This window comes from Pungitius pungitius, chromosome 2 (genome assembly GCF_949316345.1).
Source record: "Pungitius pungitius chromosome 2, fPunPun2.1, whole genome shotgun sequence".
Taxonomy (NCBI): domain Eukaryota; kingdom Metazoa; phylum Chordata; class Actinopteri; order Perciformes; family Gasterosteidae; genus Pungitius; species Pungitius pungitius.
Window position 1 is genome coordinate 22,031,866 of NC_084901.1, and position 243,793 is coordinate 22,275,658.

The 243,793-nt window shown below is 43.1% G+C and overlaps 21 protein-coding genes and 1 long non-coding RNA gene across 31 annotated transcripts in view; 6 read left to right on the forward strand and 16 right to left on the reverse strand.

Annotated features, from left to right (window-relative positions):
* The window catches only part of si:ch211-175m2.5 (uncharacterized protein LOC568697 homolog), a 1,922-nt gene extending 94 nt beyond the window's left edge, over positions 1-1,828 (forward strand). Inside the window, exons 1-5 of the mRNA XM_037460824.2 lie at positions 1-85; positions 192-350; positions 438-537; positions 932-1,062; positions 1,206-1,828. The exon at positions 1-85 is cut by the window's left edge and continues 94 nt beyond it. Of these exons, the coding sequence (XP_037316721.2) occupies positions 32-85; positions 192-350; positions 438-537; positions 932-1,062; positions 1,206-1,496 (735 nt within the window). The 5' untranslated portion in view covers positions 1-31 and the 3' untranslated portion in view covers positions 1,497-1,828. The remainder of the gene's footprint in view (positions 86-191; positions 351-437; positions 538-931; positions 1,063-1,205) is intronic.
* Positions 1,829-8,240: 6,412 nt separating this feature from the next.
* Positions 8,241-31,532, reverse strand: LOC119211251 (neuronal acetylcholine receptor subunit alpha-7-like). Its single transcript, XM_037462028.2, has 9 exons — positions 31,183-31,532; positions 24,569-24,708; positions 22,075-22,119; positions 21,450-21,559; positions 14,076-14,323; positions 13,215-13,409; positions 12,812-12,898; positions 11,167-11,276; positions 8,241-11,061 (listed from the first exon to the last, which is right to left on the reverse strand). The coding sequence occupies exons 1-9, from the start codon at positions 31,241-31,243 to the stop codon at positions 10,459-10,461; spliced, it is 1,599 nt and encodes a 532-aa protein (XP_037317925.2). The 5' UTR covers positions 31,244-31,532; the 3' UTR covers positions 8,241-10,458.
* Positions 31,533-37,501: 5,969 nt separating this feature from the next.
* On the reverse strand, positions 37,502-45,252 carry LOC119211252 (neuronal acetylcholine receptor subunit non-alpha-2-like). Its single transcript, XM_037462029.2, has 6 exons — positions 44,960-45,252; positions 43,597-43,748; positions 41,327-41,371; positions 40,910-41,019; positions 39,731-40,646; positions 37,502-39,626 (listed from the first exon to the last, which is right to left on the reverse strand). Exons 1-6 carry the CDS (start codon positions 45,015-45,017, stop codon positions 39,462-39,464), a joined length of 1,446 nt encoding a protein of 481 aa, XP_037317926.1. The 5' UTR covers positions 45,018-45,252; the 3' UTR covers positions 37,502-39,461.
* A 14,230-nt stretch (positions 45,253-59,482) lies between these two features.
* Positions 59,483-82,529, reverse strand: LOC119211603 (neuronal acetylcholine receptor subunit alpha-3-like). The gene is made up of 7 exons (XM_037462635.2): positions 82,234-82,529; positions 63,619-63,758; positions 63,480-63,524; positions 63,289-63,398; positions 62,911-63,118; positions 61,465-62,526; positions 59,483-60,182 (listed from the first exon to the last, which is right to left on the reverse strand). The coding sequence occupies exons 1-7, from the start codon at positions 82,289-82,291 to the stop codon at positions 60,057-60,059; spliced, it is 1,749 nt and encodes a 582-aa protein (XP_037318532.2). The 5' UTR covers positions 82,292-82,529; the 3' UTR covers positions 59,483-60,056.
* On the reverse strand, positions 76,715-79,608 carry LOC134121324 (uncharacterized). Its single transcript, XM_062560609.1, has 3 exons — positions 79,436-79,608; positions 79,294-79,353; positions 76,715-78,617 (listed from the first exon to the last, which is right to left on the reverse strand). The coding sequence occupies exon 3, from the start codon at positions 77,917-77,919 to the stop codon at positions 76,879-76,881; it is 1,041 nt and encodes a 346-aa protein (XP_062416593.1). The 5' UTR covers positions 77,920-78,617; positions 79,294-79,353; positions 79,436-79,608; the 3' UTR covers positions 76,715-76,878.
* A 7,074-nt stretch (positions 82,530-89,603) lies between the features above and the next one.
* On the reverse strand, positions 89,604-99,214 carry LOC119211624 (neuronal acetylcholine receptor subunit beta-2-like). Its single transcript, XM_037462674.2, has 6 exons — positions 98,503-99,214; positions 92,731-92,876; positions 92,564-92,608; positions 92,349-92,458; positions 90,436-91,426; positions 89,604-89,900 (listed from the first exon to the last, which is right to left on the reverse strand). Exons 1-6 carry the CDS (start codon positions 98,552-98,554, stop codon positions 89,760-89,762), a joined length of 1,485 nt encoding a protein of 494 aa, XP_037318571.1. The 5' UTR covers positions 98,555-99,214; the 3' UTR covers positions 89,604-89,759.
* A 7,970-nt stretch (positions 99,215-107,184) lies between these two features.
* Positions 107,185-118,591, reverse strand: LOC119210817 (E3 ubiquitin-protein ligase RNF38-like). 2 transcript variants are annotated; one of them, XM_037461202.2, is made up of 13 exons: positions 118,417-118,591; positions 117,071-117,580; positions 112,958-113,007; positions 112,607-112,788; positions 111,260-111,728; positions 110,714-110,854; positions 110,382-110,570; positions 109,702-109,863; positions 109,512-109,615; positions 109,120-109,201; positions 108,891-109,012; positions 108,665-108,764; positions 107,185-108,319 (listed from the first exon to the last, which is right to left on the reverse strand). In XM_037461202.2, exons 2-13 carry the CDS (start codon positions 117,402-117,404, stop codon positions 108,257-108,259), a joined length of 1,998 nt encoding a protein of 665 aa, XP_037317099.2. In that variant the 5' UTR covers positions 117,405-117,580; positions 118,417-118,591; the 3' UTR covers positions 107,185-108,256. The 2 variants fall into 2 exon arrangements, with proteins under 2 accessions (XP_037317099.2, XP_037317100.2); XM_037461203.2 differs by lacking the exon at positions 118,417-118,591 and adding an exon at positions 117,656-117,713.
* A 513-nt stretch (positions 118,592-119,104) lies between these two features.
* On the reverse strand, positions 119,105-124,264 carry LOC119211542 (zinc finger CCHC domain-containing protein 7-like). 2 transcript variants are annotated; one of them, XM_062560610.1, is made up of 9 exons: positions 124,111-124,264; positions 123,369-123,751; positions 122,640-122,683; positions 122,374-122,484; positions 121,875-122,048; positions 121,630-121,665; positions 121,250-121,354; positions 120,416-120,533; positions 119,105-119,750 (listed from the first exon to the last, which is right to left on the reverse strand). In XM_062560610.1, exons 1-9 carry the CDS (start codon positions 124,170-124,172, stop codon positions 119,281-119,283), a joined length of 1,503 nt encoding a protein of 500 aa, XP_062416594.1. In that variant the 5' UTR covers positions 124,173-124,264; the 3' UTR covers positions 119,105-119,280. The 2 variants fall into 2 exon arrangements, with proteins under 2 accessions (XP_062416594.1, XP_062416595.1); XM_062560611.1 differs by having other exon boundaries at positions 121,875-122,045; positions 124,111-124,263.
* Positions 124,265-140,812: 16,548 nt separating this feature from the next.
* LOC119210281 (paired box protein Pax-5-like) lies at positions 140,813-142,264 on the forward strand. Its single transcript, XM_062558707.1, has 6 exons — positions 140,813-140,855; positions 140,946-141,111; positions 141,572-141,769; positions 141,847-141,887; positions 141,961-142,065; positions 142,260-142,264. Exons 1-6 carry the CDS (start codon positions 140,813-140,815, stop codon positions 142,262-142,264), a joined length of 558 nt encoding a protein of 185 aa, XP_062414691.1.
* Positions 142,265-145,171: 2,907 nt separating this feature from the next.
* Positions 145,172-149,175, forward strand: LOC119210558 (signal-transducing adaptor protein 1-like). Its single transcript, XM_037460698.2, has 10 exons — positions 145,172-145,500; positions 145,663-145,734; positions 146,019-146,132; positions 146,261-146,317; positions 146,988-147,184; positions 147,271-147,402; positions 147,518-147,587; positions 147,669-147,771; positions 147,849-148,037; positions 148,321-149,175. The coding sequence occupies exons 1-10, from the start codon at positions 145,399-145,401 to the stop codon at positions 148,467-148,469; spliced, it is 1,185 nt and encodes a 394-aa protein (XP_037316595.2). The 5' UTR covers positions 145,172-145,398; the 3' UTR covers positions 148,470-149,175.
* On the reverse strand, positions 148,960-155,738 carry ankrd13d (ankyrin repeat domain 13 family, member D). The gene is made up of 16 exons (XM_037460696.2): positions 154,791-155,738; positions 154,539-154,674; positions 154,329-154,453; positions 154,067-154,112; positions 153,291-153,434; positions 152,984-153,173; positions 152,737-152,803; positions 152,422-152,503; positions 152,202-152,263; positions 151,977-152,107; positions 151,720-151,877; positions 151,321-151,434; positions 150,956-151,128; positions 150,769-150,848; positions 149,945-150,184; positions 148,960-149,480 (listed from the first exon to the last, which is right to left on the reverse strand). The coding sequence occupies exons 1-16, from the start codon at positions 154,884-154,886 to the stop codon at positions 149,417-149,419; spliced, it is 1,908 nt and encodes a 635-aa protein (XP_037316593.1). The 5' UTR covers positions 154,887-155,738; the 3' UTR covers positions 148,960-149,416.
* A 163-nt stretch (positions 155,739-155,901) lies between these two features.
* kdm2ab (lysine (K)-specific demethylase 2Ab) lies at positions 155,902-167,763 on the reverse strand. Its single transcript, XM_037460693.2, has 23 exons — positions 167,565-167,763; positions 167,076-167,116; positions 165,713-165,851; positions 165,395-165,473; positions 165,201-165,247; positions 164,718-164,896; positions 164,307-164,413; positions 164,054-164,147; positions 163,792-163,945; positions 163,582-163,697; positions 162,883-163,009; positions 162,510-162,781; positions 161,733-161,810; positions 161,302-161,562; positions 160,995-161,123; positions 160,790-160,870; positions 160,393-160,617; positions 160,215-160,244; positions 158,978-160,068; positions 158,400-158,563; positions 157,912-158,058; positions 157,558-157,773; positions 155,902-157,468 (listed from the first exon to the last, which is right to left on the reverse strand). Exons 2-23 carry the CDS (start codon positions 167,109-167,111, stop codon positions 157,287-157,289), a joined length of 3,954 nt encoding a protein of 1,317 aa, XP_037316590.2. The 5' UTR covers positions 167,112-167,116; positions 167,565-167,763; the 3' UTR covers positions 155,902-157,286.
* A 771-nt stretch (positions 167,764-168,534) lies between these two features.
* On the reverse strand, positions 168,535-181,827 carry stx3b (syntaxin 3b). 4 transcript variants are annotated; one of them, XM_037460702.2, is made up of 12 exons: positions 181,400-181,824; positions 176,674-176,748; positions 176,401-176,500; positions 176,234-176,308; positions 176,019-176,089; positions 175,644-175,752; positions 175,493-175,566; positions 174,854-174,988; positions 174,073-174,183; positions 172,253-172,372; positions 169,275-171,893; positions 168,535-169,190 (listed from the first exon to the last, which is right to left on the reverse strand). In XM_037460702.2, the coding sequence occupies exons 1-10, from the start codon at positions 181,427-181,429 to the stop codon at positions 172,289-172,291; spliced, it is 864 nt and encodes a 287-aa protein (XP_037316599.1). In that variant the 5' UTR covers positions 181,430-181,824; the 3' UTR covers positions 168,535-169,190; positions 169,275-171,893; positions 172,253-172,288. The 4 variants fall into 4 exon arrangements, with proteins under 4 accessions (XP_037316599.1, XP_037316597.1, XP_037316600.1 ...); XM_037460700.2 differs by having other exon boundaries at positions 169,275-171,890; positions 181,400-181,823; XM_037460703.2 differs by lacking the exons at positions 172,253-172,372; positions 174,073-174,183 and adding an exon at positions 173,654-173,764 and having other exon boundaries at positions 169,275-169,366; positions 181,400-181,827.
* A 1,225-nt stretch (positions 181,828-183,052) lies between these two features.
* ran (RAN, member RAS oncogene family) lies at positions 183,053-185,934 on the reverse strand. Its single transcript, XM_037460709.2, has 7 exons — positions 185,811-185,934; positions 184,863-184,921; positions 184,627-184,711; positions 184,135-184,260; positions 183,846-184,033; positions 183,560-183,730; positions 183,053-183,422 (listed from the first exon to the last, which is right to left on the reverse strand). The coding sequence occupies exons 2-7, from the start codon at positions 184,893-184,895 to the stop codon at positions 183,378-183,380; spliced, it is 648 nt and encodes a 215-aa protein (XP_037316606.1). The 5' UTR covers positions 184,896-184,921; positions 185,811-185,934; the 3' UTR covers positions 183,053-183,377.
* Positions 185,935-186,647: 713 nt separating this feature from the next.
* On the reverse strand, positions 186,648-190,853 carry ndufs8b (NADH:ubiquinone oxidoreductase core subunit S8b). Of its 4 annotated transcripts, none has more exons than XM_037460708.2 (7): positions 190,779-190,853; positions 189,098-189,146; positions 188,956-189,015; positions 188,772-188,861; positions 188,079-188,251; positions 187,253-187,381; positions 186,648-186,897 (listed from the first exon to the last, which is right to left on the reverse strand). In XM_037460708.2, exons 2-7 carry the CDS (start codon positions 189,144-189,146, stop codon positions 186,766-186,768), a joined length of 633 nt encoding a protein of 210 aa, XP_037316605.1. In that variant the 5' UTR covers positions 190,779-190,853; the 3' UTR covers positions 186,648-186,765. The 4 variants fall into 4 exon arrangements, with proteins under 4 accessions (XP_037316605.1, XP_037316604.1, XP_037316602.1 ...); XM_037460707.2 differs by lacking the exon at positions 190,779-190,853 and adding an exon at positions 189,975-190,082; XM_037460705.2 differs by lacking the exon at positions 190,779-190,853 and adding an exon at positions 189,815-189,958.
* tbc1d10c (TBC1 domain family, member 10C) lies at positions 190,319-197,406 on the forward strand. Of its 2 annotated transcripts, XM_037460695.2 has the most exons (10): positions 190,319-190,464; positions 190,820-190,957; positions 191,876-191,975; positions 192,218-192,325; positions 192,698-192,804; positions 192,953-193,067; positions 193,329-193,394; positions 193,526-193,715; positions 194,170-194,327; positions 194,813-197,406. In XM_037460695.2, the coding sequence occupies exons 2-10, from the start codon at positions 190,824-190,826 to the stop codon at positions 197,387-197,389; spliced, it is 3,555 nt and encodes a 1,184-aa protein (XP_037316592.2). In that variant the 5' UTR covers positions 190,319-190,464; positions 190,820-190,823; the 3' UTR covers positions 197,390-197,406. The 2 variants fall into 2 exon arrangements, with proteins under 2 accessions (XP_037316592.2, XP_037316591.2); XM_037460694.2 differs by lacking the exon at positions 190,319-190,464 and having other exon boundaries at positions 190,784-190,957.
* LOC119210563 (uncharacterized) lies at positions 192,245-193,627 on the reverse strand. Its single transcript, XR_005119667.2, has 3 exons — positions 193,518-193,627; positions 192,674-192,888; positions 192,245-192,318 (listed from the first exon to the last, which is right to left on the reverse strand). It is a non-coding gene; the product is annotated as an uncharacterized LOC119210563 (long non-coding RNA).
* A 123-nt stretch (positions 197,407-197,529) lies between the features above and the next one.
* On the reverse strand, positions 197,530-201,502 carry rad9a (RAD9 checkpoint clamp component A). Its single transcript, XM_037460699.2, has 12 exons — positions 201,189-201,502; positions 200,987-201,057; positions 200,773-200,846; positions 200,555-200,603; positions 200,122-200,236; positions 199,895-199,994; positions 199,622-199,728; positions 198,982-199,088; positions 198,708-198,772; positions 198,504-198,602; positions 198,067-198,313; positions 197,530-197,925 (listed from the first exon to the last, which is right to left on the reverse strand). Exons 1-12 carry the CDS (start codon positions 201,220-201,222, stop codon positions 197,815-197,817), a joined length of 1,179 nt encoding a protein of 392 aa, XP_037316596.2. The 5' UTR covers positions 201,223-201,502; the 3' UTR covers positions 197,530-197,814.
* zgc:113229 (uncharacterized protein LOC550612 homolog) lies at positions 200,992-208,389 on the forward strand. Its single transcript, XM_037460697.2, has 7 exons — positions 200,992-201,064; positions 202,486-203,675; positions 203,764-203,897; positions 204,525-204,906; positions 205,041-205,164; positions 206,130-206,320; positions 206,701-208,389. The coding sequence occupies exons 2-7, from the start codon at positions 203,001-203,003 to the stop codon at positions 206,932-206,934; spliced, it is 1,740 nt and encodes a 579-aa protein (XP_037316594.2). The 5' UTR covers positions 200,992-201,064; positions 202,486-203,000; the 3' UTR covers positions 206,935-208,389.
* A 411-nt stretch (positions 208,390-208,800) lies between these two features.
* p2rx3a (purinergic receptor P2X, ligand-gated ion channel, 3a) lies at positions 208,801-214,264 on the reverse strand. Its single transcript, XM_037461826.2, has 12 exons — positions 213,920-214,264; positions 212,576-212,711; positions 212,359-212,430; positions 212,050-212,119; positions 211,157-211,253; positions 210,973-211,050; positions 210,691-210,832; positions 210,172-210,308; positions 209,998-210,091; positions 209,787-209,852; positions 209,623-209,700; positions 208,801-209,533 (listed from the first exon to the last, which is right to left on the reverse strand). The coding sequence occupies exons 1-12, from the start codon at positions 214,051-214,053 to the stop codon at positions 209,405-209,407; spliced, it is 1,233 nt and encodes a 410-aa protein (XP_037317723.2). The 5' UTR covers positions 214,054-214,264; the 3' UTR covers positions 208,801-209,404.
* A 3,215-nt stretch (positions 214,265-217,479) lies between these two features.
* ssrp1a (structure specific recognition protein 1a) lies at positions 217,480-227,183 on the reverse strand. Its single transcript, XM_037461824.2, has 18 exons — positions 227,087-227,183; positions 226,211-226,290; positions 225,563-225,748; positions 222,931-223,036; positions 222,561-222,754; positions 222,361-222,461; positions 222,032-222,161; positions 221,840-221,943; positions 221,529-221,657; positions 221,223-221,444; positions 220,767-220,839; positions 219,388-219,520; positions 219,253-219,298; positions 219,017-219,152; positions 218,749-218,916; positions 218,312-218,427; positions 218,039-218,219; positions 217,480-217,685 (listed from the first exon to the last, which is right to left on the reverse strand). Exons 2-18 carry the CDS (start codon positions 226,262-226,264, stop codon positions 217,614-217,616), a joined length of 2,151 nt encoding a protein of 716 aa, XP_037317721.1. The 5' UTR covers positions 226,265-226,290; positions 227,087-227,183; the 3' UTR covers positions 217,480-217,613.
* A 1,725-nt stretch (positions 227,184-228,908) lies between these two features.
* Positions 228,909-239,761, forward strand: clcf1 (cardiotrophin-like cytokine factor 1). Its single transcript, XM_037460105.2, has 3 exons — positions 228,909-229,126; positions 236,252-236,406; positions 237,168-239,761. Exons 1-3 carry the CDS (start codon positions 229,114-229,116, stop codon positions 238,515-238,517), a joined length of 1,518 nt encoding a protein of 505 aa, XP_037316002.2. The 5' UTR covers positions 228,909-229,113; the 3' UTR covers positions 238,518-239,761.
* Positions 239,762-243,793: the final 4,032 nt, after the last annotated feature.

Here is a 243,793-nt window from a genome sequence, read left to right on the forward strand (position 1 = left end):
GCAGTACTACTGTACATCTGGGAACACTGTCATGGCGAGTTATCTTGTCTCGAGGTGGTTTCGTCCCCGTGTGTTCACGCAGCTGGTAAGTTCTCCAATGCGTTTCCACGACGCTCAGATTGCGTTGTTTACGTGTGACAGGTGTGGCTGTCACCCCCCCCCCCCCCCCCCGAACCCCCCTCCCGCATTAGGTGTCTCTCCGGTTGGTCCGTGTGCCTCGGCAGAAGGAAGTGGGGATCAGGCTCTTCTCCAGTGATCCGCCACGGGAGAACGTCAGTCGCTATCCGGTTCCGAACAAGAAAGACTTGCCCTTTGACATAGTGGAGCTGATGGAGGAAGTTGAGTCAAAGGTATAAAGCAAAGAAAAACATCGCATTCAACGAGGCCCCTGGGCTCTTGAATTCACCTCTTATTTCTACTGCTGTCCTTCTTTGCAGGGAGGCTTTTTGCCCAATGTCTTCAAAGCGCTTTCTCACAGACCAGCGGAGTTCAGAGCCTTCTTTGCTTACTACAATGAACTAATGAACAAAGAGACAGGTCCGTGTCTGTCTGTCTGTCTGTCTGTCTGTCTGTCTGTCTGTCTGTCTGTCTGTCTGTCTGTCTGTCTTTGTGTGTGTGTGTGTGTGTGTGTGTGTGTTCATATCATAAGTAAAACTGAACAGTTATTATTTGGGTATTTGTTTCGCCATGTTGGCCTCTAAACATTCACACCTACAATTCACAATATAAGTCTCCCCTGAACAGCACAACCTGAACCAATACAACCATTCTGATAGAAATTTTGATTTGCAACTTCTCACACATCTTGGATCATTTCCAAGAGGATGTTACACCAGCCAGCCATCACTGAGGCTTTGACCTTCACAATGTCTTGTTGCTATGTAAATTTGACATTGTTTCTCACATTAACACAATCTCTACTGTCTTCCAGGCGGCTTGACAAAGGCAGACCGTGAGCTAATTGTCGTAGCTACCAGTACCCACAACAAATGTCTTTACTGTGTGGTATCCCACAGTGCACTGCACCGCATCTATTCCAAGAAGCCCACTCTGTGTGATCAGGTATACAGATTGTTTGCCCATGCTTTGCTTTACAGTACAACTATAGTAGTTTTTCACATAAGTGTATTTAACTAAGAATTTCAATCAATATCAAAGCTAGGTCTAATTTTCTCCCCCCCCCCTGGTTTTTTTTTTCATGTCAGGTGATTGTTAACTATGAGAATGCAGAGCTGTCACCTCGGGAGAGCGCCATGCTGGACTTTGCGATGGCTGTGTGTCGCAGCGACACCGTTACAGAGCAGCATTTCCAGTCTTTGGAGGAAGTGGGCTTTGACCGAGAGGATGCGTGGGACATCGCTGCCATCGCTGCTTTCTTCGCCATGTCCAACCGGCTCGCCCACCTCACCGACATGAGGCCGAACGTAGAATTTTATAACATGGGCCGTACGCCAAAGGACAGGAGCAAGGACAAAGGGAAAGGGAAAGGGGAGTAGCAATACAGACAGGATTTTGATTTTTAGGCAGCTCCAGCTGCCATTCATTTCTCTTTTACTGTGGGGTTTCCATTACATAAAATCAACCTGAAATGTCATAGTTGTTTTTTAACTTCCATACTTGTGTCGCAACTCCAAAACCTACTGCAGCTCTTTACTTCCTTGTTGAAAAGTTGAGAGTGACCTCGGCTGCTTCATCCATTGTTTGATTGTTTGATCTTTTACCAGGAGTTGTTCACAGCAAAGATTGTCTAAAGTTTAAACATGTAACTGCTTTGTAAAGGCATTCCTTTATGTATTTTTTAAATAAACTATTTTTCTTGATAATTTGATGTTGTTGTTGCTTAATTTTCTGACTTTACCACTGTGTGTGTGGGGTTGAAGTACTGTGTATCACTGCCAGATGGCACCAGATCCACATGTACACTACTAAGTCAGGATTTAAAGATCAGTTTGACTTTAAACTGCCAATGTGAGACACTTGTCATGACAGCCTTATACGGTAGAGAGAATTGTCAGTCGTCAGGGTCACACATAATTGGAGCAATATCAGTGAACATTTTTACAGTTTATTTTCAGTGGAAACTGATGGAATTTGTGTGTGCTAAACAATATTCTTTCCCAAAGTGTATTCTCTGGCAACTTCAAGCTTTAAATGCTGATGTCTCCTGTGCGTTCTTATGCGCACAGATACAAGTCAAACATGACTGCAGGAGTCTCCTGTGGTTTGCCTTGGTGTGCACGTGTGGAAGGCATCCCACCTCTATGTTCTGTTCAACGAGACGCTACAAGTATGCACTCAGTGAGATTGAAATTAGACGTGAGCAAAAGTGCCTCCACCCAGGGCTTCTCCTGTCCTGTCCTTATCACCCTACAAAGTGTCACATGACTAAAGGACTGCTCGAGTTCCAACTCCTCATCAGGCATCAACCTTCCTCAGCCCCATTTGTCTTATTAGTACTACAAGGAAAAGGCTCCTCACAAGGCTTATTTATGGTCTGCTTCTGCCCTGTTGTCACTTATCTTGTAAATCTTCAGGTCGAGAACTGAAACCAGATAAACGAATCACATGAAAAGAAAGTCAATAGCTTTCCGGTGGAGGCGTTTCTTATTGTAGTCTGTTAGTATGTTGATGTATGTTGACATTTCAAATGCATGACTGAAAGCTGGAGAAAAGAGCTGAAGTTGTGGGTCAAAGGGAAAATAGATCACCAGTTCAGCAGGAATTCGTCTTTAATAAGAATTCCTTCACTACTCAGAGGTTTAATCTAAATGGCACTCCTAATATTAATGTGAAATCGGCTTCAGTGCAGACTGTATTTCGGGGCTTCTAAAAATACAAATAATGCAAAAATAGTATTTTTAGATGGATGTTTCCTTCCACCGAGGGACTCTAATTAGAGATGCACCCAAGCAGGCACATATGGGACATTAGCTAACGTACAGACTCAAGGATGAGGCCGTTATCTTCTGTGTCACTTCCTGTTTAGAGTGTGAATGCATGTGTGTAAGTATGCATGTGCACGGTGTTGTGTTATTGTGTGTGGCCATTGGTCATTTTCAGACTTCAGAAAAGTGTGTGTTTGTGTCTGTGTGAGAATTTGCGGCTGGGGTCATTTGAGTCGGTTTAAAATGAGCAGCTACTTGTCCCTTTACCAGGAGTCTAATCCCTGCAGAGCATGGAGTCAGTCACACAGCTGTGGCACGCTGCAAAACCCAACACATCTATGGAAAAAAAGGTCCAAATGATAAATGTCAGACTTGTTATCAGAGCCTGTGTTTCAAGTTGGAATTGTGTTACAATGATACAACTGCCAAACGCCTCATTTCCTTTATTCTGATTAACTCTCATGCACCAACAGTAAATTTGTGTTTAGGAAAACGCATCATCCTCTGTGACACACTGATAAGCATTGCCCACAAATGTTGTTTTACGCCTCTGTGCGCTCAGCGTGTTCGCTCTTCACCCCTCTGTGTGTCTGAGTGTATTTGTGTATTTGTACTTCAACAGCTGATGGAAGGTGACACTCTGATTACATGGAGATGTTACACTTATTGGACTAAAATAGGACAACTAACTAACTTACTATGATAGAAATGTTAGGGGATCACCACATGATCAGGATTTACACCCTGTACACCACATATAAATCTATACAAGTCTTCAAGGGAATCCATTCAATAGTGGTCGCTGTATTTCAGTAAGTAGTGGACCAATAAACCAACAATCCTGTGCTTAAAAAAGAGGAATACATATTGCTTTAATACAGAAGGGCTGGAGATTGTCTTTTGAAATTGTGTTCGTAGATTGGATTCTGCAGGGTTGTTACGCAATCAGTATCGCAGAGAATAACCTAATGTTTTCGTTGACATGAATAACCACATTGCTTTAGTACACTTGATGAGGTAGAAGGATTAAAGCTGCCACAACAGCCACATGATGCATTAGGCTTCACAAAAGTAACACTGACTCACAGATATGGCACCATCGGCCAAGAGAACTATAAATAGCAGCCAATGAGAATAGAAACAAGTTTCATGCTTTTTTTGGTTTGTGAGTTTGGAGGTGCTTTAAGATGCTGTTTTTCTTTCTTTTTGAAAATCTCATTTTAAGGTGTAGATCAAAAGAGTCACCTCCAGACTGTGCTCTAAACTCATTTTATTGCCCTTTTAAATCTGCGTTTTTTTTGTTTCGCAGTTTAATTTATATCATATCTCCACTGGATGTCTCACATATACAACTCAGGGGCACAGAACCAAGTAAAATGTATCCAGATGTCCGGGCTCTGCTCTGTTAGGACAAACCCCAGAAGCTGACAGGAGATGAAGCTGATGGATGACCAGACTTCCTCTCCGGTCAACCATGCTGCTGCTTTTTCGATTGCCGATGTGTCACATTAGCACTCAGGCTGTCCCCCAGCTAAAATGATTATTACAGTAATGAAAGTGTCACAACAGAAATCATTAAATGGAGCTAAAAAGAGTTACTGAAACTGAGTAAAACGGAAATGACGAAGAAATACAAAACACAATGATGAGAATAGAACAGATTAGACATGAGAAGAGAACAACACAATATAAAATGATAGTTATATAACCTCATATAAGTCCTGAAATTAAACAACGAAGTGTGTTGTTTGTAACTGAGCTGCCTTTTAGACAGACCATAAAAAATGCATTACACAATCCATCAGTGTTGATAAATATTTATTTAAAGAATAAAAGTTTTGTGATATGGCCACGTGATGATTAAGGTGACACTGAGTTCTGCCATAAGTCAGAATTGCCATGGCTTTTGCCGTACTCATTTCACTGCTTTTCTTGGAAGGACTTATACCTGAACGTCTTGACCTCATTTCATAGCAATCCCTCAAAACTACTTATGTGAACCTCATAATTATTCTAGATTCCATGAGGATCACCAGAGTCGGCAAGCTTCTTTCTCTTTATTCTCTGATTCTACCGTGGCAGTCGAATAGTTGTTGAGATACTTCAGTCTGAACCGAAAGACGAGGACCGACAGAATAACCCTTCCATCAATAGAGCGACGCGACAGAAGGAGAGAGTGGATTAATCCAACATGGGGACTGTTTGCAGAGGGGTAAACGCGTGAAGGTGAGAGACGCTTTACGCCTGAGGACCGGACAGGTGGCTGTGAATGGATTGGTCCTGGAAGGAGAAACCGTGAAGGGGGAGCACTAAAGGAGGTACGTGCTGTCGGGGGTCCAGTGTGGCCGGGCTAACGGGCCCTTTGTGTGTGTCGAGGAAGGACTGGCATCTGGCCGTCGGGAGGGGGGAGGGGGGCACCTGCCACACATATGAACCCGCGGGGAGAGCTTTATGTTTCTCTAAACTAATAATGCTGGGCCAGAGGTGCAGCAGGCGGACGCTGTTGCCGTATTACTTAAACCCATAACTTTTTTATGGATTTCATTATTGTCCCTCCCTTTCCCCACTTCGCCCCATGGTTCCCTTGACCTTCCAAAATAATTTATTTAGTTTATTACCAACTGCAGTTGCATCATTTAGCACAGATTTAATTTCAGGAAAAAGAGAAGAAAAGAGTCTATGATTTGGTTCATGACTTTTTGATCCCCTGTGAAGCTGCACCAGCTGCACGCTGTGCTCAGCACTCTGACCATGTAACACTCTCCCAGATGCATTCTGGTCTCGCTCAGGCCCCCGCCATGCATGGCGTGTGTGCCTTTTTTCTCACAGAGGGTTTGCTGGGAATGCCAGACGGTGTTGACAGGATCGAGGCGAATGAATCTGATCCAATGGCATCTTTCACTCAAGACTGTCAATTTGTCTTTGCAATGTTAGACATAATATAAGAGGTGCAAAACACAAGGGAAAGTTTTGAAGTTTGGGGCCCAAGATTGTGGAAATCCTGTCAGGGGAAAGAAACACATTTGTATCTGTTTACATTAGCACCAATGAAATTCCAATATTTTAAGAATAATTTCTCTCCACATTTCTCTGTTGTTTCTCTGTAGTTTTGTAGCAATATTCAACACCTTTGCAAGTCTTCCACAGCCTCAACGTGAAAAATAGTCCTTTATATTCATACATAATGTATTGTATAGTAATAAATTGGAGAATTCATGGCCCTTTTTAAAAGATACAGAAATGATGTGTTATAGAAAAAACATATAAAAAATGTGTTAAGTCACAAGTTTGAAATTGATTTAGAATATTTGTCTTTTCCCTCTTGACAAAAAACATCCTACTGAGCATTCTTATCCAAAGAGGGTTTGCTGGGCTGTGTTAATATTCCTAAATGCAAGCTTTTTGTCATATCCCAAACACACACACAAACACACACACACACACACACACACACACACACACACACACACACACACACACACACACCTATGCTTATATCTTATTACATTGAAAATTACATTGAAAATTTTGTTACAATTAGTGCTTAAAATCGTACTTATAATTGGCTGAACGTGGGAAGTTGGGATTGTCTACGTTTGTCAGCGTGTGGACGAGTGGGTTTCCTCTTGCTTTATGTTTCATGTAATCAAAAGATTTATTCATTTATGGTGCAAGTTTTGCAAATCTATAGTCATTTTTGTAAACCTTTTGTTTTGCTTTACTATATGCTGTGCTATTTGACTATAAATAGTTGTATATAAGACTACTTTAAGTTACTGTTTATTTCCTTAATTCCTTTAAAATGTTTGGCAAAGGCAACCAAATGTACATCTTGAAAGTTCTATTTGGAACAGTGCTTGTATCTCAGCCGGAGGTCATTCTTCTTCATGATGAATTTGCAATTTCAATCCGTAACCTATAATTTCCTTGCAGCTGGGATTCCCTGTTTATCCTCAGTTATAAAATAGTCTCTAAGCCTAAGCCAAATCCTTCCCACCCTCACTTGTCTTTTAAAGCTGCTACAAATAAAAACTTTTCTTCTTTTTTTGAGGTACCATGCAGACAAAAGCGGTCATTTTACTGACAGTTTTTGCTGCTTAGTCTTAGTTCCCATGTCTCCGTCTCCTACTACGCCAAGTAACCTCGTCTTCAATAACTTGGTGTCGGTTCTGCCAGCGGGTTTTTGTTCTTTTCTGTTGTCCGTGACCTAAAGTTATTTTGATTTGTTCACAACATTGCCGCAACAAAATATAATATGTCTCTGGATTTTATAAGCACTGTGATCCCAGTCTTTTGTGTGTTGTAAAACCCACCACCCTGATAATGGGAACATAATGAGATTTTTAAAATGTGTGGAAATATGTTGTTTGCACTTTAAATGAATTGTATTGCTATTTTATTTTCAGTGGAAAATTGAGGTACTTTAAAACTAATGGTTTATATATTAAAATGCAATTAATTCATGGGCTATTTGGGGTGGGCTGGGTGGGGCGGCAGGGCTTCAATGTTCTTAAATCTTCTAAGGGGGGCTCGACCAAAAAAGTTTGGGAGGCACTGTCCTAGACAAATGTAAACATGACCCATATTATTCCTCTTTGATTCATTTTGGGGACATATTTTCAGCTCAGATAATTATTTGACTCCCACTTCGAATCAATAATTTATACCCCTTCCTTAGAAAAATAAAAAATTTTGAGTACCCTCTAAGAAAACCAGATCGTCACTGAAATAAAGAGAATATTCACAGTGTAGTTGTTTTTAGATCCCTTAATGGTTTGACCAATGCAAACAGGATGGTATCTCATCAACACAGTCACAGTTAAGACAGCTCAGAGGCCTCTGTGACACAAACACCATCAGCTTTAGTGTCTCATTCGTCTTCCCAGCAATCAATGGTGACACTGATGGGGATGTTGTTATTGTGCTCATCTTTAAATAGGGCATTCTCATGCCATTAATGCAGCTGTTTCACAGCCAGTTCTGACTCACTCCCATTATCTTTTGCATTATCTTGATTCATTTAGCACTTCATTCATCTGGCCCATCTGTTGTCTAGCAATCTGACAGCTTGCAGTAAAACCGCCTGCACACTGATTGAACTGAGTTTACCGACTTTGATCGCAATGGCTGGTGTTTGACCAAGTATGCTAAGCAAAAGTTATTTGACTAGCTGAAGAGAACTCAGAAGGTATTTAAGATATTTGAGTTTTGATTAACGTGACATTAACACAAGAGGTATTTTCCATTTACTCACAATAGTAAACATAAAAGACTTAGTCTACTTTCTGACCCTCCAAATCCTGTTACCCACAGATCTATCTGGAGCCTGTTATACAGAGAATAGATATACTTTAATCACATAGAGGCGACAAAAACTCACACTTGGAATAACAGAAAGAAAAAAAGAGACCAATGAATGTGTTTACGGCAAAGAGCAGGCTGAGAAGTGAAGGTGGCACAAAACACAAAAAAAGTCATCTTTTCATCTACAGTGATCATGTATGTACAGTGTAGTCAAACAAGGTCTGTGGAAATGGATTTACAGTTAGAAAACCGGTACTTCATCTGTTTCTGACATAGTCATATTGTGTCAGATTCCGTAGTTTTAAGATGTACTGTGCATCAAAAGAACAGTATTTGACTATAAAGTAGAAAAAAACATCAGTGCATACCGATCTAGACAATGCATTTTGATAACATTTTTTGGATGTCTCCTTATTACACGGACACAAACTGTTAAGTAAATAGGCAAGACAAAATGCTACGTAAACCTAAATAAGCAATCGTATAGTGAGGAAGAAAGATCCAATACTTTGTTGATCGGATTGAACATTGATAAAAATTCCCAGTGAAACATTTAATTTTAAACTAACATTAATATCATTATGAAGTCAGACTGCAGGGATGTCTTTACATACTGTATGTGTGTGTTGATTTGTGCACACAGAATAGCGATAGTTGAGGCGATTGAAGTAAACTGCTGTACTCTCCTCTATGCGGCCCACTCATGGTGCAGTTATAGCAAGGCAAAAACAAAAAAAGATTCAGGTAGCTTTTAATTATGCTTTTAGAATCCTGCTCAAGCTCCCAATAAGGTTGAGTGCAAGTCATGTGTTTGTGACTTATGTTCCCACCTTTTATGCTGTGCTGAGACATATTATTGGATTTGTCTTTTACATGCTCATGTGTCCAAGGGCATAACCATGGTTTAGACATTGGGGGGGTCCAAATGAATACCCTTCCCCATCATGTTTTTTTGAAGCGGGTATTGGACTGGTGTGGGCAGGTGTGGTGTAACAGTGATCCAGCGTGTTCTCCTCTCTGGGTGGGCATTTAATAAACTGTTTGTACTTAGGAAGTTCATGGCTGGGGTTTCTTTTGTCCCAAAGGACAATAACCAAAGAGTCCAGGGTTGGTCCACTCCACGCACCGTATCTGGTCGGCGAGTGTCCGCTGTGCCTCCCGCACTTTGCCCTGCCGGCGGCATGTAAACACCTACCAGGATGAATGAAGCGAACTCACAGGGGAGTAGAAGAGTTTACAGTTAATGATGAAAGATTCCACATCAGGAGAACAGTGTTGTTGGATCACTGTTACATCGTTACACCAGCTGGTGTTGAAGTAGAAGCAGATTCCTCCACCCTTCGTCCTGCCGGAGAGCTCCGTGTCGCGGCCCGTTCGGAGCAGCTTGAAGCCTGCCAGCTGGAGCGCGGAGTCCGGTATCGATCCACAGAGCCAGGTCTCCTTGAAGCACAAAACGGAGGATGTAGAAAAGTCTCTGTCTCTCCTCACCGGCAGCTGAAATTGGTCTAGTTTGTTGCTCAGTGAGCGCACGTTGGAGAGAAAGATGCCCGACAGCGGTGTGCGAGAACCAACGAGCCAAGAGACCGGTCCATTGACAGGGTTCATAAAAGGAGAACATATATTTTCTGGTGTATATTGGGAGGACAGATGGGTACTTTCTCAATATTGGGGCGGACAAAACCCCCCGAAAGGATGCATGGTTACGCCTATGCATGTGTCCGGAAATAAACTTACTAATATAACAATGGTAACATGGCTGCTGTCATGGAAATTTCAAATAACAGCCCGGTTATCTTTATCTTTTAGTTGTCTTTCTCAATGCAAAGAAGAAGATCTACACATTGCCCTATTCTCATGCCAGAATCAATCCCAACCTCATCTATAGTCTCCCTAAGTTTGCTGTTTAGTTGGCATGTACAGCGTATTTTCCTCTCTTAGATATCAATTTGTCTCCGACATCAAGTCAGGGAGGACCGATTACTGTCTCTTCTTTTCTTAATTTGGAAAGTGCTAATGTAATGATTAGTCCATGTAATTGCGTACTTATTAATCATTATTATTTGGTTGATTCAGCAGCTCGACAGACTTGCAAGTTTCCATTTACTTTCTTGTGTTCTTTTTTAAATTTTTTATAAAACACTCCATGGCACATCTTGGGTTCCCAGACTGTAAGCCGGGGACCACATTCTTGATCATTCAATTTTTTCCATGTTTCTCTCAAACTTTTCTTTAACCTCAACCTCTCGCCGTCTTCCTTCCCTCTAACCAGCTATGTGAAGTCCTTGGAAACCGCCTCAATGAAGTTGGGGGCTGCCATTAGGATGGTGAAGGTGCAAATGATGGAGAAGAGAGAAAAGGCCACCAAGCACAGCCGGTCGACCACCGCCGCTGCGAACTTCCACTCGCTGCAGATGACCTCAGCCCTGTCCTTATCCCGCAGCCGCTGGGCAATGTATGACACCTCCTCCAAAATGCGCTGGATCTCTGGTGGGGGGATGCCGACTCCCAACCCGGCTCCAACACCACTGCTAACTCCTCCAGACGGCTCGCCCTCATCGCCTGAGGACCCATGGGCACGCCCCCCCAGCGCTACCCCGGAGTCGCTGGAAGGTGGGCCGTGTGAGCCTGCTATGGGGTGGTAATTGCTAAAGTAGAGGCTCATGGAACCGTTGGACGTGCCCGCGGGGCAAGGTGGGCAGGACGCCTGTGAGAGGGGCGTGGTGAGGCTCGGAACGGTGCCCATCTCTATGGAGCCGGCGCTGGTGTGGTGCCGGGAGCTGCGACTGTACTTGTAACCAGGCCGCTTGCGCTCATCGCCAGGCTGCTTCATGCGGAGAAACCAAGCACACCAGTTCAGCAGCACCACACGAACCTGAGAAGGAGATGTGGAGCGTTACACACACAAACTCATACAAACGTGGCGATTTGTGTTGTTAATTACTATAGGGGTGAATATTTGATCAAATTAGTGACTCACCCACTTTGGCATCTTGCCTCCATGAGGGTCATGATGGTGAAACTGCAGGACTATGACTGTCACCACCACAGACATCCCCACTATCATCATGGTGCTGGCAAAGTACTGGGCTGACACAGACACATACAAAAAAAAAAACATTTAGCTTGGCTTTAAGGTCATGCCCCCTCTCCTGATCTAACCCATGGTCACAGGTAATAAAGGTGTACTAAGAGGCAAAACATTAATCTAACCTAAACCTTAACCTAAAATAGTTTGATTTCACACGGCAACGGGAAAGGAAAGCCAGATTGATCAATTTAAGCAAGAAGCTATGTCTCCATGGGGTACGATTCACACACACGGAAAGAGAGATCATATCTGAGGGCAAACCTCCTGTATACCGCTTGCTGGCGCCTGAGAACAAACCCCCCCCCCCCCAGCTAATTACAACTACTGATATGATTTCTATGTGTGCGCTGTAACCATCTGGCTACAAGGACACTCCAACATTATTTGTTTGGGATCATGGAAAGTAAGGTGGAGGGAATTTGCTGCTCCCGGTCAATCACTAATCCCTTGACTTACTTCATGGAAGAAGGATTTACACAAACTCAACCATAACAACGTTGGTCAAAACGTTTAAAATGAATGAATACTAAAAAAAAAAATTTATCTGAGTCAAATGGTAACAGATAAAACAGCTCTAACAAAATGTAGTAAAATGAAATGGACACGCTATGCTTTTGGGGTGATTAAGAGTTGATGATAAAAGGCTTTTGGACTGATTCCGGCAGCGCTGTTGAACACTCGCTTTATATATTCACTGTCGTAGCTGTAGCAGCTACAATAACTCACATCCACATTCAGCCAATACGCAATAAAGAAGCATTAGTCATTTTAACAAGGCCGCTAAGTGTCCCAGTTGGCCTTGTGTTGAGGTCGAGGGAAATGAAGAATTACAGATTAATCACTCTATTGATTAATCGTTTGTCAAGCTGAAGTGAGGCCTGTTATCATTGCATTGATGTAGTGTTGACCATTCATACGCATACAAGTACACATTTATAATGTACACGTACAATATATTTCTCTTCAACCATGTCAAACTGATAGGAAACATTACAGTCGTTGAGGCCTTATTCATAACGGCTTTAGCACCAAGCACTCTTCTCTCTCTCTTTCTATATTCAAAATTTATTTTTCTATCCTCTTTTATTTTGTACATCCCCAGTGGAGAATTAGACACAGACAGGAAACCAATGAATCACTCAAACCAAAGTGTAGGAGACATCAAGATGTTTTTTGAATAGAAAACCATTTACGTTATATAAAGGTTAAAAGTGTCAATAATGAAAGAATTAACAATGAATGCTTTTCTCAATTGGTGTTTACTGGAAGCATAATATATTTAATACTCAGAGGGAAAGTGCGAAGAAAACTCCCGTCCATCTAGTGCAGTTTTTCACCAGAGGTGAGCAGAAAATAGCACGAAATACTGCGTGTGGAATACAATGTAATGTCCATCTGGAAACATGTCTTATCTGCAACGATATAGGTCCCTCCATATAGGTCCCGTTGTCACATCAACAGGAAGGAATAACCTACATCTTTCCAGACTTAAGCATGTTAGATGAAGACTCAAACACACATAAATATAACCCACCGATGAGAGGAACAGAGTCGGACGTGGCAGGCATGATCTCTGCGACCAGAAGCATGAAGACAGTTAGCGAAAGGAGCACAGTGATGCCTTTGACAGGGATCGAGAGAGAGACAGAACATGAGCATATCCATAAGGATGGCATTAGGGTCACTGGTGTATAAAATATATCTCTGTAATAACTATACTGTTATCATGGCATATATCAAGATTGATTGACTTTCTTTATCATTCATGAAGACAAATATGCAAGCACATATATTTATATACCATTGAGTCAATTATTTTACTTGCTAAATATCATGTATGTAAAAACGTTAGACATCCTCACCTTCTTTTTACCTTTCTTCCATAGAACGATATGAAAGTTTTCAAATGTTTTATGTGTGTATATGTTTAACCTCACCCAGAGATATCTTTTCTCCAGAGTCTGCCGGAAGCAGGAAGACCAACAGGGCCAAGCCGGAGATCAGCACACATGGGATGAGCAAATTGAGGCCATAATAAAGCGTTCTGCGTCGCATGGTGACGGTGAAAGTCACATCGGGGTAGGGCTCCTTACAGCAGTCATAGTACAGCTCATTGCGCTTGGCTGGCACTCCTAACGGGGAAGAGCCAAACACACTCACAGGTCAGGTAGATTTTAAGGACTAGTTAAGACATTACAGCTTCGATATTGTGCAAAAAAACAGAGAACCAGTGAGTGTAAGCATTTCATGGACAGGTTGGGATTTTTGCTTCTTTATCTTTTCTTTGAATAAAAGCAGAGAAACCCCCGGGGATGTGGTGTGCTGCTCTCTACACATGGCAACCCGTCAAACACTTCCATTGCACGCCACCTGGTGCTGTCTGACACCCATTTTCTGCTAACCGAGGCACTGGAATGGGTGCTGTTTCTTCTCCAAGATGGACACACACAGCGTAGAAGGTTAGTGGTTGATGGGCCAGGCCACGCAAGACTGGGGGACAGCAAATGGCTGTGACCCAGAGGCAGTGTGTGACAAGTTGGGATTGTTAAAATGTTGACTTAAAGAGATCAAATATTGAGCATCAGCAGCCATGTTGTTAAACCCCTTAAAGAAAAGTTTTAAAAATATTTTTTCATCTTATCTCAGGACTATCTCAGGGTACAACTAGAAAAATATATTTGAGGTTAATTCATACTTATAGTAGTGTGTTGGACATCAGGTATCTTATTGCATTATTAGAAATCATTTCATATCAAGCACAACCATGAGGATAGTTACAGCAAAAACATCTCTCTTACCCACAAGGTCCCACTCCCCGTTGGGTATGTAGGTGGATGTGTCCACATCCAGCATCTGGAGGTCCAGCAGCCAGCCATTGTGCGTCCAGGAGCCAAACTTCAAGTCACACTTTTGCACGTCAAAGGGGAACCAACGCACGTCAATGTAGCAGGTGCTCTTCAAGATGCCAGGCGGGATGTACTGGCAGTAACCCGATGCGTTCACCAGGACGTTGGTGTGAAAGGTGGCATCAAACCGCTCGTCCGCACTGAGAGAGAGAGAGAGAGAGAGAGAGGGAGAGAGAGAGGAGTAGAGTGTTTCTGTGTGCCTGTTGGAGGGTGTCACTCTCTTTGCAGTTTCAGCCTAACCGGCCTCATCAGGGAGCAGAGAAGTGAGACATCTACCAGCCATCTGCGAAGCTACCAACCCGCTACCCTTGTCCCTCAGCTGACATACACTCAGGGACAAGCCGGCTGAATCCCTGTGTGCAGTAAAACAAAATAATCACTTCACTCTGCTATGCCACATATGCAGTAGCAGAATGCAAGTTACAAACACGAGGAAGGCTCTGCAACAGATGTTGGTCATTGATGTCTTGTAAACGTCAAAAAATTTGAATATCGCGATGGATTTGGCTTCACTCACTTTCAAACAGCACCAAAAATAATTACAGCTGTTAAATAAGGAAGATCGGGAGTAGCAACCAACCTTTGTAAACAGATACTCACAGTAAATAAAGTACCTAAAACACCAACACACTGCTCTGACACTCCAGCTCAACTATAATTAGCTATTCTATACAATTACAATGAGGAGGCAGCTAATCATGATCCTTTAATGCATTAAAATGATTGTTATATGCCTCTTAACATTTGAATGTAACGCCATTGGTAGTAGAAAAGGTTGGTAGAAGGAATCTATAGAAGCAAAGACATATCCTCCCCACACAAATGCTGCAAGGAGAAAAAACAAAAGAACTCATTACTCATTATTGCTACAAAAATGGCCTGATTCCCTTCAGTAAGGATTAGCAAATGTTACCGTAATGCAGTGCTGAGGATTTAATCATTGCAATAGAATGCTTGATGCCCATTAGGTCATGTGATGGTCTTCATGGGCAACATTAAAAAAGCTTAAAACTGAAAACCCCAGACTGAATACTATGTGAATATACAACACGAGACAAGGCATCTATCCACGGACACACACAAATCAACACACTCACAATGCGATCCCCAGAGAGAGAGATAACGCCAGCGTGTCTGAAACTCTTTCAGCCCGAAAGAACAGACAACAAAACAGAATTGGAACATTTCATTTGGTCACTGCCTTTGCTCATGATTGAGTGATTTACCATTTTGCAGGAGGTTGAGTCAGGTGATTTACTTCTTTTCCGAGGTGAGGAGGGGTCATGGCATGAATTATTTAAGGTTTGGCCTTACTTTATTTAAAAGCGTGTGCTTTTCCTTTAGGGCTTACATACATTTAGCATGTTTATTGTACAAGTTATGTGTGTACAGAACAGGGGATGTTCAGAAGATTATGAGATATTTATAGTTATCCTAAGAAAGTAAGAATTAGAATTAGTTTAATTCAGAAATATTTTTATTATTAAGATAAAAATAGGAATGATAATTAAGTGTTGTAAATCATTTAGTTTTTACAGTGTTCACATTTTAACCAATAAATATGCATCCTACTGGGCAAGTGATAGCCCTGGGAGGATGGGAACCAGTCGTGTACCACACATAGACACACACACAAGAGAAAGAGTGCTGTGGACATGAGAGCAGGGCGAGGAGGAGACAGACTGACCGACAATGAGAATACAGGCAGTGATAGGTTCCTTCATCATAGGACATGGGGCACCAAAGCTTTTTTGTCGCACACGCACACACACACACACACACACACACACACACACACACACACACACACACACACACACACACACACACACACACACACACGCACACACACACGCACACACACACACAATGACAAAAGATGATGATGGCAGAGGGTTTCTGAGGCAGAGAAAGAGCATTGCATGGTGGAATAAATTACCCCATACTGTTACAATTATAAACTAGAAAATGCATTTCCTGCTGAAAATGCGTTGGAATGCATAAAGCTGAAATTAATTTCAGAAAGTTGCTCAAATACAGAAATGAAAAATCTGAAATGAATTCTAAACATTGCTGAAAACACAGAAATGAGAAAAGCTGAAATGAACTTGAAAGAATTGCAAAAGAACCGAAATGGGAGAAGCTTCTATGTGAAAAAATTCTGAAATAATAAAAGCTGAAATTACTTCTAGACATTGCTGAAAAAATAGAAATAGGAAAAACAGAAATTAACTTGAAAGAATTGCAAAAAAAACTGAAATGGGAGAAACTTCTATGAATGTGAAAAAATACAGAAATAATAAAAGCTGAAATTAATTTAAACAAAGAATATAAATAGGAAAAACAGAAATTAAAAAATACATTTTTTGTAGTAATATATGGTTTAGTACTAGTTATAGTTGTGGTACTAGTGGTACTAGCAGTAGAATAAGTAAGTACTAGTTTCACTAGTATTTGAGAGCAATTGTGGTGTACCTATGGTTGAGGTACAGATAATCATTGAGGGTTTTATTTTGAAATAATGGAATTGGCTGGGTGGGGGGGGCGGAATGTTTTTCATTCAAACTAAATGGACTTGGTAAAATAGATTTGTACAGCGCTCTTCTAGTCTTCTGACCACTCAAAGCGCTTTAATACTACATGACATCATTCACCCATTCATACACTAATAACAGGACCTACCATACACCGTGGCACCTGCCCATCAGTAACTAACATGTGATTGGAAGACGGCCACGCTCCCCACTCACCCACAGTCGCCCTAAGCTAAGAAAACTAAGAAGTTATTAATTGATGGGCCTCATCAAACATTACAGTAAGAATTTCCTCCATTGGGGGTTGAAATACTAGTAGTACTACTAGAGGAGCTAGTAATATTAGTAATAGTAAAAGTAATTTTAGTATTAATACCAATTGAAATACTAGAAGTACTACTAGAAGTACAAAAATATTAGTAGTGGTTGTAGTACTATTAGAAGTATTCAACGAAACAGCTTTATCCTTGATAAAGGTCTGTGCTTTCTAATTTATCTTTTAAATCGTATTTGTATTTGGCAGCGACAGCACAGAATGTATGAACGAGGGGCACATAAAGCCCGATAGAATTCATTTGTTGTTGGAGTTTGTTAAGTTACTAAAAATTAAAATGTTCTGATACCATTATATTGCCTGTAGTACATTTATCTAATATACATGTACGGTATAATACATACAACATAGTGTACCTATAATAGAATAGTATATCAGAATGATAACATGGAATAAATGTGGTTCAAAGTGGCCGTAGGTGGGGGGGGGGCGCAAATCTTAGTTTCGCCTAGGGCAGCCAATGGGTTAGAGCCGGCCCTGAGCCTTTACATCTTCCGCAACTCAGTTTAAAAAAAAAGCGTGAAAAGGCTACGTTTGTCCACCGTGATAAACGTAGTCGTGTTACATTTTCCCCCAAAATAACGTTATGTTACGTTTCTTTTGGCCCATTCATTTACATTGCTTTGCAAATAGGTCACGTGACTATCAAGTTTGCCGTTAGCGAAAAGAAAAACATGGCGGACGGTCAGCATATTCTCCGTGAAAAACACAATATTTTAAGAAAGCATCAGCATTTGTATTCATTTTGATGTCATTTCTAGCGAGAAGTATGCGTTATTCTTTCATAATCTTCTATCAGAGACTGTAGAACTCCTTCCGTTTATTCGTTTCTGCGAAGATTTGAGTGTCTCTTTGGGAAAGCGTGGCTACGTAACGCCTTTAACGGCGCATTATTAAAAAAAATACTTCCAGTGGGGGCGTTATCGTAAAGAGGTGTTCAGCCTTAAAGCCACTAATCGCCAAACAAAACAAACTCAAAGCACTCGAAGCACATTATGACTTTTTAAACATAAATTGCCTTATTTTTATGAGTTTTCAATGAAAGAATGCATAATTTCCGGGGCGGAGCGTCATTCTCGCTCCACACGTCTCCTTTTTTTACTGGCCAGGAAAACGGGCGATCTATCCCACGTGGGTCTGGCTCGATTCCATTGGCTCTGCCCTGTGCGTGAAGTGGCCGTGAGGCCTCCACTAAAATCTCTCTTTATTTGTTCTGCTTATTTTGTTCTGTTTTGCCTCAGCAACTCAACGCCAAAGGAACGTAGGTCTTCTTTAGAAGTTAGCGGCAGTTGACTTATAGCCGCATTACCGCCACCCGTTGGACTGGAGTGTGTTGTGTTTTTTTTAAATAATGACGCAAGGCAGTGGGAGCGCAGCGTGAAACTCAATTGAACAATTACTTAACACATGATGTGTTAGTGACGTCTGTGAAATATTTGTATAATTTTAACACAAAAATGGATAATTCAACACAACATGTCTTGAATTTGTACTAACACAAGAAGTGTGTATGATTTTAACACATCCTTTCTGAGAGTGCATTTACTTTCCCCTCTATTGAGAGAGGTCAACGGCTTACATGGCTGCTTTAGGTCTGGATATTCTCAAACAAACACAACCACGCACACACACCCAGCACAGGTCCTCTTTAGAGCACTGAGGCAAAAACACACACCTCTGTTTCATTTGTTCTCCATCATAACCTTTTTGCGAATATTAAAATATTCAACACCTCTACAAAAATTCCCAAATCCTCCTTTGAACCTCAGAAGGTCCGTTTCTACGCGCTGAGAAAGCTTAAATTTGACCAAATATGGTGAGTAATAAAATGATTTGCGCAGACACTCTGCATGGGTGTGGTTGGAACAGTAAACACATGGCTCGCACTAAACATCACCGGTGCGTGAAGCTTCATAGTGACACAATGTGAGAGCTGTGGGAGAGATTCCACACATTGTGGATAATTTGCGCCAAATGGCTCATCAAAGACCACATCAGATTTTACTATGACATCTGACCTCAGCACTCTTAAACGTCATTAGCTTCGCATTAAAACAATTGAAATCAGTGAAGGGGTGTATAACTAAATGTTGTCTGCTCTGCGTGCTAATAGACCTAAATGCATCTGTTATTCCACAAAGTAAGACCAGCGTGTTATTGACTGCGCACTGCTGCTCCGCGGTGTAATGATGCACGTCATGCCATTGCCATCTGGAATTGTGTGAAAGCGTAAATGCATGTGCATGTGTTAGCAGGTTCTGTGAATTGTGTGAATGGTCATTCAGTGTAATCGTGGCATGTGTGTGGTTAGGTATGTACGTGTGCGTTTCCAGCAGTGATCCATTTTATTGCTGAAAACTAGGGCTGTCGATTAAAAATAATTAACTAATTAATCACACATTTTGAAATTCATTCATCTCGATGAATGAATGTCGTTGTTGTGGTTGTTACAATGTTGATATGTTGAGGAAACATGGGCATAACCTGAAAAGATTTGCTAGAATAGTCTGCCTTCCTAGGGTTAATTAACCTTTCCTGTCTTCAAAATAAATAAATAATAAATGCTTCGTTGACCAAACAGCAGAAATATATTTTTCCTTCAGTGCAGAACACAGGAGTTGTTGTTTTCATGTGTGATTTCAGCAACTGGAGACCCATGGAGCATGAGAGAAGGCAGGCGTCAGAGCAACATGCTGACACTTTGACAGACAAAGGCAGGCAGCTCCGGTGATTTACAAAGGAAGGATGTAAAAAAACAAATATGGAGGGAAAGAGTTGATTGAATGGAGTGAATTAAAGTGAGACAGTGAGTCATGAAAGAGAGACGGAGGGAGACACTAGATTTGATTTGATTTGATTAGATAGAAGAGGGTACGCATGGCGGTGGTAGAGAGGGAGGAGCAGAGGCGGAGGGTAAAAGGCAGAGGGAGAAGGGAGATTAGAATGAGTAATCCTGGCTGAAAGCTGCGCTTTTAAAAAGTGGGTTAATGCTGCCAAACTATTGTTTCTGTCCTTGTATAATTGGGGGGAAATATGGGAATGAGAATCATCTGAGGTTCTTCTCTCCATCGACTGAGTAACAGCAGTAACTGTGGATACGGGTCCAATTAAATCAAAAAGCACAATGAAATTGTTTTATTTATTTTATTAAAATGCTCTGTATGTTGTCTTAATTATTATAAATATTATAATATGTAAGTGTTTTGAAAATAGAGGTAAGTTATGATAAAATGATATCTTGATATTTTGAGCCATATTTTGCCAGCATTTGTCCCTTTATCTCACTGAAATGACTTGTTGATTGAGTCAAACATTGTGCGTCATGAGATAGCTTGGCAAGGATTCTGTGTTTTTGAAGTTTAAGTTTTTGTCAGAGTAAAAGAAATCAAGTAGATTTCTGTATTTATCCCTTTTCTCTGTTGCCTTTGTCGCAGAGTTTTGTGTTAGATTGAGTGTGATTGTGTCACGGTTTGGGTTCATGTCCTGTTTTATTTTGTAGTTTCATGTCTCTGGTGCCCCTACGTTAACTTCACTTCCTGCCTTGTCCTGTCATCCCCTGTGATTGTCTGCAGTGTCGCTGATTGTTGCCACCTGTGTCCAATCACCTGCACCTTCCTGTGTATTTAAGCCCTGTCAGTCTCTTGTCCCTCATCGCGTCATTGCATGTTATGGGTGTCTCGCCGCCATGTCACGTAGATATAGTGTGTATATTGTTGTCCCTGGTCCCTGTCTCATCTATGTTTTTCCGACCTCCCCGCCTTCCTGGATTTTTGGGATTTTGAGTTTTCTTAATATTGACTATTAAAAGTTTTTTTTGTTTGTTCGTACTCCGCATCTGAGTCTTCCTTTCTGCCCTTACACCCGCCGCTGTGACAGATTGTTTATCACCTTGATTTAAACCCTGCTACAGCTTTAGCTTGCGGAGATTAAAGATATTTTAATAAAATAACGGCACGTCAGAGGGATTAAATTGATGTTTCAATCACTCCAACACACTTACCCAAAGAGCAAAAAGAAAGCGTGCCATCCATGGCAGATGCGCTCCTCTGATGCACTACACTGACGCACCAGAAAAGAGCATGAAAGATAAAACACTTTTTAAGCTTTTCACATAAACCTGTAACTGCAACTCACTGCTGTTTGCTGTTACGCAGCCAGCAGTCAGTGGGATTGTTGGAGCTATTTCACTCATTTGCCTGAACAATGAGATGAAACTCACAAAAAAGCTCAATCAAGCCATTTGAAGCTGGAGATTCAGGTTATTGTCCACTAAAGGTTCCTCACCAAGAAACACCGTCTTCACTATACAATCCTTTCTTACATTTTATTAGATTCATTAGTATTAGAATATTGCTGCTCTAAGGAAAGTGGCGATGAGCAGCAGAAAGCAGCACTGACCTGTTGTAAAGGAGGATGTCAGGGGTCCAGATCTGGTCTGAAGGGAATCGCAGGTTCTGGACCCCGGGGTAGTTTTCTGGATTCCAGCTCAGGTAGATGTCTGTCCAGTACTGAGACAGAGACAACAGAGAGTTTTCACCGGATCCTTACGTTTTTTTTTTTAATGGGTGCAATAACTCCAATGCTCTGCCGAAACAAAAGCATTACATTACAGTCCTAAGGCTGGTTGAACTAATAGTTTAAAAGAATGTTGTGGTGCAGTAGGAATAAAGTCTATATCCTACCACAAAACAAAACAAAAGTTATTTTTAGTCTTAGTTTGCCACTCTGAAGTTATCAAGGAATTGAAAAATAGGGGTTATTCCTAAAAATAATGTCAAAAGTCAATTACTATTTACAGCCATCTAGCTACATTATTAGTCTACATTATGTAGTTAAAACAGTATTGCATAACAACATATGGATGGTTCTTGTTTTTATTTCAGGCCGTCCCATCCCTCCAAGTTCAGATTTCTAGTGCAGTTAACAGTGGACAAAACACAGCAACGGTCTAATGAGATTTGAAATCTAATTAAAGCACATTCAATTGATGAAAACATACCATTTTTAAACTTCTTAAACTCACCAGCTGCAGCCAGGCGTTGGTCATCAGCACTTGGTTCTTCTCATCCTGAGAACAAAAACAGAAAAAAGAATCAGAGAATGAGAGAATAAGTTATTTTTCTTTTGTATAGAGAAGAAAACCAGGCCAATCCATATTTAATATAGTGGAAAACGGCTTTGTCATCAGTGCTGCTACTTTGCATATCCATATAGTGCATGGAAACCTTTTAAAATGCTCTTTAAATGTGATAAATTATGTGGTTTTGAATTAAGCGTTTTGCAAACACACTCATGATCTAAAAGTATTATCCATTAGAGGAAAAATTGAATTAAAATGCTGATTGGACTGATGATATGAACTTCCCTCGCCTATTCAGAGCACCAGCATGTCTGCACTGTTACTTTGATGCTGAGTACACATTCATTACACACACTGCCACGGACTTACATCTTATTTGTTTAATTCAAGTAAAATTTTCATTGTCAATCATTCTTCAAGACAACAACAGACATTTTTCATGTTATCTATAGGTGAGTATGAAGGTATTTTTTATTTTTTAACCTCTCAATATTATTATTGATCATTAATATACCTTTCTTGACAGTTATCTGGTGTTTATGCATGAATGTATTGGTATGTGTTGTAAGAGTCTCAGTATGGACAAGCCTAGAAACACCTATAACCCGACCCGGAAACACACGGGCACTAGAAGGTCAACATTTTTCACTTTATAGCTGATTAATAAATTAATTGTGACATTTGGGTTCCCATGACGACTGAACATTAACTTTAAAGTGCGCTAGCACACCACTGGGTATCAGCACATCGGTTACTGCCATATAATGCAATTCCATACACTGACAAAGGCTTTTCTCAGATGGATAACATATATTTATTTTTTATTTTATTACTGATCACATTTAAATGATCACAAAGATTGTCTTGATTTCAATTTTCTCGGGAAAATTTGAAAAACATCCTTTCTGCGTTGAAATCTAGTGCAGCCTACATTATCTAAGCTTGTTGGTTAAGCTGAAGTGCCTTGCTCAGTTTCAGGGAAAACATAAAAAATCTTCTATTTGACTCCCTACCATACTTTCCTCACCACTGTAAGGACATGCCAACGTGATTCAACCCCATCAGCCTCTTAATGCTATAATGGCCACGTACAGATTGTAAATTAGGTTAATCGTCCACTTCACTGGTCTCGAGCCGAAGCTCAAGACAATCTGATTAAAACGTGATTACATTTCCGGGAAAAGGATTTCTCTCTGTGAACAGGTTGATTGAAAAATGTACATGCATCCTGCAAAGTGAAATGTACGTTTTTTTTCCTCCCCGGTGCTTAATGAGTCGAGAATTCAATTGAAGGCCTCCTGCTGTTCTGAGCTGAAGTTTTAACAATTTGAAAAGTCATTAAAGATTCTGGGTCACGGGCTGAAGGGAAGAACAAATGGTAATTTTACTGAATTGGAAATGTGTCGGCCTGTCAAACTCTACTGCACCGTCAGGAGCCCGTGGGGAGTGTTTGACACTTCTTGTCTGCAGCTTAGACAACATGAACAAAACCGAAGGGGAGAGTAGAAAGGAAACGCTGATGCCTTTACTGCAACTAATATTTTGAATCAACACACTTCAGAAAAGCAGGAACTTTGTCTAGACAACGCAGAGGACCGTTTTTTACGTATCGTATTTATATTAAAAAGGCCAACACAATGCAAACTTACAGACTCATCATTTTACAACTTTCTTCAAAATGATTGGCAGGTAAGCAGCACATCAGTGATTTGATGGATGATGTTGCCTTGCATACAAATCTGAGCCAGAGTCCCATGTGTTGTAAGTCCTGCTGCATCAATGGGCACTGCTGCTGGCCATGTGTCATTGCATGCACCGCTTCAGTGGAGCAGCAAAAAAACAACAACTATGCTCGGCCAGCCCTGCCTCGATAGATTAAGATTTAAAACAATGGAAGATTATGTTATAAGAGGCATAAAAACGATTATAATCCGTCAGAACAATTATACGGAGGCGTGAAATCCATGGAAAAGTAACAGCAAAAAGTGTCCAATCATTGAAACACAATGTTTTTGCCAAGCAGGTCAAGCCTTGTGTCAATGAACAGTAAAGTTTCAGCTGGTAGACTTTCATGTAGATAGTGGAACCGGGAACGTAACTTAAACCCCTTCAGAGGTCGGAGTGCATAACCCTAACCCTAATGTATTTTTTCTCGTATTTTCTTTCAATTTTTCATTACTGCAATGGTTTTGATGCAGGGGTTTGATCTACTTTTGCAGTTGCTACAGTTTAAATTCTCTAAACACACAGCTAATTACCTGAAATGTGAATGATGCAAGTCCCCACAGTGCTACATTACATTAAATTACATGTCATTTAGCTGAGGCTTACAATTACACTTCCATACTACATACTGTGCACCCAACAAAACCCTAACCTTCTACACGGACACATACACACACAGACACGCACACAAACACATCTGTGTCTCACGCACCACGTCTATGATCTGCAGCAGCGTGAGGCCCAGCTCCACCAGAATGGGGGCGGAGTCATTGACCACAGGTCTCTCCAGTCGGTTGTAGTTAGCCAGCAGCTCCTTGTACAACTTCCTCTGATGTTCTCCTTGCAGGGATCCTGGAGGCAACAAATGAAACAGGACATCACACAGATTTCTGTGACCAGTGCATTGCTAGTAACACTTTTATTGTGCACATGCTAAAATACAACAAGTGTACAAATATAGCTTATAGCCACCACAAACAACACCAAAAGATCATTTCCTCTCTTGTCATACAGTAGATACACAACCCGTCCAAAAAAAATGTGCTCAGGAGGTCACGCCGATGAACGTTTTCCGACACTAAAAACCGAGCCAAACAAAAGACAAAAGAACAAAAGACTAGAATCTCAAGGACAAACTTTAGGGTGGATGAGAAATAAGGAGAAATGATTACAGAGAATTTCAGGAGCGAGTTCTACCGCCTGGTGAAGCTGTGAAGAGAGACCATTAAGGGGCTAATGAGCAGAGTTATGGCAGGACTGAGCCCGAGGTCACAGACAGAGAAGCCGCTCATCTCTCCCTCTTGATGCGTCCGTCTATGCGTCCCACAGTACCTCAGGTGGAAGCTGGATATGTGACAGATCCGTGGCCTTTCCTGGGGACACATGCCAACACGTGCACACCCACAGCAAACAGATAAAGACACATTTTCACACCAAAAAGTCTCCGTCTGTCAGCATGTTTTTTTGGACAACCACACAAGTGATCTAATGCCGGATGGCTTTTGCAAAAATACAATGCTGATAAATCTAAACGCACCAGCGGAATGTCAAAAATCTTTCCATTGTTGCACAACGCAATTTGCATACACACGTGCACTGAAATCTAACTACAGACTCATTTACAGCTGCTATCCTGCCAACCTCCTCGCAGTGTCTCTTCTGTGTTTCAATTATGTAAACTGACGTCCAAACAAAAACAACTAAACTGATTAAGTCAGGAAGAGAGAATGGAAAGCTTGGTCTCTGTTGCTCATAATATATCACATAATCAAATACAATAAACCACTGAGCCAACTTAAATCCTCGTGTGCACCATGCTTGTGTGAGTGGGGATGGAGGGATGCATTTATTAGTTTGTAAGCTTTTCTCTTTTTTTTACAATCACCACACTAATGAAGCAGATATGAGAAGCTGGCAAGAAGGCATCTCCCAAGCCCAGAGAGAGGCTTCATCAAACAAACTCCAGCAGAGGGCGGGGATGAGATCGGAGTGGGGGGGGGGAGGGGGGGGGGGGCGCTAGCAGGGGAGCTTTAAGAGATGCCATTTGTTCAGCTTATCCGTGTCCCTCCTCAGCATCTACTCTGGTGGTTGTCATTTAAAAACTAAAGATGAAGATTGCCTACACTAACATTATCATTTTTTGTAGAGCTAAATGATGGCTCACTGGTTCAAGCACACAGGTTCTGGATGTTTGCAATTAAATGTGGTATTTTATTTTCACTTGCGAGTTAGATCGAACAGGTTTAATCATCTTGTGTCTCTTTTTTCTAAATGGTCACATCTCTTAGCATTCAAAATGTGGACGAGAATAATGCAGTGCACTGATTTGAATATCATGTGAAAAAAAGCTCTGTTGGAATAGTTCCTTCCTCACTCCCTTTCAAGTTTTCCACAGTTAATTCCCAATTCTTTACACTCGCTTTCCTTCTCATGGGAATTCCACTCTTTGGAACAAGAGTCTTCTACTGCGCAGTTTCTATTTTGACTGAACCTCTCTCCTTCTATCAGTGCCTTTATCCCTGTACAAGCCTTTCCAAATCTAAGGATATCCCCTCGTTTGATCTTCATGTCTCTCTTGTTATTACATCTGTTCCTGCTTTTCAAGCTCTTTGTCTTGTCCTGACTAAACTTTGTTCTTATTTGCTCTGAATGAGTGCTTTCAAATTAGCATCATGTCCAAACAAATGGTTACAATTTGGAAGAAAGCCCATGAAGGTGAAGGAAAGCGAGGCCAAACCAACTGGGAGAAGGTGAACTTTGTTCCACAGCTGATGTTTGTGAACAGCAAAGCTAAAAGTATTATTGTTTTTTTGTTCAATGTGGCATCCTAAAATCGAGATCCGTGCAAATACTCGCATGCACCCAATGATTCTCTCCCTCACACTCTCTGTAACAGACACTTACACACACACACAGACACACACACACACACAACGAGGAAATTCAGCCAGGCGACTCTGTCCCAACTGAATATGTTTTACTGGGTCAATGCGTAAAGATGAGGCTTCCAAAATACACTCATCAGACACAAGCTATCCAAACACTGGCGGCCTGAGGGACTGGCTCTCCTTCTCCCTTTCAAAGACACACAAACACACGCACACATATACACAAACCTCACAGACACCCCTAAGAAGAGAAAAAAACAAATCATCAAATCATGGAAGCTTTTTAGGCATATGACCACCTCCTACATCAGGGGGGGGGTTAGTGGCCCTGGTGAGCTCAGCTAAACCCATCCAGGATGAGCCGCTGTCCAACACACACACTTTCAACTAGTAGAATGCAGAGCTTTGCTCCCTCATCTCTGCCAGGATGATAATGTAGATTAAGTAAACTATTGTCATGTCATGTCGTTTGCCACTATAATACTCATGGGAACCCACAAATAATGCAATTTCTAATAAAGGCCCTAAATCATAACTCAGAATATAATCAAACTTTTAGCTGGATAAATTAATAAGAATGTTGTTATCCAACATAGGCTTCATGTGTATATTTTGAAAGTAAAAAGTAGCAAACACAATTCCACACAACTACTACTAACAATTACAAAAACAAGTTAAAACCACAGACTTCTTTGACAGTGATTTTTTTTCTTATCCTTCCAAATAAAGAAAGAATATTTATAATTGGTGTATTGGATTGATTGACAGTCGTCTCAGCCTATCACATCACGTACCGTTACAGATTCTTTGATCTTCTTCTCACAAAAACAATATTGGCAGTTAGACACAGTCTGTAGATGTTAACATTAATTGTGATACCTGAAGTTCCCAATGGTGTGCATTCATCCTGAGGTAATAACAGAGAGAAATGTGCTGAGAAAAGGGTTGGGAGGTTTAGAAGTAAGTTTGCGGCATTTTGGGGGATTAATTGACATAAACAAATTACTGAGAGGCTTTCCCCAGTACTACCATGGAAAGAATACATTGTGAAACAAAAACTGTATTATTTAGAGAAATCTTGTTTTGTAAATGGGGTAAACATGCTTTCTAACTCTAACTAACTTGCTAAATCTTAAACATTGATTAAAGAGACAGTTCTAGTAGAACTAGAAGCCGGGCTCTGATCCCAGAATCCTCTGGAACAAAGACAATAGACAACCTGGGGGGAGGAGGATCGTTCTGCAGACAGACGAGAGATGCACGGGGGCCCGGACAGTCAACACCGCGACAAAGACTGTACAGCTACAGCCTTCTGATGCAAATATCTCGTGTCGGTGCTTGTGTGAGTGGGATGAAGAGAAAGAGAAAAATGAATTGCACTGCACGCAATAGTGATGTGGAAAGAGCTGCTGGATATGATGATGAACACATTTTGTTTGTCTGAACAGTTACATCTGCCAAATTAAAATGTACACCTGTGAGCTGGAATAATACACAGCCTAAAACAAAAGTTATGAACTTATGGTTTGCGATCATAATTCACATAAAAATGTGTTTATGTAAATTCTGTTAACAAAAACAAACAGAAACATAATTTGATTGTCATTATTTGGGATATTTTTAAACTAATCAAAAATATCAATAAATAAAACAGCTTACTTGACATACTGACATGTTGGTCTTACCGATGGTGATTTAGTATAGAATATCGTATACGTTGTGTAAACAAACTTTGAAATGGCTACTCACTTACAATTTATCACTCTTTAGATATGCATTCTCACGTGTGAACCGTACACACCTGTCTAGCTCTGAAATGAACAAAGTGTACATCAATTCAAATTAAGGTCACTTCTACATTGTAATGGTGTTGTTATTTCACTACCAATCATTTGGTCCGGGGAGGTCAGCAGTGAAGAATCCAGATGTTCAGCAGCTTTAAAGCTGCATCATAAACAAGGTACCTCACGTAATAATCTTTAAAATGCTCTGAACATTCTCAAAGGCCATGAAGAAAGTTATTTTAATCATGTTACACAGCTTTCTCATGATGCTTAGTTTTGATAACTTCAGTTTCATTTTCACAACACCTAAACATCATCATTTGATTGATTAATCTCTGCCATTTCATATATGATTGGGGTCTAATTAACCAATCAACGCTATTTTCCTGCCATGCTGCTTTGTGTTCAGAACAATTCCAGTTCTCAAAACCTGAAACCTGCAACTATTAAATGGGCAAAAGATGGCCGGCCAAAGTAATGTAATGATGAGGAATGAATATGGGCTGTGAATGAGACACCGAGGGTTTGAGTGAGAAGAGACAGATTTAAGAAAAGGAGACCACTGGGATTAAGTAATCCCAAAAATATCAATTTTACATAACCATTGTAACCCTTTACCCCTTCTTAAATTGACATTTCTTTCCCCTATTGTGTGACTCTGTCTATTTGAGCGCAACACTTCCCAGCATCATGTGACCATTCGTGGTGGTGGGGCGGGATCAGAGCGCGTGGCGTTGCCTTAATGGAGTTTTGGTTGGATGGGATTTATAATCTATGGTCAAAGGCTCAGAGCTCTAAAACCACTGGAGGTTTAATCCTAATCCAGGAGCTAAAACCTTCGTTTGTGGCTACCACATCCCTACTCCTACACTATGTCGAGCACAATTGGACATGGCGTGCACATTTTGTGTTTAAAAAAAAAACTAAAAGAGTTTTAGGAAAGCAGCACACTCCATTGGGAACTGATACGGTAGAAATGGAAATTTCACAGTTTATAACTTTGGAGGCAAAACAAACATTTTAGTGCCAGTGATTGAACAGCAGCACTTGTAATACGCAACTGAAATGCAGAGAAAGGCCTCGGAAGATCCTTTAACATAAAAGTTATTAAAGATCATGGAGTCTGGGGGAAGTATTTTTTGTTGACGGTGGAATAAATAAGAGGAAAGCAGACTGTGTCGGTAAAACAGACGGAGAATAAGAAAAAGAGCGGAAGACGTCGAAAGAGGTGAGGCATGCATTGAAATCAAGCAGATGATATTCCAACATCTGCGCCAGACTACTTCCTTCTTAAATAAATCAGCGGGTATATGTAGTAAATCTTTGTCTACACCTAAAAACGGGGCGGTTTAGTCTAAACCAAAATGAATAATGTCCACCGCTCGAGGAGTCAAGTCTAATTCACTACATCCTCATCTACACAGCTGTCAGCAGACTAAGACGTCACAGTTATATTTACCATTTCAAGGGAACTAAACAGGCCGTTTTTTGATGTTGTGGGGGGTACTTCCCATGACACGTCAAAGCTGCTTATCAACGGTACACTGAATGTGAACATGTACTCTGCTTTGAAGCAGCTAGCTGCTTCTCTAATCCAAACGCCAAAGGTCTCACGTGGCTCCCAATGAGATCCACTGTCAACAAAGCATGCTGCTCTCCACGTTGCCTTTTCATGTTCCTGCAGCAAATGCCTTGTTAGATAGCTCATTTAAAGCTGCAGAACACAAAATTGTGATTATTTCTGTGTTCTGCGTAGTAACTGACGAGCTAACAGTGCGAATAACAAAAAGGTCAGCAAAAGTTGTGACAGTGCAGTGTTTACCTGAGAGGTAACTGGAGTCTGGATTGCGGCGTCTTCTGCAACCGCCGTTTGAGAACAGAGCCGATCGGGCGCCTTGAGCGAACCAGTGGGGCCGTGCACTAAAAGCATCTGGGGCTGGTCCACAATGGAACAATCTCATCTCAGCTTGACACCATACGTGTGTATGGCAAATATGTGTTATAAGTGCTATATTTATGCTCTGAATGTTGTATATTGCTCCTTTAAAAAGAGTGAAACTAAGTTAAATGATATGACATGTTTAACTTTTTATATGTACAGTGCAGCCCTACTGTCATCAGCATGTAATACATCCTTTTATCTCTCCCTTCAGTCTTTGTAGTTGAAGCCAAACATTCACTCCTTTGTTCCAAACACATCACTGACTGGATTGGTAAAAAAGGGTCTGAAGAAAGTGGAGGGTGGCATCTTTGATGTTTGCTCAGGGTGTGCACATGCAAATACAGTATGCCCATACACATGCATTGAGGGTTTGGAGACATATATTCAGCAAAGTTGCTGTTTCATAGACTGCCAAGGGAACAACCCATATGTTACAGCTGATGATGCTGATGGGATGGGGTTTAGAAGATAATTACATTAAATGAACCTTTTATGAATGTTTAAGGAGACCAAATAGATATAGTCCAATTGTATGCCCCACCTGCCATGGCAAACTCCTGTCCAACATGGATACTTAGGCAATAAACCTTAACGGTTTCCCCATTAATTTAATGTCTTCATCCTCTTTATCAAAAGCTAATTTGCTATCTGAAGGAAGTGCCTTAAAAGACAAAAACATGCTAAAATCGTTATAACCCGCCCCCCAACGTACCTTTGAAAAGTATAGCCGCGTAGATGTAAAATCCAACCGAACACGGTCCCCAAAACTTCATGCTGGCACCGCTCTGTGGAGGCTGCGCGCTCTCAGTGTCCGCTGAACAGGCAATCAACTCCGGCTCGGTGGCGGTGGGGACATGCGGCTGGGTGAAGAAAGAGAGCAGCGAGTCGGAGTGTGTGAGGTAGAAAAGGGACCCGATTGAGAGTGGAGCGGAGCGGAGATTGGCGCGTTCACATCACTTCACATTCCCTCACACGGCGCTGCACGGGGACGCGCGTTCGAGCTAATGGCCAGAAATATGGCTGCCAAAACTTCACAGCTGAAACAATCCGTGACGATGACTACAGTCCACTTTCTGTTGCCTAACATCTGATAGAGGCGCTCACTAAAAGAAAGTTGCTGCAGTATATTCTGTTGCAGATTTATTAAGTCCTCTTTGTGCTTGTTTTTCATTTCCGATTAAAAAGAATCCGTAGGTTGTATTTTTTCGGTGTGATATTTAAATCCTTAAACGTTTATTATTTTTTTGATTCGCTTTCACTAAAATGTTTGCCAAATATTTACGTTACCAAGTGACGTTGGTGAAAGTTCTCGGCTGATAACTTTAAAAGAAAACTATGTCTCTTTTCCTTCTTTTTTTCTCCAACCCGTGCTCACCTGCATGAAAGATGTGGACGCGCAGCAGCGGAGCGTGTGACGTGCACGTGCAATGGGTGCATCGTGAAATAAGATGCCTCGTCCATTTATTTCGAGAAGGAAGGTGTGTGTGTGTGTGTGTGTGTGTGTGTGTGTGTGTGTGTGTGTGTGTGTGTGTGTGTGTGTGTGTGTGTGTGTGTGCAGAAGCGCACCATGCTTGTACGTTTTGTAATGCAAAGCAGTGGAGAGGTTTTTTGCTTTAAGTGATTTCAAGTTTATTTAAACTCTATTTGTAGAATGTAAAATTGTTGCTTTATTCAATTCAACATTAAATGAAATAGAGAGACTGCTTGTGAGGAGCCCACAGAGAATCATCACCTTGCAGCTCTAGGGAACTTTTTTCTTTCAAAGCATTAATCAGACGCCTTCCAGACTCGCTGCTCCCATCAGCAGGCAAAAAACATCTGATGAAACAACAGTGTGCTACCAGCCCAGATGCAGCGGAGAGTGAAAGTTTGAATGAAAACAGGGTAAAGAAGACTATATTACATTACACTTACATCCATTACAACCATTGTGTCAATAGGAATAAAGCCCCCCCGAGGGGAAAAAAATCAAAAGTCATGGAGGTGCATCAACACCCCCCCCCCACACACACACACACCCTCTTACATTGGGAGACTCTTAATTAATGCATTTTACACTTTGCAGTTTTGCAGAGAACCCTCAAGTGCATTTTTGTCACATTTGTCAGTTTTTCATGCCAGCATGGCTCATAATAGCGTTAAAACATATAAGAAGGCTCTCCGTAACGCAAGAGCATCTTATTACTCATCATTAATCGAGAAAAATAAAAACAACTCCAGGTTTCTCTTCAGCACTGTAGCCAGACTGACAGAGAGTCACAGCGCTGTCGAGCCGTGTATTCCTGTGGACCTCAGTAGTAACGACTTTATGAACTTCTTCAATAATAAGATTCTGACTATCAAAGAGAAAATTGATGGTCTACTACCCCCAACCGGAGCCAACCCGTCCGCGGATGTAGGATCCTTGGATGCAGCCGTGGGCCCTGATACCTACTTGGATGGTTTCTCTTCCATCAACCTTGATCAACTGACTTCTACAATTTTGAAATCCAACTCTTCCACTTGTCTCCTGGATCCGATTCCAACTAAGCTGCTTAAGGAAGTTTTTCCGTTAATTAGCACATCCCTACTGGATATTATGAATCTGTCTTTGTTGACAGGACATGTACCACAGTCCTTCAAGGTAGCTGTAATTAAACCTCTTCTGAAGAAACCTACCCTAGCTCCAGAGGTGTTGGCTAACTACAGACCCATCTCTAATCTTCCCTTCCTCGCTAAGATCCTGGAGAAATCTGTCGCCAATCAATTATGTGACTTTCTACAAAACAATGCTTTGTTCGAGGATTTCCAGTCAGGATTTCGAATGCATCACAGCACAGAAACGGCACTGGTGAAAATTACAAATGATCTTCTACTTGCATCGGACCAAGGACTTGTATCTTTTCTTGTATTGCTGGACCTCAGTGCTGCATTTGACACCATCGATCACCGTATCCTGCTGCAGAGACTGGAACACTTGATTGGCATCAAAGGAACTGCACTCAGCTGGTTTAAATCTTATTTATCGGATCGATCCCAGTTTGTGTTTGTGAACGGTGAATCATCGAGGACCACGAATGTTGGTCACGGAGTCCCACAAGGTTCTGTGCTTGGACCGATTCTATTTACCCTGTACATGCTTCCTTTGGGCGACGTTATCAGAAAACACCGCATAAACTTCCATTGTTATGCAGACGATACTCAACTGTATCTATCGATCAAGCCAGAAGACACCAACCAACTTGTTAGACTTCAGGACTGTCTTGGAGACATCAAAACTTGGATGACCTGCAACTTCCTGATGTTAAACTCGGAAAAAACGGAAGTTATCATGATAGGCCCAGAGCGCCTTCGAAGTCAGCTGTCACGTGATACAGTCTCTATGGATGGAATTGCTCTGGTATCCAACAGCACCGTCAGAAATCTTGGAGTTCTCTTCGACCAGGATATGTCCTTCAACTCTCATATAAAGAAGACTTCAAGGACTGCCTTTTTTCATCTACGGAATATATCAAAAATCAGGAACTTCCTGTCTCAAAGTGATGCAGAAAAACTAGTTCATGCATTTGTTACTTCTAGACTGGATTACTGTAATTCTTTGTTATCAGGCTGCTCTTGTAAATCGCTTAAACCTCTCCAACTGATTCAGAATGCTGCAGCACGTGTATTAACAAGAACTAAGAAATGGGATCATATAACTCCTGTATTAACTTCTCTGCACTGGCTTCCTGTTAAATCAAGAATAGAATTTAAGGTACTTCTCCTCACCTACAAGGCACTTGCTGGTGAGGCACCGTCTTATCTTAAAGAGCTTGTTACACCGTATTGTCCTACAAGGCATCTACGCTCCATAGATGCTGGGCTACTTGTGGTTCCTAGAGTTTTAAAAAGTAGGATGGGGGCCAGAGCCTTCAGTTATCAAGCTCCTCTTTTGTGGAACCAGCTTCCACTTTCAGTCCGGGGGGCAGACTCGGTCAGTTCATTTAAGATAAAGCTTAAAACGTTCCTCTTTGATATTGCTTATAGTTAGGGCTGGCTCAGGTTAGCCTGGACCAGCCCTTAGTTAAGCTGCTCTAGGCTTAGACTGCCGGGGGACTTCTTAGGACACACCGAGCCCCTCTCTCACTCTCACTCTCTCCTCCCACAATCATCCATGCTTTATTAATGTACATCACTAATTAAGCTTCTTTCCGGGAGTTTTTTGTGCTTTCTCGCCTAGCAGGTCTCCGTGGATCATAGTTTCGTGCGGACCCCGGTTCTGACTCCTGGCTCATGGCTCTGCTGACACCTGCTGCTGCCATCATCATTACTTTAAATATGATTCATATTACTGTCATCAAAAACCAACATCTTTCTGCTCTCCCTCCCCACAGAAGCCTCTGTGGATGGTGGTTCGATCTGATGGAGGTTGTCCCTGCAGTGGTCCTGCCGTACACCTCTTCTGCTACTTGCAATTACTTGTATCATTTCAGTTAGAGAAATTGAATGTATTGTACATCTTTTACATTGTTGATTCTGTACACATGACATCCATTGCAGTCTGTCCATCCCGGGAGAGGGATCCCTCCTCTGACGTTCTCCCTAAGGTTTCTTCCCTTTTTTCCCCATTGAAGGGTTTTTTCATATTTTGGGGAGTTTTTCCTGTGCCGATGTGAGGGTTTCGGGACAGAGGATGTTGCATGTGTACAGACTGTAAAGCCCTCTGAGGCAAATTTGTAATTTGCGATTTTGGGCTATACAAAATAAAATGAATTGAATTGAATTGAATAATCAAATGACCCATTTATTACAGACCATAAATAATTTTAGTCAGAAATAGGATCCGACAGGCGCTGAGAACAACCGCACAAATGTGAGCTGTTCCCTTTCTCTCTTCCTGTCGGAGAAACAGGGGAGTATCTGAAGAAGCAATTCTGTACCAGTGGTATCAGACCACTACATGTGTACACTCCACATGTTGAGGTGTCATAGAGCTCTGAGGTGATTTATGCTGCTGTGTACGCCATATTTTTCATTCATTCTCTCATTCATTCTTTCATTCCATTTAATTATTCTCCTTCTACTAAAGAGAACATCAGAAACCACTAATAACTAGCCGAAGTTTAATGATGAGCTGTCCATAGTGCTGAAATCCCCAGTGGCACTGTTCTGAGTCACAGTAGGAATTGATGAAAAAAGATGAAAAAATGTATCCACTTCCGAACTTAATACAACGTAATCATCACATTACAGTCCAACATGCAGCTTGCAGGAATGTTAGACTGATGTGGAAGTCAAACATTACATTTTAATGAAAAAAAAAGCTGACAATAAATACAGGCTTAACAGGCACTTTTCAGTTTTGACGCATACAAAATATGCAAATTATGAGATTTGTTTTAACATCAAAGATCAAGGAGGACATTTTTTTGCTTATAAATGGAAATGTGACAACACAACATAGACAAAAGTCAATAATAAATGACAATTACTAAATCGAACGTATATATTATATTGAATCCTTTCTTTTGCTAACTACTCCCCGCCCCCACACCTTTTTCCCAAATACAATACTTGAAATATTCCCCTGTCCCAGGAGGGTGCATTTGTGTGTGCATATGTGTGTAGGTGATAGAATGGGGTCAGATGAGTTTTAGTTTTGTCACTCCTTTGATGTGTGGAAGATGCAACCCTTATGGTGTGGCAGAACGCACAAGGGTCCCAGAGCTATCTAAGGTTTATGTATGCACGCTTTGGGCTCCATCCTTCCTTTGTGTGTGGGGGTGTGTGCATGTTTAGTGTCTCCATCTGCAATTGTGCATTCATATTGGGTCAGGTGACAAGTGAAACAATGGACTTTTAGCTTTATCTGTTCTAATACATGTTGTTGTTAGGTTGTCTTTGAATATCCACTCACATGAATAACTGTGTCTTGATCCTCCTCATTTGTCCTGCTTCCAGCCAGCACTTTGTCTCTGTTACACTTCTGAGGCGGCGCGTTACTTTATTATGGGCTGTCAGAGAAAGGTCAGACCTCTCACACTTACAAAGACGTTTATTGTGAAAAAGGTCAGCAGTGCGCTCTGGAGTAAGGAAGAGACAGGGGTCGGACACGAGAGGCGAGTCAGGAGCTTTGCTTTGTTAGGGTGGACATCAATGTGTGATCACAGAAAAGTCTTTAATGCAATAGCTTTACATGCAATGAAACACCCTAATACTTTTTTAATGCACTTATATTCACAGAAGGAGTTTAAATTATGAATGACTTGTATTGCGCTGGACCTTTTGTTATTGTCTTTCCGCATCAATTCTCATCCCCTCTGCTTTCAGGTGGTCATTCTCGTGTGGCTGCGTCCGGGTTTGAGAAAGCGTGGATTCTACATCACACGAAGAAATTCACATGAAGCTTCCTGCTCAAACTTTAAAGGATTTTCCGCTTTTAATGCAGCGCCTTCAAAAGTAGAAACCCAAATTAATACTCTGGGGAGCTGCATTGATATTCCAAGCAAGGCTTAAAATCCTTTTTCCTCACGTAACCCCTATACTCATGCATACTTTGTTCATGGTTAATTCAATCGTATACTGTACATTCAAATGTTTGAATTAAAATATTTTACTCTTTTTTTTGCTCATTTTGTTTCTTCTGAAAAAATAAAATTAACAATTTAATCCAACTTCTAAAACATTCTGAAAAACAAAACAAAAATTGGTGTGTGTGTCACACATCAGTTAAGTGCCCGGAGCAGAAAACATGAAAGTGGTTTGATCCCCACCCAGTGGAAGAAATGTTAATGTACACAAGAGTGTTGTATTTTAATAAACACACACATAGTATTATAATTACTGACTCACCAGAAATGTATGTCAATTAAATTATATGTTTATTTAAATTTAATAAGTTTCAGTGTCACTCAACACAAATAATTAAGTGTCAGTGAGTTTGACGAGAAAACTAATGCAGCAATGAATATTGGAAATAGATATTATAATGTGTAAAAACAGTAACATCAAGAAAAAATAAATGCACATATATGCACAGTTTGTGCACTAAAACTTGGTCTTACTGAATGAAAGTATTATTGATGCACATGATTACTGCTGTGACAAAATATGTACAGTATTTTACTTGGTTTTCTAATATCGAGTCAACATAAAGATGACTGGCAGTTTATTATTTCTATGACAAGTAGTATCAACCATTTAATGACAGCATTTATCATTTTCTTGTAGCAAATTGTTGCCTTTGATCCAAATGCTTATGTTATGTGTTTTATTGTTAGAGAAAATCTGTGCTTGAAACTCTGTGAATCAGTTTTTCTGTTTTAACATTGTTGAGGGCTTCATGAAAAAGAAGCAAGCAAAGTGATTCATTAACCTAAAGAGACAGTCAGGATATCAGGTTTGACACCAGTCAGAATCAGGGATGGGTCACACTAGTCTGTGGTGTGAATACACGTTTGACTGTGATCTATCGTCAGTTGATGTTAAAGCCAACACCTTTTACGCCATCGAAGAGGCATTTTTAACACAAAGTGCTTTTGCTTTCTCAGCCTAAAGAGTACTGGTAGCAGAACATGGTGTTGGACTGTGTAGCAATTCAGTTTTTAGCCATTTACATTGTTTCTTCTTGTTGTTTTTTAATGCTTTCATTTTCAATTATAGGTAATAGTAGCACAATGTTTTCCCACAATAGCATAGTTGCACTTTGATGTGCGGTAGAAATGATTTCATTGATAGTCATTTGATTGTTTTAATGAGCAGTGACACTTTCCCTGAGTGTAACATGTTTTAATGTACTTCTGAAGTGATATAAGTATTTTTCTGACATTTTAATTATATTCCTGTGTTTTTCTTCCATCTAGTTATGGTGCAGAGAAAACAAAACACTGTATCTAAATTCTGCACAAAAGACACACACTCATCCAAACACTCACAAAACATTTATTTTTGGAAAGACCAAAATTGAGAAAGAATCATTTATTTCCTTGTTGTAGGGGGAAATAATATGCGTTGTATGTTTTGCATTCTGTGCAATTTCTGCAAAGTGGCTGATTCACCACTAGGTGTAGCAGTCACTTCACCTATTTCATCTAGTTTCTAGTACTACTCTTTTTCCTTTTTGTTGTTATCTGTAACATCTGAAGGATGTATGGACAACTTTCACTTTCAATGGATCATAAATATATATTGCATTAATGCCTCGTGACTTTAAACTAACTAGTGCAATAAAGTACAATTGAATAATACAAGTAATGTGGATTTCAAAGGAAATGTCCATCTATTTATTCATTAATCAAATAAATGTTTCCAGTTACTGCCGTGACCAAGGTGTGACATATTTTGTGTTTGAGAGGGTGAGGAACACAGCAGACAAAAAAATCCAAACTGTTCTGATACGCCATTTAAAAAGCTTTAAAAAGTCTGCAAACATATAACAGGTTGCTACATATGTAATGGTATGTTAAGGTAGTACAAAGGTTGATGGTACCTTGAAAGAATAAATAATGTATTTTTCTTAGAATATACTAATACAAATTAAGTACAGAATGTATCTAGTGCATAAAATGAATATATTGTTAAAGTGATGGAGGAATAGAGATAGAGAGGAAGCCATCTTTGCTGTACATATACATATATATATTAAGCCAATGACATCTGGAATAACCACCGTGTAATATAACGCATTAAAAGCTGCATGCTACCTAAATCCATTATGAAACGTCAAATTCAAATGTGTTGAATTTCAACATCTATGACTTACTAAATTTGGCATTAATTTGCTGTTGAGTGCGCTTGCTTAAAAAAAGTTATATAATCCTAATAATTTGAAATGTGGTATGATGTGCATGAAAGACACATTACATTACTTAATGGCATGGAGAGCAGGTTAAACAGGGAATCTAAAGAAGAAACTAACAGTCAAAGCTCTCTCTACCAAACACCTGAAGTGGCTTCTTCTTATTCAGTGGGAGCAAACGTTTCAGAGATTGTTGACGGTTGATCACTATTCGCCTGTGGAAGTGGGGTTATTGTCTAGTTTGAAGGCGGATTCTCACTTGCGATTGGAGGAGGGATTTTGAAAAAACTGTAGAGAGCTGGAGTGAAGATGAGGACAGTGCCCAGTATGGAGACGGTAAGAAACGCCCACAGGAAGATCCTGTCTAACACCTGGGCCACAAACTTCCAATCTTGTACCACCTAGAAAATAGAGGAAATGTTAAATGGTACCACAAATATAAACATCGAGCCCTAAGACACATTCCAGTGATCAGTTAAATCTGTGCAGATCCAGCTCGACCCACCTCTCGGATGAAGTGCTCCTTGCGGATGTGTCTGCTGATGTAGCGCACTGAGTAGACGGCCTTGTCCAACATGGTCGCCCAGGCCTCGTCCTCCTTCCCTTCAGGCGTGGTCGGTCCGCGGGCTCCGCTGTTGGCCCTCTGGCCTCCTTTCCGACCTCCAGAGCGCGGCTTCACCTCCGGGCTCTCGGGAGCCAGCTCCGGGTAGTGGTAGAGGTCGGTGTGCCCCCGCATGCAGAGCAACCTCGGCAGCTTCTGAAGGAAGAGATTCCGGACCCACGGAGACATCGGGTGGTAGGTGGCCGAGGAGCGGTGGTGCACGTTGATGACGAAGACGGTGACGATGATGGAGAGCGTGACGAAGATCATGATGAACAGCAGGTACTCTCCGATGAGCGGGATCACCTTGGAGGAGGAGGGAATGATCTCTTCTATGACCAGGAGGAAGACGGTGAGCGACACAAGCACGGAGGTGGAGAGGGACAGCTTCTCTCCTTCATCCGATGGGAGGTAAAACACCAGGACGGTCAGGAACGACAAACCCAAACAAGGGAAAATGAGGAAGAGTGTGTAGAACAAGGGCAGCCTCTTCAGGATGAAGGAATACGTGAGGAAGGGGTACGTGTACATGTCGTCCTTCCTGGTGCCCCTGGCTCCAGTGGCACTTAGGATCTCCCACTCCCCGTTGTCGAAGAAGTCCCGTCGGTCGACCTGGTTGTCTATCAGGACCAGGTCCACCATGTGGCCATCGTATGTCCAGGAGCCGAACTTCATGGTGCAGTTCTGGCGGTCAAAGGGAAAGAAGGTGACGTCCATGGTACAGGCGGATTTGTAGCTAGCGGGTGGCGTCCAGGTGATGACGCCGTTAAACTTGACGATGGCTTTGGTCATCAGGGAGCCCTCGAACCGCCCGTCAGCACTGAAGGAACGTGGAAGAAGACGCTTTTTATTGCGGTGTGATTACAGAAGATGAATAGATTGCTTGAAAGTAGGACTTTAGATTAAAAGTATTGCATTGATGTTGTTTGGGTATATTAGACTTACAGCTATTATTAGCTGTATTGAGGCTACATTTTAGTTTCCACACATCAGTATACTAACGTTTTGTTACTTTTCATACGAGCCGAGTCACCAAGTTGTAATGTAATGGCCAGTCTGTTTACAACATTAATGCTGTCTTACTTCTCATAGAGGACGATGTCGGGGAGCCAGATAATTTCCGAAGGGACTCTGATGGAAGTGATCCCTCCATATTTATCTGGATTCCATCGCAGCTTGTAATCGATCCACTCCTGGTCAACATCAGCAGAGGGCACACAATGCAGTACTGTTAGTCCTATATAAACATTACTGAATTAACTGTTATGTCTAGGTAATGCTATTGAACAATACTACAAAAGACATGTGTTATACAACCTGAGTATTAATGTTAATCAGAAAGAACCGAAACAATGTTTAGTTTTCAAAATGTTTAATGTGAAATACAGCAGCTAATCCACATGAGGCTATTGCAGTATGTTTAACTATTATCCTTTTTGATACAAATGGTAAGATTGATAGAAAGCTTTTTGTCTCAATTGGTTTCTATGTCTTGCTCACCTGCCACAGCCAAACGTTAGTTGTCATGAGCTGGTTCTTTTCATCCTAAAGTGGACAAAGACAACTAAATATTTAGAAAGGAGTGAAAAAGGATTTATACATCAAAGAAATTCAAAACATGATTAAAACCTTCAATCACTCCCAACTTTGTTTTCTAACTAAAATCTACAAAAATGGAAAGAGAGGAGTGAGGCTCTGATAGTAAAAAACATTTTTTTGATTCGGTAAACATCAAAATATTCAACAAAGCGTGCAGACATTGGTAGATTTAGATCATCTGAAATACCAATATCATGTTCACATCACTATGTTTATCCCTTCATACAAAAAGTAAGAAAATCTCCTGCAGGTATCTGAAATGGGATCTGGATGCTTCCATCACGATATTCAATTTGATTAGTTGATGATATGAGAAGCTTGGTAGAAAATAAACAAATCATCCTTTTCCCCTGCCATGAAATCAGACATAATGTAATTGACCTGTCTTTGCCACTTCCTTGGTAAACAGTAAAAGAAACATGAAACCGAGTTGGGTGCAATGAACCCTGAAGCTGAATGCAGCGTAGACGGAGACACAAATAGAAACATGAGAGTGGTTAACACAGGTTTATTTCCACATCACTGGAGGTGAGTTTGAAAAATAGAGGGAGGACTGAGAGCAAAATACCTGAGAGAAATGAGAGAGACACACAAAGCTGCTCAGTGGTATTCAGACCAGGCCCCAGCTGTCAGACTGAGTCTGATGGTTTCATGATCACATAGAGCAGAGGTGAACCATAATCTAATACACAGCCGTGTCCAGAGTCGCCCCGAGGGACGGACACGGACAAGCGTTAGCTGTTTCTCTGGGTAGCTCTCTTCCAAAAATCATTCACCTTAATCTTTATTTTCTGCGGGCCGAAAAAGGACAAAGAGTTGAATCCAAACCGGTTGAGATGAATATTTAAAGCCTCGAAGAGAGGCTCCTCCATTAGAGTCCTCCATTTCCTCCTCTTGGACACCTAAACCATCTCAGCCAATCAAAGACATGCCTCTGAAATATTAAAGGACCACTCCGGAGACAGAGACGGTTGGGATGTGGATATGAAGAGTGTTCCAGATCTATTTCAGGACCACAGAAAGCTCTGCCTTGTAAAGCCGCCTTTTGGGTTTCAGCCTCACTGACAGCGACGCTGCTCGGCCCGAGAGGACCAGCCCCGTCCAACTCCGGCCCTCAGCTAGATGAAAACCTGTGTTCTCTTTTTTTCTGTATTTCCATGCGTGTTAGCTCGTTGTCTTCTTTTGACGGATGGACCTGCATATGGTCTGTGTTTTTGTTGTTGCTGTTGTCACTGTGAGTGCTTTCCGGCTTCCCTGCGGCTCGTAAAAAACTGCTCACTGTATACACACAAATCTGTCGTATCTGATTTTGTTTGTTTAACAAAAACACTTGAAATTAAAGGCAAAAAGATTTGCTAAAACAATTGAGCCCTAAACGTTTTACCAATATTAAGATAAAAGGAGTAAAATGTTACTTTTCTGGAGACTATTTACAGATTTGGAGTTGATGGACAGTATGAATTGACTCCAATTAAACTGCAGTGCACATGGCGTAATATAAGACATTTATGACCCAGTAATTAATTAATGTATTTTAATTGTTTTGAGATATAAAATAGAGGTCTATATGGCATATTGAATACACAAATATAGAACTGACTAAATAAATATAGATTAACCTACTCATTCATTAACATCCATGTCATGATCAGGTTAAATAAACGATTAAAGGTGTTGCGTTTAACCCTAACTAATTAACATTAGAATAGGTTAAAAAATAACCATGCCATTTATTGGGTTTGAGGGTTTTTAGGAAAACACAACTTGTGCTTGTAGTTTATATCCACTAGTGGGATCCAAACTACAAACGAAGCTCAAGCGTAAATTCAGACAGGAAGACTGTTCTTGGCCGTAGCTCATTTCTCATACATTTACTAATCCCTAGATCGGCACCTCTTTTCTAACCAATAATCACCACAAATAAATTACATTAAATTACCGCTTCATCAACTCATCATTCGATCAGCCTCATCGGCTAACACCACAACCAGGTCCGGATGATTTATCCCGCTGCTGCTCAAGAAGGACGCCCTTTGAGCACAAATGTCCCTCGAGAGTCTAAAATTCTGTGAAGACTTAATCATTGCATATCATCTCATTAATACTATCTTTCCTGACTGAAATAAGTTAAGTACATGGACATTTGCTTGTGATAGCAGGTGTGTTCTCACCACATCCACCAGCTGGGAGATCTTCAGTCCAAAGCGTACCCGGACGGTGTCGTTGGCGTGCTGGATGGGCCTGACCCAGCGCTGGTACCCTTGGAAAAGGTTCCTCATGAGGGCGTCCTCCATCTCCGCCAAGGACACAAACTCACTGGGAGCTGGAACACAGAGGAGGTTGTGGAGTAAAAACTCATTCATTAGACAACAAATACTTTGTGTTGGTTGGGGAATAAAGTCCCCAACCAAAGCTTAAAGCTTTCTTGCAGACAAAAAAAACTAAAAGAAAGTCAAAATCTTTACTTGTACCATCATTTGAGTGGAGAGAAATGATTGTCTTTAAAATAGGCCAAAGGTCCAGTCTGAGAGTTTGCTTTGATTGTCTTTGCAGAAGCTCCTTTACATGAAAATTGTGAGCATTTCTTTATCCTCATTCCTCACCTCCTCATTCTTGGAACGTATTTTTCAGCACCATGGCCACAACACTGCTTGGACTGAGATGGGTTTATTGTCAAGATTGTAGTTTAGCTAAGAAAATCCTCAAATGTGTTCCTTTATCTTCCCCCTCCAAATCCAGCTAATCTTCATCCCAAAAAAAGGCAATCTGCTGACTAAATCCACTGGCCTATTAAAGCAAACAGAACTTTCTGGTTGTGGTGCGTTTGTGTAACTATCTCAGGGAGAATTGGAGAATGCAACTGTATGCGGGGACTCAAATGGAGGGGCGGCCGTCGGAGGTAACATTGGGCCGTCAGCACAACAGTCAGCCTGAGGTGATATAATGTCTTGAGGGACGGAGACAAGTAACGTTGACATGAGACAACCAGATATGATGTCAGACACCATGTCAAGCGCGACAGCTGATGTGTGAGTGTCTTTCTGCCTGTCTTTGTCTCACTGGGTCCATGGGTGAATAAAAGTGCCGACAAAGCAGATCTAACACCAAAGGGCATTTTAGTTCTCTCGTGTCACCTCCGTCTGAGCTGTCGAGGACGAGGTGAGAGGAGCTGAGAGCTGGACACCGACATCGGACACCTGGGTCCCCGTCGTTCTGATCAACAATCAGCTGCAGCGCAGCAGGGCTGCATCAACTGCTTAAAACCTCAGTGGACATCATTTTGATAACATGTGGCCTTTTTTAGTTAGGGTATGACTATATAAGAAGAAATGGAGGAGAAAAAGTCGATAAAGTAAACATCAAGTGAGCATGGGTTATACTTTTCCTTTTTCGCGCGCAGCTGATTCGCATGTTTTAATTAAAGAATGTTACGCCACGCCATGGTGTCCCCAAACATAAACGATCCCTCTTTGCCCCCCTCGCCCTTCCCCACGATACACGCATCATTTAGAAAACACATCGGAGTATCCTTACCGTGGATCTCGGCGAGGGACAGCGGGCATACGAGGAGGAGGAGGACGGTCAACTTCATAATGTCTCTCTGTCCTCCCGTTCCGAGCGAGCGCTCGCGCAGCCTCCGGCTACCACCGGTCCAGCTGGAGAGGAGGACCGCAGCGCACACGGCGAGCTGGCCAAGGCACCGAGGTGTCCATCAGATGAGACCGACACCGTGCGTTAAACCAGTCGTCCCTCTGCTACACTTTCACTCGGAGCGGGGGATGGCTGCCAGGGCGCATGTGGCCGGTGTGGGAGTGCTGTGATGGAGAGCGGCGGTCGGTGCAGCGGCTCTCCGGGGCGGGAGGAGGAGGAGGCGAAGGAGGAGGAGGAGGGATAGACGGGAGGGGGGAGGGATGCCCGGGTGAGGCGTGGAGTTTAAAAGCCGATCAGAAACGTAACGCACGTCTCTATCTTGTTTCTTTATGTTGTGCTGTTTCTGTACTGCGTGAATACAAATCGGTCAAGTCTGCAGGTTTATATAAGTGTAGATTTCGCTTAAACCTCGGAGGAATTGGCCCACTAATAGGACTTGTATTGACATATTTTACGATGAGTATATCATTTGGATATGTTGTCGTTGTTGTCAGTGCCAAAGGCTGGATGTCAGGAGACTTAATAAAAACGACCTTATTTTTTATAGAGGGCTGTAATTCTTAAGAGCCCATAATTAAACTTGCATACATAGTGTGATCAGCTGCCACTGCTCCTCCACTGGAGAGCGCTGTTAGGGACATGCTGTGAAACAGGCCATGACAGGAGAGGCCTTTTCTGCTGTTTAAAATATTCCCTCTTGCTTCCATTATTTTGGATATTGAATATGTGTATTAAAAACACAAGTACTCAGATGCTTCAGTGCAACGTAGTCAAAGTTGAAACTGGCTGTTTGCATCCATCACGCCAATAGACCCAACAACATGTGAGAGTGTAGCTGAGGGAGACTCAAAGAAGGGAGTGTATCTACAGTGTTTGTGTGGTGTCAGTGCAGCAGGTTGAGCAACCAAATGCTGCATCGCAATTATGTAACACTTTTGATGTGTTTTTTTTCTTCATTCCTATCATTCTAGTCGTTTGCCTCCTATAAACACACATGATAAATGATGACATGAGCAAAGCTGTAGCTAAAACTCAAATAGGTCTGATTCACACGCAAAGAAAGAAAGAGAAAGAAAAAGTAAACCCGGACAAAATAAATAATATTGTGGATGTTTTTCCAGGTCGAAGTTCATGTCAAATGGACATGCCAAAAGCTAGAACCTGACATATGACATCAACTCTGATGAAGGTTGCAATAGTTCAGTTTCTTGTTGAGATGTTTTGAGAATTATCCCACCAACACAAATGTGTTTGTGCTGCTTAAAGGAGATGAAGAACTTCATTTGAAACCCTGACAAGAAGAAACCTCCTGGTTCTTATGGAAGTCTACAAACTTCATTGACAACAGTTTTCAGTGGGACTCTGTTGGTCCAATAAAAACTGCTGATAGTTGGGTTTTTCGGTGAATTAAAAGTATCCAGGCTACAATTTCTGGAAAGAGCTTTCAAATACATACAGAAACCTGTGCAGCGGATATCTTAAAAGCTGACAAATAAAAGCTTACCCACTGCATGTCTAAATTTGGGGGTTGAATATGGGAATGAATGCAGGACACACAATGTACACTGTAAAATCTAATTAGTTGACCGTACTTAAAAAAAGTATGCAAACTCGTTGCCTCAAAAAAATTAAGCAAAGTGGTCTTATGATTAGTGATTTAGAAAAGCTTGTTTATTTTAAGTATCCAGTACTAAATCAAGTAGTACAACTAAAAAAAAAAAATTAAGTTCATGTAACTTAATAATTATGTTTAGGGTTAAATTATTTTTTTCATTTTGTGTGGACTTCTTGATACAAATTTAACCCCACTTAGAATTACTAGATACCTACAACTTATTACTCACTCATTTTTTAAGTTCACTTAAATTAAACAAACTAATTTCCTTGAATGGGTCCTCGTCTTTTTTTCTTTCTCCCCTATTTCTTATCTATTTTTAGCTGTTGGTACCTAATAAAGGCAAAAACATAATAAAAGGACACTCACTTGGTTGATTCAGCTGCATTACATTTATTTAAAAAAAAAAATGCATCATTTACAGCTTTTGTGTCCCAAAGCGAGCATCAGTCCAAGGTTTAAACAAGGTAAAAAAGATCACTCCTTGGGGTTTGTATTTGTACATTACAACTATTAAAAGTTTTCCCAAAACACAAATTATAAACCTATGTCAGCTAGGTTCACTGTTGACAACATTATCTAACAACAACTATGTAACACAACGTGGCATTATTTTCACCATTAGCATACCAGCATAACATGGTACAGACTTTTTTTTTTAAGATCGTAAACAAGCCAGCTCAGTTGCATGAAAGCATCAAACTTTATATGATAACAGGAGAACATTATTATAACTTGCAGATTGCCAATGGCTCTTTACCAGTCTAATCCAGGAGACTGTTTTTCAGAGTTAACAGTTTTGGTGGGAGGTTTTTCTTTCCCAGTCCAAGCATCACAGTCTGAATAAAGTTAAGTGTATTTGCCATGCATTTTGGGTAATCCAAATGCAAAGCATAGGTAAGCCCAAATAACAGACAAACTGCCTGAGGAAAGTTTTTAATACAATCCATGACGATACCTCCCTCCAGAATGATGGCAGTGGAGATGGGCTGGAGGTCCACTGAACTTGGACCCTCGTGAGGACTATCGTCACTGACAACTGTCAGCACACCAACAGTGATGCATTCTAGGGCCTCGTCTCTTGCTGTATCCTACACAGACACACACACATTTTTCAGTATTGGCAATTGGCAAAAATGTATGTTGTATATTATGCAGATAGAAATACATCTTCTGTCAGCACAGGTATAGTTTTATATTAATGCACACCAAACTTTTACTATTGTGCAAGTACTTACAGAGCATGTCTTGAAGAATTCACTGGAGTCGTCACCAAGTAAAATCGGAATGCCTTTGAGGACAACAGAGCGAAGTATAGTCACGTCTGGTGTCTAATGAGAGAGAGAGAGAGAGAGAGAGAGAGAGAGAGAAGACCAGTTAACAGTTTTTTGGCAAAAGCAGAGCTCAGACAGAAAATAGAACAGGTTGGTCTGGATCATCTCATTTAGAACTTGATTGATGAACTATCATACAAATCAAAAGCAAAATTAACCTACTTACCATCCAGCTCATGTGCTGCATCAGCTCACTGAGTTTCCGGCCAACAGTTCCCTTTTTTGTTTTGAAAAGTTCAATGAACCGTGGGGTGTACTGGTCCAGAGCCTCAAAGAAGTCTCCCTCAAGATTCTTACTGGCGATTCTGTTAAACTCAGCAAACACCTTAAAAAGTAGAGAGAGGGGTGGGTAGGGATGCAGAGGTGTTAACATTCCAACAAGTCTGTTTGGATTTCTAGCCACACACCTTCAATTTCTTTTTGACAAGCATTATTTTATTGGTTGAGAACAAAAATATCTTACCTGTCTCTCTGTGAAGAGTGCTGGCCATCGTTCAACCATGTTATGTACAGCAGGCTCCTTTTTTACAATTTCTTGCCTGCGTAGTGGGAATGATTGGTCCATCATTTGTGAGATGAGAGTGCCATTGGGGTTTTTTTTCTTCATTTCTTCCACGAGAACCTTTCTGGCATTTTCAAGACTTGTTTCATCATGTCCTTCAGGTAAGTTCGGCAGGTAGTTTGCTTCACCTCTTTTTGGCCGTTTGATATTCTTGCTTGAGGGTTCTCCTTCTGGGTTGCCTTTACTTCGTTTGCTTCCATTGATTGCTACATCCTCACATCCAGCTTTTCGAAGCTTTGTTCGATAATTGGCCATCTTAAATTTAAGGCTGTTTTTCCAGCCATACCATCTGTGTGGTCCAGGCTCAGTGAGGCAAGGGTGTTTGCTAATCAGTGCTTTTGCAACACTGCTAAAGTCATCATCTGTAGGGTAAGCCTTGAAACTGTACATCGTCTCAGCAAGCTTTTCTAATATGTCATGCTTCATATCTCGTGGTAGAGTCATACGTGTTTCATCCTTCATGAAAGCAAGATCTGCCTGTCTGAGTCTATACTCAACATCAATTGAGAAATTGGGCATGTCAAAGAACTCTGGCCACTGTTGTCTAATCGATGGTGAAGCTCTTCCTGTTGACAGAATCTCAGTGTCTGCTGTGCTGCACTCAGTGTCTGATGTTGTGGTGGGTGATGACAATGCGGTTAATTGGAGAGTCACAAGAGGGATGATTTTGAGCGTAGCTCTTTCAGGTAGATCAGTTATTTCTGTCAAATTGCAGAGGGCATTTTGGAAGTCTTGATCTTCATACTGCAGTTTGAAGTCATACTGCAGTGAGAGTTTTTCCACCAGTTGTACTTTTAATTCTTCAATAGACTGTGGTCTCGCATTTAAAGTCAACTTCCTTATATCATCTTCAGCGATGATGACTCTCAGCAACAACCTTTGGTCCATTTGGTCACTCAGCATAAAATGTGACGTTTAAGTGTGACAAGCTGCTTGTCTCTAACTCTGTATAGTGAAAGAGGGAAAACATCATTTAGTTCAGGCAACTGAGTGACAGAGAAGGTGGACATATGGCCACTGCATAGCTCGTATGCTCTAAGATGCTCATTATACCATGATGTCATGAGTCTGCAGACAAATATTATGTCTGTATTGATCACCACAATCTTTGCTATTTGTCTGAAATCTGGGAGCCCTGAGCACGATCCAACAGAAATGACCATATCAGCACTGTACTTAATGCCATCTATGAAAACAGAAGTTGCTGCAAGGACAGTGTTCTGGTAGTTATTCCTGAGACAGAGAAAGTTTTTCACATTTTCAGGAAATGAAGCAACCATTACAGACTTCACTCTGTTAATTTCAACAGATGGCTTGAAAAAGGAGGTGGCAGCTAAATGGAAGGCTATCATATGCTGATGTCTGAGAGCTAAAGTAAGAGGTATGTTCTTGAAGTTGTGAATGTGACGCACAACTTTCTTGAAGAACTTATGTTTGCCTTCAAAACGCATGGTCCACACATCACACAATGGACCAAAAGTTTTAATTAGTTGAGGGTAGTGCTCAATGTAGTGGTGTTTTGGTCGTAGCTTCTCGTTTGGGAAAACTTCCTGAAATATATCTCTATGTTCTGCAATCTTGCAGTCAAGAAAGCACACAGACTCCTCTGTGAAGCTTGCAGACACTGACAATTCCACTACATCTTTTAAGTTCATTAAAACCTCCCAGGTATCATCCCCCTCAGGAATGTGATGACCTATCAGTAGTGGTAGAAGGCGGAGGAGTGTCCAATTTTCGTGACCATTTCCTCCAATTGTTGCTTTGGAAGCAAAGTTCTTTGCGATGAGTTGAGGTTGGTTTGTTTTGTCTGAAAATGTATATGGAAACTGTTTAATAGCCACATTCAGGGTTTCAAGTGAGAAGTATCCCTTTGATATTAGTGCCTTCAAGCACAAGGCCAATTCAGCCGGAACAACACCCTCCAGAAGATCATGCAAAAGGTCTGGCGGGTAACCATTGACAACGTGAAAATGTTCCAAGCTTTCAGTAAGTGGGCAGCATCTTTTCACGCCATATTGTTGAGCCATGGTAGGATCCTGTAATACATCTTGCACCTGTCTGTCATGGTTTTCTTTTGTTCTTTGTTGAAATGAGCCTGTACGAACTTCCTTGTGTTGTATTTCCTCCCGTTTGGCCATGCAGAATCGGCACATCTGACTTACTGTGAAGCTTTCAAAGAACCCTCCCAATGAATGAGCAGCTAAATTGTCTGCTGCAACAAATAATACGGTGCCTTTTATGCTGGCTCCTAACTGTTCAACATATACACCATGTTGCTCAAGAGAAACAAGGTCCTGGATGAGAGGGCGGAGAATTTCACCATAACCATGGTCTTTGAGACTGCTGACCTTGCAAAGTAGAGCAAGCTGAATGGAATGAAGAGCGGAGCGATATTTAGGATGTAGATTTCCAAGTACCCAGTAGATGGCACATAGCTTGTGTTTCTTTCTGGAGGTTCCCAATGGGTTGGCCACCTCAAAATCATCTATGTACAAGAAAAGAGCAATCCTGAATTCTTCCTCTGTCAAGAGAGAATTGTCTTTAAACCGGGAACCATCCCTGTGAGATTTGTATCCTTGTGACCAATTTGTCTCAGATGACATGGCCTTATCTAAAATTTCTCCATTGTTTAGTAATGTCTGCAGCATTTTCAGTATGGGGATATACACAACTGTCTGCCTGTCATTTTTTAGGACGAACTCAACAGGCGTTACAACTGAGAATTCTTTTGAAATGTATGATGTTCGCTTGCTAGTGGTTGACAATGACCCCCCAGTAGAAGTGAATTTCAGGAATACGTTACTCTCGGTAAATACTTTAGCTATCTCACTCACTAAAGAGTCCTCTACATCTCCACAATGTTGATTTAGTATTTTTCCCACCGAGGTATGTAACAATGGCTGTGAAAGCACATAAATTTGGTTGATCTGCTCTATAACTTCTTGCAGGGCATTTTCAGAGATGTTAAGAATCGATGACATTTTCAGAAAAAGAGCAGCTACATTATGTTCCAACTGACTCTCCAAGTCCTCCACATCTTCATTGATCTCAGTAACCTCAACTTCAACCTCATCAGTTTCAGGGGCACTATCCTCCGTTTGAATATTTATATTAGGTGGAGGTTCCTCAAGTACATTATGTGACAGAATTTCAGGTTTGAATGCAGTCTTATTGTGGTCTTGATGTTCTTTGCTTTTATGTGCATTAAAGGTTGAATAAACATTGCTCTGAAAGTTACAGTCTTTATATGGACAAGAAACCTTTTGCTTCAGCTTCAAATGTCTTCGTAAATGGGTAAAAAAGTCTGCTTCAGTGCCAGGCTCCACAAAGTCACACAGCTGACAATGGAAAGCGGTTTCACCCACGTGCCCTTGGTCCTTTTGAGTGTGCCATGTTGATAAGTGGACTTTGAGTGCATTGAAAGATTTAAATGTGCACAGGCACTCCTTATGAAGGCACGGTAGTGGTGATATTCGGGTGTGGCACCCATGTTTTAAGCGGTAATGCTTCAGTAAGTAGCTCCTCTTTTCAGCATAAAATTTGCAGTACTTACACGTCCACTGCATAGGAAGTATTTTTTCTCTTCTTAAAAATCTGAAAGGAAAGAAAAGACACGTTTTTAGCATCAAGGCCAGCAAAATAGAAAGAAAAATGTATCTAATTGTCTATCTTTTAATCATTGAACTTAAAGATAAGAATAGCTACCAAATGAACACTGCAGTAAATGAACAACTGACTTATGTGGCTAGACATCAAGGGAACTGTAGATTTATCACTATTTCCCTGAGCCTGTAAGGGTACCGTTAAAAAGAATACAACAATTTAACACAACCAAAGCTCACCACAACTCACAAACATCTTGAGTCCAAAACTGTATCACAGGCCTATTACCTACAAAGACTGTGTTATAACGTACATATTCTAGACAACATGACCTTAAAGAATAGGCCACTGAGTATGCCAGCAAATACTTTCCCTATGATAAACTGGGTGTTAGGATCTTTTCTGATAGGGAGACACTTTTGTCTGTACCTGTGAGCTCTCACTGCGTCCCTCGTGTAATCGGACAAGCACTGCGCGACTGCACGTGGTAACAGCTACACATATTAGCATTAGCGTTATTATTAGCGTTAAGTAAGCAGGGTTGAATAAAATAACATTAAGTTAGTTGACTGTGTAGATATCCCCAGTCACACACCGGTCTTTGACAAGCACAGGCTGTTATTGTTGGTGGCTAAATTTAGCTAAGTTAGCAAAGTACCGAACTTAGCAGCCTAGCTTAAACTAAAATGATGCATCATTGTGAGTACTCGAGAAAAAATCTCCGGTCGCGGGAGCACACACGCGACCGTTACACTAACGTCTCTCCTCAATTTTAACCTGACCGTCTTTAATGTTCCCTATTTACAACATTGATGAAGAAATATAGAACAAATAATAAAGGATTGACCAAGCTTCACCCAACGTTACGACCCACGTTTTGTATAATATAGTTCAGCTAGCGTTAGCCGACATTACTGCACACATCATTAGGCTACTAGCAAGCACGAAACACATGGCATCTCTGAATGCCACTTACAGAAAGAAAACGGTCTAAACAAGGGTTAAATATTACTCACCAAATGAGTGTGCCAAGCACAAGAATGCTGATAAACGCGAGTGCCGTTGCAGCGATTAGGTGCGGCTCATTACGGTCCAGCTCCATCCAGCTCAGCTCCACGTCGTCCGTTGTACGGTCAAGTGAAGAAAGGACGGATTTGCGGAGGTCGTAAAAAAAGCCGGCGAAGTTTTCAAAACCCTAAGCAAAAGTACTAATACCACTCCGTGAAACTACTCTGTTACAAGTACATGTCCTGCAGTGAAAATTTCAATTAAGTAAGAACATATAACCACACAAAAAAAAACTTTAAATATTAAAACTAAAAAGTAGCATTCTCAATAGAAGAAAATGGCTCTTGTGATTATTATTATTATTATATATCACGTATCTTATTACATATGCAGTGATGTAAAACATGTAGTGTAGTGGAGTAAACGTAGAAAGTAATATGAAAAAAAAACTCAAGTACTTTGTACTTAAGTGCAGTATTGAGTAAATGTACACAGAAAAAAATCACAATTATCAAAAACGTACTTTTTCTAAGTGAATCCAACTCAAGCAGACTGAGCTGGTGAGATTTTCCAACCACAAATTACAAGTAACTTAATAAAAGCGAGTGTTAATAGCATTTTAATAAAACTGATTTAAGTCAATTTAATATTTTTAATTAAATACCATGTTTGCATTTACAGTGTAGACGCACAGACTTCAACGCGCTAACACACACATTATGCATGCATTTTGAAGTTAATCGGGCATGAAGCACACTTTTGTATGTTATTATTCGCTCTCTGAATGTGACACACTCTCTCTCTCTCTCTCTCCTGCTCTGTGGGGTGAAGTGACGGGGATAACGGGAGGCTGATTATCACAACGAAATTATCCTGATTTTCTGCTCCACTTGGAGCTGTGGGGCGGGCAGCTGCTGCCTCTCAGATCGTCCCTTCCGCCTCTAATCATTTGGAAACATAAATTCTCGCGGGCTGGAAACCTGCCGGTCCCTTCCCAGACCACTGTGTGTGTGTGTGTGTGAGAGAGAGAGACAAAGACTGGGAAAAGGACAATATATATTTTCTGCATCTATGCATCTGTTTGCCACACGTCAGAGCTTGTTTGTATGTGTATGTGTGTGTGTGTGTGTTGTTTTTGTTTTCTCAGCTGGTTGTTGAACTCATAATTACACTTTGCATAATTTACTCGATGCAGAATTTTTTCATGAATGAGAGGAAACACAGTGGCGTCTCTTAGGGCCTGTGCTTTCAATCAATCTTGATCTGTTTGTTATTTTCAGGATTAAAAATGGAGATGAAAGCAGGACAAGCGTTCTTTAAAGGGAATTAAATCTCTCTCAAGCTTTAAAGAACTGAACTAAGTCAGTGGTCTCCCACACGCTGACACTGTTAGATCACTAAAGCTGCCACCAGCACTGTAACCGTGAACCTCGATAAACTTGTAAGCTTTTGGTTAAACGATCAAAGTCAAAGTATCTTTTAGAGGAAACTGTTTCAAAACTAATCAAACTTTTAAATCACATCAATAACGCATGATTTCAGTCATTTGATATTTTAATCAAAAAAGTAAAACTGTGGAGCAAAATAGACAGAGAAATTCTGGCCATATCAGTGGAGAAAAACCATTAGGGAATTTTTTCAAAGCTCACAATGGAGCTGGAATGGAATGGAATGGAAAATAGGGAAAGTGGGGGATTAGGAGAAAGTGGCAACTCTGAGACCAGTGCATTCTGGGACGTATGAAAGCAAATGTTAATCATACAATAATTTAATGTCAGCAGCAAACTGAGCTAAATAAAGTATACAAAAATGTTTTCATTAACTAATTTTTTGGCAATGCGGCTCTGCTGGTCACGTGATCCTCGAAAACATCTGCTGGCAATTATAATATTGTTACAGTTTTGTATACGTTGCTATCCTCTTAATTAATAGTGATTTCCTCACTTGACTGATCAACTTCTGACAGCTTTCATTGGTCACGTTCATTACATGGTGTATATGTATGCATACACTGTAGGATGCACTGTAGGAGACATAATTCACAATGTTGGCATTGCTATACAGCCAATTTTTTTCCTAAATACTGTGCCCTCCCATGGTGTGTTTGTGCTTAAATCCAGAGCCAGTTGGGAGACACTGGATGAACTCTGGCACACCAAAGATGCCGCCATCAGATGTGAGTCAGCTGTGCTTTGTGTGTCTCATTGGTATTTCTACACGAATGCATGTATTCTATGTATGTGTTTGTGCATGTGCTTCTGTGATGTGCAAAATCACCACAGTCCACCTGTGTTGGTCAGATGTTGTATTTATGTAACTATGTATTTGTGTAAATCAACCTGTTTCTAAGTCCAACGTGAAGCAACAATGCACAGTTGAATGATGACAAATTGTAAAAACAAAAAACAACAGAAAAGATTAGAATTCAGTGCTGCTGCTTTTCATTGTGAGGTTCAGAATCACTGATTTTTTTCCTGATCACATGAGTACATAGTACAGGTCTAAGTAGCATTTCTCCCCACTGTTACAATTTAAATTCAATTGATCTATGTCATATGCAAACCCCTGCTGAATGCCACCTCCTCAATGTGAGCAATAGAGCAACAATGTTCAATCTCATTCCGCTATTTCAGGGTTACATATAGTTGCATTGTTTCCCTTGTTCTCTTCTTCTTTTCAAACAATACAAGTACAAGAGAAATGCACAATGCTCACCAAATTATCAAAGGTACAGCATAGATGTATCTAAAAGTCAACTTAATTTATATGTGATATTTGCTCACAGTGCCAGAAGCCTTTCGCCAAAATGCTCTTTCCAAATTCCAAGACAATGTTTCTTCCTCTATGAATATTCATCCGAGGGTAAAATTAGACGCCTGCTCTTTGTGAGCATGCGTGAGTGTGTGTTGCATTCTTGTACTTCAAAAAGCTACCATTTATGTGTATGAGAGGACCCTGCATGTGTGCATGTTCAGAAGGCTCAGATTGGAATGAATTATTTAGAGGAGAGTCTCTTTTACTTATCCATGGTTGACTGGCCGCTGGCACGTACCGCTCCGCTACTGACGACACAAGAGACTACCCTAATTCGCCACGCACCCTGCTGCAGCATGCCCCCATGTCAGGTGCAAACCACACCCAAAATGCCCCCCCCCCTGCATGCTGCAGTGGTTTGCAGTGGCTTGCTTCTTTGTAGAAAAGGTTTGAAAAAGTACTGAAGAAAGACCGCAATGACGGAGAGAGAAGGCCTAGTATGAAAAGAGACAACAACATTTCATTTCCAACACAAGGTGTTTTAAAGGATCCCAAAAATGCAAATGTAATGAGAAGTGCGCCGCGACAAGTCCGTCATCCTGGAGTCCTGCTATCCAGGACCAGGATGCTAACAGTCACCGTCAACAGCGAAGACCCGTGTGAAATATTCATCGATGTGGCCGGCTTAATAATGTATTATGCCTCAGTTTAGCACCCAAAGCTTTGCTGTGCTCTGCTTTGCAGTGACTGCCTCCGAGTACTTGAAGTCCAATCATTCAAGAGGGATGTACAGCTTTAGAATTGACAGCTCACTCTATTTCATATTTAGATTAAAATGGCTGCAGCTCTCCAGTTGAGGCTGATTGGTGTGTCCATCTCAAAGTGGTCTACTGTAAAGTAGTGCTGGTGTGCAAAAATAACATCACAAGACCAACTATTTATTTAAGTTTGAAGGGGAGCCCAATTAATTGCTTGAGAGACAGTAAGGAAAATTCCATATTTCACACATGCAAATACTCTCCAAAAATAGCACGAGGAGCTAATCTCTTCATTCTCTGGCAACCAGGCACTGATGTGATCCTGTCAAGCAGCAGACTGAGACCAAAGGGATACTACGTGTGGCCCGTCAAAACACTGCTGCCGCGACTGCTTTTCTATATTTGTGGCTCATCCATCCCATAATCCCCATGTAGTGAGAGCCACACCGCTGAGTGCACATACGGACCCCGCACGGCAGGCACTCTCAAGTCAATCTCCCTCGGTTTTCCCACGCTGACTTCCACAGGTGCCATGTGTAATCTTCCTGTTCCATTCTTCAAACACACAAACACTCAAACGCACAAACAGAAACGTGCAAAAGCTTTCCCGTACTGAGTAGTGTGGATTAAGGGAGAGTGGTTGCAGAGAGCCACAGGGTGGACCAAGTCAAGGCACAGTAATATTCCACTTTGGCTGCAGGGGGAAAGTGTTTTCACCACCATGAACTTTCAGTGTGTGTGTGTGTGTGTGCGTGTGTGTGTGTGTGTGTGTGTGTGTTTGTGTCGGTGCTGACAGGCACATTCAGATTCCCCCGTGACCTTTGATAGAGAGAAGGAAAGAGGGATGAGTCGGAGAAAGAAGGGAGCTTCAAAGGGAAAATGCTTTGCACTGCTTTTGCTTCAGCCACACCGTTTTGGCCACTTTACTCGACATGTCAGTATGTGATACCATGTGTTCAACTCCTTCCTTAAAAAGCACTATCACTGTAACTATACTGCTCACCCTGAACCTGCTAGCAACATATGGTTGTAATGTAATGTTTTAGACCAAATCCAATAAGGGCTGGCACTGCAATTCAAGAAAATACATGCAACACAAGATGAAAGTGCAAACATGTCTCAGACATGCAGTCCTTCAAAGGATTCTAAGGTCATCTCTTTAGATGGGCAACAGTAAAACAGCAAATGGTTAGACAGCCCGGGGACTTTGTGGTTCATGTTCAGAATCTTAACCCAACGGCCACCCCAAAAATATTGAGATTAGGAGAGGCAGGTCGGACGAAGAAATAATTGTTTCTTATTGAGAGATGTTAAAGTCTTGACACAGTCTGTGGCGCTTGGACTCGACGGCGAGATTCCTAATTGAGGGGCAGCTGGCCTGATAAGGGCAGCAGGATAAATCCCCCCTGTGGAGCCGCACATGATGTGGATGATATGATACGGAGGCAGTGTTGACTGATGAGGCTGACAGAATATTGTCTTGTTGAAGCTGATGAATCTGCAACGGCTAGGTTGGAGATGGGAAGTGGTGGGTGTGCACAACATCGACCTGAACGTAATAAAGATAAAGATAGATAGTAATATAATAATGGTAAGTGCATTCATATAACAACATGGAGTTATTTACTTTGTAAAGATATAGCTGAGCAAAGAATGAATGATCTCACTCTGTCAGCGCTATGTTGAGCGATGTCCTGCTCAAGGGCAGATTGTCTGTGGGTGACTGAGCAATATCCCATCAGCTCCTTGCACTTCATTTCTCAGAGTTCAGTGTGTAACAGTTTCCCCCCGTCTATGCTATTGTTAAGTTGAGTTTCATTTTCAGATATTAAATAACAATCAAGGCTTTTATATAATGACAAAAAAATATAAAAGAATCATCCATCTGTCAATGACAGATATTTAGCTCTTGAACTGTTGCTAAAACTAACACTTCTAGAAGTGAAACAAGTCTGTACATCTGTACAAATAATGAAGATAGAATTCAGTGTAGGTCAACAGCAAGAGTTAAAAAAGGAGAGAAAAATGTTTACTTAATGGCAATTCAATTTGAATAGAATGCTAATAAATTATAGTGCGACTGCTTTCCCATAAACTGTTAGCTGTCGTATGAAGACATCCTCTAACACATCAGATGCAATATTATTCTGTCACAATCTTTCTTTAGCTTTTCTATTGTATGTTGAAAGGATCCGTCTCCCTTCATACTTGACATGAAACATTGATGGTTTTCTTCCTCACATATTTCACAGACAGACAAATATTTGAATGCTCTCCATGTGATATCTGTTTCATTTCCTTCATTCACACCCTGCACCCCCTTAATCTGATGTAGGTGATAGGGCCAATAATAGATGTCCACACAGAGATTGAGTCCAGGACCTTCTTTATTATTAAATAACATGAGACAGTTTTGGCTTTTAAAACATTCTTACAAGTTAAATCTATATTGTGCAATTCAAAGTGTTTCTATTCATTGTAGGTTCACAGTGAACTTGTGAATTAGTGTGCAATGCATAATTATACTTAACGTGAACGCACGTGGGAAACAGGTCATGTGTGCGTGGCCGTAGCCAGTGATCCTTCTTAGAAGCCATGCATTACTCTTTTAACAAACGTATCGGCAGGGGGAAACAGTCTGAAAATAGCACAAGTGGCAGCTATCAGAACAACATCATACATATTATTACCAACAGTCAGTACTTATCTTTAACTTGTTATAGATGAACATACCGTACCACATTAATGCACCGGCTCACAATGACAGGTAAAGTCCTACTCCAAAACTATTATTCAAAGTTATTCACGTTCTTCTTTCTCAGCCATTTGATTGTTAAGAGGTTCTTCAAATTGTTGATAATACGTCAATAATTACCTGAAAGTGTTAGACACATTGTAGAATGACTGAATAATACCAATGAATGAATAGTAGTTTTTAATAAAAGACATAAAAGAAAAAAAGAATAAACACAATGGGTGACAGGAGACAGCGTTAAAGACCTTTTGTAGGCAGCGTCAGGTCGACACGTGGCACAGGAGAGGAGAAAGGAAAGGAAGACTTGGTGATGGAGCGGAAGAGAGTGGAGAACAGCACGGCGCGCACGTTCAGAGGGCGAGGCCAAGATGAGATGAATCATTTAAGGAAATAAGACAGCTGAAAACTATGACTGAACGCTGATGATTGAGTCCCAGTGAAGAGCATGAGACACAGATGAGAGACAAGACTGTTCTGTTTGAATTGAAAGAGCTGCAGGAGGTTTAATTCCCAAAGTAATTCAAGTCGACTACTCAGAGAGACAGAAGTGGACCAAAAGAGAGAGAAAGAAGCAGGACAAAAAAAACTTTCTCATTTCCAGAAGCTGATTAGTGGCTGGAGGAAGAGTCCCACTGTTCCCAAAACACAAACTGTCACAAAAACCCACAGGAAGATCCTGTCGATGACCATGGCCACATACTTCCAGTCGTCTTCCACCTGAGGAAAGATAGGACATATTTGTGTGTGTATAAGTTTATATCCAGAATATATATATAACATATCCACGGCTTACAAATGCATATGCAATAGCACATTTTTCTCCCAAAAATGTTCCCAGCAACCTTTGCATAATGGCAATGGTGCAATGTGAAGTCACTGTGTAACCCTATAGCTGAATGGCTGCAGGATGTGTGTGTGTGTGTGTGTTTTTATGTGAGTTTCTGCGTAAAAGAGGCTGTGAGATCCGGCACAGTTGGCCACCATGGCTACTGGTGGGCTGGTTTTGTATAGTGTGCGTACGTGCTTGTTGATAGTATAGAGTAGCTTTTGATCATTCAGGTGTGGACAATGAGATAATGGCTGCACTGACCATAATGCCATTGTTTGCTATTCTGCATGCATATCATAGAAATATCCCAGCTGTGTTACAAAAAGGTGGAGCTGAAGTAACAAAGGTATCAGGGCCATCCAGAGGGTGCAGGAGGCGCACACAAAGCCCTCCATCTGCAACTAACATGCAGCTTTCCTCTACCTTTATAGCTCAGGGTAAATGGCTTTAAACACCTTTTAGGCAGCATAGACTATTCACACTCTGCAAAGATAGACGGCATACGGCATTGCTTTGTTGTTGCATGGTTTTGTTTATTTGTGTTCTGTGTACCTTGTGGGGACTTAATTTGTGCACACCAATCTGGGGACAAAACTCCCCATAAGGGGACCATATATTAGGATATTAAGTTAGATTTAAAGATCGGGGTTGGGTTCTTAATCTGACCATCTTCTGCTCACAAAATGGTCATTGGGAGGGCAGCGGCAGAGCTGAGTACAAATACATGGGTGTATTGTTAAGTTAATGTGTTGCAAAGATGTAATGTTATGGTGTGTACCACAATATTTTAGTCAGCTGCAACTTTGTGTCTTGAAACCGACTTGAAACATAACTTGTTATCACCCACAGTGTGCATTGAAGCAGCAAAGTAACACTGCATCCGGGTGCAACTGTGAGACACGACAACATAATGAGAAAATATATACAAATTATTATTTTTATCTGCTCCCATTTCACACCACCGGCTACAATACAGGCTAAAATGTTGTTACACAAGCCATGGAAAGTGCGATCGCGCTAATGCGCCACACTTTTCTGTTTTCATCACCTTTAAATCAAAATGTGACAACACTGACAATGTTGACTCAACTGACAGGATATATTACTGCACAATTAGTAGTAAGTATCATTGTTTCGTTATAAAGACAACACAAAGGTTTTCCTGTGTACCTCTTTGGCTTTGTTGCGAGTCCTCATGTTCTCTGCGATGTACCTCACGCTCTCTATGGCTTGCTTGATCTCTGGCGACACCACGGAGAAGGCAACCACAGCGTTGACAGGCGAAGGGACATTCAACGGCCGAGGCGCCTTGGGCAACTCTGACTCCTGAGGTCCCTGGGTTGGGGGGGCCTGTTGGGAGGGATGAGGAGGAGGAGGAGGAGGAGGAGGAGGGGGGGGAGGGGGAGGTGGCAGCATCGAGGGTGGGACAGGAGTCGGTACCTCTTTGCCTCTGTAGGGGCACCTCCGGTTCATGTCCCGGTTCCTCTCACCATACTCCACACAGTTCATGGAGCCCCCAGCTGAGGCAGCCGCAGCTCCTCCTCCTCCTCCTGCCGGCCCGGCCTCCAGTGGTGCGCACGCTACACCCCCAGTTATACCCCCAATGCTTACGCTTCCTGAGCCACTTCCTGTGCCACTGCCTCCTCCTATGCTGTTCTTTCTCTTCCTGATTCCCGCGCTCTTCCGTCCCCTTCCGGCCACTCCCGTCACACCGCCAGGGGAGGAGCAGCCCTGGTCGATTGGCCGCCTCATCAGCATCACCCTGGGCAGCACCCCAAGGAACACAGACCTCACCCACTCCGGCATAGTGTGAGTCATGGGGGTGCGGTAGTGCACGTTGAGCACGAAGACAGTGATGACGATGCTGAGGGTGACGAAAATCATGGTGAAGAGGAGGTACTCGCCGATCAGGGGGATGACGAGCGACGTCGACGGGATGGTCTCAGTTATGACCAGCAGGAACACGGTGAGAGAGAGGAGCACGGAGATACACAGGGTGACCTTCTCGCCGCAGTCAGACGGCAGGTAGAAGACCAGGACTGTGAGGAAGGAGATGAGGAGGCAGGGGATGATGAGGTTGATGGTGTAGAAGAGGGGCAGGCGGCGGATGTAGAAGGAGTAGGTGATGTCCGGGTAGATCTCTTCGCAGCAGTTGTACTTAATGTCATGTTTATATCCCGGTGCGTCAATGATCTCCCACTCTCCACTTTCCCAGAAGTCTTTCAGGTTCACCTGGTGAAATCAAATGAGGAGTGAATATTGTGATGAAAATATGTACGTTTTTGTGTGTGAATACTACGAGCAATTCTGTTTAAAGAGTGAAAAGCAGTGAATAGTTTCAATGTTTGTGGCCCCTGGTAAATTGTCACACCTCACTAAATGGTTTCTGGCATAAAAGTGAAGGATTTTATTAGATGTTTGTGTCTGAAGAGACGATATGAGCACAAAAAAAAGTTTTCAGTGTTCATCAGTGTTGAAACCTTCCTGCTCAATAAGTTCCCATTATAGATACAATATGTTGCCATTTAACCATGCCATGTAGAATAACATCGTATCACTGCTACATGGCATGGCCTGGATCTTCTCCCAGAGAAGCCCCCCCCCACACCCTCTGACCTTTGAGCCAATCAGCACCAGGTCAATCTTGGCCTTGTCATACGTCCAGGAGCCAAACTTCATGGAGCAGTTCTGGTAGTCGAAGGGAAAGTAGGTGATATCCATCGGGCAGGAGGATTTGAAAATAGCCGGAGGAATCCAGGTGATGGTGCCATCGAACCTCAGCAGGGCCTTGGTCTTGTCTTCCACAAGGAAGTCACCTACAGCACTTTGATAGACGTACACTTTGGTGAAAGGCCATTTAACACAAAACATGGACGGCATAAAGGAATGGCGTGGTAAATTCTGAAATGCATGGAGGACTAAATCTTCATATATTTCAACATATTAGGAAAACTAAACGTGTGGCTCTCCTTTAGCATTATAACACAAACTTACTTGTTGTACAAAACAATGTCCGGCCTCCAAATTTTGTTGGAAGGGACCCTTATAAACTCAATCCCATCGTACTCAACAGGGGCCCATTTCAGTTTGTAGTCGTTCCAGACCTGAAAGACGGACAGAACTTAACTTAATATATATAATGTGTCCTCAGTAATAGGGTTATATGAAAGATAAAACTCACTCACATGCCTCAGCCACAGATTAGTTTCCATTATCTGATTCACCTCATCCTGTTGGGACAAAAAATAGCAAAGTAGTACTAAGAGAAAAGGATGCTTCTACAAAACATATGATTCTGTTGTTTAGAGATGTTCATTCGTTTACCACTTTGACAAGTTGGGACATGGAGACCTCAAACTCCACTGTGACTGGATCAGACACATTCTCCACTGGTCGGATGAACTGGTTGTACCTCCTGAACAACCTCCGAAATAATCTGTCCTCTCCCTTGGAAGAGAAACAGCCTGATAAGGAGAAAGAGGAGAAAATAGAGTCACATTGACATTAACATTCTCTCCAAAACAACTTCAGCAATTTTTGTCATTGTTCTCACTTACACTGGAGACTAATCAATCTCCGTGGCTGTGGATATAAGGAAATGAACCTGGATGTCTAAATACATGTTTTGGTAACTGTTGAATCAATCTTAGCTCTGAATGTGAGTGACGGCTAGGAGAGAGCATAGTGTGTTTGGAGATGTGCTTCTATTCCATTCATGCCATCTTTTCTATTTCTATAACTCCTGATCCTCTGCCTTGGCTTTCATTCCCTGAACAGCGTCCTCCGTTAACATTTTCTTCACGGCAACTGGGAAGTTATTGTATGGCTTTGGATTTAAAACTAGCTTTTTGTTGAAGCCAAAGCCAATCACATGGCAGCCTCCAAATGGCGTACATATTATTCAACATGTTACCAAAACGCCAAGCTGCGTGAACAATTTCATATCACAGTAAATGTGTGCTTCTCCAAAAGGCCAAATAGGTCACAAGCCATATCAACACAAATAGCCACATACCCTGAACAGGTTTGCTTCTTTGGCAACAACTAAATAAAACATGTCCCTTTAATGGGACACATTGTGTTTGTGCAAGTCAGTTACCTCCCAACAAACCAGACGTTTACACAAACGCTACTTACTATAAATCATCTTGAAAGATGTCATATCTTGGTCATTTGTACATCAAATCTTGTGTATTTGTAAAATGTTTCAGACTCCCTTGATTGGAAGTTAAACTTTGAGACTGTTTATTATTAGATGACTTAAGGGGCTTTAGTATTGGACCTATCTTCCATTACAATAAGGCACTATACTGTACATGTTCATATGCCTTGAATAAAAGTCATTTCAGTAGGGGGTAACTTTCATTAAACATCTTTTCTTCAAAGATCCTTTATGTTGGAATAAATATTTACGTAATATGCGGTTTAGTACAATAAAGTCATAAAGCAGTTTGTCCATGCATTGCCATTGGGAGTACACACAGATGAATATCTTGCAGACGTTTCATATTGCAGTCTGTCTGGTTTCTTGTTTTGGGAGACTTGTAATAGCTCACAATGAAAAAATCAGATGTGCCAGGGCCTGGGAAATAAAAATGTAATTGAGGTTTATTCCTGTTATTTGAGTGACAATCTGAATCTGAAGCATGCCAGGACAATATAACACACTTCCGAAGCTTTTAACAAGAATTTTAATTTAACCTCACAGGGGACACAGTTCAGGGGGAGACTCAAATACACTTACATCTGATGCCCATAAAAACAACCAACTCAGTTGTCATTTCGGACACATGAGTTATAATATGCAATGAACTTGTCTATCCCCATACATTACACATGCAGTCATAATATGTACCAGAGGTGTGGACTCGAGTCATGTGACTTGGACTCGAGTCAGACTCGAGTCATGAATTTGATGACTTGAGACTCGACTCGACAAAACGTACAAAGACTTGCAACTCGACTTGGACTTGAACACCGATGACTCGTGACTTGACTTGGACTCGAGCCTTTTGACTCGAGAAGACTTGCTACTTCCCATGAAAACTGGGGGAAAACATTTTCACACCACCGCGCCGCTCTGTTTATCTGCATCTGTCGAAAAAATGTGCGCCACCTGTATGCAGAGAGCGCGCGCTGCCTGAACAACATCCAATCACTGCAGTCCATTTGACCGTATCAACGAGACAGCTCGTTCATGGTTACAAAAATCGGGATTTTTGAACCCGGATTCAGACTCCGATGGAAATCCTCGCCAACATTATGTCAACGTCCGTTTTAAAGTAGTGTAATGAGCAGAGTTAAAGTTATTAGTTAATCAGTTATGCAGATGTTGCATGTGTTCACGTTATGCTCTGTTACCAGCTGTAGTTACGCGAGACAACCCGAGTTTTGGGGGGCCGTGTATGCGGAAGTGTTCGTTCGGCGTGGTGCCGGCCAACAGTGACCGAAGTTGAGTTGTTTTATATAAATAAATGCAGCGGAGTTGCAAGCCAGTCATCGCCTCCTTATTTACGCTGCAGCATTGGGGTGAGCGTTACAGTACTATAACACAGTCACAGTCGATCCACCATTACCCTTCCCTTCGTAGTCTAGGTCTGTGAGGCAGCGCACCATCACCCAGGGTTCCCCGTCCCCACTATAATAAAATGACTCGAGATGACTCGAAACTAAAATGGTACGACTTGTGACTCGACTTGAGACTTGTTGGCTTTGACTTGTGACTCGACTTGGGACTTGCTTCGTCTTTGACTCGACTTGACTCGGGACTCGAGGGCAATGACTTGAGACTTGCTTGTGACTTGCCTAACAGTGACTTGTTCCCACCTCTGATATGTACCCCTTCCTGCCCTAAAGTTCAGCATACTAATCATCAAGTTGAATGTGAGAATCAGTTCACTCAGCTTCATCCCATCATGTTTATTCCCATGGACATTTTCTACTGCATAGCTTTCATCAAATCACTGGGACCGCCACTCCGATGAAGCCCACGTAGCGAGAACCAATGCTGAGAGTGTGTCATTTTCACCACAGCATTGTCCCAAGTTCACTACCTAAAAATAGGTCCGAACCTGTCAGATCTAGTTATCTGTGGCCAAGTTTTTTTGCTTCACTGATTTGAAAGTCTCAACAACCTTTGTGAGGTCACTGGCGTATGTGAGTTGAGTCTTGAAGCTTAATGAGAGGGCTTCTCTCCTGAGACACGTGTCATTTCAGCTCATGGTACCTGCATTGAAAACGGCCCGCCGCTCCCTGGTTGGCTGCACTCACAGAAAGTTGTTTAAGCCTCTAATTGGGTTAGGGGAAACCAGGACAATTATAATCAGCCAATTAACTGGACCTTTGTTCACTGTGACAAAAAAAATGAAGGCAATATTTTTTTTTTCTCTCCTGGCAAGTTCTCTCTTCTAGTGCCCTTCTTTGCTCCGCCACGGAGGATCTCCGACTTAATTTAAAGGAAGTTAATTACAACCTCTGCCCTAACACCACACATAATTATGCACGCACACACCGCCCGCTGCACTCTGGTTCTTAATGTAAGGATCTCATTTGTGTGGCAAGAGAGAATTTACGACTTTGCCCGTGAAAGTGATGGGACAGTGAGCGAGTTAAAGTTAAAATCCGGAGTACAAGTAATTCCAACTGATCCAGCTGTGGAATTATATATATCACATAATGTGTTCTTAAAGCTTTGATATATTACATTGCAATTACGTTAATTATAGCTCAGTCACATGTTTGCCAACAAGCACAGTCAACACAAAAAAATGAAACATTATTCTGTCAATTCAGTTTTTTTCTCTGAACCTGTATAAAGGTGCAAAGAAAAAGCGAATCCGAGCATTATGTTCAATAGCCCACCGTGACCTTTAGCCTTAAGCTGACCCCTTTGAAAACAAACAACTAGCCACACTATCCTATAAGTAGGCTGCTACAAAGGTTATTCATAGCATTCACGTCTGAATCTAAAATGAGACGCTAACAACCTGAAAAATGTAAATCACCCTTTACAGGTGATGTTATATAGAAACTGTGTGTCCACTTCAGAAGAATGCGATTGTATCACAACCAGCACACACTCACATCGCAGGGCGCACACAGCCAACATTAGCAACACACGCATATTTTGCCAAAAAACGAGAAAAAAAACAGTGGAAGCGTCAGGCAGAACAATATGTGTCAGTAAAGTGGCCATGTCGCCTGTCCATGAGCCAACACGCTTGGTACGGCAGCCACTGAGAGTCTCAAACGCAATTAAGACATGGAATGTGGAGGGACAGGTGTCCTTAGGGACCACACAAACTATATGACATCACAAACACATCTCTGCACTGCTGCAGAGACAGCAGCAACGGCGACAACCCCTTCTTCCAGCCAACGTAAAGCAAAAATAATAATACACAAGTCCCTCAATAGCGCCCCGACCCCGGCTTTTTTTTTCATAAATAATAGACAGTGTCTAACACAAGACTAAGAGTCCACAGCCTTGCAGGCGGATCGGGGAGGCTGCTCCTGGGCACAGCGGTGCTTTCCAGCTAATAAAGTTCAACGTACTAACAACCTTGCTGCGGTACAAGAGAAAAGGCCAGAATATCACCAAAGGCTTTGGGAGACAACATCTGGGGATCATAAACCAAAATGTCAATCCATCTCATAGTAGTTTGCATACTTGAATCGGCGCCAAAGCGGTGCAACAACTGACATCGCTATCTAGAGCATCGCAGCTACCTAGCTCGCTAAAAGCTGCTAATCATTGTAAACCGACAGCTGTTTGCCTCCGCTGATGAAAATGACATAATGTCAGCTTGAAACTTGTGTTTCACTCTAACAGGAATCCAGTCTTTCTGTCCCCTGGTTTAGTGACGGAGTAACAAAATAATGGGGTTTTACTCAGTCATGCATTTCACCCTTGAATAACCACATTGATTTAGAATTAGCAAACCAAACACTTGGTCTGTCCCCGTCTCTCGTGTCTGCAGGAGCCCGACACTTCAGAAGGAGCCGTGCCCTCTGGGGGCTCTTTGATCACGCGTGTGTTTAACAGGATGAGCCCGGCAACGAGTGCTGGACAATCTGAAGGAACTAATTACCCTGCAATATTACCCTGCTGACAGTGCGTGTGTGTGTGTGTGTGTGCATGGAAGAGAGATACAATGAGTTAGAGAGAAACATCACAGAGAATATATAGAGAAGTGACAGCTAGAGGAGCTGAGAAGAGCGAGATGGCGTGTCTTTGCTCTCCAGGGTTTTCGATGCCCTGATGGTGACACGCTGAGTGACGCACAAGAGGCTCCGTGGTTACTACTGCATGCAGCAATATTTTCACTCATTCATGAAATTCAATGGATCCTCGTCTCCATCGTTTGTCCTCTGAATGTCTTATAAGACAGTACTTACATTTTCATAAATAAAATAGAACGATTCTCCGAATGTAAATATGTTACAATGGGAGAAAAGCATATTCAAGTACCCCAATGCTGTGATATGTTAAGTTTGAAAGAGACATCACTCTTCACTCTTATTATTCTATGTGTGTTTCACAGACAGCAAAGGCAGGGGATTCCTTTGCAGCAGATAGACACAAAGGTATGTGACAGATTCAACAACGTGTTTGCATGTGACTGATTATCAGCCCTAGCAGGTGGGATTACCATGTGTTTAATTATAAAAATAGCTGCAGATTCTCAGGCTCCGTCTGCAGCAGCAACACATATCTACTATGTTTTGCCCTCATTTTAAATCACTGTGAATAGGTCACAACGCAATAAGTAACTCAGGTGTCATGAGATTAACTGCACATAAGACTTTGCAAAATGTAAATACTCTTCTAAAGGTGCAAGTGACACTGCAATGATTTATTTAATCGGCTCACTTCCTTCTCGAGGAGCCAGCGAGAACCAGAAAGTAGCTTTCCAACACATTCGTGGAAGATGAACAGCTGCCTGACGGGAATGAGTTGTGATAAGAATTAACCAGCTAATCCTCACACCGACCCTCACCTCCAGCCTCAAACACTGAGTAGTGGGAGAGAAATGAGATAATGGACACAGAGAGACAAATTACTTGCTCGCTGTGGCTATTCTTCAGGGCACAGTGAAGAGCGAAGGCAGCAGAAGCTTTTCAGTGTCAAGCATTTCCTCTGCCAGTCAAGATAAAGATGCCCAACAGCGTCTTGTGTCTGGAGAAGAAGCAGGACATAATGGAGAGACAAGGCCCGTATTGATCTCAACATTTTTCGGGATCCAGTAATGGGAAGACAATTTTTAAAGAAATGATCCTAGGCCGTGCTATTTGCTATTTGCTATGACCCAGGTGTGGGTATGCTTTGTCACTTTGAGAAATACAGGAGTGCCCTTCAGTCTGGGCTTTAACGCTCAGAAAGTGGACAACATGCAAAGCAAGGCGTGGATGGCGCTGGGCTTATTTCAAGCCTCAGACTTCATTACTGGGATCTCGATCATCAAACTAAAAAAAAAGGACAAATGCAGAGAAGCAAAATAAAGAAACGTTGAGCAAAAACCAACATTCGATGAAACTTATAAGGAATGCATGAGGGATGACTATTATTTGCAGCATCCTTGTGTTGGCTTGTGTGGTGTGATAGCAGCTGAACAGATACACACTTTAAAGGACCCATGGACAAAAATATCAGTTAAAAACAATCAAATCAATCAATTTCCAATAATCAAAGGAAAAAATTCGGAACTTTTCCTGTCCATCTGAGGCCTCTTTTGCTTAGCGGCATCTCCTTTCTCCTTGTCGCTCCCTCCATCCCCAACATGACTCAGTTCATCGCCTGCACCAAAGACCAAGATGTCCCAGACGAATCACTGAGCGGGGCTGTCTGGAGGAGGAGTTCTGTGCTTTTGTGTGAAAGTGTGTGTGATGTTGGTTGGTGGTTCAAGCCTATCCATGGAGGGGGGGGCAGAATAAGTCCTCTGCATGTGCTGGTTACACCGAGTGTGCGGGAGGGCGGCTCAGTGGCAATAATCACACCGCAATCGCGTAGAGAGGATCCTCGAGGCGCTGCACGGTCCTTAAGTCACACGCAGAGGCAGCATGCACATACTTACTGATTGCCTGTCAGACCTTAATGCAACTGTGTTGCTTCTGGGGGAAAAACTACAGAGTCATTCTTAGGTTTCTAATATTTAAGTCTGGCAGAGGAGCAAATGTGCTTGATGATGCTGCGATGCAAGCAGAGAAGTGCATACAGGCAGATGAAGGCCCCAAGGGTTTAATGTAGATCATGTTGAATGCTGGTAAAACAAAGAACACTTCATTTTTGGGATACACAACGATCTTGAATGAAAAGCTTTAGTGGTAAAGACTTTTCTCTTTACTGGTGTATTTCTTTTCTAATTGATGAATTAATCATTTCCAGCACAGCGATGCAGTATGTTCTCTTTTTGGCAAAACTGGTTTAAAAAGGCCCATCTTCTTTACACTGTCACCATTCAAGCCTGACACATAATGCGGATCAGAACAATATAATGCAGGCATAGCTGGACAAATCTCTCAGCTATTTCTGCTGCAGATGATGAATGCTGCAGGGAAATGCATCATGCACTCACCAATTTTAATCACTCAATCTCAGACCTTTGCTTTTCCTGTAATACGCTGATGAACACAGCAACCGTGTTACACAAGCTGTGCCTTTAATTGTCCCTACCCGTCTATTTAAGGAACAGATCCCCCATAAATTCGGTCCAAGTAACTCCAGCCACATCCGACCGAAATGCCACAATCCCATGCTTTGCAGGAATCGGCTTTTACATGGAAAAATCCCCCTATCCTTGATGGCAAGAGACAATCCCCTCTGTAGCCCACTTATCAGACCTTCACTGGGAGTGTGTGTGTGTGTGCATCAATGTGTGTTTTCAGTCACTTATCTGCATCCACAGCCCCTGTACAAAAGCTGCCCTATGTGGCGAGTGGAACTCTGTGGGTGTGGAGCGCCTTTTTGGCCCGCTCGACACCGATGACACCGGCAACGCCACCCGGGGAATTTCACCCCGAGAATGGGATCGTACTATAATTAATTTAAATGCAGAAAGCACACAGGTTCGATTTATGCGTGAAGCCAGAGACGTAGTTCCGTTATAAAAATAATTTTATTTACTACAATTACTAAAACATCAAATATAAAATACCATTTAAAATACCCGACCTACTAAATATGGAAAATAGGTACTGAGGCCTTACCGGTGGAGGGACAGGGCCAACGGGGTGTGGGGTCTCAGGGAAGGATCACCCCAATCACACGTGCACACACAAACACACACTACAGCAAGCAAAACTCAAATTAAACCAAACGGGGGTAAACACAGCACACGCGAGGGAGACACCACCACCTGGGACACCGACACCACCACCTTCGGCACTCAGCAACTATGGAAGAGAGCATGCAGTTATTGGGAGGGAAAGTAAATCAATAAACCAAAAAATAAACAAAAACTACTTCAAGGCAAATCTAGGCAGCAAAGGTGTCTTAAATGGCTGCCTAGAGCCTACCAACCAGTTATGACAATAGACAATATAATCAACAAAATTAGTCTTTTCATTAGAACGTAGACAAAAGAAATATAAACCAAAATCACTTAAATCATAGTTTAACAAATAAACCCATAAACATAACAAACTCCATATACATAGTAGCAAAACACAGGCGACCCAAAAAGAAGGCAAACTATCATTCTGGTCGCAATCAGACAGCCCTGCCCGACACTTTGAGCGACAAATCCGGGCGCTTCAACTACAAGTTGTAGTTGGAATCAAATAAAACGGAGACAAAACAGCAGCGTGGCAGGGAAGGGAGGGGTTGGTGCAGATACCAGCGCACGGCGAAGCAATTTTACGACCCTGGTGTGCACAAAACCAAATTTACTGTTTTAGATTTCAAAACATAAACACTACAGCGCCACTGGTATACATACATACCAGTCAGGGAGTGTCGCACACGTACACCTGCCGCCCTCATACAGCTACACACAGCCTACAATAAAACGGCAGATTACTTAACAACTCATTAAAATACATGAGAGGAGAAAGGTTTGTCCGACCTACCAGCGGCACCGCTCAACCCGATTCCATTAAAGGAAAGCCTGGGTTGGTGACAGGGAGACACTGCAAAGGGACAATACACTCTAATGGTCATCCCAACGCAACCAAGGCCAAAGTAAAAGAGCAATTAAGCACACTACATTACCTGTTGCACAACCGTGAGCGCGCCGCGAACGCGAGAGGACCCAGAGCGGAATGTACCTCCAGCAACAAAGAGTAACGGGTCAAGATGTCAAACCCCCCGCCTATATAGCATGCAGTGACTTCATGATTGGTCCAAAGAGAATGAAGTGATTGAAACCACCTGCGACCAGTCAATCTGCTACAATCTACCCCAACTTTTGGATCGTCGCCCCGACGATCGAGCAAACCCAACAATTCTCTAATCCCATGGTCTAAAGAGGGCAGAGACAGAATTAACCAGCGGGTCCGGCCGGTGTACTGCACCGCCTGCCGGTAACCCCACGGCCCTCGGGAGGCGATTGATGTTAGAATGGTGGCCTGCTGTTGACCGGGCTGTCCGACGGACTGCAACTTCACTGGTATCTGAATGGATGGTTGGGGAGGCTGCGTTCGCAGTGCTGGGAACCCTGACAAGGTCCAAAACCGGGTATACTGGGTTGGTTTGAGTCTGTTCTACCAAGGGAGGCTCTTCCCGGAGGACCAGCAGATCCCCGTCACCAAAGTATTCCTCCTCTGATTTGGAATGATCTAAGGAGGGTGACAGGACGGCAGCAGGGCCACCAGAAGGGTCTAGCCCGACAGCAGCCTTCAGCAGGGCACGATTAACATGCCGGGACTTAGTCGGATTGTCTACAGGCGCTATGGTGTACACTGCCCCACCCTCGGCTGGTGCCCTCAGAACTCTGTATGACACAGGCTCATACAGATCCTGGATCTTATGACGACCTCGTGTACTGAGGTTCCGCAACCACACCAGCTGGCCTACATCCAGAGGGTGGTCTCGAACGTGCTGGTCATAGTTCCTTTTACGACGCTCTGCCGCACACCTTAACCTTTCCCCAGCTCCCTCAAAAGCAATCCGTAAGCGTGTCTGGTGTTCCTGGATCCACTCATGGGTACTGCCACACAGAGGATCTTTTACTCTACCTAGCAGGAAATCAACCGGGAGCCTGGGCTCCTGCCCAAACATCAACAGAAAAGGGGACTCCCCAGTGGCCTGATGAGGGGTGGTGTTATAGGAATACAGCACCTGTGGCAAACAGGAACTCCAGTCACGTTTCCGGGACACCGGAAAAGTGCGCAACAAGTTGTGCAAGGTTCGATTAAAGCGTTCACACTGACCATTACCACTCGGATGGTATGGAGTGGTACGAGACTTCTCAATGCCGTAGAGCCTACAGAGCTGCTGGATCAGAGAACTCTCAAAGTTGCGGCCCTGGTCCGAGTGTATACGAGCAGGAACACCAAACTTTGAGAACCATTCTGTCACCAAAACCTGAGCCACAGTGGAAGCTCTTTGGTCACGGGTGGGGACAGCAAGCGTATACTTGCTAAATACATCAGTCATTACGAGGACATTTTCCAACCCGTTATGAGTCTGTTCTAACACTGTAAAATCCATAGCTACAATCTCATTTGGCCGTGAAGCCAGCAAATGCCCCATGAAGCTGCGGGCAGCTGGCTGGGTGTCCTTAGCCACTTGGCACCTCTCGCAGGCCCGACACCATTCTGCGGCTGCAGAGGACATACCTGGCCAGTAACACCGCCGTCGCAAAAGCTCTGATGTTCTTTCCACACCCTGATGACCATGGTCTTGGTGAACCTTGGTCAACACTTCTTCCCTTAAGGAAGCTGGCAGAATTAGCTGGGACACTGCCTCCAGGCCATCAGGGCGGAAGGCCTGGCGGTACAAGACCCCATCCCTTTCCATCAACCGGTCCCATTGGCGCAGCAATGCCAAGGCAGGCTGTGAGACCGTCTTTCGCTCCTCACCATTGGGGCGATTGCCTCTCCGCCAGAAGACCAGAGCCTCTTTAATGACGGGATCTGCCTGTTGCAAAACACTGAGATCTGCAGGTGTATATTCTGGCAAGGCAGCAATGGCCGATTGAACTGCTTCAACTTGGTTCACTTGGGCATGCTGTAAGGAATCTGGGAGTACTGTACCAGGGACCGCGGCCTCTAGTTCTCGTCTGCTAGGCTGGTGTTGGCGGGACAGAGCGTCGGCATTTCCATTACTCCTCCCTGATCGATATTTGATGTCAAAATCGAAGGAGGCTAGCTGTGCTGCCCAACGTTGTTCGGTGGCACCGAGCTTTGCCGAAGACAAGTGGCTAAGCGGGTTGTTGTCTGTGAAGACAACACATTTATGGCCTAGTAGGTACTCCCTAAATTTCTCGGTCATAGCCCACTTGAGTGCCAAAAACTCTAGCTTCATGGAGCTGTAGTTTTGCATATTGCGCTCAGTGGGCCTCAGACCTCGGCTGGCATAAGCCACTGGTCTAACCTTGCCTGATTGCTCCTGGGAGAGCACTGCCCCAAGTCCCCCATAGCTTGCATCAATCTCAAGAATGAATGGCAAAGAGAAGTCTGCATAAGCAAGCACAGGTGCTGTGACAAGTTTGATCTTAAGTGCATCAAAATTACACTGGCACTGCTCCGTCCAATGTCCCCTCACAGAGAGCTCTGCTCTTTTCCTTGACTTTGTGCCTCCTAGTTCTGCAACCAGCTTATGCAGCGGGGCCGCCAACTTGGCAAACCCCTCCACAAAGCGGCGATAGTAACTGGCAAAACCAAGGAACGACCGCAACTCTGGGATGGTGGTAGGTGGGGGCCAGTTTGCCACCACCTGCACTTTACTGGGATCTGTGGAGACACCTTTGTCCGAAATGACATGACCCAAGTAGCGCACCTCCTGTTGGAAAAATGCACATTTGCTTAGCTTTGCCTTCAGGCCTTGCTGCTGAAGCCTCTTCAGCACTACACCCAACCTCTCCAGATGCTGTTCCACTGTGGAAGAGAAAACCACAATGTCGTCAAGGTACAAAAGCAATGACTGGCACTGCTGATCTCCAAATATACGCTGCATCAACCTCTGAAAGGTGCCTGGGGCGTTGCAAAGCCCAAACGGCATACGATTCCACTCGAAGAGGCCGAATGGGGTGCAAAATGCAGTTTTGGATCGATCCGCCTCAGAAACAGGGACCTGGTTATAGCCACTGGCCAGATCCAAAGTGGAAAACCAGCGGGCACCCGTCAAGGCATCCAGGGACTCGTCAATACGAGGAAGGGGAAAAGCATCTTTCCTCGTTTTGTTGTTCAGTTGCCTGTAATCGACACACATACGTAAGCTCCCATCCTTTTTCTTTACCAACACAATGGGACTGGCATAGGGGCTGCTGCTCTCCCTTATTACCTGTGCCTCCAAGAGTTGGTTGATGTGGTCCTTAACCAGCTCATACTCTGAAGGAGGGATGCGCCTATGGCGTTGCCGAACAGGGACATCGTCCAAAAGAGGGATGTCGTGAGCAATCAGGTTTGTACAACCCAGGTCACCATCATGGGTGGCGAAGACAGGGGTATAGTCCTGTAAGAAGGACCGAACCTGGCTCTGCTCTTCAGCGGGCAGTGAGGACAAGTCCATGGCCTCAATCTGGTCATGCACTCCAGGAGAAACAGCTTGAGACCTCACCGTGGCAACCACCGATGGCACTTCGGTGACCCCTGCAGGCAAACTGACAACATTGACCTTATCCAGGGTGCCCACAACAGTGCGAGGGTACAGGATCACATCGATGGCCCCAACATTCACAATGGGTATGGAAGCAGTGCCCCCGACCACCTGAACCAGGGCCGGGGAAGCTAGCAGTCCAGCAGGCAAACCAGAGTCCAAAGGCTCGAACAGTACAGTACAACCGGAATACTGCTCTGAACAGGTTGCAGCGATGGTCTTCATCGTGCCACCAGGAATGCGGCAGGACTTCCTACCCCGAACCTTCACCTTGCCTGAAACATCCTGGGGAGACTGCTCGCTAGCCTGGTGACACCGTTGAAATGCCTTCACGACAGGCTCCGGAGCCCTAGATACAGAGGGAAGGTTGAATAAGGCAAAACCATGTTGACTGAAGAGCTCTCTGTAGCACCTACGGATAATATTCATTCCCAACACACCTGGGACGTGAAGTGACATATCACCGGGAGGGTCTTTAACCACCAGTACACCACACCCTGCTATTGACTTACCACAGAGTTTAACATCCAATTCCAGGTAGCCAATATAAGGGATAGCTAGCCCATTTGCTGCTCGGAGCTGTAGCCAGTGGCAAGATTGGAGTTTCTCTCTACCCCACGGCTTAAACTGCTGGAGGAAAAAGCGCTCTGTAATTGTAGACACCATGGATCCAGTGTCCACCAAGCACGGAATATCAACCCCTCCCATAGTCACGTCCAGATGTGGACAAGAGGAAATCAATTTAGGAACTTCCTCCAAAACACTTGGGATAACCTCCGAGCCAGTGGCTGCCCCCTCCGCATTGTGACTCTGCAATACGGCGGGCGCTAGTTTTCCGAAAGGTGACGCAATTGCCTACTTGACTGTTGGTGAGCAGACAGAACAGGCTCAGTGTGAGGTGGGGCACGTATCCCCTCACACTCCCTAGCAAAGTGACCTGGTTGCTGACAACGCCGACATATAACAGGGCCCTTATAAGGTGGACGATTGCGTGGCTGTGAGCTTTGTAGGAGAGCAATGCTTTGAGTAAGCTGGTTTAACTGCTCTTGCTGCAGCTTCAACATTTCTCTCATCTCACTCAGATCAGACGCTTGCGAAGTATTCAAACCCTGAGGACCACACTGTACTCCAAACTGCATGCCCAAGGCGGAGGGGACGGAATGACTTCGGCCCCTAGCACCCCCAGGCAAACCCTCACGCTCCCACCGGATGGCCTCGCCCCTGACCTCAAGTAGAACCATAGTAGGCTTCCGGCGCACCAACTGTTTTAGCTCACGGCGGAGAGCACCTTCAAACACGTGCTCTACAAACTGGTCGCGCAACAATACTTCAGAATTTGGCATGCCATTAGGGGCACTCTGTTTCACGGCTGCCATAAGACTCATTAGGGCAAGGGAAAACTCTTGCAGTGTCTCTCCGTCCTGCTGCCGTCTAGAAAAGAAAGCTTCCTGGAGGGCTACGTATGACTCATAACAACCATACAACTCCTGTAATGCCTCTATAATTTTGGTTGGGTCACCTCGCTCTGTACTAGGCCGATGCTTTATTTCTTCGCGTGCTTCCCCCTCCAAATGGTCAAACAAGAAAAAGGCCTGATCGGCAACAGACAGATGGCGCGCCCTCATGCAGGCCTGCACCTCATCAAGCCACTCTGTGAGCCCTATACCTGATCTACCCCGAAACGTGGGACATTTTCTATCTCGAGGTACAACAATCAGTCGCTCAGTTACGGGGGCATTAACTGTGGGAATCGTAGGGGCCGCAGAACTGGGACCAGGAGTATTGACATTCTGCTCCTGGCGCATCCTCTCATTATCCGCTCGTAACTGTGCAACTAAATCTCTCAACTCCTGTAACTCCTCGCCCATAACGAAGCCCTACTGATACAATGGGGCCGAACAGGAAATTAACAGCAATTCGTCGAGAGCCACAGAAGTGGGAAGAAGCCAGCTGCTGTTTTGTCTCAAAAATAAATAAAACACAAGAAAACAAGGTTAAACACAGTAACCCACAATACAATAGTTACACTATCCAAATACAGTAAAACAGGTACAAACGTCTATGGCTTTCAAAAGTGCATATCCTGCCAGCAACGCCAGATTGTGGCGAGTGGAACTCTGTGGGTGTGGAGCGCCTTTTTGGCCCGCTCGACACCGATGACACCGGCAACGCCACCCGGGGAATTTCACCCCGAGAATGGGATCGTACTATAATTAATTTAAATGCAGAAAGCACACAGGTTCGATTTATGCGTGAAGCCAGAGACGTAGTTCCGTTATAAAAATAATTTTATTTACTACAATTACTAAAACATCAAATATAAAATACCATTTAAAATACCCGACCTACTAAATATGGAAAATAGGTACTGAGGCCTTACCGGTGGAGGGACAGGGCCAACGGGGTGTGGGGTCTCAGGGAAGGATCACCCCAATCACACGTGCACACACAAACACACACTACAGCAAGCAAAACTCAAATTAAACCAAACGGGGGAAAACACAGCACACGCGAGGGAGACACCACCACCTGGGACACCGACACCACCACCTTCGGCACTCAGCAACTATGGAAGAGAGCATGCAGTTATTGGGAGGGAAAGTAAATCAATAAACCAAAAAATAAACAAAAACTACTTCAAGGCAAATCTAGGCAGCAAAGGTGTCTTAAATGGCTGCCTAGAGCCTACCAACCAGTTATGACAATAGACAATATAATCAACAAAATTAGTCTTTTCATTAGAACGTAGACAAAAGAAATATAAACCAAAATCACTTAAATCATAGTTTAACAAATAAACCCATAAACATAACAAACTCCATATACATAGTAGCAAAACACAGGCGACCCAAAAAGAAGGCAAACTATCATTCTGGTCGCAATCAGACAGCCCTGCCCGACACTTTGAGCGACAAATCCGGGCGCTTCAACTACAAGTTGTAGTTGGAATCAAATAAAACGGAGACAAAACAGCAGCGTGGCAGGGAAGGGAGGGGTTGGTGCAGATACCAGCGCACGGCGAAGCAATTTTACGACCCTGGTGTGCACAAAACCAAATTTACTGTTTTAGATTTCAAAACATAAAACACTACAGCGCCACTGGTATACATACATACCAGTCAGGGAGTGTCGCACACGTACACCTGCCGCCCTCATACAGCTACACACAGCCTACAATAAAACGGCAGATTACTTAACAACTCATTAAAATACATGAGAGGAGAAAGGTTTGTCCGACCTACCAGCGGCACCGCTCAACCCGATTCCATTAAAGGAAAGCCTGGGTTGGTGACAGGGAGACACTGCAAAGGGACAATACACTCTAATGGTCATCCCAACGCAACCAAGGCCAAAGTAAAAGAGCAATTAAGCACACTACATTACCTGTTGCACAACCGTGAGCGCGCCGCGAACGCGAGAGGACCCAGAGCGGAATGTACCTCCAGCAACAAAGAGTAACGGGTCAAGATGTCAAACCCCCCGCCTATATAGCATGCAGTGACTTCATGATTGGTCCAAAGAGAATGAAGTGATTGAAACCACCTGCGACCAGTCAATCTGCTACACCTACAACCAATGAGGGACTGAGGGACGGATGGAAGAGAGCACAGGTGAAAGAGATTAGAGGATGGAAAAAGGTGAAGGTAAAATTCTTCCATTCTTCTGGAGCTTTCCCTCCACACAGCAGAGTCAACCGCCTCTAACACGCGAGGACAAAGTGGATTTCCTCTAGCTTGAGAATAATCGGTTCCACCGTGGGGAGTATTGACCCTGTCATCCCTTCACAGCAACGCTTTCTTGCTCCTTTTGAAATGTCGCCCAGTTCAAGGGCGAAGCGACAAAGCTTGTTGGCTGCAGGGAATCTCTCCAGCTGAAGAGAACGACAGAGACAGTGAGAGAGTAAATCCCACGTGTCACATGGAGACACATCCCTTCCACTTGACTCCAAGTCTGCATCGTGTTACAGGATGTGCGGAGCTAGTGTCGCTCACGTCAACTGCAGCCCCGACGACACAAAGCCACTTAGTGCTGCTGCCGCGTCTGGGACAAATTCACTGATGCACACTGGGCTTAAAGGTCAAAAATAAAGGTTTCATACAGCATATTGGGGGTTCAACTTATAGAGCCAGAACAATTACAACTCCCAAAATGTGTTCAACCCAAAATCTATCAGTCACAGGAGAAATCTGAGCAATATGAGCAATACCCATATCAGCTGATTAAAAAAAAGAGAGATACACCCTTCCTGCAAAGCAAAAACAGTAACTATACATTTGGGTAAAAATGAACACACTTTCCTTTAACAGGGTGTAACGTTGCAAGCAGCACTAATGGGATCCAAGCAATCACCCTGTCCGATGCAGTGTGAAAGCTAGCAGGTGTGAAAGCTAAAGTTAACAACAACACATAATTAACCCATTGTTTAGCATCTGTAAAAACTATTATTCTAACGGACTGAGAATGAACAATGAACTCAGCTAAACTCCAAACTGGCTTAGCAAAGAGTGAGCATGCATCTGCAACCCATAATTTTACCCTTGTGGAATTAATACATCATTTAGCTATTTTGACACTTTTAAGTAGTATAGTGTTACTGTAAGTTGATTTGATTCATTTATTATATATACATTAAGAAAAACATCCAGCAAAATATGCTCAATTGCTATAGATCTTTCAAAAAATTCTATATTCTGAAAAACTATTTGAAAGGGTCAATTAAGGTTATATTTGTTAGTAGAAGTAGTTCGATCTCTGCCTTTGTGGGGCAGATCTAAAGCAACAGAAATCCTCAGCAAAAGACTGACTGACAGGTGTCAAAGCAGAGGGCCAACAGAGAAACCCATGCTGCCAAATAATATAATATATAACACTTCTTAAAGGAAATTATTTCATCCTTCACATAGGCCCATTTTTTTCCTACTTGTAAAGTTGCTATCCCAAGAAAAAGGCCAGGCTTAGTCTTCGTGGATGTAAACATGAATTTCCTGATTAAAATAACTTTTTAGATACATGTAAATGCATCAAAACATTCACATCTTCTGGCTCCCGAGAGCCACTCAACAACACGACAACGTAAACCTCTGTTTTAGAGACTGGAGAGTGACAGCCTGAACAGGAGATGGGCAAAGACATAACATGCGTGGAGGGAATTTGGAACGAACAGGAGAGAAAGAAATGGGTCACACAGAGAGCAAAACAAAACACAGACAACCTGACTGAGCGATGTAGCCTGATGTAATGTCATCAACTGCAGTCATTAAATCAAACCACAAAGGAAATGTGAGTGTAGCACTTAAAACTCTTCTGCAGCATCAGGATCTATAAGTGCTAATGTCCATCGAAGGTTACCGACAACCATTGGCGTGCCTTTAATCAGGAATCTGAACCACTACAGTTCCGTGGAATCTATCCTGTGCCTAACCTTGACCTCTGCCCCCCCACGTCCGGAGGACACGAGCCCAACATTGACAGTCATTAAGCTGCAGCAGAAACGTATGACATCCTTGCGCCGGCTTGCCTTGTGCACGGATGGCTGCTTCATGGAGGCTCCGGGCGATGAGGTATCATTTAAAATGAGACATGTCAAGCCCAGAGATCATCATCTCCCACGGACACTGAACCCTGAGCTCCTCTCTCCACCACAACAGTGACTCTGCAAGTTTACACAGAGGTTATTATTCACATGCACGTGCAGCTTGTTAAAAGTGAGCACAAATACTCAGAACATGGTGCCTCCCTTCCCTCTACATTAGATGGAGCAGCGAGCAGGATGCGCAGATGGAAACGGGAGGGGTGTGTGTGTGTGGGGGGGGGGGGGGGTGTATTCACGCGCTCCTCGGCAAACCCCGAAAAATCACGTTTTAACTGTTTTCGCATAAATTGCCAGTTGCCGTAATAAAACGTGTTTGTGTTAGAACTCGTGCTATTTAGCTTAACGCGTTTTGCCGTCTGAAAACCAAAAAGTGGTTGGGCTTTTCCCGGATCTTCACCCACCCAGAAGCGCACACGGGAGGTAGCCCCACCTAAGGGTGGTGGGTGACTCAACGCCACTTAAAAGTACGATCTCAACTAAGACAACAGACCTCGCATCGTCGTTAACTCGTTCTTATTATCAAAGTAGTGAGTGAAATGCTACTCTTTGGGGCCAGCACGGCACCGACCCGGGGCGCGCCGCGTCTTACCGTGCGCTGCGAGGAGCACCAGCAGGAGGACGTCTGTTACTTTCACGGAGAAATTCATCGAGACGTCGGCGCCTGACGATGCTTCGCGTGAATAAAAACGACGCCGCCGATGACCGAAGCGTTGTCAGTAACCCGCTGCAGACGTCTGTGAAGCCTTACGATCCGGGCAACATGTCCCTCTGCGCTCCCGACCGTGGAGAGGTTGGACCCGCCGCGCGCTGCACCGGTTATGAGCAACTTCTGCACGTTCCATCTTCCTCCCCCCTCTGCCCCCACGTCCCGCTCACACACCCACTCACCCGAGGTCCAAACGCGGCCACCTGACTCACATTGACTCACAGGTGAGACGTTTGGGACACCGAAACGGGCTTTATGGCAAAAAGAATTCCAAGAGTTCCAACTGGAGAAAAATAATTGTTTACTTGAGTATTTATTCTCATATTGAGCTTTACTTTGAATAGGTGCACGTGTGTACTGTTTTGACTTGTCTGGTTGACGTTTAGGTATTTCTGAAAAATCTTTATATGCACCAAGCACAGATTAATGTAGATTAAGTCAAATATCCCAACGAATTATCCTCACATTTGATACATAAAATAAGATTGCATATTTTAACCGCTGCTCTAAATGACCTATTTAGTCACTTAATTGATTTTGTATGCGTAACAATGCCAAAGAATGCCAAAGAATATATATATATATATATATATATATATATATATATATATATATATATATATATATATATATATATATATATATATATTGCAGTCATACATATTATGTATATATTGCGATAATGTTTTAATTTTTATTTTAATGTATTAACTTACATAGAAAAAACGTTTTTATTTTAGTATTTATATCTGGGCTTTGTTTTAGTTTGGGAAGCAAAAAATAATTTTATAAAAAACTTCAACTTTTAGGATTTTCTTTGGGATCCCAAATATCGTTGGTCAAAATTCTCTTAAAACCCTTTCAGTCAATCAAACATTGAGGTTTCATAAAGCAACGAGATGGACAGAGATAGATTGATGCTAACGTGGAGTTAATACATGACTCTCACTCACACACACACACACCTACTTGAGTGACATGCATTGGCATGCTTTAGGTGCGCACCACAGAAAATAAAGACCAAACCAAAAGAGACATTAATAGTTTCATCATGTTGTACAATGCTGACGTGTGATGCCCTGCTGCACACTGCCACAACATCAAACAGGACGGAGCTGAACGGTTGGTGTAATGTGAGAACCTGTGTGCTGCAACACTGCCGCTGATCGCTGATCGTTGATGTACAAAGTGCTTGGCATGTTAGCAGCTGGCAGCTCAGGAGCCGAGAGGCTGAAGACCATAGTGCAACTGCTCTGTCAATTCTAAGCTCAATCAGTTTTGTCGGTGTGGAGGTCAAATCAGACGAGGTTGTTGTTGCGGCGATTAAATGCCTCTCGTGGGGCCAACAGCAATCTCCTCTCCCCTCAAAGAACAACAGGGAAGGAAAAGGAAGAGAAAGGTGAGGTACAGAGTGTCCAGGGAGGTTGTGACGGGTGGAGCTAGAGGCATGTCTGCAGAGAGACACACACATCTAAGGACGTGATGAGAAGCTGCTGGAATGACGCGATACTGTGAGGAATCGTCACCAGAACAAGAACAGGAGAAAACCAAGGATGCGGTTTTTCATTGGGGATTCAGTGAGATGCAGACTGACGCAGGCGGAAAGGGGAGTTCTTTTCTTTGAACTGTGTTAATCTTTTTATTTTATTTTTACACCAATATTAGATTTTTCTTTTTATACCTTTTTACCCGTTTCACCATCAACCTTAATACCATTGGTTCCCTTCCAAATCGCACAAGGCGAGAGAAGCCTTGTTCTCATTCAACATGAAACAAATGAAACATTTGCAGGTAATAAAGAAAGTCAGGTGAACGAAGGGAAGGCACACAGCGTCTCCAGGAATGCGGATCTTAGTCAGGTGTCGGCTGGGGACTTTGTCTGAGGTCACATCCCAGCACTGTCCAACAGGGCCGCTGAACCTTCTTCCCCATGCAACCCTCTTTTTTTTATCCCATCACCACGCTGCTTTCTGTTGTCCTTATCTTCTCCCTTTGCGATCACACAGCTGGACACATTTTAAATAACAGCAGGCATGTGTTGGGACAGCTCAGACAAAGCAGAAGGGCCTCGAGGGCCTGACGGAGACAGTAGAGGAAAAGGAAAAGGGCGAGAGTTGGACTGTCCTGGTGCGTCCACATCAAGCAGCTAAATCTATTTGTGAATTATCGCTCCATTCCTTCTTTGTATATATCACTGAATCCTACACGCTCCTGCCTGTGGTTTCTCTTCACATTTTATTTTAGTGATTATAAGCGTAACAATCTTTTAGTATGGTTTCCTTTATTTTTTTCCTTCTTCCTTTCCTTCATCCTCTCAGATGGTCACAGTCTCACCTTGTTGTGTGTCACTCAAGCCGATGAGACGTCTGCTTTTAAACAACCTGCAGTCTAATGTTGCAGCACGGCTGCTCAGTATTCTGTATTATTAAACAGGTTGTGTCTGTGGTAAATGTTACATCAGCGTAACCTGTTTATAGATAAAGTTCATCCCCATTAGGGCGTTTAAAGCTGCACCAATCCAAGGTTATTAAACTCAATTGTACCGATCCCTTTACCTATTTTTTGTGTCATGGTATAAAAATGTGTGTTTCTGGTTAACTTTTTACTTCTAAAACAAGATAAAATATCAAATATCCATTTTTGGCGCGACAGTATCTGCTTGTAGTGACAAATGCTTTTCTTGTGCACATCATGGTCTGCTTTAATACAGAAAAGGACCACAGCGATTCAAGACACAACAAGTTTAACCTATTTCAGTTTGAAATGATACATTTATGCTTAGTATTAACTAACAAATGTTTAATGTTTAATCATAAAGATATGACTAAAATGGAATTTCAGAGTTCCTAACTGGCCTGACCGCATATTTCTTTCTTTAAACCAATCTAAATAGTTTAGCCTTCCCCCCATGACCTCCTTCTCCCTTCTGCTCTGTCTAATACCACCACTCGGCTGTCACCCCCCAACAGCCTATTTTTAAGGGCTCTGAGCCTTTCATCCAACAGCTCGTACTGTTCACGCTAGACTTGGTGACCCTGCTCGACCCTCCAGCAGTCTCCCAGCTTCCCTCCCCATCCCCTCCACCCTTCCTCTCGCTTCTCCCCCCCCCTCCTCTCTTATTCATTAACACAACAAAGGGTTTACCTCCTATTATCCCTCCATCTAGCGTCCACTACACACAGTGTGCTTGGTCATGCTTTGGCCCGTTGCAGCTACAAGCAACTAATTAAAGTCCCTTCACTGCTCCAATCACGGTTATCGGATTAAAGCCCCTTGCTGCTAATTAAACTGACATTTTCACATCCCTCATTTTTCCCGCAAACCTTCTCATTCTCTCACATATTCACACACTGCGATTCCATAAAACAAATATATATATAATATTATATGTATGTATATATTGTGAAAATGTGTTTCACAGCCACGACTCCTTTCCTCATGTGTAACAGTCTCTCGGTCCGCCTCGTTCTCTGAATAACCAGCAGTGTCATTTTCCCCTCGGCACGAGGGGTCAAACAGAGCCACGCAGAGCTTTCCCATTATCTGGTCCACTCATGTTTGGCCTAAGATGAAATACGAACGATTGTCTGAGCCTGTTTTTGCCATCAGAGGTGCTCTGCCCCTCATTGCTTCAAGTTGTTCTTAATCAGTCTAAAATGTGTTAGCAGCATTTTGTTAATAGCTGCTAAATCCTCATTGGGTGCCTTGGGGAGGACGTCCAACTGGATATTCAATCTTTTTCTAATTATGAATTTAAAATATAAACGGAAAATCTTTGTCACAAACTGTTGTGCATTAGAGGCATGATTCATTTTTAATAACATGATGCAGAAAGGTTTTAATGGCCTCTGTATTCTATTTTGCCTCCCTAAACACTAGATGTGATGTCACTGCCAAAATAAATGAAAATCCAGAGTACAAATTTGCTTCAAACACATTGACGTGCAGAAATGAAACCACTTTCTGAGACAATTCTGCAGTGTCTCTTTTGACCACTAAAGGGCCGCAGCAGGCACCCTGATCCGTCAGCAGGAAGCAGACCACAAGACATGTTTATCGCTCCCGCATGGACTTTGCTGAGGGACCCCTCGGCTCAGTTCTAAAGCATGACAAGTGTTTGGACCAAAGCTCTGCACTTGCTTCACTCTGCGGTTGGGAGGGGAGGATCGATGGCCCCCCCGACTCAACAGAACGGTATCGCAGTAATGTAGTTCATAAATATTGACCAGAGAGCTGAAATGGCAGGTATAAATCCACAAGGAGCATACTGATGGCAATAATAGCTGAGGCAACGTCGGAGTACAAGAAACTGATCAACGTGCCGATAATAACGAGGCTGCATCCAAAGAGTCTGATTACAGAAGGAAAGAATGAAACGTAATAGAATAGAACAGAACGTGTAATAGCAGGCACAGTTAGTTATTGCAGTGGTGGACTGTAACTAAATACTGTACATTTAATGAGGTACTGTTCGCAAGTGCAAATGTGATATATACTTAAACAACTAAAGCACTGAAAACGCACTGGTGATATTAATCTATATATATATTTAATTGACAGTTGAACACTCGCAGTGAGCAACTTTCTGCAGAATGAGCTCTTTTTCTTTTGATACTTTAATTTAGCTGTTCAGCATGTTTACGAACTTTTACTCAAGGGACGTGGGTGAAGGTTTTGGCATTTCACATTGAGGCAAATATAAAATAACAGCATGCATCTTATTGTTAGTTGGTATTTAAGCATTTTACACATCTGGCTACATGTGGGTTTGTCTTCCAAGGAAGAATACATGCTTATTGATCTCATTGAAGCAGGGCTTCACGTCTTCTGTCTCCTATTTATGACGAACCGTTATCATCCCTGTCCCGCTGTATCATACCTTTCTCTCTTCTTCTCTCCAACCCTGCTTGTATCCGTCGTCCCGCGGGCGTCCAGTTTCACCTTCCCCGCCAAGCTTAGCGATCGCACCTGGAGATCAAACACCAACTCTCGACTTTATCTCTTTTTTGCTCATTTCTTTGTCCTTGTGAAATGGACTCGGACAGTTATCGTCAATGTGGTGGTTCACTGCTAAATTGCTGAGAATAAATGCATGTCGGCTAACTCCTGCTGCAATGTATGTTCAGACAGATATGGGTTTAAATTGGGTTTACTGCTTAAATTTGCGACCCCATCCTCGATTTTGATGGAAATTGATGCAAATGTCAAATATGAATTCATATTTTGAATTGTATGAGGGGAGGATGGGGTACAACCGTGCGGTGTCATTTCTCACCTCCAATCCTAAGGCTGTCACTTTGTGTGATAATCATCAGGGGCATGCAACCAACAGGCTTTATCTGATGCTTCTCGCTCCTTTTAAACGTCTAAACAACATAAATATGTTACAAATATCAGTAAACCAGATAATAACTCTATAACACTTCACAGGTTTGTGATCAGGGTTACATACATACATGTGTGTACATGTCTGTATTTGTTTACATGCAGCGTCCCATCAGCACCTCAGCGCCATGCTGCTGTCTCACGCTAACAGAAGTTGCAAAGCTCGGAGATATAAGACTGTCTGACGAATGACGAAGCATAAGTCAGCTGACTATCATTTAGCACGGAGATTACACACACACACACACACACACACACACACACACACACACACACACAAAGAGCAGAGCAGATACACTTCAGAAACCTCTTGCAACACCTGCAAGTTGTGCTTTGTTTTGGAATCATCTGAGCGTGACGGAAAATGTGTGAGGAGGGAGAAAAGAGTCTGCAGAATGTTTGAGCTGTTGAGTCATTAACAAGGTGGTACTCAAATAACCATTTTGTGAGAGGAAAAGCTGGAAAACAGCCCGAAGAGCTCAATATTAGAAACGAGGCATGTCAACAATGTTGAATGAAATATAATTACCATGGTGACGCGATTCAGCAGGTCTACTTATTGCTTTCATTTCCTTTTATTGATCCAGTTATCAAGACATCAGCTCCAATCAAAGTCCCTTCCTGTAGTTCTCAGCAAATGTTGTCTAGACAGAAACAACTCGACAACATGACTGGCCCGGTGGGATGAAATTAGAAGAAAAAGGGTATGTTTCATTCCATCCAATAAAAAAAAAGTGGAAAGAAAAAAATGCATCTGGATTAGTAGTCTACAGTGCACCTGTTCCCTGGGTAGCGCTGGTCGCCGTGACAGACGTGTGCGTTATGACAGTAATACGTTTCAAGTTACCTTTTGGAAATGATTTCTCGACACATATTCAAATAACGTCTCTGCGAGAAAACCGCGATAATCAAGCGTACGATATGATTGAAGATTTAGCAAGTGAAGAGCCAGGCTGTTTGGCACATTGTGTGTGTAAAATACTGTACAATAGTATTACTGCTGGTTTCCTTGGTGCTGGATGCTGAGGAGCACTGCTTTGACGAGATAAGCGTTTTTCCTTTTTCTTTTTAGCTTTCTTAAAATGTCCCGTCCCGTTAAAATGGCCCGTTTAAAACATCACATCAGCATCTCGTCACACATTGGATCCGTATTCTAATCAGTTCCCACAGGGAGGTGTGTGTGTGTCAGGGTAAAAACCAGCTGGTTACTCGTATACACACTCATCCATTATCATTTGTGTGCTTTGGAAACAACAAACAACCCTAGACAGAAGGGACTCATCTTCCCCTCTGCATGGGACTTAGACACAGAGGGGAAATAAGCAAAACCAAGTAGTGTGTTCTAAGCATAAAAAGTCCTGAGTTGACGTTGTCCAGGTAAACCTTTGTGAACAGTGGTACGGGACAGAACAATATAAATTCCACAGTTTCGGGTAATGTTTTCTTCTTAAGATACAGTTAGAAGTCCATCCCTGAAGACTATGGATTATATTCATTTCTGAGAAAGATCATCATGGCTGAATGGTGGTTTAACTTGAAGTTTTGAATTTAAAGATAATTAATGTATATTGGAAATCGGGTCATTTCATAGTTTTGGCCATTGCTTCCTTTGATAATGAACACATCAATAGGTATACAACTGGGAAGGTTAGGGAAAGGTTTGGCAGTAAAACCAATGTAATGTAAACTATGTTACAACAAACATCATATGTAATAAATGTACTGTTTTCTTTTATCTTTACCATCCCTGCCTACCATAATTACGGAAAATGAGTAGATCCCACTTGGTGGCCGATGAGTGGAGTAGAAGATGACAGGACACATGGAGGATGAAAGGGACAACAGGTTTTCATGAGGGAGGGGGGGGGGGTGGAGGAGGAAGGCTAACGTGCATCATTATAGTTTCCCAGTGAGCGTGTGCGGCGAGGCAGACATGTGAGTACGTGTGTCCAAATCAGAGCTCTGTTTCTATGGCGGCACTCAAAGTTCATGATGACCTTTGAGCTTTTTTTGCTGCAGTCCGTTTAATCAACAATGGGAGTGTTGTAATTCTGGAACAGAGGCTGCATGAAGAGGCCCAGCGTCCCGACCACACACACAAACACGAAGATCCACAGGAAGAGACGGTCGATCACCATGGCTACGTACTTCCAGTCTTCAATGATCTGTAGAGAGAAGTTAAGATTTTAAATTTCACCCGTTTTGTTCTTTGTCTTCAACGTAAGTGAACCCAATTGTTATTTATTGTTATTTTATCATTTTGTGATGACATTATTTCTAATATCACGCCTAATGATTTAATGGCTTGTGCCAAAGGTTCTTTGGACTCTGCTAACATTGTGGTAGATTTTCCTCATGCTGAACAGGATCATTTATCACACGGAGCCAAAAGAATCACCACTGATGTACAATATTTTGAAATAACTTAGACAGAAATTCACAATTGAGCTATTCACAGAAAAATGACCATTCCTAACACAATCATTTAGGTAGTCCATGACATAGCATAAGGTGCGATGAGCTAACCTGTCCAAAGTTGTAGAAGATTATCATAAATGTCATAAGGTCATAGGTCAAACATCCTACTAGAGGGCCTGTCACACAGGTACAAATCTATAAAAAGTTGTTCTTCATTTAAGAACCAGAGCCAGTCTCTTATTTTTAGACATTTGGCCAAATTGTACGTGCCGCTACACCTACCCCTTCATCATCGTCCTCGCTCTTCATCTTCTCGGCGATGTAGCGCACTCCGTCCACCGCGTCCTCCGTGTCAATGTTGGACTTGAGCGTCATCCTCTTCCTGAACTCGGTGTTCTCCGGCAAGTCGCTGATCCTCCAGCCGTAGCGTTTGGCCGAATCCTCGTTCACGAAGAAGGACGAGGAGCAATCTGCCATCCCCGCAGGACCTCCCGCTCCTCCGTCCGCTCCACGCAGCCTGAGGTCGGAGTACGACCGCTGCTGGTGTTTTTTGCGGAACTTCTCGCGGATGTTCGAGCTACCGGGCCGCCGCATGAAGAGGTAAGAGGGGAGCCGATACAGGAAGACGCGCTTGACCCAAGGAGGCATGGTGTGTGTGCTGGGGGAGCGATGGTGCACGTTGAGCACGCAAACGCTGGTGACGATGGAGAAGGTGACCAGCACCATTGAAAACATCAGGTACTTTCCAATCAGAGGCACTGCTAAAGACGTGGGCGGCACAATCTTTGAAATGAGGAGTAGAAACACAGTCAGGGCCAAGAGGACCGAGATGCAGAGAGTCATCTTCTCACCGCAGTCTGACGGGAGGTAGAACACCAGAATGGCCAGCGACGTTATCAGGATGCAGGGGATGATCAGGTTGATGGTGTAGAAGAGAGGCTTTCTCTTGATGATGAAGTCATAGGTGATGTCCAGGTACCTGATGTCATTAGGGTCTTCGTTCTTGCGTCCAGGCAGGGAAACTATATCCCACTCGCCGCTGGGTTTGAAGTCGTCACGTGAGGCAAAATCACTGAGGAGGATGAGGTCAATCTCCGTGTGGTCGTAGGTCCAGGAGCGGAACTTGAGGGTGCAGTTCTGCTGGTCGAAAGGGAAATCACGCACTTCGATTTTGCAGGCCGACTTGTAGATGGCCGGCGGGAGCCAGGCCACCTCGCCATTGTTGGAGACAACGACATTGGAGTAGAAGGACACTTCATACGTCCCATCGGCACTGAAAAAAACAAACATGTAATGTAAAAGGAGGAAAAACGAACGAGGTAAGCGGAAAAAAAACGGTTATTATATTTTGTAGACGGTTAACTACCACTTTCAGTACAGTTAGATAGTGTCGTCCAGTGGTTCCTAATCTAGGGATTGGGCCCCTCAAAAGGGTCAGAACATACATTTGAGCGGTCGAGACTTCATTTGAGACACAAAAAAGTAATTCGTAAATGACATAAAAGAAACTCGCAGAAGCACATGAAAGACCCAGGTGTTGGCGTTCATTGTTGAGCGATCACTCAGCAAATGAAGGCGGTGGGGCTCATTTCTTCTTGAATTAACTCATTATAGCATTAGCATGTCGTGTATTAACTTTGCCTCGCAGCCATTTTATACAGCTGCAAGATGATTTTGGTGGATTCCTACTGAATGTGGAAAAACACACAATAATGTAGGTGTTGTGTTTTCCTATTTCAGAGTTGTCTGAATCTGCAGTAATATTACAAAATGCCATATTGTGAAATGCAGCTGAAACATTTGAAATGTCAGGTTTGCTGCAAGCTAGTTGCTTTCAATAACACTGTTTTTAATCATAAAAGTGAGATACAATCACTTGACGTTGCCATTGGTTATGTGAAAAAAAGTGTCACCAAATGCACCGTTGTCTTAGCAACACATTTAATAACTTCAATATGTCCCGCTCTTGTTTTCTCTGTAAGGCCTATTATAATCTCTCATCCCTTAAAAGACTCATCACCATGAGACTGTCTAGACAGTGTGAACACAACTCATTTTACTTAAAGAGGTGAAAAGTGGGATGAGAGAAGGCATAAGAAGGTTTTAAGAAAATGGGGATTTTTAATAAAATGTCTCATTGTTTGTGTTTGTTGCTTTTTTAATCACTCATTTTGTGTTCCGCGGAGGCGACATACTTGTTGTAGAGAACGATGTCCGGGAGCCAGATGTGTTGTGACGGAAGCCGAATTTTCTTGATTCCCTCATACTGTTCAGGTTCCCACATTAATCTGTAGTCATTCCACACCTGATGAAGAGGTGCACACGTGAGGATAAAGATGAATGTATCTAACTCATCTTTATAGCCTCTAGTGCACAATCAACACAAAGAACAAGAGAACGAGACGCAAACCTGGCTGAGCCAGCAGTTGGTGGTCATGATCTGCTCCCTCTCGTTCTGAAACACAGACAGGGAGAAAGAAGGGAACTCAGAGAGCAGTCTCCAACACGGGTCTTCTTTTAGCTTCATAGGATTAGCAGGAGATGCCCGTTTAACACCAGGAGAGTGTGTGTCCTCACCACGTTGATCAGCTGGGCCAGAGACACCTGGATGTAGATGGTGACCTGCTGGCTGTTGTTGACCGCCGGTCTGATCAGCTTGTTGTAGCGCTCTGGGGACAAGAGTTGACTCACCAGTCGTTCCTCGACCTCCGCACACAAGGCAGCTGTAAACACACACGCACACATACGTAGAAGGCGTAAAAAAAGGGATTTGGTATGCAGCTACGTACAATCAATCCGTACCTGTATTAACAGCTCGGTCCAAGTCGACCGGCTAGTCGGAATTATCATTCACAGATCATGGGAATTAAAGCTGAACTTGTACATTTTGCTGCATGGGAGTGAAACGTATTTTATTTTAGAAGGCTAGAACATCCCGTGGTAGTTATGTCATCTCATTGTGTCGGACACCTGGCCAAAACTGTCCAACTGAAGCTCTGCACGACCACATCATTTCCCTAATCTTATCATCTCAGTGGAGTGAGTATTGAGATGCTGCGCGCATACCCGAATGACACGGTGTGTTGACGGAGCCTCTGATTGTATAATGTGTCTGTGAGTCTTAAACAATCAGGTATGGTGACTACACACACGTGGGGTAGTGAATGTTATCCACCCCTGAGTTCCACTTTCCGTGATGCGATGAATAGTCCGAAAGTGGCGCGGACCAAACCCACAACATCCGAAGCAAACACAAACCCGCACAGATGCTCGTAGAAGTGGTTTGTGAAACGATATTTAAATATCGTGCCGTGAGGTCAATTAGTTCCACAGATGTAATGACTTTGTAATGGAAGTAACGTGAGTAATGAGTGTGCGGGTGTGTCTCTGATCTGGGTGAGATTACAGACGTGATGTAATGGTGTATTCAGTGTCACACACGTCGACATATAAACACACATATACCTTCTTACTTTCTACCCAGGCTTTTCATACATGGCATAACGGATGTCTTTAATGCGTGCAATCTTCTGTAATATGACAATAGTGAGTTTCGGGGAAAGAAAAACCATTCAGTCGAGTCCCTTCCTTTTGGCTCGTTTATTATAGATTGCATCACTTCACATCTGCATAGCTGCTATACCTCTTTTGAAAAAAGAAACCTGGTTTCCTCCTGTACAAGCCAAAAGGCACTCTCTGTCACAGCCGCTTTCATTTAAAAGCTTTTCTCCTGTGTATGTCATGTACCTGTTCTCTCCTGTTTTCTTTCTTTTGTTTTCATGTGTTTCTTTCTTTACGGGAGGATTATGTGACCATGTCAACAGATAAAATAGAGAAGAGAGAGAGGTGGATTACAGAACAGGTCAATGCTGTATCTATCACAGCCAAGAACCGTACAACTTCATCATTGAAAAGGTTGACACATGAGATTAATCTCAATCTAATTTGGGAAAAGTGAACAAGACACCGGAGGAATCAGTAAATTTACTAATCTCTGTAAGTATATATATTTCTTCCTCTTGTAAGACTCCAAATAATTTCTCTCCCCGTCCATCAACTGCACACCTGCTGCCAATTTGGTCATCAGTTCCCCAGTGTATAAATGTCTATGATGTCTTCATACCACACTTTCAGGCCTATTCTCTTACTTTGTCCTTCAGAGTTCCTGCAGTGTATTTTCCACATTGAACCAACAAAACATTTAACAGAAACATGCAGTGATTAGATTCTAATACCATTGTCATCCGGGAGGAGGGAGGGGGTCTCAACTACTGAGTGTGACACTATCCAAGCTGATTTTTAGGAGAATATTTTTGTTGTTATATTTTTGTCACCAGTCATATCGAAAAAGCTCTGCAAAAGATTTTGAGCTGACATCAGCAGCACACTCCAGGAATCTGAGAACTGTGCAGTTGGCAGCTTTTGACAACTATGAATATTGTGTATTTTGTCACTTTACTTCCACTTGTTGTCAGCATTGCTGCCAACTGTCATATCAATATATCCAAGATGAAAATATTTTATGACACATGTCAGGTACAACTAAAGGCACTGAGCTTTAAAGGCAGGTGCAGGAAAGAGATAGTGTGTGAGTTCTACTCTGGGTCAGTTCACGTTAACCTCAAGCAGGCCTCAGTTTGAAGAGGAGACCAGAGACGTGTCCGACATCTGAGCAACTGTGACATGACCCAAAACCTCAAGGGTGAATGTCCTGAGAGAGACACCATCACTGTGTCTGTCAGGATGCCACACAGAGAGGAGATGGAGACACATAACAGGAAAAAAGAGGCAAAAGACACACACAACACATCACACAAAACAAAACAAAACAAACAAAAAAAATTACCGAATTAATACCATAATTTCACAAAATAAAATACAATATTGTCACTCCGTGTGCGATGATTCAGTAAAATCTCAGCGATTCATACATGTGTTGAATGGGTTCAAAGCCAATATTTGTAATAAGGCTGCACACTGCCGCAGAATGGCACTCAAGTTTATTATTTTAATTAAAAGGAGCTGCCTTGGAACAAGAACATACACTTTATAAATCCCAATCAGCTCATTGTTTTAGCTTTATTGGTCATTGGGCTTTGGTTCATTTAATTATAGTCTCAGTAAAATGCAAAAGCAGCTAAACCGGCAAGCAGTGACAAGCATAGAGTTGGACACAAAATGGAGATAATTATCTTATTATAAAGTTATCTATGCTGTTGAGTCATTATCTAGGATGATCAAAGGAAATAAACAATGTGCAGATTATGGAAAACATTCACCCATTAACATCCAAGGAGCACTCTACCTGCATGAAGTTAATTTGAAACATCATGAGGAGTCCTACTCAAACATCTTTTGTGTTTTATCTCCATTTATGAACTCCATTAAAGTAACCATGGTGACATTGATGGCTTGCAGAAAGCCTGAATTAACTGAATTAAATGAAATTTGACAAGACATGAGCTTTTACCAGGAAGGGAGGTAAAATACTAAAATAATGATATTGGTTACATTATGCAAAAGCTAGAATTCTTTGTTTTTCAGCCATATGGACTCAAATTCATGATATCTTGGCATCTTCTGTATCAATGTTGACCCTTCTGTTGTTGTCCTCTCACGTTAATATCCAGTAATATGTACTGTAGTGTCCTTAGCTTTCCTCTGTATTAACTTATTTCTGCAAGAGAATGTAAGGATAATAGCATAAATATAAACCCAGGACCCACTCTATGTGACTAGTGGAAAGGACTGACGGAGAGTTGCAGTGTGGGCTGTATGGAGCAATGTTAGGGTTTGACACTACATGCTGGAACTGTACATGAGGCTAAAATGAGATGTGTATGAGCTCAATGTAAGTAGAGACAGAGCATTAGGGAGTCTACCGGCAGGACCCACCACACATGTATGCACACACATATACACACATTTCTCTCCGCCCTGCTGCGCTCTCCATACCTCAATTATTCATTGCCTCTAAAATAAAAATACCATCATCTCACAAGGAGATATTCAACCACGATAAAAGATTACTCTCCAGGTATTTTAAAACCAAATCAAAATTGCATGTAGTCACCATCACAACATATAGAATTCAGGAATTGAGACAAAAAACATTCATACACGCTATTTTGCTGATGTGTTTAGAGGTTGCCGATGGGTGGACAGGCCTTCTTATGGGTCAGGTGAACAGAGAGGAAAGCGTCCACACTCGGCATTCTGTAGGATATTGTTTAGTTCAGTGAATTATTCAATCCTTCCATCTGGGGGGGGGGGGGGGGGGGGCTTTCTGGGGCCAAAACCATTAAGGAATCAGCGGTCTTTGGCTTTCATCAGCGCACTGCCCGTATCAGTGTTGTTATAAAATACAACCACATGCCACTCAAATGCATCCGCAGTCACATGGTCAAGTTCCTGTAGGTATTTACTACTGCTGACATCTGCAAAGAGACTTTGAGTGGGGCTTTGAGTGGGGCTGTTTGTAAGTCTTGGGTGTGCGATAGTCGGGGGGACCTCCGGCCACCCACATGACCCTGAACGGGATCAGCAGTGTGAGGACAAAAACATCTGTTCTTCTACTAAGATAATTTTCTTTATTTCCCCTTGCCCCATGTTTCTTTCTGTCCTGCTTTGCTCTTTTCCTCTCGGTGGTGACAGGAACAGAAGAGAGAGACAGGCCACAGTAAAATCAGCTTTCTTCTGTCCTTCGGTATCATTGGAATCACATGTAAATACTACCTTTCTTGTAAATGCATCCGATGCGGATCTCTCTGGTTTCAGATTACATATAGTGTATTCATCTGCCTACTTTCTCTCATTGAAAGTGCAACATCCAAATATGCCGGCCCGAACAAAGATTAAGTGTTGACCTACTGACAGCGAGGACTCTTGACACATTTGCAGTTATGAGAAAGAGGTTATAAAGTAAAGGGCAGGACAAAACCTAGAGCTGCATATTTCTGCACTCCAAAAAGTTACGCGTTAACCAGAGGGTTGTGGATAAGCAGAGTCAGGGTTGTCACACACAGATAGCATAATTTCCTCTCTGCTTGCACCCTTGGGCATCTTGCAAGCTTTTAATGAGCAAAACATTTAACCGAATGTTGCTACGGTACACATTGACACATTTATAACAGCATGCTGTTAATAGTGAGAGAAACCGAGAGGACAGGAGACATGGGGCAGTGATTAGCAACTAAATGTATCAGAGAAGTTACAGAATAAGAGAGGGAGAGGAAACGTATAAGAAATGAAGTGACAGAGATGGCAGAGAGAGTGACAGCGGATCGCTGGAGGCTGAAATGTAGACAAACAACGTGGCTGCATTGATTTGGTCTTTTAACTGTATGAAAGGGTGAAGCTAAGGAGCCACTGTCATCACTGCTTTTAAATACAGCACGGGTAATGATGAAAGAAGAGAAAACGTTCTCAATCTGAAAAAATATGGGATTCATAATGTCAAAGAAAGGGGAATGGGAGAGGGTTTGATCAACAAGAAGATGCACTCAACGTGACACACAAATAACCCAAAATTAATCTGAGAGCAAATGTGCTTCCTAAAGTCACTTTGGATAAAGTGAACCCACGATTCAGATGGCCCTGTAAGGTGCTACAATTCTGAGGATGCAAATTAAGACAAGTATCTAAACACACCCAATGAGGAAGATGACTCAATGGGTGCTTGGGTTCTCCCTGCTGCGTTTATGCAGCACTGATACGTTTAGATCACAGCACCATGGACAGCTCAACAGAAACGTCCTCAATTGATCCCTGTTACTATAATCAGAGGACATTGACACACATTGCAGGCCCTGGGGGCCGCGGGATACCAGTTTGTCATTTTGTCAAGTCGATGCATGTCCACAATAAGATCTAAACCCCCCAAGAGGGAAATGGAATGTGTGCAGCAATGCATCCCCCTTTCAGCATCGCACTCATGCAGAATTCAGCAATTTAATTAAGACTCCATGGTTTTTTTTAAACTGGGCACTTAGTTCATTTAGGCGACGTGTAAAATCACGTGTTAAGTTGTCAGCAGAACGGAAATACCAGGATTTCCCCCGCTGGCCCGCTTTCCGGTTAAACTCTGATTTATCCAGTTTTCCAAAAGACAAATCAAGCGCTCACGCAGAGCATCCATCGCATTTTTAGCTCTTAAGGACGGAGGGCTGATGTTTGGATTCAAATCACATGGGTTACATTTCTTAATATTGCAAACACTTCCCGGACCTGTTAGATATAAGAACTGTCATGCACACGGCCCAGGGAGCGAGAGTGTGACACCCTGAGCCTCTTACGCAGAGCAGAAGCATCCCTTGTCCCGTTCCGGGAGGATTTGAAAGGATTACTCACTTGCCACGGTGAGAACCAGGAGAGCCAGCGCTGCTTTCACCGGGGCTGCCATCTCTTCCTCCCCTCCAGTGCGACACACACGCCAAAACTTGCGTTTCTCGCCTTGTTTCTCTTCTTCTTTTTCTATCCCGGTGGGAAAATGAGGAAAAAGTGAAACCAACTAAAAGTAAAAGCAGACAGGGTTATAACGGTTTCATTGCAATGGGTTTCGCCGATGACTGCAGACAGCTGACGCTTGGAGGCATGGAGAGCAGCACCGACTGCAGACGCTGGATGGATGCTTTCAGCCAGAGCGCACCGACTGCGCCGCTGGTCCCGGAGCTGTCATTGCGCGCTGCAGAGCACGGATCCCCGTTGATTTGTTTTCTCGAGCGATGCAAATAACGTTTTCTTGGAGTAAATAAGGACAAGGAGCTAGTGGGGACACGGGAGTCCTGTTATCACCGCAGCGGCCATTCTTCAGATAAAAGATTTAAGCGCCACCGGTGCTCACTTCGCACTGGCCGCACAGTGCACCCTCCCGTCGGGCGTCACTTTCACTCTCTGCCGTCATGATCGGCCACAGTGCGACATGACAACAAACAGGAAGCGATACGACTCAGAAATACCCCCCTGGGCGGCAAGACATTTAATACCCAACAGAGATTGAAAACAACTTTATCTTCTCCAATCAAAGGAGAAATCCCCTCATTGAAAATGCACTTGGAGTTAATTCAGACACACTTTGAAGCTTAGCAGCTACAAGGAGCCAAAACGGGGAAGGAGGTCTTTTTTTGTTGAAATAGCGGCTTAAACTTCAAAAAGAAAACGGTATCTCTTTAAAATCTGATTTCTGTTGCCCAGTGATAAAATAAAACAATTAAAACCAGGGGCTGCGGATGTGCGGAGGCAGGTCTCTGGAGGTAATTTATTAAAAACACTGTGGTTTGGTAGGGGCCATGGAAACGTCCAGGTGCGGGCATTTCTATTGGATACCATCCAGGGAATGTGGTGTTTTATTTATCCGGGCAGTTGCCCACTGTTCTTCCTCCATAGGGAGGTCAAAGGTCAAGGTCAGCTTTGAGTCAGTCTTTCTCATGGATAATTCAGCACCATAGATCCAGAAGATGCCCCTGTGATCAAGAGATTTCCAAAAGCTTATAGCAGAAATCTCCAGTACAACGATCTGGTTTTCAAGACTAGGGCTCGGCTGGAATGAACGCATGGACCCGAGGGCAGAAACGAACACACAGGACAAAGGGAGACGCAGACTATTAGTACACATGGAGGGGAATGGGGAACAGGTGGACACAATGGGGAAGCAGGGAAGACAATCACACTGGTGACACATGAGGAAGGGTAAGTGACCTGAAACGAGTGGAGAGTTACTATTTCAAAATAAAACAGCAAATTATCAGACAAAAAGACCAGACAAAATACAACAAACCCGACAACTTTACCGCGGTGTGACAGCTTCGTGTCAGGTGGGAATGTAGGGAAACCTGGTAAAGATTCAGCTTGTGAGCCAAATCTGTCATTTCCGCCGAAAATAGGGGTGTCTGTTTATCAGTGTGTGTGTGTGTGTGTGTTTGTGCAAGTGGCTGCAGGTTATTCGTCTATATGGTAGAACTGCCCCGGAGGTCCCTTTGGCAATGAGAGCAGAACAAGGACATGGCCTTAAATGTACTTCACAAAACAATTATAGCTAATTACGTCGTGGTGAACACGACGACATACAAACAAAGGGGATGCTCAACAATATTTTTTTTAACCGTTCATTTTTGTTGAAGATAAAATCTTCAATGTGGAAGAAAAGGGGATGAGACTGATATTCAATGTCTTACCAAGAGAAACGCGAGAAGAGTGAAACCAATTCCTCAGAAAGGCATCAATATACTGTACTCTCAAGCTCTCGGCAAAGAAGCAAATAAACTGTTCCTTCAGACAGAAAGTGCTACTTTCAAATAAAGAGTTATGTGTGATGCTTGTGCAGTCAAGGGAACATGCAGGAACACAGAGTTCTACTCTCAAATTAACTTTGGCCTTATTCTTTCCACAATAGATAAGAGGTATTATACGGCTTGTATGTTTATTCACACAAACACTCCATAAAATTAACCAGTATCACAGCGCACCAAATGCATCCAAATTGTGTTATCCCCCCATTACGGCCACATGCGAGCATCCGCCTTCCAAAGTCCCCGTCTCCCCTAACGACCATAATCTCTGCATCCTAAAAGCAAAGGAGAGGAGCAGATTCAATCAGGGCTCCTGAGAGCTCACTGTGGGGTCTGCTGGGGCCCCACTCACACACACTCAAAGGAGAAAAAACAACACTTTGTACCCATTGACAGCTGGAAGATTGGCCGTATTAGATGCATTGTAACCCTACAAACCCCACTAACAGACACATAAACAGGCTTTTAGTCAAGAACCAGGGTGAACTTAAAATGATATCCATAACACTTGTCCTAACCTACACATTCAGAATGTATTTAATCTGATTAGTCTTACCTTAAACCAGTGGTTTACAAACTGGGGGTTGCAGCTTCATCACATCAAAAAAGTACATTTAAAAATGTAAAAAAACGAAAGTGAAACCAAAATGGGGAAGTTTTTTTACTATTCCCAACTTAACTTAGTTAAAAAAATGTAATATAACTGTTCAAACTGAAAAAGTCAAGTGATATGTAATTATTTAATAAATAAAAGCATGTCTTTTGGTAGAGTTTACATGTTATAATGCAATTCATTCAAAACAAAGCAGAACAACCCATTTGGGGGGTCTTACAATGTCCTTATATCCTCAAAGTGGCCCTGACAGAAAAAGTTAGGGAACCACTGCCTTACACAAAGCTACTAGTTTTATAGTTTTAACTTACTAAATGTGAAACTGTATCATTCTATTCATGCCATATGGAAGTTTTTTTATTTATTTTAAAACAGGGGTGCTCACACTTTTTTGGCTCACAAGATACTTTTAAACCGACCGAGTCATGGTGATCACCAGCCATATACCATACCATCTAAGCATAGGCCCAAGTCTCAACAGCAGAGCCCCCTGAAGGGTAAAGCATCCAAATAAAATGATTGGGACAGTTGATTAACGATTAAACCTTTATCCAAACTTCTACACACATAAAGACTTGTTCATTTGGTCCCATTTGTTCCTCAAAAGATGAAAGTCATATACATTGTTTTAATCTGGTAGTCAAAGTGCGGAAGTGTTTACATTTGTACAATGGCTCATGAATTCATTTCCTACAGCAATAATAATATTAACCAGAGCCAAATCACTCTGTCAGCATGAACAAATTAACATTGCGCACAGCCTTGTATGCGTGGACACACAAACACACATCTACATCATGTGTCTCCTCCACAATGCCCCTTCAGGTATAACTCAGAAACGCAGGAAAAAATCTGCATTTATTTCTCAACAGATGCGTCACCCTATTGCGTATCATTTCAATGGATTAAGCCTGTTTAGTCCACTCCAAAGGAGACACCAGCACCGCTTTCATCAAGCACTGGTGAGTGATTGTGCCACGAAGAAGTGGCCTATTCCCCCGCCGCATTAATGTTACCATAAATTCATACACAGGACATTTGTGTCTCGGACTTACAGTATGAGGGACAATACGATCGGCCATCCGAGATGTGTACACACACTCTTGCTTCACTTTTATTCCTCTATGCGCCGATTTGCTTCATTTTTCACATTCTCTCCTTCTTGGCTTCGCTCTTTCTTCTTGAATACTTTTCATACCATAACGCTCTATTCTCATAGTCTCATCTCCTTTGAACCAAACAGGCCTGCAGAGCTAAGTGGGTAATAATTTTTGGGGGGGGGAATCTTGTCAAGGCTGAACTTGGTTAAATGTTCTGACGGGGCTCGCTGTAAGGGTTTGGCAGTACTCGGACCCAGAAGCACAAGACACAGGGTGAGTTCAGAGAAGGGGGCGGCCAAAATGTCATGATGTAAATGAAGCGTGTGACTTAAATGCCTTCACCCAGGTCCCGGTATTTTCTTTTGCAGCAGAAGAAGTGATGGAACTGATAACAACTCTCAAACAAATTCACTTCAATCCACACTGACATCAATTAAGGTTATACATTGTATTTTGTATAATTAGTCAGTCTTTCTTAATTGATTTGAAAGAAGGGGAATGAGAAACAAGTCTTGAAGCAAAGAACTGGCCTTGTTTAAAGCCTCTTGTTATCCAAGCCGTACATTCAGGCATATTGGTACATTTGCAATGGGTTGAACCCAGCTTGCATCACAGCGTAAAGAACAAGACGTGAAGTGGAGCATAGTGCGATGTTGAACACATGAGCCCTGTGGAATAGGTCAGAGAAGGAGCATGAATAGGTAAACGCAGCAGCAGAGACTGCTTCTGTTTGAGGGTTTATATGATAACAGAAATACACAGTGCTAATCTATTTGTATGATCTCAAATTTACCCTTGTGTGGTATCAGCTGACTCTATTTTAGTTGAATCTATTCACTAGCAAGACTAAGTCCTGCAAATGCATTCAGCTCACCAATAGCAACTTTTAGAAGTTGGATGAAGTTGCTGTCGGTGAATAACAGCCACTTTTAATAAGCCTTCTCTGTTTGAGTACAAGCTTCTCCATCAGGCAGTTGTTGAAAATAGAAAAATGTTAGAATTTATTGTCCCATTAGCGACCGAGCAGATGAGTTTGCTATCTTGACAGTTGGCAAGCAGTTAATTTGTTACCTCGTTAGCCCGCAGAGATTGAATTCTTTGCTCTTTAGTAATTTACAATCCCGAAAAACAAAATGCTGTGGGGGCCATAAGTACAGTACGGCTTATTTCAGTTGGCGAAACCCCGTTCTGAAATGACATCTCCACAAGCACACAGGTGAGGGTGTTGGGAAATGAATGGACACCCAAAAGGAATGTACGTATATGCCTACACTAGTTTTTTAATCGATTTTTTTCTTTTTAGGTTTTTATGGGTTTGTTTAAGGATTTTATAGAATTTGATGGGTCATTTCTTAATAATAATCCGGATTCACTACAGTGTTTGCTGTAAAGGACGTGTGCACTGGATGCCTGTTGCCTTGTACGAAAACAATTTGGTTTCAATTGCAATCAAAGTTGATAGAAAACCTGAATGATCTGAAACAAAAGTAGTGTTTTAAACCTGTGTCAGTTCTTATTCATTAATGCATTTGTTCTATTAAATTATCTGTTACTTGTCATGACCTGCATCTCACCCTGTAACTGTGGATGGACGTTTTTTCGGTCCAGCTCTCACAGATCTCTGTCGTTATGGCGCATTACTGTCCGAATGTGACTTACATGCCTCATATGGGCCCATTTGACCTGTTGGCCAACTCTTCTTGGATACATTATTATTTCAAAATGTCACCCAGTATTGCTCTAAGGCCTGAAATGCAATACTTGCATGGCTGAAATTAAATCCAAGACTAAAGTATTACCCTGTGGGACAAACCATCACAGCAACTGGAATAAGATTTCAGTGTCTCAAATAAAATCACATCAATGGAGAGAACTAATGCTACACCATAACCAGGGAGAAGGTATCATTTGTGGATATATAGTTCTATATTTGTATTTAAAAAATCTGTATCGATAGACTTTTGGCGCCACAGTTTTTCAGATTATGGGGATTGTTATTCATCCTCAAAGTGTCCAGGTAAGAGGAGAAAATGACTATCTGTACTTTTTAAATTATAGGCTTTGTTCATATATTGATCAATTTCAACAGTTTTTCAACAAGCAGGAAGATAACTGCTGCTTTCATAATCCTTAATAATTCAGGAAAATAGGTACCTCAAATTTAGTTAACACTTAAAAGATGACCCACCCACATTGTAATTGTTAAACCCAGCGAGCGTATCTTAGTTAAATTGCAAATCATTAGCATTACTCTGCAATTTTTTGTTGTTGGTATATTTTCTCAAATATTTAAGCCAACTGATAACAATGAAAGTATTTATTCTTTGATAAATGACTTAATGAACTTTTCTAACAGCAGCTGTCTGTAGAGGGAATCATCCAGCAGGGTTAGAAGACCACCTCAGGGGTCCCGCCCAGACAGCAGTGATGCTTCGAGGCCGGCCTGTCTTCACCGACTCAATGTGTCAAACAGAAAGCCTCACGACACTCCCAAAGGGCCACTAGTAGAGCACCATTCCCACTCAATGCACACCTCTTCTGTGTGACTCTCTCTACAGTGATTGTGTCAGCTGACAGCTCAGAACATGACGACATTGACAGAGTCCGTCCACTATGCACAGCGAGGGGAATTCCCCGTGACATAAATATTACACACACACACACACACACACACTTCATGAGATGGACGGGGGGGGGGGGGGGGGGGGCAACCTGCCCTGCAGACGCGTCCACATTTAACCTCTCAGCGGTGCCAGGTCCTCTGTGGAGAGGGAAAGATACACAAGAGAAGGACGAAGCAAAAAAACAGGAAAGAAAGACCTGGTGCATGCATGCACGTGCAAGTGTGAATATAAGTGAGGCAGGCAGAGCTTGGTGCCCTCACTTTCTTTTTATACACAAGCAGAATGGAGAATCTATGTTTCCTGTTATGTACCCTGTCAGCTTGGGAGAGTCTGCGCAACACACACACACACACACACACTTTCATTTGCAAATAAAATGTGTGGGAAGCCATGTAGGAGCGCAGTGGAGATAGCAAAGTCTAAAAGCATTTCAGAAGATGAAGACAAAAAAATATTACTAAGAAATGGCAGAAAGGAGTCAGGGTTTCAGCTTTTGTAAAACATTTGCAGAATAATTTTGTTAATTTTTTGATCAAACTAGCTTTATTTTGCCCCCAAAAGAAGAAAAGATTCAGGAGATGTGATATTGACCCTGGACTTTTTTGTTGCTGCCAGGAAAGGTTCAATTTGCAACTGTATGCACACACACACACATTATAGCATTTATGAGGCTATTTCAATGACCAAGAATGCTTTCAGAATGTTTGTTTATATAACTAGAAAATGCCTTTTCTGCAGAAAATGCGTTGGAATGCCGAAAGCTGAAATTAACGTGAATGACGTGAATTATTCTTAAGTTGGAACACAAGACATTTTACACTATGGAGGCGGGCTCATCTGCCAAAAAAAAAAAAGTAAACTTGTGTACCCATACAAACCTGGTTTTGAAATTGAAGGTAAAAAAAACAAGAGAAGACAAATACAATTTGTGCCAATTTGAGTAAAAGTAATCGGGGCGACAGTTTTAGGCAGAAATTCACCATCGCTTCAACATCCCGATTTCGCAGCGAACGGTTTGAATGTGAGTGGGTGCTGATCACAGCAGAGGAAGAAAGGGTGAGGAGGAAGATGCAGAAGCAAACACACAGGAGGAAAGGACAAACAGGGCATGAGGAGGGCAGAAGAAAGAAGTGGAGCAAAGACCAAAGCAACGGACCGAAGTCGTAGAGTGGAAATAAACGGGAAAGGTGACGGGGACAAGGGAAAGGAGGCCAGACGGAAGCGACCAGAGAGAAAGACCAGGAAGGCGGAACAGTGAGTCATCCGGCCTCAGCCGAGCGGTTTCTCATTGAATTAAACATGAACTCACAAATACATTTTAAAAAGTCACTTTTTTTTCCTGTTAGACGTAGATGACATGAACATGCGTCATCATTGTGGTCTGTTTTTCACAACAACACAAACATAGATGGTGATGAAAATAGTACCAAAGAGGGGCAGTTTTTAAATCACATTTAAAACTTGGAAGCTGAAGGTGGCCAACGTTGGTACTGACGACTGGTTGTTGATGTCTTAGACCGATGCATCGTAGCTTGTTGATGGAATTACTGATGATGTGCTCTCACACAGGAGTGTAGTATTGGTCCTTTGGTTTTTGTTATGGGGTGGGATTTCACGAGTCTACTTTTTACGAGGCGTCTTAATGGTGATTTGAGCAGCACTTGCAGCCTCGGCCCAGAGACTGCAGATGAAAAGGAGTTATTACTTACTTATTGCCTCTGATCTGTTTGTTCAACCCCCCCCCCGAACCGGCACAGTCATCTCAAGAGCATATTTAAGTTATGTAGTGTAAAAAAGTGACAGAATCACTGATATGAATAAGCTGTAGGCTCAGCATTTTAGAGCCTTTAGTATCGTCTTGGTGTATTTTGTTCCTGTGGTAAAAAAACTGCCTTTACATTTGCATTTAGTTTTCAACTTCACTGAAAGCTCTAAAGTAGTCCACTTCGGTCTTTATTATAGTTCCACTTCCTGGTGAAACCTGGGCAGATGTGGGGTGCACGGAGCTGAGAGGGTGTGCTGGGAACCGCAAGGTAGGCGGTTTGAACCCGGCCTGCTCCATGTGCCATGTTGCATTGTCCCTGAGCAAGACACCCAACCCCCAACTGCTCCCCAGGCCAAATGTAAATTTAAAAAAAACATGGGTTAAAAATGCAATGTATGTTGCTTTGGATAAAAACGTCAGCCAAATGACATGGAATGTAGAACAGTAACGCCGCCTAGTGGCAGCTTGGAGCCACTGCCGTTTCGAACAAAATTGGAAAAGTCACCCAAAGCGGCGACCTGCAGTCAGTGCCAGATCTTATTTCACCCATTTCAACAGATCAATTGAGCACAACCAACTTATTTCTTTAGCTCACAACGTCTAGCTTCAAAAGAACGAAAAAATGTATACCAAGTTTAAAAAGTTTGTATCAAGCATTTTATTTGGTATACAGATATTTGTAGATTTATACAGTATATATATATAGATATATGTATATATGTAACACGTGTGCCACCGCAAATTCACAGACAAACTTATTTTTACTAAGTAAAGAAAGGAAAAGAAAAATATATAATGTGCTTAACTTCAGAGTAGTGCCGTGAAGCGTTTGTAATGAAAGATGATCAAAACCGGAATGATGAGGTAACTGCCAGGCAGGAAAACAATCACTTCTAATTGTTGAGTACTAATAATAATAATAATAATAGACAGCTACTGAAACAAATGGATCAAATAGGCAACCGAGAAATATAGTGGCAGCATGGACCCTTAGTGTCAAACTAGAGAAAAGGATTTAAGTCTATAACGTACACACACGCAGTATGCATACAGACATCAACAGTGCATAAACGTACAAACCGGAAGTATAGACAGTCACTCAGGTAGAGAGCAAAAACGCTCTCATGTCGTTTCCCTTGTCTGATGCACAACAGAACCTCAGGCATGCCCCAGGACATCCAAAACCCTACCTTACACACACACACACACACACACACACACACACACACACACACACACACACACACACACACACACACACACACACACACACACACACACACACACACACACACACACACACACACACACACACACACACACACACACACACACACGCACGCCACAGCCCCTCTTTACAGGCCTGACGAATCAGCGCTTGCACGGTTCTGGTGCATGCACGTGTAACACACACAGATCCATGCCACACAACTAGCAGAATAGTGGTCATGGAGGGTGAAAATTCACAAAAGAGATGTGGGGGCTTGCTTTCAAATGAACAAATAACTGCTGAAGAAGGAATCTGATCAGATTCAAAAATAAGGGAGAAGGGATAAAGATCGAAAGGATAACAAACGAGCAGAAAGTGCTGCACAAAAACACAAGGAAGTGGTGTTGGTGTGGGTGTGTGTGTGTGTGTAAGCTCGTACATGTGTATTAATATATCAGGAGCGGGTGATGCCGAACGTGGAGGAGCATCTTGCTCCCTCATGTGGTCACTCAGAGTCTCTCTGGACCTCTGAGGCATCAGCCCGACAAATGGGACACGTTCTGTTGGCCTGAGGACAGAGAGGAAACAAAACTGATCATCAAATCATTAGGTTTCGGTTAATCACACAACAATCACCTTCCTTAAACACCACATTGGGTTTCCTTATCCCATCTTTGCATCAAACAAATGGACACATTTGATCTCTTTATATTAGTAATGTTTTTATAACTTCATAGTATAACAGCAATGACAATAAAATAAATGTCAGTATTTCACTGATTCAGATTTATCTCCACAGAAGGGATCATACACCAGTTATTAGGTGGCACGGATGCAGAGACTTTCTGATGCCAAAATGTGTGATTATCCCTAGATGAACTGTGTGAGCGGGCTCCACCGGGGTTGTACTCACCCGTAGCCACTTGTCGACACACTTCCCGTGGAACTCGTGGCTGCAGGGCAGGACTCGCAGCAGTTGGCGGGACTCAAAATCACTCATGCACACCACACAGCTGCAACACAAATGGTAAGGATATAGAAACAATTTAGCCACACTTTTTACATGGGGCACAGCCAATGTAAATAATCATGACAAATCGACAGGTGATGATGAGCTGGTGTAAAAGTGCAGCACTCACAGTGTTTGTTCTGACTGATGGTTATTTGGATTGAACCGATAGGAAGGAAGCTGTTCGATGTCTCCCTTGGTCAGTCCTCGGAGTTTGGCCTCTCCCAGACGTTCAGCGAGGTTTAGGAGGGCCTTCGCGGGAAGAAAAGAAAAAACAAGATCAGCAACAAATGAAGAAAAGAGTCTGCACGCAGCGAACAGACACACCAAAGAATAAAAGAAGGCAGATAAAGAAGAACCTCATAATTTTCCACTTCTCCATCGTCTACATCCAGCTCTAGACTGATCGCAGGTCCTGTTGGCTGGACTGGCAGCATTGAACTAAAGGAGGAGGACGTAAGTTCAATTTATCATAGAAGCAAATTAAGCAACTAAATTAAATAGTTATTGGCCCCAAAAATGTTTGATGTTGGCTATTTAACGATCTAGAACTCTTCCAAGGAGACAAAGTCTTTGGAAATCTGTCTAAGAGAAGATTGTGGAAGGTTTTGCAGCTTTGATACAAGAGATGGCTAAAGGTACAAATGGCAATCCCTTGTTGGATCTAGTATTTTTGTTATGTAGCTTTATTTTTGAGGTGTAACCTGTATAAACGTAAAAGAAAACAATGGAAATGCGCTGATCTACTCACAGGAAGTAAGGCAGGAGGCTGGGGTGGTAAGGCGAAGGTGGCAGTGGCTGTTGTGATCGGTACCGTCGCCCTGGGAGACGCCGGGGGATGAAGTTGGGATAGGACTAGAGACACATACATGAGAAATCACATCACGTGGATTTTCCGCAAATGAAAATACAAACGCCTTTGTATTATTCTTATTGCTCACCACTCCAAAGAATTCTTGTGGCAGGGGTTCATGGGAGAGGAAGTGAAGCTGGGCGGAGTGTGGCGTGAGGGCGGGGTGGGTGGCGGGAGGATAGTGGAGCCCGGCACCCAAAGACAGGTGTTCTCCGAGAAGCTCCACGTCGTTCTCTATCCTCTGTAGCGGCTGGTAGCGGCGGGAAGAAAACACGCGCGGTTCCCATCAGAGTGGGTTAAAATGTCAACAATTGAAAGATATTTAAACGTTGAATAACATAAATACTTAAAAAAATATATGTTGTTTGCATGGATCAACCAACCTTCTATACTGTTTTATCTACTAGTGGGATTAAAATAATCCGAGTGAGCATACAGCTAATAAACAAAGATCTTCTTTATTATTTGAATGAAGTTGTAATTTTACCTCAGAACAACAATTTCTTTTTTAAGACGACTGCGCAGGCATACACCTTAAAAACCCTGTGCTATTGCCAGTCCACTCAGTGAGAGCAGCGTCAACTCAAATGTATGTAACCGGTTTACACCATTTGGATTTAATTCTAAAAACACCGTCACAAGAAAAATATTGTGCTCAAAGATGCCAAATGGTTCCTCACTTCAATGCCATATTTTACAATATTCACATGAGCCGCCTCTGATGCAGAATGAGGTTGAAACGAGTCAAAGATACTAGAGAATTCTTACCGATCGGGCCTGCTGCGTCGGATACGGTGCGAACTGTCCAGGCTGCGGCAGGTGAGGTGGGTGGTGGGAAAGGTGTGCTGAGGGGTGGGTGAGATGAGGCGGCGGGAGCAGGAAGGCTGGGTCGCTGGACAGCAATGACGGGAACGGGTAGGCCATGGGTAAGTGCTGCACAGAACAAGTCTGAAGAACCTGGTGGGGAGATGGAAAAATCGCTGTTATTATTATTTTATTGGTGGATGTATAAAGTATAAAGTGTGTTTTGAAAACATAATAAAAGAAACTCAGCAACAGCAGAAAACATCCGTGATATAAAGAAACAAAAACAGACTCACAGGAGGAGGGACACTGCAGACGGGATAGTGCTGTCCACTGAAGACTACCGAGCATGCTGGGATCTGCTGAGGAGTGGAGCGAGGCGGCAGGCCCGGTGGCGCTCCCGGAGGAGACACAGGATACGATACTGGAGCTGAACCCTGTGAGCGGAGATCAAAATGTGACGGTTCAACTCTACGAGCCCGGACGGACTTGCAGACGAGCAGCTGAAGTTTCTGGCAACCATGTGTGGGCGTGAACTCTAATGTGGATTTTAATTATTATTCAAATGATTTCCTAACTGAAGGCAAACATCTCTGCTGACTTATTCACCTGTGGTTAAATAAACCACATGACCAACATAAAAGGGTAATCTAGTAGTGTACTCGGTTCCCTTCAGATCTGATTACTAGTCTCGACAAGACTAAACAAAAACCAGACTACCTTTAAGAATCACACCGTCAGACGTAGCAACTTATGTTTTATACTGGAACCATTTCTATTCGTTATGTACTTCCTCCTCCCCCCCCCCAGTCCACCCGGCCAACATTATCCGAGGCAGTCACCTGCTCATGGAGGTCCAGCACCACACTGCTCTGCTGAGATGGGTGGGGGTGCGGGTGCTGTGGATGGCCCACAGGGTGCAGCAGCCTGGGCGACAGGTTCGGTGATTGGTGGAGGGGCCTTGGTGAGGGATTCGGGGGGTGGTGCCCCGGGCGCTCTTCGAGCCCGGGCCCCAGCCCTCGTGGAGGCTGCTGGCCGAACGGTGGGAAGCCCTGAGGGGGAGCCGGGTGCCGGTAGTTCTCATCCTGGTGGCCTGGCAATGGGCCGTGGTGGGAGTGCAGGTGGTGGGGGTGATGGTGATTATGATGATGATGATGATGAGCGTTGGGGTGGTGGGGATGATGGTGGTGGTGATGATTGTTGTTGTTGTTGCTGCTATTGTAGTGGTGGTGGTTGTTATTGTTGTTGTGGGTGTGGTGGTGGTGGCGTGTCAGGCGGTCTCTCCGGCCACGCTGGCGTCTCATTGGAGGGCTGCGGTAAAGAAAAAAGGGCCACAGGAGACGCGCCATCATTTCAACACTATGAATACAGTACGGGGGTTGTCCCCTAATGTGAGTAACTTAACAGCTACACCACCCAATTTCAGAAGTTGATATCTAGAGAATTTATATACCCACAAACACCTATTTGCTCTGTAAAGATATAGTGGTCTAATGGCTACCTCTTGTTTTCTTAATGAAATAACCTGTATAAATGAATGTTGGATAAAATGACTTGTCAGACTACATTTGTGTGTTTTGTTACCAGAGCTTTTGCTCACTGTATTTACAAAGCTATGCTCATTAAGAGCAGGCGAGCGAGCTCCTCCAGGCAGCTCAGAGCCGCTCTGCTCTGATACGCCGGGTACAGCGTGAAACGGTCCAGCCAATAGAAATGCTCCAAATCTCTTATGTGCAAACTTTAAGCACAGCACTCTGGTAACATTGGCACTCTCACAAGTTGAAGACAGAAATGAACAAGAATGACGACTATCTTTTTGTCCACACATTCTTTGTCCTTTTAAACACATGGTGCCAACATTACCCACAATGCAACCAGATTGCCAACGGCCACCAAGTTATGTGACAATTGAAATGTATAGAATTTTAAAAAGATTACAGTACTTGTCTATTATAGAAAAAAATTGTAAATTGTAAGAAAAATAAAAGAAAAATGTCAATAAAGAGATTATCAGACTGTTTTGGGTTTACAGTTTCTTGAATCCTGTTTTTTTGTGATGGAACATTTTTAGGTCTTTTGACAGGAAGAGAGAATTTGAAAAGGTATAAATGTAGTGTTTTGAGATTATGCTTTACACATTTTATGGGCTCAACACACACAAACACACACTCATACATACACATACTTACCTGCGTCGGTTGCGAACAGGCGTGTGGCATCTCTCTGGCATGTAGTGGGGGTGTGGTCGGCGACTGGGAGGCAACTCCCAGGGGCGAATGGGAGAGGAAGGAGTGGAGGGAGGGGCGGAGTTTAGATCCAACATGGCCTGCTGGGAAAGACGCTGCCTTTTCGGGCTTGGGCTGTCTTCCATCTGCTCACAGAGGTAAAAGGAGGGAGGAGGGAGACAAGAGGGGTGGTTGGTCATGAAGAGAGAGGAATCAAAAACGGGGACAGACAAAAAAGGGAAAAACAAATAAGCAAAAACAATGACATACAAATCCTATTCAAAACAACAGCCAGAGGTCATGTTTCATACTCACTTTGTCCCGATCCTCACAAACATTATCTGGATGAAAATGTAGCACTCCTCCTGTACGCCACAGGGGGAAGAAAAAAATAAACTGAATCAGATAAGGCTAAGAAAAACATCAACATCACAAGACTCAGACATACGCCTGCTAAGCAGAGAAATAGAAAACAAGCCGGTTGCCTTTTGATTTGACTTTAGATGGATGGTTTGCTTCAACAGATCTACAGACTCCATACCAAAAATATTCAACAGTAATGACAATAAAGCTTAAGCAAGCGTCTTCACAAACACAGTTACAGCCTTTTGAATTTCCTGCATGAAACAAGCAGGCTAGGGGGAGGAAGATGTCAGTCCGGGCTCATCCTCTCTGGTTCAAATCACTCTGATCTCCGCCGATACGGCAGCGCTGGCTCACAGAACACATCCACTTATCAAACCAGAGCTCCTGTTGCATTGGCACAAGTACTCAGGCTCACCTTCCCCAACACTTGTACCCAGGTTACCACAGCGAACCGTCAAAAGGGGACAAATTAATTAGTTGACAGAAAAAAGGTATTTTATTTATAAAAGTAAAATTGATCAACCTGGTGGTTTTTGCTTAAATTTAATTCTCCCTTTTGGAGATTTGCATATGTTTTGCTTTTTGAGTGGTGAGAAACCCAGTGATTTGACAACATGGCCTTGGTGGCATTTTTTATTGCGTTTCATAATGCTTTATTGATCAATTCATTCATTGATTATAAAATAATCCAATGAATAGAATGTATTCAATTTTTTTACGAAATTAACAAGATCATCTCTGGTATTCTGAGGAAACAAAACCTTGTTTTTCTGAATTAACAAGATAATTATCTCTAAATTGTTATACGAGTAGACGTGGAGAGAAAGAAGCTCCCACCTGCAAGGAACATGATTGGGTTGCTAATCAGTCTTCAACAGTGCTACAAGATTTCCAGCATGGGGTCAAAATATGCAATTATGGACGGTTGGATTTCAGATGCAGCATCTGCTACCTGTGAAGAAGTCCAGATCGGTTCAACTCATCCTAGAGAAACACCGTTATGTCTATCAGATAAGAATTGGCTTCCAGTCTGCCTAAAAACACGAGACGCATGCGCAAAGTCAAACTAATAACAAGATTATTTATAGGAAAAGGACACCCCTCAATAACTCAGATGAAAAGTAAACTTTATGTATTTGTGAAGAAAAGTAATTCTTTTCCCCGGTGAAAATGTTATTTTGTTAAAAAAAAAAAAAGGCACAAGGGCAAATGCATCATGCTTCCATCCTGAATAAAGCAGCGATTGAAGAAACCATCTCAGAAGGAAAAAAAAAAGCTCTTCCAGCTGTTCATCCAACAGTGCACATGTACAATCTGGATGCAGCCTGCCACAGTTACTTCAGCAGCTTAAGAAGGATGTCCTTGAACTCCGCTGACAAGAGTTTCCTCTAAGCGCTCCCCCCAAAAACCTTTGAATCACCACAAAGAAAAAATCTCCTCCCCTCATCTCTTTCCATTTCTTCCTTTATGCCTCGCTCGCACAAACAGCCCTTTCTGCCTCCCTTGGGACAACAGATATGAAAGCGACCCCCCACCCTTTTCTTGTCTTTGCGACGCCACTCCGGAGCCATGTGAAGGCTGCCGATAGTGACGGCTCAAAGGCAACCCGGCGAGTGGCTGCGGAGTACAGAGGCACTCGGTTGACTGACGACTCGACAGCGGGGCCGACACGCTGGCTCACATCTTTATTTATCTACCGGGCCTCTTTTCCTTCAAACTTCATACGGCCCTGGGCAGGGCGTCGTTTTTGGAAAAAATATGATACCAGCACTCTGAAAGTGGTACAGAGAGCAATGAAGTAAGTTTTTTTTTTTTACTTTCAGTAATGTAGAATTCCACCATGGGTTTTAATCACATGGCATTGCGAAACTTAAGAATGTTTGCGTGCCATCTCGGCACAATGAGTTGTAAGCTGCCGCGCCAGTGGTCCAATCACATCCCGCACTACATTTAGAAACTGGAGAAGTTTCTACACCACTCGGCACTGGGTTATTCCGCCCGATTCCATAGCTCTAGTCCCGGACACCCATTTTTTTTTTTTTTTTTTTGAGAAAAACTAGGTCTGTTAATGCCAAATCCCCCCTTAAGGCCTTAAGAGAAGGGACGGCAAGCCAGAATAGACAGGCTCTGTTGGAGAGCAGACGCAACCCTGTTTCCTCAGAGCGTGGCTGCTGGGGAAGACTGACACCATTTATTTTACAACAGACCATCCGGCCAGGCGGGCCAGATACTGAACTTAAGAGCATCAGCTGTCATCAAGCAGCAGTCTGCTCCTGTTATTTGGCAACTCCTCGAATCATTATATAGAAGCGCCATGCCAAATATAGAGAATCAGCCTATTCAACCCACATAAATCAATAGAAATACCAGGTGATAACAACAGTATTAATGAAGATATGCAAGAATGGACTATTGAGCTGTGATGCCGGCAGACAGTGGGATGCAAGACTTGCTATTAGAGCTGCACTGTGGGAGAGAAAAAAAGAAATCGGGATAAGACAGAGGGGCACATTTTCAGCATCCCTAAATACAACCCTGACACATTCTACATGAAGTTACGCCTCATGGTGCATTACATTGACCTGTACACCAACAAACAGAAAATCAGTATTACGCACAAATACACAGCCTTACCTTGGAGTATGTTTCTCTCACACACACATGCGTTAACAAGGACAAAGATCACACAGCTTGGAGATAAGTTTAAGTCGTTCACAAATTCCTCTGTAGTCTCTCAGTTTGAGAAGCATGTTTTTTTTTTGTGGCTTATTTGGGTGTTTGGCAACAATGCTGCCGTCAAGACACAGGCCCATTAAAGGTCTGCTTTCATTCATTCATCGCACTTCATTTTTTGCCTCTGAGGAAAACCAATATGGTTTTACAGAAGATTTTTCCGGTCACCTTTTAGTGGGTCAGCGATGAAAACCTGCTGTGCTCTGAACCGACCAGTTATCCACGTTCACTGCAATGAAAAGTGGCTGCCGTGCAGTCTCACTTTAAAATTCCTCCCCTGCCGTTTTATTTTCTTCCTGTTTTTTTCCTCCTCCATCCTCTAGTTTTTCTTTGTCTTCTAGTGAGTTGGGATTCAATAAGGATCCATTACTATTGTGGGCATTAAAAAGCCTATTGAATAACAGTTTGAGTGATATGGGACCATTTCAATAAATGATGCCTCAAACAAGCCAAAACAACTTCAATGTTGCTTTGTGTTTGGACTGTTCTTTGAAACTACAACTCCTTGTCATTCTCATATCTACCCTGCACCTTTATATAATAGATCCATTTAACTATTTGGGGCCAATATAGAGCTGCAGGCTTAAATGCAAGATATATAGTATCAAACGTATGGATAAAAGGGATACTTAAGGAATAGAAGGCTGTGCTCTGCCTTCATGCATAACAATGAGCAATTCGAAACAAAAGACCAATTGCATTAAGATTTAATTTCATACCATTTGAAGGCTTGTTACAAGGTTACATATTTTTGCTTATTAATTTGACTCTTTTAAATGTTAAAGGTGATGTGACGATGTGAGATTATGTAGGCTTTCTAAACCACAAAGGCAAATGCATCCGACGGATATGTGAAAACGTAATGGTCCCTAGCTATCAATATCGCAGTATGGAACACACAATATTTCTACTGATCAAGCAGATGTGTTTTATACATTTTTATACAGACTTTGCATTAAATTCATATGGTTGGCCAGTATATTTTCCCGCCTTTGAACCAGGCAATGACATCCACTACATTTATTCCCCTGTCTGTTTCACCCCAGGCTTCCTACACAAAGTGCCTCCAACAATGTGCATAGCGCTCAAACGTTCTAAAACCTCACTAGTCCACTCAACGATTCAAGTACAACATACGAGAGAAAGTTTCAAACGTTATTTGAACGTCTCCAGCAGACCCTTCTGAAAGGGCACCTTTTTAGGCAAATGTCTAGAACCCAGTTATGCTGCTGGTGGTCTGCCTGCATCCCTTCGGGGGTGTACCCTGTGTGTAACGCGTGCATGCATCTAGCAGGGCTGCAGGCCTCCTGCTTACTGAAGCTTGCTTACCGGCCCCCGGGTGTCTGTGAGCTCCGAGCAAGGAGTGGCGCTGCGCCCCCGCTGACAGGTAGCTCCCCTGGGGGGGGTGCTGCTGCTGCTGTTGCTGTTGCTGTTGCTGCTGCTGCTGCAGCTGCTGGTTCTCAGGGTAGCTACGACCCCCGTGGTGCGGAGCCCAACCAGGGTTGCTCGGCTGCGCGTAGCTCCCACCTCCACCTCCTCCGACGGGCATCATCAAGCCGCCGTTACCGACCGCGTTACCGCCGCCGTTGCTTCCGACGTTGCCGCTCATGCCGAAATGGTAGAAGCCGGAGCGAGATCGCGAGCGAGTCCTCGGAGGGTCCATGGCTGTCGAGGGCGGTGGTGGATGGACGCGATGAAGAAGGTAGGCAGGAGAGAGAGAGGGAGAGAGAGAGAGGGAAACGGGGCAGGAGCCTCCCCGTTCTGCCGCTTCTACGCGTCTCTCGGTCCTCCGCGTTACCTCCGATGACGAGCGCTGTCCGCGAGGGTTTTCAGAGGCATCTAATGCAAGAGGGGAGGGGGGTTGATGTAATGAGGTGAGACACCTGAAAACATCGCGTTCAGAGAAGCACAGACCTCATATGTCGCACAAGCACCATCCGCACAGTCTCCATTCGCTGCCCCCCCCCCCGAGCTGTCGGTGCGGGTCAACTTCACGGTTATTATAGCACATAAGCATTTATAAAAACATGTTACTAATATAAGCTTGCGATATAACATAGCATTAAATCAATAAACCATTTTCTTGAAGTTTTTGTCGTAAGCGGAACAACAGCTGATCCCAGTCTCGGGTTCTCTATTGTCTTTTCACAGCGGAACCCTGACGGGCATCCAACTATCTAAAGTATTTTAAGGCATTAGTCGTATTTGCACTATATTAATGAGACCATCGCCGACGCACATATTAACGTTAAAATTAAGTGAATATCGCTTGCTTTCTGCAACTAAAAGCGTGTTATATTAAATACTTAACGTTAAATCCCTCAACACAAGCAAGATGGCTTGCTGTCGTAGGTTAGCAAACTAAAAGGAAACCCGCCGCCCCGATAGCAGGCTGATAAAACGGTTGTCAGCTTACATTTGTGATTAAACTCCAACTCAAAATACGACGGGTAGTCTACGGTATGTAGCAGAGTTACACCCCTTTTAGGTTGGCCGGCTATACCTGCTCGTTCATTAGCATAATTTCGATTTTTCCAGCTAGCCCGAAGCTAACAGGAAGCGGGGTCTAGAGGGGAAAACAAGTCCAACCGTGCCGACGTTACAAGCTAGCGAACGTCGCACTGAATGCACGTTAACCTAGCGTTAGCCGATAAACAGATGTAGTAGGATATTACCTCGGACTGCACGAGACAACAGCTACCTTTCCCGTCAGGGAGCCGTGGGCAAATATTTGTCAAATTTAAATCCCCTCTCGCATTCGCTATCGAGTGTTTTCTCTGGTCAGCGGGGAGTGTGTGGAGATCAATCAATGGGAGTTTCACATCTCCGCCAAGGCACCATCAATCGATCACAGAGAAACATGTAGCTCGTCACAAGCCTGCACGCGATGGGTTTGTTAGTAAGCGGCACCAAACCCAGGAGAGAGGAAGTGTTAGAAGTATTGCAATGCCTATTAAGGGGAGACTTCTTCAATTGTCAACGGTTAGAGTCGATTCCAGGTAGCGGCTCATTATCCGATTTGACTACTTTGGTCTAGTAAACCCCGGGCAGCTGATCAAATCATTAATAATTCAGCAGCTTCATACCAGAAACATTATAAGAGAACGCTTTGAACGACTAAAACCGCTTGCCTTACACCGCTTTTCAGGTAGAATAACTCCTATTTGATGAGCTGCAACCTTCTCCCATATACTATACAAACATAAACTCCCATGATTATACGTATCACAAGAACACAATAGTTATCGTTGAATATAAATTATACACGAGATTAGCTGGAATCCATGTTTATTAGCGTTATCTTTAGATGGAAATAAACATAATATGTTGGAACTTGTATCTTCTTTGGAGGCGGTGTGTATCAAATTAACTTTATTCAAGTACAAAAACAAATACAAGCAAGTCACAATAAAGATGAGCACCTTCAACTGTATACAATTTATACCATTTGTTTTCATTTCACAATAAATAAACAAATTGATCATTCAATCAAATCTTTTAATCATCCAGTTGTATTTCCTACTCCTTGAAGAAATGTATTATCTTTTTCTGTGGCGCACTCTATGTTTTGGTGAAAGAAGGCGTTCACTACCAGTGTCTATGTCACCATGGGGATATAAATACCCACGTTTTAGCCCTCCTCTCTTCTTCCACCTCTCAGCTTCTCTGCTCTTTCTGCTTTTGCCACCTGCCTCATTCTTCTTCTTTGGAGGCGGTGTGTACTGCTTGTGACGGGGGAGGTCTGCAGGGGAAACTTTATCATCAAAGTACCTCCCGGACCTGTTCAGTAATCCTCCTTCTCGCCTGGCTTGAGCATCTTTTCTAAGCCTCTTCAACTCCTGTCTCTCTCTGCGCGTCTCCGGCCACTTCTTCCTCCTGCTAGCCCGGCCAAATGTCTCCTGATGCATCCTGCTCCTCCCCTGGACAGGCTGAATCCCCTCCCAACATCCGCCTGTTGCTTCAGACAAGTGCTGCTGGTCTGACCGCAGGGGTCCAGCACTCAAGAGCTCTGAATACACAGCAGAAATTGAGAAAATGTCCACAATAACTAGTGAGTCGGAAAATTAATTCATATTTTATTTTAATGTAACGTGAAAGGGGATCCATAACAAGGCAAACATGCAGCAAATCATGAAACAACTCTGCAGCTCCACCTAGCGCCTTTCGGCACACTGAGTGGGTTTTACGGCCTACAACGTAACCATTTTGATTGATTCTCTGCTACCATTAAATCTGTTTTTAGTCTCAGCAACGCAGCCGTTTCTAGAACAAAAGCTCAGGTAAAACCAAATACTCTATTTGCCCAGCACCTAAAGTTAGACAGCAAGCAGTTAATGAGCAGCTGGTGAGCGTAATAGCTGAACAAGAAAATAAGATACAGCGCAGGGGAAGCAGTAGCCTTTATAAGGTATGCCAAGCTAAAACTAAGGCAATCAGCCATAACAGTGTTACCAAAACATTTTTTTAACAATTATATTTATAGTAAAGTAAAAAATATTTCAGAGAGGTGTTGACTCAACTGTACAGTCATTTGTGGTGCTTTTGAAAATAATTCTGTTATCTATTATTTGTCCACATAATTAATAGCCATGATAACCATAAGGAAACATGTTCAAAGATAAAGCACATTATTAAGCTTATGCTTATATAATTGTATAATATATGTTTTGTCACCTTTTGCTCTTTTCTGCTTCCTGGAGCAACATTGGAGGACGTCATCGATGGTGTCGTAGTGGCAGACGTATGGCAGTAGGGCAAAAGTCCCACTCACCATCCTTGTTTTAGTGCACTCCTAATACCAACAGTGTAGATCAAAATAAAAGTGAGTGAGCCATTCGAAAAACTACATTTAAGTGCAATCCAAAACAAGATAGAGAAAAACAGGGAGAATATCTTGTACTGGGGTATAGAGAGGGGAAGAGGAAGGTGTGGCAAACCAGGGGGAGGAACCAACCACAGGGGGCGGAGCTCCAAGCTCCGATTCAGGGAGGTGATAAGGGGGATATATTATCCTGTGCAGGTGCTACAGCCACTAGGAACGTGGCATTGGTCACACCTGCGGGCCATCAGTTAATTGGAGGTAGAGGATATATCTAAAGAGCAGAGCAGACACTGACGGAGGCCGACATAACAGGAGACAGAGGAGTCCCAGGGGGCTTAGAAGAGGTAACAACCAGGACTCACCTCTGTCCCAAACAGGACAAAGGAGCCGGTGACACGATGGAGAAGACTGGGGGGCACTAACTAACTATTTCTGTTGGAAGTTGGCCTAAGGAGCCGTTATTTTGACCTTGTTATTAAAAGGACCATTTTTGTTTTGCAATTACTGCCTTTGAGCCTCTTGTTTTATACCTGAATCTGACCTCCCTTCCCTCGGGTTGCCACAAAGGCAACGATAGCCCAGAGACAGTGTGGACAGAGGAGAAAAGAGGGATAACATGCTATGTAACGCAACGTTATAGTCAAGAAAGAGACCGTGAAAGTAAAAGAAGGATCCCTCTCACTTACATAACCATGGTGTCCCCTCTTTGAACAGTTGTAACAATGAGCAGAGAATTTCTTATTTTTGAGGATATGATCTGTCCATGGTCTGACTGGAAGCTCTAAACCGATCTGGAAAAGAAGTCACACAAATAACTTATTAAAGTGGGTGAAAAAAAATACATGAGTTCACCTCTGAAGTTTTATCTCAAACTTTAATTCTCACCAGCCTGTTAAGAGGAACACATAAGATGGTCCTTCTTATTGAATTATTTGTATTCTCTCTTTTGAATTGGTGGTGTTAATACAACCAGAAAGGACTTTTAATATCTAAACTCGTTATGCACCTATTATTGTGAAGAAGAATACGATAATAAAAGTGCATTGAAGTCAAAACACTAACTCACTGTCAAGTGGTATTGTCTCCATGTATCAGGGCAGGTCTAAGGAAAAACCAAGAAACAAAAAGAAAAATATTCGTTTTAAACAACACGGTAGGGAGCATAAGACGGATAAGGATCTGCCAAGGTAGAATAAAACTTCATGAAAAAAGGCCCACACACGCCTGAGGCTAAATAATACGTCAACTCAACTGACAAACCCGTTCATGGTTTCCTTCAACACAGAAACCCAAATCCCAACATAAACTCACATCAGAGAGGTGACCCGGCATCCCACAGCGCTGGCAGTGTTGGTTCCACACCTGCGGCCTCTCACAGGGCCTGCGACCATGTGACGGCAGTCCACAGCTGGGACATGGGCGGCCCCCACAGTGCCTCTGGACGTGGCCCTGGATCCCACAGAGAACACAGGTGGTACACTTCTGCTGACAGAGACAAAAATAATAATGCAACATTGATAATAATAGTTTTTTTCCCTTGCAATTAGAAAGCATGAACTTCATCATCAAGTTGACTTAAACAAAGAAAGGGACGATCGGAACCCTTCGAACTTCTGACGAAGTGACTTCAGTCAGATAAAAATCTTGCTAGTTGTGTAAGTATTTCTGAATCAGGGTTATTATTCAACTCGATTAAGCTCCTAGATTGGTTATTTATTCTACAAAACCTTGTTATCTGCTTTATACCTACCAAATGACAGCGCATTATGTGTATGTCAAATAAAAGAGCTGGATGAGTGGGTTCCTTTACCTTTTGGCTGTAGCAGCTTTTAGCAAGATGTCCCGTCTTATTGCAAATGTTACAGAACAGAGAGCGATCAGCCGTGAAATAGCGCCTGGGCAGAGAATGATCAGCACCAGGCTAGATGATGTGAGAGGACAAAAACGGGACATTATTTTAAAAGATAGTATTGTAAAAATGTCTTTCCTTACTATTACCACTGTTTCCCTCAACAGAAATAAATAAGCTTGTATTTAGAATTTCTGAAAATGAATAGAAAGTAAATCAAATGCTACCTTGTCTTTGTCTGATACAGCCCAGGTCTCCTTCACAGTCTGATCTATAATGGAGACAATAACCCAGCAGAGTAAGGCTTTGTATTCCATAATTAATGTTATTTGTGTGTAAATTTCAGGCAGAAAACTCAAAACAATAAAAGCTAATATATTAATTGAATATACAACCTTAATTGAAGAAAATATGAACCTTGAACTAGATTAACTCCAGTATTGTTGTATTATTAAACAAGTGTTGCTATGCCTTAAATTAACAGAACCTGTATGATTTTTAAGGATTTTTTTACAGCTTTTCTTGTACTGCACACAGCCACTGGCTATCAGTGATAAACTAACCAGAACATTGTGTGTAAATGTGATATAAATCACAACAGTATAAACTAAAGCCCAACACTAAACGGTCATGAGTGATATCACCACACATGGGAGACTGCTGTATTAGTGAAGGGGCGGTCGCCCTTCGGGGGCTCGATTACCGGCTCCACAAATCCATGTCAGTGTGTCCTGTGGCAAGACACTTGGACTCAAATTGCTTCCACCAGTTGGTGTATGGATGAGTCTGAATGGGTCAATGACATTCAGCGCTTTGAGTGGAAGAATAGTAGAATAGAAAGTGGATTCACCTCTTGTATACCGCAGCCATCCACTGTGGAATTGTATTGCTTCATATTTGATTCTTGTTTACTCTAAAAACTTTGAAACAGGATAATAGATTGAGTACAGTCTGACCTTCCTCCTCGGAGCAGTTGTTGTAGCTCAGGTTGAGCTGGATGCTTGAGTCTCCCACCTGCTCCTCTCCTCCAAGGAGCATCCACTTCTCAATGGGATGGTCACTTTCATCCTCCTCCTCCTCCTCCTCCTCCTCCTCATGGAGGGAGTCTGAAGTGGAGGTAGGACTCTGGTTGCCGAGCGCCCGTCCAGAGGTGATGTTGTATGTCAGGAGGAGCGGAGGAGAGGTTTCCCTGCCGAGCCGCGCTGCCCGCTTACCGATGCTGTGAAGCTTCAGGTGACTCAAGTTGATCTCTTCCTCTCCTTCTGAACTATTTAAGTCCCCAATAAAGAAGTTCTCGTCCTTGCTCCCAAGCTCACCATCATAATCTTCGAGTTCTATGCTGTAATCCATAGTACAACGTCAAAAGAGCAGCTGAAGAGCACCGCCTAGTGGCGGCTAAGCGCAAACAGCGGTAGCTAATAGCTCGTTCAAGTTACTATAAACGTTTATATTGTACCGAGCAAAACAAATTTCTGGTTGTGTATTGTTTTCTTTAAACGTGTAATTATGAGGTGTATGTGTAGTAGACAATCCAAATATAGTAGCACGTGGTTTGACATCAGCACCGCCGGTGGTGCTATGCTAACTTTAGCTATGAGCTACTTTAGCTATAACATTAGCTCTGTAAGCTAATATAGGTAAATAGGAGGACATAACTAAGTGAAATGAAGCCCATAATTACACTTTAAGAGTGCTTACCGTTTGTTTATAACAAATATCTTGCGACTGCACACAAAGTACGGTAGCAATGTTTCCTCCATACAACTGAAAAGGCTTTGTGACTTCCACTCTTGTTTATATATTTTGACGCTTCCCTCTGAAGAACTTTACCGGCGTTTCCGGGGTTAAATTGTTGGACAACCAAAACTATCTCCAGTGATGAGAAACACGGAGTTAAGACAATAAATTCACCCCTGAAAATTGGAGTGGAGAATTAGATTGATTTTGTCACCATTTGTAATATAAGCCTACTACATTTAACAGATTCTATATTTGTTTTTTTATTCTTTTTTATTCTTATTTTATTATATCTGTCAGGCTGTGTTTATAATGTGTATGTAAATACTTGTATTTGGAAAGTATCACGGTATATATTCGGGAATTTATCCTAGAAGAATTGAAATAAACGGTGATCAGTTTTAGAAGGTAACTCAATAGATAGACCCACTGAAAGTTTTTGAACATACTGAAGTACATACGGAAGTAAAAAAAACAAATAGTATGATCTGAAGTATATACCTAAATATACACTCACCGGCCACTTTATTAGGTACACCTGTCCAACTGCTCGTTAACACTTAATTTCTAAGCAGCCAATCACATGGCGGCAACTCAGTGCATTTAGGCATGTAGACATTGTCAAGACAATCTCCTGCAGTTCAAACCGAGCATCAGTATGGGGAAGAAAGGTGATTTGAGTGACTTTGAACGTGGCATGATTGTTGGTGCCAGAAGGGCTGGTCTGAGTATTTCAGAAACTGCTAATCTACTGGGATTTTCACACACAACCATCTCTAGGGTTTACAGAGAATGGTCCGAAAAAGAAAAAACATCCAGTGAGCGGCAGTTCTGTGGGCGGAAATGCCTTGTTGATGCCAGAGGTCAGAGGAGAATGGCCAGACTGGTTCGAGCTGATAGAAGGGCAACAGTGACTCAAATAACCACCCGTTACAACCAAGGTGGGCATAAGAGCATCTCTGAACGCACAGTACGTCGAACTTTGAGGCAGATGGGCTACAGCAGCAGAAGACCACACCGGGTGCCACTCCTTTCAGCTAAGAACAGGAAACTGAGGCTACAATTTGCACAAGCTCATCGAAATTGGACAATAGAAGATTGGAAAAACGTTGCCTGGTCTGATGAGTCTCGATTTCTGCTGCGACATTCGGATGGTAGGGTCAGAATTTGGCGTCTACAACATGAAAGCATGGATCCATCCTGCCTTGTATCAACGGTTCAGGCTGGTGGTGGTGGTGTCATGGTGTGGGGAATATTTTCTTGGCACTCTTTGGGCCCCTTGGTACCAATTGAGCATCGTTGCAACGCCACAGCCTACCTGAGTATTGTTGCTGACCATGTCCATCCCTTTATGACCACAATGTACCCAACTTCTGATGGCTACTTTCAGCAGGATAAAGCGCCATGTCATAAAGCTGGAATCATCTCAGACTGGTTTCTAGAACATGACAATGAGTTCGCTGTACTCAAATGGCCTCCACAATCACCAGATCTCAATCCAATAGAGCATCTTTGGGATGTGGTGGAACGGGAGATTCGCATCATGGATGTGCAGCCGACAAATCTCCATCAACTGCAAGATGCTATCCTATCAATATGGGCCAACTCTTCTAAAGAATGCTTCCAGCACCTTGTTGAATCTATGCCACGAAGAATTGAGGCAGTTCTGAAGGCAAAGGGGGGTCCAACCCGTTACTAGCATGGGGTACCTAATAAAGTGGCCGGTGAGTGTAAAGTTCAGCACTTCACGCTACCAGTCACAGCGGTGGAGACATTGGAAGAGTTGTTTGTTCATACAGCCTTTGTAGGTCTATGTACTCAGCTTGTGACAGCCTGTTTGTATTTTATTTTTTCGAAATGTATTTACTGTTTTTGTACTATCTGGACCTTGAGTCTGTAATAAAGAGTTGTTGAAGGTTGTTGTTGTATACTATAACATTTAACCTAAGTTATGTATGTATTTCTTTGCAGCAGAGGATAAAGCATCCATGGCTTTTAGTAAATTTTTTTACAAATAAAGCCCAATATGAAGCATGCTGATGAGAAGTATCCTTCGATTCTTTGCTGAGACCTAAAGGGGGCATCATCTGCCAGTCCTATCATCTCAAAGCATTCCAATTGAGGATTCAGCTTGTTTAACAGGATTTTAGAAACAATAACCTTTTGTCAGCTTTACGTAACACATATATCATATTTCTTTCAACTAGATCAAAAACCTTGATTTTTAACCTTCAAGATGTATGCTTTCATGGTACTTAAAAGCCATGCATACTATGCATGCTGCACTGCAGATGTGATGTTAATAATTGTTGTTACACGTGGTTCCGGAGCTGCAAAGGACTCTTTTCCTGTGGCTTTGACCAATAATAACATTGAAATTAATAACGTTAATTATTTTTAATTTTATTTTTTGCACAGTGGACGGTCTTTCAAAGGGAACACTTGTTTTCTTGGACTTTGCTGTGATATTGTGTCAATGAAAACTAAAATGAGCGTCACATCATGTTGCGCCGTTGTTTTGTGCCTTTTCCTGTAGATAGCGTTTCAGGATTGGGAGCCGCCGGTTGACGACCGCTGATCTAACTGTATTATGTTTTCAGAGGACTGTTTACTCAATGTTGGAAGAGATTTAAAATCAGACCTTTATTATTCTCACAAACTGAGGGCCTTTTGGGGCCTTAATCATTTTCAAAAAGTTGTTAAATTTGGCATGGATAGCTGGACTGTTAACAAATTTGATCATTTTTTGGTCTCACATTTGGGTATATATGGTATTTTGAGAAGGCTTTTATTTTGGACTGGTACATCCGGGTATTAAAAATGTCTCTCGAGCGCCCTCTAGAAACTAAAACAAAGACCACACTTTTGGCATTTTTGGCAATTTCTCCTAAGAGTTTGATTCTCACGAAACCTTCGGTGGATCATTATTGGTTCAATGTGGCGTTGACATATCCGATTAGTGCTGATAACTCATTGTTTTGATGAGATATAGCTAATTAACTTTGCAACGGGTGTGGCTTATTCTGGCCTCACCAAAATTATAGCATGTGTAAACATTGAACCCCTGAATACACTCTACTATTTTCAGAAATTTTGAAGAATCGGGGGGCGCTGCAATTAATGGTTGAAAATCTGCCTTTAACTTTGGAATGGTACATCCCAAGGTCCTATCACCAAATCACACCCTGGTGTTGTGTACTCTCTACCTGAAGTGGAATAGTCATGAAAGTATTGATTGTTTCCTTTTAAATCTAATCTGAAAATGACTAAATGTAGTCTGGTGATTGAGATATTGAAGGAAATTAGCTCATCTATGGTATTCTGAGAAGCTTACATTTTGAATGGTACATCAGAAGCTCCTGGTTATATGTTGACATAAAAGGCCTAAGACCATGATAATGTCAAAGATAACGTTTGCAAAGCGGGCATTCCTGGCGTTGCTCCACACCGTTAACGACTACTGACTTGCGAACACTTTGTTCGACGGCCGCAGGGTTCCTGCCCCAACGTGCAAGGAGCAGTGAGGACCCCTCCAATGCTGCTCGCAGCTTTTTTAAATTTAAAATTTGAAATGGTATATATAATATTGATCACTAAATATATATAATCAGTCATAAAATTACTAGGCAAAATATCTCAATGGAGTTATACAGTCAAACAACTTTTTAAAGCAGGTGAAGAGGAGCAGCTGTAGTTTGTGGTGCATGTCACACAAACTACAGCTTGAAATGAAGCATTCTGGAAAAAAATAAATAAAAAAGAGATACTCATAAATAGAAACTTCGGTAAAAAGGAAATGGATTACACTAGATTACACTGACCGGTGTATATCTAATATTTATTCATATTGTAACACAAAAAGTTACTGAGGTGAACGTTTAATTCAGGGCTGTACTACATCACACTGCATTAGCTTTATAATGGTTTCATAAAGGAGCACATTGGGTACAGTAACAACAATTAAACAGTAAATATTGTACTGGATAGTAACATTCCACACACACCTACCTTTTGTCTTCTTGTTACTGAAACATCAAGAGACTGTGTTGAGGTCCTCGTACAGTTAAATACACAAACATCACTATTAATTAAATTGGTGATGTAGCTGAACCTCTTCTGTGTCTGTATATTAATAGTGATTTACCTCATAGTATTGTATGTATAAAGTATAGTGATCAATGAGGCTACATTCCGTAAGATCATTCATCATGGCATGATCATTTGTGATTAAAGTCATAGTATTTAATATCTATGATACAGTTATCATGGAGGATACGGTTAGATAGGTGACATCATTAGTGATTAACATAGTATTTAATATATGTGATTCAGGGATCAATAGGGCTACAGTTATATTTACATTTTCAAACAATGAAATAAAAAAGAACATGTTCAAGCATATGCACCAGCTGACCAGACATTAAATAGTTTCTTTGAAGCTGAAGTCCTGCTGCCGGTTTAGAGTATCAATGACGGTCTCCTCATGTCTTTGATTAAAACATCGTTAGTTTTAATGCACAATGATAAACAAAAACAAGCTGCACTCTGTGGATACAGACAAGACGTCAAAGCTACATTTAAATATGAAGTTATGAATCTAAACTCTGCACTTCAACAGACGTAACGTTACCGGTGAAAAACATCAGTCACCACATTAAAAGTTATGAAGATTGAGCCCAGTTATAGTTATATCTCATGTATAACCGCTACGGAGACGTGAAAACCAGACGAGCATTTCACAGAAGACTTGCCGAAAACAGGCTGCTCTCTACAGGCTGAAATGAACTGACCGCCAGGTGCTGGAGGGTCTGGCGGTCCGTTAACTCCACCTCACATCTCCGACATCCACGGAGCAATTTGTAACGAAGGCTAAATGTTGACAAACCAACCGCAGAAATGTTGCTTTAACAACTACATTCTCGTCTTAAATAAGTTATCAAATTACATTCCGTTACTTAAATATAGTAGTATTTATAAACTTCGAAAATACTGGGATATTTGGCTCTCACAAGAACTGACAAGCCTGCTCCGATGCATGCCCGTGGGCGGGGCGAGTAACATCCGGGTATTATGGCCGTTGAACATCAATGCCATCACGTGGTACTTGATGACGTCATTCAGCTCTGAAGTTGAACATTGAACAACAAGAAGACAAGCAGAAGAAGCACAGTGAACTCAAGTCTATCATTTTGAATACAGACAGTTTCACAGTCCTCTGACTGGCCTCACCTTCAAGATGTTAAACAGAAGCCTTCAGGATTTGGTGGTACAGCGACAGGCACCATTGACTATTAATGAAATCCGTCCCATAACTCGTCAGCTACTTGTGGCATTTATCGCGCTAAAGGATATCGGCATTCTTTACACAGACCTTAAACCTGAAAATGTTATGCTTGTTAACCACCAAGATGAGCCGTTCAGGGTGAAATTAACTGACTTTAGTTTGGCCATTCCAGCCTCTGAAGTGACTGAAGGAATGATTATTCAACCTTGTGCATACCGAGCACCAGAAGTTTTCTTGGACCTCCCCATATCAGAAGCCATTGACATGTGGGCACTGGGGTGTGTCTTGGCATCTCTGTTTTTTGGCCAGGATATCTTTAATGGAGAATCAACATACGATGTTATGAAAACTGTTTGCTGTCTCCTGGGTCAGCCACAAGACCACCTGCTAAATGCTGGAAGAGACACTGAGCAGTATTTCAAGAGAAATCGCTGCTCTGCCAATTCACAATGGACACTAAAGACACCAGAAGAGTACAAGGAGCAAAATGATAATCAGCTGCAATTGTCAAAGTGGCAATTCGACCATGTCGGAAATTTGGCTGAAGCAGTAGACAAATATTCAAAGGCAATTGATAAGGTTGAATTGGAAGACGAAGAGGCATTTTTAAATCTCCTTCAAATGTTGCTCGATTCAGATGCTGAAAAAAGAATAACACCTCAGCATGCCTTGGAACATTCTTTTGTAACTATGAGCCACCTGGAAGACTACGCTCACAGAAGCTCCTATACACAAACTGCATTTGAGCTGATGGGCAATTTCGAAAGAAACATGAAGTCACCTGACTCAGGAGTTGTTTTCTCAAGCATAGACAACTCCAGGCCTGAGGAAGCACACTGCATAGGATCCAGATGTGGAACTCCAACCTCACTGCAACCCTCAGAGGAAAAAGAGATTTCAATACTCTGCAACAAGTCTGTACAATACAAAGTATTGGAGTGTGTTGGAGAAGGAGCTTTTGGCCAAGTACTCAAGTGTGTCAATTTGAAAAGAAACGAGAAAACGGCCATAAAGGTCCTCCAAGACGTTGATGATTACATCAATGAAGTGGAGATGCTAGAAATGCTCAGGACCCTTGACCCGGAGAAAAACAACTTGGTGAGATTCTTGGACACTTTCGTAGTCGATGACATGTGTTGCATCTCTTTTGAGTTGCTAGACAGGAGCCTTCACGATTTGGTGGTACAGCGAGGGGGACCATTGACTCTTAATGAAATCCGTCCCATAACTCGTCAGCTACTTGTGGCATTGAACGCGTTAAAGCATATCGGCCTCCTTTACACAGACCTGAAACCTGACAATGTTATGCTTGTAAACCACCAAGATCAGCCCTTTAAGTTGAAATTAATTGACTTTGGTTTGGCCATTCCGGCCACCGAAGTGACGGAAGGAATGATTATGCAACCTTGTGCATACCGAGCACCAGAAGTGTCCTTGGGCCTCCCTATATCAGAAGCCATTGACATGTGGGGACTGGGATGTGTCTTGGGAGCAATGTTTTTCAGCCAACATATCTTCCATGGAGAATCAACATACGACGTAATGAAAACTGTTTGCTGTCTGCTGGGTCAGCCACAAGACCACCTGCTAAATGCTGGAAGAGACACTGAGCAGTATTTCAAGAGAAATCTCTGCTCTGCCAATTCACAATGGACACTAAAGACACCAGAAGAGTACAAGGAGCAAAATGACAACCAATTGCAATTGTCAAAGTGGCGATTCGACCATGTCGGAAATTTGGCTGACGCAGTAGACAAATATTCAAATGCATTTGATGAGGTTGAATTTGAAGACGAAGAGGCATTTTTAAATCTCCTTCAAATGTTGCTCGATTCAGATGCTGAAACGAGAATAACACCTCAGCATGCCTTGGAGCATTCTTTTGTGACTATGAGTCACCTGGCAGACTACGCTCACAGAAGCTCTTATACACAATCTGCATTTGAGCTTATGGTCGTCTGCCCTGCGTGTGATTTGGACGAATGTTATGGATTTTCCAGAAATTACGAAATCAACATGGAAACAACTGACTCAGGAGATGTTTTCTCAATGATAGACAACTCCAGGCCCGAGGAAGCACACTGCATAGGATCCAGATGTGGAACTCCAACCTCACTGCAACCATCAGAGGAAAAAGAGATTTCTATTCTCTGCAACAAGTCTGTACAATACAAAGTATTGGAGTGTGTTGGAGAAGGAGCTTTTGGCCAAGTACTCAAGTGTGTCAATTTGAAAACAAACGAGAAAACGGCCATAAAGGTCCTCCAAGACGTTGATGATTACACCAATGAAGTGGAGATGCTAGAAATGCTCAGGACCCTTGACCCGGAGAAAAACAACTTGGTGAGATTCTTGGACACTTTCGTAGTCGATGACATGTGTTGCATCTCTTTTGAGTTGCTAGACAGGAGCCTTCACGATTTGGTGGTACAGCGAGGGGGACCATTGACTCTTAATGAAATCCGTCCCATAACTCGTCAGCTACTTGTGGCATTGAACGCGTTAAAGCATATCGGCCTCCTTTACACAGACCTGAAACCTGACAATGTTATGCTTGTAAACCACCAAGATCAGCCCTTTAAGTTGAAATTAATTGACTTTGGTTTGGCCATTCCGGCCACCGAAGTGACGGAAGGAATGATTATGCAACCTTGTGCATACCGAGCACCAGAAGTGTCCTTGGGCCTCCCTATATCAGAAGCCATTGACATGTGGGGACTGGGATGTGTCTTGGGAGCAATGTTTTTCAGCCAACATATCTTCCATGGAGAATCAACATACGACGTAATGAAAACTGTTTGCTGTCTGCTGGGTCAGCCACAAGACCACCTGCTAAATGCTGGAAGAGACACTGAGCAGTATTTCAAGAGAAATCTCTGCTCTGCCAATTCACAATGGACACTAAAGACACCAGAAGAGTACAAGGAGCAAAATGACAACCAGCTGCAATTGTCAAAGTGGCGATTCGACCATGTCGGAAATTTGGCTAAGGCAGTAGACAAATATTCAAATGCATTTGATGAGGTTGAATTTGAAGACGAAAGGGCATTTTTAAATCTCCTTCAAATGTTGCTCGATTCAGATGCTGAAACGAGAATAACACCTCAGCATGCCTTGGAGCATTCTTTTGTGACTATGAGTCACCTGGCAGACTACGCTCACAACAGCTCTTATACACAAACTGCATTTGAGCTGATGGTTGTCTGCCCTGCGTGTGATTTGGACGAATGTTATGAATATTCCACCGATTACGAATACAACATGGAAACAACTGACTCAGGAGATGTTTTCTCAAGCATAGACAACTCCAGTTCCGAGGAAGCACACTGCATAGGATCCAGCTGTGGAACTCCAACCTCACTGCAACCATCAGAGGAAAAAGAGATTTCAATACTCTGCAACAAGTCTGTACAATACAAAGTATTGGAGTGTGTTGGAGAAGGAAGTTTTGGCAAAGTACTCAAGTGTGTCAATTTGAAAACAAACGAGAAAACAGCCATAAAGGTCCTCCAAAACGTTGATGAATACACCTATGAAGTAGAGATGCTGGAAATGCTCAGGACCCTTGACCCAGAGAAAAACAACTTGGTAAGATTCTTGGACACTTTCCTAGTCGATGACATGTGTTGCATCTCTTTTGAGTTGCTAGACAGGAGCCTTTACGATTTGGTGGTACAGCGAGGGGGACCATTGACTCTTAATGAAATCCGTCCCATAACTCGTCAGCTACTTGTGGCATTTAACGCGTTAAAGCATATCAGCCTCCTTTACACAGATCTGAAACCTGAAAATATTATGCTTGTCAACCACCAAGATCAGCCCTTTAAGTTGAAATTAATTGACTTTGGTTTGGCCATTCCGGCCTCCGAAGTGACGGAAGGAATGATTATGCAACCTTGTGCATACCGAGCACCAGAAGTGTCCTTGGGCCTCCCCATATCAGAAGCCATTGACATGTGGGGACTGGGATGTGTCTTGGGAGCAATGTTTTTCAGCCACCATATCTTCCATGGAAAATCAACATACGACATAATGAAAACTCTTTGCTGTCTCCTGGGTCAGCCACAAGACCACCTGCTAAATGCTGGAAGAGACACTGAGCAGTATTTCAAGAGAAATCTCTGCTCTGCCAATTCACAATGGACACTAAAAACACCAGAAGAGTACAAGGAGCAAAATGATAATCAGCTGCAATTGTCAGAGTGGCTATTCGACCATGTTGGAAATTTGGCTGAAGCAGTAGACGACTATTCAAAGGCAATTGATGAGGTTGATTTGGAAGACAAAAGGGCATTTTTAAATCTCCTTCAAATGTTGCTCGATTCAGATGCTGAAAGGAGAATAACACCTCAGCATGCCTTGGAGCATTCTTTTGTGACTATGAGTCACCTGGAAGACTACTCTTATACACAAACTGCATTTGAGCTGATGGTCATCTGCCCTGTGGGTGATTGACACAAATGTCATGAAACCTAACCTCTATGATACATTGTGAGACAGTGTGTGAGACAGTGTGTGAGACTGTGTGAGACAGTCTCTGAGAGAGTGTGAGACTGTCTGTGAGACAGTGTGTGAGACAGTGTGAGACAGTCTCTGAGAGAGTGTGAGACCGTCTGTGAGACAGTGTGAGACAGTCTCTGAGAGAGTGTGAGACCGTCTGTGAGACAGTTTGTGAGACAGTGTGGGACAGTCTCTGAGGGAGTGTGAGACCGTCTGTGAGACAGTTTGTGAGACAGTGTGAGACAGTCTCTGAGGGAGTGTGAGACCGTCTGTGAGACAGTGTGTGAGACCGTGTGAGACAGTCTCTGAGAGAGTGTGAGACCGTCTGTGAGACAGTTTGTGAGACAGTGTGTGAGATTGTGTGAGACAGTCTCTGAGAGAGTGTGAGACCGTCTGTGAGACAGTGTGTGAGAAAGTGTGTGAGACAGTGTGAGACAGTCTCTGAGGGAGTGTGAGACCGTCTGTGAGACAGTTTGTGAGACAGTGTGAGATTATGTGAGACAGTCTCTGAGGGAGTGTGAGACCGTCTGTGAAGCAGTTTGTGAGACAGTGTGTGAGATTGTGTGAGACAGTCTCTGAGAGAGTGTGAGACCGTCTGTGAGACAGTTTGTGAGACAGTGTGTGAGATTGTGTGAGACAGTCTCTGAGGGAGTGTGAGACAGTGTGAGACAGTCTCTGAGAGAGTGTGAGACCGTCTGTGAGACAGTTTGTGAGACAGTGTGAGACAGTCTCTGAGGGAGTGTGAGACCGTCTGTGAGACAGTGTGAGACCATGTGTGAGTCTTTGCCTTCCCTTTTTAACCCACTGCAGCAGTGATGGATGTCAGACACAAATATTAAAGTTTAATTGACTTCATTGTTAAATACAAGGGTACTTACATACTGAAAAAAAGAACAAACCCTCTCTCACTGGCAACTAACAGGGCCTTAAACTTCAAACTTAATTGCTCAGTCTGTGCCAGAGTCTGTTTCACTGAGAAACATCACCAGGGAGAAAGGGCGAGGAAATGGAACCTGAACTCTGAACCTAGCCAATGCGTTTCCCCCCATATATGTCTACCCATATACAGTATGGGGAAATTATGAAGATTATGAAGATTATGAAAATATGCCAAAAAGGCACATCTTCAATGATTAAATGCAGCGTCCCCTAATCCAAAGATGAAATAAGTATACAAAGACACAACTACATATAAGATTATGAAAGTTATGAAAGTTACGAAAATTATGAAGATTATGAAATTATGAAATTATGAAATTAATGAAATTATGAAGATTATGAAGATTATGAAGATTATGAAGATTATGAAGATTATGAAGATTATGAAAATATGCCAAAAAGGCACATCTTCAATGATTAAATGCAGCGCCCCCTAATCCAAAAATGAAATAAGTATACAAAGACACAACTACATATAAGATTATGAAAATTATGAAAATATGCCAAAAAGACGAAGAGGCATTTTTAAATCTCCTTCAAATGTTGCTCGATTCAGATGCTGAAAGGAGAATAACACCTCAGCATGCTTTGGAGCATTCTTTTGTGACTATGAGTCACCTGGAAGACTACTCTTATACACAAACTGCATTTGAGCTGATGGTCATCTGCCCTGCGGGTGATTGACACAAATGTCATGAAACCTAACCTCTATGATACATTGTGAGACAGTGTGTGAGACAGTGTGTGAGACTGTGTGAGACAGTCTCTGAGAGAGTGTGAGACTGTCTGTGAGACAGTGTGTGAGACAGTGTGAGACAGTCTCTGAGAGAGTGTGAGACCGTCTATGAGACAGTGTGAGACAGTGTGGGACAGTCTCTGAGGGAGTGTGAGACTGTCTGTGAGACAGTGTGTGTGACAGTGTGAGACAGTCTCTGGGAGAGTGTGAGACCGTCTGTGAGACAGTTTGTGAGACAGTGTGAGACAGTCTCTGAGGGAGTGTGAGACCGTCTGTGAGACAGTGTGTGAGACCGTGTGAGACAGTCTCTGAGAGAGTGTGAGACCGTCTGTGAGACAGTTTGTGAGACAGTGTGAGACAGTCTCTGAGGGAGTGTGAGACCGTCTGTGAGACAGTTTGTGAGACAGTGTGGGATAGTCTCTGAGGGAGTGTGAGACTGTCTGTGAGACAGTGTGTGAGACAGTGTGAGACAGTCTCTGAGAGAGTGTGAGACTGTCTGTGAGACAGTTTGTGAGACAGTGTGAGACAGTCTCTGAGGGAGTGTGAGACCGTCTGTGAGACAGTTTGTGAGACAGTGTGTGAGTTTGTGTGAGACAGTCTCTGAGAGAGTGTGAGACCGTCTGTGAGACAGTGTGTGAGACAGTGTGTGAGACAGTGTGAGACAGTCTCTGAGGGAGTGTGAGACCGTCTGTGAGACAGTTTGTGAGACAGTGTGTGAGATTGTGTGAGACAGTCTCTGAGGGAGTGTGAGACAGTGTGTGAGACAGTGCGTGAGATTGTGTGAGACAGTCTCTGAGAGAGTGTGAGACCGTCTCTGAAGCAGTTTGTGAGACAGTGTGTGAGATAGTGTGAGACAGTCTCTGAGGGAGTGTGAGACAGTGTGAGACAGTCTCTGAGAGAGTGTGAGACCGTCTGTGAGACAGTGTGTGAGACAGTGTGTGAGACAGTGTGAGACAGTCTCTGAGAGAGTGTGAGACCATCTGTGAGACAGTTTGTGAGACAGTGTGAGACAGTCTCTGAGGGAGTGTGAGACCGTCTGTGAGACAGTGTGAGACCATGTGTGAGTCTTTGCCTTCCCTTTTTAACCCACTGCAGCAGTGATGGATGTCAGACACAAATATAAAGTTTAATTGACTTCATTGTTAAATACAAGGGTACTTACATACTGAAAAAAAGAACAAACCCTCTCTCACTGGCAACTAACAGGGCCTTAAACTTCAAACTTAATTGCTCAGTCTGTGCCAGAGTCTGTTTCACTGAGAAACATCACCAGGGAGAAAGGGCGAGGAAATGGAACCTGAACTCTGAACCTAGCCAATGCGTTTCCCCCCATATATGTCTACCCATATACAGTATGGGGAAATTATGAAGATTATGAAGATTATGAAGATTATGAAATTATGAAATTATGAAATTTATGATATTATGAAGATTATGAAGATTATGAAGATTATGAAGATTATGAAAATATGCCAAAAAGGCACATCTTCCATGATTAAATGCAGCGTCCCCTAATCCAAAGATGAAATAAGTATACAAAGACACAACTACATATAAGATTATGAAAGTTATGAAAGTTATGAAAATTATGAAAATTATGAAGATTATGAAGATTATGAAGATTATGAAATTATGAAATTATGAAATTTATGAAATTATGAAGATTATGAAGATTATGAAGATTATGAAAATATGCCAAAAAGGCACATCTTCAATGATTAAATGCAGCGTCCCCTAATCCAAAGATGAAATAAGTATACAAAGACACAACTACATATAAGATTATGAAAGTTATGAAAGTTACGAAAATTATGAAGATTATGAAATTATGAAATTATGAAGATTATGAAAATTATGAAAATATGCCAAAAAGGCACATCTTCAATGATTAAATGCAGCGCCCCCTAATCCAAAAATGAAATAAGTATACAAAGACACAACTACATATAAGATTATGAAAATTATGAAAATATGCCAAAAAGGCACATCTTCAATGATTAAATGCAGCGCCCCATAACCCAAAGATGAAATAAGTATACAAAGACACAACTACATATAAGAAATCATAAAATATGAAAGTTATGAAATTATGAAGATTATGAAATTATGAAAATTATGAAGATGATTAAAATATGCCAAAAAGGCACATCTTCAAAGATTAAATGCAGCGCCCCCTAATCTTCAAAAATTATGAAAAAATTAGGCTGTGTTCAGGGGTTCAATGCTTACACATGCAATTTCTAGAGCCTACGGTCTCAAGATCACACTGAGTGATTTTGAAAAGAATCGGGTTTAATCCCTGGGAGGAGTTCGGTCTATGGAAGTAAATCTGTGTCATCGGGGGTTAAAATAAAAAGGTGATTGGATTTCTAGCACTGAATATTTACGCATTGAAATGATGTACCTGAATGTTTTTCAACATTAAAACACCGCAAACAAATTCAACCTAAAAAAAAGCACTGTTAAAATATTCAGCCGCAAAAGAAATGACGGTTACAATATTCAACCCAAAAAATTCAGCCGTGAGACAACAACACCCGGGACACTAAGGAAGAGCAATCGATTCTAGATTCAAGATCAGGAGCGTTAAGCAAAGACTGCCTTAAACTGAATAGCTCATCCTAGCAGGGGATTCAAAATGGTGGATCATCAGTGACATTGACATCCTTCATGGTGAAAACATTGTTTCACAGTGGACATAGAAATGTAATATAACTGCAGACCATGACAACTAGACAAATTGGCCAATGAGGTCTTTGAGGGTCATAGACTTTTAGGAATAGGCTCACCAACTGTATGTTCTGGTTCACGGATAATGATGCTATGGTTTAGTTAAAATAACAAATTAGAGAAATCAGTAATGACATTTTCTTTCCAAGCTGTGACAGAAAGCTTTTGCTGCATCACAGCCAGGTCACCCGAGGGGAGAAAATTAGGCCAATCCAATCCTGAGAACGACACAAACTTGACCTCCATATGAGGACAGACAGTTGACTGTGTAGTAGATCTAGATTAATCCAATTAACAAGAATACAATATAAAATCAGGATTAGAAAACCGGAATATGTTGAAATAGACAACAGGCGGATTTCATGTTTTATGTTGAATGCAGAAATTGAATTAAGGGTCAATAGAGTAAAGGAAATGAATAAAAGAAAGCCCACGGGCAGTATTGGAGCAACTGCTCAGATCCGTTGTTGAAATGCAAGGCATACGTTTATGAGAAAATAATTTATAAAGAATAGTCACCTTCAGATTGCAGCTGATTCAGTTATTTGATGACAATATGAAAATTCTAACTTTAATGTTGCTAACACAAGAATAACATCTTCTCTCAGACATTTGTGGTAGGCAATTATTGTACTACTGCTATGATAAAAATATAAAGGTATTAATTAATAACCTGCAGTTCATATAAGTGTGCTTTCAATGTATAAGGGATAAGAACTGAAGGTTATCATAAAATGTTATGATACATTGTTAAACCTAATTTTTGGTCAAATTCTATCTATACCTACGCATAGATAGAATTTAACTCTGGTGGTCATAGCGTAAATACAAATAACCATTCAAAAGATAAGAAACAACAAAAGCAGTAGGACAGATGTGAGAATGAATATTTAACAACTATCCAATATAAATATATATTCAAAGGTTAGGTTGCCGGAGCTTCTTGTCCTGAGCTGTGACCAACAGTGTCAGCAACTTGATGGGAAAGCGATTGCACATCAGCGCCAGCAGTCCGAATAGCCACGGGTCTGCCAAATTATACTGTGGGTACTCAAAAGGACTCCTCAAGCCCTGTCCGGTTGTTACTGGGGATGTAGAAGTTCTTGCCCTCTTTGTCATTCTCCATATTTGCAAGTCAGGATTCGGATTGACCAAGTAAAAGAAGCTCGGAGCGCTGTCAATTCAGCCTGTGTCATAATGCAGCCCCCAGGCAGTGTTGCACGTTCATTGAACGATAGTAGGGCGAACGTGAACTGAACGTACTGTATTAATGCCCGATGAACGTTACTGTAAACTCGTTCATTCTGGTGTCTGTGAACGGCGCGTTCTTTCAGGTTAATATCGTTCAATAGGGTGCCAGATTTCTATAGAAAACACACCGTAAACGCGCCTTAATAAGTAACGGAAAAAACACCCAATCTGGCAACACCAGCCTCCAGTGTCGCACCGCGCATGCGTCATCAAAAAAAAAAAGAAATGCATGGAGGCGACAGCTGCGTGTAGCAAAGAGGCGGCGTATAATAATTTAAGAGTTTTATGAAGTTACTGACAAGGTCGATGAGGATGGGAGGAATCTGGCCTTTCTTTGCAAACATTTGCACCTTAATGATTACCGTCCAGTTTTTCTTTTAATTATTCCTTATATTAAGACCATTCAAGCAGCATGGGTTTGAGAATGTACTGTAGGGGTGAACGCTGCAGCTGCTGCTAGTGTGGAGTGAATGGACAGCAACATTAATGCAACAAAGGGGAAAAGCTGTCCCCTCAATGCTAATGTGAACCCTGGTTGGATAAGGATTCAAAATTGGAAATTAAATCTGATGCATAGCTTCAGTGTTAAAACTGATAAAATAATTGCTGTGCTCTGTGGGCTGTGGCAATCATTTCGAAAAATAATAGTATAAAAGTTTGAACTATGAACTGAACTAGTTCATTTTAAAATTTGTTAACTAAATTTTGAACTTGTTCATGTAGAAAGTGAGCTTTCCCAACACTGCTTCAGATCATACTATTTGTTTTGCCGGGGTCATTCCTTTGCCTTTTTGTGGGAATTCTATTTTACAACTAAAAAACGTACACCTGACCAATGGCTTTGATGACTAATTCCATCATTTTAGTTAATTTCCGTGCGTTGATAGATCAGAGGTCTATACTGAACAGCCCATCGTATCAGAAACGTATTTATCGATTTCCTTATATTTCCATGACCCCAACTACATCTGCGGTCAGCGCATTGGGAAAATAATGGAGCGTGTGCATCCGTGCACGCGCGACCAATCAAAGGCTCTCCTTGCTCACCGCTCAGGTGCACAGGGGACACTTCTGCCCCTCCGAACCACGACCACATTTGAAAAATGCTCTCCTAATAACACGTTTGTATCTGTTTGAATGAGCACACGTTTCCCGCATATAGCTTTATACAAAACAAAGAGACGTTTACCAGGATTGGGCCATTGACTTGGAGTCAGTCCGTGATGGACGCACACTGCGGACAGGTGCCGCTCACCGTTACGCACGGTAAGTAAAAGGTTACTAGTCGACCGACCCCGATCACGGGTTCATATATGGAGAAAACGACGTGCTTCTTTGATTGGCCCCGGTCCTCAGGGTATGGCAGGGTTAACCAGCTCGGCGGAGTCTTCGTTAACGGGCACCCGTTGCCCTCCGTGGTGAGACAGCGCATCGTGGAGATGGCACACGGTGGCGTGCGTCCCTGTGAGATCTCCCGCCGCCTGCGCGTCAGTCACGGCTGTGTCAGCAAGCTACTGACCAGGTAAAGAAAGCTGTTTTTTTAAGTTTTATGGATTATGGACCACAAAAGTGGTTCGAAGCAGATTTTGGGTGACTTTTGCATTTAAATAATATTATGCATTGCAAAACAAAGTAACAGGACATTGAGCACCACTTGATTAAAAATGTAATCGTTTTGAAATTACATTAATGTCTGTAGAATACCAAATTTCATCATATTTGGAGCCTATGGAGTATCTAAAATATATAATGGCTCCATGAATGTTAAATTTGAATCCAAAGATCATCAGTTGTCTTGTTATTTGATCCATTCTTTACATGTTCTTTCTTTATTTGGTGTATAGTTGGTATGTATGGTAAGGTATGTAAGTAAACCAAAAGTATGTCTTCTTTATTTGGCATAAAGAGATACTATATTGATATGAATTTTGATGTTTATCAAACTTTCTCTTAGGGTAATTAGTTAAACTTGTAAAATGCAGGTACAATGACACAGGAAGCATCAGACCGGGGGTGATTGGAGGCTCCAAACCCAAAGTGGCCACTCCTAGAGTTGTGCAGAAGATCCTTCATCTGAAACACACAAATCCCAACATGTTCGCCTGGGAGATCCGAGACAAGCTGCTGCTGGAGCAAGTGTGCAACCGTGATGGCGTACCTAGCATCAGCTCCATCAACAGGTATAGATGAGCATGTGTCTGTTTGTGTGCTTGACAGCAGAGACCATTTAAATGAGTTGAGATCCTTCTCTTTACAGGATCATCAGAAACCAAGTACAGTCTGAGTCGTTTGAAGCCGGTAGGACCCTTATCTACTCGTTCCTATCTGTGTGTTTTTGAATGTCATCTAACATTGACCTTTGACCCTGCAGTATCATCAGCATCATCTATTGCCACGGGAAACGCCTATTCCTGTGAGTCCACCTATTCCATTAGTGGAATTCTGGGAATCAGAAAATGCGGCAAACATTGGGAAGGTAAAATATGGGTCTTTGAATGGGTTTACTTTGTTTTTTAAAGTAAATGTATACATGTTCATTTGTTTGCATTGTTTTGATAGTTAACTCTTTAACACAACTACTTGTTTCCAAATTGGAAAACCTGACAAATAAAGTTTTTTCAGAGATTTAACCTTTGTGTTTCAATCTGCTTTTCAACTCATCATACACAGTTTAGTCAGCCCACATTTTTCGTGCCGTCAGCAGCTCCCCTTTTCTGTCATCACGTGTTCTTCAACACAAACAAAATGTGCATGGATGTATATGCGGAACATTTCCTCGCCCTCGGCCTCTCGTTAGAGGCCCGATTAAACCTCCACTCTTCCATCACTGCGACCATTAAATAAGGACGTTGTGAATGGATTAATATGCATCACACAAATGCATGTATTTTGTCATGGTACCAATTAGAAAAAGTGGACGGAGGTAGGGAGGGAAATAACAGGGACAGTGAGCAGAAGCAGTTTGGTTTTCCAGGAGGGGACGTCTCCCGCTGCGTGTACCGCAACCAGCCGTTCTCCTGTAATGAAGCCTGGAGATGGTCCAACCCTGGCCTCACCTCCATCTCCAGCCTGACCTTCTGCCCTGCTCTGCCAGCTAATCATCATCCAGACCTCTTAGGTCAGTCTGCATTAAAACGTGATCACTTATACTCTATGCGAGTTGACCCTGAGTATGTTTCTCTCTTTTGTCCTCTTATTTAGGTTCTTATTTTAGCTGAACAGTGCTGCGGAAGACCTCCTGATTATTCCAACATAGCTGACATCAGTTTAGAAGCACAAATCACGATTACAAACATGTTAAAATAAAACTGGAACGTTAAACTGCATGTTCTGTGTTTCATTTACACCATTTGGAGTCAAACAACATACGCACGCTCTGTTGTTTCAGCCTCAACAACAGAGCTTCATCAGTCTGACATATTGTCAGCCATCCCTGCCACCCATGTGGCCATTAGCTCCACAGCGAGTGTTTGAGGGAGAGCATCGTTAGGGGCCCCGTGATGGAAAACAATCACGGTTTTCTCTCCTTAGTGTGCGTCTCCCTGGCCTCCCCTCCGGCACGAGGCATTAAAGGAGATGGGAGATGCCAGAGGAACCCGGGGGGTCAAAGAACACTGCAGAGACAGAAGGCGGAAAATCATATTTTCTTCACGGGATGTTTGGCCGAATTGAAACGAGCCTCATTATAGCAACAAATCTAGTAGAAGCTTTTAACAGCAGGGGGCAACATTTGCTCGAATATAAGCAACAATATCAACAAGTTTGCACAGCGCACTGTCCAGCAATCTCTAACAAATGAGCGGTTTTTAATGTGATGAGCTGTTTTAATGCATTAGTTGTGCAGCCAATTCCCCAGCCGTCATGATGAGGCAAGCCGCTGTTGCTGGGAGAACAGTGGCCCGAGTGCAGAAGCAACCAAGAGGGGTTTTATTTTTGGTCCTGATTAAAACCCAAGAGGACCCGAAACAAAGAGCTCAGTCTGTGGTGTAACATGAGCCGGGCCTGTGGATGGCCTGAAAGCGGTTTAAGTGTTTTTCATTAAAACACTGTATATTGTCGTGGAAATGACCTGTAGGCACTAAATTTCAAGTCGTAGCCATAAGGATTCTACAAATGAAGAAATTAACTAATGGTAAAGCTACTGTTTAAATGTTTATTTACATTAACCAAGGACACAATGCAAAGGGTGAGGAATGCAGATACACCGGCTTTCAGCATAATCTCAATAAGTGAGTAAAAGATTGTTTTTCTGAGGAGTCATTCCTCAAGATCTAAATGATGTTTCTTTTCTAAAACTAAAACTTTATAAACAGGTTGATTAAGTTGGTTTCACATAAGTTAGAAGTTTGGACACCGATGAAATGAAGTTGTACGTATACAGACACACATGGGAAGCACAGCTCGGCCTCCAGCAGGTTTCACTGACACACACACACACACACAGATGGGATAACTTACTCCAGTCCTCCCATCACTAGTGGGCTGCCGTAGTCCAGCCGATAACGGTTATGATGAAGATAATTGTCTACCGTGTCCATCACTCAGCAGCAGTGGTGAGTTCAAGGACTGCTGCTGCTGTTATATCGATTCATCCATTGTTAGCTGCAACTATGTTGTAGTCATAGTCATGTAATGAGTCATGTAATAGCAAATCATTCATATTTCCTTTATTTTGGGGTCATATTTTGTGTCATGTTTCATGTATCAGCCCATTAGAGCTCAATTCTGAGTTCTGATCTCTTTTGTATAAATACACTATGAGTTGAAGCACAAGATGAACGTGTGTGTCGAGAGAAATGGTTGGGGATGACCTGTGTACTTTTATTTCTCCTGGCACTTTCCTCAGTAAGTGACACAATGGTTAGGTTTATTATAGTTGCATTGAATAAAAGAATTCGACAGATGAATGTCCTTAACTTACGACTTCTAGAAGAGTTCAACATGCTTTTTTCATCAAAGTGGCCTTTTATTTATATTTAGGATTGAATCGGTACAGTACATCCCTCTGTGATGTCAGCATCTTCTCTCGATCCCAGTGATACAGAATGTTTATTTCTTTTTCTTTCTAAAGTGGCAACAAGCCACATGCAAAAGCCCAAATTAAAAGGCAACGATTCATTCACAACTTCCTCAAACGGGACAAAATTAGTCTTTTTCTCTCATTTAGGATGCTGATGTCTTTCTTTTCCACCCAAAGCGTGGTTATCGGGGATGTCAGCTGTACTGGAACAGCTGGTTGCTCCTGCTTCTCCTGGTCCTCTGGTTGACCAAACCCTTCAGGCGGCTCAATTCATCATCTTTTAAAAATATTTTAAAAACCTAATTCATTAAGAATTGGACCAATTAGAAAAGGTATCACTACATACTTTCCTCATTTCTCACACAAGAAATCTCCCTGAATCCATCACTCTGAAAGCATGTGCATGAAATAAATAATTAATCTAGTAATCTAGTGTGTTCAAGCGCTTGCATGCTTCGTTGCCTCTGGTTCGGCGTTTCTTCTCGGTCCAAAGTCTAACGGTCAATTTCTTTTAGACATTTTTATACCAACCACTTCCTTGTTCATAAATCACTGCCGCGTTTCCTCATTCTAAGTCTAAAGGAAAAAGGCTGGAGGAGCTTATCAAGTTCATAGACCAATAATCATCACATATGTGACTCATAGGTAATTCATCACTGAATCAACAAGGAACTAAACCTTCTCAGGACCCAACTGCTCTGCTTCTTGGACGCTGTATGCAAACCGAAGATAAGTGAGCCGAAGCTGAACCAATCCAAGCCGGTCAAAGCACGTTGATTTAGCAGCAAAATGTCTCTGCTTGCAAGAGTTGTTCACAAGAGGAGGGCGACTATCACCGATCTGCCGCTGTACTACTCTGGACACCTGCTGAAGAAACTCACCAAAGAGAAGGTGAGCATGAAGTTGGGAAAAGTGGATGGAAAAAAAGAGGACTCCATGAGTAATACATGTTACACATGTATGTGTGAGGTTTTATGACTTCCTTGAATTCTGATGTATTTGAAAGTCTTTGACGAGAATAAAACATCAAAAATGAAAATTTGGGATTTTCAGGATTTCAAGGAGTACTACGGGGAGCTCCGAGGAGCCACGCTCTTTCTGTACAAAGATGACACACAAGAGACGGTGAGCAAACGGTTACCTCTTCTATCATGAGCTTCACAAGCAACAATGCAGACACGTAACATATTCTTAAACATTTACTTTTCACTTTAAAATGAGTGTTGTTAAGCCTGGTAAACATCACTGTTAAAGGGCTTATAGAAAGAGAATGACAAAAAAAGTGCACAATCTGATATTGTTTTCTTATAAAGACTCAAAGTCCCTCCTATTTGAAATCATTACTAGATATTTTATTGATCTGCAAGGTGTCTGATAGTGAGGATTTTTTCTTCTATTGCCTTTGTCAGTACGCAGAGAAGGTGGACCTGGAGAAGCTAAAGTCCATAGAGCTGGATTCTCCGTACAGGAAAACACCAACCATCTTCACTCTCAAATTACACACGGAAGACATGCAGCTTAAGGTGAGCTTTTTTTCTTTCTTCTTTTCAGTCGAGCATTCATCTAACAACATTTTTGGGGGGGATTTATTAAAAAAGATTTTAAGGAATGTGAAAAACAACCAAAATGTCTTTGGTTTGTGCGTCTACAGATAGACAACTGTGACACAGAAGAAGAGTGGAGAGGTTACATCTTGACCATCGTCAAAGTAAGCAAACACAAATAAGACCGTTGATGTTCAGGAATAGAAAAAACAAGCTTAATGACCAAGTTTTTAACCAAGCACAAAAAAGGGGATGCAACAGCAGAACTTTTAGAACGGCTTTTTCTTTATAATTTTATTTTGTGTCATTCGTGTTTTTTACACATTCATCCTCTGTGTATGAAACAGAATTAAGAGGACAGAAGGTCTGTGTCTTCTTGAAGTGATACATGGTGTTTCTGAGATTAACAGTAATTTGTGAACCAGGATCTGCGTATTTTCCCAAGGAACTTGTGTTGTGAAGCTTTATTGCTTAGGGGTAAAAAAATGTCTCTCTTCCACCTCCTTCAATCATGAATAACAATCCCATCGCTCTTTGATGTGGAGGTGACCACAGGGAGCTGATCCAGCCCTCCCAGATGTTTGTCACCTTAGACGATATAACTCAAACCCGAAAGAAGGATCCTTGGAGTAATCTTGATGCATGTCTTGTTTGTGTGTCAGCTCTGCTCCATGCTGGCATGCATTTAATAAATGTCCCGTTCAATGATTTCACACCGCTGTCGAGTAAAAGGATTTCCTGGTTAATGATAAATAAGCTCAGAATGCAGATTGTGCTACTTCTGTGTTGAGAGCAAAGAGAAAGGTCTTCTAAGGTAAATCTTTCCGCCCACAGAAAGAGGTCCCCAGCAACATGCAGCTGCTGCCGGGCCAGATGTTGCTGCTGCAGAGTGCTCTGGATCAGGAGAGGAGAAGAACCCCCCCGAAGGTGTGTCCACGCCTCCCACCGCGACCACCCTTCCTCCTCCCGCCCCCCCGAGCAACCACAGCAGCTGAAGACAAGCTCGACTGCGGCTCCCCCGAGCTGCCCACGTAAGTTGCCTCTTCACCGCCTGCCTTCCCTGTCGACGAGGAAACGCCACATGTTTTTTTTCTTCTTTTTTCTTTGATCCCTGCAGGTGTTTCTTCAGCGTGACCCGGCTGGAGGCTGAGAAAATGTTGGAGGAAAACCCAGAGTGCGGAAGCATTATCCTCCGCCCGTCCACCCTCACCAACAACTACGCCCTCACCCTCAGACAACCGATGCCCAGGTCAGTCTGAAATCTACCAACATAGAGGGATTTATTATAATGAGGTTACATGTTTCAATCCACAACGCAAAGTTCAGTGGACGAGGAAACGATCCTTTTGTTGTTTGTGTTTCAGTGGGCCAGTCATGAGGAACTTTAGAGTGACCTCCACCGACTCTGGGTTTGTCATTGAACTGGACACGCCGGTAAGTGCTCTATAAAACTATATAACTAAATAAGTTATCTTATTTCTCCTTGCTTGTCATCATGGCTCCTCCTCCGTGTAGGTGCTGGTCTCCTCCTTGAATGAGGTACTTGAGTACTTCATTAAAAAGACGGAGTACCGTCTTCACCCCTTCCTGGCATGTCAGCCCTACGACACTTGCATCGGTGAGAAGAGCGCCGCCGTTACACTCTCAACGGGCAGGTGCACAACTCCTAACAATGTTTGTGTGTGTGTTCAATAGATCCTTCAGGTGCTCCAAAGTATATCAGCATAACCCCACCTGTAGCTAAAATAATACCCAAAGCACAAGTGGCACCGATGCTGCGCTCACAGACAAGAGAAGAGCTTCCGCCACTTCCACCTCCTAAACAAGAGGATGAATATGTTCTTCCTGAGGATCAGTGTCCTGATGTTCACAACCTAAACCTGGGTGAGTGTGACTGGATATCCGCTTTAACATTAGCCCAATAACAGCTTTACAACCAAGACGTACAAGGAATTTGACTTGGCGGTTGGTGCATGACGACAATAGACAACATAGTGCATGAATAAGATACAAATATGAAATATAATGCTATGGGTTAGTAATCTAAAGCTATGGGTTAGTCAAGTTAAAAATACAAAAAGTGCACCAGCCAACAGAAAGTGCATACATGTGTGCATATGCGTGAGTAAGGTCGTTCTAAATGAGTTAATTTGTGTTTCTCAACCAGTTCGGTTGGACGGAGAGCTTCGGGATGTTTTAAAGTTACGGAAGGAAAACGTATACAATGAAACTGATATGTGGAACACCCCAACAAAGAACAACCACTGGAAGAAGTCGGGCACAGCAGAGTGGAGCGCAGACAGTGCAGCAGACTGAGGCTTTACTGTGTGCTGTTCGATCAGGACTCTGACAGCAATACCATTGACAAAGTTTGTCAAAATGAATTCAAATCAAAAAATAAAAAGTTCATCCATCTCTGAACGTAGGGGTAGTAGAGTGCAGATCAGGTTGGTCCTTCAACGACCAACTGTCATAAAGTGATTGAATGAATTCATTGCTTACTTTTAGTAAATAATCAAATCATTTATAAATAATACAAATTTAAAAATAAAACTAACAAGACATGGATCACCTTCTGAATCTGGACCCCAAAGCTGTTTAAGTTTAAGACCCCTTCCATTTGAATGCATTGTTTTAGGCATGCCATTATTAACATTATTATTAATTATTATTAACAGCTTCCCTCCCCCCTGAAAAAGTCTGGAATCATTTTATTGATTGTACCGTTTATGATATGAAAGAATAATCCAAATGTACTACACATTCTCATAATGTAGTGTTCACTTTCAAAAGCACCAAATACAAATCCAGGATGATCATTATTCTTTATTTTTTCTCACACAGGTGTAAGCCAACATAAATGTTTAAAATGTTATCATATTTCTTTTATAAGTTGTTCCATTGAGATTGTATTTTCTTGTTTTTTCTAATTATCATGAAACATATATAAGATTTAAGTGTAAGGGTCATTCGTCACTCAAAGACACCAAGACTGTGAAAAATATTCAATAAAAAAGAAAAACAAAGACTCCCTCTAATTTGTCTCTTCCTTTCACCGTAGTGCGTTCACTAAGTGGCTCCTCCTATTTATCTTGATATTCTTATGCAACCTCCCGCTTCTTATATTCTGGTCCTTTACAATCTATTGTAGCAGCCCTCGTTGTAGAAAGACAAACAAAATATCTCAGAATTAACTTAACATCTCAGGATTCAAAAAAACTAAAAAACAGAATAAATTATCTGCTGTTGTTGTGGTCATGACATTACTTCTCAGTGAGGGACAGCTGCAGGATCCTCTCCAGCTCGTCCTCTTCCTCCTTCTGCTTCCTGAGGCAGAAAAGGAAATAAAGCGGTCAGAACCACGTCTGCCCTGTAACTTTCATGTCATTAATGCTGGAATTTTACCCCCACTCTTTAAGCATAAAAAATCTCCACTTTAAATCCAGTTCCAGAGAAGAGTTTATTGCAATTCATTATTTAGTTTTAAAAGTTAAACAACAGAAAATCGGCCTTGAATGAAAACAAAATCGTCCGATTGTTTTGTCGAACAGCCTGCAAATGAGTCAGCCGTGGCTGCATTGCATCAAACGGCGATAATCCAAGGACCACTCATGTGGTGTGGGCGTGTGGGTGTCCTTCCTCCCGCTGCTGTGGCCCCCTTCCACCGTCCAAAGAGATGCAGGTCAGTGGGTGCACCGACTGGCTGTGTCCAGGGTGGCGGTGTTCAGGGTTCAATCCGCCGCAGATAAGCCCGTCCCAACGATCCCCTTTGCGTTACCCACCCGCCTCACCTGTGCATCTCCTCCTGTTCCCGGCACGACATCTCCATGGCGATACGCAGCTGCTCGTCAAAGCTCGACGCCGCACCAAAGTGTCCCGACAACCGCGGATCAGCCACCGTGCCGAAGGAGAACGGCGAGTTGGCGGCGGGGTCTGTGCCGGGGTCAGACGGGGAGACGGCAGCCGGCGGGTAGGGTTCAGTCGGGTCCTCTCTGCTGGCCAGTGAGATGGTCAGAGACTCCTGAATTGCCCTGAGGAAATAAATACATGATGAAATGGAGACTGAAGTGTCATATCAGAACAAAGAGAGGGAGAGATGTCTTATTAGGGAAGTTCCCCTGCTGGGCTCCATGACAGGATGCCTGGGAGTTGCTGTGCCCAAAAGAGGGTGGAAAGAAGAAGCTAATCACAGAACTCTATTTTGAGACGTTTAATTAAATGACTTCACTAGCCAGGGGTTTCCCTTTATAAAAGGGAATTGTGAATAGACATGAGAAAAAAAACGCATGATGGTTGTACAGTACCCACTACTTATGTCCTAATTTAGAACAAACCCCGCAAAAGATTGCCTGGGGTCAACTGAATTGAAGTGGATGACAGCCTCAAGCTCTTCTATAATTGATTTTTCATCATTAAATTTGATAAAAACAAGCGAAAAATGAATTAAGAAAATGACTGACACAAAAAAAGAATATTTAAATCACTGGTTTGAGTGGTTGATATTTGCCTTACTACAGTTATTATTAATCTGAGCAAATCATTTAAGACAGTTCTCTGCAGTTTGAGCAGCGTGAATCTGCCTGTAAAGGAAACGAGAGTCCGGAGACGAGCTCACCTCTCAAGCTGAGAGTCGTCCTCGAACGGCGGAGACTGGGCCACTGGGCGGCTGTTGGTCAGGGCCTCCCAGATAGTCACCTTAAAAAACACACAAAAAAAAGATGTTAAACCACCGGCTTTGGATGTAAAAGGCAAATAACAAATTCCCACATCTGCCGTGTAACAGTGAGTTCTTGGACTGCGACCTGGTCACTCTCCGTGCCGGCGTCCAGCAGGCTCTGCTGGATGGCGAACTGCAGCAGGTTGTCGTCCTCGTCCCTCATCGGCTCGCTGCGCCCCGGGCCCAGGGTGGTGTAGTCAGCGGGGGGCTCAAACACCGAGGGGTCCACGTCACAGTGGATGGGGGATGGAGCTCGACCTGGGTGAAGGTAGCCGCAAGTAAAAGGTATGCCTTTTTATTTTTTTCAGGTGGTTTATGCGGAAAAACCACCATGTTATAATTACATTATTTTGCACAATTACTCTAGTTTTCCTGTAAAAAAATGTGGAATTATGTTGCTGGATATTAATTAAAGCTATCTTATTGAGTTCATAACAAGCATATATTTACCAGCTTCTTCTGGGCCCTCTGGCGGGTGAACGGTCACAGAGCTGACCGGCTCGTCGCAGCCACACAGGTTACTGAAAGTCACCCTGGCATTCAACACGTGAAACAGGGGAATCTCTGGGAGAGTAAGAATTTGAGAGATTTTAAATGGCGGATTATTCCAGTAAAACCAGTGGGGATGAAAGCATGAGTGCCCCCCCAAAAAAAGAGTCGCGCATAAAAATGACGGCAGAATAAAGCCTGCAGCTCTTATTATTTTAGTTCTAGCATGTCCCTTTGTTAAAATACAGCTGAAGAACTACAGAACTACAATGGTAGAGAATCGATGTGTAGGCGTGTTACAAGGTGTAATCAAACCAAGGCATTGGTGTATCTCCACACAGGAAACCTCTCGTAACCCACCTATCTTGACGGGGAAGCCTGGCGGCAGGCGCAGGGTGATGAAGTCACGCAGCTTGGCGAAGTGAGCGTTGGAGATGGCCATGAGGTCGATGATGGGCGTCACTTGCTCGGCCAAGGAGAGAGGGTGACACTCACTCAACCACAGTGTCGCTTTAAACCTGGAGGGGACGCCAAGTTGGAGCACACAAGACGGGAGAGTTTTGAGCAAACTGGTCCACGGTGAGAGCTTCAGGTGCTGCCGGTTGTTGGTACCGTACCTCTGGACTTTGCTGGTGAGCTCGACGGGACGTCCGATGTCCCTGCTGTTCAGGTTGAACTCCGGGTCAAAGTACTCCTCGGCCGTGATGGCCGTGGGGTTGTGAGGGCTGGCACACTGGGACACATTACTCTGAAAGAAACCCGGAGAGAATTAAAAGAGACGGTGGTCATCAAAGAGAGCTGCGGGTGTTGAAGAGGGGTGCAGAGTTAATCTAAACTCTTACTCCATTGTGAGCTGTGTGTTGCTCAGCAATCCCCAGGAAGGACTGCAAAGGAGTCTTTAAGCCTGAGTGGGAATAATGTAGGGAGATCATCAACAATTAATTTATGCTTTGGTTATTATCTGGCCCAATAACACTAATTTTACATGACGATCCTTGCCCAATTTTAGACTTATAAGAGCAAATCAAGGACTTAGTGGGTGTTATTGTGTATGTGCATCACCTTTGCTCCTCGACTTATCCTGGTCTGATAGATGCTCTGTCCTCGACCGAGTCACCAGCTCCACATTGGTGGCACTGTAAACCTGCATGCAAAAAGTACACTTTAATGAAGTAAAAACATGAAAAAGGGTTGTGGGTTGTGTACAGGTGACGAGTCTCTCCCAGTCTATCTGGGACGGAGCACACCGTATATTAGGACTGCCTGTATTGTAACATTTATTAATCCACAATAATCCATCCTCAAAAAAACAAATACTAATGGTCTAAAACTCACTTCCAAGTGGACTGATCTTTGTGTCTACCCCATAGCACTTACTTTCGCCTCATAGCCGCTGACCGCCTCACTCTTCTCAGAACGCCAGCCCCAGATTCCCGACTTGTTCCTAAACAAGGAAAGAGAAAAAGTAAAAGGGCTCTCGGCACACAGAGATTATCGGTATTTGTTTATTGTCCATCGCAGAGAGCCACAGCATGCCGCGTGTACATGTGATAAATAGCGAGCCAGTGGGATGTCGACGAAAGGCTTCTAGTTCAGAGACCTGTGAGCAGCCTCCGCTCGTTACCGTTCGAAGGCGATGTTGCGCGTGTTGAGGTGCGTGGAGACGACGGGCGACGTGAGTCGCTGGGCTGTGTTCTCCTGCGACGGCTGCATGGCTGCCAGGAGAGAGGGCGCGTCGCGGGGCGACAACACCAGCGGCTCGGTGTACACCACTTGCTTCTCGTGGTCCACCTCCATCACTACGGCGCCTTCATCTAACAGGAGCGCACAAAACATTTAGCAGAGTTGGTTGGAGGCCTCCAATGTGGGCCTAGTCAGGTTTTCATTCAATGTTCAGTTAGTTGTTTCATGTTGTTCACACACACACACACCTCCGCCCTTGAAGATGTAGCTGCGTCGACCTTTCAGCCAGGTCATGTGTTCAAAGCCCAGGAGGGTGGTGTCAACGCGGAGGCACGAGCCACTCTTCCACACCCGGTAGACGTCACTGGGACAAACCTTCGACACCAAAGGGACTGAGACGGGAGGCAAAAAAAGAACTCAAAGAGGGAACGGACGAGTGAACATTGGTTATAGTACGGAGTTACCTGGTAGGATGCAATGTTTTGTGGAATTCTTTCTAAATCTAGTTTCCTACATTGTGCTGTAACTAATGAATACTTTCTTTGTAGATGGAGTCAGTGATTATACACTAAATAAAAAAAGGTATTTAAAAATTCTACAACATAAATCAGACAATGCACAAGCAGTTCAGTGACATCCCTGCAGTCGTGGTATTGATCAATATGCAAATAAAATCAAAAACATTGAGACTGCTCTAGAGAGCTAAAATGATCTCAAAGTACTAAAATAATGGATAGACACTAAAGTTTTAAGATGTAAAAATATAACTGTATATATGGTAATCTTCTGTAGATTACAGAAGGGAAAGTAATCCAGGAGAACACCCTTCATAATTGATTATTCCTGTTCAATACATTACAGACAATGCCTTAGGAAGGGGGTCAGTAACTTGTAGAGGGTTCAAATGAGATTAACCTGCCCTGTCTTAAATTTAGTCTAATGCTTGAAACTGAGCCACAGATGGTGCCGGGGAGCTGTCCATCTACTCTGGTGCTGAAACTGACGTCTGAGAAAACATACTCACCCCAACTGGTGAACTCCCACTTCATCTCCACATAGAAGTCTCGTGCCTGCAAGAGACCAAGAAAACTTGTTCAATTACACGTTGTCTTATATTTTTGTCGCCTGTGTTCGGTCATGCCGGAGACTCTGGACATATCGGGAACATACATATTTATCAGAATCACTTTAAGGTGTGGTTGATGTGCAACCTCATAAAGGGTTGAATCTTGGAGGGGTTTTATACCTATTTGATAAAGTGATTAACTGTTAAGAAAAATATACACCTGTCTCAATTTGCTCAGCAGCTCTGGGATGCCCGCCAATCTCTCTGTGGCCCGTTTGAAGTCTCTGTACTGAAGCACCAGCTGGACCAGCTCGGGGTCCCCGGTGCTCACCGCCTCCTGCAAGACTGAAACACACATCCACACGGAATGCCAGTGAGTGCATGTTATTTCCTAAGGGCTCGCGAATGAGATGCACAGCAGAGCACTTACTGGTCCATCCCTGCGCGTTATTGTGTGTCGGGTCTGCAGAGTGCCTAAGCAGGACCCGGGCTGACTCCAAGTGGCCAAGACACACGGCCAGCTCCAGCGGGGTGCGCCCTCTTGGATCCAGGCGCTCCACGTCCTGCTGCAGAACCGAAACAGCCATGCGGCATCAGCGCATTGCAGTGTGCAAACCGAGCAATGCATCTGTGAAAACACGTCAAGCATCGTTTACACGATAATCCCCCCACCGCGACTCACCTCTTTCTTCTGCAGCTCCAGATCGAGCTCCAGGTACTGATTGTTCCACACCAAAAGGTGCAGAGGAAAGGCTCCCTCCTCCGCCATGGCAGTCATCCGCTTGACAGTTTGACGATAGCAAAGCTATGTTTGCGATTCGACTTCCGCAGCTAGAAGATTGCGGTGACACCACGGCGGACCGTAGCAACGAGTTCAGCGCTGCTCAGCACAGTCAGTCAACTAGCTAGCTAGCTTAGCTTAGGCTAGCTTAGTTAACTGGAGAAAATGAGTTATACGCCCAAAGTGTTTCACTTCAAAAGCCTGTCACTGGGCAACTGTTTCCAACACGCTTACGTTGAACAGCCAACGAACCACAATACCAGGTGTTCCTATTAAGTTAGTGGGCTGAGCTAGCCGAGCTAACTCAGCCCACTAATTTGATGTAACGTTAGTTAACGTTAACTAAGCGTTGGCTAGCAGAGCTAACATCAGCTAACTGGCTAATAACAACATTGTTTTCTGCTCATCTTGGCACCTGCGTTCCATTGTTCACGAAGCCGAACAACTATTTCAGCCGACCAAAAAGGAACCTCCAAATTGCGTTAATTTTCTCACACGATGTACTGTGACTCTTAAATGACAAAACACATATTTAGACGCACGTGAAATCGCCGGCTGGTAAAGTAGGCTAACGTTAGCTCCCCCGCCGTTGCTGCAGCCACCCCCGTCAGTATCGCAGCGTTGTTGCGGTGTGTCAAAATAAAGAGAGATCGGCCCTTATTGCAGTTTCACATCCAGGTCACTCGATGGGGGGGGGGGGCATCCGATATGCTGTAGGTGACAGCTACTGCCGATTCCCCCCACACCCACGGCTAATGATCATGAAACCTGACCACATCTGTCAAAGTCTGCTGTGTTCCTCTGCAAAACGCAGCTTCGCCACGACGCGTGGACGTGAGTGACAGCTGCTGCAGAGTTATTTATTTTTGGAGTCGCTATATTTTCAGATTATGGAGAAGAAGCTGGGTGGAGCGAATATTTGATCGATAATATTTGTAAATAGACCAATAGCTTTAATGGATTTGTTACACACGTGCATATCTCCCACTCTCAGTGACAACAAGACGTTGAACCGGTTTCTTTTTTTTTATTTTTCTTGAAAAATAACACAAATAACATAAAGTGAAAAATGCTTTTGAAAATAATTACAATGCTACAGAACTCCCGTTTTGATAATCAAAAAGAGGAAAACACATTTACACAAAAGTATAGATTTATATTCATTTGAAGGTATATGGCCAGGAGGGCAGTTGGGATTGGGACTGTTGATACAGAACTACTACACTTTGGGGGAACAAAGAAATGAGCAATCCCAATCCCCCCCAAAATTCTCTACATTGAATTGGACAAACCTATGGAATTTTGTGAAAAGTATATACTCACATTTGTCCTCCATGAAAAGAAGGTGTATCAAAGCGGGGTGGGGAGTGGTTTCATCTAGAATATTAACATTTTGGTTCTAAATGTCTCTGTACAAAAACAAAGCAATAAGAGTTTGGAAATAATAGCACCTGAAGTCTAACTGTTATTTGAAAATGCACCATTAGTCTGGCACATGACCCCGAACACTTCATGCAGCCTGCCCTTTGTTGGGGGGTGAGGTGTTGTCGCCTTGTCGATTGCCTTCTCACACTGTCTTTTTACCCTTTTATCCAAACACCTCTACTCAATGTCCATGTACACTTATCAGGTATACCACTAGACTACGGTTGCATCCAAATGCCTTATTAAGCTGAACATAACACTGGTGAACAGGCCATTCCCCTCCCTCACTATATAAGTCAAGATGTCTAAGATCTGTCACTTTTAGTCGTCTTCAAAAAAAATAAATCTCAGCGCATAGTTGTTGTGCATAAAGCAGACGTCCTTCTTGTAGACGTGTGCTCTCTGGAATCTGACAAAAAAATAACCATCTATTTAGAGCACCCAAAAGTAGCGGATATTAAATGAATTAATATGATACATCACAGGATAAATAAGACTTTATGGGAATCAGCCAAACATAACAACGTAGTTCAACCACAAAAGATGAAACTTAAAAGTGTGACTCAAAGCAGAAGAGTTTGTGATGAGTTGAGATTGGTGTCACTCCAAAAAATAGAGTTGAGCACTTGGCTAGCCAAAGGAAGTGCAGTCTAATAGAGAGAATTAATTGCCCACGTTCTCCAACTCCCAGCAAGAAAGGGAAAAAAAGAAAACCTTTTGCTTTTCCCACTCAACATTAAAACCCATAAGTGTAAAAAAGAATCTCGTTTTACGGGAACACAGAAAAATGTACAAAAGAAATTTCAGTTTCAGCTGTGACAACCCCTTTTACCAACGCCAGTTACACCAGCAAGCGCTCCCACTCTAGACCGCGCCGCTCCTTTCACACCTACAGGTGCACGTGGACCTTCCGTCCGGCCTGTGTTCGTTGTGTTGCATGGATTCACCTCTGCAGTCGGAGGAGGCCGACGCTTAGGAAATCCTCTGGATCAGTTTTTCATCTGACAGGCAGTAGAGCGCGTTGACGGACAGCTCGGAGATGAAGGCCTCACAGGCCTGGCGGGAGACACCTTTACAGCCTCGCAGGTCAAGCAGCGAGATGCACGAGAGACGCCGGAGATACTTTAGACTCACATCAGTCAGTCTACTGCAACCTTTGATAAAAAAAACAAATAGACACATCAATACTTGTTAAACGAAATCATTCTAACTTAAAAAAAAAATGAAAAGAGCCCCATCTTACCTCCCAGGTTGAGTTCTGTGAGCGTGTTTCGTGTGGACGAGCCCACTGCCGTCAGCAGGTTGATGGAGTGGTCGCTGAGACTGTTGCAGTGGGAGAGGTCCAGCTTTGTTAAATGGGGCATGTGACGGATCACCAGGCGTAGAGTGGAGTCGCTGATGTCCAGGCCCGCTAGTCGCAAACACTGCATGGTCCGAAACTGACTACGATTGTCACAACCTGGAGCAGAGGAATTATTTGGAAGAAAAAAGAAAAAAAACTTCTGTAAGATTTTGACAGGGAGAATGGCCAAGGAAGGTGGCTGCTATAAAGTAGGGAACCATAACATGAGACAATGGGAGGCTACTCTCTCCTCACCTGGAGGGGTGACTAGATCCCTGATCTGCGCGTCTTTGACTCCGTCTGCATACCGCAGGTCCAAAGAACGCAGGAGAGGACACCCACAGGAGCAGAGAGCTGAAATAGTTAACCAGGAACAACCGGCCACCATCAGATCCTTCAGCCCTGAAAAATCAAAAAATGAGATTTCAATTCAATTGAGTGTTTAAATATGTAAGTAGAGCACACACCAGATAGGAGGACACATGACTAATTCATTCTTCAAACAATGGGATTTGAAAAACGAAATCTGTAAAAACTAAATTAAAAAAAAAAAAATCACATTTGACATTTTTTGATAGAAAAAATGTATACGAACACAAAACTATCTTTGTTGTTGCATACTCTTGTTACTTATTGGCTTGATAATTTTTTTACGTTCATATTTAATTACATATAAATTGACCAAATAAGAATTTCATTTTTATTGCATAAATGAAAGAGTGTGTGTGTGTGTGTGTTTGTACCAGGCAGCCGACCAACAAGCCAGTTGAGCTGTTTTTTAGAGATGTTAGTCCAAGACAGATCCAGTGTGACCGGCTGTCTCTTTATGATGCCTGTGAGCGCTTGAGGAGTAACGGTGCGTTTGATGCTCAGGTCAATCCGTGCCCAAAGCCGCTTGTCTAAACACCTAAGAACAAGCACACACGGGTGAAGCATCCAAACATAGTTATCGATGTGCAGAGCAATATGAACTTTTAAACGTCAGTCATTTACATGTCGATATTCAAAATAAGGGAAGGAGTTTGATCACGTTTAATATTAATTCCAAAAACCCTTGGAATCCCTTTTTCATTTGAACATCTGCAAGAAAGGAAAAAGTAATTCAAATTCAAAGATATATGATCAACTTTTGGTGGTGAAGGCACAAAGGGTCAGAACCTGTAATGAGATAAAGATGAAAAGCCTCTGACCCGTACTCTGTGTCTGTTTTCCTTTGCTCATTAAAGTGAGATCATTTTGCATCAGAGCATAACAAAAACAGGTGTCTGGCTGACCAGGAACGCCACACAAAATGGAAAAAATATCCTCAAAGACATCTTACCATTTGTACCAGCTCTTGCAGACAGCCATGCAGACGCAGAGATCTGCTCGACTTAAGTAACGGAAGACGGACACCCACACCTCCCTCTCACAGCCCGGTCCGCTGCCGCCATTCTCCCTGTCGGCCTCGCTCCCTCCTTCTTGCAGGGCGGATAGAGGTACGCGGAGATGGGGAAGCTCAGAAGTCGCCGAAGACGAGGCGCCATTGCTCAGTTTAGCAGGTCTGCTGGGCCACGTTTTTTTGGAGTCCTCCGGCCTCTCTGGGTGGGAGGGGCGAGTGTCTGTGTGTTTACCGCGAGCGTGAGGGGCCAAGTGCCTGTTGGGGTGTGGATCGGGACACAACCCGGGGTTTCTGATGGGGGGCCTGACGAGGATTCTCGCCTGGTTGTGTATTGTGGATGTGGTGGTCTTAGGGGCGATGGCTTCTAATTTGGGGACGATGGCTGACAGGTCGTGTTTGGCCCTGGTTGGCCTTTGGAGTGTCACTTTAAGAAAGGACCGGTCTTTGCCCCTTGTTTCACTGTCCTGCTCTAGCTCCTCCTCCTTGTCCTCCTCCGCGCCGTTTTGGTTGGCCAGCTCGCCTGCCTCCTCTTCCTTCTCTTTGGCTGCCCGCCCTCCTCGCCTCGACTGGGGCTGATTCTCTTTATCCAAACCCCTCCCAATGTTCTGCCCGTTCTCCTCTTCCTCGTCGCTGCTGCTGCTGGTGCTGCTGCTGTCGGTGGTGGTGGTGGTGGAACTGCTGCTGCTGCTGCTGTCCTCGCTCTCCTCCTCCAACTCTTGGTGGCTTCGACCACCTTGCATTCCTCTTCCTGCTCCTCCTCCTCGCAGCCTGACCCCTCTGCCCCTCCCTCTCTGGGAGTCTCCCTTAGTTTCAAGTACCAGACCCATGGAAGACTGCTGCTGCTGCCGTTTCTGCTGCTGCTGATGCTGTTGGAGAGACCCAGTACTTCCCAGGGAGCTGTGGTAAGAGGAGCCACTGGCCCAACTGGAGCTCCGGCCTCTGCCCTGAGATAGTCTGCTGGTTGGAGAGCGGAGACGGGACAAAATCCTGGAGCGAAGCAGCCGGGGAGATCGCTCCAGGGTCGCCTGCTTCTGTTGGGTGGGATAAGAAAAAAAACAGGATGAAACGCATCTTCGACAAACCAAATTGCATGGATGGAACCAAATACTGAAATGATACAGCATATACATTGTAGTATCTAAATACTATACGGAAAAACACAAGAATGAGTGCCTACCGTTAGCATTTTGCTGCGCTCTAGTTTAATCTGTAAAAAGAAGAAAGAAAAAGAAATAAAGCAAGTTTCATCTTGGCAACACTTTTAAAAGATCGTATTACATCTTTACTGAAATAGGGCACTCTCCATCCATCTTCTCCTGATTTTGATCATTAAAACACATTTTAATCTACTTTACCCTCTTCTTTAGTCTGCGCTCCAGTGCATTCGCTCTTTTGCGGTTCTGTTGATGCTGTAGCAGAAGTTTCTGAGAAGGTGGTGGTGCTGTGGACCGGGATGAGGATTTGCAAGGTCTTCCTCGTCCCACCCTCTCCCCTACACCGATGCCTTCCCGGTAGGCAAGTTTGGACAGAGGCAGGGAGGTGGAGCCCTCCGACTCATCACTGTCCTCATCGCTGGAAGACTGTGTGAAGGTCAAAGCGATATGGTTGGTGGGGTCGAAGAAGAGAGGGTCTCATTTTAATTTGGCTATCAACAATCAACCATACTGCCGCTAGTGGAAGTTAGTGAAAAGGGTTTTTTAGAGATTGAAGAAAGTGAGAGAAAAACAGAGAAAGAGGTGAGAAAATATGTACCTCCAAGTCTTTGCCTTGGTAACATTTGGGACATTCCCAGCAGCTGGGCAAATCTTCATTGATCTTCCCATCACCGGGGTCCTTAAGAAGCAATAATTAAATAATCAAGACCTACTTGTACAGTTTTGTAGGCAGCAAAACAAACCTTGAAAAAAGTTGGCAACGTATTCAGATTATAGCTTTTGCTATGTTGTAAGTTGATTACCTTAATGCATTGATGATGGACAATCTGCGAGCAGACAGAACACTCCATCAGTGAGTAGGTGCTCGGATTTGATTCATCAAACTCCCCTGCTCCACATACGGCACATCGCGCTGTGTTCGGCAAGGCAGGCTGGAGGAACACAAACGTTATTGACAACATGGGCAAAATAATATGGTGACAAACCTCATTGTGAATCACAATTTGGGAAACCAGCTCCCTGCCCGACTCTTCCTCTCCTAGCGCACACAGGCACGGATGGGCACCATTAGTTTTGATCCACACAGACCATGATGGGTACGAGGCTCACCGCTAGACACCGTCTCATCAGGCAACCCTTCTTCATGCGTCCGGTGCCACCGAACTTCCTCATGTCTTGGCAGAACTGGCAGGTGCCACACTCCTTCCTGCAGCAGGCGGCGCAGCGCTTACACCTCACCCGTCGGCGCCTCAGGGCCGAGATGGAGGAGCGTTTGGTGGGCCTCTGGCTCAGAGGCTTGTGGAGGGCGGGGGCCAAGCGAGGACGGTAAAGGACGGGAGGAGGGGGGGTGGGGGGCTGGTACCATGACGGCTTTAAAAAAAAAAGGGAAAGAAAGGCCCGGTTAGAGTTGTGGAAATACTCTGATGTATTTCAAAATTCCAAAACGGCCGATCCCACCTAAAAGATGACATGTTTGCATCCCGATTTTTGATCTTATGTTTATATCCAAGCTTGATGTGTGTTCAAGTGTATTCTCTCACCCTCTCGGGCCACTTCACAATGGGCTCTCCAGTGTAGGAGAACTTGTGGTTATCATTGGAGTGCTCGTTCAGGAGAGTCTAGACGAATGGAGTAAATAAAAGGAGTAATAAGACAAAACACACACATTATAATATACATATGGACTTCAACCTAGGCAGCGCTCTAAAGGTGCGTTTCCACCGAGCGGTCTGGTACGGGTCGGTACCCTTTTATTTGTGTCTCCACTGAGAAAAGTACCAAAAATCCGCACCGTACCGTACCACTTTTTGGGTACCCTTCCGTTGGGGTACCTGGCACAGTAGTTTGGTACTAAAGGGTGGAGCTAGACTCACTGCAGAACGTTGATTGGTTGAAAGAGTGTCGTCATTTGCGCGTGCAGCAAGGGGAAAGACAACACACGAAGCGCCATTTTTAAACTACAACACCGGCGCAACCATGTCGCCGCGCAGCATTACTTTAACCTGCCACATATCGAGAAGCAAGAACAGGATCGGCTGTATGTCCTCCATTGTTGTTTGCGGTTAGCTTTCAGTTTTCACGAATAACGTCAATCTACTTTCCGTCCAATACCACGCCTATCAAGTGACGTTACCACTACTTTCTGGAATACACCACGCCTATCAAGTAAGGGTACTGTTGGCGGTGGAAACGCTCGCCAAATCATGGTTAACAGACCTGACCCGTACCGACCCGTACAGCTCGGTGGAAACGCGCCATAAAAGCAGTACAAGCCAGTGTGCATAATGCAGTGTAATGCAGAAGGAACTCAGGCCCACCCTCATGTCTCTGATCAGGGCTGCAGCATTCATGATGCCTACGGGTACACATTTCTTCTGGTCCGGCAGCTCTTCCAGCTTCCCCAACAGGTTCCACAGTCCCTCCAGCTCAAAGGGAGTCAGCCTGGGCTGAGGTGGGGCAACTTTGGAGGCCTCTTCTTGTAAGACCTCTTCCTCCTTGATTATGCTCTCCTTGACTTCCATTTCACTGTCAACTCCATTACTGCCATTCTTAGTTTGATCATTGGCTTCGTGGTCAGCCTGTGTGAGTCCTAAAAGGAGAGCAAACGTGAAGTTCCCATCAGCGGCAGATTCATTTACACATCTGTGTAGGTAAGAGACAGTCAAGCAATGTGCTTTCACTGGTCCTCACCAATGCCCAAGGAGTGTTTTTGGAACTCGGGAGTGAGGTGGGAGATGTTGGTCTGACAGTAGAGGTATCTCTCCAGGACGTACCAACACATCTCAAAGTAGAACGGATAGCGGAACTTTGAAGGCACCTAGAAGAGGATGACAGAAAAGGTAAAGAATTCAGAAGATTGAATTTTGAAGTTTTCATCAATGTGGCTTTGAGTAAATCGCTTTATACATGGTCAAACAATTTCTGCATCTTTAAACTGCTCTTAATCACTGGGAGCATTGGACTTATTTTGCACGCGTGCATCGGATGATGTTGGGGGAATTATGAGGTGGCTACAGAGGCCAGTCCCAATTCCCCTGTTTGCTTCCCCTAACGACAGCGTCTGACAACACAAACAACTTGTGTTTAAGCAAAATTCAGAACCAATCTTTCAGTCATTTCCAAAAGAACTGATATTTGCTAAAGAGTGGAATTCTGTGTTGTTGCGCAAGTCTGATTTAAGTGTCCTGTCACCCATGGATACCATAAAGATTTTATCACCATTAATTGTACTGCCCTGCGAGATGAGAGATAAAAGAAAAAATCTTAACATTAAAGTTATGGTGTTGATAGTTTTCCCACAGAATAACAGATACAATAAGAGGTCACACACACACAAAGACTCAATCATCAATGTGTGTGAAGAGGACAGTTAAATATCTACATGCTGACCCGAGTGCGATCCTCGATGCTGTAGATGTTGAGCTGCATTGGGATGTTAAAGCTGTGGAGGAAATTTCCCCCAAACACCAACGTGTCCTCTGGTGTGTACACGGCATGAATCCACCCTGCAACATACAAAACACAGGATGCTAAAGATACTCAGCAGGCAGGAGTGGGTTTTCCAGCGCTGTGTGTCACAGCCTTATCACAGGAACACACCTGATGGGATTATGAAGGTGTTGCCTTGCTTGAGCTCAATCCTCTGACAGTCATAACACTTGTCCCCCAAGAAGATGTCCCCTTGTTTTCCAGATAAAACCCAGTTCTCATACATCTCCAGGTTTGGAGGTGTGGGTGGAATCAGCCAGAACACCTGTGGGGATCACGGGTGAAAGGTCATGTGGATGGTCTGAGGTCAACAATTACTTCCATGGCATTAATGTGTATTTGTGACACATGAAAGAAGGTTAGACAAACTGACCTTTCCTCCTCGCAGGATGTGGTACCACACTGAAGTGCCTCCAAAGTCAATGTGGAAATCTGTGAAGCAGCCCTGCACACTCATGAGACAGTACCTACGGGAGTCAAGGAAGGACATGACACACAATGCAGATGATTTTAGGCATTAAATCACTTTGAATTGGATTAAAAATATTACTTAGATTTTTATGTACTGTATGTTCTCTATAACACAGCATATGTAATTAGTCTCCTGAGGTCCGCAGTTTACTCACTTCTGTACTTTGGGATAATGCATCTCTATGATGGAATTAGTGGAGTCTCTCTGTCTCTCCTTGAGGTGGCGGGGCCACATGTTGTCCACCCAGTCAATAAGGTCCACCTGAGAACAAAATATACATTCATTCCAAATGTCCCGCACCGAACCCCAGTTTCTGTAATAACTAACACCACTTTCTGTATGTAGACAAATAGTAACTTTCCTGGGATCAAGACCGAGCTTAATATCCTTTCAAAGTAGCCTTCAAATAATTAGGATGAGTAGCCCATCGTTCTTGTCCGACTTAAGTTGGATTTTCTCAACATTTGCGTCTTACGGATATGTATGAATAAGTGTTATGAATTAACATTATGAATGTGCATATCTGGGTTGCTCTACACAAAGAGTGTGTGGTGTGCATTCTCACCGAAGCCGGACGTTTCACCAGATTCTCCAGCCTGGTGTGGCTGAACTCCAGACTGATGACGTTGTAAAGTTTTTCTCTTTCAGACGGCGGCGTGTCATAATAGCGTCGCCACTGAGCCATCGACATCTCGATTCCCTTCTGGGTGTTCACGTCCATCACATCTACAATGCGTCGACTCCCTGTAAGAGGATCGGAAGGGGTTAAACTACTGTTACCAATGTAATTAAATCTTAAATACCCCAAAATATAAATCAACCCATTTTATCTTACACATTTGTGATCAAAAGCCAAGCAACTATAACTTTCTATGGATAAATACACATTGTGCGGGACAATTGATAGTTTAGCAGTTCCTTAGGGGTTATTTCTTGTTACTGATCGACCAGAATATTTACCAATTTATTTGGATACGTTCTATGAGATGGGCATTTTGTGAAAAAAATAAAGCCATTTAAACAGGAAGGGAATAAAATAGGAACTTACCAACAAACAACTTGACATCACTCACACTGAAATCAGGATCTGGCATTCTGCAAGAGTAAAGTCCATGTATAGGTTCACATTTATTTTTAATCTCAAGACAAAAAACAGGTTTATAGGCATTTGATTAGAAACAAAGCTACAATATATGTCTCTATATGAGAATGACAAAAAACAAAGAAAGGGAATTGACTGACTGTATGCCAAGGCCATCAGCTGTGTCAAAGATAATGGGGTCTCTGAGTCCTTCCCTCTGAATGTACTCAAATGTGAAATCTGGAAAGGAGACAAGTGAAAGTTTGGTACATTATCCCAAAATCATGACAAGACTTAAATTCTAAAATATAAACTTTGAGAGACACTTTTATCCGATGTTCAGAACAGTCTTAAGGATTTACATTTACAAGCAATATGGTGTGTAGAACAAATACTTAGATACTGCCTCAGTTTCCTGCATGGCAGATATATTCAGGTATATATTCCAACAACATCTAACATTGGTTGAAACCGCTCACCTTTTCCATCCATGTGTTTGACCAAGTCAGATTTAAACCTGGCACACACCAACTTCTCGTCCAGGTCGAACATCCGTTTCCCTTCGATTTCATCATCTGAGATTCCATCGTCCTGGTAGCGGCGGCGCGTGCCTGTACGCTGAGGACAGGACAGAAAAAAATAGTGTGATTTAAACCGCTACGCCCAGGCATGAAAAAATGTTAAGATATTTCTGTGCCATAACAAATGGTCAAACAGCAATACCGATGTCAAGATCAAATAAAACCATGAAAAACAGTTACCACGTGAATATTTGATTCAAAAACCAAACAATAGCCAACAGAGAAGCAAAATACCAAGAAACATTTGCAACATGGCTGAATGTATTGTAAAAACACTTTAATCTAATTACTAAGATATAAGGTGACATCCAAGGGAGCTGTCTCTAATATTAAATTAGTGATAAAAATCCCAGTTTCACCTATCACAATGGTTTAATCCGAGCAAATCAGTCAAACGGCTATCAAATACCAAAGTTTACATGAGAACAAAACAATACAGCATTACAACAACAGGGGTTAATCTTCCACAACCGCCCCCTCCTTTCCCCCTATGCAGCTCTGCTTGGCTAGACAGATGGATAAACACCCCCCTCTCTGAGATCTCCCCACCCCCATGAAAAAAATGTGGCTTTATGTAAACCCTGATACTCATCCCTTTATAACTGAGCACTGCACGATAGCTTTATTACATCGCAACTGAAAACAATGTAATACCACGAATACAGCCCACACGGTAATTCTCATAAAGATGACAACAGGGATAAATTAATCAACATTATGAAAACAATTTACTGGGTGACTTTAATAACTTTTGGGGGTCTTCCACAACTAGGCCTGGACATGCTTTCCAAAACTAACGGTAAATCAACATTGGCCTTTTTGAATATATATTTAGAAAAGTATATTTTTATCGCATCAACCACTAGTATTTATATAATATACATACGAGTACACACCGAGATGTATGAAAGTACTGAGTTACTGACTTAACTACCGGGGGATACGAATGATGGGAGGTACAAAATGCTGTCACGTTAGACAGTGAACTTGACCGTCGCTTGAACCCAGAGTCTTTAAGGACAGCTTTATCGCCTTTTTTAGGGTCACACGCAGAACAAGACAAAAAAGAAGGCCATTCAAAACCGACATAACTATCATTACCATTTAGAGGACTGCTTCTAATATTTAAAAAAAGGCCCGACACCCACAACATCTTGGATGAAACACACTGAAATACATCTCAATATGCGAAACATTCTGATGGTTGTTACATAAAATGAATTGCTCCGGGAAGCCGTCGGGTTAAGTTAACGTTACTCACCAGGCGTTTGCTGTACCGTGTATGAGGGTCCTCCATAATCTCTAGAAGACAAACAAAGTATCGGCGGCACCGTGAATTCACACCGCTTAAATAGTCATTTGGTGTTAAAGTGTTCGGGAGTGTTTTAACATCATGTTGGACGGTAACACACACACACCTCTCTTGAGTGGAGCCTAACGCTAGCTAGGTAGCCTTGCTAACGTTAGCAAACATTGCTGCCGGAGGTTAGCAACACAACGCAAAACATTTCACGTTAAACTCAAGTCGCTTTATGAAGACAGATGCCGACAGAAGGTACTTCGTTAAACAATCAATTGTCTCAACCATTGTGTCCATTTTACGACGTTATTTAGCGAACTGGACTTGTCAGCTAACGTAAACTAGCTCAGATGGCATCCCTTTCTTAAGTCGTCGGCAAACGTTGACGCTAGTTAGCTAGCTAGCTGACATTAGCCTCCGTGCGGCAGTTGTATGTTTCTTCATCATTACCTCTGGGTTTCAACTCCTTTAGCCGTAGTGGTGAGAGTGATATTTCCAGGCTAGAGCGTCTGAGGTATCACAGTAAAGTTCCTCTCCATGTTATGCGTTAACATCGGTGTATATTGTTCTCTTTATTATTGTGCGATAAAGTTAGAGCGATTCGACGCTCCGAGCCGCCATTTTCAGCTGGTGAGAAAACACACACACACAACACACAGAGAAAAAAAGACGACCCAGGTTCCCCCCCCCCTATTTACATTATGGCTAAAACATTTGCATAGAAGCGTTCCCATTGGTCACGGCATCTGTCTGTCAAACACTATTAGAATATGTTAACTTACGAGTGTGCTTGATTTCACTCTCCCTATCTGGCGGTTATGCAAGGAATTGTTTCGTGTATATTCACTGTAAACATACGTCAATGGGAGGTAGTATTTTCAACAATGTACGTGAAGTATCAAAACAGCTCATTACGCAAAACCACCGATGTTTATTAGATTGTCATTTAAACATGTAAGCAGTATGTAAATGTTGAAATAAAGTTGCGTAGAAAAGGAAATAGTACCTCATAAGTGCTATATTGAAAGCTTAATCGTGTAGGGTAGTTTTAATCTACATTTTTATGCTGTTCTAATAATAAATGTCCTTCTTGGGGATGATTAAACTTAACAGGAGTTATCCTGTAAACGCGAAGGGAGAAAAGGAGCGCATCCATGTTTAGACCCCGCCCCCATGGGGTGTCAATGGGCCGTGCCGACCAATGGTTGGCAAGAAGAGCGCGATGGTGACTGAAATGAGGTCAGGGAAGCCGTTCATACACATATGTCAAACCCTGCCTCGCCATATATTTCCCGTAGCTTAATAATCGAAGTAGTATACTTAAACACGAAAGGTGTAAGGTTTTAGGAAGCCGCCCATGCATACAGACTGAGAGAAGTTGAACCATTGAACACAGGAAGCGAAGCACACACACAATTGGTACAATAACGCACAGAAATAATTTATTACATAACAGGCTTTACAGGGTTGACACGCAGCCTGTGAGCCGGTGGGAGCCGCTGATACAGAAAAGATCCTCAGTGCAAGCATTTCAACAGCATAGACGCATACAGACAGATCACACCCAACAAAATCACACATTATTTATTCAAATTATAACAACACATGTCAGAAAATAACACTTAAAATGATCATTTCGACCTGAGCACAATCGTGTATAAACACGAATAGCCTTTTGGAGCCAACAACATATACAAGAAATTATGTTTGATGCATTTCTTTTTTTAATTAATCTTTCGTAATAACTTCATTGACAATAAACAAATCCTCTTTGAGCACCACCGGGAGGCGGTCGACTGCAGCCGACCACAAGGGTGCAAAAACGATTTTATGCCTGATGTTGAGGCGTCTGGGTAATGAACAGGCAGACTGAGAAAAATCTACACATTTACAACACTTCATACAGCAAGAAAATGATTCAAAAAGATTAACAAAAGGTCAAGTGCACAGGACGGGTATGATTCAATTCCTTTTTAAATACTTTTTACTAGATTTTAGTATGGTAATGGTATGGGTAGACACAAGGAAGCACTTCAGGAAACTTTTTCTTGACACTCTTTCTCTCCCATAGAAACACTACAAAGACAAAAAAGGAACTTATTTAACATTCAGTGTGAAATAAGGGAATGCATTGTGTTAAAGGCTGATGCAGGTGTTTACCTGCATAAAGCCTTTTATGAGAAGAAGCTGTAGAGATAAGAGAATCCGACGATTCCAATGATGGCACAGCATAAAGTAATCATCATCTTTTTCTGTGGATTTGATGAATAACAAAAGCCAGTTAGACAGCATCTACCACAATTCAATTATTCACAGAAATGCATTCACCAATTTGAGGAAATGACGGATTGAAAGGAGAACAAAGGATTACAGAGATCAGGGTGTGTGTTTGTGTGTAAAGAGAGAGGGGAAACTTGACAAACTTACCTTGGAACGTGTTAACCTTTAAAAAAAGAGCACTTTGCAACACATTGGTTAATATGCTGTATCAACAATCTGCTGACTACAACTATCCCATTAAAACACACACACACACACACACACACACAAACACCTTTCATAACATGCAGTCATAAGACATTTTACCATATCAGTTAATCTTTTACTTTCGATCACCCGCAATAAGGACATGCACAACGTTGCTAGTAAACACCATAGTCAACCAAGTCATTAAAAAACATAGAATCTTTAATTTGCATTACAAATCTGTGGCGTCTTAGTTCTGTACAGTGTGCAACTACTTCAGTTTCTCCTTCATCTCTTGGTGGTGTTTGAAGAAAAAAAAGTTTGAATAGAAAGAAGCAAATCAGCATTGAGCAATCGATGGATGAGGAGCATCGTGGTTCGAAAGGCCAGAATTTAAATAAAAGGAACCATTCGTGCTCCAGTCTCACAGAAACTTCCCTCAGTGACAGCGGCCGCCACAACGCACTGGAAATTTCAACGATGACGTCTACAAAACTCCTACATGTCATCGCCCATCTCTCAAGGATGGGGAGTGTGTTTCTTATCCAGTCTTTGTTTAAACAGCTGGCGTCACCTTTAACTGCCAAATGAAGGCCTCTGCGTGACAACGTGTGCACGGTGGCTCCCTCCAACAGGAAAAAAGCACTTACTTAAAAATGGTCCCCTAACAGATTTAAAGCCAGTTCATCAGAAACACCAAAACTATGCAGTCCAATACCACAGCCAAGCGATAAATCCTTTCTACATTCAGTTTGACAGAACATGTCAAGACTTTGTCAGGGAAAGATAAAATCAATAAAGGCACATCGGTAAAACATTACGTTAAATACACTCATGATTTAAAGTGTTTTAGATTTGTCCATTTGACTGTAGTCTTTGAGAAGGATGCACTTGATGGCGCTGTTGAATTGCACCCAGTAGATGCGTAACGTTTACCCGGCAATCCTCCACAGCTCTTTAAATAAAAACTGGCCATCATCATGACAATAACATGTATTGCAGGGCTGTGGTATTAAGGCGTTTTAGATAGTTGTACCCAATGATCCGGCAACTGAGGTAAACGTTTACAGTAGGAATAAACTAAGATTAAAAAACGCATGTCGCACTAGTAAAGACACACCAGTGGGAGACATCTGTTATTTCGAGTGTCCCTTTACACTTCATCCTGTGGGTTCAACATACCGAGCAAAGGCAGTAAAAATATATTGCTATTACCTACTCATTGGGCTGTTCTGGCACTGAGATTTAGGTGGCTGGCGTTACTACCACCCTCTCTTTTGGCACTATGTTTTTACAGCGTTTTAACAATAGAGTCAATCATGTCTCCAAGTGTAGAAGGTCGAAGTGGTTAACTTTTGTAACAAGTTAGCAAAGACACAGCACAAATATTTAAGCATGTCTCAAAGATGTTGCAGTATTTTGAGCAGCTCTAAAGCAGGGGATGCTTGTTAATGTACCAGACTTTGTTATCTGAGCTCCACTTGTTTAAAATGTATTCACAAGGACTTCGTTCGTATTTAAAAGAACCACTGAGCTCTACAAACTGAAGAATCATAAGTGAGCACACCGATCCTCTTCAAGTTATAAGAACTGTGACCTATTCATGGCTGCATATCAACAACACTAAAAATCAAAACGCCATTATTCCCACCTGAACTTAATTTCAGAAAATAAGGACATATTTTGAAATGTGAAAGTGCTAAAACTTTTCCCGAAACCAACACAATAAAAATACAGTAAATATACAGTAGCTAGTTTTTCAATCACAGTGTGTCGTGGCTCATAAAAAAGGCAAGAATCAGGATGCAGGAGGAGATGGCTCCCACTTACTGGACATTAAAGTCAATTTCACTCAACACCTCCGGGCAATGACATTTTACGTGACATATAATCAGTTATTTCTCAAATCTTGCTTCCCTACCGCATTGTCAGCTTCAGTCTTGTTTCCTCATTTGTAGCAGAGCATCCTCAAACTGTCCGAACAAACCCTAACACGCCAGTACGAATCGTTCTGATTGGATACAACATTTGAACAACATCCCCACTCTCAAAAGCGCTTCTTGTTTCATCCAGCGATCAAACTTGCGATACCTGACTTGTTCGTCAGGTTTTCTGTCGTGCAAACATTTTGTCCATATGGAGTCATCAGCGTTTCTCTTTGGCGCTCCGGCTGGCGGAGAATGGCGGTGGGAGTGGATGATAAATAACTGATGATAAAAGCAGCAGTCCTGTGATGGTGTCGAGGGGGAGGATGGCGGTGAGGAAGATGAGAACATCCACAGCACAGACTACAACAGATATGATCATGTTCTGCTGAGAGAGAGAGAGAGAGAGAGAGACAGAGAGAGAGACACAAATGGGAGATTGATGACGGGGGACATGAGAACATTGGGACATTATTCACAAAATGACCACAGCTGAAATGGTAACTCCCTTCTAGCACTGCTTTGTTTTTTCAGCAGTAACAAGCGGGGGAAAACACAGACACGCAAGAACTTCAAACACACACAAACACACCTCAAGTTAGCCCTGTGGATGGAAACAAAACAAACAACATACACACACACACACCCACACAGGAGGAAAAGAGCGTGCAAATGCTTTTTCAAAACATGTCTCATCCCCACACCCATTGTGACTCTACAGAGCTTATTTGCTTCAGAATTACTCACCCATAGCGCTCCTCTTATTCAAATAGCTCATCAGCTTTACTTCAATCCCACAGACAACCCGATTATGAGAGCTAGTAAGCCCAGCAAGACCACCACAACCACCACTAGTATCACCGTTTTCTGTTGGGAACAACCAAGTACATACAGAACGAGTCTCAGTGGGAATCGACAATAAGAACATTGACATGTGCAAACATGATCACGTCTACCACTGTACCTTACTTTGCACTTTTGCAATTGTTGAACACAGGCATTTGTTCATTATAAAGCAACAACGGCTGAATAAAATATCAATTTGTCTTTGTAGCTTGGCAAAACATATAAACTCAGCGCATCCATCTTGCTAAAGTGTGATAAACCAGTTTTGTCTTGGTGCAGCAGTGTTGACTTTATGTTAACTTGTCAGTAAAAAAAGGTATTTTCACCGACACGTTTTAACAGCCTGAAGCTAAGGAGCAACATCCCCAAAAAAAAACAAAGAATAACATCGACGCCATGAGCCAACTGTAAAGAAAATACAAAGTTATGGTTAAAGCTGAAGAGGAACAACACAGAGAGAAAGAAGAGTGTAGAAGCTGTGTGTGTGTGTGTGTGTGTGTAGGCAGGGGGAGGAGCCTCATCTACAGACCAGGTGGGAGGGTCACGGGTCATCACATGTAAGGATCAAGGTAACAATCAGGGTCTTGATGGTAGAGACGGTCTTCATTCTGGCCGGTTTCCCAAAAGGATCTTTGTTAAAAGAGGAATAATTTCTCCAATTCATAAACTAACTGGGTGGCGAGTTTGAGTAAAGACTTTGAAGCCTTTTAAGATGCTAAATAACTGCACAGCCGAATGCAGTTTCACATCTTTTTAAAACAATTTATCAGAACAACAATCATTGTATCCTCCAGTGTGACGAACACATGGTAAACAGGAGAAATAAAGGTACGCGTGTTTGAATGCTCTTAACGAATCATGTCACATTGCGTTGAGGTCAGTTTGGTCAACGACTGTTTTCCGGCAGCAGTGCAAAACTCATCGAGGAGACGGTGAGTTTTTATGCCGATAACGCTCTGTTGGACCTATTGTTGATCCTTGTATAATCTGGAATAGTGCAGTCTGAGCAATTCACTTCAGCAGAGGCATCTTTAGTGTTCCAGGTGCACGCCCACAGTGGCTCAAGGTCAACGTGGATCAAATTACTCCAATCGTATTCAAATTCAAGGTTGGTTTTGCAGCTCAAATCGGACTCAATAATTGTCCTATTTTTTTGGATCTAATCCCCATCTCTCTCCTTTCTGTTCTGCGTTGAATTTAAACAGGGTTACTCTCAGGGGTAATTCTATGGTAAACAATAAATTCAAACTATTTCTGCTGCTTTTGGGAAACCGGCCACTCCTCCCGACTGTGGTCACTCACACGGCGAGCCTCCTGCTGAAACTTTGCAGCTTTCTTAGTGTCTGCTACGGCTCGCTCCACAAAGCCCACTGACTGGTCCATGTTGCTCTCAATCCTCTCAATCATTCCCCCCTAGCGAGGGGCCACGGCCACGTCAGAGGTGACAAAAAGCAGCAGCAACAAAAGAAAAAAAAAGAAAAACAGAAACAAAACCGCGGGAGAAAGAGAGGTGGTACAGAGAAGGAAAGAGCACAAAAAGCCAAGCACATTTAATGCATTCAGTTGCAGGTGATTGCCGATCTGTCTGCAGGCCAAGGCAGTGTGACCTCTGTGCAAACGGTGTTTGAATGAGTCTAGATAATAATAATAATGCTAATAAGAAGAAGAAAACACACATGAAGAGGTGAGCAGCAGACCGGAGCAGCCGTCGGCTACGTTACCTTGCGCGCTTTAGCCTGGTGCCTTATGGCTTTTTTGGTCTGTTCCTTCGCCACAACTATATGGTCCAGCGACTTGGATACATTCTGCTCTATGTTGTCAACTATGTCGCCCTGTGAAACATAAAAACAATCAATAAGAAATAAAGCAACAAAGATCCTATATTGGTTGAAACTGATCCATATTTTCCGCACTTTTATTGTCAAAACATTGAATGTTAATAATGCGAGGCTTCAATAATAACCTGAAAATAAACATGACAAAGAAAAACAAAGAGTATCAGGAGGAAATCACAAAGCACGGACAGCGGGAGTGTGGCCCTTACCTCAAACAAGCCTTTCCCTCAGAAAGCATGGTTCAGGCAGTAAGAAACATGTGGTTAAACTCACAGTACTTTTGCATTAACAGTGACTGACTGATGAACCGCATTCATCGGTACTAATTCTAAGGGGACGTGTGCGCTCATGTCTACGATGATCCTCTGCCCGTACATCTTACTAAATGCATTGGAGTCGGAACCATCAATGTTGGGGGGTGGGATGGTGGTGACACTGACAGTAAAGGTGTAAAGAGGTGTAAGAAAGGCATGAAGCTGGAAAAGAGGAGACAGATGCAGATTGATTGAAGTCAGACCCAGAGGTGTGTGTGTGTGGGGGGGGGGGGGCAGCAAGAGAAATAAACAGGTGAAAATGAGTTGAATTCAGTCAGGATCAAACACAGAGCCATGAAGGACAACAATGAGAAGTTCCTGAGGTAAGTGGCAGATGGAAGGGAGGAGCGTACCTGGCTCTCCACCAGCATGGCGATGTCTACAAACATATCGTGCAGCTCCTTGATGCTACTCTCCAGGCGGACAATGTCTTTGTGCCTGGCTTCAATCTCACTCAGAGCCTGTTTAGAGATCCCAGCGTCCACAATCTGTGGAGAGGAGGGAAAAAAATGGCGCTTGGTGTCCAGGTCACATTGTGTAGGATTTGGCTGCAATCCCCTCTAGTCCTCCCATACCAACACTCCAGTAACGTGAACCCGGGTTTTACCAATACATCCTCCCCACTGTGCTATTCTCCCACGTAAAGACCAATGCAAAAAAACAGTTGTGCACATGTGGGCGTCCGGTCAGTGGAGGCACACTGGTGCTCAACTTCTCAGTAGTTTCAAGCAGCTCAAGAGAGGCTTAGTCTTTGCCCATCGGCTTTTGGGGGTTTGCAACACTAAGAAAGTGCAGGAGAGCGCTAACTGACTCTGAGTCCAACGGGACAAATCCAGAGCACAGCTAATCTTTAACCAGATGATACCAGCTCTTTGAGCTTTACAGAAGGGTTTGTCAGTTCCACCACATTTTGATCACTGCCAAGGCTCACTGGACGTTACTCTTGGTGGAGATTACTGCACACGCACACACACAGACACACACACACTTACCCCTGCAGTAAACACAGCAGCGTTGCCGCTCTCCAACATCTCATCCAGTTCATCATCTGTTGTTGCTTTTCCAGCTGAAGACGGGAGAACAAAAAGGTTTAAGACAAGGAAGATTGTGATATCATCACATGATTGCATGGACGCCACTCACTGATCTCTAGTTGTCTCTTAATACGTCCTTTACTCCTCTCCCTGAAGTCCACCTGGGCTTCATTATACTTTGTCATTACCTCCACAAACTTCCTGGACAGGACTGCATGCTGGGAGACAAAAATGAATTAGCACAGAAGTAATCTCAATTAAATTGATCCAAACAACAACATTTGTAGGACTAATCCAAATCTCTCCACATTAAAATAATACAATCAATATTATAATGACTTAAATTAAGATTTGCTTTAGTGGCTTTGAAAGTTATTTTTTAAAATATTAAATACATGGTCATTTGCTTTTTTTCCTTTTCCCCTTTCTTAACAAAAAGCCTGTCTGTTTGAAATTGAGAGATAAATGGAGAAAACTAATTTACCTGTGATTTACGTATCCGCATGTCAGCTGACACTCTCTCCTGCTCCTCTGACTCCAGATTCCTCTCGATGGCTGGGAAGCAAAAATGCTACTGGTTCATTGTTCATATCACATCTTTGTTTAAATCGTCCTCAACATTTCACATTAAAGAAATTAAACATCATTTTATTCTATCAATGGACAAGCTGCGTGTGTTTGTAAGGCAGACGGACTCACTCTTGAGTTTGTTTCTTGCATTGTTAGCCATCTTCTTTATGTCATTGGTGATTGCCTCCAAGTCATCCTGTGTTTCTAGAAAGAAAGAAACAGGATGGATGACATTATACATTTGCAGAGAAACAGAAGAAAGTGAGCTGGTACAGGAAGACGAGCTGGGATCTTACTCTGATCTGATGTGGGGGCAGACAGGATGACAGAGAAAAGCTTTTTGACTTCAGACACATTCTCATCAATTTTATCGATACTGTTCCTGATGTCCTCAATCTGAAACAAACGCACAGGCGAACATCATCAAGCAGAAGTGCGTGTGAAGGACAACATTCAAGTGTTTCCCTGTGCGCGCCCTCCAAAAAACAAGAGGGAATATTAAGTTGAAAAAACATTTTTTGACCCAATATTTTCAGACTTTTTGTCCATGTGATTTTTTCGCCACCGACCTGAAGGAAGAATTCGTCCATGAAGGCTGCATTGTCCACACAAATCTCCACCTCGTCGTCATCTTGATCACACGTCTAACAGAACAAAAGCAAAGTAAGTCGAGGTTGTTTCACTCCTGTAGTCAATTTAATTCAAACTTGTTTTTACCATTTGTAAAATATAAGGTGATCATTTCGGTCTTTAGATGTGCCAGCAGATTGTGTTTACCGTGCACGGCTAGCTGTTAGCTGCTAAGCTAAGATAACTGGCTGCTAGCAGTGAGAGAGGAATTAATCTTCTTATATCACTCAAAAAGAAAAAAAGAATCAAATCCTTTATTTCTATATCAACACTGTAAGAAGCTTATCTGTAAAGAATAAAATTAGGTAAATATTATCAGAAAAGGGAAAAGGAAATAATCAATTAATAAATATGTAAAAAAAATAAAACTATTAATCTGACCACGCATTCAATCCTAACTCTTAATACCTGTGAGCTTTCACTACTCCCCAAATAACAGGATGCAGAAGAAAATAAATCATCATTGTTAAGATAAACCTCGAACAACACCATTAGACGGAATTCTGATGTGAATTCCACCAATTTCTTTCAAACTATTTGAATGTCCAATAATACCGATTCATTCTTTCACAGGACGGCATTTAGACCGTGAACAGACTCAGACTCGATAACAAAACTGCTTCCTGGTCAGCAGCTCAGCGTGACAGCCACAAACATTGGTGTGTTCCTCATCGGCCTGCCGCCAATCCCATCCACCAGGAAGCTTCCCTCTAGTGAAGTCGTATATACGTCATAAGGTGGAGTGGGTAAACACAGGGCTGGTGACTACACGGTAAAGGGATAAGGGCCGGGCTCCAGAAACTCTCCCCTTTGATTTTTTCCAGCGGCTGTAGAAACTAACCAGGAAAGGCCGCGTGCAAACCGACATCACAGCGCCGCCCGCGCTGAAATATAATGAGGGGAAAGAGACAATGAGCTCCCTCCCTTTTGTTCCCCTCTACGTTTTTAGAAACAATTTGGTTTCACCTGAGCAACCACAGGGTTTCGAGCGGTTTTGAAATGGGTGACAGAGTCAAGTCGGGACACTTGACTTTTCCCGGAGAAAGTCAGGCGGGATCAAAGTCAAGGAATGGAAAATACCCGTCGACGAGGCGGCTCTCTCATATCAGCCCCGTCTGCATCAACCTCCGAACAAGCAATCGGAAATGTGTTCCACTTCATCTACACTACCCTGGAATAACCATTATATTCTTTAACTTCCAAAAAACAAAGGGTTTTCTTATCAAAATATTTTTTTTTATTGGTCCTTTTCTATTTTTTTTGACATTTTATAAACGATCAATCAAGAAAATAGCAGAATGGAGTAAATCAATGATGGAAATAAGCGCAGTAGCAGCCCTTAGACGCACATTTAATGCAGCAGCACGTCGCCCATTCCGTCTTAAACCTTCTTCCCCTCGTCTACAATTTGAATTGCAAATGCAGCTATTTGGTTCAGGCTGCTGTAACAAACAACAGTTGTCAAGTAGCACAGAGTTCTCTGGACACACTGCTTGTTTTTATAACTCTCTGTGACTTATACGGCGAACATACAGCTGTATCCCTCTGGCATAAACAATATGCTCCCTCACACAGCATTTCTGCAAAAGCGAGATAAGAACAAGCGCGACTTCCTTCCAGTGTCTCTTATTCAGCAGAAATAAGGTCAAAGGGACGGTTGTGTGATACAAATGCTTAAAAAAAAAACAGGCAACAGCCAAAACACACACGTCGTTATAGAACAACTGTTTGATCCACACAGACGGAGGGACTTTTCAACATCGAGCCTCCCTAAACTCACCTGGTCGCCCTATGACTCAACCGGGAAACACCCGTTAGCTCTTTCAAAAGGATCAAAACGTTACCCATAATGCATTTACCTTTGACTTTTCAACCGACCACCCCATGGGGGTTGTTTGATGGACTGTGTGTCTCGACTTTAAAGGCATGTGAATGGGGTAAACACAGCAACATTCACCAGTAGTTTACAGCATTCTCACTACACTATTGTGTCATGATGGGGAAATAACACACATATAATTAAATCCTTATTAGGAAATGATTAATATAGTGTGGACAACCAGATGTAAGGCCACATTGGTGATACTGTGCCAAGATGTTGACTGACCGAGTAAACCAAGAAGCAACAAATTGGATTTAATCCCTTTTCTCCAAAAATGCTATAATCTCAGGCCTCATGCTGTTACATGAGGATGAAGCAGAGGTAGTGCATGAGGGACTGTCAGCTCGGATGCTGGCTTGTTCCTTTTATACCAAATCACTTAATTACGCCCAGTCTGCACACAAAGCGCCATATGTCACGTTACATAACACACGACTAGACAAAAGGTTTTACACCGAGGCAGACGCAGCGATCCACGGACAAGACGAACCGGCTGGCTCTCTTCCCACACGGTTTCACTCGAGACAAAATCGTATGACTGTGTTGCACCAGTAGATGTGGCAAGTCAGATGTGCAACAGCGTGGCCAGTCCCGCATTAACTAATCTAGCTCATCCTATCAGCCTCTACGGACTACCGTTGTACGAACTCGGCGAAATGCTAAAAAGCCTCAAGTGACCTGATGAAGTATTTTTGGATACAAAAACACAATCCAAAAAGTCGTACTCCAACCCCCTCACCGGGCATTTCCTGTGACTCCGTCATCTTACAGATAAACGGGAGATGATTTACTGTCAGACTTTGTCTCCGAGGGTCGTAAATGACGAATGAAGTGAGCTGAAAACGCAGTCCTATAAGATAAGACCAAACGGTTGTAGAGCTGTAGCTATTAGTGTACTAATCAATCAAATTGCTCAGAGCAAACAAGTAAGGCTTTGGGACACTGTGCTGCACAAACAACTCATGTGGTCGCACCATTCCGCACTCTTTTTTTTGGGCTTGTTTTATACAGCCATTGGCTGCTTGCTCACTCACTTGTGATGACACATCTGAGTGCAACACCCAACCCCAACCGTTTGTTTGGGGTTTGGCAGTACATTACCGCTTGTTTTGGTGTTTTACGACGCCTTTGCACCATGTCTGCCCTGGGGAGAGGTGAGCCAACTGTGGGCCGTTTCTATTCAATAACACATTAAAGACTTTTTTGAAGTTGTTTCTTGTAGTGTTCAAACCAATTAACTGAGAAAATGCTACATGATTAATTAATAACAACAGTTAAGTTAATTCAAGAGCAATTCACTAGATTTTGCCACGGGATGATTAAAAAAAGGAATTAGCCAGAAACCAAAACAGCTGCTGGACGGGGACATGGGGTCGGATTTACATCGGCATTGTGACAGAAGGTCAAAATACTCCATCGGGACTTGTGTTAATGCAACGCTAAAATCTGACATGGGATTTTTTTTACATACCAACATTTTAAGATACCATGACGGTGATGGGACAGAAGTACAGAAAAGGGCTGTCGAGTTAATGTCATCTTACAATGAAAGCCTATGGCTAAGGATGGCTCCTTCATCCACTTATTTTATAGCTACTTTTTCAAACTGCAAGAAACTGTATCCAAGGCTCTGTAACAGTTTGAGCTTCCACATGTGACCGTCGCCCCGAGTGAAACCACAGCGTTTCTTCTTGCTTATCTTTATCAAGCCGATCAGCTGATATACGCAATAATGTACAGCCTTCAGGTTACTGCTGACATGTTACAGTCAAGGGGGGAAACGCAGGGGGTGGGCGATAGATGTGGATAGAAAGGAATGACAAAGAGAATGGAGGCCACTTCAGCCTTGTTTTACAAGCGTTAACGTGTAAAGTATACAGTACTTTAGTGACTGGCCCACTTCACTCGCTGTCTGTACTGCATGAAAAGCAGTCAGGTGTCAGCTGTGAGAGATTACACAGTTCTGGGGGCGGGAATACTGCAAATATTTGGCCCGGCAATGTCAGGTAGCTATGGCAACATATCCCGACTTGGGTTACAAATGGACCAAGGCCTCAAACCCCCCACGTGAGCATAATATTCACAGTCATTAACTCCATTCTGAATGGGGTATGTATAAATATAATGGAAGTGTGCTGCTGTTCAAGACTTGTAACTCAGCTGAGATGGATAAATACAAAAAGGTAAAAGAGGATTCTGGTTCATTCTAACCTGTATCCTTTGCCACTATATATATATATATATATATATATATACACACATATATATACATACATACATACATACATACATACATACACACACACACACACGTAAGCATTGAATAACCACTTTCTGATTACTTCAGACAGTCATATAAATTAGATACATGATTTTTTGACCAGAGACTGATATGTCGATTAACTGCCCGCCGATCAAATTAATCTGGTGTTAAACTGCGGTGTAAAGTACCATATGTCGCTACATTCACAAACATCCCAATTCAGCAATTAACATCAATTACATCTGCGAATACAGTTCAACTAACAGCTGTCCCATTAACTCGAATAAACCTCAGGTATGGATGTTTGTCCGAGTCCCTTTTCACCATCATCCCCATTTCAAATCATCATCCCGAGTTATGTCATCACAATATAAGCATAACTAGTTTAGATCATTACTGGGTTATGTTTTAGCTATTTGAGCTAGATTTGGAATAGTAAATTTTTCATCTCGCCCGGTCATGTCTTTGTACACCATTGACGTGTAGGGAGGCAGAGGACAGTTTCTTGAACGTTACTTACCGCTTTGAGTTGCTCCAATCGGTCCTTCATGTTTCTCGAGGTTCCTTAAACACCTTTAGAACCGAAGAGATGACTACAATTCTGTGAAAAATGACTCAAAAGACGGGTCCGAAATCTCTAAATTCCTGAACCGGCTGGCGAAGCGAGCTCTCCGAAGGAAACCCACCGCCAGCAAGAACCGCAATTAAACTCCGCAAAAGTCTTCACAGAGGTGTGGGAGAAAACGACTTTTTCACAAAAGCTGAGTCCACCCGTCGTTTTTTCCATACAATATGGCTGCTCGGTTTAAAAACAGGGTTTTTTTCTTTGCTAAATCTCCTCGCCCAGGGGATTAAAACAACAGTTGTGTAGAGACGTATAATCTGTCCCTCCACTGACCAGCAGTAATCATTCTAAAACGCACTTTTCTGGTTCACGCATGCGCAGACAAATCCTCTGACATAAAAGCCACACCCCGAGCCACCTGCAGGTGATGCGTTCAGGTTTGGTGGGAACGTTAAACATTTGTTTTTAATGCTTAAAAGTTGACCATCCCATGAGAAAACGGATACAAGTGAATTGTAATGTGGTATACTAACATCCTTTCAATTTACCCACTGTCCCTGATACACTGGTATCTTCAAGAATATTTTTGTTGTGCATGTACATTTTCCTTGTGTAACTCTTTATTAAATACAACAGTGACACAAAAACAGTGCAAATGTTGTAGACGCTGTGGGGGTGTTGAATTTGAAAGTAAAAAATCAGACAATTTAATATTTTTTCTTACGATTCCACAATGTTGAACAACCAAATGCTGGAAAACAATCTCACTGCAAGGCACTCTTCTCATGTTGATCATATTCCACAATGTAAAGTTTGAATATAGATTTATAAATGGGAATTTTACCCAGAATGTTCCGCGTCTGAGAGGAGGGTATAGAGTACCTTGAATGTAGGTTATACTAGCATTTCTTTATGGCCATAGTTCAAGGCAGTGTATTCAGAGCATCAGCTAAAGCATTGTTGCCCATATAAACGTCGACTACACTGCTAGTCAATTACAGGGAGAAAAACTGGTCTTCATAAGATACGGCAAATTCATGGTACTAATTTAGTTTTAGTTTACCAAAAAAAGTTTATGGGTATCTGAGGAAATATATACTGTGGCTTGCTCGGTTAGTGACTGCGTGGAACTATTTGCAATAAAAGTAATGAAATTAAATCTAAGTTAGTGGTTAATGCAGAATGTAAGCATTTAAACCATGATAGGTGAAGTTAGTCGGGTGGAAGTCACGCACCACGATGAACGTTACGTAATCCAAAGGAAGGTCTTCCACTGAGACGGTGCCTGACACCTGGCGGCCGCAGGGGGTTACAACACAGAACGATTTAAAATACAGTACTTAAAAAGTCCTTTAAGCAGAGCTTTTAGCAGTTGCTGATAGAGGGCAAATAGTGTGTGTGTGTATATATAATATATATATATTAGTACACATTACATATATTAAACCATGCTGTATCACAATAGGCAATTATATTTATCAAAAATACTTGTTTTTCCAACTATGGCACGTCAAAAGTCTTCACTGAAAAACGGCCTCTTGCCATTTTAAACATGGCGTCCTCCGACACTCGAGTCTGATCCTCAAGGAAATTAAATCAACATGCATGTTATATTGAGAATGGTTTTTATTCAAAGTTTACTCCCCGTAGTGCTTCCAAAACACCGTACAACAGCATTATGTGAGCTGGGCAAGTGCAGTGGAGGGTGCTCAATGATGAAGAGTAGCATGTTGCCATGCCTACAACAACACTAGGGTGGGTGTCTTATACAGTGAAATTAGAACTACAACTTTTTCCACCAGATTTTTAGTTTTAAAACAAACAAAAGGAATTCAAAAATAAAAAATCTGAAAAGGGATTTTACAGTAAGGGGCAAAACTTCAACAACTTTCGGTCGACATCAGGGGGTGACAGGGAACATTTGGGTAACAGGTTAGAGGTCATCTTCTTCATCTGGGAGCGCCGTTTGTGATGCAACCTGGACAGTAGGAGACAAAATGACATTACAAACTAGATACAGCCACACTCTTTTCTAAACAATCAAAGGATCTTACTGGAATAAAATAGACTACACAGTAACCCAAACAGACACTGCAACCCTATGGTCATACTCACTTGAAGCTCTTTCTCGTACTGTGCAGCAAGGGTCGGGTCCATTTGGACTTCTGGGGGAGCCAGGGCAGGCATCGCCACAAACTCCAGGTTGGGGTCTCCAATCAACTTCCTCGCTAGCCACAGGAAGGGCTTCTCAAAGTTGTAGTTACTCTTGGCAGAAATGTCGTAGTACTGTGGAACAGAACAATTAAAGATTGAATTTAAAGCTCTTAATGCCTGCTAAAATCAACACATTACTGATGAGTTCATTAGAAACATAAATGTTCATGTTGGGATAACTTATTACCTGCAGGTTCTTCTTGCGATGAAACACAATGGCCTTGGCTTTGACTTTGCGGTCTTTGATATCCACCTTGTTGCCGCAGAGGACAATGGGAATGTTCTCACAAACACGGACAAGATCACGATGCCAGTTGGGAACATTCTTATAGGTAACTCGAGAGGTGACGTCGAACATGATGATGGCACACTGAGCTGTGAAGGTAAGACGTTGCAACAGGACAGGATTTTAATTTAAAATCAGAAATTGGTCAGAATGTTCAGGGTTTAACCACCACAACAGTATGTTAAGGCACCTTGAATGTAGTATCCATCTCTCAGGCCTCCAAACTTCTCCTGACCAGCTGTGTCCCACACGTTGTACTTGATAGCTCCTCTATTGGTGTGGAACATCAGCGGGTGCACCTCTACTCCAAGAGTAGCTGAAATGACAAAAAAATGAGATCAATGTGAGCAAGGTGAAAACTGCTAAAAATAATTCCTCTTGAGGTTAGTTGCAGTACCTTTTGGACAAATGCGGATATATTGCAATTGATTAATTAGCACTATGTTGGAAGTGAAAATCTATTCACATGTTGCCTTTCTGCAGTGGATTTCCTTTGGCACATAGTGATGCATGATATGGTTTATTAGAATAGATCAGCACACAGTCATGCACACTCCAAGGATCAGGTTTAGGGATAAAACATCCATCAGATTTTATTTTATCTAACCATTCACCTATTCATACCCAAAACAACATTGATGGAAAACTAGGCAGATCTGATTTGTATTAATCTTTGACTTACCGACATATTTCTTCTCAAACTCTCCTGTAATGTGCCTCTTCACGAAGGTGGTTTTCCCAGTGCCCCCATCTCCCACTAAGACGAGCTGGCAGGCAGAAGAGGGGGTTAGATTAGACTGGTAATTTCTAGTACGATACACTGACCATTAGCTCAGATAGCTTAAATGCCACATGCATATTTTACCGCATCCACACGTTAGAGAAGAACATGCGTGATGTTCTACAGAAAAATCTTACCTTAAACACCGCCACCGGGTTACACTGTGCCATTGAGTCCGCCGTGATTGCGATTTTACCTAAATGAAAGAAAAGGCGGTAGAATTAGCACATTGTCAGTCATCCTCGTTTCTGTAACGGCTGGTTATAGTGGTATCAGTTGGGCTGAGCTAACGTTAGCGGTGTTAGCTATGACCAAAAACACCTTACATTTGGAGAAAATAACGCTACGTTTAATAATTTAGTTCGATACAAACGGTCACGTTGAAGGAGTTTACTTCAAACGGCTAACGTCAAAACTCCTGGTTAACTTGCGTATTAATACCAAATGTATATTCATGCTAACGTTGTGACGCGCCAACATGCAGCGTTAGAGGTATTTTTTCAAATTTCGCTGCGCCTCATATTAAGTAACTCATCTAACCGCACATGAATCTAGACTAATCTCGCATTTAACCCGCGTTTCGAGGCACGTCGGCGGCTAACAGGCTAACGTTTAGTCGGAGTGCGACATCCGACGGACGACCGCACTTTTTCCTTGTTCGAGGGGAACAATCGGAGTTGAAGATTAGCTTATGTGCTCCGTTTTGTAGTTGATGGACACATAAAATAATTAACCAAATAGAGATGCCCTCACGCATTTACTGTTCTTTCGTTAAACAGTAATAACATAATTAGGAAATATAAACTAAAAAGGCAGTGAAATGACGAGGGCTGTTCTTGCTAACCTGTTAGCTAGCAACGCATGGAAGCCATTCTTTTCGCAGAGCTAACGGCTACGTTAGCACAAGAAAAAACGATGGCCTAACGCTATTGCTGAAGCCTTGCAGGGCCACGAGCCAAAACGCACCACAGACCCAAAGAGTACCTTCGGGTTTCCCGTTGCTTTAAGTGACTTTCCCACAAAACACACACTTGAATACAAGATGGCCTATTCTGGGAGGGAAAAAAACCCACGTAGAGACTCACCTAGCCGGTACCACCAACAAGAGAGAAAAGAGGTAAATGGCTGCGTTCGCGGGAGATTCAGCGTGGACTGTGAGTCAGTTTCCGCCCATATCACGTGATACCGCAGCGGCAAAGCCCTATAAGAAACACGCCTTCCACAGAGCGTGATTCAGCACGTCGGCCAATCTCAACGAGATGCTGATAACCAATCACGCATGTTAAACACAGCGTTGGTTAATCCTGTGAGAAGTTGATAAAACATGCATCGCAATGTAATGTCATGTCGCACCTTGTTCATGAAATTATCAGAAGTACTTCTAAGGGCAACAACTATCATGCTAATTAACGTTATTTCATTGATCAAATACTTGATTGGTATAAATATCTACCACGTGCTCATCTCCACTTTATTTCATCATATGAAAGAGAGAAATGTCAATCAATTAGTTGTTTTATTGACCAGTCAAATATATTTACTGTGATATAAAACTGAGAGGCAGCAAAATCCTCACAATTTCACAGCAAGATACGGGGATTGTTTGAATTGAGTCTTCAGTTAATCAACTAATTGCTTCTGCACCAGCTTCAATGTAACAGGAGAATCAATGGTTCAAGTTTTTAAAACATGATTTATTTCAGTATCTTAAATTACATTACATAAATATACTCTTTTAGAAATGCCAATTTAAAAAAAAAACATTTTTTCAAACATATTTTAAAGTGCAGCATTAAATTCTCCACCAGACTACAATTACAGAATAATCTGACAACATCATCCATGTTTTGAACACAATAACTATGAGTTGTGCAGTTTACATATATTTTTAGTTCTCACAACAGAATTTGAGGCTGCAAGGCTTCACTGCTCATTCTTTATTCATAAAGAATATCTTTAACGCTACAAATAACCTCTTTAATGCAATGGAGGACGATAAAATATATACCATTTGAAACATTTTTGCACACAGTTACACATCTATCTGTACAAGTAGTCGGCCTGTATGTTGGCTGCTATCTCAGCCTCCCATTGGTCTCCGTTGTTGAGAAGCTTCTCCTTGTTGTACAGCAGCTCCTCGTGGGTCTCTGTGGAGAACTCAAAGTTTGGACCCTGAGTGAGGGAAAAGTCAGAGATTAGTTTAATTTTCTATATTTAGGGTGTGTGGGTGGGTTGACTTCTAAACGACCCCTTTATTGAGGTGGGAATGGACTTTAGATAAGCAATCTGCACCATGCTACGTAACCCTACAAAACACTTTGTTGGAAGCACGGAGTATTGTATTCTTACTGTGAGAATAAATACAAATAATAAATGTGCAACTGATCAAAATCTAACTTTCCAAAAAAATCCACTGACACATTGATTGATTACATATTATAAGCGGCACAAATACAGTTTTGTCAGCCAACAGCCATCTGGGTTCAGCTCCATAGAACCTTCTTTTAAGTATTGAACTTATTCTCACCTGAACGACGGCATCAACAGGACAGGCTTCCTGGCAGAAGCCACAGTAGATACATTTGGTCATATCAATGTCATAGCGTGTGGTTCTTCTGCTTCCATCGGCTCGAGTCTCAGCTTCAATGGTGATGGCCTGATCTTCCACAAAGGGAGAAAATTAGACGAGACGAAACCAAAGTCACGTTTCAGCATTGAGGTGATCAGAGCCTAATAAGCAGGTATCGTGAGATGATTTGAGTATAGACGGTGGTGATATAGTTACAAGTTTGTAGCAATCACATCCCAGCATTAACAGAATAGAGGACGCTCAATAGATTTTTATCTTCATAGGGTGAAGCGTTCAAGAATTAGAAGCAATATTAATTAAGCCACAGCCTCAGATTTTCTTTTTTCGTTTTTGGTGTTTTTGTGTGTGTGTGAGAGAGAATTTGCTTTATGGGCAACCAGATATAACAACGTTGTTGAGAATCTGCGACTATACTGCTCAATATAAAATACATGTTTTCATTATAAAAGGGGAACGAAATAAACTGGAAAGCAGAATAAAAGGAAGGCTAATATAGAGAGGAAAGGCTCCAGGTTTATGGTGTTTCCTTTACAGAATTTCAATCAAAATAATAACCAGTCCTTTTAAGAGGCGCAGATTGGTAAGCAGGCTTCCTCAAATGATCCCATATTTGTAGTGGTAGACACCGTGGTACACTTTATACTCGCCCAGTGAGTAAAAACAAAAATGAAGATCTGCTAATAATTAATGACGGCCCCTTAAAATAAACTACAGTAATTATGCTTATGTCTCTAAAGCGGGAACGGAGTGTTTGCGTGTTCACCTGAGCAGGGCAGATGGCCTCACACAGCTTACAGGCGATGCAGCGCTCCTCTCCATTAGGGTAGCGGCGGAGGGCGTGCTCTCCTCTGAAGCGGGGGGACAGAGGGCCCTTCTCAAACGGGTAGTTGATGGTGGCTGGTTCCCGGAACAGGTAACTCATAGTCATCGCCAGACCTGCAGGTAGGCGTTTAAAGAATTGTGATCTGCTTTACTATTTATTTTAGCATCAAGAAATTCCAATAGAGGACCAAAATCCCTGTATTAGTGGATCTTTTGGAACATTCCGAATTGCCTCCCGTCTGTGGCTTATTTGTTCATCCAGAAAAAACTGTCATGTAATTTCCTTGAACAGTTGGGTGGGACAATATTTGTAAAATGTCCCTCAAACGGGATTGGTAAATAGGGGATTGTTTGTGGACAAGATATTTATCATATTGGCGTGTTGGTAACGTAAGGCTTCCGAGCATCATTCACAGCAACAGAAGGTTGGAGCATGTGGAATTGACTCACATTTTCAAAGGGCTGTTTGTTGAAATGGATCAACATTTCACCCAATAGTTTAACTCATTTGTTCCTTTTGAATACTTTTACAATAGTAAGACAGGACTTGGTCAGACGAATCAAGAGTTGGTTCTAGCCGCTACACCCTATGCACAGCATAGGCTTTCTGCATAGCGATCACAGTGTGTGTGACCTCTAAAGAGTTCTGTCCACAGGAGGGTTGTTGCAGCCCGGTCGGTGATGGACCTCAGGTCTGTCGGCAGCTCCTGAGCATTCACATACTCTACGAGGAGAACAGAGTGCGTGCTTAGATCATTGCATACAACAGTCTGGTTTGTTTATTCCATCGATGAATAGCTTTAGTTGGTAGTACCTACTGTAGCTCTCTCTCTGGACGGTGAGACTGAATAGGCGACAAAGACCACATCCTAACTTGCCTAGAGACAAAAAACAAATTCAATGGGGTCGTGGTAAATGTAAAATCTCGTTACAAAGACTGCTGCTCCAGTAGTAGCCTACCTGGCTTTGAATAGCAGTGGAGAAGACGCAGACTCACTGTGGAAGACATCTGAGCAGAGAAAACAAGTATACTGAAAAACTTAATATTAATAGGAGAAACTAAACATGTACAAAGTAGATAGCGGAAACCGTGCAATCCATGTAAATATATCCACACTGACAACAAAAATGGACTGAAGAGAGGGTGGGAAGATAACTGTTAAAGTTAACTGCGCACATGCTGCCCCTGCATCCTCTATTGTTCTGCTCTGCGTCAGCGGTGTGCTACGTTCACGGCTCTCCGACAGAATGCGATTAAGGAGCATTTCGGGGATTATTTATTATGAACGCTGCACCTGGTGTTAGACCGCAACCTCGCCATAGAAACGGAAATCCACATACAAATAGGACATATTTGCTGTGTCAAAAATGAGATGGTGCTTTAGGAGGTGAAATTATATGTAAACAACTGTAGCATTTATATTCTATTCAATTAGCTGCTTTTGCCCACGGTAGTTTCTCCCAACATTTTGAAATCGGTTTGTAGTCACATGGGCAATCCTTTCCGATTCAAATCCCATTACTGCTGTTGTATGACATTAACTCCCCATTACATATAAACTAGCAAAGTGTGGCTTTAGTTAGCTTAACGTCTCCCGATGACGCAGTTTCCTTAAACCACGTTTGTTCGGTTGATTAATCAAATTTCTTCAAAAGTTGAAGTTTCACATCACTCACCAGAGACCCCTGTCTAATAAATGCTGTCGATGCGTCACTCAACAAGTCCCCCCTTATAATAACATGACGTACGTACATTATTTATTTATCAGAATACGACTAGCTATTTTTTACATGGTTTCTATTACAGAAGGATATAATGACAATGACTTAGACCCACCTCTGTTATAAGTTATCGATTATCCCCTGCACACAGGCAACGGTCCCTGAACTGCGCAATTGTGTTTATGGTGCATTCAGGTGCTCCTCGTTCATTTTGTTTTAAGATATTTCAACATGCGATACTTTTCACATTGTTTAAACCGTGTTTCAAACACATAAAATTGCTAAACGTCCAATGGAAAGCAAAAGCAGCATACAAATTGTTCGGTAAAAACCACGTTCAACGTAATCACCCGAGACTATGACACATGTTTCATTAATCATATTTCTGAAATCAATGTCAATTAGAAAAAAGTTATGTTACTGCTAGAACAGTCCAAGGGGTGTTGATTTGAGGGACATTAGAGAGAGAGAGAGAGAGAGAGAGAGAGAGAGAGAGAGAGAGAGAGAGAGAGAGTGAGAGTGTGTGTGTCTTCCTCATTAGAGGAGGATCTGACATTTCTACTTCTTCAACAACCGAGTGATCCATCATGACGGAAATGTGAAAGGTAATTACGTTTAAATGATTTTTAAAAAGAGATTAATCTGTCCTCTGGTGTGTAGCTGTGTTTATGGTTTAAGGGAAGAAAGTTTAGTTTCAACACTAATGCTGTAAATAGTTTTTTTTTTAAAGCGAGCCAGATGTCCTAAGCACTGCTTGTATGCGAGGAAGCATGCGAAAAGTAGCACAACATTTTCATACAATCATTAACAATATCAACCTAAACGTACTGCATTCAGAGCAGCGTGCTTTGATAAGAGTAACACATTCTTTCCACCTATAGTAGGCGTTAAGCTTTAAATGATCATGATGATAGAGAACCGTCTCATGCTGAATAATGACAGCCTCCTCTCTTCTGACAGTAAGATGTTAAGTCCAACCAGTGCAGACCAGAAGAACCTCAGTGTGGACAGCTCTGGATCTGATGGAGAGTCAGAGGTTGGTCAGGAACCTGAGACCGACCGCTTCGGCTTCATTCTGACCAATGGATCCGCTGCCGGGTGAGCAATAACACATTTGTCTTCATGTGCTGTTACTATTCTGTTGTTAACCAAAAGCAGGTTTACCGTCTCTGTTATAATTCTTTTGTTGTTAAAAAAGACCTTTAAATACTTAGCTTCACAACAAATTTTCCCCTTGAATGGTGAAAAAAAACGCCCCATTGCAGGAAAAATGAGTTCAAAGAGGCCGTGCGATGTACAAACAAAGTACTCCTATTCAAATGCAAGATGTCATATTTATAAAGAGACCATTTATCTAAAGATTTAATGCTCTTATTAGACAGAGCAGGATCCACATCCAAAAGACACAAGCCAAGTGGGTAAAGAACACTGCTACTAATTAATATAATGTAGTAACAAGGCCTCCGACAAGTCGATTTAAGAAAAAGCTCAATCAATTTATTTGAGAATAAATGCAACAAGAGCAACGTCCTTCTGATAAAAAGAGTGAGCCTCAAAGTAAAGTTTGAACTTGAGTGATCTTAAGTTGGATCAGAAATGTGATGTCAATAAACTTATAAAACTATTTAAAAAATGTAATGGTTAACCACCTGTTAAGGGACAGTTCTCCTAAAAAATTGAACCTTGTGAATTGATCACAAGGTTTGCATTCTCTTGATAAACTGGGTAACTTCAGGACGAGACGGGCTAAACCTGTTGTCCCCACAGTTAGCCCATTGGTAACATCCTGACCTGTTGCCATGGAGACATCAGACTGCTACCGTGTGGTTTTCCTGTTTCCTGTCTTGTTTTTCAGAGCGCTCTCTCTCTGTAATGACAGCACACAGAGGTGCAGCAACTCTGCACACAGACCGAATGGTCTTTAATGAGCCTTTAATGCTGCCAGTCAAGGATGCATAAACAGTCTCATGAATGTTTAATGCCTAAAATACTTACCTCCATTCTGTTTTATGTCAGGAGTGTGGGCCCACCACCCGAGTTGGTCAGGCACAGGGAGACCAAATGGATAAATATCATTGGCCAATGGGATCGCCTCTTGCTGAAGAAGACCAGTAAGGTGTGTCCCTGACAACCAAAAGTCCTTTAATGTAGTGAAGATTTAATTTATTAACTATTAATTATGTCCTTAAATTACGTTTTAGTTTCATTGTCCCAGTGTCCTGTCTTACTGGGACACTTTTAACGTTACAACACACCTGTTCTTTTCCTGTTATGAGTCAACAAGTCCTGTCTGCATCCACACAAACATCAATGAAATGCACTGAGCTGATGCCGTGTCTGTTACCGACGTCCCTTCAGGTCAAAGTGCAGTGTCAGAAAGGCATCCCGGCCTCTCTGCGGGCCAAGTGCTGGCCTCTGATGTGTGGAGCTACTGACAAGATGAAGCAAAGCCCAGAACTCTACAAGGCAAGAAAAAAACACTTTCACTGTGGCAAATGCTTTCATCCACAGTAACTGCGTGTGGTGGCATTCAACAACCTTATGACATGTCAAATGTATAGGATGCAATCTTGACAATCAATTGTGTATGTAATTTATCCAAAAGAAAATTGTTGTTCTGGCATCTCAAATGTGAATGTTTTACTATTCTTAGTTTCATATCACAGTAAACCTTTATCTCTTCTTACTGACAAAACAAAGAATAGTTGTTTGTGTAAATTAGGCTCGTCAAAGTGCATGGTGTATGGAGTCATTTGTGCACTTTAGTAAGTCAAAGAAACACGTAGTCTAGTGTTGGTAAATGGATGATTTCACCTTTGTCTTTTGTCACTGCGTCAGTCTTTGGACGTGCAGCCTGCTCTGCAGAGCTGGGTGGACGTGATCGAGAGAGACCTGGATCGACAGTTCCCTTTTCATGAAATGTTCCTTTCAAAGGATGGACATGGGTAGGAAACATTTCTACTATTATTGGTTCCCGTTTCCCAGCTGCTATCGTTCCATCTTCGTAGTCCCGCCAACTTTGTGTCTCTCTGTTGAAAAATAGAGGATATACATCTCAACAGAATCATGTGCCTGTGGTGTGTTTGTGTGTAGGCAGCGGGGCTTGTTCCGGGTGCTGAAAGCTTTCACTCAGTACCAGCCGGAGGAGGGTTACTGCCAGGCACAGGGGCCTGTGGCTGCAGTGCTGCTGATGAACATGCCTGCTGAGGTAGCGATCAATAGCACCGTCGATCATTCCGTTCAATAAACAAGCTGCAGACGCACATTCCATTAGCTTGGATTTCAGAGGAGGACAAAAGACCGAACATTTTCAGACTTACTTAAAATACAATTCTCCTCACGATAAGTACACAATTACTGTCCCACAAACACAATAATTTACGGTATATTTATAATTGTGCAAAACATAAAGAGCCTATTGTATGATGTTGACTTATTGTCATTTTATTTCCCATCATGTCTCTGTCAGGAGGCCTTCTGGTGTCTGGTGGAGATTAGTGAGCAGTACCTGCCCGGATACTACAGCCCTCTGCTGGTGAGGACCTTCATTTGTGCACCGCAATCAAGTTTAGAAAATCCAAGCTCCCCAACAATAGATACCCGACCACTTTGACAAGAAACCTGAAAAAGATCTCCTGAGCTGTCTAAGCATGCATACCTCCGTAGGAAGGAGTCCTGTTTGATGCGGCCATGTTGAACTGGGTCTTGAAGAGGACGTGTCCAGCTGCACACAAACACCTGCAGCGCCACGGAGTGGAGCCCCTCATGTTCGCCACGGACTGGCTGATGTGCCTCTACACACGCCACCTGCCCTTCAACACGCTGCTCCGAGTCTGGGACCTCTTTTTCTGCTACGGTACGTCCTCCATCACGAAAACAACAATAATCTCTGTCGTATTATGTCTTGTGTCCTATCTCACCTGAATGTAATCATATTAGATCTGTCAGGTCAAAGGACTCTATTAATCAGGCCATTCGGTTTCTGTAAGTCACACACATAACCGACACAGCTCCTCAAATACAACCTCGCAGGAACAAACATTAAAGCTATCGCAAGCATCGCGGCCTCAGTAGAAGAGCACATCCCCCACCCACTCAATTTCCACCTCAAACTCTGCAGTATGAGTGCCGATACGCAGCATGTTATGTCGCCTGTGGTTAAAAATACCTCCATGTTGGATTAGTCAATGTATTACGACTTACGTATTATGACAAAAGACGAGCAACTTAAGTATCATATCACATAAGTGATTTGTACGTCATTAATGTGGAGCTTCTCTTCACTCCTACCTCTCCTCCCGTCTTCTCAGGGGTGCGGGTGCTGCTCCAGGTGGCGGTGGTGCTGGTGCGTCGGGTGCTGGGCCGGGCCGAGCTGAGGAAACAGTGTCAGGGCCAGATGGAGACTCTGGAGAGGCTGAGAGGCGTCAGGGAGGAGGTCCAAGAGGAAGACAACGCTTTCATTGCCGAGGTTAGAAGGAAACACGTGGTGGTGTTGAGGGGAGACGAGGAGCTTTCTTTACTTCTGTCACTATGAAAATGAATTCAACTCACCTAGTTGTATTTTTGAAGCTTTTAAATAGAACCAAATAGAAATGCAATGGAAAATGTTACTAAAGAAACATAATAGGAATGCTTCTACACAGCTCAAAGTCTTTTTTTCTGGCATATGACAGGCCATCTTGGAGGGAAGAATCATCGCAAATCAATACAAGTTATTTTCTGTTACCTTTATCCTATCTTGGAACTATTTCTGTACTCCTCATGGGACAACTAAACACAAGGTAGTAGTTGTCACAGTGTGAATCACGTGTTATGGCCTTTGCATTTCCACCAAACTGAACACTTATGGAGAATTTCTTGTGTTAGGCCGCTGTGCTCAAATATATCATTTTAAATTTAGGAAAAATGACAGAAATGTAAAGTGACACTAGCGTCTTTTTTCCCCTTTCTCAGGTGTGCTCGGTGCAGCTGTCAGGGAGAGATCTGCAGAAGCAGACGGAGAAGGAGTTAGAAAGGTGGAGGAAAGACAGACCGTCGTCGACATTCGACCCCAGAGGTCGCTGCCATGGATACCGGATGGCGTGGGCGAGGGCACGAGAGAAGGAGGCGGAGCGGGACCAGAAAGAGAGACAGAAGGGGAACCTGTCCGTCTCTCTCGCTCGCTCGGCCTCCACTCTCTCACTGTCTCCATCCCTCCTCCACAAGAGGGGGAAGAAAGTGGGAAAGGCCAACACGCGCGAATGGGAAGGCGGTGGCGGACGAGTTGTGAGGCATTTCTCCATGGGAGCGAAGGAGGACTGGAGGAGCCGCACAGAGTTCAATTTTAAGATGGTGCCGCGCGTCCAAGAGGAGGACGACGCAGTTTCAGAGGGCCACGAAGAACAGAGGGAGGTGAAACTGACGGAAGAGCGGGAACAGAAAGAACTTTTAGAAGAACCTGAAATGATTGAAATTCACAACGTGCCGACAGAGCACGTAGGAGAAGCGGTTATCGCAGAACAGCGGCTTGGACGAGGGGAAACAAGCGCCACTGCGAAGGAGGACCAACTCATCGGGACTGAGGAGGGCAGAGGGATTTCAGAACAGGAGGAAGAAACAAATGTGGAGACGCACAAAAGTGAAGGTCCGACCAAAGATCTGACCGCTGAACACAAACAGAGAGACGAGCTGCACTCCAACAGCCGGACACACGTGCTGGAGCAGCAGAGGAAGCAAATCCAGCATCTAGAAATTCATGGGAAAGACCAAGAGGCGGAAAACCAACTGACAGGAGGCGGACGTGCAAAAGCTGAGGTGGAAAATCAGCCTGAGATGATGGAAGATGCTGATGCAGATAAAACCAAAGACGTGGAGGCGCAAGAAGGTGCACCCCCAAGCAAGGAACAGATGATTCAGGTCGACGTGGAACCAGTGGAGAGCACAGAAACTGAAAATGAGCGAAAGACTCAGGCGGACACAGGCCCAACCGAGACAAGCCCAGGCTCAGAGGTGGACAGTCGAGTCGAAGCTCCAACCATCACAGATCCTCCAGGAGAGACAGATCCTCAACAGAAAGTAGTCGCAGAGACGGAGGCAAGCTCAGCGGGAGATACATTAGAACACAATCACCACAGCGGTGAGTCGTTGACCGAAACAGGCCCGAAGGAAGAGTCTCACACCCAAACAAAAACTATTGAACTGACCCAGACTCAGGAGGAGCTAGAAGAAAATCCAGCCACACAGGAATCGGAGACTGAAATTGTACAAACGGTTTCAGAACGACACATAGACTCAAAGACAGAGGCAGAAACATTAATACTTTGCTCACCGCGATATATTCAATCAGAAGACTGCACGGACCTGGCAGCTCATACGGAGACTGAAGTAGAAACACCAAACCACACGGTGACGGAGTCAAGCGTCGAAGAGTGTGATGCAGACGCTTCTGAACCTTCGCAGGACGAAGAAGGTAGACGTTTGGGTGAACACTCCGAGGCACAGGCTGCTCCAACGCAAGCAGAGGAAAGGGAGAATACTAACTTGATAGCAGCTCCACAGGACGAGGAAGACGAGGAGGTTACACGGGCAGAAGCAGGGCCGCTCACAGCCGCCGGGCCTGACGGGAAGACTAGTTCAGAAGAAACCAGCAGCTCAGAAGAGCCTGCACCTGAACAACCGTCCATCTCCCAGGACACAGTCGGTGCCGTAGAGGAGGAAAGGACAGAAACTCCTCTGCAAAACACCGTAGGAGACGACGTAGTCCCCATTTCCACCAAACCAACAGACCCACCAAATGCTGACAGAACCCTGGAGGTCCAGGACAAAGAATCTCATCTTCTGAGTGACCAGGCTGAGCCGGTTCACAGGGGCCTGACACCAGCCACCGGGCATCGAAGCAGCAGGTCTTCTGGGGACATCTGCGTCCGCAAGTCGTCCAACTCCAGCGGGTCCAGGTTGGCGCGTCGGCTCTCTGCAGATCTCTTCATCGTGCCAGAGAAAACCGGCCAATCACAATCGACTCCTAATCAGTTAGTTAAGGTTAAACCCGGCCAATTACAATCCGACCCCGGAGCGGTAAATCCAACCCAGAGTCCTCCTGACGCAACTTCAGAAGTCTCCCCGTCTTTGTCTGCAGATGTGACTCCAGCGGTTCAGCTTGACACCCCGAAACGCTCGTTCGGTCTCTTCCGCAGGCTGAGGGGAGAACAGCCCAAAAAGGCACCCAAAATGCAAATCCCCAAAATCTTGATTCAGGACTTCAGTGATGTAACAGGCACGGGGAAACCGGTCGAAAAAGAGGGAGAAGAGAAACTAAGCTCCAGGGAGAGGAGGAGGCGGCGGAGGGACCGAGAGAGACGGGAGAAGGAGGAGGAGAGGTTGAAAAAGAAGAGAGAGAAGGAGCTGGGGAAGGAGAAAGAAGGAGAGAGGAGGAAACCACAGACGAGGGGGAAGAGTTTCCAGGTGCAGAGAGAGAAAGGGAGCAGTGATGCGACTCAACCTGCACAGACGGGGTCACAGAAGCCTTCTTCTTACGCTGAATCGTACTTTTGACAAAAAAACAGAAAAATATTTTTTTATCGAATCCGGAGATGTTTTACTGAGTGCTTTAAGCTCATACGGATGTCTCTCATCATACATCTTTGTCATACCTGAACTTTTGACATGTAAATAAATCATAAATAATGTTTACATAATTTGAAAAATATGTGTCTTTTATTTAGAGCTTTTTTGTCATACCTAGATCATAAACCAAAATAAACAGGAAGTGCTTCATGTCCAGGTTCACATAATCCCATATTTTCAACATTTTAGTCCAATAAAACATTGTAATGTCCTTTTCTGTACTGTCTCTGCATATCTTAAAAAGAACACACTCCCTGTAGAACAGTGGTACGGGCTGGTAAAGATGAAAATGATGGTTGAAGGTGCAGATTTCCTCTCCAGTGCTGCAGTGTGTATAAACGTCAAAGGTTGCTTCATTGCTCGTCGTCCTCACTGTCACTGGCCAACACTTGCTGACTTGTCACTGGTTGAGTGGTCATCTGAGAGGACGGGGGAAGCACAGATCCAAAGAACAAGGAACAGAACTGCGAGAGGTAAAATAGAGAAGAAACCATGAGAGTGTGTTCTTTAAAGTTAGTCCTCAACGTTACATTCAGCCAACTATCAGCTTTTTCCATTTTCAGATTTTTACCAGATAATTAATGAATGTGAACACTAAACCGTACCTTCTTATTAGGTGGTCTGCCTGAATCAGCAGTTTCATCTTCCTCTTCCTCCTCCTCACTGTGTGGCCTCGTCCTGTGATTGGCTACAGCAGTCCGTTTTGAACATGAAGAATCCGTTAATGGGGGTGTGGGCGGACCTGCAGCCGAGGGACCTGCCGCAATACTGGTATCCATGGCGATGAGGTAGCAGTCTATGTCGTCATTCATGAAGTCATCAGGAGGGGGCGGCGGCGGTGGCGTGCATGTTCTGAGGAGATCAGACAGGAAGTAGTGACCTTCACTGACAGTGACACTTGCATGTACGCTTATGGTAGTTCTGAACAGAGAGCCCCTCATTAAAACTGAAGAATTCATTTGTAATAACGGCAAATCAGTTTTATTTCTTAAATAACAAAAACACACATCATTTTTTGCATCCAGTTTTGTTCGAGCTTTACCGTTTGGGGTTGTTTTTACGATGGTTGGGGTCATCAGAAAGCGTGGCCAGCACAAAGTTCCCCTCCAGCACACTGTCCGTTAGTGAAAGCACTACGGGGCTGACGAACACACCAAACATGCACACACGCACACACACACAATGTTAACGTCAGTACAATATTAACTATTTGATTAACTAACATATGTATGGGGAGTATGTTTACCTGCCCGGTTCATCAAAGTACATAGAAATAGGGAGACCAGTAGACTCTGCAAACACTAGCAAACCCTGGAGGAGAGAGAACAAAAACAAACTTGATGGGTTAATTGGTTCAAAAAGTCTTTCTTTTGTTGCTTTTCTTTTTATCCACCACCACATACGTTTAATTGACTACTCTCAGTGTAATTTCCTCCAAAGGATTTCTCTAGTGCATCTCACAATCTTTCACATGCCTTTCACCCACCCCTCCACAACCTTCCCTTTTCCCGGCCTCTTACCCGTAACTCCTTCAGACAAAAGGTGACCCTGTTGTGGGCTTTGACATCAAAATGGTCAAACTCCTCAGAAGCCAGACACAGCTCTGTCAGCATGGCCTTCGACTGGTCTGGGAGGGAAGCAGCAGAGCAAGAGAAGCACAAAGAAAAGGAGTGAAAGGATGACAAATGTATTATTAAACTTATTTAAATATTTTTATTTTTTTATTTTCTATTGCTGTGAGCTAGCAGAGTGGGGAAGCCTACTTCGATCAGCCAATGACAACGAAGACGACACAGTGCAAACCTGCTGTTCTGCTTTTCTACCACACAATGGCAACACTGGCTTCAAAGTCAGCCTCTTTCGTCTTTTTGCATTGATCGCCCATGTCATTAACATAATAATGATAATTTACATAACAATATTTGTTAATAAAAATCTCAATTGAAAATATAATGATTTGTTAAAGGCTGCAGGATTGGTAATAAAAAAGATTAGTTTTTTAAATACCTTTTACTTTACTACTGTGTTGACTTAATACAACTATTTAAAAATATGAATGAGAAACAAGCCTTAATTTTTTGTACTGAACTTAAGTTTTGACAGATTTAATCTAAATGCGTGTAATGACTTTTTGGTGTAAAAAAAAAAAAAAAGAGTCACCTGCATCCTCCTCCACATGGTTCCTGAACCACATCCGTTCATCGCTCACTGACACCGTCACTTCTTCTAGAGACGGAGGGAAGTGGACAACTGTGTCCACCAGCAGCCTGAGATCAAGGGAAGACAAGAGGTGAGAAGTCAGTGAGTAACTAGAAAATAAAGTGAACAGCTACTTTAATTTTCAAACTCCAGTTACAAAGCAATTGACAAAAAGAGTTCAAGTGCGAAAGACAAAGAAAGATCGGATCTCTATAATTTTTGTAAGACACAGACCTGGGATTGCACCTGAATACATTGGCGTAGCTGTCTTTATCAAACACGGCCTGTAAGCTTTCACTGTCCTGGAAAGACAGGTTATGTGTCTTCATGAGGCCTGCAAAGAAGAGCACGTAGAATTCAATGCATCAGTGAATGACGCGATTAAATGACTCAAATATGTGTCAGTACAAATATTATGTGAACACTGTGAATCATGTGAGCAGGAAGTGAAGCACAGATACCGTGTTTGCAGTGCAGGGTGAAGGTGAGGCGGTTCTTTTGCTCGTCCAGCTCGATATGACATTTTTCCACCGTCTTTTCCAGAGTTGCTAGGGACCTGAATACGGCCTGCACACTCTGACTTACACACAGAGGATACAAAGGTGGAATTTTTTTTATATAAAACACCATGCCTTTGTGAATGTTCACTGAAATATTCTGATAACAACCCAATTAAGTTGCTATGACAACATTTCAATCACACAAAAGAACGATTACAGGGTTGTACCGCAGTAGCAACATGACAGGAATGATTGTCTTTTAAAATGTGTAATATGTGATAGATTAACTGTATAAAGGCTTGAATTAAAACACCACCCTTTTAAAATGTGTAATATGTGATAGATTAACTGTATAAAGGCTTGAATTAAAACACCACCCTTTCTCTCACCACACCTTTATTGCAATCTTGCAGCGGAAGGTGTGCCCACATGGGATGGCGTACCTGCACAAGAACAGGAGGGAGAGTTGGCTGAAAGCTCCCATTAAAAATAACACAACAATATGTGATGTTTAGTGACTCACTTTCTCTCTCTGAAACACACACACACACACACACACACACACACACATCACATTACAGTGCAGTTTAAACGTAGGCCCACAGTCTGCACCTGCTAAAGAAGAGTGGTGCGAACAGGAAGCAAGCATATGCCGACCGAGAGGAGTTCACAGACCGCAGGGCCAGCTACAAGAGAGAGAGAGAAGAAGAAAAAAACGCTTATCAGCACCACTCATTGACGCTAAGTGTGAACCTACAGGAAGAAACAAGACTATAGCATGGCAGGAGGAAGTGGTGGTGTATGTGACGGTATCAGAGCAGCTCACCCCCTCTTCCTGAGGCTCCACGTAGAGCTCATCTCCGATCCTGGACAGAGAATTGATGGCTTTGGCCAACACTGGACGGTACACACACACACAAACACACACACACACAAGACAAGACAAGATTAGCTAACGTAAAGTTTTTTTGAATACTGATTGTTACGTTAGTTGAAGACAGGTTCAAAGAAGGGGGGATGTTTGCTACCTTTCACGTTTCCTCCCGTCACGATGCAATCCATCTCAGTTAACTAACGGTCATTAACGTAACCAACGTTACTTTTCCTTTAAGTTAGCAAAGTAGGCTAAACGTTAGCCTGAACTAGCGGCTAAACACAACCAGAATTATCGGGGTTATGATAGTAAGCACAGCGAGCAAGAATGTTCTTGGTATCGAAAACATATTCCGTTTAGTCATAGTCTCTTATGTTTTATTTTTAATAGCGGTTCGCCTAAGTAGTATCTCGCACCCAACTTTGCGTTGTTTACGCCGCCATTACCCGCTGCCTCACTGAGGACCAATGAGAGTGGCTGAACGCCAAAGAGGCGTGGTTTCAGAATGCGCATGCGCAGTGGGTTTCTAAATTGGTTTAATAATATCCGCTTCGTTCTAAATGCATGACTGTATAGTATTTGATATGGGATTGTTTTGTAAATGAATTAAATGTTGTAAATTATTGTATAAAATTAGCTAATTTGTTTAAGTGTATCGAGCCTCCTTGACTTGTGTATCTGGAGTATATTCATTTTATGCCACATTAATCTTGTACTAGGCAAGATACTGCAAACCTTGAAAAAACACTTTCACATAAATTAAACACTAATGATAATACAATAATATAATTTTTGTATATAATAACAGGCACTATGCATACAATATACATAAGCACTTGGAATTTTGTTTACGTAAGTACATATTAAAGGAAAATACTTTCTTACTAAAAATTATGAAAGAATACCCAAATGCATAACTTTTACTTTTAAGAATGAAAGACCTCTATTCATTTTTACATTGTGATATTAGTGCTCTAAATTAAGTACAGGATCTTAGTAACCCATCCACCACCACTATACATAAACCTGTGCAAATTCATCAAGTCAACCCATGTAAAATAGTTCAAATTTTACTTTGTATGTATCTCAGGGTTATTTTATTTATTAAGAATTTTACTGATTAAATGACATTTTAAAATGTGTTTTCTACTCTCCAGTCTCCAGTAGTGCAGTCCACTAAACATATTTTTATATTCATCCCAAAAAAATGTTTTCACAAAACAAATCAATATAGTTTGCAAGGTTTGTGTTTCTTTCATTCTTACATAAGTATGAACTAACAGCTCGTTGCTAAAAATGCCCTGTAATTCCAACTCAAGGGTCATAGTGGGAAGGCGTGTGCTCATGTATGAGTGAGCCAGGGACAAAAATGGGAAGGAAGTACAGCAGAGAGAGACTGAGACTGTCAAAATGATCTCACTTCACTGGTCTTTCTCGTTGGCCTGCTTTAGAGTTTGAGGAACGCTGCCGTCGCTCCTCCCATCTCCATTGATATAAATGGCCGTGGCTGAAGAGTTGTGACTAAACCAGCATTTGTGTACTGAAACCATGGACGTTTTGTGAAAAGGAAAACACAGAAGAGGACCAGAGTCTGGAATAGTTGAGTCCGGTTAAGCTTTCCACCACGACAAAACGAAAAGAGACAAATGGCTGCTGAAACTTTTGTTGATAACGGAGGATTGGAGTATGAAAGCAAAACATCCACGAGTAGATTTACATTCAAGCGGAGGAATTCCAACGGTAACTGATGGACCTGTTACGACATTTAGGTTGCGGAAACTCTCAAGAAGATATTGGAAAAAGATTAGAATATGAAAACAAACGGAAACCACCACCACAGGAGTCTCAAGGGCTGACGTATTGGGTATGACTGTGTGGAATCCACCTCTGTTCGTTGTGTGTACACTCATCGTTGGCATACTTTCCTGTAAATCGTGGATTTGATACGCAGCAGTTCTGTTCCTAGATGTCTCAGCCAGATGATCCAAAAGAAAGTCAGTCTCTGCTGCAGTCCATGCTGCAGAGACTGAATCTCAAGCAGGTAATAGAGGCCCAGGAATACCGGCACACACCGGCACCCGCCACAGCTGCTTGGGGGGATTGCGAAGAAAGAGGAGCCGCCATCATCCGGAAAGTAAACAGCTGTCCTGTAAATGACTTTGAGCCACAGCCAGGTCTTTGTGAAGGGGGCAGGGGTCCTATTTCCTCCCCCTCCCAGAAAGACAACATTGATGCTGACACGGGTGAGGAAAGGGTGCTGGGGCATGCCACTCAGCCTGGTATCATCCCAACAAGAACACGGCAGCGGTTTCCTGCTGAGTCACGCAAGGATGCTGATATCACTTCCTGTGAGAGGACTGATGGGGCGAGGGGCAGTTCTGGCAGTACTGCGGTGACAGGGCGCGTCCCCAGCAACAACAATGATGTCACAGCGATGGGACAGAGGTTTGGAGATTTGGCAAAAAATAGGGACATGCAGATTGTTGCGACGAGCAGTTCAAGAATGAAACCGCCATTGTCTGAGAATAAAACAAAAAGATGGACCCAGAAAATCAAGGAGAGATGGAGGCACAGGCCAGGGAGTTTCAGCAATCCAGGGGGGAAAAAAGGAATTACATTAGACCTGAAAAAGGAACCTGAAGTGAGTAGTGGATCTTTTTATTTACATAGTTTGTCATTCAAAATACGAATGAAGAGTAAAACTGCCAACGTTTTCCTCTCGAAACCAGCTGTTCACAGCAATAAGTGTCGTCAAGACAGCAAATAAGGTGGAAGAAAGGAGCCTTCCTCCCGTCGACAGCACCGATCCCAGTAGGCTGCCTGCTACTCGCACGGAAGACAACGCCAACGAAGGATGTATGGGGTAAGAAACATAAACGTTAGAAACGTAAAAGAAGACACTCAATCCAGTTCCGAAGACACAGGCGGAGAGGTTTTGTTGACCTTAGCAACAAGATATGGAAGATATGTCAGGTATTTTGAAGAGGTGTCCAAGAATAGCTTTAATATTAGTTTGGCCTCAATTAGGTGACGTAATGTGTCAAACACACCCCTGTCACAGTGTGTGTCATCAGCTGTCGGCAGTCACAACTTTAATGGTGCCGCCAAATCGGTATCATCACAAAAAAAATACATGCTTACATAAGCACAGAGGTCCTCATAGACCTGAATGAGGATTTCTGAGCAAATATTAGTACACTGCGTATTTATTGGGGTAATTTCACTACACCCAAAATACAAAATATATAACTGAAAAATACGGGTTGTATCCAACATAAAGCAAGAAAAATACAAAACACTTGGTATCAATTACGTATTAATTGATACATTTAGTGCTTTAGAGAGTACTTACAGCCTGAAGACGTATGTCGGATTAATGCAAATTGAATAAGATGATTGAATTCAGATGACCTGACTTAAATGTATTTATTTGTTTAGGCTAAGGTAATTTCAATGTACTGTTTTCAAAGAATCTCTTGTCTTTTTCCAGATCACACAGCGACTTTCAGTTGGGCCTGGGCTCCTTTAGCTTGCTGGAGGAGATTGTCACTGGTCAAAAGTGGGCCAAGTTTCTAAATCCCAACCAATCAGCCGCTTCAGCAAACCAGAGACTTCCAGGACTCAAAATCCCATCAAATCTTAATGATAGGGGTCAAACATCTCCGTGTTTTAACGGGCAAGGAGGTGTGTACAACCAGCGGGACTCTGAGGCATCCCCAGATTCAGGTTTTATAATATCGCCCGATGCTTTCCAACCCGTCAGCATGGATGTTTTAGAAGCAAAGCAAGATGCAGTACAACACGTTAGCAGTGAGGCTGATACACCAGAACCAATGGAGCACGGACACACCCGACCTTCTTTGTGTGCAGAGGTTAGATCCTATACTATAATGCATTTATTTCTATTAGAACAGATATCATTACATCTGATTCTTTATAAAAATAGAACTAAAATTAAAATAAGGACATTTCCACAACACCATGTTAACCGTGTCTTTTGTTGCAGCCAAAAAACTTTCTGGAATCCTCGGTGCTGAGGAAAAGAGCCCAACGCAGCAGGAAGAGGCCGTATTATGGAGAAGAGATGCTTCCCATGGAGGGAATACACAATGGAAAAGAGGCAGACAGAGGTCAGAACAACTAAATACTCGCCCTACTCACATGTTTTAAGACAAGAGAGTTCAAGGAGTTGACGTTAGTTGTATCATTATTGTATTATACTATTGAAGATAAGGCCAGTATGAGATACTTTAATAAGTATGTATTGTATTCGTGTGTGAATGGGGTTTCAGTGTTGTAACATTATGGTATTGTGGTATGATTTGAATAATGTTCAAATAGACTCATGTTTGTTAAATGAGATCATCATTGTATTCTATTCCATTTTGTTGGAGTTTAATTTTGATTGAAGGAATAGTTCAACATTCGGGGAATCCCTAGTCTTGTGATCACTATGAGGCAAACAGCAAAGACTCCAGAACTATCTGATGAGTTTTTGTCAAAATCTGCTGAAACTTAAGGATTTCCTATAAACAAGATATATTTTCTTAAATCAAATAAGTCTAATTCCTGAAACAAGATGATTTATTTATTTTGCAAATAACACAGCAGCTTAAAAACCTCTTCAAAAAAGCTTTTTTCATATGACATATGACACAAATCGGGTGATGGTGGCGCATGGAGTAATGTGATGCGCTGGGAGCCGCAAGGTTGGTGGTTTGAATCCTGGCTGCCCCATGTGCCATGTCGAAGTGTCCCTGAGAAAGACACCCAACCCCTAATGGCTCCCCAGGCAAAAAATTAATGCACGGGTTATAATGGAATGTAAGTCACTTTGAATAAAAAAAAGCGTCAGCTAAATGACATGTAATGTAAATAACAATACGTTTTCAAGACTTTTTCACTTAACAAGATATTCAAGATGTATTAAAACAAGTCCCTACATCTTGCTGAAATGGTACGTGTTAGGCATTTGTGTCTTATATTAAGTGCAATGAGATATTCTGACTAGAAATGAGACAAATATACCTGGTAAGATTTAGATTTATTCCAGTTTAGCTGAAAACTCAAACTTCTCTTGTCTCTCGTCTCACAGAGGGGATCACATCTTCACAACGCCTAACAGGCAACCACGTGATGGAGGAGACCGGAGAGGAACAGCGTAAGGACCATGTGCCTCCATACACCCTAAACTTTGCATCTACTCCTCCCTCCCTTCCAGCACCCCGGGGTGTCCTCAAACACTCCATATCCCAGGACTCACACTCCTCGATGGAAATAAAAAGGGTAAGCTGAGTTTTTGTAAAGATGTAAAGATACATTTAACTAATTCTAAGCAGGTTTGGGTGTGCACTGGGATGTCACACTGATAATGTATTTCTTAAAGTAAGACTATTGGCAACACTTAGGTTTTCATTTGACTATTTCTAAATACGTTAATCATTTCCTAGCAGTTTCTTGAATATAATTATGTAATTTGGTACTAACTAGAAGAGTTAGTTTTTGAGTTTTATCGTAAACTTCTCATATCTTAGACTTTCTAAAATATTATACAATCAACATTGCAAATACCTTATATATCACTATTGATACAAGTAAACATGTTACCATCTTCTTCTCTCTTTGCCACTTTCTGTGCATCTTTCCTTCATCCGACTCTGGACCAGAGGCGAGTTGAGGAGAACCGACGGGTTCATTTTTCAGAAGAGGTGGTTGCCATAGCGCCCCCGGGGCTGGACTCGTATGCTACGGACTCTGATTGTGAAGGCGGGGAGGCAGAGCTGGAGGGTGAGGCGCAGCCGGCGGCCGTAGAGGAGGTGACAGCCCCCGCACGCCGCGCTGCTCTGCCTGCCTGGATACAGGCTCTGAAGAGGAGGAACATAAGGAGGAAGCACAGATAGACTGCACAGCCTGAAACTTGTCTTCTTTCTGGACAATTAAAGCACCTCTGTGTCTAATCGCTCCTCATCCGCCGCCAAGAACGTCACCTTTCAAGATGTTGATTGATCAAGTGTTAGATAAAGAATGACTATCGTCCTGTTATTGTCGCTCTCGGCTCTGTCCGTCAATCCGGACTCTATCGTATATTATTGAATCTCAATGTGGAAAACATAAGTATGATGAGGCTTTAGTTAATTTACTGGAGTAAATATTCTCCCACGGAAATACTGTGATTCTCCTCCTTCTCCTCCAATGTCATACGGGCCCCCACAGCAGTGTCTCGTGGTAATCCATCCATCTTCAACTGATTATCCAAGGTCTGGTCGCGGGGGCAACAGCTCCAGCAGGGGACCCCAAACTTCCCTAAGGCGTTCCCAGTCCAGTGCAGAGATATAATCTCTCTACCTGGTCCTGGGTCTCCCCCAGGGGCCTCTTCCCAGCTGGACGTGCCTGGAACACCTGCCAAGGGAGGCGTCCAGGGGGCATCTCTACCAGATGCCCAAACCACCTCAGCTGGCTCCTTTCAACGCAGAGGAGCAGCGGCTCTACTCCGAGCTCCTCGTGAATGGCTGAGCTTCACACCCTATCTCTAAGGGAGACGCCGGCCACTCTCCTGAGGAAACCTATTTCGGCCGCTTGTACCCATGACCTAGTTCTTTCGTGGTAATGTCTCCCTGAAAGATGAACCCCAGAAGAGTAAAGGGACTTTGAGCTGAAAGGTTTCCTGCAGACTGTTGGTGGTTTCTGATTGTCTGCAGCTCTCCGTTCAGCGCTTGAAGAGCTGCAACATTATTCTGAAACCATTTGCTTGCGGTCACACACTCATAGGATTCTTTTTTTTATCATATTCTGTTGTTTTTAAGTGGTGGGACTGCAGTTAAAGTGATGCTTCCATTTGAGTCTACCAACATGGGAGACCGTGCAGCTACAAGACAATATGAAAGGAATGCTTTGAGATGTTTTTGCAGAATGTGTGTTTGCTTCCTTTATGTGAGATGAGCATATGGACAACATTGTCATGTATGTATGTTTGTATGAGATTGTGTATGTTTGACAGGGATCAGTGCTGGCAGCTAGTCTGGTACATAGACCCTGTGAAACATCACTAGGATGAGCAACAGCTTCGTATTTACTGTATGGATTGTTAGGCAGAAAAGGCTGTTGTGGTGTGTGTTTGTCGACATTGTTCCCTCACCTGAAAAACTAAAGAACATATTCAAGAACAAAACATCTTGCAGCCACACCACAGTTACAGTTTGATAAATTATTACTCTTCCAGTGCCGTTGTTGTGAAACAATTTGCACATTCTGTGCAGAGACAAGCTGCAGATTTACCAGACGCGACATTCAGTACTTTACAGTAACGTGTATCAAATTCTGTCATTCATTCTATATATGATATTGATTTGTCTGATTAAATTAGTACATTCAACTTTGTGGCTAACTGCTGTCAATTCCTCTAAGCCCCCCCCCCCCCCAGCTATCTTCTCCCGTAAATCACTGTCGGAGCCATTAGGAGGCCCTTAGGAAGCTGATCTATTAGTGCCCTGATATCACAGTTTACTGTGCAGCAGAGAGAGGAAAGGGGGAACTAAATAGTACAAGAAATACACAAAATCACTTAAACCAGAGGAATAAACAGAGGAAGAGAATGATAATGACATTTTGGATTGAAGGAAAGAAGAAGGATTATAGAAAGTAGTTACATAGTGCATGTGTTTTCAAAGAAGTGGATGACTAATGGTCCATTTGTGAACCTCAAACCACACACACAGACGCACACATTTATCCCTCTGCAGACCCCTCTCATAACACACACTCTCATACCATGTATTTACCCTATTTGGAGACACTATTTGGAGACACTATTTAGTGTTTTTATTTAGAGGAAGGGTGGAGAGAGTGTGAACATGACACAACAATTTTCCAAAACGGTAGTCAAATACTTTATTCTCAGGGCTGTTATGGTTATTTAACACTATTATTGTTTATGTAATGTTATTTAATTCAATAGGGGATTTATTCAGCTTTAATAAGTTTGCCTGACAGACATGATGTCGATGTTTATTGTAACCGTAAAATTAAACTGATGACATTAAAATAGCATTTTCCTACTGTATAATGCCCTACAAGTAGAAATATTGTACTTAAAACCAAGCTTTATATAAATGTGGAGGATATGTGCCTGCGTGATGCTAACCAGGAAACTCCAATTATTCGTGTCAGCCATACATCAGGCCATAATTCCTTCCTTCTGGCTTCAACCTCCTCCGCGAAATTGCATAGATCACGAGGACATTTTTTACATAAATTCCAAAAGCTCGCCAAACGAAAACTGACTGCACTGGCCTGACAACCAGGATCTCTCGCAGCAAAGGAAAGAAAAAGAAAAAGAGAAGTCCATTCTTCACATTGTTGTGTTGTTGTCAGTCAGACAGGTTGGTCAGAGGCATCGAGGAAAATGGCTCCAGAGTCGTAGGAGCTCTTGATCCCTGGTTTAAGGGACAGCTGGCTGTCTGGGCTTCGACCAAAGGACGCGTCTACCTGAGCCGCCGACACCTGGGTGGACAAAACAACGGAGAACGTCAGTCCGTGCTTTGGTGAAAGCTCTCTCTGCCGTGCAGATGTATTATTTAACAAATAATTACCTCTTCAAACTTCTTAGCTTTGTACTGGTCTGCCCCTTTCAAGAAGTTAAGCAGGATAATGTCGCAAAGGACCGTACCCTGCCGACACAGAAACAAAAGGTTATAATCAAAGCTGACAGCAGACACTAAAACTGTCCGTCTTTGGCCTGATCGGATTCTCCTACCAGTCCAACGGAGGTGAAGGCAGCTACCAAGTTGATGAGTGTTGGGATTATGTCAAACTTTCCTCCCTGGAGGAGAGATGGAGACCGTTTGGGTGACGTAATGTGCAAACTGCACACAACAGGACTGCTCTCTAGAATAGATGGTATTCGCTAACATTGAATACATTTAACCACAGACGCCACAGACGCACGCCAATGTCACACAACTCACTTTGCCGGTGACCATGACATCAAAGCGGATGGCATATGCTTTGTGAAGCGTCCGGAATTCAGTCCCATTCTCCGTCAGGAAATATTTGGCAAATCTGAATTCAAAGTGAAGGAAAAGAAAGTGACCAAAGAATGTAAAAGAAAAAAGTCATTTGAACATAAAGAGGAACGGTACCTGAAGTTGTAGCCGCTGGAGATGGCGTTCTTGGCAAACGGCGCATCCAGCCGCGTGAATTTGTACTTGGGTAGACAATATTCAATGTCCCAATCAAAGTTACACTTCCACTCAATATTTATTCCTATTTCTCCACCCTGAAAGAGAAGGGCGAGGAGAAGACAGATGCACATCGAAGCTTTTGTGGAATCAAATACTGTTTTATACTGTATTATAGCTTTATTTTCGGTTAAAGTAAAAGGTGCAACTCTGCAGATTTACTGAACGTCTAATAACAAAGCGTGCATCTGGGGCATCTCAGGCATGCTATGAGGTGGCCTGTGCGTTGGTATCATACACCGCTCATCTATATGTCGCCGTGGGAATGGCGGTGAGCTGCCCACTCCCGTGCATCGCGACACAACTGTGTCTCTGTGTGTAGTTTCCAGTACAGTCTCAACATCTTAGCTTTGAATGACGACGCGTTGTAGGAATTTGAGGAGGAATAGGAAAAAGGAGGAGATGGAGGACGGATATGACCTTGTCTGCGAGGTCCCGAACGCTCTGATTAGTGTAACTCAGCACGTCATTCACGCGAAAGATGGGGCAGTAGGGGTTCGTCTCTGGATGGTAAGTACAATTCTTGATATCATCGGACGTCATTGTGGAGATAAAGTTCCCTCTGAGAGAAAAACACTTTGTGTTAATGACAAGAAATAATCACAAAGGGGCAGGTACCAAGTTCCGTGTGATTATTACATATTTTCTACACAGTTGTTTCAGCCGCTTCAATTTGAGATTGAGTGTCCTCGTGTTACCGACCTGGTGACATCAAACTTTGGAAAGCGAACGCTGTTTTTGATGAAGATGGTGAAGTTGCTCACATCCAGCATCGGTTTGCTGGCAGGGTGTTGACAGAGAAGGACGTGTGAGGATGACAACCAAGTCTTTTAATGCACATGCATATCTTTGTGTGTGTGTGTGTGTGTGTGTGAGAGAATCTTACACCCTAACTCTGTCGTTCTCGGCTGGACACCATCCGAAACTCTCGCAGAAGGCCTTGGTTTCATTGGAGGAGTTGAGGCAAACGCCTGTTATCACCCCTGGTGTGTGAGACAGAGAGCGATGGTCAGTAAATGGGACACAATCTGATTTATGGTTTAAACCAGGGGTCTGCAACGTTTTTCAGGCCAAGGTCCCCCAAACTGATGGCGAGATGGAGCAAGGACCCCCTATTCTACGGAGTTTGGTACGCCGTCTTTTAATTTTGAGCTTCGCGCCCTTTTTTGACATGAGAATAACCGCGATCTGATTGGCTGGTGCCTGTGCTGTCGTTTTTGCATGAAAGGTGCTGTGAATGAACCGGTGCCCAGCTCAAGAGAGCTCTTGTTCGCTACAATATGTTGGATTCATGTTATTGTGTATTTAAAGACAATAAATACAATTCTGATTCTTTTTCCTTTGGAAATTTGTGGGGAAAAGAATAAAATTGTCTTATCAACCAAAAATGTTAAGACCCCCCCCCCCTGCAGTACCTCCGCGGACCCCCTCTTGAAGACCTCTGGTTTCAACAAAGGCAGCCACAAAGAGTTAGGAGTCTATCGGGCATCGGAGTATGTGAGTGTGGAAAGATGCTTAATTCTTTTGGCAACGTGTGTCGGTCATGAGAATTAACGATGATTCACATGACCTAGCAGACAAGCTTCGATTGGAAAATCAGGTGTAAATTGGCGAAGTGGGCGTAATAATAGTAAACGGACCAAAAATGTAACGACATGTCAACAGCGTTATCGCTCAACACTGGAACAGCTACCAATAGGGTCCCTGATATTGACTTAGACACTTAAGCATTGGATACCATTCTAAAAGGCCAACAGTGACAGGAAGGTTTAGACTCACCATTGGAGAGGATGGTGCCCATGTGCTTCTGGCAGTCTTCGTCTTTGGTACATTTAAACATTCCTCCCACCTGAAACACACAACAGGGAGTGTAAAAGCGATATCATGTACACACACTCAAGCCGTATCTAGACCCCCCCCCCCAACTTTAGCTATTTTGTAGGTAAAGGGATCTTGGAACAAAAATTATTGTCAAAAAATGTAATAATGAAGTACGAAGATATGCAAGATTGACGATTCATAGGAGACATTAATGCATTACGTCATCGCGCCGGGGCCTCTAATGGGACGGTTTGAATGTGTCCTCACCTCTGAACAATATCCTTGAAACTGATTTTTTGTGACGATGACTTTGGTCATGATGCAGAAGATCCCTGCGCCCTGAAACACAGCCGAGCATTTACACATTCCGTACTTTAATGAGCTGCAGTCTGAAAGAGCCACACATGTCACTGATATCAACAACGGCCTCGGCGACCCTCCGAGTCTTCGTGTCCAGTCGTGTTTTTTTCGCGCCGTCACACACCTGTTGGGGGAAGACGTAGTCGGCAACATCCATCACTCGGCCGTTATGGTAACCGAAGCCTTTCACTTTGGTCATCACAGAGGACTCGATGCCGGTGTCCTCTGCCTGGTACGCTTTCTCGTGGATGAAGACCCAGCTGCATGCAGGACGAGCAGCAGAGTTCAGTGAGAGAACACGAAGCCTCCCGACATAATTACCAGTTTTTTGATTTACATTCGGCCTTCACATTAAATAAAGAAATGGTTTGGATTTTACCCCAAGTATTTTTTTGCAAACTTTTTGTTTGCCATTTGGTCATTTTTAGCAACATTTCCAAACTGTTAAAATTCTATTTAAATTTGCACTGGATGGATTACTTATTTCATGCAGATAGAAGAACAAAGGAAATTGAAGGAGTCTTGAGTTATGTTTCAAACAGGAGCACGTGTTGTTAAACAACCTTACACCCCACATCCTTTATGTATCTTTTCTTTAGATCACATGCTCTTAAATGTATTGGAAATAGATGAGAAGGGCACAAAGTAAATCTGATCACTCAGATATTATACAGTTAAAGATTGAAAAGTATTCCATAACCAAATTAATTTGCACACGTTCTGTTCTACTGACAGATGTGTTTTCACTTAAAAAGTCATTTCAAAAATTTGGAATTTGGGGAATCCCAAAGGGCAAAGTTGGAATAGAATTTTAAACAATATCTCCTACTTTAAATGATTGTCTTCATCACATCAATTTATTAGTAAATACACTTTTTATTAACATACAGCTACTAGTTACTATTGAGAGAAAAAATATAAAACATATATAAATACATTAAAGTGCCAACCAGATGCAACTAACTTCTCTTGTTCATGGATCAGCAATAAATGTCAAATCATTTGATGTATCATAATGTAATACTCACAGGGTTCTTCTTTTACAAAGTCTTTGTACTTTAATTGCATATTGCTGATAATGCGTCTTTTACGTCATTCAAATTTAGAATGGAAGATAGTATTTTTCTGTTGGGGTATTTCTTTTGTTACTTGACTTAAAGATCACATTACCTTTAATGGCTGTTCTGCTGCTCTCACTTTTCTAGAGGGGAGGTTTGGATATAAAATGAAGGTAAAAATGGACATATTTCAACACTTAAAGCTATTTTTTGGAAACTGTAAACATTTGAACAGGAATGATTTCTTTTTAAAGCATCCGCAAATGAAGGGGTTGAAATATGGCCAAATAAAACCAAAAAACATCCACGTGGCTAGATAGAAGGAGTATTTTTGTAAATAAGCGACAGATAACACAAAACCATGAAATGATCAATCAACATGCCCATAAATACCCAAAACAGCCACTCACCCGACAAAATATGAAATGATGAGCAGCTGTACGATCCGGTTGATGATGCCCACGGACCAACTCTTGACCACCACAGACTTGGTGGTCTCATAGGTGAAGAAATTAGTGATGGCGCCCCACACGAAGGAACCCATGGCTGCTCGTCGGTAGAGAAAAAAGTTTAAAAACTGTCCAAAAGTGTCAAAAGGCGCCTTAAGAGAAGAGAAAGTACAGCTCGCTTCGCTTCAACTGGGAGGGAATGATCTCTGGCCCTGCGTGTCGCTCACTCGGTGCGGCCGGTGTTCATCTGCTTTATTGTGCATTTGATGGTCAGAAGTGCATCTCCCTCTCTCTCTCTGCTCTTTGTAGCACTTGGTTCACAACACAAACTGGACCTCCTACTTCCTTCACTCGAATGAGCGAGAGGGGATTGTGAAAGTGTTCCAGTGTCCCTCCCCCCTTGCTGTCTTCACTGCAAATCCCCATGTCCCACGCCTCGTTCTCTCACAATAAGCCAGAAGCACACGCACACAGACAATTATTCAGAGACACAAATCAATAACCCTCCATCCACTTTCAGTTGGACACATTTCTGTTATCCTTTCAGTGGGGTTTTTCTACGACTCTTTGATGCTCTTATCCAAAGTACACAACGGTCACTTAATTCATGCTTCAGTGGTTACGAGAGATGCCCAAGGAGTCCAAACCCCAAAACCTGAACACTCCACTCGCAGAAGAAGTTATACAACATGTAGCGCTGTTTAAAGCCGAACACATTAATGCCAAAATGAGGGTTGGCGTCTGCATTCTATTACCTGTTTATTTGGTTTGTTTATTAAAAGCCTTTTCTTCAAGTCAGAACGTTTTTGAGCTGTTGTTTGCCTTAATTGGCAAAAAAACTTCAAGCATTGACCCCCTTCCTTGGTTTTAGAAAATCACTTTATTTTAGTCAGCCCTACAATCAGGTAGATTTTGAAATACCAGAAATTCGGATTACAGCTCGACAGATAAATCATCTCACTGACTTGGCTGATCTTGGCTCATTCAAAATCTCTGTATACATAAGTAAGTAATAATTTGCATGAAAAGAACAATGCAAAATGCTTTAAATTATTGAAAATGATTGAATATGAATATGTCCAAGTTTCTAAATGCTTTTGGCCAAAAAAGGTGTGAACAATTCAATGAGGACATGTTTGTATAGATGATTGACTGTGTCTTCATGTCTATTCTGGATATTATTTGCTTATATTTTACATACAAAGTTCATCTGAGATGATTTCTTGAAAGTGGCCGTAAAAACTTGTGAAAATGACACAACTTTAAATGTAAACACTGTGATCTGATCCTATACTCACAGGCTCCTATAGTAGGCTTGATGCGCGGTAATACGTAAAAAAAACATCTGTTATTGACAACTGTGCAATTATTGCAACATATGATACGACCACTTCTCAATACACTCACAAGCACCAAAGCATTATTGGCTTTTACATCATGGAGATAATGTAATGATGCAATGACAGTGTGTGTGTGTGAGTGAGTGTGTGCCTGAAGACTTTGTCATTTCTTAAGTGGGCCCATTATGTTTGTGGTCAATTACTGGTAAAAAAAAATCGAAGACAGGATAAACACACATGCACAGGCTTTCAGGCGGCATGCGACTGTAACACTGATCACAAGATTAGGGCCTCTGCATTCCTGGAATGGCCAATCACGACGTGCGAACGCGCACATCTGCAAATGTGAGACCCCATTAGTCAGATTTTGGATGTGGACACACACGAGGAGTGAGGGCGGGGTTGTCGGATGGATTTCCCCAGTGAAAGGGGACACTATGGTGAAAGGGATCATCATTGAACAGGAAGCGATCCACGAAAACACATTCACACCGGATGGGCATTTGACCGCAGCATCTGGGACATGCCGGTGCACAGCCACAAATCACGTGACCTCACACATACACTGACTTATATTTGGCTCTTGGTCGGTCCAAGCAGATAAAATCTCAAATATGCCGTCTGACGGATTCATGCTCCCCAGTGGATGAATCTTACAGATGTTGATGACTTTTCCTGTCGTGCCGCCGTCAGGCCAAAGCTTTTCTAGGAAACGTTTCAACAACTATTGGATGGACTTATAATTGGTTGACATATTCATGTCCGCTTCAGCCTTATAATTTATTGATCCAGACTATTCACCATGCATAGAAACCATTTTTACAATAATTTACACTTAAAAGACATAAACCACATCAGTGTTTTGGGTCTATTTAACAAACGAACCCAGTAAACTACAGATGGTGAACAGGGCAAACATCACCCTTTAGACACCTGTCGTTCCTGAATGCTTCAAAATTAGACAAAAAAGAAGATGCAGTTTGAATTAGGGACCTTTTTGCTTTGATGTGGGCCAAACTAAAAACACCGGGGAAAAGTAAGGGAAAGATCCTGGAGGATTAATCCACTGATTTGAGTCTGTAAAAGGGACTCTGCAAAAGCGTCAGACAATGAACACGAGGGGACATTCTATGGTAATTCAGCCGGTGTTACTGCAGCAGAAAGAGGATCTCAGCCACGTTCACTTGGGAGGAAGCCACACGTTGGGAGCGTTTAGCTCTTACAAAAACCCACCCTGTTCAAACCAAAAACACAGCAGCCCTTTCACAAACCGCCGTGTACTTTAAACTTGGCCCCCCCGTTTGAAACGTCTCTCCAACGCTCACCAGCGTCGCTTCCTGTGATGACGCGCGCTCTCCCAAACCACCCTGCCTGGTTAAATGGGCCTAATGTACAATGCCACAGTGGGTGAGAATCCTGTGGGGAATTTCCTGAGTAAACATAATATCTCCCTGACCTGCAGGGCCATTTCTAGAGTGGATGGTAAGACGCTTTCATGTGGTGAGAAGTAGCAAAATGAGTCCTCGTGCAGAGAGTTCGGGACAACGTGAACACTTTAATCCATAAGGCTGATTGTGTTGACATGGACGGGTTTTGCATGGTATAAGAAAAATCTGGTTAAACATGGGACGAAAAACCCAACAATCCCCAAAAGGTCATTTAAATAACTGTTCTGGAGCATTTGATCATAAGCCACACTATCCCTCAGCAGGTGGAGTTTGGCAGATGTCAGCACTTCAAAAGTGTCCCCTTTAAGGTCTTTTAATTAAATTGTATTTTTATATATTTTAGGTAAACATCCCAACATCTAAAGCCAAAATAACTGGAGTAATGCAGGTGAACTCTGGATTATATATATATATATATTATATAATATATATATATATATATATATGTATAGAATAGTAACTCGCTGCAAAAAACAAACTAAAGATGCTGGTTTGGATTTTCACTCAGCGGCGTGATGTTAAAATATTGTGTACCACCAATAAACAATGCAGTGCGGCTTTATTAAAAATGAATTATTTATTTATTCAAGCCTGAAAAGATACCTTGGTAAAGCACAAACTAACACTCAACTGTTTTAAATGCTCCCAAAAAACAAGTCAGAAGATCAAATATTACATGAGCTTCAAGAGTCACAGTCAAGTGCGTTTGTACTCAAAGCAAAACTTGTAGTAGAAAAAAAAAAATTCTAAATAAAGTACAGTTCAAGTCTGTGGATTTGTCCCACAGATCATGGGTGTGAGATCCACATGGAGCGTATATATGCTTGGTCCTTGGTCTGTGAGCAGGATGGATAAATGTTGTTGTGTTTAGTCGGACTCCTCTTCTGAGCTGGCAGGTGTGGACACGGCCTCTTCTTCCTCCATTTCATCATCCGATTCCTGGTTCCAAAATAGAAAGAACAGGGGTCAGGTAATACATTATTTTACAATAAAAATGAAGCAGGAGACGCATGAGAAGTTTGTCAGCTGATTAGGGTCGAAACCGGTCAAGGAGGAAATGGAAATACGACCGTTTGAGGCAAGTTGGATTACATTAAGCATTAAGAGAGACACCCTTGCATCATAATATGGGAAGTGGAGCAACTAAAAACGAATTGGGAAACTCGTCAATCAAGACCAAGAGGTTTCAGTGTCAGAACGTCGTGGTGAACACCAGACAGGACGACTTCGATAATGCTGCCGCCCGTCTGGCCGTGGCGTTTCATTATTATAATTATTGTTCCTGGCCGTACCTTCTTCCTCTTGGCCTTGGTCTTGCTCTTGCGGTCGGTGTCCGACGAGCTCTCCTCGCTCGTCTCGATGAACTCTCGGCTCTTAAAGCTGTCGTTGGCTACCGCCCGCTCCTTCTCCTTGTCCGCGCCGGCGGACTTCCTCTTCTTCTCCTCCTTCGCCCCGCCAGACTTTTTACTCTCCCTAATGGTTTGAGTTACAAATATAAAGAGACTGATTGTAGCAAAGACCAAACAAACCAGCGGGAGTTCTCTCTCTGCTTCTCTGAGCCTCACTTCTTGGAGCTGGATGTCGCTGCTGGAGCAGCAGCTTCCCCCCCGCCGCTCTCCTTGTACTCCTGCTTCGCTTTGTCGTACTGCCTCTTCGCCTCCGCCGCCTTGATATCCCACTCCTGCAGGAAAGTGACCAGAGCGTTGGGAGAAGTAATCAAGACTGGGTTGGTTAAAGGTTTCATGTGGCACAGATGTAAAGAAAACCATGACATCTGGCTGTCATGGTTCTTTCAATAGTGTGTAGACTAATACTAACACGGGCACCACTTTTAACCCAAGGAATGTTATTTTTTTCTGCATGACCATAAACAAACTAAAAACTAGCGCGAATGTTCCTTTTTAACCACAATTAAAGAATCTATGATGGTGATGAGACGGATTAATATTATAGAATGTAATAGAAAACATGACTGGAAAAGCATCTCGGGCTCCTGCCTCACCTCCTTGTCGTCCTTGCCCAGTTGTCTCCACATCTCTCCGGCCTTCTTGGAAATCTCCGTGATGGAGATGCCCGGGTTCTCCGACTTGATGCGCTCGCGGCTGGAGTTGAGCCACAGCATGTAGGCGCTCATCGGCCTCTTGGGGCCGCCCTTATCTTTCTGCTTTTTCTACTCCGCAGAAGAAAGGAAGGAAAAAAAGAATCACATGAATCCATTTCTTTTTTGTGTATCATAACCACATATTTGGGTCAAGTTTTCTCTCGCCCACCTCTTTGCGTGGTTTCCTCTCTTTTTTCTCCTTCACCACTTTGACTTTCGGGGCCTTTTTCTTTGAGCTGCTGCCGTCGCCGTCGTCGTCGTCCCCGTCGTCGCTGCTGTCGCTCGCCGACGCGTTGCTGTCGTACCTGACGTAAAGGAGGAAAAGGCAGGAGACGGGTCAGCTGTGTGCAAGAAGCCGCGGTGACCGAATACACATCCAACAATAGAATGGAAAAAGGCTCTCACTCTTCGGCAATGTCGTCGTCCTCTTCGCCGGGGTTGAACGACTCGTCTACAGAGCGAGGAGAGACGGGGGAGTCAGACCTACTGCTCTCTCCTGGACACGACGTGCGCCGCTTACCTCGGTCCAACTCAACTCACCGCTCTCGCCATCCGACTCCTCGCTGTCGTTGCCCTCCTCCCTGATCTTGCCCTCGGCTTTCATCCTCTCCAGGTAGGCGTCGTGCTGGTCCTCGTCCGAGTCGCTGTACTCGTCAATCTTACCCTTCATGCCCTGCAAGTAGACTCCGTCGTCAGCAACACAGCAGAAAGCGCACCACTGCGTGGCCGTCGGGAAGGTTTTAGGGCTGCAATTAAGCACCACTTTCAAAAAAGTGATTTATCGTTCAGTCAATGAAACGTCCAGTTAGGGATGAATACCAATCGCAATTTCAATAAGGATAATGGTTTAAAATGATTTTTTAACGACTTTTTTAATTTTAAAAACACTTTATTAAATTTGGTCGGTTTTCATTTGATTGACTGAAGGATTGATTTACAAATCTCCATCACCATTATTCAGGAATTTCAAAGAGAGTCAAAGACCATTCTTTTATTCCTAATCTACAGTCTTACTGTCTTCAGTGATGCTCCGAGTCAGATGCTGCGAACTCTACAAATAGCTTCCTAATTAAAAGACATCTGATGTCAATGAGCACATGAGGTTCGTTCATTAGAAACATGCAGTGTACAATAGCACCTGTTCCTCTTTATTTGTGCCAGGTTTCTTTAACAAAAGATGACTCAAGAATGAAAAAAGGAGAATACTCCCGTTTCATTCAAATGTCATCTCGGACTAAACCGCTATCTTCTCCTCCCACGTCGTCTTTCCCATCTCCGTGCATTAAGCAGCCTATATTTAAACCTCCAACAGGACAGTCGGGCCATTTGTTCTCATTGACCCCTCTCTACTGACCCTGTCACCACGGCAACAGGTTGCGTCGTCACCGGAGGAACAGACTAGGACCTTCTATACATCAGCTGACCGGCATTAACGCAATCACAACTGCCTACGTTAAGCAGTGGTCATGCTGTGTTGAGTCTTGAAGCACACCAAAACCACCCCAGGGACACTTATTAGTCAGCACAATGCACAACTGCACACACCACACACACACACATTTAGTTATCAGAACCCCGCACTCCTTAACCCCCATGTCCCATGATTAGTCATAAATCATCCAGCATCCATCACTGGGCAATCAATCTGCAACCAAGACCCAAGATTTCAGGAAAAGATCAAACACGCGCACACACACACGCGCCATGCAAGCAGAGATTACACCAATTAAAACAAACAAACAAGTGTTGCCTTCACACATGACGCCCGAGACCATACCCACCTTCTTCTACAGGGGTACAAGGACACACACAGAGGAGAAGGGCAACAGGCATCAATATCCGGGGTGGAAGTGGGACACGAGTCATGGTAATGTCTTTGATCACATACTGGGAGACATTGAGATGAATGAAGAAGTTACCTCTTTGAAGCCTCGGTTCTTGATGTTGAGTTTCTTGGCGTTCACAAAGTCAAACAGTTTGCCGTACTCTTCTCTGCAGGAGAGGAGAAAGACTGGGGTCATCTCGGCTGAAACTCACCAAACGGACACAAGGCTCAAGGGTATGACGTAAAGATCTACGTGGCACTAAGCGCTCCCAGCTATCTCAACAACGACGGGTGAAACTTTAGAACCAGAGTCGGGTCACTAAACAAATACATGGGTTCTCCTGGAGCGAACCCGGGCCTCCTGCACAAACAACGCCTCCGTGTTTCAGGTTTCTATGCTGGCATTTGTACATAGCTTTGAACCTCACATCTTAGCAAAGTGCACAGGCAGAGGAGGAACGCAGTGACGCGTCTCCGGTGACTCACGTCGCACAGATTCATGCGAGCGAGGTAACGGGGGCCGACGTGTCAACGCGACAGGAGTCCTCACCTCTCGATGCTGCTGAAGGTGAACTGATTTCCCTGCTTGGTCTCGATCTCAAAGTCAAAGGACCGCGTCGTGGTGGTGCCTCGGGCGAAGTTGACGCAGGAGATCTCCTCGAAGCGCAGATGCACGGGGGGCTTGTGGACATAGATGAAGCCCCTCTCCAGGGGATAGAGGAGGCCCGAGGACGCCTTGTAGGAGCAGGTGATGCACTGAGCCCCAGAGTGACTGCGGAGGAATGAGGCAAGTTGAGCTGGAGTTGCGTGAGTGTGTGAGGGGAGGGCCACAGGCGGCCTCCATCGGGCAGCTTACCCCTGGAAGTTTCCGGGCACGGTGATCTTGCGGTTGACGAGGGCCTTCATCACCCTGCTGACCATCTCATACAGAGAGCCGGACATGTTTTTACTGAGTTTCCCCTCAAAGCGGCGCTCCACGTCATCCCTGTGAGACACGCAAAGGTTCACGAACAGTGGAATAAACATTGTTGTTCATCTGGTCTTTACAAACAACAATGCAGAGGACGTAAAAGTCGCCGGTGCTACTGTAAATGGATGGAAGCTGTTCCTCCAGGCCGACGGCTCCCTCTAGTGGACACGTCAAAAAACACACACACACACACTCACTCGCTCATGTTGAGGGTGAGGCTCAGGTCCTCTTCCTTGGAGAAAAGCAGGATGAGAAAGTGATAACGCGTCTGACCCTGCTTGATGGGAGGATCCAGACTGATCTGATGGAAAAATGTAAAAAGAAAGAGCTTTAGAAGGATTGAGAAAAAAGTATGTTTTTGGTGAAAGGAGGCACAGAAGTCCACTTACCACAAAGAACATCTGCCTCTGATCCTTGTGTGGCAGCAGGAAGAGACGGAGGACCGTGGTGTAGGGAATCTTGTAGTCAAAGGTTTTACCGTGGAGGTGAAGGAACGTCGGGTAGATCCGGATGTCGTACCTGAGTGGGGCGCAGGAGAAGAGGTGTGTGAGAGCAGTCGCGCTACGGCCCGTAGCCGAGGCGAGTGGTGTGAACCACATCCCTGCAGGGGAAGGCCTAACCCGGCCACTGTCTGGTGAGCCAACTACCAGGGCAAACGCTAATTACGTAGACAACATGGATGAGGAAGCGTGAGAGTGTTGCAGCGCTGATCTTCTACCTTCCTCTGGGTGTAAGACACTGGAGCTCTTTGAAGATGCACACAGCGTCCCCTGTGGCCTGGATCACGTCGGCCTTAGACAACACATTCTCAGCAAACGCCTGCAGGAAAAACACACACGCGTACAGACACTTTTAGCTCTATAATCAAAGGCGATTTCATTTATTTAAGAAAAAAAAAAACAGCCCATCCAGCCTCACCTCGACGGGGTCTTGCCGTTCGTCGGCCTGGCTGGGGGGGACGTAGAAGCGGACCTCCATGAGGGAGACCTCTGTGTCGTCGTTCTGGTGAAACTCTAGGGTGACTTCGTTCTTCCCCGTCGCACACTGGGACACGTTGGCCAGTGGCACCTCGAAAGCTGTGCTTTCATTTACTTCAAATGACAACAGCGGCCCTGCAGTGTGCAGAGGATTTTAGTGCATCGGGGTTCTCAGGACAGGGGGGAAAAAAACATTTTAGAATGTTCCTTAAAGATGTGAATACACGTCGGATTATGTAGAATAAACTGAGTTTCACAACTTCAGTAGCCAACACGTTTTGTTAGTCCTTAAACAGTTTGGATTGTTTTACCCGAGAACTTGGCTGTTCCCCAGTTCCATCCCTTCACACACATGTCCTTCTCTGACAGCTCCACCTTGTAGTTGGCCTTGAAGTACTCAGAGATTTTCTCAAAGTCCTGATGGACAGAAGGGGGGGAGGGGATGAAGGAGGGAACATAGATGGAAAATGCTTTGTTAGTCAGGCAGTTAAAACGCCGGCGCCGCGCTGGGACAATTGTGAGAAGTACACCTCAGAAAAAAAAACAAAAAAAAAACACAGGGTGCGGTGACGGAGGACCGTGGTGTAGGGAATCTTGTAGTCAAAGTGACGGGGGGGGGGGGTTAATTAATCACAGAGCAATTAGAGCCACGCCTGCCGCTGAGGCCTCTTGGGAACACTGGAGGTGAAAGTAATCCATCTGCCCTCAGAGTCCTCCTCCCCTCCGCTGACAATCAGCCGGTTTATTTATCCTGCAGGCTCGCTTACAAGTGGACACACACACAGCGACAAACACATGCTCAATCACACACACACACACACACACGTGGAAGTGATTGCGATGTGTGTGTGTGTGTGTGTGTGTGTGAACGGGCCAGGGCAGGAACTCTGTGGGAAACAGAGTTTACGCACCTGGATATCTGCCTGTCCATAAGGTTATTACAGCCAATTAGAGCCCAGAGTCTGTGTGTGTGTGTGTGTGTGCATTCATCAGTTTGTTTGTAGGCCTGGATTAAAGGTGCCGTTGAGATACGAGAGCTTGTGGGAGCAGATGTGCGTGTGTTGCAGAGGTTGCCTGTTTTTGTCGATGTGTGCGTTTTCATTCCCAGTGTCCTCATCAGGGCTGCTGTCGAGTGTTTCTGCGCTCCTCATTACAGTTTTGGCACATTTGTTGTGGCTCGGCTCATTTAATCATAATAAACAGACCCCCCACCACCCACTACAGACACAGGCCTCCTCAACACGACAGTCTGTCTTCTATTACAACATCTCCAACCACGCTCTCCTAACAACCTTCAACCTCTTGCAGCTTCGCACCAGGCGAGCCGGCCAACTTCCTGTTGCCTCCTCAAACACATGAATAGCAAAATAATTATTTCATGATAGGGCTCGACAAGACTTTTCTTTGGGACCTGATAGATTTAATCTTGTATCCTTGTCAGTAGGGGATCAGTATTGTTAGTGTTTTATTAATTTTACTATCAATCTTGTTCAAGGGTTCTTTCATTATTTTGTTTGATAAAAGGCAATTTAAAAAATCAACAGTATGTCATCACTTTAAAAAAATATGAATAAATAGTACATCTTGATCAGCAATACAAAACGTTCCAGTATTGATTCTCACGCTAACAATCAGACTCTGTATGGCATCGCTGACGTCACCTGCAGTAAATAAGGACCAACGGCTGATCGCCAACAGTAGAAAATTGTGCATTATTGTAGATTCATGTGATGCTCGGCCGTCTAATGTTTTGATAAATTGTTGGTATTAAACTTTTTGAACTTAAATGTATAACCCTTTTTTGAACAGGACCGTTCCACAAGTAAAATGTCTTGGACCTGACATGGCTTTTGAAAACAATTTTACCGTCTTGGGGGCACATGACGCATCTTTGATGAGGTAGAACAGCAGATGCACGTTTGAGAAGCACAGCCGGACATTGTGGGGACTTCTCTCACGGTGAGTTACTTGAACAATCGATTATTATAACCGTAGTCGATACACTTTGGGACAATTGAAAAACATTCTGCATTTTCGGTTGCTACAAAATACTTTTTAACAGCCGGTTGCACAACACGCCGCTGCACACATTCGACAATGACGTCTCGACGCGGACGGGCCTCTGCAGGCGGCTACACAAGGTCCGTTGTCTTGCTCAAGGACACTTCAGAAGGACACGTGCATGAAAAGCTCCTGGACGGCTCGCCAGCAGCTAAACCTCCCGCCAACTCCCGATTACCGACGCTGGCTGTGGGAAAATAAACAATGACATCACGCCATGTGCTCCGGGACGAGATGATCCATCTACCAAAAAAAAAAAAAAAAACACTACGCTGATTAACCCCCGGAGACGCCACTGCTCCAGGTTATACCCCTTCCTCCGTCCTCATTTTATACTCGCGAGCTGACATTGCCCATACGCTCACAGCAGCGGGGGAAAAGGTGATAAAAAAAACTACAAGCGCAATTTCTTCTTTTTTTCCCCCCCTCCTCGTCGGTCTTCTCAGCCAAATTGTTTCAGTGGATTGATGTAAACACTGACTCGCATGTGCCGATGATTACACTGTTTATGGAACACACATGCTGGCGCTGGTTTCCCTCATTAATCCCATTAGGAGCTTTGGAGAGAAGACTCCACTCTTTCACATACTTTTAATAACTGCCAACACTGGGTTTTTCGCGAGAAGGTAGCGTTTTTTGGAAGTCGTTTGGCGGTGGCCCCCCTTCTTGTGTTACCTCGCTGCTCATAAACCAGTGGCGTGTGTGTGCGTCGCTCTGTAATGGTCCAGTCTGAGTACGGTAACAATTGCTTCACAAAAAAAAATACCAGGATGAAAGATTTAGAGTCTGTTTGAGGATCTTCCATGAAAAAAAGATGACAAAAATCTTTCAGACCCTTGTCAGGACTTAAAAAGAACAGTGATTTATTAAAAGCAAACCTACCGTGTCCCTGAAGCCGTCATATTTGTAGATATGTCCTGAATGGGTGCCCAGCTTGATGCCGTGACCTAAACACACTCGCCTCCATTGGGCCTGGTTGAGATCGCTAGTCGGGATGCTGTCCACCTTCCCCGTCTTGCTGCTTTTATAAACCACACTTTGTTTGCCGAAACGCAGCCGCCCATCGTTCTGCAGCGCAATGGGGAAGAGGCACAAACAGACATACGACTCGTTTCAAAATGCCGGGGCTTTGAAGCATCAAGTAAGACGTCGTTGTAAATCAGGAAAAAAGTATGTATTAGTCGACTGACAAAAACTGAAACTGCCCAATTTGACTTTTAATTGTTTCAAAGGAATTCACTGGTGGTGAATGTGATGAGGAGATTGTCAAATACTCATCACATTGCTAGTTCTTAAGGATAAGGCCTTAAAAATAATGAGGTTACATCCGCCCAATTTGCAATACAAATTCTACCCCCGATATAAAACATTTAAAATCATGAATAATGAACAGGGCCACGTTTCATTTTGAACTCTACACAGCTCCATTCAAAGGCACAACCTTTAATAGACAAACTTTTGGAGTAGAACTATACGAGTGCGTGTGGTTCCTCTCTGCACTTCGTGACAGCTGTTGATGAGGATACTGACCCAGGAGCCTTTGACCTCCTGGTAAATGTCGCTGAACTCCAGCGTGTCTCCCATCTCAGCTACAGGCGAGGACTCGTCCTCTGCAGACAGAAGAGCAGAAATGACATAGAACCATAGAAGCTTTATTACGTTTGGAGCATCAATTCCAAACGTGTCTTTTTAACAGCTATTCGTCATTCCACTGTAAACTGAAAACAATATGGTCAGACACTTAAGGAATTAGCGAATGAGTCCACAGAAAGCTGCTTTGATGTGATTGTTAATACCACGCACTGCATGGTATATCTTACATTTTGGTTTTATTTTATATTTTAGCATGCCCGATTGATTCTGGCAGTTAACTGTTACTGTGCACTCAATTTAAAGGGAAATTGTGAGCTAATTTTTAGCAAACAGTCTACGCTAACTGTGAGCCAAAAGGGACATCCACCAACTGCATATTTCGAATACTATTTTCTTCTAACATACATCAATAAATAACGGATAGGTCCCATTGACCGGTCCAACAGTTGTTGACTAAAAACGACAACTAACGTCCACGATGTGCTACTAACAATAGCTAGGCTAACTGGAACTGCTCACGGTGCGCTTATTTTCTACAACGTTGCAGCACGGAGTTGGCCAGTCTCCTCAAGCAGATTAACAAGCGACACTGACCACAAGCACCGCCCGAATAGGGACGCAGTGTGCATCATATCAAGCGCTTTAGTTGGAGTAGGCCGGTGAAAAGAAATCAACAGAGATTCAGAGTTCATTTTGAAAGCCAAACAGCTCCCCGTAAAGCACGCCGTTGAAACAGAGTCGTTCTTAGATACAAACATATCAAATGAGTTAATTAACATGCAATCGAGTGGAATTTGAAACTTCATGCCTTACAATCAACGTGATGAGAAGCTTCGCCTGTTTCCCGCGTGTGGCATCGGCAGCTAGCGCGACGTCACCGGAAGTAACCAGCAAGTGATATGTATTTACTTCCGGTTTGACAGAGAATTTCTCTTTTCTAGTTAAATATTCACGCTTGAAAACATTCGCTTGGGAAAATGCGTTTTTGACTGGCCCGTTTTTTTGGTACATAAACTCTTGAGCTGCTTATGACAACTGCTGTTTAAAGATATACTTTAAAGTAGTCCGCGCCACATGCAGCCGACTGTAGTGACCATTCATCACCATTAGGTGGCACACAACCCTTCTCATACAACGGTAGCCGACAGTAGTACATAAATGTATGGTTTTATATTTTCTATTCTATTTCATTGTATGGTCAAAATTTAAAATAACGGTACAGTACGCAGAGAAGAACAGTATCGGAGTTACCTACCTTAAATTGCCTATTAATTATTAAGAGTGAAAAATGGATATGACATTACTTACTTAGTCACAGTCTTAATGTTTATTTGGATTTTGAAACAGCATGATATAGAGCAAACCTTCTGTGACTGCATGAAGGCCCTGGATTAAATACAAATCAAAGGATATTCGTGCAGATTAACATGACTGGAGCTTTTTGACGATCAACCGTTAATTCCCCCTTATCCACTCATTAAAGTCTATACAGTTTATAGATCTTACATTTACTAGAATTTAACGCCACAATTAAATCATACACCTGAAATAGATACACCTTTAGAACCGGGCCTCGGCATATTCAATTAGGAAGTAAAATATAAATCTGAGGCCCAAACAGCATTTAAATGAAATCAAACCAAACCAGTTTGAGAAAAAATATTTAAATTGTAACGAGGACAAATCGTCATAATCGGTTAGGCTTCTACTTAAATTTCCAACCTCGTTTATACCCGTAATCACCTAGAAAAATTCAATAAAAAAAACTAAAAGCCGAGGAATAAAGGTAGAAAAAAGAATTGCCGCGGACCATGCAAACACTTGTCACCCTACCCCCTTTTCTCAGAAACAGACAGAAATAAAACAGACGGAATATATCCTAGTGGGTGCCTTAAGTGTGTGCCATGCTCCATTGATAACTTGTTTTTCGTAATACAGTTTATGTGAGGCCTCTAAATTTATAGGCCCCAGCGTGCTTCTACAATTCTTATTGACAACAATTCACGTATGCTGCTCAATGAAATCTTCCCTGAATTTTATTCGTTTATTTCCTGATATTTTGTTGTTATTCATATATACTCACCTATTATTTCCAAATTACGTTGTGCCTTATTTTGCGTAAATACACGGGGAAAAAAAGAACGTCTCTAAACTTTTGTTGTTGTTGTTGTTGTTGTTTTTAGTGTTTAGAGAAAGTCTCCCGAGTGGCCTAAATAAGTAGGCCGCTGATGGGAAAAAATAGGCTTCCATAAAAAAGGGCGAGAAACGGCCTGATAAATAAGCGAGAAAAGCCGATAATGGAATGTAACTTCTTATTTTCAGGATGATTTGAGAGTCAAAGAGCTGCCGGCGTCTCCGTGAACTCGCGCACCTGATTAGAAGGGAAGCGGATTACAGATCAAACGGCCGCGGTCCTTTAACGCGCTCGTGAGGATGACGAGCGGAGACAGACGCGCGCGTGATTTGTGACGTGTCCCGTGGTGCGGCGGCCGCGTCCAGTGCAGCCGGGATGCGTCAACCCGGTGAATCACCAGCTCCGTGGAGGAGGACAACGAAATAAGGAGAGACGGGGATGGGGAGGAGGGGAGGGGGGAGAGAGAGAGAGAGAGGAGGTAGGGCGGAGGTACATAAAGGCTGCTCCGTCCTTCAGTCCGTCACACGGACCACACACGTGAAGCCAGCATCAAACCAGAGGTTCGTGTACACGTTTCTAGAGAAGCAAACGGATCCACCAAAAGGAAAGAAGACGTTGTTGTCGCTTTATTTCAGCTTCAAATTCAACAGTGGACCAAGTTGCGAGAGCGAACTGAACGGAATAAAAGGATTGGGATAAAAACAAAATGCTTTACGGAGGTAAGTGCTTTATTCAAATACCCCTTTCATGGCAGTTTAAAAAAATAATAATAATATTTAAAAAAAACACTTATGTGATATTACGATAATATATGTGGTATATATTTATGTCGTTAATTGATACGGAGATTTTTCTTTTGCAAATCCAATAAGATGATGAAAATGTATCCCACGTGATCGACGTTTTCGCACGATAAAATCATATCCCATCTTGTGGTTAGTTTGAGCATTTTGCAGCCAACATTAAAGTATCTAATTGTGCATGGTCTTATATTACATTCAACTGTTTTTGTTATCCTGGGGGAAAAAAAGAAATGAAAAACTCCTTAAAATAATTGTATTTGCAACGTTTTTAAAATCCCATTTTAGTTTAAATATGGATGCAAATCCTTTCTTTACTATGTAGAATGATGGTAAAGCCACAGATGGGTTTGGTAGCTCATCACCACAGCTCAGAGTTTTCCAAAGAAATACAATGCAAAAAGAAGTACATATCAAGCAGACTTGTTCAAAATCAAACTGTTGTTAATTATATAGATGCTGTTTTATCATCAAAAAAATGTAGACAGGATTATGAGATTAACAGACAACAGAGGGGAGGGGGGGGGGCATAGAGAGAGAGAAAAAGAGAGAGAGAGAAAGAGAGAGGGAGTGTGTGAAAGTGTGTGTGTGTTAAAGACAGAAGGGGAGGTTCTCATTCACAGTAAAAAATGACACAGGTTGAGGAGGTCAGAAGCAGCTAAAGCCCCTGTCTAGTTAGCTGTCAGTGATATGAGAAAGTACATGATTCAAGTTAGTCAGGGTGTGAGCTCGCACACACACACACACACACACACACACACACACACACACACACACACACACACACACACACACACACACACACACACTGATGCACACACATTTCTCCTTCTGCTGTGGTGCGGCTGCTGCTCTCCGTCTATGGAAGGAAGCAAAGGGAGGTGAAAGAAAGTTGTGCAGAGGAGAGATGATACAATGATGCGCTGAAGTGAAGATCACCAAGTTTGTCTTTTCATCCCTCTCTCCCACGTCTCTGTCCACTACAGCTCACCATCTCTCCCTCTCTCCTCATTTCTGTCCACTACAGCTCCCCCCCCCCTCGTTTGCACCCCTCTGGTCACACCACAAGGCCAAATTTCCTGATGTCCGGCCGCTCCATATGGCGCTAAAAAAAACAAACTGCTGCTCCCTCTGATACGCAAAGCAAATAAATACACACAGAGCTCAGCTGCCTTAGAACACAAACTACACAAACACACACAAACAAAAGCACCTCGCCAGGTAGACACACAAAACAGCACATGCTCACACACATCATTGCATGTTTTTCCTCTTTCTCTCTAACACACACACACAGTGACAAGGTCTGTTATTTCTGGCAGGATTGAATTAGTGTTGGTGTGTTTCAGATAAAAGATTTAGTGTGTGTTGGACCTGCAAGCTGAAGCACACCATGCAGCCAAAATGAGGAAACAAAGGAAGAGTGCAAGGAGACAAGGACAGAGAAAGAGAGAGAGAGAAAGAGAGGGGGGGGGGGTGGAAAGTGACCCTTTCACATCACCAGCGTCCTCAATTCGTCACGGTATATATGGATGTCAGGAGGATTTGTGGAGGTGGGGGTGGGTGCTGGGGGGGGTAAAGAGAGGTAGGGACAGATAAAAGTAAATAGAGGGAGAGAGAAGAGGAACTGGCGGTAGAGGGGTTAATGCATTGCAGATTCCCGATTGACAGAAGTTAGCAGCACCCAGAGGGAAAGAGAGAGAAGAGAGTAGGGGGGAATGATATAAAATGAGTCGGTCACGCTTTGAACAGTTACACATGCTGTTTACATTTTTCCCAAATTAACATGGCCCCTCGCTTCAGAAAAACTCTCCCTCTCTCCCTCCCCTGCACCAACTTCTTTTCCTTCCTTTCAAATCCCCTCTTCCTTCTCCTTCTCTCCTCTGGCCGAATCCCTGAAGACCTAAGCACATCTCTCCTCACTCTCCTGATTCAGATCCTTAATGCCTCGGTGTAGAGCAGTCCTCTCATTTCTTCACGTTGTGTCGTTATCTAAATTGATGAGCAGGTAACATTTTCATTTGTAATCTCCAGAGGGGAAACTAGTTTGGAAGCAAATAACAGGAGAAAACATTGGTACAGCTAATGCATAAAGTAAGAGAAAAATGATTGATACAATGAATAAATAAACATATAGTGAGGCACCAAATACATCAGTCAAAAAAAGTGGAATCAAATAGTTTACATACAAGTGAGGTAACAAATCTGTTCAACAACAATATGTCTGCAGATGGTTTTGTCAGAAGATAGAAACTCAATTTGAAATCTTTATATTGATAGATATACTTACATTTCTTCTTCAAAAAGTCCCAAACTCTTTTATATTCAGTATCGGCCTGCTATCAAATTAGATATATACATTGTCTTACTGTAATTGACACGATTTCATTGGAAAAAAATGGCTTAAGTTATGATTCATTAACAGAGTACTTGTCATTTAATTTCCTGTCAACTAACAATAATTTGACTAATTTTTTTATTCTACCTTGTAGTACATTTAGTTTCTTTGATCACGGTGACGGAGCAGAGATATTGAAATTACATCTGGTCTCTTGATGTATCATTAAGGAGAAAAGGGGGAGATCATGAGTGACGAGGGTCTTAAAGTGGTATTATGAAGGCCGAAGGTCTGAAAAGGGGGAAGAAAGGAGCAAAAGATGTAGATGGAGGGAATGAGTGGAGCCAATTAGTGAAAGGAAGAGAGGGGAACGGTTAATTAGGGAGAGAAAGGAAGGAGACTTTAAAGAAGAAGGTTTGATGTTTCAGAAAGATTCAGGGGGAAAGGCAGACAGATGAAGGGACAGCGAAATTGAGACCAAACATGGCGATAAAGCTCGGCCTGATTGGAATCCACAGATTTAGAAAACACAAATGCATGGATGGATTTGTTTATAAGGTCAATAAGGGAGACAGACATCGGGCTAAGAAGGGGAAGTACACAGAGGACATTGAGTTTACGACCAGGGAGACACAGTTTCCCAAAGAGAATCTGGGCATAAACAACAATTTTATTGGCTCTTTTAACTGTTTTCTTTCATCTTTGTTTTTTTGGATTACCGATGCCGTTTGGCTACCCATGCCGGTGCCAGGAGGATCAATTCTAAATTCAGCATGAACAAACTACAGATGAAGGAATTCCTTGGAACAAGATATGGGGAAAATGTCTTTTTTATATGTATTTATTCAGGATAAGGTTGAGCAAATATGTATCTCCAGTGCACAATCTGGATGCATATGTGTGTGTGTGTTGAGTTAGTAAAGGAATGCACGTTTGATTGAGTACAGACTGCACATAAATCTGGCATTTAACTGTACACAGACACAACACTCGACACTGACCCCTGACTGTCAATGTTGAACTGAACAGAATTGCAACCCAAATGAAGAGTTATCAAATGACCGATTTCTTTCCGTCTGAAATGAAAAACGCACACTCAAAATATTACACATGAATCCAAGTAAAAGTCATTAACGAGTCAAATTCGGATGGAACTGTGAGTGATGTGTCTCCTGACAGTAGCATGAAACAAGGCTGAATACATAATTTTCCTGTCCAATGGAGTCTAATGAAGAAGAGGAGTACTACATAAATAGTGACTAGACAACTCTGGAGAGTGAGAGGACGGCAGCGTGTTGTTCGACTTCTGGGAAACACACAGCGGTTCTAGCATTTTGTTTCAAAACCCTGCTGCATTGCCTCATGAATGTTAGACCATGTCAGAAGGCTCACCAAAATTTTGGCAGGACAAGTGACTGTGGTCACCGCAGGCATCTTTGCGCTGGACAATGTAACAATTAGACATCTCATTTGGGCCGATTTCTAACGTCTTCCACGTGATGCCGATGTTTTCTGTCTAAGACCCCTTTTGCAGGTTTAATGCAATGAAGGGCAACCTCTTTTGGCCCTGGAGCCGTTTTTTTTCTTGGACCACACTGGAAAGATTACCTTGCACATGGATTTCCTACATTACCAAATTCTGTTTTAGTACTTTGTTTTAAAACCTCTAGTGGTGGTGCTGGTTGGAAAAGATGAGATAGTCTACTTGGATGGAGGCTCGTACAACGCCCACAAACACCGTCTGGAACTACCCCGAAACGCAACCTCGCACCCTCTGAACCCTGACCCTGCGCCCACCTTCAGTTTTGACCTACTAGCAGCTCAGAAGCTCCGATGGCCGAAGCTCACGTTGAGCTCTGCAATTGCAGATGGCGGCCAGAGTCCAAAAGGACGGATCAGACTTTGGAACCATGGAACAAACCGTATGGTCTGTTGTGAAGAATGAAGCTTCCCTCTATGCACATAATATGTGAAACCCTGATGGGCAAGTGTGCCAGAATACGTTTCAAACACGCACACACAGGCACCAGTGCACATAAGGGCGGGCCATGGTTGGCGGCTGCAGGGAACCCCTGTGTTGCTGTAACGCAATCCTCCCACGGAGAATGTTCTGGTTTCCAACCTGCCCTGCGGAGTGCGCCTCCACCACTGCCAGGTACACAAACCCGGTCCTGGGTTCGAGTTGTCTCAATTTCCTGGTACAAAAGAGCGGTTGTTTTAAGCTGGAGTGGAGGATGCTTTTAGACATGTCAGCGCTCAATAACAACAACAAGAGGCTTTCACGTCTGGCAATCATCTCCGAACATGTGGCCGCAGACAAAGCGATACAGTTTGGAACCGTTTGGGTTGATTTTTGCCAAGTCGAATTTTCTTTCTGTATCCCAAGCTCCTTTTTTTGGGTACCTGTTTATTCCTTCTGAATGCCACCCTTGCTGCATGTGTGTGTGTGTGTGTGTGTCCCTTCAGGCCTGTTTACTCTGAGATGTCGTGTTGATTTAGGGGTGTTTTGATGCTAATGGGGGAGGAACCGGTGCTTGATGAGCTCCAAATGTTCAGGAGTCGTTGAAAGACGCTTATTGCTTCCGACAGGTGATGAGGATTTCGAGGGCGAGGAGATCGGAGAGGGCTTGGCTGACGCAGGTTGCGGTATAGTCGACTGATTTCAAGGTGTGTGTGGGAGCATGTGGGAGTTGCCCGAGTCCAACCTGTGTTTTAGGAAATATTCTGGGGGGGAAAGCTTTGAGGAAGCCGACAACTCCGGGTCAACAGGTAGGGGGAGAGCTACCAGGACCGCACTTCTAATCCTGTTTTAATTTCAAACTGTCATTCAACTTTGAGCCAATTCGACGTGCAACTTCAGCGAGCTTCAGCTTGTTAGGCTGAAAATGTCAGTTACTCGTTGTTGCCATGTTGTCATTTCAATTTGTAACACAACCAAAGGGGGTGAAGTCAATTTATTTTTAAAATGACATAACATGTCATTTAGCTGACGTTTTTATCCAAAGTGACTTACAATAAGTGAAACTCAGAAGAACAAGAAAATGCAATTTTAGCAAATAAGCCGGTTTACAACTTGCTATACAGATAAGAGCTGTTACATTGAAGTGCTACCGTTTGTTTTGAAATGGTTGTAATTACAACTACACATTTTTGTATGAGTAATATAGAGTGCCTGACATCATTAGGTTTCGACCCAACCCGGGCATACTGATGCGTCAAACGTAAGCAGTTGAGTCAGAAGAAGGAGGTGTCGACATTTTAAGGTCAGAACTTGTTTTCCTAGAACCCTTGAATGCGCGTTGAGTGTTTAAACCTGTTCATTTTCTTCCTGTGACGGATGGATGAAAAAAAAGGGGCAATAGAAGAAGAGCAGGAGAGCTAATCAGGGTTAATTGGCTTCAGTTATTTTCCCCAGAGGCATAAAAGGGATAAAAGCCAGGGGGGGTATGATGACACAGACAGAAAATGGGCAGTGACTCGTTCGAGAGGACAGAAGCATTAAATTGATGAGGCAAGGAGAGACCCGAGTGAGTCAGAGAGAAAGAGAGAGACAGAGACATATTTCATACCTGTTGTACAGCAGCACGTTTTGCCTATAATTACAAGCACGAAGCCCTGTCGTCTGGGTGTCAGGACGGGGGGGGAGGATGACAGAGACCAGAGACGAACCAAAGAAATGTGTGTCGCGCTCCAGCGATGCTCTAAAGACGCGTCGAAAGAGACTCGGCTGTCAGAAAGTGACGGAGGGAAGGTGAAGGTGTGAAGGTGAGCAGGGGGCGAAGAGGAGTGGACGTACACGAGGTCCCGTAGTGTTGAAAACCACCTTTCAGCTCCAATTTTCTCTGTTTGAAATTTAGAGAAAAGGAGACTAAAAGGTTTCCAGCATTACATTCTCCCTGTGCCCCTGCCCCCCACCTAGAAATCATAGTATACACTCACAGTTCAGTATGTGAAGTTCATCCATATATAAAATCACGGCTACAAACATCCTCACAAACACTCACACAGTAACATTAAACACCTACACAAACACTCTGAAAACTAAACAAGTCCACAGCAAACACACAACTGATACAAACACGTTCATGTTTGTGATTGTAAAGAGAGCCTCATGCCTGGGACATGCACATGTGTGTGTGTGTGTGTGTGTGTATACGTGTTAAAGCGACTGTTTGCCTGACAGGCTGGTGCATTGAACATAGGAGCCATTTGTCTGACTCTCTGAAGCTATTAAGCGAGGTTTTTATTTGAAGCCAAAGTAAACCTCCGACAGCTAGAAACCTCTAAAATTAGATTGGAAACGGAAAAAGCTTTATTGGCCGTGTCAGATGACTCCGACCTGGCAGTATGTAAACAGACAAGGCCATCGCCATAGAGACAAAGAAATAAACCAGAATATTGTAAAAAAAAAAAAAAAGAAGGAATCCTATAAACAGTGTGATGGTGCAGCGACCAGAGCGACGCTTGGCAACTATAGCTGGAGGTGATTTTCGTCTGTTGAGTTCTCAAATCATCATATTAATTAAAAACCAAGCATTCAAGTTATATAATCACCAAACGCCTGAGAAAATAATGGCTGAGATAAATTCCCTCTTCTTGTTATGATTACGAATCCCACTTCAGTGTGTGTTGATTATCACCCATGACGCCAGTGTCCTTAAAGAAACATCCCGGACCGCTTTAATCATTTTTTGATTTCTCCACAGTGCTTCAACGCCAGCTAGTCTTGCTATTGGCCGCTGCCCTGGCAACGGCCCTGGATACTTCGCCCAACCTGGCCAGCGAGAGGAGTTCGATAGAAAGCACGTACGAGCTGACCAAATACCTGGAGTACCAGCTCAAGGAAATCAAAGACATATATGTGAGCCAGGTTTAGTGACACTATTCATTTTCAGATCTTTTTTCCCATTTCCTGTTAAAGCTGTTTAACTCTATAGTTTTATAATAACAATGCATCAATGGCAACATGAAAACAATGTGACCACTTGAATCGCTCATGGTCAACTCACAGAGAATAATCCCCTGAATCCACAGCTCCTCTCGGCTTCATCGCAACTTGTAGCTCTCATTGGGTCGTTTTCAGCCCGTTTTAAAACCCAGAGTTAGTAGGTAGTACCCTACCTGCTGCGTCTAAACAGACAGGCTGTGACTGTCAGTCACCTGATGGGGAACATAGCAGCTAAAACGGTGGATATTTCCCACAGGAGTTGTGAGAGATGAAAAACAGAGCTGAAAGAGAGATGACATTGGACTAATGGCGAAACTAATTCGGAAGACGACATAGAGCCAAAGCAAAAATCCATCACATGTTAGAAGTCAACTTCCTGGCTCCACTTTGATCAGCTGTACTTGGGCTACCGCAGTTTTTTCCACTTTAATGATGTATCATTACAGACTATGACAGGATCACTCACTTTCAGTTCAACATCCAAATGAAGTTGTTTAGATGATCTTGCTAAGCTGTTGGCTTATTGACAACCCGCCTGATCTCACGTTTTTCTGGGCTCTGCAAACTCAGCGATGAAGCTCTAGAAAGTGTTATGTTATGTGTTATGCCCAAACCTGGCCCCGAAAATGTGTAACTTCTCCTCCTTCTGTCCACCTTGTGTGCATCTCCTCCAGCTGACCTACCTGGGCCCTCCATTCAACGAGAAGGACTTCTCCCCTCCTCGGCCCAACAGTACCGCTCTGTCCCTGCCCAGCGCCGCCACCCGCCTGGAGCTGTGGCACGGCCTGGAGAACCAAGCTCGGCTCGCCCAGAACCAGAGGGCCTACTCCGTCCTGCTGGCGGCGGTCAGGGAGTTGGCCCGCTCCACCCTCTGCCCCTCCCTCAAGACCTCCCTGCTGCACTTTTGCACAGGCTTGGATGGGCTGCTGGGCTCCATATCTGCACTGATGACCACCCTTGGTTACGCGCTTCCTCCTCCCTCTGCCAACGTGGGGAGTAACGCCGGTGAGCTGCAGTACCCTCTGAGGGGCCCAGGGGGCGACCGACCCGCTCCGCTGATGACCCAGAGCCTTTACAGGTCACGGGCCGGGACGAGGGCGGCGTCCGGTCAGCGCAACAACCAGAAACGGAGCGGAAAGACCTCGGCCAGAGGAGAGAGGGAGGACGTCACCGTAGAAATGGTGGAAAAGAGAAGAGGGAGGGAGGAGAGGAGAGCGGACGCGACCGCAGCCGGGGGAGGGAGTGGCGGATTGAGGGAGAAGGGAAGAGGAGAAAGAGGCAGGAGGGGGAGGAGGGAGGAGCCGGAGCGCGGGAAAGGGCCCGCCGGCGAAGAGGAGAGAGGAGGGGAGCAGCAGGAGGACGAGCAGCTGGAGGGAGAGGCGAGCGAGGTGGGATGGAGGAGGAGGAGGCTGTTGAGCGTCGACGAGGATGGAGAGGAGAAGGAGACGCAGCCCGACCCGTGGGTAGAAGCGTCGTACCCGGGTGCGGGCGCCTCCACCTTCCTTCAACTGCCGAGCATCCGCACCGACAACAATCAATACAGCTACAATCTGAACTCTCGTCACACGGGAACACTGAGAGAAGGAGGCGGATTTATTGTGGGGGCGGGGCGCACAGGCTTGAGGGGGGTGGAGGAGGAGGAGGAGAAGCAAACAGACACGGAGGCCCCTTACTCCACTTTCCATCACCAGCGTCGGCCTCCTCGCTCCCTCCACTCTCCCACCCTCCAGCCTCCGCTGTCCACGCTGTCCTTACTCTACCAGTTCGGGGCGGGAGAGGAGCACACCCTCCTCTCCCGCCCGGTTCCCCTGTCTTTGCAAAGGGGAACCTCCCTCCTTTCGCCTCCTCTGCCTCCGCTCCTCGCCTCCTCCTCTTCCTCCGCCTCCTCGCTGCTGTCGGTGCGGCCGACCATGAACGACTTCGCCAGGAAGGTGGAGGGTTTTTGGATATTGAGGGAGCTTCAGACTTGGCTGTGGCGCTCGGCGAAGGACTTTAACCGCCTCAAGAAGAGACTCAGAGGCTGAGACGCAGTTCATCAGAGAATCTACTGTTTGCACAAAATGAGAGTGAACAATTTGAGAGAGCTCGACAGACAAAAGCACATTAACGCATTGACTCATGCCGTGTACTGGAAGAAGGAGTACTGATGGAATATAGAGCCAACACATGACCAGCAGCTCATTGAGCGAGACACAATGAGACCGGGCTGAGTTACCGGACTTCACGGCTCATAGATCAACAGAAATACCACCGTAGTTGGTTACACACACACACACACACACACACACACACACACACTGCACACAGGGGGGGCGAGTGACAGGCAGAGAGGCAAACAGTGCAGCCATTGAGTTAGAGCCGGTTCAGTGACCTCCAGATGTGTGAATCAACGTTCAGGAAAACTTCTGGACGGGTGGAAGACAAAAGGAGAGGAGGAAATGGCCCGAAAGGGATGAAGAGGTGGAGAGGAAGAGGGAGACGGGAGGAGGCGATGTGTCAGGGGGTCTTCTGGTCAGTTACAGTAACCCGACAACAGCGCTACACATACTGTGCAGACACACACACATACACACACTTATTGAGGCATTTGGCGCCACAACCGTTCGCTTCTTTGCTGCTTTTGTTTCAGTGCTCACACATTTCTGCCAATTATGTATTGATTTCACTCCCGACACACATGGTTAGCTTGAAATGTTTCAGAATAGAATTACTTTCCCAAACGGTACCACAGTTTTGTGTTTTCTGTAACCACTTCTCCACTTGGTATTAAATGACTGTATTATAATATAAAGACTGGAAACAGGGGGCGCACTAGCCAGAAAGAACCCACCTTGAGCACCTTTAAACTAATCAAAGTAAAGTCTTGTTTGTTTAGTCCAGACCACAAACCAAAGGGTAAAATTGGCAAGTTGCAGTCATAGTCAACAATACTATCTGGTAAAGAAACGATCCAGCATATGAACAGTAAGAATACATTTTCTAACTAATCCATTTAGTAACTTCACACCCCTAAACAGAAAACATTTGACACATTTATGGGAATCTTTTGTGCGTTTTGACACATGAAATCAGACACTTTTTCCTTTGACTTGATTTATTTTTCCGAATGAATCCATTGTTATGTCTCCACAATGTGCCTCGGCTGACATGGCTAAAGGTTATGGATCATATCTCTGTAATATTTATTGAACGAGATGTTTATTTATTTTTCTCCGTGGTGTGAATATACTGTAATGTAACTCAAGAGAGAATAAATACGAGCTTTTGTACAGAGCGTATATTGTTATTGGTCTTTTGGGAGACTTTTGGGAGGGGAGGCAAAAAAAAATGCTTAAGGGATTTTTGTTTGCTATGGTTTCAGTTTTATGGGGATGGTTTCGGGTGATTGGCACAAGGGGAGAGGAGTTTGGGGTCGGCGAGACAAAGGCCGGCTAACATTAATCACAAGAAAGTAGAGCAAGAGAGGCAGGGACGAGAGAGTTTTTATTCGTCTGTCCCGGTGAAAATTTACGATCTCTCATTTTTTCCTTTCATGTCTCTTTTCCCACCTCCCGCTTTGCTTTCTATTCTCATCACAGTATCTCACGAAGCTCCTCTTCGCCCCCCCCCCCCCAAAAAAAATCCATCTCTCTGACATGTGACAGTGAGGGATTTACATGAAACAGGCACAGGTACACCCCCCCCCCCTCCTAATCCCACCAACCACAATGCTCTCTTGTTGTGTCTGTGCTTCAATGGAGTTCCACAGACTCCTTTATCGCTTTCTCACCTGTTATCTCCCCCCCCACACACACACACACACACACAAACATGCACACACACGCAAACACACGTGCACAAACACACTGAAGCTCACTGGCCCCCTCTTTTTGCCCAAGGCCAGATATTAAAGGATCAATGAGAATCTCCTTTCAATCACCTTTGAGCTACACACCTGCACAAAACAGCAAACGCCCACCCGGACACACAAACACACACACACACACGGGGACACACACACAGGCACGTACAAATCGGGACTATGTGCTGACAAACAAGTGCCCACACGCACCATGAAAAGCAGCTTTAGCAGGGCAGGAAGTCCCTCCTATGGCAGGTCGACTGTGTCATCGCTGACACATCATCACACGGTCTCTCTCTCTCTTTCTCTGTGGGGGGGTTAACGCTGACGGGGACGTGACTTAACACACTCACAAGACGGTATGCTTTTTACATTCAGTGAGCGGAGACTGAAGGGCCGCCAGTCGTCAACAAAGGCAGCTTTGTGTAGTGTGTGCGTGTGGGTTTGCACAGTGTGCGTGTATTGTTGAGTGGGCTTGCAAGCGCAGCACGTGTGTGAATCATTATCTCTGTGTCACAACTTTTGTTGGAATAAGGCCCGTCATGCGTAACTATCTAACAGCCATCACTCAGCGTTGACTCTCTCTCTCTCTCTCTCTCTCCCTCTCTGCCCGTCTCTCTCTTTGAGAGACAAATGGCTCCAGGCTGAAGCTGTAAACAGGATTGCCGAACCCCGTTGGAGTGACTCAGCTGGCGAGCACCGCGATAATATCGGACACCGTCAGTGACAGCCGGACAGCATCGGCGCTGTGAGCGGCCCCGCTGCTCGGACGGGCCCGTCCGTCCCACCCAAGCGGGCCCGCTGACCTCCAGAGGACTCCATGTCCTCGCCGTGTTTTTGTTCAAATTAGTGTGCACTTGTTCTGCTCTAGAGCTCGCTCCATCGATCCACAGTTTACTGCCTTTTAGTGTCAGAATGACGCATAGATTGAGGTTTGCTCGTACAGGGCCTTGTGGACATATCAAAGCATTTTGGTCAATCCAGCCAACAAGTAGTTGTTATGCAGATACACAGCCACAATAATGAAGTGAAAATAAAAATGATGCTCTGTAGATAGTACAAAAATATTCGGCAATCCAATAAGTCATTTTAACGGAGCTTGACAACTGTGGTTTGCCTAGTTTCAGTGATGAGGCTGTTTTAATTTATTTGATTCATGGTGCTGAAAGGCTTCCTCTCCACAGTGGATTTTAGAGGAGGACATATCTAATTAAGAGGGATAGCCAGAATGTGAATCTATAATTTATCTATACAGAAGACTCGTTTGTTTTTATGTTGAGAAACATTGAATATATCATGAAACAAAAACTAAACGCGGTTTTGCCTGTAGGTTCTGAGTACTTGGATGTGGAGGTAGAACACCTGATAGCATTAAAGAAGTTTAAATACAGGCCAAACAAACAAAGAGGCCATAGCGGAGCAAAGGAAATCTTTCTTATACCCCGATAATACTCAACATGACCATCGGGTTGTCTCCTGAAAAGCCGCGTGTGCCTTTAAGATTCACAGATGCGCTTATTCTCAGACCTCCTCTTCCTCCCCGTCCGTCCTTCTCTCTCTCTCCTATTTATGTTCTTTCCTTTTGTTTTTTGGTCACACTCTGTCTCCCAATCTTTTCACCACATGTCCTCCTGATCCTTCTTCACCGTGTCCATGCACATGCCATCCTCTCTCTAACCGCCCCAGAAGCCATTTTGTGTCATTTCTTGCCACTTTTGCATCATTTTCCCCCCATGTGTCCCTTTCTCTGTGCCACAATCAAAGCCTTTTGAAGCAACCCCCTAATTCCCTCGGCCACCCCCGCGTCCTCTCCCTCTTCTTTTTCCATCTGTCTATCTCCTCGTCTCCTCTTCCCTCTCTCTTCTGCTCACCTGCAGCACATAAAAATTCCTCTTCCCTTTCTTCAGAGGATAGTTCAGTCTCTTTGGGATTTACTGCATTCCTCTATGCGTTCTCTCCCCCTTTCTCTCTATATCGGCGTCCCCCCCACCCTCCCTGTTTCTCTCTGTTTTTGGCAGCATTACACAGCGTTTCATTCAGATCTTGTCGTTTGTCTTTTTAACACATTTGTATCCCTCTTTAAGCCCCCCGTGTTTTCTCCCTGCACGCCTCCCTGTTTGTATTATAATCCTCGCTGATTCTAAACCTGGAGTTTCCATGAATCCACCCTGACTCTTTTTTTTTTCTTCTTTTACCCAGTAGCACTCAGTGTACCTGCCCCACCTGGCCTCTCCCTCCTTCTGGGCTTCTGCCATGAGCTGAAACATCCCGCCTCCACTTACTTAGCTGCAGGGCGCTGGAGGGTTCGGAGGGTTGGGCTGCAGCTTCTCACCGCCGTTTTTTCTTCTTAGGGTGGCGGGGGCGGGCGGGGGGGGGGGGGGGGTTTGTTGGTGGAGGTGAAGGGACGCTTCAGGGCCCGGGGGCCTGAATGAGGATGATTTATGAGTTAATCAATCGGTCGTCCGTGTGAGTGAGCGAAGCCGCAGAGGTGTGTGAGCTCTTTCATGTCGCTGTCTGCGCTTGTTGACTTTGTCCCGTAGGAAAACACCGCGAGCTGTCATTGCCCGTGTTGCTCTGCTCGCCGACATGTTTTCAAAAGCAATTAGGGAGAAATGGGGCCGGGTGTTCATTCATCTGATGGTTGAATGGTTTGAATGGGTGGGGGTACCGTGTGGTCTGGGCGTGTCACAGAAGGCTCACCTGACCATGAAGAGTACTGTGACACGACACATGTGCAAATAAGGTATATTTTGGTCTCAGAAACAAAGGTGAGCTTCGGTCAACTTATCAATGTCCAATAGGTGCTCTGCTCTAAGTTCAGTGTCCTGTCTCAAGATATCAGAAGACTCCTGTGAAAACTTCAGTCCGTCACAAATCGACCATCTTGTCGATACTGCCACAGGCTCTTTGAGAATGGCGCTGGACGGTATTGCTCCCCTCAAAAGAAGAATGGCAACAAGAAGGAAGTTCGCGCCTTGGTATAACTCTCAAACCCGGAACCTAAAGCAAACTGTGCGGAAACTTGAGCGGTTATGGCGTTCCACCAAATCAGAAGGATCTAGGCTAACTTGGCAAGACAGCGTTAAAACATATAAGAAGGCTCTCCGTAACGCAAGAGCATCTTATTACTCATCATTAATCGAGAAAAATAAAAACAACTCCAGGTTTCTCTTCAGCACTGTAGCCAGACTGACAGAGAGTCACAGCGCTGTCGAGCCGTGTATTCCTGTGGACCTCAGTAGTAACGACTTTATGAACTTCTTCAATAATAAGATTCTGACTATCAAAGAGAAAATTGATGGTCTACTACCCCCAACCGGAGCCAACCCGTCCGCGGATGTAGGATCCTTGGACGCAGCCGTGGGCCCTGATACCTACTTGGATGGTTTCTCTTCCATCAACCTTGATCAACTGACTTCTACAATTTTGAAATCCAACTCTTCCACTTGTCTCCTGGAT

Excerpts from the sequence above, each read along its gene's own strand:
- LOC119211251 (XM_037462028.2), bottom strand. The coding sequence starts at position 31,243 with ATGAAGTTTTGGGGACCGTGTTCGGTTGGATTTTACATCTACGCGGCT. Across the intron at positions 24,709-31,182 it reads CGCGGCTATACTTTTCAAAG|GATCCCTGCAAGGAGAACAT; the intron begins GTACGTTGGGGG and ends TGTTGCCTCCAG. Across the intron at positions 11,277-12,811 it reads CGACTCTGTTCCTCTCATCG|CCCAGTACTTTGCCAGCACC; the intron begins GTGGGTTATATT and ends TGTCTGTGTCAG.
- LOC119211252 (XM_037462029.2), bottom strand. The coding sequence starts at position 45,017 with ATGAAGTTGACCGTCCTCCTCCTCCTCGTATGCCCGCTGTCCCTCGCC. Across the intron at positions 40,647-40,909 it reads GACATCGTCCTCTATGAGAA|TGCTGACGGGCGGTTCGAGG; the intron begins GTAAGACAGCAT and ends ACGTTCCTTCAG. Across the intron at positions 39,627-39,730 it reads AGGAGCACTTCATCCGAGAG|GTGGTACAAGATTGGAAGTT; the intron begins GTGGGTCGAGCT and ends TCTATTTTCTAG.
- LOC134121324 (XM_062560609.1), bottom strand. The coding sequence starts at position 77,919 with ATGGGCGAGGAGTTACAGGAGTTGAGAGATTTAGTTGCACAGTTACGA.
- LOC119211603 (XM_037462635.2), bottom strand. The coding sequence starts at position 82,291 with ATGAATTTCTCCGTGAAAGTAACAGACGTCCTCCTGCTGGTGCTCCTC. Across the intron at positions 63,759-82,233 it reads GGTGCTCCTCGCAGCGCACG|GCTGTTTCTCTTCCAAGGGA; the intron begins GTAAGACGCGGC and ends TCTCCTTATCAG. Across the intron at positions 60,183-61,464 it reads CTCGCAACAAAGCCAAAGAG|GTGGAAGACGACTGGAAGTA; the intron begins GTACACAGGAAA and ends ATCTTTCCTCAG.
- LOC119211624 (XM_037462674.2), bottom strand. The coding sequence starts at position 98,554 with ATGGCAGCCCCGGTGAAAGCAGCGCTGGCTCTCCTGGTTCTCACCGTG. Across the intron at positions 92,877-98,502 it reads CCTGGTTCTCACCGTGGCAA|CTGCCTTGTGTGCGGAGGTC; the intron begins GTGAGTAATCCT and ends GTGTGTTTACAG. Across the intron at positions 91,427-92,348 it reads GACATCGTTCTCTACAACAA|TGCCGATGGGACGTATGAAG; the intron begins GTATGTCGCCTC and ends TGTTTTTTTCAG.
- LOC119210817 (XM_037461202.2), bottom strand. The coding sequence starts at position 117,404 with ATGGACCCTCCGAGGACTCGCTCGCGATCTCGCTCCGGCTTCTACCAT. Across the intron at positions 109,202-109,511 it reads AGCCTCCTGCCTTACTTCCT|TTCAATGCTGCCAGTCCAGC; the intron begins GTGAGTAGATCA and ends CTCCTCCTTTAG. Across the intron at positions 109,013-109,119 it reads GAGAAGTGGAAAATTATGAG|GCCCTCCTAAACCTCGCTGA; the intron begins GTTCTTCTTTAT and ends CTTCCCGCGAAG.
- LOC119211542 (XM_062560610.1), bottom strand. The coding sequence starts at position 124,172 with ATGGAGGAAACATTGCTACCGTACTTTGTGTGCAGTCGCAAGATATTT. Across the intron at positions 122,485-122,639 it reads CTGTATCAGACAAAGACAAG|CCTGGTGCTGATCATTCTCT; the intron begins GTAGCATTTGAT and ends CACATCATCTAG. Across the intron at positions 119,751-120,415 it reads GAAGCAGAAAAGAGCAAAAG|AGCTCTTGAGTGCTGGACCC; the intron begins GTGACAAAACAT and ends CTGTGTATTCAG.
- LOC119210281 (XM_062558707.1), top strand. The coding sequence starts at position 140,813 with ATGGACGCACACTGCGGACAGGTGCCGCTCACCGTTACGCACG. Across the intron at positions 140,856-140,945 it reads GCCGCTCACCGTTACGCACG|GGTATGGCAGGGTTAACCAG; the intron begins GTAAGTAAAAGG and ends CCCGGTCCTCAG. Across the intron at positions 141,888-141,960 it reads GTCTGAGTCGTTTGAAGCCG|TATCATCAGCATCATCTATT; the intron begins GTAGGACCCTTA and ends TTGACCCTGCAG.
- LOC119210558 (XM_037460698.2), top strand. The coding sequence starts at position 145,399 with ATGTCTCTGCTTGCAAGAGTTGTTCACAAGAGGAGGGCGACTATCACC. Across the intron at positions 147,588-147,668 it reads TCATTGAACTGGACACGCCG|GTGCTGGTCTCCTCCTTGAA; the intron begins GTAAGTGCTCTA and ends TCCTCCGTGTAG. Across the intron at positions 147,772-147,848 it reads GCCCTACGACACTTGCATCG|ATCCTTCAGGTGCTCCAAAG; the intron begins GTGAGAAGAGCG and ends TGTGTTCAATAG.
- ankrd13d (XM_037460696.2), bottom strand. The coding sequence starts at position 154,886 with ATGACTGCCATGGCGGAGGAGGGAGCCTTTCCTCTGCACCTTTTGGTG. Across the intron at positions 152,108-152,201 it reads AACACACAGCTCACAATGGA|AGTAATGTGTCCCAGTGTGC; the intron begins GTAAGAGTTTAG and ends GGTTTCTTTCAG. Across the intron at positions 149,481-149,944 it reads GAACAGGAGGAGATGCACAG|GAAGCAGAAGGAGGAAGAGG; the intron begins GTGAGGCGGGTG and ends TTTCTGCCTCAG.
- kdm2ab (XM_037460693.2), bottom strand. The coding sequence starts at position 167,111 with ATGGAGGACCCTCATACACGGTACAGCAAACGCCTG. Across the intron at positions 162,782-162,882 it reads AAAACACTCCTTGGGCATTG|GACTCACACAGGCTGACCAC; the intron begins GTGAGGACCAGT and ends CTCTCCTTTTAG. Across the intron at positions 157,469-157,557 it reads CACAGAACTCAACCTGGGAG|GTTGCAGTAGACTGACTGAT; the intron begins GTAAGATGGGGC and ends TTTTTATCAAAG.
- stx3b (XM_037460702.2), bottom strand. The coding sequence starts at position 181,429 with ATGAAGGACCGATTGGAGCAACTCAAAGCG. Across the intron at positions 176,090-176,233 it reads TGCAAGAAACAAACTCAAGA|CCATCGAGAGGAATCTGGAG; the intron begins GTGAGTCCGTCT and ends TTTGCTTCCCAG. Across the intron at positions 175,567-175,643 it reads TAAGAGACAACTAGAGATCA|CTGGAAAAGCAACAACAGAT; the intron begins GTGAGTGGCGTC and ends TCCCGTCTTCAG.
- ran (XM_037460709.2), bottom strand. The coding sequence starts at position 184,895 with ATGGCACAGTGTAACCCGGTGGCGGTGTTTAAG. Across the intron at positions 184,034-184,134 it reads AGATGGATACTACATTCAAG|CTCAGTGTGCCATCATCATG; the intron begins GTGCCTTAACAT and ends TTACCTTCACAG. Across the intron at positions 183,731-183,845 it reads ATCGCAAGAAGAACCTGCAG|TACTACGACATTTCTGCCAA; the intron begins GTAATAAGTTAT and ends TCTGTTCCACAG.
- ndufs8b (XM_037460705.2), bottom strand. The coding sequence starts at position 189,892 with ATGTACGTACGTCATGTTATTATAAGGGGGGACTTGTTGAGTGACGCA. Across the intron at positions 188,862-188,955 it reads CGTCCAGAGAGAGAGCTACA|AGTATGTGAATGCTCAGGAG; the intron begins GTAGGTACTACC and ends TTCTCCTCGTAG. Across the intron at positions 188,252-188,771 it reads GTGGACAGAACTCTTTAGAG|GTCTGGCGATGACTATGAGT; the intron begins GTCACACACACT and ends GCCTACCTGCAG.
- tbc1d10c (XM_037460694.2), top strand. The coding sequence starts at position 190,785 with ATGCTGAATAATGACAGCCTCCTCTCTTCTGACAGTAAGATGTTAAGT. Across the intron at positions 193,395-193,525 it reads GATACTACAGCCCTCTGCTG|GAAGGAGTCCTGTTTGATGC; the intron begins GTGAGGACCTTC and ends ATACCTCCGTAG. Across the intron at positions 193,716-194,169 it reads GGACCTCTTTTTCTGCTACG|GGGTGCGGGTGCTGCTCCAG; the intron begins GTACGTCCTCCA and ends CCGTCTTCTCAG.
- rad9a (XM_037460699.2), bottom strand. The coding sequence starts at position 201,222 with ATGGATTGCATCGTGACGGGAGGAAACGTGAAAG. Across the intron at positions 200,847-200,986 it reads TGGAGCCTCAGGAAGAGGGG|CTGGCCCTGCGGTCTGTGAA; the intron begins GTGAGCTGCTCT and ends TCTCTCTTGTAG. Across the intron at positions 197,926-198,066 it reads GCAGACCACCTAATAAGAAG|TTCTGTTCCTTGTTCTTTGG; the intron begins GTACGGTTTAGT and ends TACCTCTCGCAG.
- zgc:113229 (XM_037460697.2), top strand. The coding sequence starts at position 203,001 with ATGTCTCAGCCAGATGATCCAAAAGAAAGTCAGTCTCTGCTGCAGTCC. Across the intron at positions 203,676-203,763 it reads ACCTGAAAAAGGAACCTGAA|CTGTTCACAGCAATAAGTGT; the intron begins GTGAGTAGTGGA and ends TCTCGAAACCAG. Across the intron at positions 204,907-205,040 it reads GACCTTCTTTGTGTGCAGAG|CCAAAAAACTTTCTGGAATC; the intron begins GTTAGATCCTAT and ends CTTTTGTTGCAG.
- p2rx3a (XM_037461826.2), bottom strand. The coding sequence starts at position 214,053 with ATGGGTTCCTTCGTGTGGGGCGCCATCACTAATTTCTTCACCTATGAG. Across the intron at positions 211,254-212,049 it reads GGGCACCATCCTCTCCAATG|GGGTGATAACAGGCGTTTGC; the intron begins GTGAGTCTAAAC and ends CTCACACACCAG. Across the intron at positions 209,534-209,622 it reads AAGCTAAGAAGTTTGAAGAG|GTGTCGGCGGCTCAGGTAGA; the intron begins GTAATTATTTGT and ends TTGTCCACCCAG.
- ssrp1a (XM_037461824.2), bottom strand. The coding sequence starts at position 226,264 with ATGGGAGACACGCTGGAGTTCAGCGACATTTACCAGGAGGTCAAAGGC. Across the intron at positions 225,749-226,210 it reads AGGAGGTCAAAGGCTCCTGG|AACGATGGGCGGCTGCGTTT; the intron begins GTCAGTATCCTC and ends ATTGCGCTGCAG. Across the intron at positions 217,686-218,038 it reads CCAAGGCCAAGAGGAAGAAG|GAATCGGATGATGAAATGGA; the intron begins GTACGGCCAGGA and ends TTTTGGAACCAG.
- clcf1 (XM_037460105.2), top strand. Across the intron at positions 236,407-237,167 it reads AGGAAATCAAAGACATATAT|CTGACCTACCTGGGCCCTCC; the intron begins GTGAGCCAGGTT and ends CATCTCCTCCAG.